The 288358-nt window shown below is 34.6% G+C and overlaps 2 protein-coding genes, 1 long non-coding RNA gene and 1 pseudogene across 5 annotated transcripts; 3 read left to right on the plus strand and 1 right to left on the minus strand.

Moving 5' to 3' along the window:
• The first annotated feature begins 28578 nt into the window (after nt 1-28578).
• Nucleotides 28579-29420, plus strand: LOC127561258 (ATP synthase subunit O, mitochondrial-like; annotated as a pseudogene).
• A 24951-nt stretch (nt 29421-54371) lies between these two features.
• Nucleotides 54372-107616, plus strand: LOC127559465 (ferric-chelate reductase 1-like). Its single transcript, XM_051993270.1, has 16 exons — nt 54372-54458; nt 56207-56402; nt 59547-59683; nt 61480-61574; nt 63584-63731; nt 73812-73994; nt 81243-81341; nt 83202-83346; nt 87362-87475; nt 90829-90944; nt 95494-95580; nt 100115-100212; nt 101297-101355; nt 101674-101817; nt 105077-105138; nt 105214-107616. The coding sequence occupies exons 2-16, from the start codon at nt 56207-56209 to the stop codon at nt 105304-105306; spliced, it is 1776 nt and encodes a 591-aa protein (XP_051849230.1). The 5' UTR covers nt 54372-54458; the 3' UTR covers nt 105307-107616.
• Nucleotides 107617-109330: 1714 nt separating this feature from the next.
• On the minus strand, nt 109331-191280 carry PALMD (palmdelphin). Of its 3 annotated transcripts, XR_007953136.1 has the most exons (9): nt 190916-191280; nt 170272-170352; nt 156382-156506; nt 132788-132902; nt 132614-132647; nt 132378-132491; nt 129947-131026; nt 125283-126908; nt 124752-125177 (listed from the first exon to the last, which is right to left on the minus strand). XR_007953136.1 is itself a non-coding variant. In XM_051993273.1 (8 exons), exons 1-8 carry the CDS (start codon nt 190958-190960, stop codon nt 118335-118337), a joined length of 1608 nt encoding a protein of 535 aa, XP_051849233.1. In that variant the 5' UTR covers nt 190961-191280; the 3' UTR covers nt 109331-118334. The 3 variants fall into 3 exon arrangements, 2 of the variants coding, with proteins under 2 accessions (XP_051849233.1, XP_051849231.1); XM_051993273.1 differs by lacking the exons at nt 124752-125177; nt 125283-126908 and adding an exon at nt 109331-118348; XM_051993271.1 differs by lacking the exon at nt 125283-126908 and having other exon boundaries at nt 190916-191278.
• A 135-nt stretch (nt 191281-191415) lies between these two features.
• LOC127559467 (uncharacterized) lies at nt 191416-224596 on the plus strand. The gene is made up of 3 exons (XR_007953137.1): nt 191416-191590; nt 192146-192320; nt 221399-224596. It is a non-coding gene; the product is annotated as an uncharacterized LOC127559467 (long non-coding RNA).
• The last annotated feature ends 63762 nt before the right edge of the window (nt 224597-288358 follow it).

The following is a 288358-nucleotide window of genomic DNA, read 5'->3' on the forward strand; positions in this document are numbered from 1 at the left end:
CCTAGATCATGGACCCATTTTGATCTTATCTTGGTATATGGTGTTAAGTGTGGGTCCTTGCCTAATTTCTGCCATACTAATTTCCAGTTATCCCAGCAATTTTTATCAAATAATGAAATCTTATCCCAAAAGCTAGATTCTTTGGGTTTGTCAAACACTAGATTGCTATAGTTGACTATTCTGTCTTGTGAACCTAACCTTTTCCACTGATCAACTAATCTATTTTTTAGCCAATACCAAATGGTTTTGGTGACTGCTGCTTTATAATATAATTTTAGATCAGGTACAGCTAGGCCACCTTCATTTGATTTTTTTTTTCATTAATTCCCTTGAGATTCTCGACTTTTTATTGTTCCATATGAATTTTGTTGTTATTTTTTCTAAATCATTAAAATATTTTCTTGGAAGTCTGATTGGTATAGCACTAAATAGATAGATTAGTTTAGGGAGTATTGTCATCTTTATTATATTTGCTTGGCCTATCCAAGAGCACTTAATATTTTTCCAATTATTTAAGTCTGACTTTATTTGTGTGGAAACTTTTTTGTAATTTTGCTCAAATAATTCCTGACTTTCCTTTGGTAGATAGATTCCCAAATATTTTATGCTATCAACAGTTATTTTGAATGGAATTTCTCTTTGTATCTCTTGTTCTTGGATTTTGTTGGTGGTGTATAAAAATGCTGAGGATTTATGGGGATTTATTTTGTATCCTGCTACTTTGCTAAAATTATGAATTATTTCTAATAGCTTTTTAGTAGAATCTCTGGGGTTCTCTAGGTATACCATCATATCATCTGCAAAGAGTGATAGTTTGGTTTCCTCATTGCCTACTCTAATTCCTTTAATCTCTTTCTCGACTCTTATTGCAGAGGCTAGTGTTTCTAATACAATATTGAATAATAATGGTGATAGTGGGCAACCTTGCTTCACTCCAGATCTTACTGGGAAAGTTTCCAGTTTTTCCCCATTGCATATGATGCTTACTGAAGGTTTTAAATATATGCTCCTGACTATTTTAAGGAAAAATCCTTTTATTCCTATGCTCTCAAGTGTTTTTATTAGGAATGGCTGTTGGATTTTATCAAATGCTTTTTCTGCATCTATTGAGATGATCATATGGTTTTTGTTTGGTTGGTTATTGATATAGTCAATTATGTTAATAGTTTTCCTAATATTGAACCAGCCCTGCATTCCTGGTATAAATCCTACTTGGTCATAGTGTATTATCCTGGGAATGATTTTCTGTAATCTTTTTGCTAATATTTTATTTAAGATTTTAGCATCAATATTCATTAGGGAGATTGGTCTATAATTTTCTTTCTCTGTTTTCAGCCTACCTGGTTTAGGTATCAGTACCATGTCTGTGTCATAAAAGGAGTTTGGTAGGACTCCTTCAATCCCTACTTTTTCAAATAGTTTATTTAGCATTGGAGTTAATTGATCTTTAAATGTTTGATAGAATTCAGATGTAAATCCATCTGGTCCTGGGGATTTTTTCTTAGGGAGTTGATTGATAGTTTGTTCTATTTCTTTTTCTGAGATGGGAGTGTTTAGGATATTTACTTCTTCCTCTGTTAGTTTAGGCAAGCTATATTTTTGGAGGTATTCTTCTATTTCATTTAACTTGTCGAATTTATTGGTGTAAAGTTGGGCAAAGTAACTCCTAATTATTGCTCTAATTTCCTCTTCGTTAGTGGTGAGTTCTCCCTTTTCATTTTTAAGACTAACAATTTAATTTTCCTCTTTCCTTTTTTTAATCAGATTTACTAAGGGTTTGTCTATTTTGTTGGTTTTTTCATAGAACCAACTCTTAGTTTTATTAATTCAATAGTTTTTTTACTTTCAATTTTATTGATCTCTCCTTTTATTTTTAGAATTTCAAGTTTAGTGTTTGACTGGGGGTTTTTAATTTGTTCCTTTTCTAGCATTTTTAGTTGAAAGCCCAATTCATTGACCTTCTCTTTCTCTATTTTATACAAATAGGCCTCTAGAGATATGAGATTTCCCCTTATTACCGCTTTGGCTGCATCCCATACATTTTGGTATGATGTCTCATTATTATCGTTTTCTTGGATGAAGTTACTAATTATGTCTATAATTTGCTGTTTCACCCAATCATTCTTTAGTATGAGATTATTTAGTTTCCAATTATTTTTTGGTCTACTTTCCCCTGGCTTTTTATTGAATGTAATTTTCAATGCATCGTGGTCTGAAAAGGATGCATTCACTATTTCTGCCTTACTGCATTTGAGTTTCAGGTTTTTATGTCCTAATATATGGTCAATTTTTGTATAAGTTCCATGAACTGCTGAAAAGAAGGTGTACTCCTTTCTGTCCCCATTACATTTTCTCCAGAGATCTATCATATCTAATTTTTCTAGTATTCTATTTATCTCTTTGACTTCTTTCTTATTTATTTTGTGGTTTGATTTATCTAATTCTGAGAGTGCAAGGTTGAGATCTCCCACTATTATAGTTTTACTGTCTATTTCTTCTTGCAGCTCTCTTAATTTCTCTTTTAAGAATTTAGATGCTACACCACTTGGTGCATATATGTTTAATATAGATACTGCTTCATTATTCATTCTACCCTTTAGCAAGATATAGTGCCCTTCCTTATCTCTTTTGATTAGATCAATTTTTGCTTTAGCTTGATCTGAGATCAGGATGGCTACCCCCGCTTTTTTGACTTCACCTGAAGCATAGTAGATTTTGCTCCAACCTTTTACCTTTAACCTACATGTATCTCCCCGCTTCAGGTGTGTTTCCTGTAAACAACATATTGTAGGATTCTGGCTTTTAATCCATTCTGCTAACCGCTTCCTCTTTATGGAGGAGTTTACCCCGTTCACATTTATGGTTAAAATGACCATTTCTGTATTACTTGCCATCTTGTTAACCCCGGTTTATGCTTTTCTCCCTTCTTACCCCCTTACCCCCCTTCCCAGTATTAAGCTTGTGAGCACCACTTGCTTTTAAGTATTTTCCTACTTCAAAAATAACTATTATAAAATGTTTTTCATAAATACAAGACCTTTTTCTTTTTCTCTGATCTTTTGACATTTCTCTAACCTTTCACTTTCTTTCTTCCTGTATATCCAATTAATGGTCAAGTTTTCTTGAGTATATAATTCCTCAACATTTCTTCTTTCTGTCCTCTTTTCTTTTCTAATATCATTAATTCTCCAGAAGCTGACAAATTAATATTGCCAAAGAGCAGGTGTGGTCATGACATATCCTTTTAAAGAAGCTTCATTGACATCATCTCTAGGATAAAATAAAAACTTCTGTCTGTTATTTAAAGCCCTTCACAATTGGACTTCAGCCTGTCTTTTCAATATATAATTATATATTATTTCCCCTTATGCATTCTATGCTGTAGACAAGTTAGACCTACTTTCTGCTCCATATGTATAACATTCCATCTCTTGCCTCCACATTTTTGTAAGTCAAACTCCATCCTGGAATGATTCACTAACAAGTATTTATCAAGTGAGAATTATGTGTCAAGTACTGTATGGCCCTGAAGATTATAAGATAAAAATAAAGCAGTCCCTACCCTCAAAGAGCATACACTCTATTAGGGAAGATAATATGGGCATGTATATACATACACATATATACACATATGTACACATAAATACACATTTATACACACAAACACAAATAAGGTGATCTGGGAAAGAGAGGGAAGGAATTATCAACTTCAGAGGACCAAGAAAGGCTTTATGCAGGTGACTGTTATCTGATACATGCATTCCTAAAAATCACCATACTATGCAAAATCCCATGATAAAACCCACAAAACATATGGAGGGGGAAACAGGGGTACATATGTCCATACATAGTTCTTTTATTTTCATGGCATCATCTCTGATGATCTACAGTATGGATTGCTTTATGCCTTGGAAGATATCCCCATTTTTTCCTTTCAAAATCCTTCATTTCAAGCATCTCCTCAGTTCTTAAAGCTTTCCTTTTCTTATGTACTTCTTGAGATTTTGAACCAGGATGTTGGGATTTTGAATGAATGTGATCTTTGTCTCTCTGACTCTGTCTCTCTGTACACATTTGTCTGTCTATGTATCTCCAAAATTGCAAAATAATAGTAAAACATAGCTTTTTAGAATAAAACATGTAGTGAACTGAGGTAGCTGGTAGATATTTGAGGAACGGATTTGTGTGTTTTATGAATTCCTAAATGGTTTGGTTCAGCTAGGTACAGTTTTCTGTATTTATCTAGTGTTTCTCATGGATAAAACCGTACATAAGCAACATGAAATTTGTACTGTGCCCAAAATGTTTCCTAATCATGGTGGAACAAATTCATTTTCAAAACAAGTATTATAGTGGAATTATCTTTATTCTTAGAAAGGAAGTGAGGAGAGAGAACATTTCCAATATTGTAAGCGTCAGTTAAAAGACATGGTGGTGGGGAGATGAAGTATCATGAGTAAAGAGCAGCAACTAGGCTAGTATAGCTGGATCTTAAAGTTCATGGATTGGCATAATGTATTAGGAGACTGGAAAAATAGGAGGGAACCAGGTTGTAAAGAGTTTTAATTGTCCAAAAAGTAATTTTATGTTTGATCTTAGGGATAATAGGAAGCCATTGAGGAGGAAGGGGAAAGGAAGAGGAAGCAGGAAGACTCATTTATATTGTTGTTCACTCATTTTTAGTCCTTTACAATTCTTTATGATCCCATTTGGGATTTTCTTGCAAAGATACTGAAATAGTTTGCCTTTTCTTTTCTAGATTATTTTAAAGATGAGCAGCTTGGGGCAAACAGGGTTAAGTGATTTGACCAAGGTCATACAGCTAGTATCTGGGGCTAGCTTTGAATTCAGTAAAATGAGTCTTGGCTTCAGGCCCAGCATTCTATCCACTGTATTACCTAGTTACCATGTACAGGAACTGTTAAGAATATTACAAATCCTATTAATTTTATCTTTACAACAACCCTGTAGAGAGGTTCTTTTATTCCCATTTTATAGTTTAAAAAATTGAGGTAAATAGATATTATGTGATTTGCCCAGTATCACACTGCTAATAAATGTTCAAGGTTAAAATTAAACTCAGATCTTCATGACACAGGCCAGGAGCTCCATCCACTCTATTAGGTAGTACACCCTGGTGATGAATGGGTGTAACGATCAGACCTACACTATAGGAAAAGCATTGACCACTGTGAAGGGATCCTCAAACTTTTTAAATAGAGGGCCAGTTTACTGTCCCTCAGACTGTTGAAGGGCCGGACTATAGTAAAAACAAAAACTTTGTTTTGTTGGCCTTTAAATAAAGAAACTTCATAGCCCTGGGTGAGGGGAATAAATGTCCTCATCTGCTGCATCTGGCCCGGGCCATAGTTTGAGGACCCCTTAGAGGTTAAATTGGATCGAGGTGAGATTTGAGGCAAAGAAACCAATTAGGAAGCTATTGTAAAAGCTGATTAGATGATGTGTTTCTGAATCAGAGTGGTAGCTATGTGAGTGTAGAGGTAGAGAGATGGAGGTATATACAAGAGATATCATGGAAACAGGAAGATTGAGATTTGGCAGCTGATTGGATTCCATTTAGCCCTTATCTCAAACTCTTAGAATGCCCAGTTCTCTTCAGGATTCAACTTGTGCTGTCTCCTTTAGGAGAATTAATTCTTCCAGTTGTCAATGACCTCTCCCTTCACTTTTTATTTATTATATTTAGTATTTATTTATCTATGAGATTGTTGTATGCCTCCAGTAAAAAGTGAATCTCTTGGTGTCCTAAACCATCTTACTTTTTCATATTATGTGCCTAGTTATGTGCCAAATAAATAAATGTTATGATATGGTATGTTACAATACAATATAATATTGTATAACATTATCACGTGTAATATAAATCTGGTTTATTAATTGATTGAAAGCAATCACTACCTTGGGTTTTAATTCCTTATTTGCCATTTTTGTCCAGATTCTTGTCATTCTAAAGATTATTTTCCTGGTTAGAGAAAACAGTAGTAACCCAGAAGATAAATAGTTATAATTTCTTTCAGTTATTATTGTTTTCCCATCTACTCCAAAGATAGATCCAATCTTTTCTCGGTCTGGTATAGTGAAAAGAATACTGAGTTTGAAATCTGAGATCCAAACTTTTCAAATGTTGGCTTAGCTATTTGATATTTTTGAGACCTTGGGCAAATCACCTAAAACTTTGACCCTTGTTCTTCTCATTTGTAAAAGTGAAAGTCTTAGCCTATGTGTTACAACAGAAAGAATGCTAATTTTAAAATCAGGGAATCGTTCAAATCCCAGCCTTAATGCAGTACATTGTCAATCTTTCTGAGTCTCAGTTACCTCATCTGTTAAAGGAGGAAGCTCTCTTAGAGAGCTTCCAAAATCCCTTCCATCTCTAAATTTCTCTTCCTTCGACTCCATGATTTCTCAAGTCATTTAAAGTTCCAAAGAGCTTTTCATTCATTGTCTTTAGGTCATATTCTCATATTAGGCTTTTAACCTTCCTAACACTGTTTTGAAAGAAGTTTGTCACTCTCTTATATTCCTTAATTACCTGTGCTTGCTTCTTCCTCAGTTATCTACTCTTACTTCCATTTCTTACAAACAGCCTTTTAAAAATATGAGTTTGCTAGTGAGCTTCCTGTGTAGCCACATTGTTCTCATTAGACATATCCACTGCCATCATCATTAGATTCATTTGTAATTTTCATCAGTCAATCCACAGGCAATTATTAAACTCTTACTATGTGCCAGGAACTGTGCTAAAAGCTAGTTGTATACAAAGATAAGGTGATACAGTGCCTGCCCTCCGGAAGTTTATATTCTAATATGGGAGATTATACATATGTGTACACACATACACACACAAATATGTACACATAGGTATATATAATGATTACATACAAAATGAATTCAGAGTAGTTTTGATAAGGATTACTCCAGTAGCTGGATCAGGAAAGGCTTCAGGTATAAAGCACACAGTTTTTCTTCTTGAAAGCCTATTCTTTAATCAATTTTCCATTGAGAGTCTGAGGTCCTCAGATGCCAATGAATCTACTTCTGAACTCTTTGAAGTTAACTTTCCTGCAGTCTAGAGTATATAGCAGGCCATAACATTCTGCTTCATAATTATCATGAACTGCTGGGCGGCCTATAGACTAGTTTTTCATATATCTATGAACACAAACAGATGTGTATATATATATATATATATATATATTTACTAATGTATATATGAAATTCATAAAGTCTGAAAGTATTTATCATGGTATAAGCTTGTCCATATTTAAATTTTGGGTTTGGATTAATAGTTTACTTAAGAAAGCTTTATTATTGTTTGTTTAAACATAGAACTAATCTTCCTATTAATTTTGGGGAAGTATGTTGTTATGTCTTTAGTTAGAAATGTTGCACAAACAATTGGTTATACAAAGGTAAGTTGCACAAATCTATCATTTTGATATTTTCTTGCATCATCCACTGTCCTTTTCCCCTAGTTCCAATGGGACTGAGCAATAAAAAGTAATTTTACTTCAATTCATTTGTTATAAAAAATAAGTAAATAAAGATGTGTCTTTACTTTGCAGATATTACAAAAGTACTTTGAGTTGATATTTTGGTGATACATTGTAAATAATTGTGCTGTGGTAAGGGATTTAGAGCATTGCAACATAAAATGATTGAATTTTTTCCTGAATGTGATGTAGTTTTATTTCTTGTATTCTATTTACAGAGCACTTTAAATTCATTAATTATTTAATCCCCACAACATCCAGATAAATAAGGGCAGTTATTCTCATGTGCAGAAGAAATTTAGTAGATGGTCACATCACCAGACTAACACAAAATTAGGATTAGAAGACTAAAGTGCTTAATCAAATATTTATTTTAAAAATACCACATTTTGTGAAACTATCACATAATGTATAAAGATTGTGATAGAAAATTATTATTATTTTCAAGTCAACAGATACTTAACATTTTTTTTTTTTAATGACTAGACTAGTTACTTTATATCGCAGCATCATAGACTCTTCTATCAACTGAACCCTCCAGGGAAAGGTCAATGGTGTTGCTACAAAGGTCAAATCTATTTTCATTGCCTAAGGCTTAAAAAAAGCTCCTCTCTCAATTTACAGTGATTGTGCCAAGCTTTTTTCCTGCTTACATAGTAGGAAAGAGGTTGGATTTCATGTATATCATGTAATATGGTAGGAAATTAGCAGAACTAGGAAGAATTTGATTTTAAATATAAAAGCATTTTTGAAAATGTTATTTTATGATTATAGACATTTTAGTCTGATGGTCAAGCCAGTTAGTGTCTGGGTGCAAATCATAAAAAATTAATCTGTGAGAGAGATCTTTAACCTTTGTGAAGTGAATTGAGGTTTATTGCCACAGATGTGCAGGAACAGGTGTTAAGCAGAAGCCAAATCAGCAGTGAGTACAACTCTCTTTAGGCCCAGGATTTTTAAACTTTTTTTGCATCATGGACCCCTTTGGCAATCTGGTGAAGCCTAATGTGCATTTTCTAGAATAATGTTTTTAAATCCATAAAATAAAGTGCATAGGATTATAAAGGAAGTCAATTATATTTTAAAAAGAGATTTTTTTTTTCCTCTCTAAGTTCATAGTCCCCTTGAATCTATTCATGATCCTCTTTGTGGTCTGTGGACCCCAGGTTAAGAACACCAGACTAATAATAGACTTAATAGTCACATGTCATCTCAGTCCCCAGATCTTGGTTATTGGGAACATAGCTAGCCCTGTCAATTTACAACAAGGAATGAGTAATAATAGTAGGTTCCATCCGCAAGCATTGAGTAACTCAAAGGCTTCTTTTAGGAGAAAAGTTTTATACACCTTTGGGTTAGGCAGCAAAACAATGACATAGGTATTTTCACTGAGGCTCAAGTTTTCAATTTTAATATTTGCTTGATCCAAATGAAAAAAGTATATCCTTGGCCATACTAAGCTAAATCATGGTACTCATTTTTCAGTCCTAACCAATAGTAATGCAAGGTTTCTCATTGAAATTCAGTTAATAAATGTCCATCCTTCCTAATACTAATTGTTTTTATAAACTAATCAGATGCTGCATAGTTATATTTTCAATGCATGAGTTCAAAAGCTACTAAACTTTTAATTTGGAAGATTTTTAAGTGAATTAGAAAAATCTATTTCCAAGTTATACAGATAGGAGAGTTTGTATAGGTGACACATTTATATCATTTTAGGCAACAAGAACTTAATTTTTAAATAATCTTGCTCTAACCATGATGACTTCATAAAAGTATAATATACACTCAGGTCAAGGTTTATCATTAAGGATAGTGGACACAGATCAGCAGTTCAAATAATCTTGATAATATTTAATTGTTTTGTGCCCCTTCTTATCTGACATTATAGTATTGCTAATGTTTTTATTTCATAACATGGCTGACTGCGAGCTGACACTAGAGGAAGGAACAATGTCAGCTCTGCCATTTTCTTTTTGTTCATTTGTACATTATCAATATTATCTTTAATCTGTAGTTTCTTGACAGGAATTTCTAAGCCAGTGTTCCATTTTGTTAAGAGTTGATTTCATTAAAAGAGGTAATCTAGCATAGTTTATATGTATGTATGCATTGGGTTTGAGCTAACACACACATAGATTACACAGATTTCTCTAATAAGGGCCCAGTACTTGGAACATGTATACAAGTTCAAGTTTAGAAAGATGGCCTACAGCCAAAACATGTGGAAATTTGATGAATCTCCTTTAGGAAATTAATAATAAAGGAGCCCTTTTCCTCTCTGATTCAGTATATGTTCAAGTATTCTCAATGTTTCTTGTTGTCTTATTTCATGGTGACAAAAAAACCCTTTTAATTGGCTGCTACCAGATCTGACTGTATACTCAAAGGTTCTGACTGATGAACTCTGTCTCTCTCTGGTGGCTTTTCAATGAGGATGATGAAATACTTTGGACCTCTAGGTAGAGGTGTCAGATACTGTTCTGATGGTCTTTTCTCCTCAGTTGGAGTCACCATGTAGCTCTGCTGTTTTTTATATTTCTGCTATTTTATTGTTTTCCGATTTTAGCTGATTAAGTAGCAGAGATGAAACAGATCAGATTGTACTGCGGTGAGCTTCAAAAAGTCAAAAGAACCATCATCAGTTCCTTTATTTAATAAGTGGAGCTGTTTACATTAATCAATGAATCCTTTGAGGAGCAATCAGTTTGATCTAGCCCAGTAGTGAATAGTGTAGAACAAATTGTGTTCTCTACTCAAAGAAACAGCTTGCTTACTGACTGTGAATTTGGCAGGAGAATGTTTTATAGCAGCCACTTTAAGTTTGAGTCTGTTCTCCCCAATTGGAGAATGAAGAGAGAAGAATATGCACTGGTTTGCAGGGGAGGCAGAGATGTTGTGTTTTGATCCTTGTATATTTTCCCTGTAAATATCCCTTCGTAAAATCTAATTGATTGTTTTTGATGTTGGGAAACATACTAGATGGGAGCTTGTGAATATTCACGTTAGAAAAACCTCAGGAGTACTCCTAGAACTCTGAAGGGAGCATTAGTTAGCTCCAGGACTCCCCCTCATACGTACCATATGGCATTCAAATAACCCTACTTGCTTTTCCCCATAGAGCCCATTTCTTGCCTCAATACCTGAAACTATCCTTCATAACTGAAATGTTTTCCCTCCTTACCTTAACATGTCATATTGTTGAGGTCTAGATTTGGGGTACCTAAATGAGATTAGGGTTTAGTTGAGGTTTAGTGGCAGGTTTAGGGTACAGGGAGTCAAGCAAATATCCCCTGCAATCCCCTTGGATTCGGGGCAAGGATGCAGTGGTAAATGAGGTCTAGTAGTGGCACGAGTCCCCAATAAAAGCATTTATTGGCCCGAGAGCTAGATTGTTAAAAGAGGTTTATTATTGGGTTTGGAAGTAAAGAGATAGGTGAAGATAGAGATAAGGAGGGCACCAGACAGAGAGTCCAGTGGACAGAGGGTCGTCACATGGCTAGCATGTTTGGAATCTCTGCAAAGAGGGGTTCCCAGCGGTGCCTTTTTATAATAGGAGATTTAGCTCGAGGGGCTTTTGGGTGTAGCCCCAAAGTTGGCTCAGATCCGGGTGGGGGCTGGGGCAGGTCCGGATCTTCTATTGGAATTCAAAGGGACCAGGATTTGTGAGTCAAAGGGTAATTACATTCACTAGGAAGGGATGGGAATCTAGAAACAAATCTTTCCCACATCAACATTACCTAGTTTTCTTCAAGGTTTAGCTCATCTGTCACCTTCCACATAAGTCCTTGTTAATTGCACCAGGTTATAGTTTTCAAAAATTTATATTTATGCTTTGTATTTATCTCTCTATACACTTGTTGAGTATCCAGTAAATAGTAAGTTCCTTGAGGGCAGGAACTCTTGAGTTTTGTCTTTGTATGTCCATTGCCTAACACATAGTAAGCACTTAATAAATATTTGCTGCATTAAATTCAATAGCAATTTTATGATTTTCCTGTTTCATGGGTTCTGTGGTGGTGAGGCTTTTTATGCTTGGTTGGGCTGGTCCTCAGACATCAAACACATGATTTACTAGTGATGCTGTACTAGCCTTCCTCCCTCCTTTTTTTTTTAAGCTGGGTCAAACTGCTGGAATATTCATTCTGATGCATGGCTTTATAGAACCCAGAGTTATTTTCATGCTATAATAACTAGATAGTCTTTGGAGATTTCCATTGTACTTTATACTGTATTTGTAAAAGTAATAAAAATTTTATTATCATTATATTTATTATTGTCACCCGTTCATTTAAAAAATTATATCTTATAGCCACTTTTAGATAAATGTTGAATGTTTAATTTGGTTCCTTTTCATTAGTTTAACATTCTCTTTTATCTTTTTCTTTGTATTCTTTGTTTGGCATTTAAAGTCCTTCCAGGAAATGCATTACAGGACTGGCTCCTTACCAAAGCCCAACCAGACCACTTCCCTCTCCCTCCCCCCCCATTTTGGCTCTCTTCTATAATAGCCAAAGTGGTAGATTCATCTAGTTTGGTTAGGCTATTTAAATAAATCGAAAGAAAAACCTCTTTTTTTTCCAACTTCCCTGCTTTTTCTACTCTCCTGCTTCTTTTTATTTTCTTTTTTATATTTTAGAGAAGAGAAAGAAAGAAAATGAAAGCCATGAAGATGATATTGTTGCCAAAAAATTAGGGCAGTTCACCGAATCATTTTTTAAAAATTTTCACGCTATTTACTTTTTCACATACAATATTTTTGTAAGGTACAATACACGAATCTTTTCAAATGATGAAGCATCAACTACATTTTACTGTTATGCAATTACTAGCCATTCTTACTTTGAAATCACATCCTGTTTCTTCTTTTTTCTTGAATAACCACAAAGAACACAAAGAATGAAGAAACACAATTAGATAAGAGTGCTGTATGGAGCTAAAAGTGAAGAAATTGCGCTCAGTGAGTGGTGAGCTGAATGTAACATTTCCTTAATGATATGCAGTGCACTATACAGAATACTGAGTTGCTAGCTGCATGAGAGTGGCTAAGTCATACTCTATAAAATGAGAAGGCCATACTAGATGCCTTTTAAGATTTCCCGAAGCTTTTAAAATCAATAACTGTTATTTTATAGCATAATAAATAATAATAATAGCTAACTTTACAAATTTGCTTTACAAATATTATATTTGATCCTCACAGTAATCCTGGAGATAGTGATATTATGATTTCTGTTTGAAGATATTGAGATACTGAGATAAAATGAGAAAGTTTAAGTGACTTTTATCAGTGTCTAAAGCTAGATTTGACCTCAAATTTAGGCTCAGCATTCTACTGTAGTAGTTCTTAAACTTTTGTTCTCAGTATCTTTATAGTATTAAAAATTATTGAGGATCTGTCCAAAGAGTTTTTGTTTGTGTGGATTAAATTTATAGATATTTACCATTTTAGAAATTTTATTTTTAGTGTGTCTGAGAAGGTTTCAGAGATCCTCAGGATTCTTTGGACCACACTTTGAGAACCACCCAACTGCTTAATATGATTATATAAGACATTCCTGATTTAAGAAAACATACACTGCATGAACAATCACTCACTTTGCAGAATGATAGAAACACAGAATTTTAGTGTAGGAAGGAACTTTCGGGATTATCTAGCTCTACTTGTAACCTTTCCCCCACTTCTGAATCAGATTTTAAAAAATATCTTATAATATAATTATATTCAGTTGAATATAATATATCAGTTTCCTCACTATTCCTATCTATTTATCTACTTATCTTCTTATCTACCACAGTGTGCTTAGCCTTGAACAACTATTTTCACTTGTGACTCTGATCACACTTTGCTCCATGCCTAACACTAGCTCTGCCTTTTGATAATTCTCCCACTCTTTACAGCTCCCCCAACCTTAACTGAAGATGTCCTCAATTGACTATCTGAACAACTTATTTCAACCTTTCTTTTTTTATTATTGCCTTTTATTTTCAAAATACATACATAGATAATTTTCAACATTCACCCCTCCAAAACCCTATGTCCTAATTTTTTCCCTCCTTTCCCCTCTCCCGCAGTCAACAAGTAATCCAATATATGTTAAACATGTGCAATTCCTCTGTACATATTTCCACAAATATCATGCTGCACAAAAAAAATCAAATCAAAAAGGAAAAAAATAAGAAAGAAAACAAAATGCAAGCAAATAACAACAAAAAGAGTGAAAATACTATGTGGTGGTGCACATTCAGTTCCCATTATCCTCCCTCTGGGTGTAGATGACTTTCTTCATCACAAGACTACTGGAACTGGTAACTTTCTTTTTGAAAGCCCTTCACAGTATCTGTTAAAAAATTGACAGGAAGCTTTGTAAAGACATCAAAATATGCGTAATTCCTTACTTCCTGTTCAACTCATTCCTCTTTTGGATAGTCCTAATTGTTCAGAACTTTTATTCCTTAAATTTAAGCTTAAGTTGTCCTTTTTGCAACATCTACCCATTGTTCGTAGTTTTGTCTTCTGGATTCAAGAGGAAAAAGATATTCTTCTTTCAGTAGAGCCCTCCACATACTTGAACACAGCTATTAGATATAATGTAGGTATTTTTTTAACTCTGGAAATCTTATGTTCTTCTAAAATTATGTGGTCTTGGAATTGGGTGAAGTATATCATAAACCTGGTGGATTAATGCCTGACACACTAATAGTAACTCTTGGGTTAATTTAATATTCTCCAGTAAAGAGAGAATGAGGTTACAGATATGTATGTACTGTAAATATCTTCCTTTTTTCTCACTTGTATAGTGCAAATACAACAGTTCTTTCCTATGAGTTAATGGAAATTAGAAATTCCCATCATCTACTGCCATCATGTGGCCGTTTAGTTTTGTTGATTGAAGAAAGAATAATTCAGATTTGAAAGTCTCTTCTGCCTTTTTTTTTTTTTGTGTTTCTAGTACAAGCCTGATGCTGAGCAAAATTCTCAGTTTGTCTTCAGAATCACTTAAAACTTAATGTACCTCCATCAGTGTAATGTTCTCTTGTTTCTGTTTCCTTGGGGTCTCTGGTAGCAGCTTTCCTTTCAGTTCAGTAATCACCACAAGTACAGCCAGGGGTTAAAGTCCAAATCCTTTATTATCTCTTTCAATGTCTTGTCTCCTTTCCTGGGACCCAGTTAGCTTTCTTAGAGGCCTATCTCTGTCCTTGGTTCTGAGAGCTTGAGCTCCTGCCGCCAGTCCTTTGTGTTCTCTGCCTCTGCCAGCTTCTTGAGGTCCTCTTGAATGTATCTTGGTTTCTATGGGTGAGGCAGAAGGACCACCACCAAGGTCTCTGTCTTCCAATTCTGATTCTGGTTCAGTTTGTCCAAGCATATATGCTCTCTTATTATAGGTGTGAATCTTGTGGAACTATATTAAGTAATAAGTACATGTACTGAACTAGAGAACTGTTAAGCACCATGGCTAAACAATCATTGTCTCTATCAATTCCACTTAGTACCTTGTGAGCATCCTTTGTTTCAAGTTCAGAGTTCTGGCCCATAACCCACCAAAGAAATGCTTTTCCTAACAGTTCCTTAATGCTCCAAATGTTTCTCACTTTTGATTTTGCTGTAATATTTCTTGTATGATTGACTTTTTGAATCCTTTTCTCTCTATACTTTAGTAGCAGAAGTGATCAGAGGAAACTCCTGATTTGCTGGATATGAACATTTCCATGTAGGTGGTCATATATTTTCTTCCCTTCTGATGGAATACATGATCTATCTCCTTGCTAAAGGAGGATGTGTAGACAGTAGTAGTAACTGTTTGACTCTTTGTATCTAGGGGATTAGACTGGGTTTGATTGTTCTTTTTAACTAGGGGGTGACACTGAAGATAATTGTCAACTGATCCAGGAAGAATTGCCAACTCAGTGGATATAAGAGCTATAAAGCGCTTTCTTGTTAAGTATAAAGCTTTAACATTTCCTTTGATGCTCAGCAATTGGAGAGGAGATTTAGATCTTCTTCATACTCTCTTAACAACAGTAGAAGTCATACCATATGGCAGATAGAACATGTTCTTCTCTAGGTGAATCTGAATCATTCACTCAATTATGTTTCTTTTTCTTCATTACAAGCACCCTTAGTGATTCTGAGTAATGGACGTTTCTAGTCAAGATAGTAACATAATGAGTTAAAGAAGTTTCCAAATTACTGCCATTATTAAATTGCCCATTAAAGCTGATTCCTATAACTACATTGCTTCTCAAAGGAGAAGAAATACCATTACCAACAAGATGCTGTAGCTGAAAGGACTAAGAATTCTTGATTGGTTGGATGGTTGGTGTCCTTAATTCTTGAAGAAGACCAAAAGGACATCATTATGTTAGAGTTAAATTACTTAAGTTACAGTATTTCTGACTGGCTGATGAGACCCCCCCAAAAGAGCTCAGAATATTCTATCACAGATTGGACACAACAATCCATGTGAACATTTGAGGTGGAGTCTCTAAATTTGTGCATCTCATATTTCTTTTGAACTACTTCAGTTTTGCTTTGCTCATAGAACACAATACCTTCATTTATGAGGGCCTGACATGCTGGGCAGTCCTGTGCCACTGCCTCCCATATCATGAAACTAATTACAAAGTTCTTTGGAAAAATAGTGAAAGTGTCCTTATATTACTTCTTTCAATCAGTTTAGGAGTACTTGCCTTGTGTGGAGATTTGGCATTCAAACAATGTGGCTAGCCCACTAGAGTTGTGCTCTCTGAAGTAGAGTTTGAATAATTGGAAGTTTATTTCAAGGTACCAGTGTCTGGCCCTGGAATGGTATACTATTCAGGTTTCATAGGTTTACAATAGTGAAGGAAACCTTCAGTTTAGTTGTCAGTCTAATACCTCCCATGCCATCTCTTCTGTTTTGCATTTCCTTTCCAGAGCACAGGTGACCAAAAAGTATGCTGAGAGATGTATATTCCCAGCTTTGGTAGCTATTAAGTGAGAGTTCCTGGATCACTGAGTTGATGCTCGATGCCCATTCTAGATGTTTATTTACAATCTCTAATGATTGGTTTTTGAATTTTCCCATGAATCAAAATCTAGCACACTGTCTAGAGTTTGTAGATTATTTGCTCTCTTTTTGAAAATCAGGTCATTTGCTCTTCTCATTTGACCTATGGTATTTCTCTCATTTTCCATAATTTTTCAAATATCGTCATCAGTAATTCAGTGATCAACATATGACAGTTTTTTCAGTATTTCAGGATGTAGTTTATTTGAATCAGGTGGTTTGAATATACCTAGGTTAATTAGAAATATCCTAATTATTTCATTAGGCATCTTTGCTAGCCATTTTGGTTCATTATTTTTAATATAAAGATCATTTTCCTTAGCAGAGAAAATAGAAACAAAACAAAAAGGGCACAGTAACTGCTCTGTCTTCTTTATGTTGCCATTTATCCTTTTCCAATTTACTTCTAACCAGTATTTCTTTCCTTTCCTTGTTCCTACTGTTTTCCCATATATTGCTAAAAATACAAATGCTTTTTACAATTAAATTTAGCTTTTTCTAATCAGCCTTAGTTAAATTCTAAGCTTTAGCATTCCTGATATACTTTTTCAGGACCATGTCACACCCTTACATTTATTCTGTTATCTGCCTTCGTTCCCACTTTTTGTAATATTGTTAAAAGTTTAAATTGAGTTACTTGTAAATCTAGTCTGTTTTTTTTTTTTTTTTTCCAGACAACTCCATTTCCCCTGTTCATTGGAATTATTTCCCTATGTGTCTTAAGAATTTTTTTCTTGGGAATTTCCTATCCCTCATGAAATGACTACCTCTGTGAATATTAATGTAGTGTTATTTATTCATTTTTGCTCTGAGCACTTTGAAAGCTGCTTTCTCTGAATCTAGGATGCATGTCAGTTTTTTTCTCCTTTTTTTAAAAATCATGATTTTTAGGAGAGAATGGTCACTTTCCCAAGGTTATCATTATTTCCACCTATCTAGTCAGTCATTTTCTGTCTGTTAATAGCAGCATTTAGCTACTAATACCATTTAGCATGTTAGTGAGGATCAGTTTTAGTATAGAATTTTTCCTTAGTAAGTTACTGCACCCTTTAAAATTTTTTATATTCTTAATTTTGCAGATGCAACAATATGAGCATTTCTGCATGCAAAGGGGAACAGAAAGAAGAATTGCACATGACAACATGAATCTCTAGAACATGTGGCTTGATTCTCATTTTTTTTCCTGAGAAGAATGCAAAAATTTCATTGTTAGCGCCAAACTCCGATTATTTCTCTCTGACACTCTTCCTTTCTTAAACTCTGTATTTCAAGTGCTTCATTGACATGCTTATCCTTCTGTTAAGAAATGGGAAATGTTTTGGTTTTGTTTTTTATCTTTGTTCCTCTGGAGTTCTGGTTGGTCATTGCATTGATCAGAGTCCATATGTGTTTTTCTTTACAATATTATAGTAATTAAATAAAGTGAGTAGGTCCATAATTTGTGTTTTTACTATATCCTTTCTTGAAAAAAAGGAGTTACTTCCTTCTCAGAGTATCTTGTTCCTTCTTCTCCAGGAACTGCCTCAACTCTATTTATTTGTCTATCTATTATTTATTTTTAATTCTAAATTTATAGCTTTTAGAAATTTTAGAAATTCTCACTATCACTTTATCTCTATATTCTGACATAGATCTGCTTTTACCAATTTTCCTAGCCATTAATTCACTCTTAATTTGTTTTACTATTTACTTTGTTCCTATTATCTTTTCTTACTTCTCTTATTTTCCCAATTATTTTCCTCTTTTTAAAAAGTCCTTCTCCTTGAGTCTTTCTCTTCAGATTCCTTCTTAATCCTTTGCAAAATTATTCTTCAGTCAGTCTTTTTTCCAATTAGATAGAAATAGGATCTGGGTATATGTAATATTCTCCATATTCTCAGTTTCTTCAAATTTCTTTTCCACAAATTCAATCTCTCAGTTTGTTCACAAAAACAAATTTTTCTAAATCATCCATAACATTCCCTTTCCTTAAATAGCTCCAGTATATCTTTCTTCTCCCCCTTCAACCCTTCTCTGATAGAACTCAGAATTAGAATCATGTGGATTGACAATGATCTCTAACTCTCCTTATACGAACAACCTGTCTTGCTTATACAGCTTCTTCTGCACAATTCGACATAAGTAATGTAATGCAGGCTGCTTTTGCCCACCATATGTTTTTTGAGTTTTCCTTTATTGGTTTTTGAGTAATCCTCAATTTCAGTTTCTTGGAAACAATATTGTTCTATCCCTCCCAGCCCTACTAAATTGTGCTAAATGGTACTAAATTGGCATGAGCCTTTGTTGCAGGAAGAAACAGAATCATTAAAAGTACTATGCAGTTTCTTAAAGGCAGTGTAATCTACTTAATTCAAGGTCCATCTCATTGTCTATTTTTTATATCCATTCAAAGAATAAGCACTGATTGATGAATTCTCTGAGTGTCCATCTAACTGGATATTATTGTCTAGCAATAGGCATTTTTCATCCACTTGTTTTTTTCTGTGCAAATTTTAAATCCAAATCTTAAATTTTTTTTAAGCTTTTTATTTTCAAAATACATGTGAAGATAGTTTTCAACATTCACCTTTACAAAACTTTGTGTTTTGTAGACAGCAAGTAATCCAATATAAGTTAAGCATGTGTAATTATTCTAAACATATTTCCACATTTATCATACTGCTCAAGAAAAATCAGATCAAAAAGAAAAAAAAGAGAAAAATAAGCAAACAACAATAAAAAGGTGAAAATAACTATGTTATGATATGCATTCAGTCCCGACAATCCTTTCTGGATGCAGATGGCCCTCTCCATTACAAGTCTATTGGAATTGATCTGAATCATCTCATTGTTGAAAAGGACACATCCATCTGATTAATGTATAATTGTATTGTTACTGTGTACACTGTCTTCTTGTTTCTGCTCACTTCACTTAGCATCAGTTCATGTAAGTCTCTCCAGGTCTTTTTGAAATCATCCTGTTGATCATTTCTTATATATTAGTTTTATTTTTAAATAATCATGGGGAAATTTGCTTAGTTGAGTCTTTTATCAAGCTTTCATTTTATTTGCTTTTCTCTCCATTGCTTCTGCCTGGTTATTAAGAATATGGCTCATAATCTTGCACTATCCCTTTTCAGTAAGATTTCATGAATGAGCTGGATGATGTTGATAGAATATTGCATTTGGAGTCAGGAAGAATTGAGTTTAAGTTCTGACTTAGACATTTACTAGGTATCTGATTGTGGGCAATTCACTTAGTCTCTGCCTCATATATAAAATGAGGACAATAATAATACCATATCATAGGGTTGTTGTGAGGATTAAATGAGGATTAAAATTAATAAATATTTTATTAAAGCACATTGTAACTCTTAAAGTATATTAAGTGCTAGTTATTTTTGCTATTCATAAGAATCATAAACTTGACTGGTGCTAGCCTTAGTTGGCCCACTTAGCATGGAATTAAATGTTTGCTATCTGAGATGTTGGTGTGGGGAAATATTATATCATATTTTCCACAACAACTTATGTATTAATATTGCTTGAACTTAGTTTGATGTGGACAGAAATTGGCTTATCTCAGAGATAGCTCCCAGGGAATGCTTGGATCCCATCCAGGTCTCTGTTGTTGTCCTTTAGTCATGTGCAACTTTTTGTGACCTCATGGACCCTGCTATCCATGGGTTTTCCTGGCCAAGATACTGGATTCCTCTTCCAGGGGATAAGGCAAACAAGGGGTTAAATGCCAAGGTCACACAGCTAATAAATATCAAATATCTGAGGTGGAATCTGCATTCAGTTCTTTCAGATACCAGGCTTGGTATCCACTGAGCCATCTAGCTGCTACCCAGAACTTGGGTCCACCTAATGCTTGGTTCCACCAAACAAGATATTTATGTCTCTTTTATACATTTTTATGGCTCTTGCCTGGGAACTTCCCTCTCTACAAAATAGCTTAACTGTGTCATGTGTAGTATTCCTTGGTTCTTTTCTTTGAAGCCCTGGATAATAAAAACATTGCAGAGACTGAGGAGGAGAGTCTTGAGGATTTCCTTTTCCACCAAATGACTAAGTACATTTATTTCTAAAACTATTCCAGATTTTGGAGTTTGTTCTCATGCCTAACAGTGGCTTCTAAGTCCAGTGATTCATCTCTGTGGGGAGTAGTCTCAACCAGGTAAAAGCAACAAGGTAAAAGAATTCTTTCCAATGAGCTTGGAGTAAAATCTCTTGCAGTTTTTAAAACCCCAGGTCCTTTTTCTCCTTGATTCAAGATTTCTCTCATGTATGGCCTCCTTGAAATGGAAAAAAAAAGTTCCTTTGTTATGTTCAGCTACCAAAGAATCATAGAATTCGAGTTAGAAGGGAGGAATGGTACATTGAATGAACTTGCTACTTAATTTGGACTTGCACGTCATTTCATGTGATTCCAGAACAGAAGCCAAAGACTGCTCCATTACATAATACAAACCCAAAAGCCCGCTCCCCTGTTACGGAGAGCCAGCCCTTATCGTGGAAAGCTGCTTACAATTAGTAGGCAATAAATGCATATTCCAAGGCAGAAGAATGAAGGAAATAAACTTTTCATTGAACTCATTATCTTAGTCTTTTTTTTTTTTTTTTGCCTTCAACCAAAGCTCAGTTGGATCAAGCCTATGGTTTTGGAGGACCCAGGCTTCCACCTCAGACAAATGATTAGACCTGAGTGGTTGGTCTGGCACAATTTGGATGTTTTAGGAGATAACAAGATAATCCAATTCCTTTCTACATAATGTCATCATGATGAAGTCATGGTAGCAATTTCTAGTTGGAAATAAATATGACAAATTCATAATGGTCATTCTCTTTGATAAAAGGGATATTTATATAGAAGATATTCCTAAATGAAGAGGTAAAATAGGCATCAGGAGTGGTAAATGTGAAATATATTTGGTAGAGCAATAGGGTTCCCAAGGAAAGGAGTTTGGAAGAATCCATTAAAAGAATAAGCTGTGAGATTTGAGTGTGCCATTGACTAACAGGTTAAATCCATAGGGGACTGTAACAGAGTAATCAGAGTTAGCTATAGTAAAGAGAAAGATGCCATTAAAGGGAGAGAAGGGAGAGTGGAGAGGGAAAAGAAAGTGGGAAGGGAAGGGAGAGAGAGAAAGAAACAGACAGGGAGAAAGAGAGGAAGAGAGAGACAAAGAGAGAGAGGGAGGAAGAGAGAGAGGAAAGGAGAGAGAAAGAGAGAGAGAAGTAGAGAAAGAAAGAGAAAGAGACAGAAAGAGAGGAGAGAGAGGCACACACACACATACATACACACACACACATACACACACACATACATACACACACACACAACACACACACACACAGCGCAGGGAAGAATTTGGTTGCTTAAAGAGAGGGATCAAGAAGGAACCAGAAGGAATGCACCAGGCAGACCAGATCCTAGACCTGTCTGAAGATGTGATAGTATCTCAAAGATTGTTTAAAGATATCCAGAGGCTGCAGATAGCCAGAGGTTAGAGGAATGAATAGACAATGTATTAAGAATTCTATCCTTGCAATCACTGGGCAAACAAGGATAGTCTGGGACTTGGTTATGTCTAATAATAGCTGGATGGGCCTTTTCCTGATATGGGAGGAGAATAAGCTCAAAGTCCACATCAAATAGAATCACAGGTCATGAAGGGGAGGCAAGGGTCGGGGGGGGGGGGGTGAGGTAGAGGGATGTTTTCTTTTTAATACTGTTGAAGCAAAAGTGTTGTATCCCACTTCACCTCGGCACAGTGTGACTGATTTGATTTTTGGAATCCCCATCCCTTAAACTGCATTTATTTGCTAGTAAGATTTCAAAAGTAAACAAATATTATTGGAATTCCTAGACAAAAACATGTATTAGGGACTTATCTGTCCTACTTATTCTGGTGGAACTTTTGAATTGTTTGCAAAAGAAAAAAAAAAAAAAACAAGTAAGGTAAAGCTCAGCCAAGATTAGCAACTCCTTGTGGCAATATGGATAGCAAATTGGCCTCTGAAGGCTTCAGTTCCAGGACTGTCTCTAATATATTGGATGTGTGAACCTTAATCTCTTAGTAACAACAAAAAACTCCCAAAGATTGCACAGAAGCTGCCAACTTGCATTGTAATAGGGAGTTTCTCATCCAGTTGTTCCCTATGTGAATGAAATCACAGATCTAGTCCATATCCCCAAATAATCACAGTACAGAAGTAGTACATGTGCTTTGTTCTGTTGTGTCAAATAATTAACTCTACCAAATTAGATCTGTGGGGAGTGGAAGTGGGTGGGATTTAGGGATAGGAAAGTTAGATTTTAGACAAATTGGAGACAGTTTGATATATATCAACATGTCTTTTGTACTGTATAATGACTTTTTCCAGAAATTCAAGAACTTATTATTTCAAACCCTTTGAGATTTATGGAGAGAACAATTTATGCTACTAACAATAATAATAATGATGATCATCATGATAGTTAACATTTATATAGTGTTTACTATGTGCCTGACTCTATGCTAAGTATTTTACAATTATTATCTTATTTGATTTTCACAACAACCCTGAGATATAGGTGCTATTATTATCTCTATTTTATAGATGAGGAAAGTGAGATTAAGATTAAGACTTGCTCACGGTCACATTGCTAATAGGTATTTGAGGCCACATTAAAACTCAGGTCTCCCTGATTCTAGCTTACTTTTCTCTCCCTTGTGCCACCTAATTGATTAGTGATGGTATTTTGATTTACTAACAGGACATCATGACTTGAAAAAAAAATCAAAACTTGTATTAGAACTAGAATAATAATAATAATAGTGATAGCTGACAGAGAGTGCTTTAATTCTTTGCAAAGCACTTTATGTATATTATCTCATGTTAGTATCACAATAACTCTGGGGATATTGGTGTGATATTATTAGCCCCACAAATTGGGGCTCAGAAGGTTAAGAGTCTTTACCAGGGTTACACAGCTAGCTAGTAAGTGTCAGAACTAGAATTTAAATCTCAGTTTTCAAGCTTAACCTTTGGGAAGATGTGAATTCTAATTCTGTTTTTGTTATAGTGCCTCTCTGTACCTAAACAGCCTATTTGAGTAACAACAGTTGGAATTCGTGGAATATAGGTGAGGCTGCTGAAGAGGGCAAATGGAACCATGGAAAAGAGAGGTAATCTTTCAAATAGAAGCTTCAAGAATCACTAAGATTCTAGATACAGAGACTGAGAAACTTTGTGGACTACCACTGATAATTTATCTCAAGATTTTCAGGCTTGACCAGATCCTTCACATAGCCACTCACATACTCAACAATTTTGTGATGGTGCCAGAATTCAAAAATTACCTTTTAAGAGCTTAAATAATTAAAAAAAAATCTCTTCCCTATACTAATATATTTTGGCTTTTGAGTGTCACAATGGTGTAGCGGATGGCTAGAATATTATACTTGGAGTCAGCAAGAGGTCTTGCTGTCATCTAAGTAGATGACATATATAAGAATTTGGAAACACTCTCCCACATATTATATGATGTTGGGCATACAACTATATGACAGTAATAATAATCAACATTTAATTAACACTTTGCAAAATACTTTTTATATATAATTTTATTGATCCTCAAAAATGAAAACACAACCTTATGATGAAAGCATTATTAACTCCTTTTTATAGATAAGGAAATTGAGGCTGAATGAATATAAAGTTGTATGTCACTTTACTATTCAGTAAACTCCAGTGACTTCCTGTTACCTCCAAGACCAAATTATAACATTCTGTTTGGCCTTTTTTAAGCCCTTCATAATCTGGGCCTGTCCTGTCTTTCCAGGTTTCTTACACTTTACACCCCTACATATACCCTATGATCCAAGTACAATTGCCTCTTTGTTATTTTTCACAAAAGACACTTTATCTCCTGACTGAATTTCCACTGGCTATCTCCCATGGTTAAAATAATTTCTCTATTTGGCTCTGTTTCCTGGTCTCTTTGGTTTCCTTCCAAACTCAGCTAAAATACCATCTTCCGTAAGAAGCCTTCCCCAGCATCCTTTAATATTAGTTTCTTCCTTTTGAGATTACTTTCAATTTATCCTGTATATACCTTGGTTGCATATTATAATTTGCATGTTGTCTCCCCCATTATACTGTGAATTCATTGAGAATAGGTACTGTTTTTTGTCTTGTTTTTCCTTAGAACTTAGCATAGTGCCTGACATATATTAAGTCCTAAATGAATGCTTACTGACTTGGCTTGATTTGATTTGCCTGAAGTCACAACAATTGTCATGTCTGGGACAGATTTTGAACCCATGACTTCCCAAATTCATACATCTAGATGTACTTTCTCCCCTAGGGTAGTTGTAGTTTTTTTTTTTTTTTTTTTTTTTTTTTTGTTTTGTTTTTTTTAAATAGCTTCCATATTAAAAGTCACCTAGCCTAGAATTGAAATTTAGGTCTAAACAGATGGAACTAGAGTTTCTTCCCTTGGACTTTTCACTCTTCCTTTTTGTGTTTGCTAATTGGTTTAATGACAGCAGAGACTTGGATGTGGTATAAACTTAATTGCTAATGACTGCAGTTATACTATTCTGGATTTTGTGTTGAAGCACAAAGTGTCAGATTATGTTAATAGTTGGATGACATAATGCCAGTTCTCCTATAACTTTCCTTGGAAGCTGCTAGCACAATGAATAGAGACCTGGCCCAGGAGTCAGGAAGTTCTAAATTCAAATGTAGCTTCAGAGACTTACTAGCACTGTGACCCTGAACTTCATCTGTTTTCCTCAATTTCCTTAGCTGTAAAGTGGAGATAATAATAGCATTCCCCCACCCCCTCTACAGAATTGTTGTGAGGATCAAATGAGATAATATTTATAAAAAGCACACAGTGCAATGCCTGGTACATAGACACTTTATAAATGCTTATTCCTTTCTCCTCCTCCCTTCATGTCCTCTCTGGCACATTGTGGCAAGGCATAAAATACTTTTTTTCTTTTTTTTTTATTAAAGGTTTTTATTTTCAAAACATATGCATGGATAATTTTTCTACATTGACCCTAGCAAAACCTTGTGTTCCAAATTCCCTACCCCTTCCCATAGGTGGCAAGTAATCCAATATATGTTAAACATGTATACATATTTACATAATTATCTTGCTGCACAAGAAAAATCAGATCAAAAAGGAAAAAAATAAGAAAGAAAACAAAATTCAAGCAAACAAAAACAAAAAGAATGAGAATGTTATATTGTGATCCACATTCAGTTCCCACAGTCCTCTCTCTAGGTGTACATGACTCTCTTCATCACAAGATTTTGGGAACTAGCTTCAATTCTGTCATTATTGAAAAGAGCTAAGAGCTACATCTAGCAGAATTGATAATCGTATAATTTTTTTTTTTTAACTGAGGCAATTGGGGTTAAGTGACTTGCCCAAGGTCACATAGCTAGGAAGTGTTAAGTGTCTGAGGCAGGATTTGAATTTAGGTCCTCTTGAATTCAGGGCTGGTGCTGTATCCACTGTACCACTTAGCTGTCCCTGATAATCATATAATCTTGATGTTGCCATGTATAAAAATCTCCTGGTTCTGCTCATTTCACTTCATATCAGTTCGTGTAAGTCTTTCCAGGCCTCTCTGAAATCATCCTACTGATCATTTTTTTATATAACAATAATATCACATAACATTAATATACCATAACTTATTCAGCCATTCTCCAACTGATGGCATCCACTCAGTTTCCAGTTTCTTGTCACTATGAAAAGAGCTTCCATAAACATTTTTGCTCATGTGGGTCCCTTTCCCTTTTTTAAGATCTCTTTGGGATATAAGCTCAGTAGAAACACTGCTGGGTCAAAGGATATGCACAGTTTGATAACTTTTTGAGCATAGTTCCAAACTGCTCTCCAGAATGATTGGATCCGTTCACAATTCCACCAACAATGTATCAGTGTCCCAGTTTTCCTGCATCCCCTCCAATATCCATCATTATCTTTTCCTGTCATCTTAGCCAATCTGAAAGGTGTGTAGTGGTACCTCAGAGTTTTCTTAATTTGTATTCCTCTGATCAATAGTGATTTAGAACACCTTTTCATATGACTAGAAATAGTTTCACTGAGTGGATGCCCAGCAATTGGAGAATGGCTGAATAAATTGTAGTATATGAATATTATGAAATATTATTGTTCAGTAAGAAATGACCAACAGGATGATTTCAGAAAGGCCTGGAGAGACTTACTTGGACTGATGCTGAGTGAAATGAGCAGGACCAGGAGATCATTAAATACTTCAACAACAATACTATATATTGATCAATTCTAATGGACGTGGCCATCTCCAGCAATGAGATGAACCAAATCAGTTCCAATAGAGCAGTAATGAATTGAACAGCTACACCCAGCAAAAGAACTCTGGGAGATGACTATGAACCATTACAATAAATTCCCAATCCCTCTATTTTTGTCCACCTGCATTTTTTGATTTCCTTCACAGGCTAATAGTACACTATTTCAAACTCCAATTCTTTTTGTACAGCAAAATAACTGTTAGGACATGTATACTTATATTGTATTTAATTTATACTTTAACATATTTAACATGTATTGGTCAACCTGCCATCTGGGGGAAGGAATAGGGGGAAGGAGGGAAAAAATTGGAACAAAAGATTTGGCAATTGTCAATGCTGTAAAATTACCCATGCATATAACTTGTAAATAAAAAGTTATTTAAAAAAAGAAATAGTTTCAATTTTTTCATCTGAGAATTTCTGTTCATATCCTTTGATCATTTATCAATTGGAGAATGGCTTGAATTCTTATAAATTTGGTTCAGTTCTCTATATATTTTAGAAATGAGGTCTTTATCAGAGCCCTTGAATGTAATTTTCCCCCCAGTTTATAGGCATAAACTATTCCAAAAATGAAATAAAATCATACTGTCCAGGATATTGTTCAGGCTATACTGTCCACGATTTTATCTCCAGAGGAAAAAGTGTGAGGTAACATGGTTTAGTAGAAAGCACACATGTTGAGTCTGAAGACCTGAATCCCAGCTCTGCTTCTTATACTTGTGGTCTTGGCACTATTCCGGGTCTCAGTTTTCTTGGCTGTAACATGAGAGATTTGAAGTCTTTGACATTTAAGTTCTCATCTATCTCTATGTACTAAAGAGAAGAAGTAAACATTATGTGACTTGTATTACATCTTATCATTCTTTTATTTGGGATAATTTATCTCAGGCTCTTAGTGAAAATGCATTTTTATGGGGTGTGTCTTATTGCTAGTGTTTACATAGACCAATTTCAGTGGCCACTCCTGTACTAGAAAGACAATTCAAATCTAAGCTCAGAGCACTTAGTGAGACCATGCCTTTGATCACTATCTGTAACAGGATAATTATGCTCCCTTAGACACTATGAACTTGAAGGCTGGTTATTACATTGTCTTCTCAGATTTCACATTGCTTACATAATGTAGAGGAACTTTTATGTTTGCTTCAAGAGAAATGATCACAAATTTTCAAACTTACTCCTTCCAATTCACGGAAAGCATAATCTCTTTTCTTTCCTCACCCTTCAGCCCTTGGAACTAATTCAGTCTGAGAAGGGGAAGACAGGTTCACAGCTTAATTCACTTGCTATAGAGCATAGCCCCACTCCCAAGTCCAAAATTCCCCTTGGATGTCATGACTCTTAGGTACCCCATGCCGGGCTGGCTGTGTCACACTGCCCATGATTTTGGTTCCAAGGTTACCAGAGATGGAACTCCAGGCCTATGAGTATCACCTCAGGCACGTGAAACAGAACAAACAACACAGAGCAGAAACAAACACTCCTGGGTCTATTTCCAAGGAAATGGAGTAGGAGAATGGGGAAAGTTGTTCCTTTTCCTCTCACAGGTTTAGCTCATGGTATTCACCAGGAGCAGAAAAGAATTGGAAAAAAAAAGTACAGCTAAGAAGGTGGTATATAAGAAAGCTCAGTCTTGTTGGTTTTAAAATGTCAGGAAGGATATCCAACAAGTGCAGGAGAAGATGGCAGCCCCTGGGGTATCTCAAATGGTCCAGCCTGTGTTCTGCTTCACTACTTCAGTGGGTAGACCATTTGCTAAAATCATCAGCCCTCCATTTCAAATATCTGGTCTTGAGCAGGAGTGGGGAACATTCAGCTCAGAAGTCTCATGAGACTTGCAAAATCATTTGGTCTGGTCCTGCCAAAACAGCTTCAATTCTAGCTGTTATATTAAGGGTGAGTTAATTAAATGTGTGACCAAATAGAGCAGACTGATTTTTAAGTTGATAATTTTTTATGACCTATGAGTGATGTTATAAATATCCAAAAGGCCTTTGGCAGAAAAAAGGTTCCCCATCTCTAGTCTATACTACTCTTTATCTTGTTGCATCTAAGCAGAATAAACTGGACATGATCGAAAAGGAGTTACTCAGAGTAAAAAAACTTTTGAAGGAACCCAAGATGATTGTCTCTATTATGAATCTTCATATAAAGCTTTCTATTAAGATCAAAACCCTAAGTAACATTGTAGCAAAAGTAAAATTTCTACAACCAACATCATGAAGTTGCTTCTTGAAAATGATTGCTTAAACAATATCCCAGGAGTCATTTCAACATTTTCTGCCATGGGGGTGTGTGCATCATGGAGAAGTGGCTCAGTTACTACTGTTCTACTTTAGCTATCTCTTTCAGAATTAAAAACGGTTCTTTCTTTCTAAGTAAAAGCAACATCTTAAAAATGGAGGTCTAGACTGACCCTTAAATCATCAGAGGAATGATTGTTGGTATAGGAGACAAATGTTTTGATATGTTTGTAAAAATCAAGATCCAGAAGCTAAGCAGGATAATGAAGGAAGCTAATTGAAAGTAACACTTTCTCACAGTTCATCAATGAAACTTCTCAAAATTGTGGAAATAAGTACTTAGGGAAAAAAAATCTCAAAGGAGGCTATCCTCATCCACACTTGTAGGGCAGTGGTTCTCAAACTCTTTTTCTCAGTATCTTTACAGTATTAACAACTATTGAGAATATGTCCAAAGAGTTTTTGTTTATATGGGTTACATGATAGATATATATCATAAATACAAAAAAAACCCCTAATTTTGAATTTGTAGACCCTCTGAAAGGATTTCAGAGACCCTCCAGGATTCACTGCACCACACTTTGAGAACCACTGCTGTAGGGAATGCAATAGGCTCCATGTTAGGCACCCTGGACATGCTCAAAAAGGCAAAGAAATCTCCATGTTAGAATTGGGCCAGAGAATCTGAGCTATACTTAGAACTCTAGACCATTAATCCTGCTCAAGACTTTAGGGGTTGTCTGGTCCAGTCAGGAATAGTTTTCCTTTTCTCTTGTTCAGCTGGAAGGTCTAGAGTCATTCAGAGAGAAAATACACCTTATGGAGAGCATCTAGCCCAATCATCTGGAGTTAGAATCTACAACATCTGCAACAGCTGGATTCCAGACTTTGCTCAAATACTTCCAGTAGCAGGGAATCACTATCAGCTCATTCTATATTTAGAGAGTTCTCAAAATTAGGAAGCTTTTTCTTATATTGAGTCAAAAACTGCTTTCCTGAAGCGATTATTTATAGTCCTAGTTTCCTTTATAGGGTGAACTAGCTTAAGGTACAGCTCAAATGTACCTCTTCCTATGGAAAGACTTTAGAGATTATCTAGCTGTTAGCACCCTCCCTCACCCTCTCCTTTCCCCTCTGCCATAACAACTTCTTGAAGGCAAGATCCATAGTATTTAGATTTTATCTTTGTATCTTCTGTAACTTGCTTTAATAGTAACTTAATAACTTTGTTGTTTGTCCTTCGTTTTTGAAGAAAACTGACTTTAGGGAGGTGATGAGATGCGATGATATGATATGCAAGTGAGTATGGACTGTGCAAAATAGATTAATAAATGTTTATTCAGTTGCTGAAGATAAAAGAAGTCATTCTTTGAAAGCATTTTGGTGTGGTACATAGAATCCTTGACTTGGAATCAGAGATACCAAGGCTTAAATCTTGCCTCTGACAGTAATTAGTGATCATGGATAAATCATTTATTGCCCTCCTCCCTCATTTCCCCTAGCCTTGTTTCAGTTTCCTTTTATATAAAATGGGAATATTAATATTTATAGCATCTATCTAATAACTTTGGCTCAAATAAAATGTGTGAAATGCTTCACAAACCTTAAATATTACTTATTAACATTCCAAATGAAATTCCTTTAGATAATTGAAGAAGGGGATCCTCTTTCTTTCATTTTTTCTTTCCCATCTAAACATCTCTAGTCCCTCTGATTGATTCTCACATGGGATGGTTTCAAGTCCCCTCACTCTCCTTCTCTTTCTTCAGTTCCTCTTTAGCTTGCAATTTTCTTCTTAGTGTGAGAACCAGAGATGAGCACAGAATTTGAGATGTGATTTAATTAGAGCTCCTTACTGATGAATGAATGGATATTCTATAAGATCAGAGGATCTTGGAAGTAACTGGTGTGATACAATTCAAAAAGCACATACCGGGTGCAAAGATAATGACAAAACATATCTAAGTTCAAAGAACAGATGCAAACCACCTAAAGTAGGATTTTGATAGTGTTTTTTTCATTTAGTATGAGTCCACACTTATGATGCTTTGGGAGTGGGGAATTATTCTCTACCATTATAAACCATCAGATTTCTCTATAACAAAGTTTTAGGAAAAAAAGGTCTTTACCATTATTGTGTCTTGGACCCTTTAGGAAGTCTAGTGAAGTGTATGGACCTTTTCTCGGAATCATATTTTTAAATGTATAAAATATATAGGATCATAGAAGAAATCAATATATTGAAATACAGTTATCAAAATAAATCTTCCTGAATCTCAGGTTAAGAACCCCTATTTGAGAGAGTTGCCTGGGAGCAGGTAGAGACCTAGCAAGTTTATCATGATGATCAAGTTAGTATGGGTTAAGAACAGGACTTTAATGCTAATCTTCCTGATTATATAGTAAGTAGTTGCTTAATGTTGATCGATTGAACCAAGTTGTGCCCTGTATTTATTATAGCAGTCTGCCTCATTGCTAATAAACTTACTCATACAAATTTTTTAAAAAATTACAAACTCAAAGATCTGTGGCTTCAGAAGGAAAATCAGAGATCATCTAGTCTACCTTCCCCATTTTATGGTGTGAGAACTGAGACCAGAGAGAGAGGTTAAGTAATTCATCTAAATCATAGAGGTAATAAGTGTTAAAGGTGGAATCTGAATCTATTTTCTCAGACTCAGGAATAAGTGCTTTTTCTGTCTACTATATCAAGCTGTCACTTTCCCAATGGACATGTTTTCTTGGGCAGTTTTAAGTATATGTCATATACTCAATAATATTTTATTTTTCTAATTACATGTAAAGATAGTTTTCAACATTTATTTTTGTAAGATTTTGAATTCCAATTTTTTTCTCCCTCCCTCTTACCTCACCCTTCCATAGTTCAGCAAGTAATCTGATATTGGTTATATATGTATAATCATTTTAAACATATTTGTCATGTTATGAAAGAAAAATCAGAATAAAAGGGAAAAAACATGAGAAAGAAAAAGCAAACAAAAAAGGTGAAAATTGTATGCTTTAATCCACATTCAGTCTCCATAGTTGTCCCTTTGGAGGCAGATGGAATTTTTCATGCCAAGTATATTGGAATTGTCTGAGATCAATGTATTGCTAAGAAGAGCTAATCTTCCTGTTACTTTATACAATGTTCTCCTCACTTCACTTAGCATTAGTTCATATGAGTCTTCCTGGGCTTTTCTGAAATCAGTTGAGCAAATGATTTTTAAAGCCCTTCCCAGTATTACTATACTTTATAACTGGGGTCCATGTAGTCCTTGAAATAGATATATTATTAAAATTCACATTGCTTATTTCCAATAAGTTAGAACCAATGCTCATATTCTATATAATTATAACTTGAAATAGTGCAAATTAAAATACATGTAACCACATCCAGAGAATTCATTATTTGCAGTAATCAGGATCTCTCCGTATTATATGTGTAGAATGTTAAAGCAAGAAGGACCTTATAGGTCATCTACTCATAGAATCAGAGATTTAGAGCTGAAAGACACTATAATGTCTTTCTTGTTCAAGCCTATTTTACAAAAGAGGAAATAGCGTCAGAGAGAAAAAGGGCTTTTTTTCCAAGATAACACGAGTAGCTCCTTATTAGGAGCAGTGATTCAAGGCCAAAACCTCTGATTCAAAGTCTAGTGGTTTTTTTTCATTCTAGTTTACTTCCTTATATTATAGATGAGAAAACTGAGGCTCAGAGTCTGAATGAAAAGCCCAGGGGCACATAGATAATTAGAGGCAGAGATACAACTAGAATTCAGGTTTCCATCTCCTAGATGAAAGTTTTTGTAAAAAATAGGTAAATGATTCCGTGACTCTTATTGTAGAGGCATTTTGACTTAGTGGGTAGGCCCTGACTCAGTCTTTCACTAGTTGTGTGACCCTGGGTAAGATACAAACCTCTCTCACCCTCAGTTTCCTCATCTGTAAATAGGAATAATAGCAGTTGTGCTAAAAATAAAATGAGATAATATATGTAAAATTCTTTGCAGATCTTTGCAGTTATAAAAAGTTATTATTACTATTAGTACAACAACCACTACTACTTTATTAGTAGTAGTATTACCAGTGGTAGCAGTGTGTAGATAACCTAGTACTAAGTAGCTAGTCAATTTTTCTCGACAGTTTTGATATGGTGCTATAGGATTTTAATAAGAAAAACTGCAAGAAAGAGTCAGATTGAAAAGAGAAACAGCTGAGATCTCTCACCATCTTTAAGCGAGAAAAAGATAGCTGACTTAATTTAAAAGAAGCTATCAGAGAGCAGCTCCTAGGAATGGGGGAAACAGAAGGGGTTGTCTCCAGGCTAAAATCTCTCTTTTCTTTTTAGAAATAGCCCTGAAAGAGGAGTTAAAGCGTAACAACATAATTGTGTTTCTTTACCCTTCTTCCTATTGATACAGATCTTTTCCCAACAATTAAGGAGGGCTCTGGGAGGTAGGTGGCAAAGTGGATAGAGTATCAGACCTAGAGTAATAAAGACTTGAGTTTAAATCTGCCTCTGAAACTTACTAGTTATATGACCTCGGGGAAAGTCACTTAATGCTGCCTGCCTCAATGTCCTCATCTGTAAAATAGGCTGGAGAAGAAAATGGCAAAATACTCCAGTATCTTTGCTAAGAAAACCTCAAATGATGTCACAGTCAGATGTGATTGAAATGACTGAACAACAACAAAAATGAATATTTATTTTTAAACGATAGTCATTGCAGTTTTCCCAAGACCAAAAGGTCAGGATTTGCATTTCATAGTCTGCACATGTGATTAATTAGTCAGTAGCTTGAGGTGGGCAATGGAAAACACTTCTTTGGGAATCATTGTTTTTCTTCTTCAATTTGCAAAAGGATTTCATCCACAAATATAGACTTACAGATAAAATAAATTTATATATATAAAATAAAATGGTATATCTAGTTTCTATTTTCTGGTTCACTTTTATCCTTACTATTTTTCTTTCTTTTGTTTTTTTCTCAATAGTATTTTATTTTTTCAAATACATGTAAAGATAGTTTTCAACATTCATTTTTGTAGGATTTTGTGTTACAAAATTTTTCTGCCATCCTCTCTTACCTCACCCCTCCGCAAGACAGCAAGCAATATGAAATAGACTAAGCAGGTATACTCATTTTAAACATGTTTCCATATTTGTCAGGCTGTACGAGAAAATCAGAACTAACGAGGAAAAATCATGAGAGAGAAAAAAGCAAACATACAAACAAAAATGGGTCAAAATTGTATGTTTTAATCCATATTCAGTTTCCATAGTTGTCCCTCTGGGCGCAGATAGCATTTTTCACCCCCAATCTATTGGAATCATCTTAATTGATTACATAATAATAATAATAATATAATTAATTGCTGAGAAAAGGTAGATTTTGTCATAGTTGATCATCATATAATTTTGATATTACTTTATTTCTTCTGGTTCTGCTCACTTCACTCAGTATCAGTTCATCTAAATCTTTCTAAGCTTTTCTGACATCAGCCTGTTCATCATTTCTTATACAACAATAATATTCCATTACATTCATATACCTTAATTAATAAACTTAAATTATTCCCCAACTGATGGACATCCACTCAATTTTCAATTCCTTGCCAGTACAAAAAGAGCTGCTACAAACATTTTTGCACCTCTGGATCTCTTTGGGATACAGACCCAGTAGTGAGACTGCTGGATCAAAAGGTATGCACAGTTTTATAGCCCTTTGGGCATAGTTCCAAATTGCTCTCCTGAACGTTTGGATCATTTCACAATTTCATCAACAATGCATTAGTGTCCCAGTTTTCCTACATATCCTCCAACATTTATCATTATCTTTTCCTGTCATCTGCGTCAATTGGATAGGTATAAAATGGTACCTCAGAATTTGATAATTCTTTTTTAAAGTGAATGTTGATTCAATTCCCTTAGCAGTCTGCTACATTTTATCTGTATCTCGCTGTCTCTTTCTGTCTTTCTTTGTCTCTCTCCCCTCTTTTTTTAAATATCTGAAATGTGACTGTATTATCTTACCTATAGAGTTGAGAAATTGCTCAATGACTTGTCTAGATAGGGTCATGTTTCTATAAACTGATTCCTTTGTTGATTCTTATGGACTTTTCTATTTTCCAGGTAGAGAAATAGTCTGGGTAATGGCCAAAATGCTTGGCTTGGAGTCAGGAAAACCTGGATTCACCTATAACACCTTTATCATTAACTAACTGCATAATCCCAGAGGCCCCACTTTCCTTATCTGTAAGTGGGCATGATAATATTGTATTACCCACCTCACCTTCAGTGAAATAAGTTGTGAAAAAGACATAACTGTATATAATCATATACATGAGAAATCATTATCACTGTATATTAGCAAATTGTTTTGCAGGTAAAAAATTGTTAGTATTTTCTAGGTAAAATACTTTTTTTTTTTTTGTTTTTTGCTTTTAAAGCAGAATTTATTACAAAAGTGTCCTTTGTCTAAAGTCCTATTTCCAGCAATGTGGTTTTAAGACTAGAAGTTGCCTTGCTAGTTGAGTTTTACGGCTTAGTTTGGGAATGTTTCCAGTTGATTACTGAGTAAGTTAGCTCCACCCAACAGCTGTAATGTGATACAAGTTGTAAGGAAACCAGGAAGCTGGTTAGGGTTCACTGTCAGTCTTCTCAAGGTAAGTGTGTCTTTACGTGGTCTCTGTCAACAATCATACCGGACAAAGCATTTGCAGTCTTATACAAAAGTCTAATTACTATGAGGTTCATCAGGAAGAATCTCGAAAGTGAATGTTTAATTGGAGAGTAGAAGATTGGCAGGACAGAGCAAATGTTTTGTGTTTTATAGGTTTTTTTTTTGAATGATTTTCTTATACTTGTATTGTGATGATGCATGTTTTGAAGGGCAGGGAATTAATGAGCTGTCCCATGACACTGAGTAATATGCATTAATAGGGAGAAAAGTGTGGCAATAAGGAGAAGAGAGTTTTCTTAGTCTAATAATGAAAAGCTCTAATTTTGTTTGAGCACAAAATTTCTGGGTTTAACTATTAAAATTTTGAAACCACTGGGAATATAGCTTTAATTACAAAATTGGATGGCGCTACTGCATGGGAATTGATTCAGGTTTTAATTGGCTTTTTAAATACCAAGAGGCTTTTAGCCAAAAATTTTAGTCCTAAACTTTGTAATTTTTTTTTTTTAAAGCAAAAATTCAGAGATCTGTGTTTGGTCCTGTGCTGCATAATATTTTATCAGTGACTTGACTAAGACATAAATGCTTTGCTCATCAAATTTATTTCCTTTTGAAGTTGCAGTAAAGTTGTAGTGTTTCAAAAATTATTCTTACTACCTTAATTTCTTATTCTGTAATCTATTGTCTCAGATTTCTGGTATGTTGAAAGGGTGAATATTCAGTTTACAAATTTGTTGCTTGTCTTTGAAGAACTCAACTTAATTTCTTTTTCTTTCTTTTTAAAAGTTTTTTTTTTATTTAATAGTATTTTATTTTTCCAATTACAAAAGATAGTTTTCAGCATTCATTTTTATAAGATTTTGATTTCCATTTTTTCCTTCCTCCCTTCTTTACCACCCCCACTTCCAAGAGAGCAAGTAATCTAATACAGGTTATATATGTTCAGTCATTTTAAACATATTTTCATATTAATCATGTTGTAGGAAAAAAAATCAGAACAAAAGGGAAAAACCACAAGAAAGAAAAAGCAGGCAAAAAAAAAAAAGATGAAAATAGTGTGTTTCAATCTGCATTCAATCTCTATAATTCTCTTTTTGGGTACAGATGGCATTTTCTACCTCAAGTCTATTGGAATTATCCTGGGCCAGTAATGTATTGCTGAGGAGAGCTAAGTCTGTCATAGTTGATCTTCACATAATCTTGCTGTTACTGTGTACAATTCAACTTCATTTCTTGGAGATCCTTCTCCAACTTGATTTTGTTCTTGGAGAGTATAAGAGATATTTGGTTTAAAATGAATTGGTTTCATATCTGGGATTTATTTTCAAAATGAAAAAGAACCTAAACTTTAATTTTTGATTGTTTTTGCATGAAGGAGGGAGAAGTACACTTATTTGACTACTAGAGGAAAAATGAGGTTATGTGGTTTATCCCCTTTAATGGGATGCATACTTGACACTTATCAGTTCAATTTTTAAAAACCTCTATTATATATAATATACATGTATATTATATGCCAACTATAAGGCACTGAAAGCAATTTTTTTTTTTGCCTCCTATGGTTATATTGCATTATAAAGAATTTTCCTTATAATAATGCTGACTCAGATGGTATGTTTTATGCCTTTTTATTAGTAATATAACATTTATATAGATTACTTTAAGGTTTGCAAAACATTTTGCTACTTATCTGATTTTATTCTCACAACAACTCTGTCATGTAGGTCTAACCAGTATATTATCCATGTTTTCTAGATGAGGAAACCCAGTCTCAGAGAGATGTTGAGTAACTTGCTCATGGTCACGCAGCTGTTATATGTCAGAGCTGGTATTTGAACACAGCTTTTTTGGAGTACTTTATAAAGTGTTATATGAATATGAATCGTTCTTAATGCTTTTTTTTTTTTTTTTTGAGTTCAGTGTTTTTCCCATTGTACCAGGCACCTGTTATTTCTGGTAAAAGTATTTCTGGTATAGCTTAAGATTCTTTTCAGCTCAGAATTACTAAATGTTTATCCCCTTTGACTCAGTAATACCATTACTAGAACTATTTCTCAAGATGATTAGGGAAAAAGGAAAAGAACCTGTATATTCTAAAATTTTATAGCAATTTTCTTTATGGTGGCAAGGAACCACAAATTGTGAGGATGCCTATCAATTGGGGAATGGTTGAATCAGTTGTGGCACATGATTGTGATGGAATAATATTGTGCTATAAGAAATAACGAACTCTTTGATTTTAGAAAAAACATGGATAGATTTGCATTCTATAATGAAGAGTAAAATAAGCAGAACCAAGACAATGTTGTATTCAGTCACAGCAATGTTGTTTTTAGAATAACAATGAGTGATAGTCATTTTCACTATTATTAACTCCCAAATTTGCTACAAAGGAAGATACTCTGGATACTCTGTATCCAGAGAAAGAACTAATAAATAGAAGTATGTTTATCTATATCTATGTACATACATACATATATACATACATACATAGAAGAAAGAAAAGAAAAAAGGAAAAAAAATTATATGATAACTTTATTGTATATTTAAAAGGAATAGCAAGTTATACATAAAAGTTTGCAGTTTCATGCGCAATCATCTTTTTAAAAAATTCGGCTATGTTATAGATGCATGTTTCATTTCATAAATTAAAAATAAATAAAAAAAGATTCTTTGCACCAAGATTAATATGCATTGATAATTAGCACTTATAAACTGAAAAATTTGCAAACTGCACAAATTACCCAGATGTGGGTTTTTATTATGTCTTATATGGGTAGATTTACTGAAATTTTGTTTAAAAGATTTATGTTTATACTATGCACTTTTTGTTGTAGTTATCTCAGTATTCTCACTGCATCAGGAACAAATCATATTCCTTTTCCTCTCCCCTCCATACCTTCACATTTTTTCAACCTTCTTTTCTGCCTATCCTAATTCATAAGGCTCAGTTCAAGTTCTATTTGCTATACAAAACCTACTCTGCTTGAGCACTTATTGATCTCTCTCTTCTCTGAATATCTGTAGCACTTTTTATTTATTTTTAGAGGGTTATTAACTATATAGTATCTTGTATTATTCATTATTGTTATTGTTATTAGATCCCCAAGTGGGCTATCTACTTTTTGTGCTCAGAGTGATGGCTTATACTTTGCATCTCTAACAGCATTTAATACTGTGTTAAAAGTACAGCAGGAGGTTACAACAATTTAAGACTTGTTAGCTGATTGGCTGGTTGACTGAAGACAACCTTGTTTCAAATATCATTATTTTTGGAAGACATACCAATAAAGTGAACGTAAAAATCATTTCCTTTAAAAATACTGAAATCATAAATTGCTGAGTGGGCAAGTTGAGCAGAAAACATTTTATTAGAAACTTTGAGTCTCTCTCCTTTTCTTTATTACCTTTCTCCTTCCCTCCTCCCCTTCTTTTTTTCCTTTCTCCCTCCTTATCTTCCTTCATTCCTTCTTTTGTTCTTCCTTTTTTCCTTCCTCCTGGCCTTCCTTCTTTCCCTCCTTTTTTTTCTTATGAATCTATCATCTATTGTAGAATTCATGGCATTTTACCCCTTGAAGGATTCATAATTTATTTGAATATTATTTTGTAAAGATATTGACATTTTAAAAGTACCTTAGTCTCATTATTTATTTATAAATTCTTAACTAGCTATCATTTTAATGTAATTGGGAATATGATCCTTGTCTCTACTGTTTTTCAAAGCATTTAAGGCTAACTTAGGAAAATAGCTTTTTGAAGATCATGGAAAACTGGGGAACTGAAGTTAGAAACAGATCTGTAGAGTAGAAAGAACATTGATGTTTGATCAATAAAGTGTTGGACTTGGAGTCAAGAAGACGAAAGTGATACTGAGTGAATCATTAACTTCTCTGGGCCTCATTTTCCACACCTGGAAACTAGGAATAATAATAGTACCTGACTCTCAGGATTGTTATTAGAAATCAAATGAGATAGTGCAAGTAAAGCATTTTGACATTTTAAAATGCAATATAAGTAAATATTAGTTATCATTATCATCATTATCAATATTATTAATTTGAAGCCAAGGGACCTGGGTCCAAATTCTGACCCTTACATTAATTAGTATCACCTTTGGTCAAATCATTTAAATTCTTTGATTCTTAATATGTCTATTTCTAAAATTGAGAGAATAATATTTGCATTTTCTACATCAAAAGGATATTTTGAAGAAAGCATATTACAAAACTTGATATATTAATGATTCTTTTTGGATTCCTGGGTCTGTATTCTGTCTGCTATATCATTATGCCTTTTTTTTTTTCCTACTAGCAGTTTCCATTAAAACTTTAAAACTGTTCATGCAAGCTCTTCCTTTTTTGTATTCCTATGCTATATCTGTGCCACTGGTTTGTTCCTTCTAACTGACAATGAATCTCCAGTGGGGTATTTTAGGAATCCATGCTTGGCCCTGTATTGTAGGTTAAAGGCATAAGTAGCACAAAGCTGGATGACAGAATCCAAAAAGATCTTGAAAGAATAGAGTATTGGGCTGAATCTAATAAAATGCAATTTGTTAGCAGTAAACATAAAATCTTACACTTGGGTACAAAAAAGTCAAATTTACAAGAATAAGATGTTATTCAGTCATATAAAGAGTCAGATGTGAGTGAACAACTTCTTATCCTTGTAAATGTCTGACTCTTCATGACCCTGTGAACCATAATGTCCATTTATTTTTTGGCAAAGATTCTGGAGTGTGGGGCAAATAGGTGGTGCAGTGGATAGAGCACCAGCCCTGAAGTCAGGAGGACGTGAGTTCAAATCTGGCCTCAGACACTTAACACTTCCTGGCTGTGTGACCCTGGGCAAGTCACTTAACCCCAATTGCCTCAGCAAAAAACAAAACAAAACATATAACAACAAAAAAACTTTTGAGGTGATATGCCATTTCCTTTTCTAGTAGATTAAGGCAAACAGAGCTTAAGTGACTTTTCCAGGATACTTTGGTTCTGCAAAGTCACAGAACACAATACCCTCTCTGATGAGGGCTCCCCCCATGCTGGTCAGTTCCCTCCCTGCCAATGGCTCCCATGTCATACAATCAATTCTAAACTTCTTAAAAGAGAACTTGAGAGTGCCCTTGTTTTGCCTTTTCTAGTCATCTTTTGAGTGCTTGCCTGTATGAGTTCTCCATAAAATACATATAAATTCTGATTAGGATTATTTTAGAGCTTTGTAGATGGAATAAAGTGAGAGATTTTATTGTTGTAACTGAGCAAGAATTTAAATAAACAAAGGAGAAAAAGAAATAAAGATTTGTACTTATGAGAAAAAATATATAAATATAATTAACAGAGCTGTGATTTTGAAAGATAGAAAAACAAGACCAGCAGCATGAAGTATATGATTCCCCAAAAGAGAAAGAAAGGAGGTAACAGGGAAATGACATGGTGTTAGTCTCCTACTTGTGCAAGACACTGTATTGTAGTTTTCTCTGCTCAGGGCATTCTTTATCTTCTAGAATCATGGTGCCTCAAATAATGGCAATATTCTAGAAGAGATTTGATGAGGACAGAGTACAGTGAGACTATCATTTCCCTATGTGTGTGTATATATATATACATATATGTATATATATATATATATATAAAATCTTAAATATCTATCTATGCATACATATATATTAGCTATTATTATTGAAACCTTTGTTGAAGAAATACACAAAATAGATATTTAAATATATATATATATATATATATATATATATATATATATATATATATATACATTGCTTTCTTAAACTTCAAGAATAGCAACTTAATATCCAAATAATATTTGGATACATTTTGAAATATGGATCATTATATTAATGCAAGAGAGAGGCAGTATGGTACAATGGAGAGAGAACTGGCTTTAAAACTAAAAAGATCTAGATTTTGGTTATGCCTAATTATATATTTTATATATATATATATATATATATAATTACATATTATATATATATTGGCTCTGGGACCTTGGGCAATTCTTATCCTCTCAGTGTTCTAGGCAACTCTGTAAGAATACATTGCAGATCATGTACTGACCTATATTAGTAGAGGGATAGAGGGTATTTCCTTACTTAGGCTTTCACCATTCCACTGACATCATAGGTTTATTCTCTATCCCTATTAACATAAAATATTGCTTTTGTGATTCATGTTCATTTCCATTTAATGCTGTTACTATTTTTTTAAGTGATCAGTAAAATTTTTTGAATATTAACATTTCCATTAATAAACAAATAGTTTTTATGTTGTCAAAAGATAAAATAAGCAAAAATATGAGTAGAGGCTAACACATTTTGAAACTAAACATATAATGTAGGTAAATCTCTACGAGTCTTCACTGTGGGAAACTCACTATATAACAAAAGTTACAAATAAGTTAGTTTGACTTGTTTTCTTTTAATGACATAGAAATTTTATTTTACCTGGATTAATCCATTATGTGAAAGCTTCTACTTATGAGAGGCAAAGTCAAAAGAGCAAAGCCATGGGATTTTTAATGAATAGGAATCTTACCATCTGTCCAAAAATAAAGTAACACTTATTTATTAAATGGTAACAAAGATTAAATCGAGAAAAAATAGAACTTCAACCTTATCGTTTTCTTTTTGTAAGATGTGGTTGTTTAAATGGGAAAAAACCCTGTAATTTTTTTTTGAGCAAGTTATTTTAATTGAGATGATTTCCTTAAAAGTCATTGGAAACAGATTAGGCAGCTAGATGTTTTATTATGTCAAGTGCTGGTCTGGAGTCAGGAAGACCTATATTCAAATGTAGCCTCAAACACTTCTAAGCTCTGTCCCTGGATTTCATGATAATCTTATGACCCGGTAGATTGAACAGTAATTTTTTAATGTGAGCATATTTTGTATCACTCTGAGAGCCCATTAATCAATCAACAAACAATTATTAAGCACCAGCTGTTTGCTAGGTGCCATGCTAGATGCTGGATGCTATAGAGATATAAAGTGAAAGTCCCAGTTCTCAAGGTCATTTTAAATAAATAAAAGGTAAACCAATAGAATAGTAGTTTCTAGAAAATGGTGAAATTAGAATAGGCTTTTCATGGAGCTATATCATGAAAAGAGAGAGGATTCTATGAGGGAGAAGTGAGAGAGAGCATTCCAAGAGGGATGTTTACTGCATAGGCATGGAGATGTGGGAGAGATTGCCCTATATGAGGAATTAACAACAAAAAGGCTAGTTTATGTTTTACTTGATTGCACATGTAAAACCTATATCAGATTGCTTGCCATCTCAAGAATGGGAGAAGGGGAGCGAAGCATAGAATTTGAAACTTAAAACCTGAATAAAAGCCTAAATGTTAAACATTATTCCAAAATGTAATTGGGGAAAAATAAAATATTTAAAAGATAAATAAAAAGGCCAATTTGGTTGTATTATGGAGTGTGGGAAAGGGACTAATAATGAACCTGGAAAGATAGTTTGAGACAGGATTGTGAAGGGCTTTAAAAACTGTTATATTTGATCCAAAAGATAATAGGGAGCCTTAGGAATGTATTGAGAAGGGGAAGGATATAATCAGATTTGTGCCTAAACAACGTTAACTTGACAGCTGTGTAGAGGACAGACTAGAATGGGAAGAAATATGAGCCAAGGAAATGCATTAGAAGGCCATTGGAATATTCTAAGTAAGAAGTAATGGGGGCCTACACTAAAGTGGTTGTGTGAGGAGAGAGGTTTTGGATGTCAGAAATGTTGTTTCGGTAGAAATGGCAAGATAGGGCAACTGTTTGATTATATGGAGTGAATGAGAAGAAAAAGTTGAGATCAACACTGGGATCACAACTGGAAACACTAGAAAAATGCTGATAACTTGGGCAGAAATAGTGAAGTTTTAGGGAAATGTAATGAATTCTGTTTTGAACATGTTGATTTTGAGATGTCTGGGACTCCTATTGTGAAGTATCTAATAATTGGTGAAAAAGGACTGAATCTCAGGGGAGAATCTAGGCCTAGATGTATACATATATGAATCATTTGCATAGGGACTATTCTGTACATTTAAAAATTTTTTAAAATAGCTTTTTCTTTTTCCAAATACATGCAAGGATAGTTTTCAACATTCACCTTTGCAAAACCTTGTGTTCGAATTTTTTCTCCTCCCTTTCCTCTCCCCCTTCCCTAGATAGCAAACATTCTGATTTAGGTTAAACATGTGCAGTTTTTCTAAACATATTTCCATATTCATTATAATGAAAAATCAGATCAAAAGGGGGGAAAAAATACAAGAAAAAAAAACAACAAGCAAACAACAACAACAACAAAAAGTAACCCTAAGGCCAAAAAGGGAACTGAATATAGGTTGGAGTACATACTCAAAAAAAAAAAAAAGTTCATATATAATAAATATATAATTTAAAATTAAGTGACATACCCCATAGAAGGCACTTGCTCTCTCTACCTTGTTTTTTCCCTACCTTGCCAAGGGTTCTGAATTTCCTAGAGTCTATTCAGTTGTTCAAAAGTATCAATGGCTTCTGAATCTCTAATTTAAAACTTTGAGATATCTTTTAAATTTTGTTATATTTAATTTTTACATTCTCTTCATCTCCTGATATATCCCTCTATGTCTCCTTCCTAGTGATCCATCTTTTAGAATAAAAAAAGAGAAAATAGAAACAGTTCAGCAAAATTAACCAACATATCAGACAAGTCTGACATTAGATGCAGTATGCAGAACGGGGGCCATACTTGGTCATTATGTTTAATTTTTTCCCCTTATTATTACTTTTTATTGTTTTGTTGTTTTTTTCCAATATTATAATCGTATATATATTTTTCTATTTATGTTTCTTTGTATTCATCATATTCAAAGTTTCTTCCATTGTATTAATGTACTGTAATTTGTATAGTTATTCAAAAAGGAACATTTACTTTGTTTTTAATTTTTTGCTATTAACATTTTAACATATATGGATCCTTCCTTTGATCACTTTTATCTCCTTGGGGAAGAAGACTAGCAGTGAGAATGATGAGATTTAGGTTTTGGGGTTCCCTTTTCATTAGAACTAAATGATGAGGTCTAGATTTAGGGAACCAAAATGAGATTAGGGTTTCTGGTCAGGGAGTTAAATGATATGGTCTAGTGTCAGGTTCGGGGTTCAGGGAACCAAATGGAGAGGTTTGACTCCTCCACCCCCCTGGGATTTGGCTCAAGAGTAGGGAGTTTTGGGTAACCCCCTTCTGGTGGCGCAGGGATTCTTTGTAAAGGAATTTACAAATCTGAAAACCTAGATTAATAAAAGAGGTTTATTATAGGGATTGGGAAGTAAGGTTAGAAATCCTGACAGAGAGGCATACAGTCTGGTTAGGGAAATGGTGAGGATAAAGAGAGGGCAACACTGGAAAAGATTATTATCCAATGGGCAGAGACCTCCTTGGCATAGCAAGCATGGCATAGCTGACATGTCTAGAACCTCTGCAAAGAGAGGATTTTAGATTAGCTCTTTTATAATGGGAGCTTTGGCTACAAGCTAGGTTTCAGTTTGAGCTGAATTTGAATAGAATTGAATGACTTTCTTTAATTGAATAGGGTTGAAATTATTATTACTCCAAACTGAACCAACCCCACCTAGATAAAAGAATGAAGCTGTTTATCTTGTTTCTCTGGGACGGGTCCCTTACTGAGGCAGAGTTGAAGATTTTCTCCAAGAAGTTTTAAAGTTTCGGGGTCCCTTCTTCAAGATCACTGGGTTAAAAGATATTCATTCATTCAATAGACATTTATTAAGGACTTATGTGCCAGGCACTGTTGGGAGAGACAACATGCACAGATATATTCAAAGCAAGCTAAATAACAGCATAAATAGGAAATAATCCAAAGAGGCAAAGCACTGAAGTTAAGAGGAATTAGGGAAGCCTTCCTGTAAAAGATGGAATTTTAAATTAGAATTTAAAGGAACCAGAGAAATTAGTAGTCCACTTCATCATGTAAAATAAGAATGAAATAGGAAAAAGTAGCAGAGGGAATCTGAGTGGTAATGAGATGGGGAAAAGGGGAGTCCATGGCAAATGGCTTCAATTTTTTTCTGAAAAATATAAGGCAAAGATATGAAAATTTGTCATTTTCAAGCATAATTCAAATTTTTTTGCTTAATGGCTGGAACAATTCAAAGCTTTACCAACAGTATATGAATGTATCCTTCAAGATTACATGGATGGAAAGTTGAGGTGCCATCACTGTTATAACTCTGTTGCAATGGCTAGGAGAATGAGGGTTGCTCCAGAAGTTGATCAAAAGTTAGGGGAGCATACTTTTTTTCTCTTTGTGGATCATTTAGAACCTTTGCTTAGACACTTAGTGACCTTATTTTGATTTTAAGATTACAGGGTGGTAACTAGTAGCCTGTGTTCTATATAGTAATAAAAATTCTCCTTGACCACCTTATTAAATAAATATGCAGAGTTAACTTCTTCAAGCATGTTTACCTGCACGTATACCCATCCTACATAGTTCAAAAAGACTTAATTAATACATAACAAAGATACAAGGCTTTTGATTCAGTACTCAGATAAAAGGTGTACAGGTAGTTGGCTTAGCATCCACAAAATTTTATGCATATTAGATTTTTTCACTCCTTTGATGTAATACAATTACCCACAGTATTCGTTTCAGGCATGTTAGTGCTTGCTTAATCAAATTGTCTCTTGCAGAATAAGTCAAAATCTTAGGACAACAAGTTTAAGTGCACAGAGAATATTATTAGAATCCTGGGTGTTCTAAGATCTAAATTACTAGTCATATTAAATCAGTGTCTCTTAGAGTACGTTCTGATTTGGGCAAGGGTGCTGGTAGATTGAATTTTTACCCCATTAGGCAAAAAAGCCAATTTTAAAAATAGTTCAAGAATAACCTTCCTTCCCTCCCTCCCTCCCTTCCCCCCCAAGTTGGAATGAATTTGGGATGTTGTTTTGTTTTAATTTGGGATGTTGTTTAATTTTTTGGATTGCTCTGGTTACTTGCCAGGATTGCTTCCTATCCCCTATTTTTTCTTTCCCTGTAGGTATCCTGACCATACCACTTATAATATTCCTTGAGTGCCAATGGCACAGTGTTTAGAGTACTGGACCTAGAGTAAAAAGAAGTGAGTTTAAATCCAGCTTCAGACATCAGCACTGATTGTAGTCACCTCACCTAACTGTTGCTTGTTTCATTTTCTTTATCTGTAAAATAACAATGGCATCTACTTCTCAGGGTTGTTGTGAGGGTCAAATGAGAATATTAGCATAGTGCCTGGCATATACAGTAAGAACTATATAAAATATTAATTGTGGTTATTATTATTACTATGACTATGATGATAATGGTTAGAAGATGTACTTTTAGTACAATAAGTTCATAAAAGTTTTGTCAGAAATATGGTAGGACTTCACTAATGGCAGTGGATTTGCAAAAAATCAAATAAACATGTCTTTTTCCTTGATTCTGTTTAAAGGCACTTAAGAATGCATAACTGACAGTGATTAGTGCAGTCTTGTTGATAATTACAGAAAACATCACCTTGTTTAAAAAAATATATTCTTAGCTATCCATAGACTTGTTACTGTATGTAAGCAGTGTAATGATCTGCAAAGTTCTAAGGTATACCAAATGGAAAAGCTAGGTAATTTCTAGAATCATAGCTAGAGTACTATTTTTTTACTAGGCTGCCTCTGACAACCTTTTGAACAAAGAATTATAAGTTACTGTATTGTAGTATATTTTTATATGAGCAACTCTTATTGGTTTAATTTTCATTCCTCTTCAAAATCAAGTTTTGTTTTCTCTTAATATCATAGCCAGTCTTTTGGTTAGTAAATATTCATGGAATCTCAACAGTTGTAAGCAACATCAGAGGCTATTTAATCCATCCTGTACCTGACTGAGATTCCCTTTATAATATCCCTAAGAAGTAGTCCAAGGTAAGGGAAAGCTGTCTCTATTATCTGAACTCATGAAGTGATTTTTTGAACCCAAATGTAAATCTTTTTTTGTTGTTGTTATTTTGAAAAGCAATTAGAGTTAAGAGACGTGTCCAGAGTCACAGAACTATTAAGTGTTAAGTGTCTGAGGTCACATTTGAACTCTGTTCCTCCTGACTCCAGAGCCAAAACACTATCCAGTGCCACCAGCTAGCTTCTTACTTGGTTCTCCCATACATAAGTATTTTAAAATTTAAGCTCTTATGTTACCGTGAATTTCATATCATTATCAAGGCCCATTGGGATCTGGGGCTAATCTCACTTTGCTTCTTACTGTCTGTAGTTTTAATAGAATACATGAAACTAAACTCCCTGCTTGGTGACAGTTGTAGTATTTTGTATGCAAAGTTTGTTGTTTTTGACTTTATATAAGGCAAAAGATTTTAAGTATCTAACTTTCAGGGAAGATAATCATAATCAAACATCTCATCAGAATAGCTGACATTATCTATCAGAAAGGATATATGAAACACTATGCTGGGTGATATGCCAAATCCCAAGTCACTTAACCTAATTTACATGTTTCCTTTTATATAAAATGATTTAGAGAAAAAAATGGCAAACTACTCTAATATCTCTTCTAAGAAAATCCCAAATAAGACCACAAAAATTCAGACATGAGTGAAAGGAAGGTGGAAAGAAAACATGCTGCCTTGTTGTGACAGGGAATAATACATTACCTAGTTTCTATTTTGCTTCTTATCAATTTTTCAGGAATTTTTGTGCTTATTTAGAATAGAGAATTTTAAATTACCTTGTGTTTTGTTATACTTCTTTACATTGTTTACATTCAAAGTTATACTTACACTGGATAGTAATCTTAGGATCATAGATTTATTTTTCAGCATGGACCCCTATACATTTTCCCCTTTTTCCTTGGAGGGGGATATTGATTACTTCATAATTAATTCCTGTGAGACAAGCTTATATGCCAATATTATCATTTAACTAAATGCATTACTGTTTTGTATTCAATAGGATATTTTAGGGCATTAGATGGTACAGTAGATAAAGAACTGATCCTGAAGTCAGGAGGATGTGAATCCAAAATTGGGACTCAGACATTTAATACTTACTAGCTATATGATCCTAGGCAAGTCACTTAATCCTAACTGTTTCACCAAGGGGAAAAAAATAAATTGTCTGGTACATAGTAAGTACTTAATAATTATTTGTTGAATTGCCTTAAATTGCATATGCTTCATTATGTTCTTTGTGGATAAAGGGGTATATATGGGGAAGTAACCTTAACTTTAGATGTTCTAGGAGGCATGATGACAGTGGATGATCCAACCAATAGTCTATTTAGTGTAGGAGACTAGGGTTTTAACAAGAAATGACATTGGAATAGAACCATAAACTTCCATATAATCCAGTATAATACATGACCAATTAAATTTGAAATTATTCCTTTTGAACTTGTGGGCAGTTCAGTGACAGGCTTTTGGTATCTTAGTCACTTTCCTTTTTAGACTTATAATCTCTAATATTACTATTGTGCTTTTCCTGCTTTCCTGATCCTCCTGTGAATCACAGTTGGAAGTAACTTCCAAGACTTTTGGCACATTTCCCTCATTTTTACAGATGAGAAAAATGATGTCAGTAAGATTAAGTGATATACCAAATCACACAGCTACCAAATGGTATTCATTCAACAGTCATTTATTAAATACCTACTATATGTATACCACATTGCACCACTTTAAAGCTAGCAATCATGTCTTCTTAAATTTTCTCTTTTCCAGGCTAAATATCTCTAGTTCCTTCTACTGATATGATATGATTTCATATTCTCTCACCATTTGGATTAGCTTGCTCTGGATACACTCAAATTTGTCAAAGAAATATCTCCTAAAATATATGACTGAGAATCAATACAATGGAATCTTAACCCCCATTGTTCCAGACTCAAACTGGATTCATTACTAAAATTATGCAGATGTAATTAATCTTTCTTTTTTTGGCAGCCACATCACCTTATTGATTTATCTTCTTCATCTTAAGCAACGGTTATAGAACTAGGAGAGACTTGTTCTTATCTCCTAATTAATTGCTGCTTAGAGAAAATCTTTCTCTCTTTTGACCTCCTAGAGAATTTTCCATACTATGTGCCAGTATTTGTACATGATACTTGGTAAGTACTCATTAAATTCTCCTAAGGAATTTAGTATCTTTGGAGCTGCTTCTAGCTTTTGACCCATTTTTTTCTGCCCTGTTTGGTATTCCTAAGATAAATTAAAATGTTTAGGCTTATTCTTATTAATAAATTTTGTTTCTCTATTTCATTTCCCTGTACATTATTTGGATTCCTTCTTCTCTAGAGGCCATGTGACCTTGGACCCCTTGGTTTAGTATAAGGGATCCCTGGTAGATTAAAGTGCTGACTTGGCATTAGAAAAACTTGAGTTCAGTCCCGTCTGTTATTCACTCTGTAACACTGAACAAGTCAAATGAGCTCAAATTATCTAATGTTCTTCTGAAAAATGAGGGAATTTGACTCAATAGCCACCTAAATTTTTTTTCAGCTCTAAATCTATGACCTTATGATGCTTGTGTTGTAAGATTATTGTTGCATTATTATTGTTGTTGCCTAGTAAGTAAAGTTCTGGACATGAATTCAATAATACTTGGGATAGGCTTTTGCCTCAAATACAAATTAGCCTTGTAATTTTGGGCAAGTCATTTAACCACTGTGAATCTCAGTTAAGACAGTCAACAAGCGTTAATTCCTATCTGTAAATCTGGGATAATATTATTTACCTCACTGAGTCATTGTGGAGATCAAATAAGGTAATGTATATAAAGAACTTTGCAATTGTTAAAGTGCTATATAAGTGTGAGGACTGATGATATTTCTCTTATTTTGGAATCCCTACAGACTAATCCATTCCTATTTAAACTGGTGATCCTTGATGATTCTCTTGACAGCTTGTGTTTCCAGAATAATCTGGCTATCAGCTTTTGTAGGTGGATAGTTTAAAAAAATTAATAGAATTTCCTCTTAAAATTCATGAAAAGATAGTTTTCAACATTCACCTTTATAATACCTTGTGTCTCAGATTTTTTTCTCTCTCTACCTCTCCCTAAGACACTAAGCAATCCAGGATAGGTTAAACATGTGCAATTCTTCCAAACATATTTCCATATCCTTCATGCTATGCAAGAAAAGTCAGATCAAAAGGGAAAAAATATGAGAAAGAAAAAAATTAAGCAAACTGCAACAAAAAGTTGAAAATACTATGTTTTGATCCACATTCAGTCTCCTCTCTTTTCCATTCACAAGTCTATTGGAAATGCCTTGAATCATCACATTGTTGAAAAAAGCCAAGTCTATTACAGATGATCATCACATAATCTTATTACAGTGTACTGTGTTCTTTTGGTTCGGCTTAGCATTGGTTCATTTAAGTCTTTTCAGGCTGTTCATCATTTCTTATAAAAAATAATATTCCATTATATTCATATTCCATAACTTATTTGGCCATTTCCCAACTGATAGGCATCCACTCAATTTCTAGTTCCTTGCCACTACAAAAAGGGCTGCTACAAACATTGTTGCATATGTGCATATGTTTTGCATATGTCCTTTTTACCTCTTTTATAATCTCTTTGGGAGACAGACCCAGTAGAAACAGAAAACTGGACCTATACACAGTTTTGTAGCTCTTTGGGCATAGTTCCAAATCATTCTCCAGAATAATTGGATCACTTCATAACTCTACCAACAATTCAGTAGGTACAGAGTTTGTTTGTTTTTTTTTTTTTTAACATACTTTGTAGTTAAGTAGAGGAAAATTTTTTTCTGCTTCTTCTCATTCTCTTACATGTCTTCGGATTGATGACTCTCTATGGGTAACCCAGATTGTTCCACTTACTGTTCCTCATATACAGCATTTCAATTCCTATCTTTTTTTGCCAGGTGTCTCCCTTGTCTGGAATGTAATTTTCATTTATTTTTGCCTCTTGAAATTGCTATTTTCTTCTCAGACTCAATGGAACTATGTCAGCTTCTGTGAGAGACCATTCATGGTTCCCCAAAGCTGTTAGTGTCCCTTCCTTGCTTCCCACTAAAATACTTAATGTAGTTTGTCTATACTTATATAAGTATATATCTTCCTTACTAAATATTAATTTTTTTTGTCTATACTAGTATTCGTATGTTTTTCCCTTATGAGAACATGAGCTTTACGAAGATTGGGATTGTTTTTGCTTTTTTTTTGGTACTGCCAGTTCTTAGGACAATGCAGGCACTTAGTAGGTGCTTGTTGATTGATGAATTTGTAAGTCATGTCTCATGTTCCCCTTCCCCTTGGAAAATGACTTTATAGGATCCTGGTAAACAATAGAAGAAGAAAAAAAAAACTACTTGTCAATCTGTCAATAAAGATAAAGTCCTCTGTCAATAAAGGCAGTGTATTATGGTGCCACATGTATTGAGAAATGCCAACTCTTTTAGATGTCTGTAAATATCAGAGTGCTTACTCCATGCCTAGGTTTATGCTTGGATTATACCAACTGGTTGTTTTCCTCTGGGTATTTCTTGGGCATGGTTGGTATGTTATCATCAGAACCAGTTGCTTCTTATTGATTACTGTTTTGGTCATTCGTTTTTGCTATTGTTCTTTGCAAATTTGATTTAAGAAACTCTGGATACAAAAGATAGGAACATAGTCCCCACCCATGAAAAGTTACACAATCTAGTTGGGGAGATGATATCTCATCTTGTTTCATTTTGTCCTTCTGATATCTATACAGGGTGTAACAGAAATTAGAGCTTATACTTGAAGGTTGGATTTGTTTAGGTAGAAAGTATGGTGGATGTGGGCCAAGTCACAGAGATGGGAATGTTTGCCTGTATTGAGATGAGACTTACAGAAAGATGCTGATTAACTGACTAGAGAAAAAGACTTTGTTTATAATAACTAATATTCATGTAGTACTTTTAAGATTTACAAAATCCTTTTTTTTTCCAAAACAACCTTACGAAGTAGGTAGAGCAGTGTGTCATTGTCCCATTTTATAGATAACGAAGCCAAAGTTTAGAATGTTTATACATCTGGAAAATGTCAGAGTTGGGATATAATTTATTATGATTTTATGTTCTGTGTTCTTACTACTATGCCAGGCTACATCTTTGGGTTATTTTTTTAAGATTTAGATACTAATATAAGAGAAGATTAAAGAGGGATTTGAATGCTAAATTGAAGTTTATACATGTTCTGTTAGCCATATGGGGAGCCACCAGGGGTTTTGGAGTTGGAGTGAGAGTATGTTGTTATGAAAATGGATATTTTAGGAAACCAGGACTTGTTTTGGCCTTGTGGGCTGATTCAGAGAAGAAGATGCTGAAATCAGTCAGATTTATTAGGAAGCTGCTGTTGAGATAGAGTTGTAAGCTAAAAAGGAACCAGATTAAAGTAACTGGGAGTAGAGAGATTCAAGATCTGTCATTTCAGATACTTAGTGTTTGATTGAATGTAAGGGTTGAATGAAAGACTTATCTATTAAATTTTTGATGTTTTTTTTTTAATAGATTAAATTAATTTAATCTTAAATTAAAATAAATTTAAGATTAATAGAATCTTAGATTTTTGTCTATTGCTTTGAGTAACAATGTACAAATTGTTGAAGAATTGCTAATTACTAAGCATTCATACTAAGCATTCAGTTAACATATTAATGTTCCTTCATATACCTTCATCTGCTCCTGAAATGTGCTTCCTAAAGTGCCATCTCTTTGCTTCTATGGCAAGAGCTAAAAACAGGGTTATAATTTCTCCATAGTAGAAGAAATCACTTTTGCCTTTAGATATAGGCACCAAATACAAAACTCCTGATTACCTTGACCTGCTTTCTACTGATTTATATGCATGCCTTTTATTTTAGTTTGGTTCACTGTGTATCTTGAAACTTGGGTATTTCAGACGACTCCCTTTCCTTGGACTATAAGTTATAGATTAGCTGTGATCTGTGTCAGCGGAAGTGGAGGAAGTTTCCCACACAACTATTCATATGATAATATATTTATTATGATTCATATGATAACAATAAAAGCTAGCATTTATAAAGAGCTTTACAAGCTGTTCATTATTTCTTTTGATCTTCACAACCGTTCTATGAGGTAGGTGCTCATCCTTATTTTAAAGGAAAGGAAAGAGAATCTGGAGGTTGTGATTTATGAGGGTGAAGTGGGGGAATATACAGCTAGTTAAGTATCAAAGGTAGGACTTGAATTCAGGTCTCTCCTGACACTATATCTATTGCTTTTTTGGTAGTCCTATGTAGATTGCCTTTTTATTTTTAAATTGAAGATGGGTTTCCTTTTTTCCTTTTTTTGTACTGTAGTTGAAATGAATTTTGCTGTGGACCTTCTATATCTGGGATTTATAAATAATTGATACTTTGAAGATAACTTCTGATATTGAAACCATAGGAACATTTCTAATTATATGAGGTTTTCAGATAACATGAAGTGTATATGAAGTAACATTTTCTCAGTATTGTGACTCTTTAAAATTTTTACTTTGTCTTATCTTTTTTGCTTTCCCTACAGGAGACTCTCTAAGAACTGCAAGTTTCCAATTCAATTTTTTGTCATCTCACTGAATTATTCTGCAAAGTGAGTCTCATTTGCTCTTAATTGATATTGATAGGCAAGAATTTGCTGCATGATTTTTTGCCCCATTGGAGATGAAGCAACTTATTACCTTTGATACAGAAGGCGAAGAGATAAACTTAGGATCTTGAACTCATCATGTTTAAAATTGTTCTTCTGTCCTTTCATCCATTTCTCCTGAGTTCCATATTCTTTATTCTTCTGTGTAAGCGCACAAGGTTCACCTTTCATAGTTTCCCATTATTTTTTCAGACACATCATTTTAAAATATTTACACCCCTTTCTTCACCTTTTTATTCAAAAACATAACTTACACTTTGCAAAATTTGTAAAATTGTTTCTCCTTTCCAACTGAATCGTAATACTTCTTGGTTTATCTATAGTCCACATATTGTTCAACTTGGTAACTTTTTAAAAAGTAAAGTTGTGAGTAGCAACCACTTGTATTTCCTAACCCTTCCTGTTTTTATTCTCTTTTGTTTTTCCCTCTAATTCTTTTCCCAAAGAGAAGAAATGGGAGGGTGTGATAACTCAAATCACTGCTTTTTCTCATCTCCCTAATTTTGGATAAAGATACCTTCCTTACTTTACTTGACCCAATAAATTCTAATGGTTCCCCATTACCTCTAATATCAAATATAAATTTATCTTTTTGTCATTTAAAGTCTTTCGCAATCTGTATCCAAACTTATTAATCATATTTACTTTCTGAGTCTTATTAACCATATTTTTTTTTCTCCTATTTAAACTCCAAACCATCTTTGGTTCTCCTATTGTTTGTCATACAATTCCACTCCATTTATTGGTTCTGTCAGTCAGTCAATATACATTTATTAAACACCTGCTGTTTGCCAGCCGCAGTGCCAAGCACTTAAATCCCAGTATCCTCAAGATATTTAAAAAATGAAGGATTTTATTGGAATATATATATATATATATATATGTGTGTGTGTGTGTGTGTGTGTGTGGTGTGTGTGTATATATTTTGCTGAGGCAGTTGGGGTTAAGTGACTTGCCCAGTATCACACAGCTAGCAAGTTTTGTGTCTGCGCCACCTAACTGCCCCAGAATATATAGTTCTATAATACATTCTGAATTACTGCTTTAATATAAAGTATTCAATTCATTAAGCAACAACTGTGGGAAGTGTGATACTAGGGATGCAAAAGGTTTACAGTCTATTAGGGCAGGGTGGGTGGGTAGATATAGATAACATTTAAACAGATAAATGTGATCCTATTTGAGTAGGGAGAGAATAGTTAATAATGATGGGACTTGGAGGAGACCCCTGAACAGAGCTTCTAAGGAAGCCTAAGATGCTTATTTAAAGAAGATGAAAGAAGTTAGTTTATTCAATGTATTTAGGTTTATTAAACAAGTGGTCAAAGTGCAACTTCAAAATGAATCACTTCATTTAAATAGGGAATGGGGAAGGTGTTTAGAAAGTCTGGCATTTTAACAAGGGGACCACCCCTGAAAGAGATGTACTAAAGCTTATTTGAAATAAATATATTTTTTAAATTTCCCAAGTTCATAGGGGAAGGAGTAAGGGAGGTAAGTTGGAAATATACTTCGATTATGGCAAATTCAGTTTACTTTCTAATTAGATGTAAGGTAAAAAAGTTGTTATACTGTGAGTAAAAACAGATGTTTTAAGACTTTTTTTGTTGCAATATTAAACTATGTTATTCTTACCAAAACCTAACCTACTACATCTAAAATTGCAATTCTTTTTCTGTTTTCTATTTAAGATGATAGTTCCTGAATTTACTCTTGGTATTTGGATACTTCTACAACTGATTAATCCTGTGGCTAATTATGCAAATGGAAAAGTAATGGAGGCTTGCCACACAATGGTTCCTGGACATGGCTATCCTCCCCAATCAGATCCTGTTCATAAAATCACATTGAATCAAACCACATTCCTTCCAGGAGATACTGTCACAGGTACTGTATTGAGATACGTTGCTTGTGTTCTGATTTGTTCTTTCAGTAATCCTTTATTTTTAAGCAGGGATGGACATTTCCACATATACATTCATATTCCTCAAATCTTATAACTCTTTTAGGCGTTTATATTACTTTCAAAAATGCAACTCCCAAAATAGGACTCTATATATGTGTGTATGTATATCTATACTTGTCTATATTATTCTCCTTCCCCTATCTCTCTTTCCATTTATCTTTATCCTTTTTATCTTTATCCTCATTTATCTTTATCCTTTTTATTCTACTTTTATGATTTTGATAGCTAAACCAAGGATAATAAAAACAGAGAAAGAAAACTATGTTCCAATATATTTAGTGGATGTTGATGCAAAAATTTTAAATAAAATGTCAGCAACATACTACAAAATTATATATACTATAACCAGATTTGATCTTATATTTAGAGTTGGTTCAATATTGGGGGATATTAAAATAGTGATTGAAGATTACAATTTAGAGTTGGTTCAATATTAGGAAAATTGTTAAGCAAAGTTGACTATGATAATAACAAAAACAATATAAGATAAATATAATTATGTCAAAAGATGCCACAAAAGCTTATATCACCAATCCTGTTAAAAATATTAGAAAGCATAGAAATAAATGGATTTTTTCTTATCTACTTTTAAAAAACTAGCATTACTATCATAAGGATAAAAGAGGCCTTTTCAGTGAGATTAAAGACAAAGTAATGATGTCCACTATTATTATTATTACTATTTCATATAGAAGTAAAAATGTTAACTATAATGATAAGAAAATAAAAAAAAATTGAGAAAATATACATGGGCAAAGAGGAAACAAAATTATCACTCTGCAGATAGAATGATTTACTTAGAGAACTGTAAAGAATCAACTAAAAATTAACAACTTTAATTGAAACAATAATTTTGACAGAATTGAAGATATAAAATAAACATAAATTATTGACATTTCTCTATATTGACAAAAATATGCATCAGGAAGAAATAGATTCCATTAAAAAATACAGAGTAAATAAAATACTAACTGAGACACACACAGAGGAACTTCATGAATATAACCACAAAACACTCTTTACACAAAAAAGTCAGAGATTAATAGTTAATATTGTTTATGGCTATCTAACACAATACCATAAGAGTAACAATACTATCAAAATTAATTATTCAGTATCATTCCATTCAAATGAGTAAAGGGTTATTTTTTAAAGATAGAAAAAATTAATCACAAAATTCATCTGAATGAAAAAAAGGTAAAAAAATCTCAAGGGAGAGCATGAAAAAAAATTAGGAAGAAAAGGGGCGCAGCAGTACCAAATCTCAAATTAAACTACAAAATGATATTCATCAAAACAGTTGATATTATTTAAGAAATGGAGAAGTTGATCAGTAAAATAATTTACATATTAAATATATAGAAATCTAATATTTGATACCCCCTCCCCAATCCCATCTGTAGAATTAAGAACTCACTATAAGATTAGAGCTGTTAAAAAATATAAAAGCAGTCTAGTAGAAACTAGATATTGTTAAGAGTCTTACAAGGTGCTAAGTAAGTGGAATTGAGGAGACAGTGATTAAATCTAGTTTAGCATTGATTTAATCCTACAACAAATAATGATTCCTAGTGATATAATGATTGGTGTGTACTCAGTATACAGCATATAAACAAGAAGCTCTCAGGATCAGACATAGACGCCCACTAGAAGCTCTCAAAATCTCAGCCAGTATTCAGTCCAGGAGATTTAAAGTCAGAGAAGGCAGCTTAAGCTCTTGGAGCCAAGACTATAGAAGGCCTCTAAGAAAAACTAGCCAAGTCCCACATGAAAGAGACAAGACTTTGAAAGAGACAAGGATTGGGACTTTTAATCCCTGGCTGCACTTGTGATTACTGAACTCAAAGGAAGGCTTCCTTCAGAAGCCCTCCAAGAAACCTGCTCCCAGAGAACATTAAATTTTAGAGAAGAATATTACAAGGTATAAACCAACATCTCACACTGCATTCCAAGATAAACTCTAAATGAGTATATAACTTAGACAAAAGGTGAATCACAGATAAATTAGAGGAACAAGGAAGAAACTATGAATAAGAAAGAGTTCATGAATAAAGATTATAGAAAATTAAATACACAATTTAGAATACATAAAGTTGAAAAATTTTTGCACACACAAGACCAGGTTACCTAAAATGAGAAGAGAAATAGGTAAATGGGGGAAAATATTTACAACAAATTCTCTGATAAAGGTTTCATTTTAAGATAAGATTTTAAGAAAATATCTCATTTTAAGATATATGAAAATAGATTCAAATTTATAAGAATAAGAGCCATTCTCCAGTTGATAAATGGTTAAAGGATATAAGCAGGCAGTTTTCTGAGAAAGAAATTCAAGTTATAGCTATGTGAAAAATGTTTTAAATCACCAATAATTAGAAAAATTCAAATTAAAATAACTCTGAGGTTGTACTTCACACTAATCAGATGGGCAAAGTTCACACAAAAAGGAAAATAACAAATGGTAGAGGGACTGTGGCAAAATAGGCACTTTAAGACACTGTAGGTGAAGTTGTGAATTGGTCCAGAAATTATGGAAAGCAACATGGAATGACATATGCCCTCCAAATTTTTAAATTGTGTATACTAAGTACACACCAATCATTATATCACTAAGAAACTATTATTTGTTGTAGGATTAAATCAATGCAAAACTAGAATTGTTGAGTAATCACACAATTCATCTGGATAAATAAAAGGTCAAAAATCTCAAGGAAGGGATTCTTTTTTTCAAGTCTGAGTTGGACTAGAAAAGCATTGAGATCCTTTCTATACTGGGGATTTTGTGAAAACCCTGAAATTGGCAGTTGTTTGGACTGAATAAAATGGTATTTTCTTCTGAAACTCACTTTCAAAGTTTAGAAGATCATAGATTTACAGCCAGAAGAGACCACAGAGATCACCAAGTCCAACCCTCTCATTTTACAGACGAGTAAACAGAGGCCCAGAAAGGTGATGGCCCCAACCTGACAGAGAAGCCAGTGATTCTTCTGACTCCAAATCCTACATTCTTTCACTGTACTAAGACCTTCTAATTGTCTTCACTTTGTTTTCCATCTGTCACTTAGTTACTCTGTCTGGGCCACGGTTTAAAGGATTCCTCATAGAAGCCCGCAATGCGGAGGATTTGAAAAGCAGTTCTATTGGCTCCTTCTCTCTGTTTGATGAAGAGGAGTGTCAGCTTTTGACTTGTGATCACAAAGAGGTAGGAGTTGGATGTGAGAAATACTCATTCATTGGTTGCCTTTGTCCTATTTATATTCCTTGGTGATGGCTGTTGCAAGATAAGATGTGTCCTCAAGCCATTGTATATTTGGGATCCATGTTATAGGATGATGAGCCTTTTGTAATTTGTAATATCATGCCATGGAATCAGACCATTTTCATAGTTTTATCTGTTCCCCAAATGTATACATTCACTCATCTGAGCCTTATTAGTGATTCAATGGTAGGTTAAGAATATGAAACTAATTCCATTGGAATTTAGTTTCAAAATTTTATTAAAGCATCATGGTTCAGTGGGTAGAGTGCTAGACTTAGAGTTAGGCAGTACAACATTGAAATCCTGCCTCTATTATTTTCCATTTTATTCTGTTCTCTGGCTCTCAGTTTCTTTATCTTGAATTGAGGGTTTGAACTAGATGTCCTCTAAGATCTCTTCTCAACTCTGAGTCTATGATTCTCTTAGTCTACAAAACTTGGTTTGATACCTGTATGTGAAGTAAAGAGAAGGATTAGTTTTTTCTTCAAAATTCAAAATTATGTCTTTTGAGAGTAGCTTGCATCTTTATTTTGTAGGAGAGGAATGGAGATTTCTCTGTTAAGCATTCATTGAACAAGCATTTATTAAACACCTAAGAGCCAGGCATTATTATAAACACTGGGGATATATATATATATATATATATATTTAAATGAAATAATCTTGGTCCTCAAAATACTTCTCTTTTCTCCTTGTGGGAAACAACTTGTATGTGATTAAATTAATATATATACGTGTATATATATACATATATATACACATCTATGTACATGTATATGTAATAATATATACACATATCCTTCTATCTAATCCTCCTCTCCCCATAAACACAAACAAAATAAATGCAAAATATTTGATAGGGGGAAAGTGAGGAGAGCATGAAGACTGAAGAAATCAGGAAAAAAAAAAGCTTAGAATTATAGATTTAGAGCTAGAAGGAATGTTTTAGTCCAACCCCCTTCATGTTCCAAATGAAAAAAGTGAATCTCAGAAAGGTTAAATGTGTTGCCCAAGGTCAACCAAGTAGTAAGAACCAAGTTCTCTTTCTCCAGAAACTGTGCTTTCCACAGTACCATGTTGTCTCCCAAGGAAGTGTTACTGTGTTTTAAAAGAGTATCATTGTATTTTTCAACAATTGTTACAACATTTGAATATTGAAAGTCACAAGGTAAGCAAGAATAAAGTCCAGCTATTTAATTTAAGTTCAGTCACCTTCAGGACTAGAATTCAGACATAAAGATGTGACCAATTTTAGCTTGTTTTCCTCCTCAGACCCCCTCCTTCCTATTTTTCACTAATCATCAAAACTATAGAAAATATTCTTCTTTTCCACCTTCTTACTTTTTTTATTGATATTTTCCTATCTCTAATCATTGTCAATATTTACTCTTTACAATTTTAAAAAAGTGAAAATTATTTTATCATTTAACATTTTATTTTAAAATTTTGTTTTTTAGAAAATATTCTTGAATTATGATAAAACAAGATTTATATAGTTTTACATCTTGCTGTAACTTTCCCTAATTCTCAAATTTGTTTAGCTGATAATGTTTGCAAAAATTTCCATAGTTGTTTGCAAAATATGAATCTGCTTTTAATCAATAAACCATTTTCTAAGCTATCAGTCCCTTATTTTAAATTTGAGCTCATTAGAATGTTTTGTTAGGCCTTGATTCAATATATGATGTAACAACTCTTTCAGTCTTCCTGAGTCATTGTATCACTATCTTGTTTTCTAGGGCTCAGCTGTCAGTCATACAAACCCATCAAAAAAAACCCAAATAGAGGTCTATTGGAATGCACCAGACACTGCTAATCACTCTATACAATTTCTGTAAGTAAAAGAATTGATGACTTTTGATGAGTTCCTTCATGTGTACTTTTTACAGAACATTGTCATTGATATAGAATTCTAGTGCATTATCAATTCTCCTGATCTTGGAAACCTATTATTGGACTATTGTTAAGTCCTAATTAGTGCAAATCATGACACTGTAATTCTCACTATTAGAAATTATAATTACGTAAAATATATTAATTGGTTCCAACCTAATAGAAATATGCAGTACAAATTCAATGTCATTACTCCATGGGATTCATTATTCTCAGTAATTAGGATCTAGTTCATTTGAGAATCTAATCCATATAGTATAGGAACTTAAAAAAAAACCCAAACATATTATTATTGTATATATTCATTTAAAAGACCATAAGTTAACTATTAATTTGTCATAGAGTCTCAGGTGTGAAAGAGACATTAGAGGCCTTCTAATTCTATCGGTGCCTGATGGAGAATTCCCTGAACAATATCCCATATAAATGGTCATCCAACTTTTAATTGAAGAACTAAGTGAGGGGCAAAATATTACCTCCCAAGGCAGTTCTTTCCTTTTTTGGGTAGCTTTAATTATTAGGAAATTTTTGCTTATATAACTCTAAAATCTACTTTTTCACAGTTTCCTCTTTGATCCTGGTTCTTCTCTAGAGACAAAGCAGAATAAATCTAGTTCCCATCTTGTATGACAACCCTTCACATACTTGAAAGTGGCTGTTATTCTTCTCCAACCTTCCCAATCACCATGAAACAGTAATTCCTTCAAGTATTTCCCATGTGTCTTGATCTTGAGACTTTCTGTTATACAGTTTGCCCTTCTCTGAAAGCTTTCCATATTGTCAAATAGCTTTCCTAAAATGTGATGTTTGGAACAAATTCTTTTGCAGTATTGTATAATTTTTATTATTTATATATAATTTTTATTATTTTTTTATTCTTATTATAAAGAAAAGAAAGAACAAAGGAAGGGAAGGAGGGTAGGAGAAAGAATAGAAAGTAACAGAGATAGGCAGGACAACTTTCTGAGGTACAGAGTGTATGTATTATATACTTTAAGAGAAAAGCAAGTTCTACATACTAAAAATCTGCAGTTTTGTATATAATCCTCTTATTCCATTCTACTATGTGTGTGGATAGGCTCTTTTGTTTCTTAAGTTAAGAATAAAAAAATCATAGTTGACTATTGAATTGATTAGGATCTTTAGGTTTTTAAAAATTCTTTTTCTTTTTAATGTGTAATTATATAAATTATTTTTAATCTGCTCACTTCACTGCATTAGTTCATATATACCTTCCCAGATTTTTCTGAAAACATCCATCTTATGCTGCCTTAATATTCTATTATATAGAATCATGTAATTTTATATAAAATTATTCCCTTGTGGTCTCCCCTCTCCTTAATTTCTTTATAAAAGGGAATACATAGCCAAAAATCTATGAACTGAATCTGTCAACACCTTACCCTACAACTCACAATCTATAAGAGCACTCATCTGAATGTTTTGGGGGATGAGTGAAAGAGCAGATGACTAAAGGCAGAACTAGGAACTACTTTCAGGTAGCTAATCTCCTACTTATATGTGTTTGTAGTATATATTCTATGGAAAAATGATATACCTAGTATAAAGTGAATAACTCAAATCTCAAGTTCTCAGTGATTGCAACAGTTACCAATGGATTTTGGCCCCAAATGCCAAAAGTTTAAGCAATACTCCAGTCTATCACTAGTATTGTGTAAGGAAAAGAGGGATAGGAAAAGAAAGATAGCAAGGAAGAAGATAAATTTAAAAAAAGAGAAAAAAAAGTCATTTATCTAATGGGGAGCTCTAAGATTTGTCTTCTGCCATTCCCATTGGTATTTGCAATTGCACAATATATGCATTTGCCTATACCTGGTCTGTTCTGTTAGGTGCTTCTTAAAATTGTTAATTGATCACTAAAATTGTTATTTGATCATTTGAGCACATAACCTGTCTTTAGTATATCCTGACTATAATATAATATTTCAGAGCCACTGTTGTTGAGAAGTACAAAATCTACTGGGTAAAGATTCTCAGCCCTGTTCTTTTCCCATTAAATGCACATGCTTTTACAATGTCCCAGACTACGAAAGTGTCTTCACCAACATCAAGTCCCAGCACCAATTTAAAAAAATCGGTGAGTAACACCATTTAAAAAAGCTCTTTAATGTCTTTGTTTTTAACCATGGTCATTTCAGGCTATGCCCCTTGTACTGCTTCTCACTCTCCTTCCTTCTAACTAATTCCTTCCTTCTAACAAAGACAAAAAAATAAAAGCATATAACAGATAGTGATCTTATCTGAGAATATGCAAAATGATCAGCCCTTACAGACTTCCTCTCCACTGGAGGAAAAAGGGAGGTGTGTTTTATCCTGTGTTCTCTGAGACCTTTATTAGGTTTTTAGTTATCCAGTTAGGTTAATTATCCAGAATTAGGCTTCCTTAAGGTGATTTTTTCTTTTACATTGTTATAGTCATTATGTATATTGTTCTTCTGGTCCCGCATATTTACTCTGCATTACTGTATAAAAGTATTCCACTTTAGGAACTATATAGATCCTGGACTTCATATCAAATCAATCGGAGGTATGAACTAGGTGAGAACAAAGCCAACAACTTTATTGAATCAATTACCCAGAAGTGCTTTGATTAGATGCAGATAAAAAAAATTTCTTCAATGATTTGGAAGGAGTGAAGGTTTTTGGAGAGGGTGAGATCATGTCCCAAAGGAAGATGTCCTACTGGGAAGATAGAAGAGACTTCTCTCTGTGGGGCTTGTATAAAGAAATAAAACAGTTTAGATTCTAAGATTCAAGTGGTGAGCCAGGAGATAGAAGTTCCAGTTAAGCCCTGAGAAGAATGTGAATAAAGTTGAATGCAGAGAAAATTAAAGAGCTAGAGACAGGGAAGGGTCTCAAGAGTAGAGACAGAAAGGGTCAGGGATATGCTGGTAAAGAAGAAAGAAACCATTGCCTCTACAGGTATCTTAGAGTACAAGACTCAGGCTGAAGAAGCATAGTATTAACCTTTCAAGGATTGAGAATGTTGAAAAAGAGGCTTGCTTTTTCCTTAGCTTCCTCTTCTCAAACGTATCTATTTTCATACAATGATGCTGTTGTTTGAGTGGTCTAGATTCCTGGTGGTCTAGAGGTTAGTGGCTATAAAAGTTACTAAGAATCTCCTTTAAATCAGGGACAAGTTTTAGGAGTGAAAGAATTAACTCATTCCCAAATATTGGTTGCAAAATGAAAGTTTTTTGTTAGATAGAAATCAGTTTAACCAGAGACTGACTTCTATAGTGGCAGATCTATGGAAATAGAAGTTTGCACTGAGAATGCAGTTCTCAGTAGATAGAAGGTCCTGACAGAAAAGGAAACTGCCAAGGTCCATCTGCAAAAGACCTTAGCTGATGGAAACTTATTATATTGGGTGTCTTAGTGGGGGTTGGGAAGCCTGAGCAGATCAGAACCAGTGGGGGCTGGGCAGCTTAAGCAAGTCAGAATGGGCTGGGACAAGCCCAGATCTCCTATTGGAATTCAAAGGGATGCTTTTTGACCAGGATTTGTAATTGAGTCAAAGGCTTTGACATCTCTGAAAGACAACTTGTCTGGGAAAGATATGCCTCAGCTAGGAGGGGCTGGGAATCACAGATCGTAGGAAATATAGTTTCTTAATATTTCTTAATAGTTTATTAAAGGGACCACAATCCGTTTCATTTCCCCCCCAAGCAGTTAAAACTTAAATTAATTTAAGGGAAAAAGGATGAAGATCTCAACTTCATGTAGCTGCTTCAAGCTGACAAGGGTCATAGAAATTTTGGGGGTTCATGCCAGGAGGTGAGGCATGAGGTGTGGGGTCTGAAAATGGCAGCAGAGCATCTGTTTGTGTGTCGTGTGTCCCAATCAGTCCCTATGTGCAAGCTGGAAGGCAGTTGAAATTTCATTGCTTGAAGCCTAGAGAAAACAGATCTCAGGAGCAGATTAAAAGTGGGGTGTCCTCCAGAGTGGAAATGAGGGGCTGTTTTGCAGGAAATGTATCAGGTCCCATTTGTGGACTGCATTAAGAATGCTGATGGCCCATCTAACTATACCAAATACCAAAGAAAAGTAGGAGAAAATGCTAAGAGCAAAAAGTTAAAAAAAAAAAATGCTCTGAATCCCTGGGGTTAGTGGCTATCCTGGGGATAATTTTTTTTTCCAATTATATTTCTTTTTTTTTTTTTAAATAACTTTTTATTGACAGAACCCATGCCAGGGTAATTTTTTACAACATTATCCCTTGCATTCACTTCTGTTCCAATTTTTCCCCTCCCTCCCTCTACCCCCTCCCCCAGATGGCAAGCAGTCCTATACACGTTAAATAGGTTACAGTATATCTTAGATACAATATATGTGTGCAGAACCGAACAATTCTCTTGTTGCACAGGGAAAATTGGTTTCAGAAGGTATAAATAACCTGGGAAGAAAAACAAAAAAGCAAGCAGTTTACATTCATTTCCCAGTGTACTTTCTTTGGGTGTAGCTGCTTTTGTCCATCATAGATCAATTGAAACTGAATTAGATCTCTTTATCAAAGAGATCCACTTCCATCAGAATACATCCTCAAACAGTATCGTTGTTGAGGTATATAATGATCTCCTGGTTCTGCTCATCTCACTTAGCATCAGTTCATGTAAGTCTCGCCAGTCCTCTCTGTATTCATCCTGCTGGTCATTTCTTACAGAACAATAATATTCCATAATGTTCATATACCACAATTTACTCAACCATTCTCCAATTGATGGGCATCCATTCATTTTCCAGCTTCTAGCCACTACAAAGAAGGCTGCCACAAACATTTTGGCACATACAGGTCCCTTTCCATTCTTTAGTATCTCTTTGGGGTATAAGCCCAGTAGAAACACTGCTGGATCACAGGGTATACACAGTTTGACAACTTTTTGAGCATAGTTCCAAATTGCTCTCCAGAATGGCTGGATGTGTTCACAATTCCACCAATAATGTATCAGTGTCCCAGGGATAATTTTTAAAGAGAGAGTTGGTTCCTCAATTTCACCATAAAAACCACCAAGATGGTTTAGGCAAAAGATCCTGAGCCTTCCCTGCCTACTATCCCTTCTCCTTATGAGGAGGGGTGGAAGGGGCCAGAAGAAGTGAAAATTGCTGAGAGCCTCAGGTTTTAGTTCAGGTGAGAGAGTTAAAAAAAAACCCAAAACAGCTGTTTGTAACAGCAGAGTGGAAGAAACATTGAGGGCTCAGAATGGGCTCTTCTCATTTTGGCCTTAGTATATTGGCCTTGGACCCCTGAAAAAGTTGGGGGTTGGGTCCCAGCTTTCTCGTTAGGCTGGGAGTTTTTTTTTTTTTTTTTCAGCTTTGAAAGAGACACTTCTGCTGGGCGTGTTTCAGCTAGCTGCTTTTGCCTGAGGGCAGAAGTGTCAATTTAGGAGCTCACTTTTAAGCCTTTTCTAGGGTGTGTGGAGGGAGATTGGAATTCAGTTAATCTAGTCAGAGTTCAAGTTTTGAGGTTGGGGTATTTTTCAAGCTGAAAATGTCTCTGCATTAAGAGACAGCCTAAAGGTGAGTCTTTAGAGATAAGGAAACAGGTCCCAAGCTTTCCCAATTCTATAACTCTTGTCTTCTCTGGGCATCCCTAGAGAGACAGAAAGATGTGACAAAAACTCCCCTAAGAGGGCTATTTGTCAACCCTCAGAAATTTGTCTGTCCAAGTGTCCTTGGAAGATGCAAATCTGCACTGGAGAGCAAGGCTTTGGACAGCTCCACCTGTGTGCCCCCGGGGAATTCGAGCTGTCCCCCTGCTATAGAAGGGAGGTGTGGTGGCTTACCGGAAAAGTGAATGGTCACCAAATGGGAAATCAGCAGTCACTAGAAAAACTGAGATCCTTGACTTCTAGGAAAAAAGCTTTAGTGTTCTCCATTCAATAGCTCCTCACCTGACTCTAGACAGTATCTAGATTCTATAGCCCCTTGTCCTTCTCTAGAGGAGAGCAGCAAAATGCTCCTTGAACTGTAATACCAGAGAAACTGAGGCAGAACTGTGGCACAACAGAGAGAGGGAGAATTTGTCAGGGACTAGCTATAGAATAGAGAACAAGTCTAGAGAGAGAGAGAGACTACAGGAATCCCCACAAGAGAATTCTGCAAGCTAGAGAAAAGGCAACAGGAAAGGCCTCTTTCCTTTTAAGAGGCACCAAATTGAAAATAGTTAAGGAGTTTTCAAATCATTTCAATCTCTCCCTCTAACTCCTCATTTCCCCGCTGCAGTTAGGGAATAAGAAGAGAAAAGAAAGAAAGAAATTATCTTCACTCTCTTAACAACTGAATTTGGAATTTTATTCCCCAGCCATCATTCCAAAGGTCTTTCTTGAAGTTGCAACCTGGCCAAGGTTGGAGCTTAGAAAAGAAACCTTTAATTGTTGGCAGGGACATAGAATGCCAATCCAGAAAAATAGCAGAGAATATGCTAAGAGCAAAAGTTCTTGGGACTGAGAAAATTAGAAGTTCCCACCTGTCTACTAGGTAGGAAAGTGAGAGAAAGGACATTGCCTGATTTCCACAGCTAGGCTATTCATCTCCCCATATGGAGCTGAGGAAATGGCACTTTACGCAAGTGCCCTAAGACTAGGAAAAAAACTGAGAGCAGTTTGGAATCCCCTGTCTTTGTAAACATGAGCATGAGCATGAAAAAGCATAAAAGGCTCTGATGGGGGGAGGGGGAGAGGACTGCTCTAAGGCAGGATAGATAGAAATCAGGGAAACCAAGTCCCATTTTAAAATATATGGGATGAGCATGCTTCCTGAGAGGGGAGGAAGCTGCGCCTCCTTTAAGAGCCAGGCATAGGGTCTGGGAAGAGCCTAGATTGCTGGTAAACTTCTGTTTTAAAAGTTGTTGGAAAACTTTTCTAGAGATTTGAGAAGATAAGATTGAGGCCCCAATCTCCCCATTAGTCCCTATATTAGTCCCCCAATAAGGGACAGGATAGGAGCATTTAAATGACTGGTTGCCAAACCATGTGGGAGAGGTATGAAAAAGGCCTTGAGGTCCTCTGCGATCCCCACTCTATGGGGGAGGGGGAGGAAAAACCAGAGGTGCTGATTGAGGGTGGGGTAGAAAGAAATGCAATCTTACCCGGCGCTTCCAGAATAGTGAGGGCTTCTCTGTTGATTCCATGCTGGAGCTTGAGGGTGGGGTAGCTGCTCCCAAAGGTTGCTGGGAGAGCAAGACCTAAAGAAAACGGCCCCACCCCTATCCAGGGAGTAGCAGCCAAGGATAGAGAGATGTCTCCAAACTCGCTCCAATTCAGTGACCTTTCTCCTCATGGCTACAGCCTGATCATTAGAGACCCCATGAGCTGTATGTAACAGTGGAGCAGGACAAGGGCTCAAGCATGGCTTCTCTTAAGTTTCTCTGATTATCTCCCCAGAACAGATCAAAGACAGTGCTGGCCTTGGATTCCCCAAGAGAGGTCCCCAGAATGGCCATGTGTCTACTTGGTCTGGGAGGGGGGGATGTGTTAAAGAGCCACTTTCTCTTGAGTTTCAGAGTTCCTAAGTGCAGGGCTTTCTGGTGAGAGCTTGAGATGTAACTTAATGTCCTTTGTCTCTGGAGGGGCTGGGCTGAGGGAGTTTCCTCAAGCCAAGCATCTCTGCTCAAGGAAGGATTTTTAGAGGTAAAAGTGTTTCTAGGTTGTGGACAGGTAAAAGCTTTTAGTTTTCCCAAATTCCCAAATTTTTGCAGCATCTTTTGTATGTCTAGACCTCTCTAGAGACAGTGAGACAAAAGGAGGCCTTTTGTCAGTCCACATCAATTTGTAAAGAATTATACACGATCGTAAAGCTCTAATAACAACCCAAGCCTGACCCGGGTGGTTTGAGTGTCCACTACAGAATAAGGAAAGGAAAAAAGGTCTTTTACCTTGTCCAGAGTTCCTGATTTCCTGGTCCTGCTATCTCTAAAAATGGAGGCCTTTTTGCCAAAAAATGCAAATACTCTCCCCAGGAGAATACTGCACACAGCCCACAGCCCAGACAGGGTCTGGGTGCCTACTACCTTTAGAGATAGAGTAAGCAAAAGAAGGCCTTTTGTCAGAGAACGCAGGTATTCTTCCTGAGAGAATGCTGCACCAACAGCTCAGAACCAAAATTGGTTCTGAGTGGCCAGATATTCAGGATTTCCCCATGATGCTGTTTGAGTGGTCTAGATTCCTGGTGGTCTAGAGGTTAGTAGCTATAAGAGAGTTATTAAGAATCCTCATTAAATCAGCTGCAGATTTTAGGAGTGAAAGAATTCACTCATTCCCAAATATTAGTTGCAAAATGAAAGTTTTTTGTTAGATAGAAATCAGTTTAACCAGAGACTGACGTCTATAGTGGCAAATCTATGGAAATAGGAGTTTGCAGTTCTCAGTAGATCGAAGATCCTGACAGAAAAGGGAACTGCCAAGGTCCATCTGCAAAAGACCTTAGCTGATGGAAACTTATTATATTGGGTGTCTTAGTTGGGGTTGGGAAGCCTGAGCAGATCAGAACCAGTGGGGGCTGGGCAGCTTAAGCAAGTCAGAATGGGCTGGGACAAGCCCAGATCTCCTATTGGAATTCAAAAGGAGGCTTTTTGACCAGGATTTGTAATTGAATCAAAGGCTCTGGTATTCTGGAAAGACAACTTGTCTGGGAAGGATATGCCTCAGCCAGGAGGGGCTGAGTATTTGAAAGGAATCACAGATCAATAGGAAATACAATTTCTTAAAGGGACCACAACCCTCTTCAATAGAAGCAGCATACTGGTAAATAGGTAAAAATCAGCTTTCTACAAAAAAAATTTTTTTTAAATGCACACAACACTTTTAAATTTACTTTGCATTATCAATCTTTTCTCCATTACTTTCTTAAGTCTAGACAATCAATAAAACAATAAACCGTGCCCTGATTTGTAGCATCTGCTGATTTCTGGGATATTAGTGCTCACACTGAAAATTTAATGATTGGTTCCCAGAAGCAGTTTAACCTTTGCTTCACCACATCTCTGCTGACTATCTTTGTTCTTTACCCAAATGTTTTTGGAAATTTGAATTTTTGCCTCTAGTATAAAAAGGCCAGGGATTAGTTAGGCGGTTTTGTGAAAGAAAATAAACTTAAAGAGCCAAACCACTTCCTAAAATGTTCAAATTTTTCTAACTAGGTTCTTTGAGTAATTATAATTGTATTTCTAACTTTTCATTTAATATAAACTCCACAAATTGGCAGAAGTTAAAACCACATGTACCTGAGGTGACTTTATATTGCCTCTAGGCAAAAAAAAAAAAAATGCTGATTGTCTATTGAAAAAAGAGGAAAATGGAAGAAAGGATAGTGACTACTATCAGTAACCTAGGTCATAAGTGCATAAAATCTTCCTAGGTTTTTCTTAATAATTTATAGTTATCATTTCCTTTTGTATAATATTCTATTAACTTATATAGTACTGTTTATACAGTTTTCCCACAATCAGTGGGAGCCCACAGTATTTTTAATTCTTGTCATTTTTTGGGTAGCATATATATCATATTTTGGGTTCTATTTTTGACTTAAATAAATTGTATTCTTTGGAACACCCAATATAAAAAAACTATTGTAATTGGGTTTTTATAGCTGATCAATGTGAAGAAAAGAAGGAGCTAATGAAGTAGAAATACTGGCTTATGATGTTTTTGTTTTTGTAAGGCAAATTTGAAAAGACTTGGAGAAAATATCAAGCAATGAACAAAAAAGTTCAGAAAATTCCAGGTACTCTGTTGATAGGCATAAGGATATCATTTAGAGCATTCTGAATGGATAATTTGTGTTTTTACTCAAGAAAATTATTGATGTACTTGGCACTATCCTTGTTAGCTATATTTGTTCTGTCCTTTTCTGTACAAAGATCATTCTTCTTGGTAGAAGCAAATCTAGAAACATATAGCTCAATGGATTTATTAATCTGTTGTCATTTTAAAAAAATCATCCGAGCCATTTCAAGCAGTGTTCCTATTTTTTTATGTCCACATAAGCTCTGAGTATCTTCCTGCTGTTACAGATTACTTAGGTCCCCAGAACTTGACTACATATCTTTTGCTATAAAATGTTCTAGGGACACTCTTGAGAAGTTAGGGATAGTTCTTTAATACCAGTGGCTTAGATTTCCCCCTTCTGCTATGAATTTCCTTCAAGATCATCAGTTGAGAATCATTTGGTGAGGTAGCTTTAATTAGAGGTATATTCAAAAATGGAGCATAGGAGTATTGGTATGAAACATTCTTACTACCTGTGATTCACCCTCTCCCACTGCCACCCCACCAAAAAAAAAAAAAAAAAAAGATCTGTGACATACTGTCCCACAAGTACATGCTGAATTCAAGGGAAAAGTAAGCTCAAGCTTTGAGAGTACATATAGCAGAGAATCTACAGTTTCTGGCTACTAGGAATCCTTTATTATTTTTCCTAATTTAATTACTTTCTTAATTTTAAATTTATTTTAATTTAAAAGTTATTTTATTTAATTAATCTAATTTAATTTATAATTTATTAATTTAATTCATTTAAGTTAATTTAATAAAAATTTTATTTTTTAATTTAATTTAATTTATGCTCAACAAGTTTCTTTAAGCAGATTGAATCTGCATTTAATTGTCTTCAATTCTTGATGTAGACTTTCCTATCATTTGATCTGATAAAATGTCAGACACCAGTGACTTTACCTCTTGAATTTTAGTCCATGGTATTCTATTTATCCTACTTCTGAACCCCTTAAAATCTGCCTTTCCAAAGTCTAGGAGAGAATGATTACTTTCCTATAAAATTCCTATTTTTCTACCACATAAAAGGTTTTCTTTTTGATTGGTGAGTATCAGATTTAGTGTTTCCCCTGTTCATTAGTTAATTAGTGTTTCCCTTTTTGAAGTATGGATTTAACATTAGGACAAATGAAAAAATTAACTCCTCTGCTTCTGACAGCTCCAGTAGATGTCTAAATAATTGATTTTCCTTTGACAATGAAAAGTATAACCTTTCAGATATTTGATGACATCTGATTATGTCCTCATTCTGTCTTTTCTCTAAGCTAATCCTCTAATAGTCCTTTTAGTACCCGGATTTATTTTTTTTTTTGGCCAGCCTTTAGAGTTCCAATCCCTTTCCTAAGATGTGGTCCTCCAAATTGAACAAAATATTAGAAATCCATCTAGGTTTCTTAACTCCTAGGTTAGTACTCTTTATATTCCATATAATTTTTTCTATTTGTTGCTGACTTGGGACTAGACTAGAAATATTTTGGGTATGAGTCTAGTAATAGGCTTTAAATATGTTTTCTGAAGATCAGCCTAATTAAATTCAGAGGAGTTCATCCCCACAACGCTTGTAATAGAATGATTAAAAAGTGATTTTTGGCCATAGTACCAACTACTAAATTATACAGAAATTAGGCTCTGTGGTGGTGGAGGTTCTACCCATACTAACAAAATATTAGATCCTCATATGTGGCTGATATAATATGGCTGATCTTATGTCTTTTCCTTAAATGCGTGTGTGTGTGTGTGTGTGTGTGTGTGTGTGTGTATTAACAAGGATATTGACAACAGACCCTATTAGACTTAGGTTGTACATTTGAGGTATTTTGATGAGATATTTTTTCTTTATAACCATTCTGCCCCATTCATCATTAAAAGCATCCAACTAATTGTTTTTCATTATAGCTATTTTAGACTATAGCAGTTTTGTATTGCATTTGTATTCCATGATTATGGACCTTACAAATTATAATGTTCACTGGAGTTTTTTCTTAGTTCTTCCTTGAAAAACAATGAACCTTGTTAAGCATACCTTAGCCTACCCTCAGAATTGCACAAAGGAGGTATTAGAGTTTATTAGAGACTGCTTCTAAGCAGCATTAGACAGGGATTTTGTGGCTTGAAGAGGACTTTATAACATTGGAATAATTGTAATCCAACTTCAGTTGTGATTTTGAAGAATTTCATTAAAATTAATTGTGGGTTAAAAGTTTACAATCTAACTATCATGTTGATTATTCCTCATTTAGGTTAGTAGATCTGGATTCATCTTTATTCTTTATATGGCAATTCTTTGTTAAAAAGAACTATTCTTCTGAAACTGTCATTTCAATGAAGGCTCTGTTATATCATTAACTGTTTTTCTGATCATTAAAAAAATTTTTTTTTGGCCTGTCTAGTTCAGTGCATTGGATTGTGGAGAAAAAAAGTTCTGTGTCAGGAATCCTGTGAACTGTGATCCAGAGAATGAATACCACTGTTTCTTTCTCTCCTTTGAGAGAAAGAATCATTCAGTGCTGATTGAAATGAGTGGACCTAATGAAGGCTACTTATCCTTTGCGTTGTCTCATGATCAATGGATGGTAAGTATAATTTTCTGTGCAGTTATGAAGTAGAATGTGAAGAATGGTTTCTATTCAGTAGCTGAGTAGATTATAAAATCTTAGAACTAAAACATTATTACTGAAAAGGAGGAAAGGAGGGGAATCACTAAAGAAGAGCAAGATTCTAAGTGAATTACTTTTTATTGCTATATTTTGCAGCCAGGATGGTGAAAGGGTTCATGAATATGCTATAAAAAGATGGTTGAAGGAAATAGGTATGTTTATCCACAAGAAGAAAAAACTCAGTGGGGGGAAATGAAAATTGTTTTCAAGTGTTTAAAAGGCTATTTTACAGAAGAGGGATTGGTCTCATTCTGCTTGTCCCCAGAAGACAGAATGAAAAACAATGAGTAGAAATGGTAAGAGGCAAATATAATACTCATGGAAGAAAAGACTATCCAACATTTGGAATGATCCCAAAATGGGCTACGTTGGGATGCAGTGCATTCTCCCTTTCATAGGAGGTTTTCAGGGAAAAGATTAATGAACATTCTTGGTCAGGCATAATTTGGACTAGATAGCTCCTACAATTCTTTTCAACTCAGACAGTGTATGATTCTGTATTTCATTACTATTACTGAAAGAATTTTGCACATTTTATGGAAATAGTGGGTTGTCTTTGAAGGAAACATATAGGAAACTCCTAGATATTTTCATGATATCATAAAGTCGTCTATCCCATTCTTCAGTCCTTTTTGGACTTCCTTTACCCTCCCTTCTAAAATTATATATAATAGGGAGTCATCGATCTTCTGCTTGAACATTTTTAGTAATGGGGAAGCTCTCTTTTTTATAAATATTGCCTGTACCATTTTTGCCCAACTCTACTTGTTAAAAAGTTCTTTATGAGTTGAAATCTACCTTTATGTTCCAATCTTCCTTTATCTCCTTTACAACTACACAAAACTAATCATTAAGCAATCTAATGTAAAAAGCCAGAAGTCCTATTTATACTCCCATCTCTGGTACTTATTAGCTGGGTGATCTTGAGCAATTTGCTTTACCTCATTGGTGTTCAATTGTCTTTTGTAAATTTAGAGGTTTCAAATAGATGGTCCATAAGGTGCCCTTCAGTTCTAGAATAATATCATTTTTATGAGTAGTTTTCCATATGTCATCTGACATTTTTTTTCATTAATGTATCTAGGGTTGTATTAATTTCCTATGGTCACATCTCCTCTTTTGTCATATACTAGAAAGTCAGTTACTTTCCTAGATTTCATGGCTAGTAGTTGATAGTTGAATAAGGACTAGAATGCAAACCTCATTATTCCTTTTCCAAAACATTTTTCTTTCTTTTTAAACAGTTTAAAACAAATTCTGAACTTAAAAATCAAATAAAATGGACATTTCTATATATGAAACAAGCCAGAAATCAGAATTTACCTGGAACTATACATCTCTTCTAATTCCTTTTCAACTGTATTTGTCTGCAAGCATTATGATAGAGTCCATAAAAATAATTTTGTTTCTTAAGGAGGTTAAGGTTTGGCTATCTCCCATCATTATTTTCTAATCTAGAAAACTGAACAAGGTCTGAATTAGTACAGTTTGAATTGATATTCAAAGGACTTCTCTGAGGAAGGGGATTTAGGTATTGTTGCTGGTTGTTGAACCAGAAATTAACAATATATGCATAAATAAAAACATAATCTATACAAATGAAATAAAAAATATTTTTGGTCTAGATGAGAGCATTGATGAATAGAGAGAATCATGAAGGGACTATAGGAAGTATAGAAAGTAGTGCTTGGTTGGATCTTGCTCACATTTGTGTCTTTCTCAGATTTGAAAAACATGGTATTTCTATTTTCATCTAAATCACTGATAAAACTATTGAATGGTAACAACCAAAGACAAAGACTTCTAGTACACTGATAGATCCATCCTATCTCTTTGACATCAACAAGCTTTAGGGTACAATCATTTATTCAGTTCTCCATTCCATCTATTTCTACTATCTCTTAGCCCACATTTCTCCAATTTGTCCATGAGGATATCATCAGAGGCCTTGGAAAATGCTTTGTTGAAGTCCAGATACACTGTTTAGATTTCCAAAAGAAGGAATTAGATTAATTAGGCATGATTTCTCTAAGAATGTGTTCTGCTTAGTATAGTCCATTTTACTTTCTAAGCATTCAAAAACCAGCTGTTATCAAGGATTTGTTAGTAATTAAGTTCAAAATCTTCAGTCTTTAGTTCTGGAATGAGCCTTTCTTTTTACAAAAGAAGAAAATTTGCTATATCAGTTTTGGGGGACTTCTCTCATTTTTCAAGCTTCTTGAGAAAATATTTATAGTAGTTCAGTGATGATATCTATAAGTTCTTTCAGTAATTTAAACTTCTTTCAGATCTAGATTATTTGTAGTCATTTAATTTTTATAATACTATCATTTCACATTAGGATTTAAAATTATTTCTTATATTTCTTCTTCTTCCGGTCTAAAAGTCATTCTCATAGAGAAGGTGAAGGCAAAATATTACTTTTAATGGTTCTGTTGTTATTGTTAACATTATGCTATCTACTTCAGGCATATAGACCAATTCTTTCTTGTTCGTCTTACTTTTACCTACTATAAAAATGCCTTTTTGATAATATTTTTAGTAATTTTTATTTTGGTAAACCTCAGCTCATTCTTAAAGCATGTGCTTTCTTAACACTATTCTTGAAAATCTATACACTTATTCTTCTCTCTGTTCATTTTATTTTTATCTACTTTTAAAATCAGAGATTGTTGTGTAGTCTCTTCCTTCCCCCTTTATTTATACATTATTCTGGTCAAAGAAAGCATCACCTAATGGTAAGGCTTCTAGTGGTGAACATGTATGGTTTTTAATTATATTCATCAGTTTGATTTTTTGAGATTCTCCTATTATTTGGGATATAATCTCTGAATGTGGAATCATAAGCATATGTTCATGTTCTTCTATTTCTTAAAAATCTTATTTCTTAAAACCTAGGGTATTTGTGAAACTATGCCCAATTTCCCATTCCTTGAATAGTGGGACCTTTAGGTATTTCATAGTTACTTTTCTCCAAGATTCCTGTTATTTCCATATTAAAAACCACCCTTTTTTGGTTAGAGAAGCATTTGCCTTCTTTGTTTTCTCTTTATAATTTATTTTAAAAGTATTTTTAATAATATCTTGATGTAGAAAAAATTTTTACATTATGATACTGGGAAGTAGGGATAGGATAGGGATTGAGGAATTAGGGCTAGAGACATCAGAACAATCAACAAACAAAAAAGCAAACAACATAAGAAAACACATTGTAGAGTAGGGAAGGGAGTCTTCGGGAGTGCCCAACTAAAACGCAGTTGGTTTGTAGAATATTACCCATGGGAAGATAATGAAGGTCCTAACTCCTTTATAATAATATAATTAGACAGACAGTGCATCCTAAGTGGAAACCAGCAGGAAAGTGAGGAGAGAGAGAAAAACAAAAATAAGGGAGAATGGGAGCAGGTATGGAAAGAGTCACACATAGGGGAGGGGTTAATTGGCTGAAAAAAAGTAGACTCTTTTTGAGGAGTAAGAACTTGGTCTGGGAGGGGTGAGGAAGGGAATGCTGAAGAACCTGTAAAAATGAATTTTATATATCCAGAGAGTTCTCAAGAGAAAGAGAATAATTCTTCCATGTTTCTGATCTACCCAGAAAATTTCCACACACATACTTTACTCACTTTGGGGAAAAATATAAATTAGGAAAATATTCCAGAATGAAGAAGTCCAAAAGTAGTATCTGGATCTAAGCTTCAGAAAAGACTAATCTCCTTTCTATAACTGATTTAAGAAGAGCCATATAATTGGGCTAATAGTCTTTGTAACAATTCCCAAAAGATTCTGAGTCTTAGGTGGATGCCTTTATTTCTCCGTAAGTGGTGAAGTGGTGGAGTGGGGAGGGAGGCATAAATATCTCTGTTTAAGTAGAATGTACTGTGCCTCTTAGCTGAAATCTCTTCCACCTATTCTGGATACTTGACTTCTGAACAACATGGGAAGTTTAATAAAAGAGTCAGGAATAAGTGTGGTGAGAGTTTGAAGAATTAAAATTATTAGTATTTAAAATAAAGAATTTTTTCAGAAGCTTTGCTTTTGATGGGTGACTTTGAATGGATATCTAGGTCATTGATGATCCTCAGTATTATTATACCTTCCTCATGTTACAATTTTGTGATCTTTATTTTGAAAGCATGATTCATATTTGTTGACTTGTTAACAAGTCTATAGTAAATTCTCAGAACATTATCACTTCAGTTTATCTCTCCTTTTATTTTTCTCTAAATCATCTCCATTATGCCTTGTAGTTCTAGGCTATTTCCTATATTATTCATTTTTCTCTTGATTTGTCATTTTTTTTTTTTCTCTCAGTCTCTTTTGAGTTGGGAGTATAAGGTTTGATGTATAGGACAATATACTATTGCCCCACTAGCAATTCCCCCTTTTTATGGATATATACTATTCATAACCAAGACTGATTGAATGAATGAGTTTTGTTCATCTATAGCTATCAACCTATTGCATTGGAGAGAGTAAGGAAGGGAAGCCAATTGCAGATGTTTTCTTGGATTGAATTCTAATCTTCAAAAATTTGTACATATGGCAAGAACATTCTTCTTGATAAACACAGAATCTAAATTTTGAATTTGCTATTGCATATCATTTCAAAATGGTGAATATTTAAGATTATATGAAAAATGGGAATAAATTAATTAAAAACTCAAACAAACAGAAGTTATGTGTCCAAATTCAAGTTTTCTCTTTCAAACAATCATTTTACAAAGCTCTCTATTTATTCTAATGATACTGCTTGGTTAAAGCCTTTTTAGAATTTCAGACTTTTTTTTTTAAGATTACTTTTCTTTGAATATCAATGTTTATGCAAAAGCTGCATTTTTTTTGTATCCTTCTGTCCAAGATGGCAATAGTTGACCTGTTGGTCTTCTTTCCTCTAACCCCTTTCCTCTCCCATCTAAAATCCACATAGCTGTCAAAGTGATAATCTTAAAGTACCATATGTGCCCTTTCCTATTTAAAAAGTTTCAGTAACTCCCTATTGGCACTAGGTCATAGGATTATACATATAGGATTGGAAGGACCAGTTTGCGGTCTCCATATTTTGCTCAAGAATTGCATGATAGACTGTCAAATATTTTGCTAAATTCAAATTAACTATACCATTCCTATGACCTATCAGTCTAGTGATATCAAAAATTTGTCTCTTTTGGCATATTTAAAAACAAACTTTTCAAAATTTTTGTTTCCTGTCTATATCACAGTCATTTCTGGGGGGAAAGCCTATGGAGCCTCTTCTCTAGATTGAATCATCCTTTGAAACAAGAAAACCAGTTAGTTAAAAAACGTTCAGTTAAAAAAAAATACATAAGATATGTAATAAAATATGCATATGTTAACAGCAGCCATATTCTGTCATACTAATCCTTAATTGCTTTGCTTGAAAAAGGAAGTTACAGTAGTTATCTATTTGTTGGAATCTTATCTGTTTTTAGACAATTAGAATTTAGCCTTCTTCTGCTGAACTTTTAATTTGTATTGTGGTAATTAAAGTGTTTATTATTATTTTGTTTTTTCTTATTTTATTGTTCATTTCATACAGATCTTTATATTTACTTCAGATTCCTCATATTAATAATTTTTTGCTGTATGATCATATTCAATTATATCTTATGCCTCATTTTTTTCCACTAATTACCCAGTTGATGGGGCATTCATTTCATTTCTAGTTCTTTGCTACTGCAAAAAGCAGTTTTGAGAGGTTGTGTATATCAACAAATATGTCTCACTCTCTATCTTGTTGGTAATTTCCCTTCACAGTCTTTCAGTGATTACTCTTAGTGGCTCAGAAATCAATTTGCCAATTTTTTAAGTATCCTAAGATATAGTTATTTGTATAACTATATAACCATTTATAGTAATAAATATAAGATAACTATTTATAGTAATTTGAGCCCTTTTGCATTCATAAGTGATAGCTAACTGTTATCATTAAGGAGTTCCAATTACTTCCTTATTTATGTTGGGCAACAACTCCCTTTTGGAAATTTTAATTTTGCTCTCTTTAATCTAAAAGATCATTGTTCTTGCCAAAGGAAATTAAAAAATTGAACCATTCTCATTTCCTCTGAGCATCTATACCTTCTTTGATACACTTCCTTTCTCAAATTCAGCTTTCTTGACATTCTTAACTCATTCTGAGTTTAGTATTTAAAGGATTGGTAGCTATCTAGCTACTAGTTCAGTGGATAGAGCACTAGACCTCAAGTCAGACTCATCTTCCTGAATTCAAATCTGACCTCAAACATTTACTAGACCCTGGGCAAGTCATTTAACTACGTTTGCCTCAGTTTTCCTCATTGATAAAATGATTGACGGAAGGAAATAGCAAACCACTCTAGTATCTTTGCCAAGAAAACTCCGAATAGGGTCACGAAGAATCAGATATGACTGAATAACAACAGCAATAACAAAATTTACAGGTCACTCCATGTTTTTTTCTTTATCCTATTATCTCTTCTTGTTGCTATCTTCTCTTCAGATAAATGTTTTTGAAAAATATATTAACTGGTGAGTACTGTGTGTGTTTTTTAATGTCTACCCTTGTTTATTGAACAGTGGTCCAGAATATTTAGACAATTTAAAAAGCAAATTAATTTAAAGCGGTTTATTAAAGTACTTTTGGAGCAAATTAAAGTCTAAAACTTATAGACATTCCCTAAAAACTGTACTTATCATTTAAAGACTATGGTTTGTGTTCGCAGGGTTCTTTTTAATAAAATTAATTTCTTAGAAGAAAGGGACATTGAGGGAGAAAAAGACAGATTACATTTAGTTATGTCCTTACTGATTCATCAAACAGTTTGATACAAAATAATCTATTGCTCATGTACCAGCGTTCAAGTATCTTCCTTTTAATGTATGATAGTTAATGCTTCCACTATAATTTGCAAGTACCTCCTATATTGTAACAACGCCCACTCTGAAAATATAAAAAACTCACAAATATTTCTGCATGTGTTACTCCTTTAGATCATATCCATCCTTAAAATGAAAAAATGGAAGAAGTCTTAAAAACTTTTAAATCAAACAACCTACAACTTTATTTTTCTACTAAATGTGCCTTCTAAAATTTGTCTGTTCTTTTTAAAAGAAAAATGTGATTTTTCTATATCCTTTAAATTTTTTATATTTTAAAATGTCTTTTAGGGTGATGATGATGGATACATATGTATTCATGAAGATGAGACTGTGCACATACATCCTTCTTATGTGGTTGGACGAAGTCACCCTGTGTTAGAATCTTCGGTATGATTTGAAATTTTGAGAAAATCTCCTCTATCTTTTCAACCTTACTGGTTATTTGGCTGTAACTGCATTATTGGTCACAGGCTCAGATCAGAATAGTTGGGAAGTAAAGTCCCATTATAATGTAACTCTAGTCCTCATTCTTCCATCACTGTGATCTAGACAATCCTTTTAGAATTATAGTTTTTTTTTTTTTTTTTTTTTTTTTTTTTTTTTACTGTGCAATAGATTCTAGGGCCCATTATCACTTGATTTTTTGATCTCTGTCTTTGGGAGTCAGTAACATGAATATTCCACATTATTTATTTATTAAAAAGTTCCAATCTCAGGTGCCTCCTATATTATGGAACTGACTCTGGGTTATCAAAAGTTGTGAAATTGGAATATAAGTTCTGGCAGATCCTACTAAACTTTGAAAAATGTTGTCCCTTTGATAGATTTTGCCTTCTGTATAAGGAAGAGTATAGATAAATAGGAAGATAGTTATCACAGTAGGTTGATGGCCTCTGGGTGATAAATTCTTTGATACTGGAGACTCATGAAACAGTGTAGAGATAACTACATATTGTTTTTACTATATAGGATTGAATATACAATACTCATATTTTTATGATATAAAGTTGGCATCCTTTGTTTCATGTTTCTGAAAAAAAATGAAAGAAATGCTTGCATTTGTCTGTTATCTGCTAATCCTTGTACTTGCTGAAATTTTTTTTTTATATTTTTACATTTGATAAAATATTTAATAGACAAGCAAATTCTCTTTGCCCTAACTTATAGGAATGACCTTTGAGAAACGGGCATCTGGTGAGCAGAAGAGTTTTTGATCCATAAAAGTAAACTTGGTGAGGAAAGAAACAAGTACATTAAAATAGGAACAATAGTTATAAATCACAAAAAAGTGATTTAGATCTCATGAAAGTTTTTTGACAAGTATGGCTGTAAAATTGTGGGATGGTCTGCTTTCCTTTATAGGGTAAAAAGTAACTGATATTCTTTTTCACTGTGGGACTTCAAGCAAAGACTGGATGTCCAGTAGTCCAACATGTTTTAGAGGGTTTCCTTGTTAGGTTATAAGCTGGAATGTATGACCAATGAGATCTCTTCTGCCTGTGATTCTATGATGTGATGGAGAGTCTCCCAGGATCATCATTACCATAGGTTGTTAGCCAATTAATCAACAAAGAGTTATTAAGTACTTATTATGGTTCCAAATCAAATGTGGATGCAAAGACAAAAATGAAACAGTTCCTGACATCAAGAAACTTATGTGCTTTTGTACATATACATGTATATATATATAAGTACATACAAAATGTATACAAAATACACCTAATGTGAAAAATATTTTTCACAGTCATTTGACAACCAAATAAACTTGGATAGAGCAGTAAATATTCTAATGAACTAGAATTAGTTATCAGTTAGGTTTTGCCTACTAGGAAACTTATTTAGCAAGTTATTTTTTGGTGGGTGTACTTGATTGGACATCAATGTCCTGAAGGAATTAATGAAACTTTCAGAGACTCTTAAGTAGTCTGAGGAGAATCTGGAACAAGTTAAAATAATAACATGCTTGCCAAATGGGAAGCCAGAATTGTCATTAGGGGGAAAAATACCTTTTGCAGTCTTCTGTGAGGAAGTAGAAACACAATAATTGAATACAAACCACACACACACACACACACATTTACAAAAAGGAAATTCAACAAACAGTGCCATTTAGGATGACCTTTAAGGTTTCCATTCTGGAATTTTATGTTGATTATTAATTATTATTATTATGTCCTTATTTTTTGGCAGTTATTTGAAAATGCTGAGAAAAATCATTGTATGTGCTGTTTATGTGTTTTGTTGTAGGCTACACTTGAAGCTATGGCATGGAGGTTGACTGATGGAGTTATTCAGTGTTCTTTTAGAAGAAATATAAGTCTTCCTGGTTCGAAGAGATTTGATCTGGACCAGAAGTATTACATATTTCTAGCAAATGGAGCCACCAATAATGGTAGACATTTTCATATAAAGTATCTTAATCTTTGGAGGGCTCTTAGATTAGGAGTTCTAACTAGGAATCTCAAAATGTTCTAATTTATATTTTTAATGATTTAAACAATTTTTTTCATATAATTCTTGATAATTTGGATTTTTTGTCTTTTGAAAATTACTTTTAGAACATGAATGTTTAAGCTGGGCTCTAAGAACTTGTTTATTTAATATCTTGACAACTCTACTTTAATATAATTGGTTTCTTTTATTTATGTATTTTAAAACATTCTGAAAAGGGATTCACAGACTTCACTAGATTCCTATGGGAGTTTCTAATACAAAAAAGATTAAGAACTCCTGGAGTAGAAAATAAAAGTTCCTTCTCATAGAATGTAAGCTCTTTGGGGAAAGGGATTATTTTTCATTTCATCTTTGTATCCCCAGAACTTAGTACATTATACAAAGTAGGTATTCAATAAATATATATTTTAAAAAATGAATTGAGAAGTTATAGAAAGTTTTAATGTTTTACAGTAACTGACATGGAGATAATTAGGTATATACTTATTTGAATATTTTTACCTGCAGGGTCTAGGTATATTGAGAAACCATTCATTCATCATGTAAATTGGCATTATATATGTACATATATATAAACTTCACAATGAAATTAATATCTATCCAAAATAAACATTAGAGACACTGTATTACATTATTAAATAAATGGCCCAGGGAGCTTTACTTGTTAGGGTTGTAATAGAGGGAAATCTTGCTTGAGATATGGATTGGATTAGTTGTTCTGAAACCTCTTTTTATTCTGAGATACTATAAAGGTATAGGTATGTTATGTTATTGCTTTTCTCATCTGTCTTCTGACACTTCATATTTCTGGGTGAATAAATACCTTTCATTTGTAACATATGTTTATACTTTTCATAAAGCACTTTCACATGTAATATTTCATTTAATTATTTTTCTTAAATGTTCAATTCAACAAAGGCTTGTTGAATGTCTCCTATGAGTAAAGCATTATGCTGCAGCCTGGGAATATAAGACAAAAACAGACCAAAAGAAAAAAAAAAACACTAGAAAGAAACCAAACCAAAAGATAAAAATACTATGCTTTGATACACATTCAATCTCCATGGTTCCAATTTTCCATCCCAAGTCTATTGGAATTGCCTTAAAGCACCTCATTGTTGAGAAGAACCAAGTCCATCACAGTAGATCATCTACATAATCTTGCTGTTATTATGTAAAATGTTCTCCTGGTTCTGCTCACTTCACTCAGCATCAGTTCATGTAAATCTTTCCAGCCTTTTCTGAAATCAGCCCGCTCATCATTTCTTATAGAACAATAATATTCCATCCCTTTATATGACATAATTTATTCTTCCATTCCCCAACTGATGGGCATCCTCTCAATTTCTAATTCCTTACCACCACAAAAAAGCTGCTACAAACATTTTTGCACATGTGAGTCCTTCCCCCCACCCCACCCCATCCCTTTTTTAAATTATTATTTCTTTGGATACAGACCTAGTAGAGACACTGTTGAATCAAAGGTTATACAATAGTTTTATAGCTCTTTGAGTATAGTTCCAAATTGCTATTCAGAAAGATTGAATATATTTCACAACTCTACCAGCAATGTATTAATGTTCCATTCCCCCCCCCCCCCTACCCTCTCTAACATTCATCATCTTTTCCTATCCTTTTAGCCATTCTGAGAGTGTGAGGTGATACCTCAGAGATGTCTTAATTTGCAATTCTCTAACTCATAGTGCTTTAGAGCATTTTTTTGATATGACTAGAAATGACTTTAATTTCTTCATCTGAAAATTGTTCATATCCTTTGAGCATTTATCAGTTGGAGAATGATTTGTAGTCTTATAAATTTAACTCACTTCTTTCTATATTTTAGAATAAGTCCCCAGCATCTTAAACTCTGTGTTATGACCCCATAAGGAGGTCTTGTAACTGAATGGGCAGTTGTGGAATTATGATTTATTATCAGTAAATGTTTTATATGTATACTAATTTTGTATACCTATATACCTGGGATCATATAAATATTTCTCAGGCAAAAAGAGGTTGCAAGTGGAGAAGGTTTAAGAAGCTCTGCTCTAGGCAACTCTTTAAGACTGTCAGATGCAGAAATATCAACCTGCATTGTAGAGGGAATTCCCTCCTCTTGACATGTCCAGTCCTTATATTTATCTTGTCCTACTTTGCAAATTAGGAAACTGAAGTTCAGAGAAATTAAACATTAGAAGTCAGATTCAAACTCAAATCTCTTATTATTCCAAGACTGTTATTCTACTTATGTCTCTAGCATCTTTCTTTCCTTCTCCATTATCTCTGATACCTCTTTAGTTCAGATCTCTATTACTTTTCTCCTAGATAATAATTATAACAGATTTCAGACACAATGTCTTCAATTTTTAATTTATAGTTCATGCTGCTATCAGATTAATGTTAAAACCAGCTTTCATCATTTATTCCATTATTTACAAATGAATGTCTAATACCTCCCTATTATTCACTACAAGTCCAAACTCTTTTTCCTGAAAAAAAAAAAGTTCCTTATAACTTGGCCTCCAACCCTATTTTCTCTATTGGAACCCTCTATTCCAGCTAATTTTGTCTTTTCAGGGAGGCCTAAATATTCTATGATTACTTCTAGTTATTTTGTACTGTATCCTAATATTTTAAGGTTCTATGATTTTATTATTGTGAATATTCCTATCATTGATTCAGGTTGCACTCAATCTATGCCTCAAGTTTGGAGAATTTCTGTGATTAACCTAATTGAATGAGCCTCTGTGACTTGGCTAGGCTGGTCCTTCCTAACAGCATTCCTGAAAATATTTCAAAATTCTGTACTCAATGTTCTCTGGTCTCATTGTTGTGGATTTTGTTTCCAATGATAAGTGTCTTAATCCATTAATGCCTCTTTATGCTATTTAATCCTTGTCCTTTTCTTTCCATAAGTGTTCCGTAACATATCCACCTAATATGTTGGGTGTCAGCCTCTAAGTCTCTTATTACATTTTCAGTATCTAAGTGATATACTGATAATGTTAGGAGGGTGACTAAGTGGTAAAGTGAATAGAACATTTGTTTTGGAATCAGGAAGACGTCTTCATGAGTTCAAATTTGGCAGACATAAGCTTTATGACCCTGATCAAGTCACTTAATCCTGTGAAGAAATTCCTCCTCTGTAAAATGAACTGACTTAGGAAACTTTTCCATGAAAAGTTCCAGATGGGGTCATGTAGAGTCGGACTAGACTGAAATGTCTTATCCTTGGCTTATAATGTGATTTTCTCATCTCTTTCCTGTCTTATCACTCTGTGATAACTGTGTACCACTCTTTGTGTATTAGTTTGTCATCAATTATATGATGAGGCTTTTCATTGCCTTTTGTATGGCAATTATTAATGACTTCTTTTACTGGAAGTAAGTACTGATGCTATTTTCTTTTCCCATCTCTTGATCTGGAATGGGTTTTTCCCTTCCTTTCAAATATCTGCCGTCATATTACTCTTTCAGGGCTCAATTCCAGGGTCACCTTGTCCAAGATGTCTTCCCTGCTGAATAGTTCAAAATGGTCTCTTTCTTTTATACAACATTTTTTTTTTAATACCACTTTTTTTAATACGTGTCCGTTTTCATTGTCTTTTTTATTTTTGTATTTCTTGTCTCTATAACATGATTGAAAGAGACAACAACCATGTTTTGTACTCAACCCTGCTGCTCAGGGTTGTTGTGAGTGTCAAATAAGAAAATGTTTATAAAAACTCTTAGCACAGTGCCTGGCACATTGTAGGCACTATAAAAATACTTCTTCCGTTCCCCCCACCCTAGCCATTTTATTCCCTTTAGTGCCATAGAATTGAATGAATGAATAGAAAATTAAGAGATAAGACCTCTGTCCAGCTGACAAACTGTTCAAACAATTTGTTTCCAATATTTTATTTAATTTTTCCTTTAGTTGAACTGAGTTCCTTATATATTCATCTCTCTTTTAGGTCAGATTTATAAACATTCAGAGCACCCTCTGATTACCAGTGAAAAACATGATGTGACTGACCATCCAAAGAACATAGGAGGCTCCCGATCTCCACTTCTCCTGAAGTTTCATGGCAAGTGTTGTTTCATAATGTGTTTATGGGATAAAATTATTTGATGAAGACATTGATTTTTTAGTTTTGAGTGGCTTGTGTAACTTCACAGTTGGCAATAAGTTACTTTTCTGAACATTGAAACATTACAGATAGCAAAAGTCATCTTAATGCCCAGTTAATATTTGCTAGAAAGTGTTAAGAAAGTTAGAAAGAATGCTTGATTCATATCACAATTTTTCCCTGAGAAAAAAAACAATTTTATTATGATTTTTTCTATAGTTAATGATCAATTAAAAGCTAATGGGGAAAATTACTTCTTGTTTCTTATAGCTAGGTAGAGGGACTTTGCTTTTAAGGATGCTATACTGTTTGAGGACAGAATAAAGTGATAGGTGGTATTCTTAAAAAATGAGAGGTGATTTGATTCTGAAAAGAAAAGTTAGCATTTGTCCCCTCCTTATAGCTAAATATTTTTACCAGTTTTTCTTTTAAAAAATGCATAAGCTATTTCCATGGAGTGTGGTTTTTTTGACAGTTGTGTAATAGCTTTAAAAGCATACTTGAGGCCCCCTATATATTATGCTTCACCCAGTGCTTAACACTGGTATATTAGGAAAAAGAGGGGAAACGTACAAAATAAACATTGTCAGAGTATTATTTCAGGCATTGTACCACAGTGAAGAAAGGGTGACCTCAAAGCCATAAAAATCTGGTTTCAGATCTTGATTGTGTGACTATGGACAAGTCACTTAAACTCTCAGGATTATAGTCAATTCTCTAAGATAATAAGTTGCAGTGAAAGTGTCAACCTGAGTTGGTAGAAATTATCACAACTGGAAATTCTCCATATTAGTGAAGTCACAAATCTACTACCTAGCCCAGATTTGAAGAGAGAAGTCCTTATTTTCTAACTTTACTTCCATACTCATCTTTCTATCTCATTCCCCAAAAAGTTGGTTTCATGCTTTTTATTGTTCTCCCTGTATCCCCAACAACTTCCAGGCTGCCTTCTGGCAGGAGATGATTTAACCTTCAAGTAAACTGAGAAAATTGGAGACATATATCTCCTACTCTTTCAATCTCTTAAAATTTTTCAACTTTCTCAGTCATTTGCTGCTCTTTTATTTCCATGTGAGGAAAAAATGGAAATTCATGCCTTTTTGAGGTTCTACTTATGACTTTGGTTCTATTTCCTCCAAATTTTTCCAGCAAACATCCCTTCTCTCTCTCTCTCTCTCTCTCTCTCTCTCTCTCTCTCTCTCTCTCTCTCTCTCTCTCCCTCCCCCTCATACAAACACAAAGATTCATTGCTTCCTTTCTAACTGCAAAACTGCTCAAGTATCCCATGCTTTTAAACAAATAAACATATGAAAACCCTCTTTCTTTCTTGAAAATCCTCTTCCTTTCCATCCAGTGACCTTCCCATGTCTTTCTTAACTGCCAAATTTTTTATAATAGTATGTAGATTTTTTTTGGGGGGAGGGGGAGGGACTCATTACTTTCAGTTCTTCACTTCCTAATCTGTCTTTACTTCAACCCTTGCAATCTGACTTTTCTTCCTGCCATTCTATTGAAACAGTTCTTCCAGGGGTCACCACTCATGTCATAATTACCAGATCTAATGACTTTTTTTTTTTCTTTTTCAATTTTCACTGTTGTTAACATTTTTGTGTTCTTTAACACTTGATCACTTTTTTTCTTGATGCCATTTCTATCTGTGGTTCTTGGAAAAAAGTCATACTCTCATGATTTTCCTTTGACCTTGCCTACTATATTTTTCTCTTTTTCCTTTTTTGACTCTTCTTCTTGAGAATGTGAATTGATTCTTGGAATCTTTATCACCGGTTCTTTTTTCTCCCCCACAATCTAATCTCTCTTCCTTGGCAATCTCATTTGCTTTCATGGCTTCAGCTAGCTATTCTTGGGTTGATCTTAGCTGTTTCTAGCAGTGACACTGCTTAATCACCCATCATAAATATTATGATGATACCTTGTACTCTTTTCCTTTTATTTTATCACTTTCATATTTAATCAGATACCAATTTCTGTTGATCCTTTCTTTTAAACTCTCTGCCATCTTTCCCCTCTTCAGCATTTGAGCACAATACCTAGCACTTGGTAGATATTTAATAAATGGTTGATTGATTCTCTCTCTTTCCAGTGCTATCATTTGAGTTTTATCCATCATAACTCTTATTACTATTTGAAGTCCTGTGCTTGCCACCAAATATACTTTAGTGCCTCTCTGTTTTTTCCTTTCATCCAAACTATCATTTATCCAACGGATGTTACTGAATTCTTTCAGTTTTATTTCATATTATTCCTGTTCATGTCATCTTCATTCCAGCCAAATCGGATTATTTACTTGTTTTTCTTTCATGCCCTGAACTTTACTTCATTGCCTTTGCTTATACTGTTCCCTATACCTGGAATTCTACCTTTGTTCTATTTTTTCCCTGTAAATTTCTGCTAATTTTTAAAAACCTACTTCAAACACCTTCCCTAGGTTCAAATACTTCCTCTAGGAAGCATTCTATGGTCTATTCTACCAATATGGTGACTTTTTCTTATCTTTAGATCTTAAATAATACTTTTATACTTTTCTTATGCACCTACTAGTTTTATTCTGCATTCTAATTATTTATACATGTGTCACATATTCCTTTTGGACTATAAACTCTGTGAAGGTGGCAGTGTTGATATAAAAGTTAGATATGAAGTTATCTGAACTTCATAACTTTTTCATCGCCAATCATAGTCATACATAGTAGATAATAAATGTTTGTCAGATTTAAAAAATGTTTTAATTGATATGTTTTGCTTTTGTATTACCTCAATTTTGTTTTTTTCTACCCTCTTAGAACTCCTTATAACAAAGTTTTTTTAAAAAAGAAATGATTAAGAGATAAAAATTCAGCAAAACTTATCAATGTATTAAAAAAAATCTGCTGATATATGTGTTCCACACCTGAGCATCCCATTTTTTGAGGATAGACTTGTTCTTTATAGTTTTACATTATTTGCTGAATTTAAATTTATTAGTTCTTATTTTCGAAGTTCATTTATAAAATCACCAACATAAGCTTAAAAATAACTCTATGACTTTTTCTTTGATCATGGCTCCAGTTTAAAGAGTATTTAGGCTCAGAAATACTGCTTCCTTTCTTTGTTATTCTTGTAAGTTGTGGTCCAATTCCAAAATAATCATTGGAAGAAAAGGTAGTTTGGCTAGGAGAATTGTTGGTTTCTTTTATTTTTTATTTAAAGATATTCAAACTGATATAAGTTGAAAGTTTTTTCTTGTTTGGGTTAGAAATGAAAGCCAGTTTAGTGAAAGTATCCCTATGGCATATGTGTCTTTTCTCTGACAGGTGCACTCATGTTCGTGGCTTGGATGACAACTGGGAGCATTGGTGTACTGGTGGCCCGATTCTTCAAACCTGTGTGGCCAAAGGCCTTCCTCTTTGGTGAGGCAGCTTGGTTTCAGGTAGGCAGAAGAAGGACTCCATATTGCCCCTAGGGCTGCTATCTCAAAGCATCCAGCAGCGAGTGTGAGTTCTCAATGACATATATATTTCATACCACACACACACACACACCCCCCTAACTCTGAGCTTGGGTAGCTAAGCAAAGGCAGGGGGTGGAGTCCAAACTCTGGTGAGCGGGAATCTCCAGGCAGGGACCATCAATATGATTCTGACAGGATGGAAGTAGGACCATAAATTCTTGATGACTTAGGAGGATTTAGGAGCCAAGAAATCTGAATTCCCCCTTGAGTTTACACATTTACAATTTATAACCTTAGAATAATTAGCCCTAAGTTATATCAGTCCTGATGATCAGGAGGGGAGTTGGTAGAACAATTCAGGAAAACTGACTCAGGATAATTTAGGGAAACTGAAGCAGGACAATTAGGAAACTGAGTCAGGACAATAAAAAAGAATTGTGGCACAACAATCAGTGCATGTATTTTAGTGTTAGGATTTTTTTCCCTAGGAGTTCCCTTTTTGAGCTTATGCTGAGTGAAATTAATTGAAAAAATAAGAAATCTTTAGTCTGGAGAAAAGAAACTAATTAAGGCTATGTAAAGTCCAGACTAGCTCTCTAGAGAACCTCGGGATCAGCCCAAGTCTTTGGTCTTAGTGGAGAGTGAAGGAGGCAGGAGAACTGCCACATGGCTGGTCAAAGATGGAGACTGGAATCTGGCATCTTCTCTTGTGTCTGTGACTGAGAGCTGCTGCGGAGAGAGCTTTCTGAGTCTGAGAGTCCCTTTAAATACTCCAGTACAAAATAAAATAAATCTGAAAGGAAAATAAAAAAATAAAATAAATAAATATTCCAGTATGATTATGTCACTACCTCACACTGAGCATGCTCAACCACACTGAGCACTCACAACTGTAGAACATTACATCACCATATTATCCTAAGTATATGCCAACTAGATTGAGTACATCATTACATTTTTACATTACATTAAGTATGTACTTAGAGAACCATTATCTCACATTGAGTAGGTACTTAACTGTGTGTGTGTGTGTGTGTGTGTGTGTGTGTGTGTGTGTGTAATAAACTATATATATATATAACCCTGCTGTCCTAGATTTAAATATACCTTTTCAGAGTTCCTACCCTCTACAGGGATACAATTTTTTTGTATTTTTAAGTATTAGAAGCCATGTCATCTGGAAGAGAGGTAACACTTATTTTGCTTGGGCTCAGAGGCCAGGACTAACAGCTCAGTGAGGGAGGGTTGAGGTAGCCAAGAGGAAGATTTAGGGTTGATAAAAGGAATGGCTTCCTAACAACTATCTGGAAGTTGAATAGACTATCTTGGATGGTTTCCCACCCAAGAATTGAAGGTCTTCAAGTAATCTTGTTTGGTTGTGAACTTCATGGCTATTGGGTTCCTTATCATTGATGAAATTTCTAATTCATGGATGGCCACTTGTCAGATATCTTATTCAGGGACTGGATGGATTTTATAGGAGTTTGCAAAATATGTGTCTAGGGTCAGTTCTGGGCTGCTCTCTGTTTAGAGCTAGCCAAGTCATTCTCATTTTCTGACCATGGGAAAATATTGGGGTGTATTTTGTTGACCCTTAGGTCAATGGGAAGTAGACCTTTCTAGTTCTGAGATTGTGTGACTTTTCTCCATCTTTTTTTGCTTCCTTTCTTGGTCTTTGCTTTTCTAGTTGATGTTGATTGGCATTATGGAAAGTAGTATCATGATAATTCTTAGAACTATTATCTAGGACAAAAGAGAGAACCTAGAGGTCTATAGAATGTTAGAGCTAGAGAGTACCTGAAGGGAAATCAAGATGCATTCCTTCATGTTATACATTAGGCAACTGAGATGCATAGAGAAGTGACTTGTTCAAGCTCATATGGCTAATAAGTCTGATAAAGGTCTGGATTCAGGTCTTGCTAACTCCTGGTATAATATTTTACATAGAACGATTCTCAATGCTGAGATGAAATCAGCAATCCCAGCCTTCTTGAAAAGCTTTATAAAAGATACCTGGAAAATCAGGTTGAAACATGCTTTCTTTTTTTCTAGTAAATTTATTTATTTAAAAAAAAAAGAAATTTCTAATTCAGACTATTATCATTGTTTCTAATATTACCTATTCCCTGAGGTCTAACAATATGCTGGGAATTTAGTGAATGCTCAAATGTTAGTGAAATTGGATTGGAAAGAACCCCTACTCACCCAATCCAATGGCCTATTTTCAGTCCTTATCTCTGACCTATCTGCAACATTTGCTAAACATTTACTAAAAGTTTGCTGTGGGGGAAAGGCTGTGCTAGATATTGAGGCTAAAAAGATAAAAAAAAGTGTAGCAAAACTTTCCTGTCTGAATTTATTCTTCTACCCGACTTCACCATTTGTTTCCCATCATTTACTCTCTTTCCCATTGGGCCATTGGATTGGGTGAAGCATGCTATGCACTTTATCACATCCATTCTTTCTTACACAATGTTCCTTATACCTATAATATTCTCTATTTTCAAAGTTTGAATCCCTACCCACCTTCAGAATTTTACTAAAATACCAACTGATATATATGAAATCATCATTAAGATCTTCCCCCTTGGGCCTCACATAGTCATTTTTTTTTTCTATTTTCTTATTGAACTCATTGAATTCAATTGCAAATCTTAAACTGTGGTTTGCCACACCATATGGGGTTGTGTAACTGAATGTAAGGGTCATGTAATTATGATTTATTATCAGTAAATGTTTGATTTCTATATCTGTTTTATATACATATATACTCAGGGTTGTGTGAAATTTTCACGGGGAAAGAGAGGTGGGGAGTGGAAAAAGTTTAAGAAGCTCTGTTTTATTGTAACTTATATTATCTGGGATCAAGTCTTTCCACTGCCAGATACAGAATGTTTCATCCCAGGAAATTCTTTTAACTGCTAGGTACTTTAGATAAAAGCATCTTCAACTGTGGGGCTTGACTCCACATGGAATTGTGTTACTGAATATGGGGATTGCAAACAATTTGACAACAGTAAAAGGTTTCTAAATGCAACAAACAAAAATTAATTAAAAATTAAATGTATAATGAATCTGAGGTCTTTCTGGCAGTGCTCACCAGTGTTGTATCACATGACTTCACTGCAGCCTTGATTCTGAACATACAAAACATATGTTTTGTACTGTGCATGCATGAAAACTGCCAGAAACACCTTGGCTTATCATTGAGATGGAATTGCATAAAATTTTCTTGGTGAAAAAGGGTTGTGAGTAGAAAAATTTGAAGAAATCCTGCTCAAACAACTCTCTAAGATTATAAATTGCAGATAAAGTGTCAGCCTGAATTGGTAGAGGAAATTTTCTTACCGGGAATGCCTTATACCAGTGAAATTATAGTTCTAATCCATGCCCATTTATGGTGTGTTGGGCAGGAAGCATTTAATACATACCGTATGCAAGGCACTGTGCTGTTTTCATGATACTGCATGAAAAGAAGGACTTGACATATCTGAACTTTGTCTATCAGTGCCTGACACAATGCTCTGAATGCAGTAGGTCCTTAATAAATGTTTATTAGGTTTCTTAAAACTTATAGAAACATAGAATTTTAGGGTTGGAAGGGACTTTAGAAACCACCTGGTTCAACTCATAACTGAAAATGAATCCATATTATCATGGAAAGGATAAGTAGCCATTCAGTCTTTGCTTGAGGACCTCCACTTGAGGGGATACTAGCTCCTGAGTCAGCCTACTGCAGATCTCATTACTCTTAGCTTTAACTTATGGGATCAAATAGTATAACCCTTTAGCCCTCTTATGTGTGACCATTCCTCAAGTATTTGGAGACAGCTCTCATTTCTCCCCTTCATCTTATCTTCTTCACCCTGTACATTTAAATATCCTCATATTTCATGAACTCATGATCCTTCAGAATTCTGGCTGCCATTCTCTGAATATTCTCAGGTTATCAGTTCTTTCTTAAAATAAGTTGCCCAGAATAGAGCACAAAACTACAGATATACTTTACCAGGGTAGAGTATAGAGATACTGTCTCATCCCTTTATCTGGGAGCTCTCTGTTTCTCTTAAGCCCAAGATCACATTAGCTACAAATTTTGGTTATGATTATTTTTGCCATACTTTTATGGCATCTTTTTGTGGATCTTTTTGTAGCCTCAAAAGCCCATCTTTCCTATCTAACATAAATTTTTACTCCTCGCTCATAGACCTTTCCTTTTCCATCCATGCCATTCTTCTTATTGTCACATACCTTGTTCCTTCCTCATTCGGGCTATTTCCTTTTGTCTAGAATGTCCTCATTCTTCCTGTCTATTTTTTCAAATCTTAACCTTCCTTTAAGGACTCACTTAAAACTCACTTTTTACATTAAACACTCTCACTGCAACCTTTATATTATTTAAACTAGGGACATTTTTTCTATCAATTGAACTCCTACCCCCATGCATATCTCAGGATCTTCTTTATGGAGCAACATTATCTGTTACCTAGAAGCTTTTTTCCTAACTTCATCATTTTCATTCTCACAGATACATCGGTTTCTCATGTTCTGCACTTCTGGCCTTACTACTGTTGGCTTTGTACTTCCTTTCATATATAGAAAAGGCTGGAGTAAGGTAAGTCAACTCAACGTGTATTTTTAAACACTTATTTTATGTGCTTGGGACTGTATTTTGTTCTAGGAATACAAATACAAATAGAAAGATAGCTCCAGTCCACAAGGAGCTTACATTTCTTCTAAGGGAAGAAAATATATAAAAAGAAGCTAAAAAAGTGGGGGTAGGGGAGAAAGTATCTACACAACAGAAATAAATCTCCCTATAATGTGGGACACAAACTCTGACATTTGCTATCTGGAAAATATGGCAAATCATTTGCTTTTTTGACTCCCAGGTTCCTTTTTTGCAAAATGATGTTAAATAATGCATTACCTAAGGCTTTGGGTTTTTGTAAGAAAAAAGAATCTTGAAACTTTAAAGTGCTATGTCAGTGTGAGTTGCTATATGATGAGGATGAATATTTTTACTTGAAGAATTTAAGAATCCATACTTTTATTTTTTAATAGTGTTTTTTTTCTCCAGTTGTATGTCAAGAAAAATTTTAGCATTCATTTTCACAAGATTTTGAGTGCATTTTTTCTCCCTCCTATCTTCTTCCCTCCCTTCCCCTCTTCTGAAGATAGTAGGCAGTTTGATATAAGTTGTACATATGCTATCATGCAAAAAATATATCATATTAGTCACAGTTGTGAAAGAAAAAATAGATCAAAAGAAAAAACCATGAGAAAAAATAAAATAAGTGAAAAAATATGCTTTGATCTGTTTCCATCAATTCTTTATCTAGATATAGATAGCATTTTCCTTTGTAAATCTTTTGTACTTGTCTAATTCCATACTTTTATTAATAAAGATGGTAGTCAACACATAGGCATCATGATGAGAAAATTGCCTAGATCAATGCTCACATCACCAAGATCACAGCTCTATCAAAGAATAAAAAAATTTATGTAGGTGAAGTCAGAAGGTTTGAAAAGTTTACAGACTGGACAACAAACCTCATCATTGTGAATTAGGATGTGAAACCAGTGAGGGAAGTAGGTGGATGTCATCTAGGGTGATGGAGTTCTGAGAAATGGTGCTTTTCAAAGAGCTTGTGGATCAGGAAGACAAACTATTTCCTTCCTAGTCAGGATCCAAGAGTTTGAGCTTCAGCTTAACTAAAAGGATGTCCTATTAGTAACAGGTCTTACATAGGGCCATACGTTTTCCCATTATATTCCTCTTCTAAACAATAAAAGCCAAGGGTTGGGTCACTTTATTTGACAGTCACCTCCTCTCCCAGGCACTTGTTTTTAGTATGATTATTCATTATGCAGAAAAATCTTATGATTGCATGGCTTTCAGGACAGGGACAAAGAAAAGGGTTCAGTTATAAATTCATGTGAAATGTTTTATTGTACAAAAATGTCTATCTGGAAAATCTCTGTTTAATATGTCTCAGGTATATAGTCAGCTATTTTAAAGGAAGAGCAATTTGAGCACTAAATTTAGAGGATCTTTACATTGTTTGCAGTTGTTCAGCATTGCAGATATAAGTAGCTAGGTAACAAGTGTAAGCAGAATAATTAGTATTTTAGTTTGTTCTTGCGTGATCACAGCTACTTGTCTTTGGAACCAAACCTTGGGTTGTGTTCTCTCAAGAAACTGACTTGAGCACCCAAGTGCTCTTTTCCCTTTCCCTTTCTCCCCTTCCCTAAACTTGTTAGCTACTTGGGGTAAGTTTTTTAGTTTGATTTAATTATATCAGATCAGTAGCTTTTTTTTAATTTTAATTTTTTTATGTTTTTAATATTTTATTTTATTTTATAATAACTTTATATTGACAGAATCCATGCCAGGGTAATTTTTTTTACAACATTATCCCTTGCACTAGCTTCTGTTCTGATTTTTCCCCTCCCTTCCTCCACCCCCTCCCCTAGATGGCAAGCAGTCCTATATATGTTAGATATGTTGCAGTATATCCTAGATACAATATATGTTTGCAGAACCAAACAGTTCTCTTGTTGCACAGGGAGAATTGGATTCAGAAGGTAAAAATAACCCAGGAAGAAAAACAAAAATGCAGATAGTTCACATTCCTTTCCCAGTGTTATTTCTTTGGATGTAGCTGCTTCTGTCCATCATTTATCAATCGAAACTGAGTTAGATCTCTTTGTCAAAGAAATCCACTTCCATCAGAATACATCCTCATACAATATCGTTGTCAAAGTGTATAATGATCTCCTGGTTTTGCTCTTTTCACTTAGCGTCAGTTCATGTAAGTCTCTCCAGACCTCTCTGAAATCATCCTGCTGGTCATTTCTTACAGAACAATAATATTCCATAACATTCATATACCACAATTTACCCAGCCATTCTCCAATTGATGGGCATCCTTTCAATTTCCAGTTTCTAGCCACTACAAATAGGGCTGCTACAAACATTTTGGCACATACAGGTTCCTTTCCCTTCTTTAGTATTTCTTTGGGGTATAAGCCCAATAGAAACACTGCTGGATCAAAGGGTATGCACAATTTGATAATTTTTTGGGCATAATTCCAGATTGCTCTCCAGAATGGTTGGATTCGTTCACAACTCCACCAACAATGCATCAGTGTCCCAGTTTTCCCGCAACCCCTCCAACATTCATCATTATTTTTTCCTGTCATCTTAGCCAATCTGACAGGTGTGTAGTGGTATCTCAGAGTTGTCTTAATTTGCATTTCTCTGATCAATAGTGATTTGGAACACTCTTTCATATGAGTGGTAATAGTTTCAATTTCATCATCTGAAAATTGTCTGTTCATATCCTTTGATCAATAGCTTTTGCAAAGAGACATTAATTTTGAAGATATGGTAACCACAGACATTTCCCCTAAGACTTCAGGGACACACTTTTAGATCAGTTATGACAAATTAGTTCCACCAAATTCACATTCTGCTGAACCTTGATTATAAGATGAGCCTTTGTTTGATCTTTTGGGAGTCTGGGTCAAAACAGTCACTCCTTATTCCTTGGATAACTGATGATATACTTACTGGTTACAAACCTGGCCTCTGAAGCTTCCTCCTGACTTTTTGAAACTCACTACATTATAGAGACTCCAATCCATGAATGTGTTGCTAAATATTTAATAGGCTCTCTGAAAAAAATGTATGCATACACAATTTTAAGTTTAATGGCATTTAAGTCTAGGCAAATCAATATGTCAATAATTCAAGCTTACATTGAAAATTTAACCATAGACTATTTTTGTAAGATGGTCATAGTTGGCTTCAGCATATTCTTTTCCACTCCTTCACCTAATACAGAGCCTTTTACAGGGCAAAGCTCTCCCATTAAAGCAATGTCTCTCACCAGGTCTTGTGAAGGAAAAATTATCTAGATACCCCGAGAGCACCAAGGTAAAGAGCCTGGGGTGAAGAGAACTCTTGAAGACACCTCTGATTCCAGTTATATAATCAATAAAAAAAGAATCCTCTTAACACATTATTAGTAGATCAGAACAAGTTAAAGAAGGTTTATCTAGTCTCTCCAATGCACGCCCATTCCAGGTGATGGCAACTCTACTGGAAGCAGGTTCCTCATCAGCAGAGCAAGTTGATGGGGTTTGTGCATTTGCCTGATCCCCATTATTATATTAGTAAAACTAGGAAGCTATGTATGAATGAACTTATTCTTTCCTCTCATGCAATAGTCTCCTAAGTAGTGGCTTTGCAATGCTGTTTTGGAGATTCTGTCTCCCTTTCTCACCCCTCCTTCTCAGTGGTTTCTGTCTACCTCTCAGTTAACTCATTCTTCATTTACCTTTCTCCAAATGTGATTTGTGGTCTTTGTGCCAGGCACAAATTCCTAAGTACAGTTTGGTATACTTTAATCTGATTGATTTGTAGTAGAGTCAAAAGAATGCTTATTGGGGAGTCAAAGGACCTGGGTTCAAGCTCCATGTCATATGATCATTAATTAGGAGAAATGAGACTTGAACTCAATTCTTCCAGCTCTTTTCATTATAATCTGCTATCTCTCAATTCAACAAGTTGACTTCCCATGAATCAGTGAGTTCAAACTGCATAATATAACAACCTCTCAAGTATTATTTCTTTATCTCAATGGATCTGTGTCTGGAACATAGTAAATGCTTAAAAATGCTATTCATTCATTCATTCATTTTTGGTTCAGAGACAGCCTATTAAGCTTTAGCTTAAGGTTTCAAGTGAAATCATGTGACTATCTGTTATAGTCTATCTGTCTGAGGTTTTGAGCAGACAGACCACAAATCAATCAAACATACATGTAACTATATAGCATTGCAGCTGCTGAGAGAAGCTCACTTGTCCTAGAAAAGTGACATCAGCAGTTAATTCTAAGAAGAGAGTTTTAGAGTGAGAAAGTGAGAAAGAAAAATAGTCTGATGTCGGGGTGCTCTTTGGGAATTTATTATATAGGAATTTTTGGGCAAAATTTACAGAGGGCAAATTAGTATATTAGGAGAATGTATTTTTATGTTAAAATACATGCAAATACTCTTAGAGTGACTCGAATTTTTTTCCTATTAGACTTTAATTGTGGGGGGACATAGTGGTACTGTACTCATACTGGCTCTTTATTTAGGAAGCAGGCTATCATCCGTACCTTGGCTGTGTAGTGATGATGTTAGCAGTCCTTCAGCCGCTTCTGGCAGTTTTCAGGCCCCCATCACATGATCCAAGGTATGATGCAATCCATTTATTCTTTTCTGAATGTAAAGGTTACTAACTAGCAAAATACTTTTAAATATAATTCTTAAAAACAACATGAAATTGTTAATTTAACAAATTTTACAGTATATACAATATAATAACAAATAAAATTAACAAAAATACAACCCAGGAAACTTTCATTGTAACTATTTACATGAAATTCAGTTGATTCCAATACAGAAAATACTATCACAATTATTCATTTATTCTTCATTTATCTTCTATAAAGATAATTTATGAGTATTTCATTTTTCTGCTTTTCCTTTTTTTCTCACTTTGTATTATTATTTCATCAAAATCATACCAAACTTCTACATATTCAAAGCAGCTAGTTCCAGTGAATAGAGTGAGAAGTGAGAGTCAAAAAGATCAATGTTATATTCTGACTCAATCAATCAATGAACATTTTTAAAGGTACCTATTATGTGATACCCTAAGTGCTAGGGATACAAAAAGAGGCAAAAAATAGTTATTGCTCCCAAAAAGCTAACAAGTGAATGGGAGAGATTATATTCTTCAGACACTTAGTAGCTATATGACCTTCTATGAGATTCATTTTCCTTCTCTGTAAAATGATTAGTTTGAACTTGATGGTATCTAAGGTCCCTTTCATTTCTAAACTTATGATCCTATGATATATCATAATATTCCATTATGTCAAGTAGCATGATTTATTTAACTATTTCTGTAACATTGGGCATTGAGGTTGAATCCATTTTGGGGGGGTAATTATAAATAATATTTTAAAAAATCTTTGATACCTTTTGCAATCATTTTAGGATATGTTCCTAAAAATGGAATTATAGGATAAATAGAGAACTTCTTTTTTTTTTTTAAATGAGGGATGATCTTGAAGTTTATAAAATTCAGCAATAAATTTAATCTGCCTCATAACTTCTTAAAAATCTAGAGCTTTTAGATATTGAATAGGTTTAGATATTAAAAATATTTTAGATACTAATTCTTAGATATATGGAAAGTTTGCAGTTTTTTCTTGAATTTAATTGTAGTCACACAATTTTTAAGACTGTAAGCTATTTCTTTCTTTTATTAGACGCCAGATATTTAATTGGACTCATTGGGGGACTGGTACTGCTACTAGGATACTAGCAGGTAAGTAATTATGATGCTTTTTGTCATTGTTAATTGCTGCTTGATTCTATACTAAATTTCAAGCTGGTTTAAGTGATTTTTGTATACATTAGAAATGGAAATAATTGACTTAAGGAGAAAGTAACTGAAATCCAGAAATAACTTAAAAAACTTCTTCCCTTCCTCCTTCCCTTCCTCCCTCTCTCTCTACTTCCCTTCCTCCCTCCTTCCTTCTCTTTCCCTCTTTTCCTTTCTTCCTCCCTCCTCTCTTTCTCTCTCTCCCTCTCTCCCTTAAGTAACATTTTAATATTGTCAAATAATTTTTTGTTTTCTACTTAGTTGCAGCAATATTCCTGGGAATGGACTTACCAGGACTCAACCTTGCCTCTCCAGTGAAAACTTATGCAATGATTGGATTTGTAGCTTGGCATGTTGGCACTGAGATTCTTCTTGAGATACATGCCTATCGACTTACACGCAAAGGTAAAAACTATATAGTTAAGCCTTTGAAAATCTGTTGATTCTCCATAGTTCTCCACTTTTTTTTGGTAGGAAACATTGGGACAGAAATTCATGGACATCCCCTCTCCTGACTGTATAATCCTTAGTATTGTTAAATAGTTCCCCATTTTCTCAACTCTTTAAGGAAAGTCATATCTTTCTAACTACTGATAAAATTTATGTTAGAATTTTTGCTAACTAGATTTGAGAATATGATTAAATTATTTAAATTAGAGTTGGTGAATAAAATATAATAGAAAGGCAACATTGTGCAGTGGAAAGAGTACTAAATTTAACATCAGGAAGACCTGGATTCAAATCCTGCTTCTGATATTATGTGACTAAGGGAGAATCACTTAGTCTCTTTGAGCCTTAGATAACTCTAAAAGTCTCTATATTGTAGATGGGTTATTGGTGGAAGTAGATTCTATCAGTAAAATCATAGCTCCCTGATGTATTAATTTATCTAGTAAAGAAATCTGAACAAGCTCTTAAAAATAAAGAAGCGTATATTCCTTATTCTTATATCATATTATATTATATTATAATATTCTTATATTATGTATGCTCCTACTGTGACTTAGCTCTAAGTACAAAAAAGGAGGAAGTGAATTTTTGAAATTGGAATGGGAGAATTGATACAATCCATTTGATAGAAAAAAGGTTTGGAAGAACTTGGTGCTTTTTAATCATCTGGCATGGATTGTAGTAGTCCCTTCAAAACCCCCCAATTCAACTATTCTATTAAGACCTTTTCTCTTTGAGGTGTTGTGTCATGTTGAAATGGAAAACCATCCTCAATAATTTCCATGAAGCTTCAAACTGTTTGCTCCATTTTCTGCCCAGCAGTGTTGACTGGTGGGCATCCCTACTTTTAAAAATCATTATCATCATTTTTATCACCATCATCCTCTCTCCCTCTTATGCTAAATCCTGATCTCTGCACTTTTGTGAAATATTTTTGTCGTTTTTGTCATTTCTTTTTCACTGTAGATTTCTTTTCATCATTTCCCCTCCCTAGACATGCGATACTTTCATGCCCGTTCTAGCCAGCATTGGCCATTCTGATCCATCAGCTATGTCTTCCTTACCTACTGGAAGTACTACAGGAAACTTTGTCTTCTTATTTCTGTTGAAATAGAACTGTATTATATCCTATTCCCTCAAGACCTTGTTCTCCATTTGATGACAGCTAGTTAGTCTGTCAAATACAAGCTAACATGCTAGAGGGTCTTGGACAAATTATTTATCACTCTGAACTTCAGCTTCCTTATCTATAAAATGAAAGATTAGACTAGATTTCATCAAATGTCATTTCTCTATGTCTATGATGAATTTATCCTGTGGGTGTCAACCAAACCTTACTAAGTAAATATAGTTTCAGTTTAATGAATTATATGAGATAATTCATCATCCTAAAGGAGTAGCCCTAATTCTGGGAATATCAGGTTAAAGAGACTTGTTTGAGGGCCAATAGGTCTTTCATTTTCACCCAAATAATATTAAATAATCCATGTACTTGATATAAATTGAACCAGTCATCATAGCTACCAAAAGTGACCTCAAAAGTTTATTTGGTGCAAGGTAGGAAATCCATAGCTACTTCAAGGAGAGGAGAGATTGATGGAGATTGGGTTCCATTCTGGGTTAGAGTATGGCCTAATCTAGAGATTTCCACTTGGGGAATGGATTGTGACATTTTATCTTGGCTATGATTTTGGCTCATACAAAGCCTGTCTAAAATACTTCAATTATTCACAGGCTTATAGTATTTATTGCCCTTTGTGTCACTATATAGCATAATCCCTTTGGCCTTAGTAGATAATTTTTTTAGTTGCTATGCCTGAGAATAATCTTTGTGACCAACCTCATGATGAAGAATTTCTTTGAATTCATTCATTCATCAGACATTTATTAAGTATCTATTTTTTGCCATTAAAAATTTATATTTCTACTGTAGGGAGAGAAACAATATGTAGAGAGATAAGCAAATACAAAGCATGCAAAGCAAATACAAATAATTTTGGAATAGGAGAAGGGAAAAACACTAGCTGCTAGAAAGAATCAGTAGAATATAAAGTTCTCAAGAGCAGGATCTGTTTCATTTTTGTCTTTTTATCTCTATAACCTAGTATACACAGTGCCCAGCACATAGTAGATATTTACTACATGCTTGTTAATTGATAAGAAGGTATGTACATACATTGAGTCTGTTGGCTGGAATACCTGAGTTCAATTCCAGCCTCAGAAACTTACTAGCTGTGTGACTGTGGGCAAGTCACAACTTTTCCCCTCAGTTTCCTTGTATATGAAATAGGGATAATAATAATGACATTTCTCAGGGTTGTGGTGAGGTTAAAATGAAATATTTTAAAAGCACTATATAAATGCTAGCTATTATTATTGTTGTTGTTGTTGTTATTACTACCACCATAATTGATCAATAGGCTTTATGTAGGTGGTGATACTTGAGATGAACCTTGAGGGAATTTCCATCTGGTCCTTTATATAGTTTTCCTATTTAGAACTTACAACTTATGATTTGTTCAATTTTCTGAACTTGAATTATTTAAATTCTCTATTTCTTATTCTATTAGTTTGAGTATATTATATTTCTGTTAACATTCATCCATTTTATTTATTGGCATATACATGAAGAATAGTGTTTCTAATAATTTCCTTTATAGTCAGATTTATGCTCTGGAACTCAAATCTGCCATTTGTTTGCAGGACAGATTGAAGATAGGGAGAGAACCAAGAGAATGAATTTAGCTTAGTCTGGGCTTTGGACCACAGGCCTCTATTTTTGACTTTCCAAGGTTCATGGAACTTGAAAGATGAACAGCTTTTGTTGACAGTGAACTCAGCAATTACAGCATCCAAATTACGACCCTGAGTGAAACAAGAATGGCCAATGAAAGCCAGCTAACTGATATGTGTTTTTTTTGGAATGGTCGCAGTGAAGGGGAATGCTGTGAAACTATTTTAATTTTTGCAATCAAAACTAATCTAGGTATAGTGGTGAAGGGAGTGATAGAAGCCAGAAAAGTTTTATCATAAGACAGGCAGCCTGGACAATTGCTAAGAAGATTTTGGGCCAGCAGGGTAATGGAAGTCAAGAGGTAAGATAAGATGAATGCTCACTAATCAGAAGCTCAAGATCTCAGAGGTAGAAGGGTGAGGAAAAGTAGAGGAGGCAATGCTGTTAAATCTCTTGATAAAATCTTATTGTTTTTGACAGTTGAAATATTGGAAGATGATAGAATTCAGATTCTTCAGTCGTTTACAGCAGCTGAGGCAGAGGTAAGTTTCTTTAGTCTTATAAGAACATCTCAGGAAGTGATGTCTACTTTACTGAAATATCCATTTCTCTTTCAGGGCCATACATTTAAAAAGGTGGTATTAGTCATCTATTTTTGTGGAAATGTTGCTTTCCTCTTCACATTCTTAACTGCAATTGGCCGGCAGTGATCTAACTTCCAACAGTGAGTGGACAAAGGCAAACAGAACCTTGGACCTGAGTGATGAAATGATAAAACTTGAAGCCTGTATTACTTGCTCCCAATTGTTTTCTGAAATTTTAATTTGAAAGATGAATGTCATATTTATGAAAGGATTCTGAGCTAGGATTACTGAAAAGAAGTGATCCAAATAACAACCCTGAGTGAAACAAGAATGGCCAATGAAAGCCAGCTAACTGAAGTTAGAGCTGGATATGTATTTCTCTGGAATGGTCGCAGTGAAGGGGAATGCTGTGAAGCATCCCTTTCATCAAGGGTTGTCTGGGTAATAAACTTTTATCAAGTCCTTTATGGGTAGTTTTACAGCTTCAAGGAAAGTTATACTTGAAGGAACTAATCTCACACTTTCTTCTATGAGGTAAGTATAATAAAAACAAAATAAATTTGTAAAGAAACTTTAATGGTCCTCTATCCTAACAAAACTAAAATCCAACCAACTCACTTTTAACTTTTGGGAAAAAAATGATTTCCATTGAAGAAGCTAAGCTCCTAATGGCAATATGTTACAGTTAAAAAAAAAAAAAAAGAAATCCATGCCTTTTCATTAATTCATCTTAAACACTGTAGCTTCTCTTAAAACGGAAAGCTACATAGTTGTTAGAAGAGTTTGAACATAATCCTTATTCTATTCTCCTTATCTTTAAGGTAAAGGTAAAGAAAACATCATGGGTTTTATTTAAAGCCCTGTGTAGAAAAAACACTATCGCCCCATCAAGTCTTCTCAGCTGATCTAACAAAATCCTTTAAAGAACCTCAGGATTAGAACAGAAACAATGAATCCTCTTTTTTCATGTTTCTCGTTTTGACTATAATGTATGACTCTTATTAATGTTGAAGATAAAACTTGGGCAAATTGATTCAAAAGAACACTTGTCTAACATATGTCTAGTGCCCTCCATAGCTTTCCATCCTGAAATTTAAAAAAGATGCCAAGAGCTATATTGCCTTAGAAAGAAACTCATGAAATGAAGCAGAAAATGCCATTCTTCATGTGAATTTTTTTGTTTTGTTTTTACTCGCTTGTCCCTTCCAATTATTTGTGGGCAGATTCCATAGTTGCCATCATGACCTCTAACCATTGGGTGGTGCTCTAAAACCAGAGTTCTAGATCTGCAACAGCAGTGTTCAGTGATTCATATTCATGCTTCCATACCGACATGATATGAAAATAGTTTTGGCAGCTGTCTTTCCCTAAGTTTATTTAAGATTTGTTTCTTTATTGGGAAGGTGGTAGTACATAGAAAATTGCACTTACATTAAATTGTATTTATGGGGGTGAGAAGAGAAAGGGAGGGAGGGTCGCCATTTTTTCCTTTTAAAGATGTTTGTTTACAGACTCCATAACAAATGAAATTTACTTGAAGAGTGAAGAACAAGATGTTATTAAATATTCTTTTTATGGAATAGAGGAATTCTTTTTTGGTTATTAGTATATGATTATTAGTTGATATTTTAAATAGTATTTCTCTGAGTTTTGATGATGTTCAAATTTTTGCTTAGGTCATAGGCAAAATCTTTTTGAGCAAGGGAACAATATAAGCCAAACCTACTATTATTTATTTTACTGAATAAAATTGTCTATTTTTCTTCCTTTCTCTGTGTAAGCAAACACTAATCATTTAAAAAAAACCAAAACCTAAGAGGTTAACAAAAAGTTGCTCTATTCATCTTTTCTAAATGCAGAATTTTAATACTTTTGCTTTCATGATCTATGTTCCTTTTTATCATTATTATATTGTTAATTTTATTATTTTTAAAAGGTAGAGCACAGTAATATCATTGTATGATAAATTTTTTTCCTGTTTGCTGGTGGTAAGACTTGTTCATGACTAAACTTCTTGTTATATATTATATTCTAAATCAAAAGAGGGAAAAGTCATTCAAAGGGGAAGATAAGCTTTGATAATATGAGTAATTAACTGCAGTGTCTGGGAGCTCTGTGATGCAGCTTCCTTTTTTAAGTCTTTCTGGATTATTTATCTGTTGAAATACTTTAATGAAATTATCTATGGCAGTGTTACATTAATAGTTCCATAGCAGTTCCACTGTAATGCAGAAGTGTACAATAAAGTATTTCTAATTTCATGCTAAAGGAAAAAATGCCCCCTAAATGTAAGAATTATCATTTTTCTTAATCAAAGTTGATTTGGACATCAAATAATTGTTCGTTTGACCACTGTTTTCATTGCTATAATGTTGTATGTAAATATGAACTTGTATGTAAGTATACATTGTTATAAATAAAATTGTATATCATGTTTTTATTTTTTTTACTTCTATGGATTTAAGGTTTATAAAATGCTTTACATATGATAACTCAGATATTATCTTCACAACAATCCTATGAAGCAGATGTTATTATTTCTTTCCATTTAAAGATAAGGAAACTGAAAATGAGATTTGCCCAAGGATATGGATAGTTTTTGAGGCAGGGTTTGAATTCAAGTTTTCCTAAATTTCCAGTGTTTATTCATTTTCCTACCAAAGTGGCTAAATAATAGCATTATTTGACAATTTTCTATCAGTTAGGAGCCAGAAAATCAGAGAAGTAGAATAACTTGTCCATAGTCAGGCAGGTAATAAACATCAAAGTTCTCAGATCTAGTTTTTTCCCTTTAAAATCCTAAAACCAAAAAGGGTCACAGAGATAGTTAACTGAAATAAAAAACTCATAATTAATTTTGTAACATTTCAAAAGTTCTGTGTGAAAAAATAAAAGGAGTTGATATGTGAGGGGAAAATGGGAAATTTGTAATGCATACAATTAGTTTTTATAAGTAGAGCTGTATACTATCATGGAAGGGGAGTATATTGGAGAGCAAAGTTTTTCATTTAAATTGATCAAAAGAGGGCAACACATACATACACACACAGTTTGGTATAGGAATACAATAAATTAAAAAAGGATAGAGAGAGGAATAAGAAGAGAAGAAACAGGAGTATAAAAGGAAGAGTTGAGAAGGAATTAGTCATAAACAAAAACAAATCTTAAGCTTGAGGGAGGTTAGGGAAGAGAAGGTTAAAAAGAAAACAAAAGAAGGGACAACAACTTGAAATAATTAGGGAGCAAATAGTATAAAGAAGAAAAAAGTATAAGAAACCATGATAAAGGGAAATAATCATCATTATTGTGAATGTGAATGGCATGTACTCACCTATTAAAGTAAAGATTTAATCAGAATTATTTAGCAAAATTTAGTAATATGTTGTTTATAAGAAATACTCTTGAAACAAAGATATGGAACTAAAATAAGGGGCATGAACAAAATTTGTTATTCTTCTGCTGAACTCAGAAAAACGGGATCACAGACAAAGAAACGAAAATACACTTAATTAAAAGAGACAAATTGGAAAATAACTTTGCTGAATGACAATGTAAATGATTGATTTCAACACAACACATATGCTCTGAATGGCATAGATTCTAAATACTAAAAGGAAAAATGTAATGAATTATAAGGAAAAATAGTAAAATTATAAAAGTAGGAAACTTCATTTTACTCCATCAACTCCAGATAAATCTAGCCAAAGATAGTAAGAAAAACGGGAAATATCCAATAGAGTTTTAGGGAAAAAAAAAATGGTAGACATTTGATTATTGTTGCATATGCATAAAAATGAGTATACATATTCCAAATATGTATAGTGTGAATGGCATTTACAAAAATTAGTCATGTTTTGAGAGAAAAACTTTAACCAAATACAGAAAATCAGAAAATATGATATACATTTTTACTAATATTCTCATTAATAAAATAATTTATAAATAAAAATTCTATTAATGGGCCATTGGAAAAAAAAGATAAAAAGTTAATTGGAAGTGACATGATTTAAAATTTTAAATGAATATTCATTAAAATGAATAGGGTTATAAAAACTTTAACTAAAACAGCAAAGACGCTAAAACAATATATGAGAAAGATCATACACTATGAATTATATAACCAGATTGGATTTATGCCAGGAATGCAGAGTTGAGTTAATAAAACAAAATCTGTAAATTTTATTAACAATATTAATAACATAATAAGCAAAAATCATATGCCTATATCAACATATGAAGAAAAAGTTTTTGACAGAGTTAAACACCCATTTCTGTTAAAACCTTAGAAAAATACAAATAAGTAATCCTTTTTAAAAAATGATAAATTGTATCTAAAACCAAGAACTTCCATTATAATCAAAATAAACTAGAACTCTTTCCAGTGTAATCAAGAGTGAAATAAATATGTCCATTGCCAATAACACAAGAAAAAATAATTTAGAATATTACACAGGTAAAGAAGAAACAAAATGATTGCTTCACAGATGATATGATTTTTGTACTTAAATCTAAAACATCAACTAAAATTAAAATGATGTAATTAATAACTGTAGCAAACTACAGGATATAAAATATATCCACACAAACCATTATCATGCCTATATGATACCAATAAAAACCAGTAGAAAGAGATAGAAAGTGATTCCATTTAAAATTTCTGGATACAGAATTTATGGGAGTCTACTTTCCAAGATATACCCAAAGACTATATAAATACAATCACAACTACAAACCACTGTTTACATAAAGACAAATCTAGATAATTAGAGAAATAGTAATTACTCATGAGTAGAATGAATCAATATAAGAAAAATGACAATATTATCAGTTAAACTATGCAAGGATATTTTTGCAGAACTAGAAAAAATAATAATGGAATTCATATGAAAGCAAAAAAGATCAAGAACTTCACAGGAATTAATGAAAAGAAGTAGGAATGAAAGGAGTCTACCAGATCTCAGACTATACTAGAAAACAGTAATTCTCAAAATAATTTAATACTAGCTAAAAATTAGAGATTAATCAGTGAGCACATTAGCAACAAAATATACTGAAGCCAAATATATCTAATAACCTAGTATTTGGCAAACACAAAGACCTCAGCTGTTGAGAAAAAGATTCATTCAATGACAAAAACTACTGAGAAAATTGTATAAACATTATGGAAGAAATCATATTTAGATGTAACACCTTAGAGCAAGATAAGCTCCAAGTGGATATATGACCTAACTATAAAAGGTTGTATAATAATTACACCTATTAAATCTATCAGTAGGAAAAGTTTGTAACTAAATTAGTGATTTAGGATTACAAAAGATAAAATCAATAATTTTTGTTACATAAAATTAAAAAGGTTTTGCACAAATAAATGTAACAAAACTTTAAAAGGTAAATAGCCAATTGAGAAAAATCTTTGCATCTAGTTTCTCTGATAAATGTCTCATTTCCAAGATCTAAAAGGAACTCATTCAAATTTATAAGAACAGTTATTTTCTACTTGACAAATGGTCTCAAGATTTTAAAAGGCAAATAACTCTCAAAGGAAGAATCTCAAGATAATCTATAGCTATGTGAAAAAATGCTCCAAATTGCTATTAATTTGGGAAATAGAAATTAAAAGAATTCTGAGATTTTACTTCTCACTTCTCAAATCTTTGTTCTTTGGGTCTCATTCTCCCTACATTATCAAAAACAACTTTTGAAGGATTAAAAATGATTATATGGTTAAGTTCAATGACATTTTTCAATCATTTTCTTCTAACTCTCTGCAGAATTTGACACTTTTGACTTCCATCCTTTTGATTCTGTGTCATTTCATTCTGTATTCATTCCAGTATTTGGTTTTTCCTTTTCTGTTTCTGAATATCTCCTTTCTTCAATTCCTCAAATATATGAATTTTCCTCAAGGATCTATTCTTGATCTCCCTTTCTTCTATCTTTACAATTTCTCTCTCTTAGGGATTTCATTTGCTTCATTGACTTTAGGGATCAATATTATACAGTGGTTTCTAAATCTGAATTTCTACTTTATGACATCTACTCAGAGTTTCAGACCTATATTTCCATTTGCTTGCTGAATATTTCCAACTGGATGATGTATCATTACTATAAAATGTACCTCTCCCAAATAGAACTCACCTTGCCTTAGAAATTCAGGGCCAGTTCCCTCCTGCCCTTTTTCTTAACTTCAATTGATAGTAGACTCTAAGCCAGACAGAGATTTTTGAGAGAAAATCTGTTTCTGTGATCAGGATATACTAAAGAAAAAAAATTAGATTTAAACCTGAAGACACCAATAGGTTTGATCACATCATTCCTCTAATCACAAAATCTGTCATTTGAACTTCGTTGCTTACCAGAATAAATTACAAATCTTAGCATTCAGGGCCATTCATCTGGAGCCAATCTTCTTTTTCATCTTAATCTTACAATATTTCATTTCACATACTCTAAATTCCAGTTAGAATGTATCAGTCATTGTTATGTTCTTGTCCTGCCTTACCCTATTTTTCTTTCATGTCTTCAAGCCTGAGAAAGCCCATACTATCCTCTATGCTTGGAATAGATTCCTTCTTCTTCATCTTTCTTCCTTTATTGAATTCCTATATAAGGTATTATTTCCTTCACAATTCTTTCCTTGATTCCCCAAACATTTTATAATGCTAAGTTCACAGTAGGCATTTAAAAAATGTTGAATTAAATTCTCCCAGATGGAAATGTTTTCTTTTTCATATTTCTCATAGTAAACTTGGGAAGTCATTTCAATTCTTGGGGTTTTGGTTTCTGCATTTAAACTGAAATAATTGGATTATAAACAAATAAAAAATAATTGATTAAATGTTTACCATGGGAATTGATGAGGTCACTAAGAAAGAATATAGATAAGAGGGTCCACAAAAGAATCTTGGGCAATAGCTACAATTAGGACACATGATCTGAATGATGAGTTGAGGAGTGTTCAGACAGAAAGAGAACTAATATGTTGTCAAGAAAACCCAGAGAAAGGAGAAAAATATCCAGAAGAGCATGGTTGACGATGTCAAATGCATTAGTGAAGTCAAGAAAGATGGAGAATGAGGAAATACCACCAGATTTGGCAATTATGATTTCATTACTAACTTTAGATTCAACAGGTGCAGTTGAGTAATGAGGTTGGAATCTATGTTACAAAAAGTTTTAGAGGGAGTGGTTAAAGAGGAAATTAAGTCGTTGAGTATACACAGCTTTTTAAAGGAATATGGCTGTTAAAGGAGTCTCTACATCCTGTAGCTCTGTACAGTATAATTACTTAAGGGGATAGTAAAGTTTAATTGAGTTTTTTCAATAAATTTTCATTGATATTATTTATTTTTTGGCATAACTGGAATTTCTTCTTATAGTTCTCTTCTTCTAGAGAGCAATCCATATACCAAATACCATTTAAATAAGAAAATAAAGAAAAAGAGGAAGAAGAGACAAAATCAAGAAAAGCTGATTATTAACCTCCCATATTTACAAAGGAATGGAGTGAAAGTGCTGTGAAAATTTTTTTCTTTTTCTTTCCCTTTATTTATTTATTTTTTTAAAGATGAGGGAGATGACATTTCAAGGAAGTAGAGAAGGAACCACTAAATAGGGACAGACTGAAGATTAAAGAGATGGAAAGAATGATTCAGGGGGAAATCTGCTGGAGAAAATGGAAGAGGGTATTTATAGAGAAGATAGCATTTTTAGATCTTGTGAGAAAAGAAGACAGTGGGAGATAGAGGTTTTTGAGATAAAAAGAGAAGAAGCAATTACCTTAATTGATTCAGAAAAGTTAAGTAGTAAAGTTTGTCACCAAAAGACCAGAAAAATGGTGGAGGTATGAAAAGAGTTGAGAAGTCTTGAGAGAGTTTCTTAGTGGAGTGATACTGGGAATCAATTAAGGAGGAATCAATGGACTGTCTTGTTGCAATGAGGACAAAGGTAAGATGAATTTATAATATACTCAACATGATTATAATTCCCTCTATTTCTCTTCAGCAGCTAGAAGGAACATGGTGGTAGTAATCAAGAGTTGAAGTTTGCCTAGTATGTATGGTGATAGAACAAAGTGGCAAGTGATTCAAGAGTTGATAATGGTATGGAATTGAGTTGGTTTAAGAATATAGTTATGATTGGGAAGGGAGGAAAATGAAGCTAGAACAATGGTAATGGACTGAGAAAGGTATTGAAGGTCTAGATGAAGGTAGAAAATTGATCTATAATGATGAAGAAATGGAATGATGAGTTCATTATGAGATAGGGAGTTGTCAGAGTTTTTGATTAAGAAAGTAGAACACTTGAGGGTGATCCAGGGACCATCCATGTATAGAGCTGAGTTGGAAAAGAAAGGATCAGAGGAAGGAATTTGATACTGAGAAATTAGATAGAGAGTTTGAGGGAGAATCCATATACACTTTGAAGTCCTGCAGCATAAAGGCAGGAGTTGGAGATGAAATAAAGTTATTTTATTCAGGTACTAAATTCCTAAAGAAAGGGAGGAGAATAACATAGGAGTAATTAATAACAGCCAATATAATTTGAATTAGAGTGGGGAAATTTGATGCTGTGTACTCTGAAGAAGATAAAGATGTTGCTGAGCAATGACAGCAAAAAGAGAACTTATAAATGGCAATGGGAAACAAGGAATATTCCAACTTCTCCCTAGGACCACTGTGCTGGGAAAGGGAAGGTCCAGTAAAAGTATTGTCAGTATTGGAGAAGATGAGCAAGGATGGAGTATCACATGGGAAAAGCCAAATCTCAGTAAGGGCAAATAATTGGAAACAATGTAAAGGAAAAGAGTTCAGGATGAAGAAAAGTTTGTTTTCTTTGGAGTTGGAATTCCAGGAGGCACAATGAAAGGCTTAAACTGGGTCATGGGGAAAATAGAGTTGAGAAGAATTGGGATAAATGATCAGAAAGTGGGCATTGGGTATAAGTTTTTTTTTAGGTAACCACTGATTGAATAATAAAAGGATAGGGAAAGATAGGGATAGTATTGGATGATAGATGAATAATAATGCTCTTAGTCTTCAAGGGATTATTTTGCTATGAAAGGACAAGGAATATAGAACTTTGATCACTCTGCTTGCATTTTCTAGCAAGAGAATGGGGTGATTAGGTTATGGATAGTGGTGCAGCCTGGTTTTGTCCTTCCCCAGCTGGCAGTTGTTCTGCCTCTGGATAAATATATTTTATTCAAAAGTAACAAGATAAGTAAAAACAGTGGTGGAGTAGTATTATATATTAAGAAAGCATAATTATAGGGGCAGCGAGGAGGTGGAAAGGATGGAGCACCAGCCCTGAAGTCTGGAGAAACTGACTGCAAATCTGGCCTCAGTCATTTAACACTTTCTAGCTGTGTGTCTCTGGGCAAGTCACTTAACCCCAATTGCCTCAGCAAAAAAAAAAAAAAATAATAATAAAAACAAGCAAATAAATAAATAAAAAGGAAAAAGCAGAAAGCCTAATTATTTAAAGGTCTCCAAGAAACAAAGGGAAGTAAACATGGAAGAGAGCATTTGGATGAAGATCAATCAATGGAGGTACAAATAGAAGGGATCTTGTGATTAGAGCATATTTTAGACCCCCTGGAAAGGAAGAAGAAATAGAGGAAATTCTTCATCTGTGAAGAACAGGTCACATGTAAAAGACTGTAAATAGACTTCCCTGCCAAGCCTGGAACTTTTGTTTAAACTCTCCTAATTGTTGATGAAAGGTTGTATGGCTGAAAGAAGGACATAGTTGGCAAGAGAGTTTTGTAAGAGACAGTTCTTTTTCAAGATAGTACAGAAAATGACAGAATTTTCTGAGGAGCTTGCTTCCTCTGTTAGCCTACAACTTCCATGGTTTGTTTCTTTCGTTCCAGATATCTGGTATTGTCCTCAAAAGAATCTGGTATCAAGTGTGTCCTCTTGAAGACGAAATGTCTTTCCTTTCTGGAGTTCTCACATGGGAATGTAACTTCATGTCAACATTCTCCCTATCTGGATTCCAGTCATAATGGGAGACTCCAATATTCCAGCATCTGCTATAACTGCTCAAATCAGAGCAGCTAACAAGTTCTTAACTTATTTATGATAATTTCTGTCTTTCAAAGTTCTAGAGTCATGATTTGCTCTTCATGAAGACATGCTAGCTCTTTACACCTAATACATAGTGTGCAAATTCCATTTTCTTCCCCCCCTTTAAAAAATATAAACACTTGTCTTTCTCCAAGCCTTTGATCCATCGTCCTGTTCTTCAAATATTACTGACAGTTTAGACATTTGCATCTACCAGTTCTTTTAGTACTTAAAGATGGCTTTTATGTGGGTCAGATAATTAGAATTCTTCAGTTGCAGTTTAACTGTTCTCTTTCTTAACTTGAATATCAACTCACTATTATCTATTTTTGATCTGCTCCTTCTACTTGGACCATTCTTCTTAGCAGAGAAAACAAAAGCAAAATAATTATGTAGCCCTGCCTTTTTCTGCTACTAGTTATCATTGTTGAAGAGAAGGTACCAGTTTGCATTGGTAGAGAGTTTCCTCACAGAGGAAATGTATCTACTATCCTAGTAAAAACTACATGTTCAGTCCATATCCCGCTCCTGGTAGAAAAATAGGAGGAGATGGGCTCAGAATGATAAAAATATATGGATTTGGAGCTGGTTGGACTCGATAGTCACTAATGGTTTGATTACATTTTGGTTGGAGGTCTCCAGTGGAGTGCTCCATGTATTTATACTGGTTCCTGTGATGTTTAACATTTTTTTTTAAACCAATTACTTAGAAGACAAATTATCAAATTTTCAAGTGTAACCCAAAGCTAGAAGTTAAACTATTTGGTGAAAGAATTAGGATCAAGAAAAATCTTGAATTGCTAGAATACTGGAACAAATCTAATATAATAATATGTAATAGGAATACAAATTGAAGTAAAGTGTTAACTTGAGTTTTTAAAAATTGACTTCTTCAGTATAAGATAGAAAAGGTATAGATTGGGAGCAGTTTATCTAAAGAAGATGTCAAGGTTTTATTTTGGCTTAGAAGCTCAATAAATCAACAATATGTTATGGATGTCCAAAAAAGTTAGATCACATCTGAAGTATAGCTCAAGTCTAGGAGTTACATTTTAGGAAAGATGTTTATAAGCTGGAGACAATTCAGAAGAGCATAGATAGATCACAAAGTGTTGGTTTAATGCCATGTGAGGAAGAAGTAAATAAACAAATGCTTAGCTTAGCAGAGTGATTGACACATAATTGTTAGCTGATTGACTGAAGAAAATACAAGGAGGACAATATCAATCAGTTACTAGTATTTATTAAACACCTGTTGGGTGCCAGACATTGTGCTAGGAATTGGAAATAGATAAAAATACAAAACTTGAAATAATCTCTCCTTACAAGGAGTCTACATTGTAATATTAGAAGTCTTCTAGTCTTTGAAGGCTATCATATGGAAAAAAGGATTTAATGTTTTCCGTTTGGCTCAAGGGAATCTAATTGGGAGCTCTGGACAGAACGTGTAAAAAAGTACATTTAGGTTTGATATAAGGAAAAACTTAACAACTGGAGCTAGTCAGAAGTGTAATGAGCTGGGTGGATGAGAGTGTTGTCCATCTTGCTGGAGGTTTTTAGGCAAAGATGTGTTTTTGAATGTGACATAACAAGGGTTCTTTTTTTTTTTTGGGGGGGGGTAACTGTCTGATGAGGTCTCTTCCAACTCTGAAAATCTGTGGTACTGTGATTCAATCCCACCCTGCCTATCCTGGGTCTGTAGTCCTTAACAGAAATATGGCTCCCATCTCTGCCTTGCATAATTCTTTCTGTTCTGTTCCAGGAGATTGTGTGGGCTATTATTCCATTACTTTGGTGACCTTGCCCATGAGCTATAGTGATTAGCCACTGCTTTTACAGCCTAAAGTAATTCAGTAAGAGTCAGCCTGTCTGGTCCCCTGCTAATGCTTGGCTCTTGGTCTGCCCTGTTGATTCTAGTCTAATTAAACTCACATGCCAAATTCTGCTATGACTTGGTATTTTAGCTTTACCTAATCCCAGTAATCTTGCCAACTGCCAAGAGTCAGGGGAACCTGAACTTATTTAACTGCTTCATGATGTCAACATCATTTTTTTTTTTTGGTAGATTTGATTGAGGCTTTCTCTTTCTTAAAAAATTACTATCTCTTCATAATGATTACTCCAGTCTGCTACGTCAGCCTCTCTTATTATAAGTAAAAAATAGCCAATCAAAGCAAATCAACACATTTGTCATGCCCGAAAATGCATCCTTCATTCTGCACCCATGAAGAAAGATGGGGTATTCTTTACCATCAAGTACTCTGAAGTCAAGACAAGTCACTGCATTATTAGAGTTCCAAATGCTTCCAGTGTTTCTATCCTTTACATTATTATGGATATCTTGTAAATTGTTCTCTAGTATCCTCTTTTTTTTTTTTGCTCTGCATATAAGATTTTCCATGTTTCTTTAAGTTTCTCATATTCACCATTTCTTAATGACACGATCATATTCCATTATCTTCATATGTATGTAAACTGGTAGAGCAGAAGAATGATCTAAGCAAGACAACTAGATTTCAGAAAATCATCCTCCCATTGATTTGTGTCCTTTTTCCTTCCAGTGTTTTGTTATTACAAACAGTGCTGTTATAATTTTTTCAATGCATAAGAACTTTTCATCTATCTTTGGTCTTCTGATGGTATGTTCTGATGGTAGTATTATCGTACAGTTTGGAGATTTGTAAGTATAACTCCAAATTTGTTGCCCAGAAGTTGCTTATCACAGCTCATTCATCTGCTTGTCTTCCCACAACTCCTTCAATATTAATCATTTTTGTCTTTTATTGTCTTTGCCAATTTATTGGTTGGACAGCATCACTTTTCTAGGAGCATAGCATTACTTCCTAAATGGCATTGATTTTTGCTGTTTCATTGTCTTCTTTTAGGTATTCAGAAACTTCCCTGCTATTTGACTGTATATGTTCATATCTATGGTTGCCACTGTCTGTTCTTCTTAGGTCAGAAGTCAAAGGACATGAAGGTAGCTTAGATTGGGATGATAAAATTCATCTGGTCTGATCATTGTTGCTTCTTTAAAAATACCATGGGACTGGTGCTTCGAGGTCTTGATTTGGTAGTTTTAATTTAGTGAAGAGCCCCTGCAAATCAAAGTGATAGATTTTGGTCTTGGGTCATGAAAACACAAACACAGCTTGATTTTTTTTGATGTCAAATGTACTGAGAATTAGTTTTTAATGCCTCAAATTACATACCTATTTTTAAAGGAAGAGAAAATGAATGGATGAAGTTAAATACTTACTATGTGCCAGGAACTGAGCTGTGGAAACAAATACAAAAAGCAAGATAATTCCTGCTGTCTAAGAGCTAACATTCTAATATAGGAAGACAGCATATGTAGGGAATTGGTGGGGATCGAGTGAGATGTGTTTTGGTTAAAAAAAATAGAAATGGTGAGGGAAATCACAAAGTGATTGGTTGACATATCCTATTTAGAAATTCTAGTACTGTTTTGATTATTGTCCCCAGAACAAGAGATGAATAATAGGGATGAAGGATCAGACTGGCATGAATGTAGGTAAAAAATAGACTGGTGAATTTGTGTTGGACTCTGTAGGATGAACTCTTATCAAGCAAAAGCCTGGGTTCCAGAATGGGAGCTGGAATGCCTGGCTAGAGACAATCTGAAAAACAAAACCTTTTTAGAATATAGTATCATGATCGATCTATTTAATTCACATTGATTTCAGTGACTATGGGATTTTGAGACCATCATATTTTTTTAAATGATTGTTACTTACTTTAGCAAGTAACTTTACCTAAGAATACTTTTTAGAATTTTGGAAATGAACGGTACCTTATTATATAAGTTATCTACTTAAACTCTTAATAGAACCACTTTATTTTCTTTGAAGGCCACTCAAATAACTTTGGTGACTCTTGAAGTCTACTTTCCTGAGGTCTGAAGGCCCCTCCAATAAGTTCTGAGACTTTTAGAGTCTACTTTCCTGAGGTCTATTGCTCTGTCTAAAGCAGACTCAGGGAGAGGAAAGTTATTATGGCCCTCCTTATTCTAAATAACTAGAAGATAATTTGATACTAGTAATAAATAACAATCTTGACAAACTCGGTTTAATAGTCAAACTCCCAACAAAATCTTTTACATAATGCAAAATCTCTTCCAAGTCTTACTTGTATACTTCCAGCCACAGGATCCCCAATACTTTAGAGAAAGCTAAGTGACATAATAGAATAGTTGGCTTGGATTCAGGAAGATGAATTCTGCCTCAAGCAGTTATCCGGTCCTCTGTAACTTAAGCCATCTCAGTTTCTTTATCTGTAAAATGGGAATAATACTAAGAATGCTATTACTATTTTGAAGGTAGCTCCATTCAATTGCTGGTCAGCTCTGCTTAGAATTTTCTTCCTTATATTGGTCAAAACTCCTAACCCTATTTTTACCCTTTGGGGTAACTTAAAGTAATTTCTTTTCCACGTTTCAGACTTCTAGATTTCTTCAACTGATCCCTACATGACATCATCAGCAAGGTATTCCCTGTCTTTGTTGTCTTCCTATGAATTCACTCTGATTCATCACTGCCTCTCTTAAAATATAGTGGCCAGGAATGAACATATCGTTCAATAAAGTCTGATCAGGGTTGTATATAATAGGACTATTTTCTGTCTTGTTCTGGAGTCTGTGACTCTATTAAGTTTTTTTTTTAAAGCATTTGTGCCATACTTTGGGCTTATTCTGAGCTTGTACTTAATCAAAATCCAATTTTTTAAAAACTAAATTCACTCCACCCAATGCTTGATTGTTCATATTAAAACTCACGGGAAGGACTTCACATTCATGCTTGTTAAATCCTAATTTCATCAGTTTGATTTTGTTTGATGAAGATGTTTGTCATGGTAATAGAGAATGCCTAACAAAGTTCAAATGGAAGAGAGTTCTGTAAGATGGTGAGGTCCTCCACATGTAATTGTTTGTAGAACATATTGAACTCTTTGTATTAAGCTCTGAAACATTAAAGAACCTCCTAAATTATGTCCATAATCATTCAGAACAGTTTGGCCTGTCGACATACAGAAAACCAAATAGTTGAAGAATGCCTTTCATTCATTTCAATCTGTGATATTTATGGGGATAGACATAAAGCTGGTTCATTAGTTTAAATCATGGACAGATACTATGCACAAAAAACCTGGTCCTAGAACTGAACCAAGAAAGCTGGACTGCTTTTCAAAAATTGTGCAGTGCTTTTGATGACCTCAAGTTTCTACTAGAACCAAAGACACATATTTTAACAGTGATATTCTTCTGGCGGTGCTGTATGATGATTCAAGGAATTCCACGGTCTCTAAAGAACAAAAATTGTGAGTCACCCAAAGAACATTGGAGAGGTGCATAGTAGGACTGAGAACGCTGCAATGACACTAATGAGGATTTGCAGAGATAAATAAAATGGGATATCTACATCAATGAAATAAAAGCTTTATTGAAGCAATTTAGTAAATTCTTAGTTTGTCTCCATCACTCCAACATGTTGAGAACTTTTGAAATCTTAATTTTGTAAGATAAGAGAATCTCCAAACTTTTTTTCTTTTGCAATTCAAATTTGCAGATGACCCCAAACTGAATAGGATAGTGATTGTACTGGATTACCTCAACTACTCATTCCCTGTCACAGACATGGTTCTAAACACTCTGCACTCTCCCTCACCCCATTTGTCGAGTCAGTTGACAGATTTTGAGATTTTTACCTTCATAATATCTCTCACATCTAATTCCTTTCCCCTTTATGTAGCTTAGTTTGTACTACCTCCTATCACCTTTGTCCAGGCTCTTATCATATCCTGTCTAAATTATTACAACAGATTCAGAATGAGTGTCTTTCAAGTTTGTCCCTATTCTAGTCTCTTCTACTTGTTGTGGCTAAAGAAATCTTTTTTAAGTGCAAATCTGACTTTACTCAACCAATGGCTCCTCTTATTGCTTCTAGATTACAGGGATTCTCAAACTGTGCTCTGGGAATTTGGTTTAAAAATTTCTATAGCTATTTTTCATTATAATTTCAATTTCCTTTGTGACCTTATGTATTTTATTCTATACATTTTAAACATTATTCTGTGCTTCCATAGGTTTCACCAGACTGCCAAAGAGACTGATGACACAAAAGAGACAAAAACCTCTGCTTTTGCATAAAACAAATTTCTCTATGAACTTTTATTGTCCTATGTAATCTACCCCCAACCTACCTTTTCAGCCTTCTTGGATATTATTCTTCCTCCTACACTCTGTAATCTCACTAAATTGGCTTTCTTTCAGCTCCTCACAATACATACAGTCTCTCTTCTTCCAAGTTGTGTCTTAGACACCATTTTCTACATGAAGCCTTTCTTGATTCTTTCCAACAGCTAGTGTACTCCCTTCCAAAGTATACACATACACACACATGCATGTGGGCACATGTGTGTATTTTTATATTTATGCTATAGAGATGTTTAAATGTACTGCTCTTCCCCCATTAGAAAGCAAGCATGTGCTAGGTAAGGATCATTTTGTTTTTTTGTACTTGTTTGTTCAGAAGCAACTAGTATAGTGTCCAGTACAGGAACTTAGTAGGTGAGAGACATAATAAGGTGTAGAAGCAGAAAGAAGAAGAAAAAGAAGAAGAACAAAGAAGGAAGAAGAAGAGGAAAAGGAGAAGAAAAAAGAGGAGGAGAAGAAAAAGATGAAGGAGGAGGAGGAGAAAAGGAGGAAGTTTCAATGCACTGCAGATACATAGATGAAATATAATAGTTCCTACCTTGGGGATATGATGCAAAGGTATACAAATATAATTGAAGGGTGGGATGTGATGGGACATAGGAAACATTGTACCTAAAAATTTGAGAAGGGAATTTTGGGAACCATGGGATCATAGATGTAGATGAGAGGAGATGATTTATATCAACTAGTCCAATCCTCTCATTTTACAGATGAGGAATAGAGGCCCAGAGGAGCCAAATAATTTGCCAGGATCACACAGCTAGTAGGTGAGTGATCCAGGTTCAAACTCAGATCCTCTGATCTTTAATTTGGGTGTTCTTTCTGTATGTTTGATGGACAGATGGCACCTCTACCAAGACTTGAAGAGACAGATTTTCCCTAGGCAGAAAGAAGGAGGGAGTGCATTTTAGGAATGATGGAGGGATATGGATGAGACTAGGGACAATATGAATGCCAAAAGTTGTAGCTTTAGATAAATTCACATCTCATATACTCTTCCAAGTCACTGCTTATTGTCACAACCCCCTTTGTGAAATGACTTTCCCTTTAAGACAGACACTGGTGATGACTAAAATGTCATGACTCCTCCGTGCCTTGGATGTGAATTTGAGTTTTAATAAGGAGAAAACACTTGGGCCACAGGGAATAGACCAGAGGAGACCTCTTGGCTATAACATAGAAGCAGCTGCTGTCCACCATCAGCCTAGGATTTGCCTTAAAGGGGTGGGCCACTGGCAGGTGGTGCTATGACATTTTAGAGTAACTGGGTTCCCCAAGGAGGACTACTGGTCTTCTTAAATCAGTAGCACATTTTATTTGTCTTACTCAGATTATAACAGGATGCTTTAGATGAAAGAAAGGGAGGGGCAGAGACCTAAGGAGTAGGGGGGAAGGGGAAAGGGGCAAATTTACTGTTATACAGAAACTAGTCTAAGAATGGATGAATACAAAGCTCCCAAATTCATTGCACAAATTTAAGTCCAGTATCTTGGACTTGTGCTAGCTCTATTTATATTACCCTTCACTTAAAGAACCTTACATACAATAACAATTTAGGAGAAATGTAATCTGCATTTTACCCAGTTTAAATTTTTTTGGTTTATTTGTTTTTGAAGGAAACGCCTTCTACCATTACAGATTGACATTTGAAATTCAGTTTTAGGGAGCTGCTAGGGACACTGATCACTGGATTAGGGCTGGACAGGACCATAGAGTCTAAGTCCTTCATTTTATAGAAAAGGAAGCTGACATAAATAAAATGATTTGTCCAAGGTCACACAGTTAGTGTCTAAGATAAAATTTGAACTTATAGCTTTGTGACTCCAAGTCTAAAGCCCTATCATTAAACAACATTTCCTTTGAGTCAAAAAGGTAATATGGGTAAGAGATGGGACTTGAATCCAGAATGCCATTATTTATGGCATTTTGCTTCTTTATTTACCTAATGATAGAAGGGGAAAATAAAAATAAATAAATACAGCTATAACCCAATTCTATATCTACATTTATATCTGCCAATATTCAGGCCTTTCATATCGGCATATGGCATTCATTTTGTCCCCAGTATCATCCCACATAATATAGACACAATTCTATATCTATCAATAATCAGTTGTGACTCTGTGTCTCTGTCTCTGTATCTCTGTATCTTTCTCTTATCATGCCTGATGATTGATACATATACACATATATACATAGGCATAGAAATGCTTGTATAAATATATATTTATCATATATGTACTTATACATGTATCTGTAAATATATACTATACATATACAATAATCAGAAGCACCGTGAATGCATTGCTGCTCCAATTATTAAGCCTGACTTAGAACCTTCCAGGTAACCTAGAAACTATGTCTTTTACATAAAAATCTTGAAGAAGTTTAAAAAGACTAAATTAATGTACATATGCAAACTGACCTCTGTAAAGTTGTCCCAGGTAAAGAAAAATGCAATTTATTTATTTGTGCAATTCTGTTACAATGGAATTTGAAATTCTTGACATTGGCAAACAAGTCATCCCTATGTTTGTTTTGGTTTTTCATAACTTTGGCTGTTTGAGGCTTGCTCATTTGAATTTGTTTAACACCTAATTAAAACAATCATTAGCTGTTTTTTGTATCCTTCATTATTTGGGGGATCTAGGAATTTAAGACCCATTTCTTGAGGCAGAATCAAACAGTCCAGTTTTGCTTGGACAATTTTTACTTGGATATTTTCTCGAGAGTGTGCATGAAAGGATGATGACTCAAGTTAGAAGAAAATGTCAGATTATGTTTGGTAAAGACATGTCCCATCTCTAGGACAGATCTTGTCTGTGCCTTTAGGGTACAGATTTCTAACAAACTGGGCCAATTAGTTTTCTGAAAGCAGCCTCAGTTTCCTTATGATTTTACTAATTCAAGTGATTTCCATATTCGAAAGACTAAGTGTGTAGATTTCTTGTAAAAAGAACACAGGACTCCAATTTTCACATGAGCAAAATGAGAGTTTTGTGTTGGAGGGGGTCTGATTATGGAGTTAGAGAGAACTGGGTTCAAATTCTATTTCTGTTATCTACTAGTTGTGTGACCCTGAGCAAGTTACTTAAACTCTCAATGTCCCTAGGCAATCTCTAAAAGTCATAGATGAGTAGATGAAGTGTGTAGGGGAAGAGACTTTCCACACAAGGAGATCTTGACAAAAATGAAACCACAGGAGGATGATATATCCTCCAACTAAAAAATGACAGTACGAATTAGTAACATAGAGTTACTCAACTGAATTTCTATTTTAAATAACTTTATTTTTAACTTTTACAAGCTCTTATTAGAAATGCTTTGGTATCAATTCAATAAAAATATGCTGGAATTTTCCCATTTGAAGCATATCATTTAACTGCAACAGGTGAACATTTGTTTGTTCCAGATATCCATATTTTCTTTTTTTCTTTTTTACAAATAATGTTGACCATGAATGCATGGCATTATATGCATGTGTTATATTTAATCTATGTACATAACATGTGTATGTTTTTATACACACATCATGCCATTTTGGGTATGGAATTCAAGGGAAGAAAAAAAGCAAAACCATCCAGAAGAGAATGTGAGGGCTTTCTTCAGTTTCTTCTTTCAGAGATGCTTACTTATGTAAGTAAGCATCTGTCAGATCACCTTTTTCCCCAGTTTTGCCATTCTCATCCTTAGTGCTGTGAATGAGAGACAGAATAAAAATATGTTAACTCATGCCAGACAGCCTGATTTTAACTCCAAATATCTTTTGGATAAGAAAAAATGGGAAGCAAGCAACATACCTCCAATGGTTTGGTCCAACACCGTAAGCATTGATTTATGCACGAAAAGATAGTAGAAATAAGCGGTGGTTAACTTAAAACAGAAGCATGTTTAGAAATAGAAGGAGCCTATTATTACAATGATTAGAAAAATGAGTGCTGGATTTGTATAGCAAATATCCAATTAGTGCAGTAAAGATAATATTAAATGTAGTTAAGTACATACAGGTTAGTAGTTGTGCATATTTCTATCCTACAGAACATATCTAAGCAATTGTTGTTTGAAATCTGGGTTTAAAAGGCTTTCCCCCCTTTTGAATCTATATAAACACCAGGCTTACTGTGTGATCCCAATATTGATAGATCAAAATTTATTTCAGAGAACCATAGAAGCTCCCAGTTGCAAGGGGATTGCTAAAGAGCTCATTTAATTTGGCCAATGTTAATTATGGATCTATTATATGTCAAGCACTATGTTAGGCATCAGAGACAGAACTCAGGAGTCTTTAGGCTCATAGAGAAGATAGTCTGTTACTTATTACCTTAGACAAATAAGTCAACCTCTCTGGCCCTCAGTTTCCTCAACTGTAAAATGAAGCATTTGGGCTAGTTGACTCCTAAGGCTCACATCTGTCTTTGAATAAAAAGAGTTAAAAGTACCACAGAATATCAAAATTGCAACTAGCATTATTTTCACTCAAGGCAATTAGCACTAGAGATGCAGGGGGGAACTCTTCTTTAAGGACTTTTTAAACTTTTTCCTCTTGCAAACCCTTTTCGCCAGAGAATTTTTGTTTGTGTTACTCTGAGTATATAGGTATATAAAATAGGTATACTAATATTAAATCATAAATACATGACGCCTACATTCAGTTATGAGAACCCATATGGGAATGCAAACCACAGATTAAGAAGTTGGGCTCTATATCATACCCATTGTGGGCATGTTGGGAAAATTCCAAGGTTTCTACTTTACAAACGTTTATCTATTAAGGGGAAGAAACATACCTAATTGATAGGGCTTGAATTAGGCAGGGGAAGAATACTTTCTTAAAAAGATGCTATAAATGTCTTCTACATTTTCCATCCTGGGACAAAGTCTAGTTGTCTCATCCTGCTCTGCAGAAAATAGTTTTTAAAATATGAGAAGAGAATCTGACTTTTTTTCCTATAGGAATCTTTAAATTTAGTCTACTTGAAGATTATTGGAAGACTAGCTCCCCCTTCACTCTTGGCCAGGGCTTAAACTACAGAATGAGCAAACAATGCCAAAGCAGGAGGTAAAGATTGGAAGGAAAATTGTATTTTGTGTTTTTTCCCCCCCCTGTAATTTTCTCTATTCTTTTCATCTCACACTATAATTTGTGCTTTCCTGGAGAGGAGGGAAAATGTTTTTGTCCATGCTGTGGACAGTGTAGAGAGATGTTTATTCAAGTTTTAAAAATGGCACATTAAACCTGAGGGCTAAAATCACAAGTATCCTATTTCATGGGTTATCATATTTTAAAGGGCTCTTGAATACAACTGTCTAGTTCTTAAATAAATAAAGATATGATGAAGATTAAATACTTATGATTTTTTTTTTCTTTTTCTTTTACAGGATCATGGCACAGCAGAGGAAGAGTAGCTCCTTGGGGTTAGAGAACACTGGGGACAGAAAGATCTCTATGAGTGACAACTATGTCTAGGCGTCCTTTTCACTTTTTTTGGATTCAAAATATGACTAGATAAAGACATTGGTCTGGATGATTCATGTTTAAGTACTTAGCCTCCCAGAGGCAATTTTCAATACGACTTTCCCCTTTTTGTGGTTGCTGTAATTGCTATTAACGGAGTCTACAGGTTTCACATGGTTTAGGGATTAGGTAGAGGAGACAAGGAGGAAAAAAGGAAATGGAAGTTGGGGGGTAGAGAGAGAGAGAGACAGAGACAAGACAGAGAGAGTCAGAGAGACAGAGAGTCAGAGAGAAAAAGAGATGAGAGACAATGTCAGAGAAGTCAGGAAAGGGAGTAGAAGGGAAGAACTAAGTGGTATTTTTGTGGGGTGGAGGAATGAAAGGGAGAAATTGTTGTTTGTGTATGGGTTTGACTAAAAGACCTTTGTGGTTCCTTCCCATATTGAAATTCTGTGATTTTTTTTTAAATAAAGCACCAGCAGGAGCATTTAATAATCCAATAACATCTATATTTAGCACTGAGGTGTCTTGAGGTTCAGATTAAAATCACAGTCTAAAATCTTAATTGGTGTTCTTGATGCTACTTCTCAGATCTATGAAGTTGGCATATTTTGGCTTCAGTGTATCCAATTTCCCTAGACTAAGAAAGCGCGCTTCCAAAAACATCCTTCTCCCCAAGGTCAAATAAGGTTCTCATACTCAGTCCTTCCTCCTCTGAAAACTAGTTATCAGGAAATAATGTTTCATCCATTCACTTTTACATGCAAATTATTGATAAGGTCTTCAATATCACTTCTCACAAGATAATTTCCATTTTAACTGAACTCTTAAGGAATCCAGTCAAAAGAATGCAGCTGAATGCAGTGGTGGAAATCACAAGAGATTGGAGTAAAACTTTTTTTTTTTTTTTTTTTTTAATGCTGGGAGAAGGGAGGAATGATGGAGCTTCTGATGCCTTTGAAATCCAATTATCATAAGTAGTTACTTGTTCCACCTGTGTAAGGCCGAGCCTGCAGACTCAGATATGTATGTTAGACCATTTTCCTGACTAAAGTTTTATCTTAGATCTGTAATTCATGGTCTAAATAAGAGAACAGTAGCCTGAAACAATTTAATGGGAGAGGTAGTGAATTCAGAGTATTTTATCTTACAAGTAACTTTCAATGATAATAGAACCCTTTGAATTGTTACTTTGTCTGGAATAGGTTTTTCCTGTTTTGATTATTTTAGCTCAGTGGCCATGATTAGTGTTGTCTGAAAAAGTTAGTCACTTCCTGCCTTTATCCACTTTGCAAATGTGTTGACACTGTTAGAGCAGAAGAAATGAGGATGTTGAAGAGAGCTGGTTAATTTCCAAGTTCAAAAAGGGAAAGGTTTTAAAATATGTAATGCAGTCTTTGTTGATCATAAATGGTCCATTATTCTTTTCAAACTCTCCCAAATTGTTTTCTTAGCTGAAATTAAGCTGAAAGGTTTAAAGATTAAACAAAGCTCATTGTTGGAAAAGAAAGGAAAGCTGGTGGTGGCTCAGGCTTGCTTTTGTGAAGTCCCATCTTTTCAGTTCTGATCTAAGAAGGGAATTTGAGGGCACTCTCTCTGAGAAGCCAAAAGTTTCTGCAAATAACTAAACCTAAGTTTGGAATTGGCACATTTAACTTAATTAGCTAAATGAATGGGATGGAACTCAACTGTTTGTCAGGAGGAGTGCAGCCTTAAGGACACTAAATCGCCCAGGAAGACACTTTTTTTGAGAATGCAAGTACAATCATACTTTTAAAATGTTTTGAATTAATTGGAACTTCAAAACCATTGGTTTTCAATAAAATTCACTTTAAAATATAAGCTTTAGAAATTCTTTCATTTTTTATAATTCTTAGTGCCTCTGATTCTTATGTTTAAATAGTCAAAGCTGAAGAAGGTTATGGGAAATTCTCAGTATGGGAATTCCTACCAACACATTACAAACTGTTTATAATTGAGTTCACAATTCTCCTTGAGATGCCTTAGGCATAGATAAGTGACTTCACTAGAGCCACCCACCTAATAAATGACACAGGAGGTATTTGAACTTCAGTCTTCTTGACTCCAACCCCTGCATTTAATATTCCACACCATGGCTTCCTCATCAGTTAATACAGTCATTCTAATTTATTATGATATGCCTTTTTTTGTTCTTTACAAATGTGAACTGGAAATCAATAATCTGCCTGTGTCCTGGTGACTGAGATGCAATAAATCTAAAAAAAGATGAGTTATCATTTTTATAGAAAAAATGTCAAAGATGATTTTCTATTCATGTTCTGTTATAAAAATTGATAGTATGAGAAATGCATGTATTTGTGTAATAAATCTGTTGAAAAATAAATTTGCTGAACTGGAAAAGGGAATGCAGAATTAAAAGATATACAAGCACTAGGAAAACTCATGTTACTCCTATTTAAAAAAATAAGGAAATAGATAATCAAATTATTAAAATATAAAAAACTCAGTGAAGGAAAAATACCAGGAAAATAAAGGCTTTTCTTGAAAAGTTAAGGCATATGTTAGATGATAGACAAATAATTTTGAAGTGTTTGATATGTGCAGGAAAAAAAATATTGTCAGTTACCTAATATAAAAATTCTCTTCATATAAAATAGCATAACATGTCTGAAGAGGAACTTAAAATAACTACAATAAAATAATACAATATACAAGTATGACTACAATCTTTGTCCATCCTGTATTCCTTCTTAACAAAGCCTTTTTTAGGGCTGTCCTTGTAAAATTACCCACTTTAACATTGGATATGCCAAATTTAACCTTATGATTAAGAAGAAATGTGAGTTAATAAAATAGATGCATAATGACAATTCATATGAACAATTTTGAAAATAATCATTCCATATTAGTTTTTCTGATGATCCAAGAAGTGCTAAGCAAGAAGACTTATTAATCAGAAGGAGCAGCTTAAGGAAGCTATTCATCACATGACTGAACAGCATTGACATGCTTTGTCTTTTTTATTACCTGTAAGGGAAGGATCCTCTGTCCCATCTCCAGCTCTGTAACCATCAAGATTAGGATGGTGGATAGGATGATTTAAGCTTTCCTTTTGTTCATTCAGGGCTATGGGCTTTTTTTGAGGTGACTGATGGCTTGAATTTTCATGTGGATTGATTTCTGATCTCTTTCTGGGGAGTGGTGTTGGCTTAGCAGGTTGGTAAACCTTACTGTAGTGGCCGACTGGATGATAGGATGGTTTTTCAGCTTCTCCTTCCTCCTCTTCATCATCATCAATCACCACGAGCTCGGCATGGATGATTCCATCATACCCTGTTAGGAGCTTTTTTTCTTCTTCATCATCCTCCTTTGCTTGCTGATACCCCATGAAAATCATGGTAACAGGTTTTGAGTCATCTACATTACAAGGCATGGATTGAACAACATTGTATTTGATGTCTTCCTCATTTTCCTGGAGAGTTGGTGAAGAACACGGGTATACTGACTTCCTAATGGATGACTCTTGGGGGCTCTCTCTTGCCTTGGATGAGGGTACACATTCTTCCTGCATCACATTTGTTTCTTCCCAAGATGGCATCATCTTTGGATGGGTACGAAGGCTATCCTCTGTTTGCTGACCCATTGATCTGGGGCGAGGTATTGGTCTCGTGGTGCTGAGATGATTCTCTTTCTGTAAGCCATTTCCCAAGCTGTGTGAAGAACCATTTAAACTACTGCCTAGTCCATTAGCTTGAACGTGCATCCTTTCTGGAACATTTGGTCCAGTGGTTACACCTTCTTTCTGTGGGGTTAAAGGTCTACAAAACTGGTTGGCGTATACAGGCTCGTGGTATTCGGTTGGAGATTTAGAGTTTCTCTCTGAGGCTTGTCTTAAAAGTTCCTCCACCTCAATGGGTGCTAGATCATCAGTGCCATTATGTGCAACATGGTGATTGGAGCTGACTGCATAGATGGATTTTCGGCCATCATCATAAACTTTTACACCTGTACCTTTAAAGTCATCAGATGGGAGAGGTATTGAAGATAATACTGTGCTCTCTCCAGTCTTCATGTCTTTTTCAACTTTAATTTCCATGGTGTACAAAGCTATTGAAAAACAGACAGAGAGAGCGAGAGAGAGAAAGAGAGAGAGAGTTCATTTTTGATTTAACATTCATTCAATAAATACTTATTGGATTTTTGTTATATGCAAACTCATATTCTAGGTCAGAGAAAAACAAAAAGCTTAGAATCTAAGATAGAGGATAAAAATAAAATAATGTAATTAAAAGAAGAATAAAAGAACTCTGCCTTTGATGTGTTGTTGCCTTTCTACAGATTAATTACCATCTCTCCTCTCTGGATTGTTTCCCACCAGAAAAAAGTTAACTTGCAGGAGTGAACACAGACTTTTGCCTTTTCCTCACCCCCTTGTTCTTGGTTTATTTTATGTTGTTTACTCCATTAGATTGTGGGCTACTTGAAAGCGGAGATTGTCTTTTACATTTCTTTGTAAACCTAGCTTTTAGTACAGTGTTTGTAACACATACAAAGTGTTGAATAAAAGTTTATTATTTCCTGAAAAATAGTACATAGTTCTCTTTTTAAACAAGAATTTACAACTATACTACTGAGAAATATACAAAGGAAAATTCTTACAGAATGTAAGTTTTTTGAGGGCAAGAACCACTTCATTTTTGTCACTGCATTCCTGATGCTCAGTATATTTTTTGGTATATAGTAAATGCTTAATAAATGCTTGTCAATTAATTGATTGACATGAAGAAATAATGCTTTTACTCTCTGTCTGAAATTCTTTTCTTCTAGCCTCCCAAGGTTTTCTCCCTGACTATCTGCCCTGACTTTCAAGTTTTACCCTTCCCTCTTCTAGAGATTTTGATATTCTGGTCTTTACATGTTTGAGACAACTAATAAACTGCCTGCTCTGCCTATTGCCCTTCACTAGAATCTAGACTCTGTTTCCTGAAATCTCCCTAAGATCCTGAGTTTGGTACCCGTATCAAGCAAGTTTTCCCTACATTTAGACAGATTTTTAAAAACTTTGACATACATCAAATTGGTGACCTATGCTAGATGCCTTATTATTGTTAGAGCTTATACGACAGACATTCTCAGGGTTAAGAAATACTAGATACCTGTTCCTGGCCTAGCTGAATACTGTAAACTCCTTCATGTTTTTGGAGGTTCACTTGCCTCCAAAATATAATGGTTTATTTGCCACCAAAAAATAATGGTTTATTAGGCTCAAGGTGGACCATGAGAAAAAATTCCTTAGATTATACAACCTCCCTTTTCCCTATTTATGTTCATAAGGTAGGTTCTAGAAATACCTCCTTTACCCCTAGTTATATTCATAAAATTGAAATTTTGAAAATTTCAAAATGCAAATTCTAAATATAATACGATATGATGCCAATATGATAAACTGATGGGATACCTTTTCTATTTTGCTCATCCTCTTCTATTCCTTCATCTCTTTCCCTCCTTAATCTAGATGGTATATAGGATTTTGGAAGATCAGGAATATTGGCATAAATGTCTTCAATGGTCTCTGTGAAATTGAGAAAAAGGCAATATAAGTTTAAATGTTTTCAGGCAATGAAAAAATTGCAAGCAAGCTTATTAAAAATATCTTCATTTTCTAAGAGCCATACTACCTCAAACTATACATACCTTCTGGTTTTTCTGTCTTTTCCACCTTCACAGACTATAAAGAGAAAATATGTAATTATTGCAGTTTTTGAAAATTATTTCAAAATATAAACTAAATTTCAGTAGTATTGGATATTTTTTAAAGGGAATACTTCTGTGAAGGAATAATTTTTAAATTCCTCATTGCCTACTTACCTTTATAATGTCTTCTGCTGTTCTCTCAACTGATTTTAGTTTCTTTAAAATTGCCTCTTCATGAGCTGAGATTTTCAATTCTGCTTTTTCAAGCTCTTCAATCTCTTTCTCAAGTCTGAGAACAAAAGTTTACAGAGTTGGTAAGGGCTGATACTATAGAATATTGGTTGCCAAATATCCACTTAGAATATTATTACTTAAAAGAAAGGACTGAGTAATTCATTTGGAATTGGGAACCATTAGTTCACTAAATACCTCCTTTTCTGCATGTCTTTTTGTGTTGGGAAGATAATCTACAGTTCTCAAAGACTCTTCCAAGAAAAGAAAAGCTCTAATAATGTCTAACATGTTGGAAGATTTTGGGTATGACTATATCTTTGGTCTGGTGCTTTTTATCATTTTTACCAATATTGTCCTAAATTAGCAAGTTGGCATAGATCATTAACACACATATAATATAGTCAGGATGCAAGATGATCTTAATATGTGGGACTAAAGCTAATATCATGAAATTTAGTAAAGAGAAATGAAAATTCTTATACTTGGGTTCAAAAAATCAATACCATAAATATAAGATGTTAGAGGTATGATTCAGCATATGGTATATGTGTGTGCACATCTGGATCTGTTTTCTTCTCTCAGAGGATGGCTAAGCAACCATTTCTCTATCTATACTAAAATTAAAGTTATGCTATTAATAGAAATTGCTACTGTAGAGAATAACCCATTTATTTACCTGTAGGTAAAACCTAGTGAGTTGTCTGAGGCACATCAAGTTCAAAGACTATTTTTTAAGATTCTGATTCCATGTCCTCTTACCCTAGCAGTATGATTTCCAGATTACATTTGAGTGGGTTCATTGTATTTTCCTCAACTCCCACATTTAATTTATATACTTTTAACCTCATGTAAGTTCCTGAAGATTGTTATTATTTCCTTAGGATTTCCCTTGCCTCCTTTCAGTCATTTTCAGTTGTGCCTGATTCTTTGTGATCCCATTTGAGATTTTCTTGCGAAGAGACTGGAGTTTTTTGCTATTTCCTTCAGTTCATTTTACAGATGAGGATACAGATGACCAGAATTAAGTGATTTGCCCAAAATGGCACAACTAGTAAGTATCTAAAGTCAGATTTGAATTCAGGTCCTCCTGACTCCATAAGTCAGTGCTCCATCCACTGTGCCATGTAGCTGGAATCATAGCATACTCATTGTTCAGTGATGATGGTGAAATACTATAGGCTAGTGTTATCTTCTAGAAAGAACATAATACTAAAAATTAGATCTAGGCTTGGCTCTCTTATTAGTTATTTTATCTCAAGCCTGCTACTTGATCTCTCTGTAACTTCAGTTTCCTTAGAAATAAAACAGCAATATTTAATCAATCAACAAAAATTTATTAAGTACCGCTTATGTTCCAGGTACTGTTCAAAGCACTCCAGACACAAAGACAAAAAAATCAAAACAAAAGAAGTGGTCCCTACTTTCATTCTAACAGGGTTTGTAACATGTCCATAAATAAGTCTGTACAAAAATCTAGTACTGATGATAAATATGCTACAACTTCTCAAAGAGCCATGATAATTAACATTTCTAAGGGTCTCTCAGATCCCCAGATGAAAGTTATATGTTAGGCCAAAGACATATATCACTTTTTGAAATATTCAGAAACTATCTATAATCATTTGGCCATAGCCAACTCTTTATTTATATAGAGATTTTATGGTATAACTGAAAGATCATTGGATGTGAAAGGCAGAAAGGTCCGAGTACAAATTCCACCTTAAAAATTTTCTAGCTTTAAGGCTTTGCCAAGTCACTTAGTTTCTTCATCGACAAAATGGGGATAATTATATTTTTACTACTTATTCTGTATGATGATTGTAAAGATCAAATGATATAATGTTTTAGACACTTTGTCAAACTTAAAATACTATCTAAATGACAATTATTGTTAATTTGGAATTTTTTGACATGGATTATTTAAAATCACAGACTGCCAACAGATCATTCATTAATTCATGATATTTTATCAAAATGCTTATTGAAATAATGAAATATTTATTTTCTATTTAAACTTATAATATGTAGAAATGGATATTTGCTAACACTTTATACATGGATGTAACCCCACAGAAAATACTATCAATATGGATAACAGGAATATGGAAACTACATACATATATGAAGGATCTGTGACTTCATAGTGTGGGAAACTTTCAATGTGGGAAATCTGAATGCTACTATAGAAATGAGACAGAAAGAATACTCCCTTATTTAATAGGTAAATCCTAGAGAATTGTCTGAAGCACAGACTGTGTTGGATGACTCGATCAGTTATGTGATATTAGACTGAAATTTTAATCCAGTTCTTTGTAACTTCAATGGATAGAACTCTATCTATTATGCCACATTGCCTCTAAGACAGTAGAAGTATCACTGGTGAATAAATGGCCAGGATTCTGCTATTTTAAGGAACTAAAAAAGCTGGCTAGATCAGAATGGTATTTGAACTGAGAAATCTATATTTGAAAATGCTGAATTGGACAGCATTTTGGGCAATACTTTGGGATTTTAGTTATTTTCTAACTAGGTAACTGTATCCCAGAGTTTTGGAGATTTAATGACAGCTTACATTTATAGAGTACTTTAAACTTTGCAAAGCATTTTCAAAATATTATTTTGATACTCAGAACAACTTTTTGAGATAGAATTATTAATTCCCATTTTAAAGATGAGGAGGCTGAGGCTTAGGAATATTAAATGACTTTTACTTATAGTAAGTTTCTGAGACAGGATTTAAACCCAAGGCTCTCTTAATGGGTCACAGTGCAATGAATATTGCTGGATGCTAGTGTTGAATATTGAATAAATTGCCACATGACACAGAGAGGGATTTTACTTTATAAAAAAGTCTGTTGGCCCCTTTAAAAAGAATTCATTTAAAACAGGGGTGGAGAATCTTTGGTTTTGGGGATTATCAGATCAGATTCTGGATTTAATTTCATTTAGCCAGTGGGACAAATGCAGATAGTTAATATCTCAATTTTTGTCCATAGCAACAAAAAGCAACATATCTTTAAAACACAAGATGGGGGTATTGCTTCAAGAAAGTCATGCTATATTCTGTATCTGTGGATGCTTTGTTCTCTCTCTGTATTTCTCTCAATATGTGTTAGTCCCTGCAACTTTGTCTTTCTCAATGTATTTCCTCAAGAGTATTTTTGCTTCTTTCTCTATCTTCCGCTTCATTTTCTTCTACTGTTTTACTACCTATCACTTATTCTTAACTGATCATAATTTAGAACTATAAATATACATATACATTGTTGGTTATATTTATTAAAATAATTTATAATGTATAATTTGTACGTTACATAGTTTTGTTCCTTGATCTTAATTTCAAGAAACACTCTAAATTAAGTTATTTTTCTTAATTTTATATGCATATCCTTCCTCCTGACCCACTTGTCTCTCAGTATATAAAAATGATTTGCCATCCTTGATTTAAAGCAACAAAGATGTAGGGCTTCAATTGATACCTTCTTGGTATCTTTTGTTGACAGAGGGCTTTCAGTAGCAAAAAATGAACTATCAAGTGAAGGTGGGAGAAAAGAGGATACTTTCTCTTCCCACCCCCATCCTATTCTGAAAACTCTTTGGAGATTCTTTTGAAAATCCTTCTCACCTACTGCTGTATCTCGCTTACCCTGATGGTTCAGCATTTCCATAAGTACTGTCATTTCCTTCTCTGGTAGGTATTGCCTTTCAGAAAAGGCATTGGACTCGTGGAAATGCTGATTCAGTATGAAAGAAACAGGCTTTGAAACAAGACAAATACCCTTTTTGGAGCCTCCCTGACTGTGACAGAGGACCTGATGGATGCTAATGCCTCTTAGAGTTACTGGTAGTTGGTGGGCAGGTACCTGAGTGCCAATTTAGATAAGCAGAGTACATGAAAGAGGAATTGTAAATGCTATCCATTATTGGAATCTTTCTTCTGCCTGCTTCTTTCACTGACTGAGGAAGTAGTGGGGGAGGGATACTTACTTTTACTTAGCAAGCTCTAGAAAATATCTTTCAGTTCTTCCAAAGTTTTGGTAATAACCCCCTTCATCACCAAGGGATAATTCCCTGAATTCAATCCCAACAGCAATTTGTTCTCTTACAAAAAGGATTGAACATAAACTTCAGGTATTTTAAGCACTGGCTATTTCAAAAAGCAATTTTTTGGCTGCTGAGAATCCATTTGTCTCTTTCAGATTTTGGTAGTATTAAGAAAGAATCATGGTCAGGTGAAATTTATTATTATCAGAAAAACAGATTGGAATTCAGGAGGGGTCTTAATAAACTTCCAGGAACCCAAGAGTTCTATATGCCAGTTCTTCCCCCAACTGTTGCCTAATTGTTTTAAAAAAAAAAAAAAACAACAACAAACTTTTGAAAGTACTGAGCAGTTGTCAAGTATTTTGGTAAGGATGAATTTTATTTTTAATGGGCCCAATTATGTTGCTTTATATAAGCAAAGATTTCCTAATAATCAGAACTATTAGGATGGGCTGCTTTGGGTAGTAATGAGTTCCTTCATATTGAGAGGTCTTCAAGCAGAGACTGGATAACGACTTGTTAGAAATATTGCAGAAGTTATGATTTCATCAGTGATGTAGTGGACTAAATGTTCCCCGAGGTTTTTCTATGAAGCAGTGTTGTGTAGTGGGAAGAACACTGGATTGGAATTAGAAAATGGATTTGAATCCTGGTTTTCCTACTTGCTCCTTGTGTGACTTTGAATGAGTTGTTTAAGCTTTTGAAGTCTTAGCATCCTCATCTTATCTTTAAAATAAAGGTGTTGTATTTGAGGACCTCTAAGGTCATTTCCAACTCTAAATTTTATAATTTTATCCTTTATAAGCTCTATGAGGAATTTAAAAAGAGTAAATCTATATGGCTGTCTTTATCTTTCTTTTCAAAATCTTTTTGTTGGGGAGGCAATTGGGGTTAGGGTCCAGGGTCACATAGCTAGTAAGTGTCTAAGGTCTGACTTGAACTCAGGTCTCCCTGACTTCAGGACTAATGCTCTACCCACTGTGCCACTTTGCCACCCCAGTATAATTTAGAATTTAGAATTTAGAATAATTTAGAACATAGTATTCACTTTGCTCATCAGAATAACAGTGGGTTTCATTCTTTCCTCTTAAATAAGACTGTAGAATGGTAAAGACAGGTGGCAGATTTGTATATGTGTGGACCTTGCCATATAAAGATGATGCTCCTGAGACACATTTGGGGGCTAATACTACGAATTGCTCATTCATCTTTGTGACCAGTGGTTCCAATTAGGAAAATGCATAGTGGAACCAGCTATTTACTTAGTCTATATGAAGATCCTCATATGAATCCTGATCTTTAATTACATTGGCGGTTTTTAGAATATAGTAGGAATGTTGCTCTGGGGAACCCATTCTTATTTTTGAATACTGTATTTATTGAGATGAGGTCTCAGAAGGCAATAACATTGCATTATCATTGGAGTCAAATGTATGTAGGCACACACACATACATACAAATACCACATATATTATTTATGGATAATACATAACAGTCAATTTGTATTTGCTGAATGCATGGCTAGCCCCAAGCTAGTAGAGACCTGTTAAATTTATTTTATTCTCAGGCAGGGAAACTTAGCACGACAAACTTATTCAAATCTTTTTATCTATCCATCCATTCATATGCATATATATGTATGTATTTATATGAAAACCAATTTTCAGGTTAATTTACCTACCCCTAGGCTCAAATAATCTCATACTTTAAGGATCTATTATATAATTGGTGTAGATAGACCCTCCACTGATAGAAACTATAATCTCTCATAATTTAGCAGAACTTTGAGAGTTTCTGTGGATGAAAATTTTATTATTTGGCTGTTCACTTTCTTGTGATAATGTTTTTCAAACTTAGGTAAGTTGGGCTCCTTAGAAAAAAAGCAAGTCATAAGTAGATAGTAAGTTCCACGAGGGCAGGAACTCTCTCTCTCTCTCTCTCTCTCTCTCTCTCTCTCTCTCTCTCTCTCTCTCTCTCTCTCTCTCTCTCTATATATATATATATATATATATATATACACATATATAATAGATATATTTTTGTTTGCCTTGAATCTGCCTCTTGTATTTCTTGAAACATCCTTGTACTTAAGAAATGTTTATTGGAATGGATTACATTAGATCTGGCATATATTTTAGGTCATAATTGTTTTTTTTAATTTTTATTTAATAATTACTTTATATTGACAGAATCCATGCCAGGGTAATTTTTTTTACAACATTATCCCTTGCACTCGTTTCTGTTCCGATTTTTTTCCCTTCCCTCCCTCCACCCCCTCCCTTAGATGGCAAGCAGTTTTAGGTCATAATTGAAAGAAAAAATCCATGAGGAAGCACAAGACTAGTACATAAACAGAGGAAAATAAGAAGAATAAGTAAACTTAATTTATTAAAGTCTGTAACATTAAAGTTCTTACTTATGGTTTTATAGTTTAAAAGTTTCTAAATAACAACAGTTATAGTCACAACTGGTTGATATTGGCATTATATAGTTAATATTGAACTACTCAAAATTATTATTATTAATAATAGTAATTATAATAGCTAACATTGATTTAGCACTTTAAGGTCTGTAAAATGTTATCTCACATAATTCTCTCAATAATTCTGTGAGACAGATGCTATTATTATTTACATTTTACAGATGAGAAAACAGCCTGGCAGAAGTTAGGTGACTTGCTTAAGGTCACAAGCTATATAAGTGTCTGAGTCATGTGGAAAGGAAATATATTACTAACTTTATACCTAACAGTAACTACTAGAATGTGGGATCTAGCAATGCAATGGATATTATTCGTGTGCAATCTTAGTGGAAGGAACAAGTTAATTTAGATTACAGTTTGAACTTCATAAAAAAATGGTATCAAGCATGCAATCAATAGATTTGCAAAATATAGCCAAATGTAGCTTAGCTCTAAATGGAACCTACGAAATGACTAAGTTCCAAGAATACTAACAGAAGGTCTTCTGTGGGCAGTGTTTGCATAAATTCAGTTAGCATTGTGTTGACAAGGAAGAGGTAAACAAATGGCTGAGTAATACAAATTTATTGTTGGAAATGGAGAGGTTTATTGTAGCAATTCAAGACTAGATCATGGTCACCAGAAGCTACCACAATGATCAATTTAGATTAAGCTAGGAAACATGTAGACATATAACACTGTAAAAGTTTAGCACCTCCTAGCAACTTTACTTTACCCAGTAGTTATAATTATAATCCAATTACATGATATGAAGGTTGTTACCTTCATAAACAGACAATATATTTTCATATTATGAGTACAGAACTAAAAATATCCTGGAGAATTCAACCAATAAACCATTTTTTAACTGGTCCATTAGATTATAAGCTTGTTGGACGAGAATTGTCTTTTGCCTCTTTTTGTACATCCAGGACGTATCACAGTGCTTGGCACATAGCAGTGCTTGTTGTTGTTCTTGTTATTAAGTCATTTTTTCCATTCATCTTTGTGGCCTTATTTGGGATTTTCTTAGCAAAGAAGTGGTTTTGCCATTTTCTTCTCCAGTTCACTTTACAGATTAGTTAAACTGAGGCAAACAGGGTTAAGTGACTGCCCAGGGTCATACAGCTGTGTTGTTTCTGAGGGCCAGATTTGAACTTAGGAAGATGTCTTCCTGATTCCAGGTTGGGAGCTTTATCCACTGTGTCACCTAGTTGCCTAGTAGATACTTAACAAATATTTGATTTATTCGTTGACCCTAATTGCATGGACATAGCAATGAATCAGAAAAACTTAAAAACCATATTTTTCATTAATGCCACTATCTCAAATATTCAATATTGAAACAAAATATGGAATAAAAAGCTTTTGAAGTATAGAAACTTGAACAAGGAGATAAAATTCACATGAGAACAGCAAGAGATACATAGCATCTCTGCCATGTTTTCTGCTACTGGAGTTATATCAGGGATACTTTCAGTGAGCCTAGAGAAGATGAGCTTATATATATTTATTTTTGCTGAGGCAATTGGGGTTAAGTGACTCACCCTGGGTCACACAGCTAGGAAGTGTTAAGTGTCTGAGATCAGATTTGAACTCAGGTCCTCCTGACTTCAGAGTTGGGGCTGTATCCACTGCACCACCTAGCTGCCTTGATGAGCTTATATTTCTAACACTTTTGCCCAACTCTAAAAAAAATATTTAATCTGTCAATAAAATAGCTGGCAGAACACTAAATATAAGGGCATCTTAGTAAGAATAGTGACATTCTAGGAATATTTTTCTTAGTTTTAGTGATTAAGATAAAAACAACCACCACAATCACAACAATGTTTTAGTCATTATGAGTAAGTCCATCACTGATGCACATCAGAACCCTTTCATGACTTAGTAAACTATGTCATAAGTCACTGTGAGGAAAAGCATATTCAATCTTAGTCATACCCTGCAACATTAATTTAGTCAGACTGGTCCGGAGAGGACAGATAGACAATAACTCATTTGACTTGTACTTATGGTCTTTCCAAATTTGTGGGACCTGTCAAAACTTGTACTCTGATAGTTTAACTTTGAGAAGCCACATTATAATAAGGCACTAGAATGTTAATTTAGTGGAGGACCCATATTATACTAATTACCTGTCACATATGGCCATATTGTATATAGGAGAGCTTTATTGTTAGACTTCTCTGTGAGCTTTAGCTCGTAATAATTTAGAGTTGACCAAGGGTAAAAATTGTATTTCTTTTATAATATATAAACCATGTGACTGATGCTGATGGTGTTAGGGAAATATATTATTTATTATCTTTTAAAAAGTGTAGCACTTTGATTAATATTTTGATTAATCCAATAAAATTATTTTTCATTACCTAAAGTTTGTATTTTACTTACAATACTTATATTAAAGGATATATAATTCCTACAATATGGCAAATGCTTCAATTGATGCTGACAGCAACCTCTCCATATCTTCAAAGAATGTTTTGCTGTGCCCAAAATTATTCCTTAGGAGATAGTCAATCCTGTAGTGATGAGTGCCTAACAATAATAATAGGTGTCATTTATCTGGAATGGTCAAATTTGTAAAATGCTTCATATACATTATTTTCTATGATCCTTACCACAATCTTGTGAGATAAATAGTGCAGGGATTAGAATTCATACTTTTTAAATGCCTCTACAAAGGTCTCTTCTGATATCTTATTGTAATGTAGAGGTTGGCTATTAATGACATTTGTAAAATACTTAGAAAATCTTAAAGTGCTAAGCAAATACAAGTTGTAATTATTACTGATGTTATTTTGTCAAAGGCAATGTTAATTGCACATAAACTCTGGAATTTTCTACTGTGCTACAAAGGTTTCAATATATTCCTAGCAATTTTTTAAAAAAAAATGAACTTTCCTAAGTATGGAAAAGCTTATCATAAGCAGGTTGGTTACTTGGTGAGGAATTCTTTGGCCGAAAATAAGAAAATTCAAAAAAAGAGTCATGAAGGCCATTCTATTTCTTCATTGCTGGTGGTGGAATGATAGAGAATGGGTAAGACAATACTTGAATCGCACCATTCTACATTGTCTAGAAATTAGCCCTAGATAGTTGTTGTCAATCAAGCATAACATGGATGAGTAGGGAGAACAATAGAATGCAACTTTAAGACAATTAAAGGCACAAAAAAAGTCAACAGTGATATCAGAAATAAGTGTTGACTTGCTTTGCTACTTGGGAAATCTCTCTCTCTTTCTCTATGTGTACATACATATATATATGTGTGTGTGTGTGTGTGTGTGTGTGTGTGTGCACATACATATATGTATGTATATATAATGGAGTGTGAAAAAATTGTTTTTGCATGAGTTTATTTCCTAATTTATGGTAACCAAATAGGTAATAATTTCCATATTAAAGGTAAAGCATTCTATGATGATTGCAAACTACAACAACAGGATACTCAAACTCAAACTCAAAGGATGACTTAAAGAGATTAAAAATCTCTTCATTCTTTTAACACAGAGATGGTTAAAAAAACCAAAGCATTTCATTTCAAATTAAATACTTGAAACCAAATTGATCTTCACAGAACTAATTTCTATCATTTATAAATTTCAAATTTAATTTAGAAATTAAGGGAGGTTAACTCTGGAAGCTAGTAGAAGGCATAGTAAATTGATTAGTTGTGGACATCTTTGTGTTCTGACTGGATAGAAGGTGAACATGTGATTGCAAATTATGTTCTTGGGAATGCTAGTACATGCTGAGCGCTTAATATATATTAAATGATTATAATAATCATTCAATTTTACCTCTACCTAGGTGGTATATAATTCTCAAGTGACCTTCAAATATTATAGAAAAAAATAAGGTAAATTAACTGGAGACGCTATTACCCAGGGTTAGGGAAGTATTTTGTTCATTTTTAATGTTTTAAAGTAAAGAATTCTATAGTGAATACATTTATTATAATTATGCAGTGAAATGGCAAAAGAATCAATGTAAGTAAGTCAACAAAAGTATTGACTCTTGATTGAGAAATGACTGGTTTGATTTCCTGTAACCCCTAACGTATACCCCTACCTTGTAAAATGGTTAATGCTAAAGACTATCTGATCTCTCTTCCATGTTCAACTCTGTTAATTGTTTAGCTTTGTTATCAAGAACAGAGCTCAATTATTTAATGACAAATGATGGGGCCATCAACCAGTTGATCTAGACCAGGAGTTCAGATGGAAACTTTTATGATATAACCAACAACTCACATTGGAATAGGGGCTATTATTGGGTGGATGAAGAAACTATCCAGAAAAAACAATTTCTTTTGTGAGAGGGTAAAGTTAATTTCAAGGATTACCTTACCTTGGGGAGACATATGAATGACTACAACACAGAGACATATGGTCAAAATACTTCTAATATAAACAATTTTTGAGATGACAACTTTTGGGAAGCTTAGTTTCCTTGGCTGTTTTGCTATCCACCAAAATACAAAGGAGTTAGTAAACTCTCACTTGATTTGATATCATTTAAGCATATTTTGGGCTTTTCTTCAAATAGTCCCAAGATTTGAATTTTAAAAGGCTGGATATAACAAAGATAATTACAATGAAAAAAAATAAAAATGATTTTAGAAATACAAAATCAGATAAATATATATTTGTTTCAAAGAGCCCCTATTTCTAGAATTTCCTTTCTCTCTATATGGACCAGAGATGAAAAAATCTATTTTCTTACTTAATACAAAGCTCCACTTGTATTGAATATCCTCATCCTTTTAAGATTAGCATCAATGGGGTTAAAAAATTCTGGATGTATTACTGGCAGACATGGAGAGGAAAAGAAGAAAAAGGAGGAAGAAGAAGTGAAGGAGGAGGAAGAGGAGGAGGAGGAGGAGGAAGAGGAGAAGGAGAAGGAAAAGAGAGGAAGGAGAAAAGGAGGAGGAGAAGAAGAGGAGGAGAAGAGAAGGAGGAGAAAGGGAGGAGAAGAGGAGGAGGAGAAGGAGAAGAGAAGGAGGAGAAGGAGAAGAGAAGAAGGAGAAAAGGAGGAAAAGAGGAAGAGGAGGAGGAGGAAGAGGAAGAGGAAGAGAAGGAACAGGAAGGGGAGGAGGAAGAAGAGAAGAAGGGAGGGAGAAGAAGAGAAAGGAAAAGGAGGAAGAGGAATAGGAATAAGGTAGGAAGGAAGAGAGAAATAGAATGAAAAGAAGGGAGGGAGGGAGAGATGTGGAGAGAAGGAAAAGAAGAGAGAAGGAGAGAAGAAAAAGAGGAGGAGGAGAGGAAGAAGGAGAGAAGGAGGTATGTATTTTGGGGATCTATGGAAACTATTTTGCTATAAACCTATTTTTAACCTTGAGAATCTTAGATGGATTACCATCCCATTTTTAAGGCTCTCTAAAGTGCTCTTTGATAGTTGATTGCCTTCAAATCTTTTGCTGGTATACCACTGTACCTTAATCTTTTTCTATTAGTTAATAAGAATTTCTTTAAAAAGGTATTTATAAATTGATTTTGGTTATCATCATCCATATTTTTCATACTATAATGTTAGCTGGGAGTTTTATTCATTCAGCTCATTTTGTTAAATATTTAAAAGATTTTCAAATTTTAAAAACAAATAGCAACAACAAAATAAATAGAATATACAGGATTTTTTTTAAAGTAAGAAATGGGCCTTTGGGGAGTAGCGTTTTCAAAGACTGCTAGGATTAGAAAAATTCTAGGTAGCTTTTTTGTTGTTGTTGTTAGCTCTGCTTAGACACAGTACAAAAAATAACCATAAATGCTAATGAAGTAAGAAATGATGAAAATTTGATAAGTCAATTTGATAAGTAGAATATGGGTGATGAACAACGAATATATTATACATAGAATCATATCTATAGAGCTGGAAGAAAACTCAGGAGCCATCTAGCCATCCTCATTTTATTGCTAGGGGAAACTGAGATTAAGGGAGGTTGTTTCACACATAGTAAATTGAGTAACTTCATGCTCCCAATAATATGTTTTCTGTCCCTAGATACTAGCAAAGCTTAGTGGGATATTTGATCAGGTAAAGAGGAACAAGAAGGCCATAGTTGAAACTTTGACATTTTTTATGGAAAATGCTTTCATGAATTATAACAAGTTTCATTTCAGGTATAATTCTGGCCTGTAATAATGGCTAAGATTATGAAGTAGGTACTATAATAGAAAATTGTAATCAGCTCAACTTTTAAAAACATAAACAAATACTATTTAGCCTCCCTAGATTTTCTTCTCATTGCTCTTAGACACCTTTTTGAAATGAAAACTCTCTTGTTATCTTTATAGTTTTGGGAGAAGAAAATGCTTTTGTACACTCTTTGGGCTAAATTCCTTTTCCAGACTATTAAATATTTCCATCTCATTTTGAAGGAAGGATATTCCTTGAATTTTATGAAATATGAGTGGTTTGCAATCACTCACTATCACAGCTTATTATGAGGCTTTATTCCTTTGTACTATTCATTCACATTTAAATTTGTAGCTCTATATGAATCTTTGTTTAATACAGGTGTCTGTGGAAAGCCCTTTTCAACCTGGAGCAAATGGAAGTTTGCTGAGAGACAAAGTAGCTGAAAGTTACTTTGGCAGAGTTTAAAAAATTCTTACTTGAGAACACTTAATCATAAGTAGATTATCCTCCTAAAAAGGAATACAGTGTATTTACATCATTCTCCTTGGCAGCTAACCTTTTGCGTTTTATGCCCATGACATTTATGTCAGGCACTGTCTGAGCTCCAATTAGAGCCAGAGGTCTTTGGATAGATATCAAGAAGGGAAGTGTCTAGAGGGGGAGAGTTTGATGCAGGGCAGTTTGTCAGGGGAAGGTCATAATGAACAAAAATGCAGCTGGGTCACTCACAGAAACCATGGGCAGAAGTAGCAGACAGTTATAACTATAATACTCTGGAGTTTTCCAGGTCACTGGTTAAACCAATTCAGATACTTTTTTTGCTATTTGATTGATGAATGAGTGCAAGGATCACTTTAAGCTAGTTTCAAAGTAGACCCCTGGAACTGAATTGAATGGGCAATGGATCATGAAGCAACTTTGTATCACAGTAAATGAATGTAGTGGCTCAGTTATTGTTCAATTGGTTCAATGATGTCCTATTCTTCCAGATCTCATTTGGAGTTTTCTTGGCAAAGATACTGGAGTAGTTTGCTATTTTCTTCTCCAGCTCATTTTAGTGATGAGGAAATAGAGGCAAACAAGGATAAATGGCTTACTTAAGGTGACATAGCTAGTAAGTATCTAAGGCTGGATTTGAACCTTGGAAGATGAGTCTTTTTGACTCCTGTCCAGTACTTTATCCACAGTGCGACCTATCTACTGGTTGGAAGTTTTGACCCTCCCATTAATTACCCTCGGTTTACTTTGTGCATTTTTGATGTTTTTATTTTTTTTTTTAATATGAACACGTTACTTCTGATCACTAGAATATAAACTCCTTGAAAGCAAAATTCCTTATTTTATTTTTGCATGTGGGGACATAGCACAGAGCCTGGCACGGTTTATATACTTGTTGATTGATTTGTTTACTTAATCTGCTAATTTAATTGATACCTGTGAATCATGTACAAAATTTTGGATTAGGTGCTTTGGGTATGTTTTTTTGTCTTTGTATATGTACTAAAATAGTTCATGGTATGTAGTAGTTGTTTAATAAATACTTAAATGAATGAATTACCAATATTTGCTGAATCTTAGGGTATATTAGGAAGGTTAAAAACACTTAAAAAACATTGATCCAAGGGGGTGTTTTCAGTAAAATTTTCCATATAGGGATTTTTATATTTAATATAATGATATCATATATTTAATATGATAACCAAGACACCTAACAAAATACTTAATAATATACTGGGGACAGGAATTGAACTGTGGGAACCATGGAAACCATTTTCTGAAATAGTACCTATCCTTGAAAGAGAGGAGAAGATGAGTAAACAGAACTGCTTTTTTTTTTTAAAGGTTATATGTGAGTCAGAAGTCCCCGTTAAAACATTTACCATGCTGAAATTTCATATGAATGTATGCAAGAAGTGACATAAATAAAAATGGAACTATGTCATAGTTTGGAACAGATACTGCAATAAAGGGCAGTGCTTAAGGCAGCTACTATCATAAATGTTCTCTGTATGTATTGTAGCACAGCCATATTCTTAAATCTTTTATATGTTATAGATAAATGATAGCTCTATTATTTAATTCAGATAAGTTATTATATTTGAGAATCTTTCATTTAAAAAATCTGACTTACCTTGCAGGGTTAATTCATTAGTCTTTTCATTCCTATGTCCTATAATCATGGACCTATAGGGTTGAAGGTGACCTCTACATAATATATTCTCTAATTTCCCACAGCTTTCACAGTACTGACACTTGAAGCATTCTAGACCAGTGGTTTCCAGCCTTTTAGTAGGCGTGTCATACTTTAAATTCAGAATATTTCACAGTCCCCTCACCTCATCCCAATGAGGGAATAGCTGTATTGCTATAATCTTTTGATTGAAAAGAAAATACATAATTGACCAAAGACTATTCTAAATTCAGTGACACAAAATGAATTTATTTTTATTAATCACAATAGCATTTGCATATATATGTATATATGTGAGAAATTAATTCAGTCTACAATACATATTATGCTGAATCACTTAATGAGATTCCTGAGGTGGTTTTTGTAGCTTTCAGGGATGGAAAATCTGGTCTCAGATTAGAAAAACTTCAACTTAAAAATCTATTTCCAAATCCTAGCTTGTTTGTTTTATTTCAACAAGTACAACAAAGGGAGATGTGTAGATTCTTTGAAATAATTTTTCACTTTCTGCTCTACAGAGCCCAGGATCTCCAGGTCGGTAATCATTGCCCTAGACAGATTCATTTATTCTTTCATTAAATAAAAACCCTACCTTCTTCCTAACCTTCCAGTTTTCTAGTTGAAACCTAGGTGTCAACTTTTACTCCTTATTATCTTAAACTTTTCATATTTAATCAGTTTCCAGGTGCTGTAAATTTTGCCTTTGTAACATCTCTTGTATATATTCCCCCTTCTCTCCTCTAACACTGTCACCAAGCCTAGTTCAGGCACTCATTACTACATCTGGATGATTATAATAGTCTGCTGATTGGTCTCCTTGTTTCAAGTTTCCCACTTTAGCCCATTCTTTACTTGCCTTTGAAATTGATCTTCCTAAACTTCAAGACTGACCATGTCATGCCCTAGTCTATAAACTCTAGTGACTTCCAATTATCTCCAGAATCAAATATAAAATCTTTTGGCAAAAAGTCCTTCATAATCTGATGGCTTCCTACCTTCCCTGTCTCCTTATATTTTATTCCTCTCTATATCCTCTAAAATCCAGTAATGTTCTTAATCCTTCCTGTTCTTTACACAAGATAGTTTGTTTTTTGACTGTATATACATATATTTTTTCACTTAATATTTTAATTTTTTCAATTATGTGAAAAGATGGTTTTCAACATTCATTTTTATAAGATTTTGAGTTCCAAAATTTTCTCCCTCTCTTACCCCGCCACATTCTTCCCCAAGAGAGCAAACAATTTGAAACAGATTATACATGTACAATCATGTTTTTTCTCCACTCCACTTAATAATATTTTATTTTTTCCAATTACGTGTAAAGATAATTTTCAACATTCACCTTAATAAGATCCTGAATTCCAAATTTTTCTCCCTTCCCCTCTTTCCAAGACAGCAAGCAATTTGATATAGGATATAACGTACAATTATATCAATCATATTTTCACATTATTGACTATCATTTTCATTGGCTGTACCTCATCTTTATAGTACTTCCTCATTTCTACCTCCTGACACTACCCATTAGCCAAATTGCACCTTTTGCAAGAAACCTTTTCTCTCCTTCTTAATACTTATACTTTCCCTCTTATTTTACAATTATTGTAACTTCCTAGATTTTCCTATATATGTATATATTTGATTAATTTGCTCACCATGGTCATGCTTTTAGTATCAAAGGTAGAATTTGAATCTAAGCCTTCCTGAATCTAGGCTCATATTTTACCCATTAAGATAAATGAGTTCAAGTACTGAAAAGTCAGGTGGGTGAAAATTTGACACATGCTACAGACTCTGAGGTAATATCAAAGGTGCTATTTTGAGGCTTATCTCTTAGCTGAGAGACCTGGCAGAGAGCAAATGTTACACTCAAGTAGTCAGGAGACAAGTTGTGGTTAGGGTTTTGTGTTTAAGATGGGGAGGGATATTTCTTTTCTTCAATCAGTCTTTTGCTATTCAAAGCCCCAAAGAAATTATACTTCATTAAAGTTGTAATAAAAGCCTTTTAAGTAGGGTGGGTTGATGCCTAGGAGAAAGATTGAATTCCCCAAATGACATTCTTTAGCAGTTTTAGAAATATTATCTGAGAAGAATAAGTTCAATTATCAGGAAAAGCTGCTTTGGCAATGTGACTCCTACCCTACTGAGTAACACAAGAGCTGCTTAGAGGTCTCATGCAAAGGCATTTTTGACTCTCTTATGCTGCATGTTCTGTTCTCAGTAAAACAGTGCTTGACTGGAAAAATCCACTTATGAGGCCTTTGATGACTAGTTATTTTTACCAATTCAAGCCTCCTCCAGTATTGCAATAGTCTCCTAATTGCTCTACCTGATTCAGGTCTCTTTGATCTGCAATCTATCTTCTCTACACAATTGCCAAAATGATTTTTCTAAACAACATATCTGACCATATTGCCCTGCTACTCAATAAATCCCAATGGTTCCCCATTATTTCTACTGTCAATACAAAAATCTTCTTTTGGTTTTTAAAGCTCTATACTACATAACACCAATTGACTTTTCCAGCCACATTATAAATTACTTTCTATTTTTTAAAGGTTTTTTTTTTTTTTTTTACTTTCTTCAATGCACTTTTCAATCTAGCCCTCTTGGTCTACATTCATGGCACTCACTCTGTCTCTCATCCCTTTAAATTGTTCCCCACGTCCAGAATACAATTTCCTCTCTTTAATTCTTAGAATCTTTAGCTTCCTGCAAAATTCAGCTGGTTTTACTTTCAGTGTGGGATCTTTTTTATTCCTTCATCAGTTAGGACAATTCTCCCTTCAAGTCACTCTGTGTATGTGTGTGTGTGTGTGTGTGTGTGTGTGTGTGTGTGTGTGCAATATCCACACAGATGTATGTGTGTATGTATATGTATATGTATATATATATATATATATATATAAAATCAGTATACATATATACCTACAAATACAGTATATATAGTGTATGTGTGTATATAGCATATGAATACAGAATAATATATACACATATACATAAACACATATACATACATATATAATATCTCTGGAGATAATTTAAGCCTTTTCAGAAGAGGATATTTTTTTCTCTTTTGTCTTTTTAGTCCCATGGTCTAATATGGTATCTGGAACATAATAAGTGCTTAATAGAGTCAATTTAACTCTATTCAATGAACATTTGTTAAGTGACTACTATAAAAAGGTACTATTCTAGGCACTAAGTTTACAAAGAATATAACAAGGAGACTTATTTGACAACAATATAACTGGAACTTAGGACACATTTTAGGCATAAGGTATTTGAGGGATGCAATTTAAATTGAAAAATTGAAAATTTTAAATTTTAAATACTCTGTCCTTATGAAAGTATTGGAAATAGATAATTTCATTCTTCACTAGAAGGCTACTAAATCTTCTAAAATGAAAGAGGAAAAGTCATAAGCAAAAAAAACAAAACACTGAGAACTTAGAATAGATGGGGAGGAACACCTCTAATAATGGCAGTGACTTGGTCTGGAAGGGGTAGGGAAGCAGACAGTACTTCAAAGATCTTCTACACAGGAAAACCTTGTTTGGCTCCAGAGAAGTTGCTGTTTACTCTGATGTGAGCCCCACCCTTGGGGGTAAATAGGTGCCCTAAGCCATTAGCAATGAAATTTGAAACATAGGAATATTTAAGTAAATGCTAAAAGCAATCCTGGGTCTGAATAAAAAGCATGAAGCTTATTCCCAGCCTTGTTCAAACCTGTTAATGTAGTTTAGTTTAGTGAATTGTAGCAGCTTTGGGAAAAAAAATTGCTGAATCTAGAGGAAGTCAAAAAAAGGAAAGCTGTGAGAGGAAGGCAGAGAGTATCTTTACTTTTAGGAGTTTATTGAAGCATTTAATTTAGGCTCCCTCAATGACCTCAGCACTGAGCTAGAACATAATGGAAGAGAATCCCTAGGCTAGACCAACTGGGGCAGTGACTTCCTACTACTTATAGTAGAGACTCAGATGGCCCAATGACTAGACTTCTAGACGTGGAATCAGGAGACCTGAAGCTGAATCCTATCTTAGGAACTGTATGAAGTAGGCAAGCTTTTAACTTCTTTTAGTCGCAGGTTCCTCATCTGGAAAATCAGATTACTAACACTTCCTTCACAGGGTCATTGTGAGAATCAAATGGGATAACTGTAAAATGCTTTACAAACCTTAATGCACTCTTTAAGTGTTAGCTATTATCACTTATTATTATTAATGAGTAGCTCAGCAGCCACAGAAGTGCGGTTATTTCTAAGTGTTCATTTTTAAAAAATAAGTAGTCATTGTTTACTTTTATTCATATGGTAGAATCTCTTAAAAACTGTTGAACTGGAAAATGTTAAAATCATCTAAGTTTTCTAGAAATTACATTTACAAATGCTTTTTAAAGTTGATAGAACTGAACCTCATAAATTTTAAACAAGAAAATAACAGTCCTTTTTTATGTATTATGCGCATCTGTATTTCTCTGTCTTTTGCATCATTTTGTATCCTTAGTCATTGGGCAATTGCTCATAAGTTGGTCAGAACAAGCTATACAAGGACACTCTTGAGGTCTCTCAAGAACCTTAGAATTGATTGTATGACATGAGAGACATTGGTACAGGACTGCTCTGTATGATGAGCCTGCATTAGAGAAGGCACTGTGCTCTATGAGAAAAACAGAATTGAATTAGCTCAGAAGAAATGTGAGATATGCAAAGTTAGCAGAGTCATCCCAAATATTCATAGGACTGTTTGTGTTGGACAGAGCATTGCAAACTTGTATTGGACTGATCAGCCATAACTGGATTCCCTGTAACTTGGCTCTAATATAGTGATGTCATTTTGGTCCTTTTCAGGAAAGACCTTAGTGCTTTGCACAGAGTCCGGGACACAGTAACCACTTAATATCTTTATTGATTAATTGATCCTGGCTGAATATGACAGTGAGTTCTTAATGGCTGTGGGAATAAATCATAAAATTTGGTAGGTTCTGTCCACTTGGAAAAGCTTTAACTATTGACCTAGTTATTGTTTCTGCTTATTGTCTGAGAGCCAGCCTCACTAAGATTAGAAAGGTCTCTCACCAGAAAGTTGGCTACCAGATGGTGATTTTAGGGAGATCCTGTTCATGAATACATGCCTCCTGAGGCATGAGGCATTAACTATCTGCACCAATAAAACACCTAAATAATCATGATTTTTTAAAAAGACCTGAAAAAGTATATATATGTATATATATAGTCGATATCTAGATATTAGTCTTCATTATTATTGACTAATATTTGCATAGCACGTAGGTTTGTAAAATAATTTACATATATATATATATTATCTCATCTGATATTCGACCACAATTCTTAGGTAAGTGCATTATTTCCATTTTACAAATGAGGAAACTGAGGCATGGAAAAGTTAAATGACCTGCCTAGGATCACCCAGCTAATATATGTCATTTCCCAAAAGAATCCCTTCTTCAACATACCAGACAAGTGATCATTTAGCATCTGCTCAAAAACTTCAATGAATGGGAATTCACTGTCTCCAAAGGCAGACTGCCTCACTTTTGGACAGCTCTAACCCTTGGAAGGTTTTCCTACCATCAAGCCAGAATCTGCTTCTCTGTACTTTTTCCCCACTGTTTCTGGTTCTGTCTTCTGTATCCAAATAGAATCAAGCTAATCTTTCTTCTAAATGACAAGTCATAAGATAACTGAAATCTGCTATCACAATATCCCTTGAGCTAATCATTTCTCCAGACTGATTATTTCTAGTTTCGACTCACCTTCTTATAATATTGACTTAAGATTCTTTATGACCTGGTTGCTTTTGTGGAAACATCAAAAATTTTTGAGGATATCAAAAAGTATTTTTTCCTTGTTTAAAATATTTTCTAGACCTTTCCCTAAGAAAGGACATAGGGATTTTAAAAGTGGTAAATTTAGGGCAAAAAGTACCTGTTATCTAGTTAGGATCATTGCCTCATAGAGTCACCTAAGGGCAGTGACCTCTGCTCCTTTCAGAAGGGTTTGGTTATTGATCAGAGAGAGGAAGTCCTCTACTGTAGCTCATCAGTGACCGCTTTGAGGATAGAAGGAGAAAGCCTTTGAGAGAAGTGGACAAAGAAAGATGGGTGGTATTAAAAGGATTGTACTTCAGGAGTTTTTAGAAAAATTAAATGATAATTGCTCTATTAGTTGAAATAGGATGTTAACCCCAAATTGTGTCCTATCTTTCTATGACCTTTTCTCTCTTCAAAATGGCTATAAATGTTAACTAAAATTGTCACGTGTGAGTAAGTTTAGACATTTTTCTCTTTAAATGAGAAATACTTGATCTTAGAATAATATTAGATTCATAAAATAATTTCTGCCAGATGTGCTTAAAATGCAGAAGATAGTATAAGTATTTTTTCTTTGATATGATCCTTTGTACATCTTTTTTTTACATCTTTTATATAGTCCTTACCAAAGATGATATTGGGGAGTTGCAACTTTGTACTCCATCTCTGCTTTCAAGTTGAGAGGTGATAAGCAATGAAGAAGTGGAATGACAATAATACAGAGATAAAGTATGGATTTAGATTTGGAAGAAAGCATGCACGAGTTGACCCAATCTCTATGTTGGTTACTTTGTGACAAAAAAGCTTGAGTACTTCACTTTGCCATTTCTTTTCCTTGAATATATGTGAGAATGTGTCTCCTTTCTTTCCCTCTTCCTTCAATTTTCTGGACATATAACTGTCAGACACCATTCACTGGGATTTCATGGAGAGATTTCAATCTGCATAAGTTTAAGGAGAACTCACATTTAGTGAAATCCATGTTTTTTGAAATACTTAAATAGGTGACAATCTGGTATGGAAGACTACTTTACATTTTAATTTTGTGCCTGTGAGAATGGCCCTTTTAGATGATACTATTAATATCCTACCTTCCATTTTAGCTTTTCAAAATACTTTTCTATCTCCAGCCTCATTTTAAATTAATGCGTACAACATCTTTCCCCTTTTCTGTCCTTCCCTTTTCCATTGCCTTCTTCCCTACTCCTGTTTTCCTCTTCCCCTTTCTTCTCATCCCTTCTTCCTTCCTTTTCCTTCCTCTTTGTTCCTTTCCTCCTTCAACTTCCTTCTTTTCCTCCTCTTCCTCCTTCTTCTAAGTTTATTTCTTTCTTTTTTTTTTTAATACACATTTCTTTATAAATCATGTTGGGAAAGAAAAATCAGAGCAAAAGAAAAAAAAAAACCATGGGAGAGATTTAAAAAAAAAAAACAGAAAAATGAAGTGAACAAAACATATGTTGATTTACATCCAATCTCCATAGATCTTTTTCTGGATGCAGACGGCATTTTCTGTCCAAAGTCTATGGAGATTGCTTTGCATCACTGACCCATTGAGAAGAGCCAAGTCTTTCATAGTTGATCATACATTCTTGCTGTTATTGTCTACAATGTATTCCTGATTCTCCAACTTTCTTCTTTGTATCACCTAATTTGGAAATTTAGGTTATCCAGTTCCACTACTTATAAGCACGAGAATTTTTACCTGGTCTATTTACAATCTAGACCTTTTTTTTTTTTTTTACCATTCTCCTTCAGCAGCCTGATGGCCCCCAGTTCCCAAGAGCTCATTATATTAATGCCAAGCCTAAGTGTGGACACCAGATTATTTAGTTTTAGCTCACTGGAGCTCAGAATTCTCAAATAAATTACTAGCTTCAACCTCCTCACTTAAACTCCTTTCTAAAGATGAGTCTGTCATACCTGAGAGTGACTGACTGGTAGCAGTTGTTCTACTAATTTAGGAACAGACTATTCAGAACGGGATAAATATTGGTTGGCTAAGTATCCAGAAAGCCATGGATGGCTAAGAGGATGCAGTCAGTGAAAATCATTTTGTCATTAATGTGGTGACTGGACAGTCTGTAAGAAAGATATGTGGGCACAAAAATCCTTATTATGATAGGTTCCTGTCTTTGCAAAGGAGAGAGGTAAGCCATTTTTTGTTTCACTTGTAAGGCTATTCAGATAAAGTTTGGGTTCACATTTTCATTTTCAGTAGCTTTGTTGTGCCTCCTGGGTGGTACAGTGGAAAGAACACTGTATTTAGATGGCAAGGACCTGGATTTGAATTCAACCTAAGCTTCTTATAACTTATGTGACTTTGGGAAAGCGTTCTAGTTATCTAAATTCTTGCTTTCTTCATCTGTAAAATCAGAAAATTGAACTAAATAGACTTTGTTTCCTTTTATCTCTAAATCTATGATCTTATGGTCCGAGAGGTAGCTAAGTGATACAATGAACAGAACACTGGACTTGAAGCAAGGAAAACTTGAATTCAGCTCCAGCCTCTGACAGTAGTTGTGTGTCTGGATAAATTACTTAACATCTGTTAGCCTCAGTTTCTTCAACTGTAAAATGGAGATAACAATAGCACTTACCTTCCAGGGCTGTTGTGAGAATCAAATGAAGTAATATTTTGAATTCAACTTAATAAACATTTATTAAGCATTTACTATGTGCCAGACACTGTGCTAAGTAAGCCCGAGGGATGCAAAAAGAGGCAAAACACAGTTCTTAAAGGGACCTTACAACCTTATGTTAAAGTGCTACATATAGTTCCTCATAAACACTAGGCTCTTAAAGAACTTGGTTCTTTTCTTACTGTGAATATGAGAAATCTACTAAAAAGTTAGCCATACCTCAAGATGCTCTGTTCTAGAACTTTGGTTTGGTGTTGGTCTTGTTGATTTTGCTTCTGCATTTCCTCCTGTTCTTTTCCACTGTTTATTCCATCCAGGAGCCATTTCTCTCTCAACGCTTTTTTCTGATACCAGAGAAGAAAGACAAAAATGAGCTCCAAGACATTCCCTTAAACAAATTTCAATTTCATAAGAGAATTCTGGGAAGATAGCAGAATAGGCCAGAAAACTTTCAACTCTCCAAATTTTCTCCATAGAAAAAGATAAAACATTGCTTTGGAGAGAAAGTAGAGCAGCAGAAATAAACAAAATCAGTTGTTCTTCTAAGACAACTTAAGAAGATCCCAGGAAAGACCTGACTTCCAGGGGCAGACTTTCAACCTAAGTGAAGTGCAAACACCTTCAGAACAATTCTGCAGAATAAAAAAACAACAAGCCCTGGGAGATGCTGGGCTTGGGAGGCAGCTTTACCCTCAGAAACTTTAATCTCATGTGTTGAGGATCTCATGACTGAATAGGAGAAGACTGAAGTGCAGCTATGCTGACCAGATGTGTCAGTGTTGGACTGCTGCTGTCAGGGAGAAGGGACTAGCACACACCTGGTGAGTGTGGTACCAGAGGGGCAGGGGTCCTGCTAGCTGTGGGCACCAGCCTAAGAGCAGAGAGTTTGGTTTCAGTTACCAGTCAGGGAGGACTCCTGTAAGTTATAACCACCAGTGGGACAATAGGGAGCAAGATGATTTGCACAATAGTGTGATGGGGGGGCTTCAAACAAGGCTTAGGAGTGGAGAGTCAAGCCTGGGCCTGGAGACAGACCTTAGAGATAATAGTAAGAAGGACCTGAGGCTTGGAGCAACATTGCCCATACCTTGCGATTACCTCTTGATTATACTAATAGCTGCTAAAAAGAAAATAAAACAAAAAAATAGTAAGCAATCATAGATAACTGCTATGAGGATAGATAAGATCTGGGTTCATATTCAGAGAAAAATAATGGAGTTTTAAAAAGTCACTCTTTTTTTTTTTATGAGAAACATCAAATGGTCCCAAGTACACACACAAAAAAATTGTTAGAAGAACTTAAAAAGGACTTTAAAAATCAAAAAGGAGCGATCCAGGAAAAATTAGGAGAAAAAACACTAATCCAAGAAATCAAAACTATTTTGTAAAGAATGTCAAACAACTTAAAACAAATAATAAAAAACATAAGGAAGAAAATTTTTTCTTGAAAATTAGAATTGGGCAAAGGAAAGTCAATGACATTCTAAGACACCAAGAAATCATAAAACAAAATTGAAATAATGAAAAAAATAGAAGAGAATGTGAAATATCTCAAAAACAACTGATCTAGAGAATAAATTGAGGAAAATAATATAAGAATAATTAAGCTACTTAAAAATTATGATTAAAAAAGAATCTTGATACAGTATTACAAAAAATTCTAGAACAAGAAGGCAAAATAAAAATAGAAAAAAAAATCCATCAATCACCCCCTGAAAGAGATCTCAAAGGGAAAAATTAGAGGAACATCATAGCTAAGTTTCAAAACTCCTAGGTTAAGGAGAAAATTTTGGAAGAAACAAGGAAAAAAAATTTAAATATGGAGCTACAAAATCAGGACTATACAAGACTTAGCAATGACTATGGTGAAGAATTGTAGATCTTAGAATAGTGTATTTTATAGAGCAAAAGAGCTGGGATACAACAAAGTATAATTTACCCAACAAAGTTAAATATAATCCTAAACGAAGAAAAAACGATATTTACTGAACTAAAAGACTTTCAGGTGTTTGTAAGAAAACCAACAGAACTGAAGGGCAAATTTGACTTATAACATCCAGAAGAAATATAAAGTAAACATTAAGTACCAATTAAGGTCAAATTGTTTGCTTTTAAAATATATTTATATATATATATAATATAATATATGTATATTATATATGATTATATATATCATCAGTTGTTTTATGACTGTCATTTTTATTTAGGTAGCTTGAAAGAAAGGATTGGGCTGAGCTGAATAGATGGGGTTATTCTAAAAAATAATGCAGAGACGGATAAGAAGGAGCAATTATCTCATATAAATCAAGCATAAAAGGCAAAATTGATAAAGAAGAAACTAGTCTGGGGAAGGGTAGGTAGTGCTGAAACCTTACTTTCATAGGGAATAGGTTAATGAGGGAACAACCTATATATATATATATATATATATATATATATATATATATATAATATATATATATATATATATGGATAAAATCTTCTAAATTCAGAAAGAAATGAGAGGGCAGGTGTGGGGGAGAGGATAAGGGAGAGACTCTAAGATGGATGGAGTAGGTTAAGGAATAGGGCAAGGTAGAAGATAGAAGTAAAGTAGAGGAATGAGGAAGGATAGGATTGAGGTAAGAAGAATAATGAGGAAAAGGAGGAGGAAAATATATATGTAATTATATTAGAATGTAAATGGGATGAATTTACATATAAAATGGAAACTGATAGCAGATTAATAATTTGATTTCAACAGTATGTTGTTTTTCGGAAATTCTATAAAAATGAGATACACACAAACATAAAATAAAGGTCAGGCTTAAATTTATTATTTAAAAAAAAGTAGTGGTAATAATCATGATCTCAGAGAAAGTTAAAGCTAAAATAGGGAAATTATATTATAGTATGTGTCAGCCATATCATTCAATATTGTTTTAGACCACTTAAAATAATTAAACAGTACAAAATATCTGAGAGTATACCTGCCAAAACAGAGACAGTAACAAACATAAATATGAAACACTTTTTATATAAATACAGATCTAAATAATTGAAAAAATATTTATTTTTCATGGGTAGAATAAACTAATATAATACAAAAAGATGATTTTTACCTAAATAAATAGTATGTAATATCATACTAATTAAATTTTTATACTGAGTTAGAAAAAGTAATACAAAAATTCATTTGAAACAAAGGGTCAGGAGTTTCAAAGAAACCAAGGGAAAAAAGACATAAAGGAAGCAGATTCAGTAGTACCAGACATTAAACTATATTATAAAATGAGAGCATTGTTGAAGGGTAAAATGGATAATTTTGATCATTTTAAATTAAAATTGTATAAATAAATATATAAATAAATGCATTCAGCCAAGACTAAAAGGAATACAAAAAGATGGAAAAAAATTTTCATAGACAATATTTCAGATAGAATTTGATTGGTTTGGAATATTGCTATGGTATAAGGAATGATGAGCTGGTTGACTTAGAAAAATATGGAGAAACTTGGACTTATGAAGAAAGATGCTATCCACCTTTAGAGAAACATGTGATAAATGGAAATAAATGGGAATATGGTCTTGCATATGTCTATGAGTATATATATGTATATATTTATAGATATTTATATACATCTACATACATATATAGGTGTATGTGTTTATGTATGCATACATATATGTATATGTGTATATGCACATATATGCGTCCATGCTTAATTGTAGCCTGGAGGGGAATAAAATAAAAAGTAGAGGAGCAGCGAAAAAAAGAAAACCTATAAGGAAGCCAAAAAAGAATGGACAGCTTCGAAAACAATGTATAGTATTTATTATACAGGTTTTCTTGAAATGGAATTTTCTTGTTTTATAGTGAATCCCCTCTTGTTCTGCTGTATACAAGGCATTTTTTTCTTTTCTTATTTTGTGCTTAAGTTTAAAATAGGTTTTAAAACTTGCCAAAAAATTAAAATTTCATAATGGCACAGTGGCCCTGGATTTAAAGTAAAAGGAGATGAATTCAAATGGCTGCAGGTTTTGTCAAATAATAATAAAAATAAAAATAAATATAATAAATAAATAAGCAAATAAAAACAAAAAAATAAAAAAAAAATAAAAAAAATAATAATAAAGCCTAAGGCGAGGTTTAAATGGACATGACTCAGTGGATAGAGCACTGGACCTGGAGTTAGGAAGGTCTGAGTTCAAATTTAACCTCAAACATTTCCTAGCTTTGTGACTCTTAATCTACTGGAGAAGGAAATGGCAAACATTTTAGTAGAATATCTAGGTGAGGTGGTATAAGAGAGTTTTCTTAAGAGTCAGAGGACTTAGAGTTAGTCAAATACTTATTATCTGGGTGAGCCTGGGCAAACCACTGAATCTTTGTTTTAAACCACTAAAGTTCAAAGTAGTTCAAAGTCCACTTTTGATACTACTTGTATAATTAGAAAGTTTTGTGTAAAATAGGTGGGGAGGATGGATTAGAGGGCTTCTTGAATCTCCTCAAATTTTAGATCTATGATTCCAGAAAAATAGTAAATAATCATTCTGATGTTAATATTTAATTGCATTTCAACTCAATACAATTCAACCATTCTTGGTTGGGAATTCAAAAATGAAAAAAAAAAAAAACAATAAGGTCTCTGACCTTAAGGAATTCTTTGTTGAGGAAAGCTTATCATTGAAATAAAAGGTAAAGAGTGATGGGGCAAAGGACCTAAGACACAGTGGTCTAGGACTATTTAAAGATAAAGATGGTGCTTTCAGCTAGGGTAGGGATGGAAATAGTAGGTGGGGGAGGGGGAGAAGGAAAGCTGATCAGGAAAGGTTTTTTTTTTTTTTACCAAGAATGCAACTTTTGAATTGAAGTTTGAATAGAGAGAAGGCAGAGATGAGAAATCTATATATAGTTATGAATACTTTTTTGTCTCCTTCCATTAGAAGAGTAGGGATTTTTATACCTATTGTACTTGTACCTCCTGTGCTTACTACAGTGTGTAGCACATAGCAGGCACTTAATAAATGCTTGTTGATTGATTGTTGTTTCTGTGCTTTCTTTAACAGGACCATGAGATCAGGGAAATGATGTCATGACATGCAAGTGAATTAGAATTAAGTGAAGGAGGGCTGTGGAAAGTCATCTGCCTTATTTTTCCCTCTAGAGCCATTTGGGGATTAATTGATGAGGAAAATGGGCTTTCTTGGATAGGCAGGAGAAATGATTAGAGATGAGAGATTTTGGAGAAACTAAACCAAAATACAGACTTCCTGAAGAATGAAACAAATTTGGAAAGGTAAGTCAGAGCCAAATTGTGAAATTTGAACACCAAACAAAGCAATTTCTATTTTTGACAAAAATTTAGTTCAGGTTACTTCTATGGAAAAGTGCTTTTGTGTGGCAGTTCTACCTATCTAGATAATTAATGACTAAAATTATAACAAATTGAAAGCAAGAACTTCTTTTCTTCCCTAGGATTTCATTTTCACAGGGAAAAGACACTAGGTATGTGATTTTACTGGACTAAGGAACTGGCTGTTAAGAAAACTTTCTCTACCATGTTATATATAATATTAGCATATTCTTTGCAAATTCTGGTCATAGAGATTTGTCTAGAGAACTGAGGGGTAAAATGATTTGAACAGGATCACACAGCCAGCATGTATCACAAGTGGAATTTGAATCTAAGTCTTCCTGATTTCAAAATCAGGTCACAATGCCTCCTATTGCAAAGATTAAGAATAGAAGCATTTAATAGTAGTTTTATATCTTTTTTTACTAAAAAAAAAAGATGTCAGGAATAGTAGTATGCAAAGTTGGTTTTATTTTTTTACATCAAGCCTAATTAGGGTGGTTAGTATTTCATGGTTACCAAAGAGATAGGTGTTGGGGCCAGGTGGTAATCAAGAAAAAATAGTCTTTTGTGTTTTGTAAAGCTCTCAGCACATATTATATCACTTTATTTTGACAACAACCCTATGAAGTAGGATGTAAGAATATTATTATGCCTCTTATTTTAGATCAGGAAGGTAAGAGCCATAAAAGTTTAGAGTTTTACCTGTGGCAATCAAGTGATAGAGCCAGGTAGATTAATTAATTGATCCTTTCTGGACATTACAACATTCTGGACCTTATCGAAGCCTTTTTGTTTTTTTTGTTTTTCCTTTTGATCTAGATCAATGACATCCTTTGTGTGTAGGATTCCCAGGATGGACATTCCCTCCACTGATGCAGATCAATAAGTCCTACTTATAGTCAGTCTTAGAGAGGCCTGTGGGACTGAGAAGTTCAGTGACTTGTCCACAATCACACAGCTACAGTTATCCCTTCCACATCATTGGACAAAGTATCCCTGCAATCTAGAAAAAGTCTTTTGGCCCTGCCTTTGTAGCAGAGAAGTCTGAATTTCTTTCTTTTTTTCCTCTTATTCAATGTTTGCAGCACCTTATTGTAAAATTTGACTTAAATACTTGGTCATAAGCTCTGTATTGTTTGCTGGCCTTTGAGTGTCATCTGTGGCTTCCACAAAATTCTCCCCAAATTCCCATTTGATTTCTTAAATATATTGAAACTGTAATATATTGAAATATATTAATATATTGAAACTGTAACAGGGAAAGTAATGATGTATAAGGGAGAACTGTATATCTGAGTTAGACCTTCCTGACTCCCAAACCTACACCTATGCTTAACCATGTGGAAATGGTTATACCTTGCTTATGTTAGTACAGAAAATGAATGTACCCACAATCAGTCTGAACATTTTATAGTTGATTTGTGCATAAATAGAAGATTTTTGTCATCAGAATTATCTCAATCCTTAATTATAATTGCTCTGCTATTTGCAAAAATGTTTTCTACCAGACTGGTTAATTTTACTCATGAAGGCCAAAAGTGAGCTCTCAGAGTCTGTGAAATATGCTAATAATTGTAGTACTCTTCTTGTTGACTTATTCGTTTTCATTTGATGAAAACTGTAGGTATTTAGTATTGTGAAACAAGAATAGATCATGCTGTCATAATAAATTATAGTCCTCCCAAACAAGTTAGGGACAATTTCAGCCAATTACATCCACATAACTATCACTAAGACTCAGGTAGTAAGTTGTCTAAGGGATGTTGATTCATAATATAGTAGTGAGCAAGCTTCTTGTGACATATCCTGGTTAATTTGGAGTCACATTCATATAACCTGGAGAAGAACAAAGGGAGTTTGGACTTTAGATTGATATGGACTCCAACTGGTATAACTTCAGGATCATGTTTCATAAAATGACATTTACTTAAGGAGGAAAAATCTCCCGAACTTAAACAAATCCACTTGTATATGGCAATCAAAATAATATTTCACCATTCTTAGGACAGAGCTGCTATTGAAACCCAGACTCAGAAATTTAACATTCTTTACTGTTGTTAAGTTACACCTGGGGATTAAGTTACACCTTTCTCCCTACACTTGCTAGTGCCTCCCCATAAATTAACTTGTATTTACTATATATATATAACCATGATATACTAACCACCTAATTAAGCTTGATGTAAAGATCTAAAACCAACTTTGCATAACTGATATTCCTGTTTTTTTTTCTAGTAAAAAAAGACATAAAATCTACTACTAATTGCTTCTATTCTTAATCTTAGCAATAAGAGGTATTGTGACCTGATTTTGAAAGCAGGACGACTTAGATTCAAATTCCACTTGTCATACATGCTGGCTGTGTGATCCTGCTCAAATCATTTTGCAAATATATATATATATATATACATATATATATATATATATATATGTATTTGCTAAGGCAGTTGGGGTTAAGTGACTTGCCCAGGGTCACATAGTTGGGAAGTGTTAAATATCTGAGACCAGATTTGAAATCAGGTCTTCAGGGCTGGTGCTCTATCCACTACATCAGTTAGCTGCCCTTACTTTGTATATATTTTATAAAATGTGTGTGTCTGTGTGTGTGTGTGTGTGTATGTGTGTGTGTATACATTATTCCTGCCAGTAGAGTAAGTGGGGACTACTTTATTGCTGTCTTTATGTCTCCAACATCTAAAGTAGTGTCTGATAAATAGTAGGTATTTAATTGAAGCTTATTGATTAACATGGATTTGAATTATAGCTTTACCATTTATTATCTATGTGATCTTGGGCAAGTTATATAACCTTCCTGGGTCTCAGTTTCCTCATCTGTAAGATAAGAAAGTTGGACTAGATGGCTTCTAAATCTATGATCTTATGAACCTGCAATTTAGGGACCTGATAGAAATACCACAAGGATTGTTCTTGCTTTATATTTATCATATTAGATAAAAATGACTCATGTTTTCATAGGGCATTTAAAGTTTGCAAAGTGTTTTACATACATTTTCTCCTTTGATCCTAAAGAGATCATGATGACTGCTTGGGTTAGGCAGAAATAATAGCAATAGTTTATTTTTACAGAGTGCCTGACAGTTTGCCAAAAAAAATTAATATACCTTTCATTGAATAAAATTTTTCATTTTACTTTCATACTGCTTATAAATCAGCATGTAAAATAGATCAGTTTGCAATAACTTAGAATAACGCATAATTTTTAAAAGACATTCACAGTTTGTGTCATTTTAACATTTATAGCTAAAACACTATTTTATGGCCTTCCCCTATGACTACCTAAAAACATATGTTGAAGCCCCAGTTGCAAGCTCAATAGGACTTACCACTATTCTATTAAAACTAGGAGAGTATGGCATTATATGCATTACAGTTTTCACTGAACCTATCACAATGAATTGTTGGTACCCCTTCATAATCCTATCACTATGGGAAATAATTATAAGTCTAAAATAATATATAAAATTAAAATAAATATAAGGCAGATAAGAAAAAATATTTTGTCTTTTCTAGAGAGAAATGCTTTTAAAAAACTTAAACTAAAATGCTTAAATTAATTCATCTAAGATTATATTAACAGTAGATTTCAGGTATTAAATTATCTTTAGCATTATTAATTAGGGCAGCTAGATGTATAGAATGCCAGACCTGGAGTCAGAAAGATTCACCTCCTGTTTAAATCTTTCCTCAGGGGGCAGCTAGGTGGCACAGTGAGTCAGGAGGACCCGAATTCAGATCTGGTTTTAGAAACTTAACACTTCCTATCTGTGACCCTGGACAAATCACTTAACCCCAATTACCTCAGCAAAAAGAAAATGAATGTTAAAACTGTCTTGACATGTATTTGGAAAAATAAAATACTATTGAAAAAAATCTACACAAAGACAACAACAACAAACTTCTGAGAGGTGATTTTGGTTTTGGGTTTAGATGGAGGATAACTTTTTAGAGAGGTATTATATTGTTTCAGCCTATTGAAATGTGTAGCAAGCAAGGGAAATGGTGAAGGCAAGAGTTGGTGAACTAGGAATAAGGATGAAGGAGTGAAAGGCTAGATGACAGTAAGACTGGGAAATGTGAATGGAACCAATATAGACTTGTGAGTTGGCAAATGCTTTTGTGGAACTGAAAATTCTTGGATCACTTGAACTACTCTATACCTAATTAAAGTATCAGGTAAAACAAAAGAATTTTGGATAGTTAATAATTCTCTATATTGGCTCAAGGAAGTGATGCATTGAATTAGTAAGAAGTGGTTTAGTTAAAGCTCTGAAGGTTCTTCTGCTTTTCTTTTAAATAGTGATAAAAATACAGATCATAGAATCCTAGAATAGAGGGAGAACTTAGAGATGAAATAGTCCATGTTGAAATCTTACTGTACCTTACCTCATCCCACTCATGCACTTTATAGATAAAGAAACTGAGGTACAGGGAGGTTAAGGAATTGGGTCTACATTGGTAGAAGTATACCTGAAACTAGAATCAGGGTTTTTGATGCCTCTTCTGATACTTTTTCCATTTCATCATTAAATGAGACCTTAGTTCTCTGAGACATAAATCTTTCCCTTCCCTCCCACATATAAAGCTTCCACTGATGTCATTGTGCTACAGATGTTATCTGTATATTAGGAAATACATTATTCCAGGGGAATTGGCCTTGGAGCAAAAAAAAAAAAAAATGCCAAGTACTAGACACACTAATCACTAGGGAAGGGGGAGGGGTCAGCTTAATATGGTTTAATGGATTTTAAATACTTCATTATCTTTGATTATTTGTGGAAGGAATTTCCATTCTAGCACAGATTGGATTCGATGACTCCTTAGATCCCTAATTGAATTCACTTCATAGGATTGTAGATTTAGAACTGAATGAATGATTTTATAGAAGAGAAAAGTGAAACCCACAGAAGTAAGATGATTTGCCAAAGTTATACAAGAAGGAAGTAAATCTGGGATCAACAGATCTATAAATTAATAGCCCAGTACTTTGCTTATAGTAAGTGTTTAATTAATGTTTATTTTTTTCATTCACTCTTTAATCCTAGGTCCTCTGTTCCAAATCTAGGGCTAAGTCTACTATATCATCTTGTTTCTCTCTAACTTGGACAGGTATATGTTAGTTGCCTAATATGTGCCAAATGCTAACATACAAAGACAAGAAAGAAACAATTTTTGCCTTCTAGGAGCTTACATTATATTGGGGAGATATTTATTGGCCACACTATATATGCAAAAAAAATAAGCAAACATGAAATATATCGTGAACAATTTCAAGAGGGGGAACATACTGCTAGTTGGGGAGATCACCAAAAGTCTTGTGTGTAGGAGAAGACACCGTGCTATGCTTTAAAGGAAGCTTAGGATTCTATCTCCAAAGTAAACACTCTGATTAGGGACCATAAATATAAATTGGCTAAAGAATATTTAGGGACAAAAGATTGAGAAATGCTAAGATGCCTTCTAAAATTTGCAAAAGGATTTAGATATCACATCTTAAGAGTTATTGATTTGATTGAAGTTGTTGAAATTCAATTCAATAAACATATAAGATTTACCTAATTTTGAGGATTAGGTTTGAATTTGAATTTTATTTAGTGGGCAATGTGGAACCACTGAAGATTCTTGGGCAGTAGGGTGAGAGGATTAGATCTGAGCACAAGGAAAATGAGCAGTGGTGTGAAGGGTAGATTGGAAAAAGGAGAGAGCAGAGGAGGAAGTCAATTGTAACTGACCAAGTAGGTGGTAAAGAGGAATAATAGATGGTGGAATTGGAGAAAAGCAATGATTTAGTTAATGTATCCATGCATATGACTCCCACATCTGTATATTCAACCTTAGTCTTTCTTTTGTGCTATAGACCTACCTCACCAATTACCTATAGGATCACAGAAAATCTCATGTTTGGCATTTAAAATTCTTCAGAACCTGAAATCTTACTTTCTATTTATTTTTTAAACTTTTCTCCCTGCTACATATTTTATACTGGCTTTCTTGTGGATCGTAGAATGGGACACTCCACTTCTTGTCCCTGCAACTTTGAACTGACTGCCCCCATGCTTCAGATACTCTGTCTTTAAAATTCTCCCTTCTGCAGGAGGTCTTTCCCAGTCTCTCCAGCTGCTAATGTCTTCCTTTCTCAGATTACTTTTTTCTACTCTTTATATTTTGTTTGTATCTAGTTTTTAATACGGTGCCCTCTTTATCAAAATGCAACCTCTTTGAAAGCAGGAACTGAGTTTTCTGACTTCCTTTACATCCCCATCCTTTAGAAAGCATGTGAGTTGAATAATTGATAGATGTGAGAGATATTAAAAAGATCTGCTTGTCCATGGCCTTAGCCTAGGTACATATTTCTTCTTCCTTATTTTTACTGAGAGGACCCATCATTTTTTCAACCCACAGCCTTGTACTCCTATGCTTCTCCTGTGATAGAATACCTAAGCTCTTCCAAGGGTGACTTTCTTTTGAAATTAAGATGAATATTACTTCACATGTTTTTTGGCAGATAAAGACCTGTAACTCAGTACATACAGCACTTTGGCCACTCATTCAGATAGAATATAATAAATATTCACATTTCAGGAAAAGAACTTGCACTCTCAATTAGACTTTTTCAAAAGAAAAATCTTTAATGAGACTATGTTGTTTTTTGTTTTGAAAAATGTAATTTATTCATATATAATTTCTTCTTTTCTTTAGGATATAAGTTGGACAGAGAGATTACAAATGAAGGAAGATGAAGAAGAGGGAAAAGAAGAGAGAGAAGAGGGAGAGGGGAAGAAAGATGGCACATTTGTGTTTGGGGAAAAGGGGAAATAGGGACTGAAAGGGAAAGAGAGGATCAAGGCATCTTGCTTTTATTCCTTGGAGATTTCTCCTTTGTTTCCCAGCAGCAAAAATTTCTTTAGAAAACCTTTAAAGGACTATGTGGGAGGGAGAGAAACCCAGGTCAGAATCACTAGCAGATAGGAAAGGAAGCAAGCTGGCTATGGAAGAAAAGAAGGTACTGTTGAATATTAAGTATATTAGATATTTTCCTTGGAGCAGGGGGATTCTCTATTAGCAGCAGTAGTACATGACCTAAAGTGGTCTAGCTCTGAGCCTTACCCCTGCCTTGCTGAAGCCCCTGGCATCTCTGTTTTGGAGTGGGTAGACAGCAGGGTAAAGATCATCTTCCTCTCACTTTAGAGGAAAGGCAATACAGATTTCTGGAATCCCAAGTTGGAACTTTGAAGACATTTTCCCATAAAAATATCATTCCCCAGGGTCGTTAAATTCTACTATTGGTGATTAGTATTAGTGTAGAATTCTACTTTAGGTATAGAATGAAGCAGGCTTCTGTAGGTTAGGAATAGAAGAACCATGAAAGGCAGTGCTTTTATGAGAAAATTTTGAATTCCAAACAATTTTTGGAACACAACCACTTTTAAAATACAGTTCATGAGTAAATTGGGTGTTGCCTATGTAAGTTAGCTAGTGCATTAGGATCCCATTTACTTAATGGTGGTACATGAGTTCATTGAAAGCATTCCAAGGTGCCCATTTTTATCCTAGTCAGAGATCTAATCCCTGGCAGAATGCAAGAGTGTTATTGAATTGTGATATTTGGAACAGGAAGGGTCAAATGGGCTTGTCCTGCTCTATGATATGATATATCTTGAATTCAATTCATGTCCTAGAAGTACAGAATCTCAGTTGGGTAGGACCTGTAGTCTAATTCAGATCTGAAAAGAGTTTCATTCCATCTCTTCTAAAAAAGACTGGAGTCTCCCCTCCAGTGATGGGGAAACTACTTCCTACTGAAGTCACCCAGTTTTCTCTTCAAGAATGCTAGTTGTTAGGAACTTTTTTTCTAACATCAATTCCCTACTTATCCCTTTACAAATTGCAACTCATTGGTCCTAATTTTTCCTTTTGGGATCAAGCAGGACAAATTTAATCCCTTTTCCATGTAATGAAAACCTATATAGTTATCCCACAACTTGTTATTTCATCTTTTTGTTTAAAGTACATGCTTTTTTTTCTGAATGTGTCTGGCCCTTCTTCGCATAGGTTTAATTTGACATCTGGGGGCAAGACATATAGAAGTCTTGCCAGCTAAATACAGTCTCCTGCCTAAGGCTGTTCACAAGGAGGTATTGTTTGTCGTTTGGTTGCATCCTGTTACCAAGCTACATAATGAAATGTTGAAACCTAGTGTACTCCAATTATTAAGGGAACACACCCAGTGGAAGATGTAAAGTCTGATTTTTGAACTGAATTTATTTCTGTCTATGATCTCATGTTTGATTAAAACAGAACAACCCTTAAAAAGCCCAAACCATGTTCAGACAACAACACACTAAGTTTTGAAATACACTCATCCTTGAGTGGAATAAATGCTTGCCTGTTCCATACCTCTGGGCTCTCATTGATTTCAAAAGGAACTTCTTGCCAGGATTAGATCTCTATGGGATTTGGCCAAGAACGTCAAGGGTGAAATCCTCAAGGCCATATTCTCAAGGTTACCCAACAAATACTGAGAAATTCAGAAATAATAGAGGAGAACATATTTTAAACCTATTTCCTGGTGTCCACAAGACATTAGCCTCATATGTAAATATTACTGGCAGGTGGACATTCCTTACATTTTTATGAGAGTTAATAGAGCAACATAGTTTCTTTTCTTCCCTCAAAGGAGATTTTATGTTGAATTGTTAGTATCATCAGAAGAAACAAATAAAATCCCATTGAAATGAAAGTCCAAAGTTACCTTCAAATGCTGATGTTTTAGCTTTTCTTCCTCTACTTTCAGGCGCTTTTGTGAGATTTCTTCTTGTAATTTCCTTTTGTCCTGAAATGGAAAAAAATCCATAATTCATTTTTTTTACAATTAACTTTAATGTCTCACCCTGCTGTTGATGTCAGTATAAGAACAGATAGACCATTTCATGCTGTTTACTTGGGTCAAAGCACTACAGGATGCTTTGGGGATACATATTTTAAGACAAAAGAAAGTAAAATGAGATTAAGAAAAACTCTTGAGAGAAACACAAGATTCCATTTAAAAAATTCATTAAAATAAATATTTTATTTATCTCTCTGGTCAGTCTTCCCTTCCTTTTTGCTCTCTTTTAGCCTGATATAGAGAATCTTTAGCCTGAATACATGGGATCGAATGTCTTACTGGATGAAAACATTTTAAGGAGACAATTTTAAAACAGAGACAGTAGCATCAAATGAGAAAAAAAATTGGCAGGAGAAATTACATGGAACAATGAGTAGATGGAAAAGAACAAGGAAGCTCTTAGGGAAAAGAACAGCTGGGGCATAGGGAATAAGAAGGGAAGATTGCTGAGGTTTAGATAGAGTAGCTTAGAAACTTGGTTAATCTCCTTTTTGGCAGGATTGCGTTGCTAACAGGAGAAAAAGGACAGAGATAAGGTATATTAATATTGAAATTTGTTTCTGTGCAGAAGTAAAGGTGAATGGATTCAATAATGGTACTTTAGTCCTTAAGATCACATTTCTATCACAGTCTCACTAAATATGAGATGTGATTATAAAGTAGGGAGATAAAATTTTGGAAAAAATATTGGAAAAACTGCTTCAAAGTTTTTATTAATATAGAATCTACAATTGTTCAATAATTCTATAATTGTTCCAATCATTCTCAGCACCTTTTTGGCAACTATCTTCAGAACCCAATCAGTTAAATTAAATTCAATGTGTTTATACTACAAGCAAGGGAATATAAAGAGAACTAAAATGGTACTTGCCCTGAAAGTCTTTAAATTTGCTTTTGGGAAAGGGGATGTGATGGAGGGAATTGTTATTTAAGTATATAGCACTTTAAGGTTTGCAAAACACTTTATAGAGACCATTTTGGTTGATTCCCCATAACTACTCTTTGACATTGGTGCTGTTATTAGTCCCATTTTACATATCAAAGCTTGAAGGAACCAAGGCACAGACAGACTAAATTACTTAACCTAAAGCCATACAGATAATGAGTATCTGAAATGAGATATGATTCAGATTCAGATATTCCTGACTCTGGCTTCTATCTTCTCTACCCTCCTGATGGCATATTTTTAATTTTTGAGGGGGAATTTGATTTTTATTAACAATCAGAAGTGAGTTTGATCCAAGGTTTGCAAATAAAGTAGGAGGGCAAGGTGGGGAATACTGTTTTGTTCCCAATTATATGATTTTTCCATAATTGCAAAGAAATAAAATCAATGTTGTGTGACTTATACTGAAGACCCTCAAAAAAGATTCCAAAAACATCTTGAAAAGGATCAGCCTTTTGAAAAAAGTATACAACCTTCCAAGGTGGCTTTGTGAATGAGTATGTTATTCTTCAATTTTAAGTGCCGTACTCACTATGTGTAAGAAGACAAGGAATTTTATCAGTATTATCTATGGGAAGTATTACCTGCTTCTATTTTAAAGCACAAGGATTCAGGACTTCATTACAACTGTATTCTTGAAAGAAAGCTAAAGAGAACTAAGACTTCTTTGAAAACTATGTCAGTTCCCTTTTGAGATATCATTCAAACAATATAGAATCTTTCCTTAAACCTAGATTGTAAAAAGCAAAAACAAAAACAGTGAAGGCTGATAATTTTTAGGAAGACAGCTTGATATAGTGGAAAGAATATTAGCTCTGTCTTTTGAGGACTTGGGTTCAGATCTCACTCTTAATACTACCTCTGGAATCTTAGATGAAACATTCAGTTTTCTATCTTATAGATAGAATGAGGGGTTGGACTGGCTGGCTTCTTGAGGACCTTCTAGTTCCAGATTTTGATTAGTGTTTGTGTCATACAGAGCACTATAAGCTTTCTGCAGCAAATGGGATTGTTTGGAAAATGGCAGCATGGGGTCAGCAAAGTTTTATGAAAGGCAATGGATGTGGATAGAATTGGGAGGAAGGAGCACAGACATTTTGGGACCAGTAGACTCATCTTGATGATGTTAATGCATCTAGCAACTAAAGACTAAAGTGATGAATATTATGCATCAATAAGAATGGGCAAGATTCTTCACTTCAGTCCCCAAAATATATGGCAAATGTTTGGGGAACGTGACATTTTGTTTTAAAATATATTTTCATCATAAGCTGTTTCTTTCTACCAAAGGATCACATTTCACATGAAGTTAGAAAATACACCTCCCTCCTATATTTACACAGGTGGGTTTTTGTATGAAACACTTCATATATTATCAAGATTGTTGTTTAATTTTGAGTGACTTTTTTCTTCCAAAATTTTTGTTGCAGTGGATAGACGACTATATAGGAGGTAAGGGTGAGGGAAAGGATATATTCAGTAATGAAGGTATATAAAAACAAAGCAAAATTAAAATAAAAAGTCATTGAAGTCTGTTAAAATAATAGATGTGTTCATTTGAAAGCTATTGGCTTCATATTTTTAAATGGAAGAATTAGCACCAAGAATATTTAAAATGTGTTAATTTTCATTAGCAGTGTACCAAATTTCATAAAATCATTCAATTCCTTCAAAAGATATGTACAACAGTCAGCCAGTTATAAAACAACAGGGGGCTGATTTGAAACACAGATTTCAGTATATTCAATTATCTCTATCCCCAAGATGTCTTCAGGAGATAGAGTACTTCTATTGAATCATTGAGCCACTAACCTAATTATATTATTAGCACTACAAATAACAATAACAATGATAGTTGGCACTTATTGAAGTGCCTTATGGTTTACAAAGTATTTTACATATGGTATCTCATTTGCATTTTATAATGGTCCTGTGAATTAGACTATCATTCCCATTTTTCATATGAGGAAATGAAGATTTAAAGGGGTTAAATGACTTGCCTAAGGTCACACATGATGAAGTCAGTTCATAAGCCCAAGGTTCTTTCCATAACATCATACTGTATATTTAAAATATTTTATTAAATTAAATGACATTTAATATTAATATTTAATATACTTATTGAATCATTTTATCAATGTTATCAAATGTTATCAATGTTGACTATAAACAAGTCAAATCATTATTATTCCTTCAAAAATTTTTTTTGAACAATTACATAGTTTTCTGGCTTTCTGGCTCTATCTGGCCTAGCAGTCAATCTTCCCAAGGTTCTCTTGTCTAAAAAGATGCCTCCTTTTTCTTTAAAAATTAATACCAATGTGATTCTAACCACAAAAAATTTGTTACACACTATTGCATTACATCAAGTAAGATGATGAATACAATCTGTATTATATGTATAAATATTTCATCCCATGGATCACCTCATCTGCTTATTACATGTGAATATTTATAGAAATGACATTTAGGGTCCTGTGTATTTTTTAAAATTCCAAATAGCAACAGTGAGACAATTTAGTAGCATACAGAACTCTAGTGTCTATAATACATGAGTTGACAAGACAAAACAATGAGCTAGTGCAATATGCCTTTCTGGGTCAACCATTTGTTTCTATAATAGATGTGATTAGAAGTGACTTGTGACTGGAAGATGGCAAAGGGATAGAACTTCCTTTTTCAAAAGAAACATTTAATGGAAAAGACAGAGAAATAAAAATCTGGAGTTGAAAGAAATCATAGCAGTAATTTCTAATTCTCGGATCATATTTGCATTGGATTCTGCAACATCCTAACTTTCTGTTATCCACAGAGTAGGAAATAGGGTAGAGTGAAGCATTAACTTGTACTTATTCAAACCACATTTCAGAAGATAATTTCATGATCCTTTCCTCTCAAACTAGCATTGGATCTAATACTAGCAAAAACTCATTATTTTGAATTTTGGTTCCTTTTATTTCTTCGCTTATTCTTTGGTGAAAGTCTTAGAAAACAGGTAACTGATCAAAGTATCATGAAATGGGGGAGAGGAAGTCTGGAGAGATTGTATCCTTAGTCCCTGAAAAAATTCTTTTGTGTACCCACCAGGTCACATAGTTCCTGGCATATATTAAGTGTTTAATAGATGCTTGTTAACTGACTGATTGAAAATGTAAGGATAAGATAAAAGAATGAGCATTTATGTGACCCCTGATTTACTAGCATAGATTTACATTGACTCAGACTTGAAGTCAGTGGGGTGAAATGGGGTGAAACCCTCAATCTGAAAAATGATGATTGATTTTCCCTTTAGAGAGACATTTTATTGATTAATCCAGCTCTCCTTTTCTCCCTCTTTCTTTCCCTCCATTCATGCATTTAATATTTATGGAATATCTACAATATAAAAGATCCTGCTAAACACTAGGAGATTAAAAGATATACTCACTGCCTTTATTTGTCTCATTTGTAGGGATGAAGGTGAACAAAAGGCAAGGAACTGATATTGGATGGATGAATGAATGGAATAAATATTTATTAAGGATCTACTATGTGTAAGTCATTGCTCTTGGCATCTCACAAATATTATCTCACTTGATTCTTAGCCATATGATGTAGGTACTATTTATTATTATCCCCATTTCACAGTTGAGGAAACTGAGGCAGTGTTAAAGTGATTTGCCCCAAATCATACAGCTAATAAGCATTTGAGGTTGGTTTCCAAGGCCCAGCATTCTATCCACAGTACTACCTAATGATATTCTGCATTTCTCTCTGGCTACTTTAGTTCTGTTCCTTTGATTTAGGGAAGGAGCAAATTATAGCGAACATTATTTCTGCCTTCCTTTGTCTTTCAACTTTCCTTCTTTTCCTACCCTTCCCTAGAGTTTCAGCCTGGGGGGGTTCTGTCTGGAGAGTAAAAGAGGGTTATTGTTTGAATGGGAGTTGCTTGAGACAACCTCTGAGGTCTCTTTCAAATCTAAGTTTTTATGACTCTGTGGTTAGGTCTGGGGAGAATGTGGTAAGAGTTGGCCAGAGAGCCATTATAGTTATTGGTTTTCCTCTTTTCTAATCATGGGAGTCTTGAGAATGAGCAACAATAACTGGAGGAAGTTCAAAACTTGTGCTTTGGATTGTGGTTTTGGTGTTTATTAAAAATAACCTAAAACAAAATCAAAATACCAAACTGGAAGCTACTTAAATGTCCAATGATAGGGAAAAGGTCACACTCTAATGTTAGGGATGTAATTTAAATGGATAAGTAAGAGGAATACAGAGAAATTTTGACAATTTCTTTTTTTATGAAATGATACGAGCTGAAAAAAGAATAAGAATAGAGCAAACTGTGTCTGTGATCATGAGCAAATGTGATTGAGGAGCGAATAGACAAAGAATCTTGCCTGGACTACCTCCTACCTAATCTCTTCACCTCAAATCTGTCCCTATTCCAATCCATCCTGGGTGCCAAAGTGATTTTTCTTAAATAGGACTGACAAATGCATGTGTGGTTGTAGGAGAACAGGTACACTAGTATGTAGTTATGAATTAGTTCTACCATTCTGGAAAACATTTTGGAACTTTGTCCAGAAAGTTAGCAAACAATCCATAACTTTTGATTCAGCTACACTATTAATAGTTTGTATCCCATAAAATCAAAGTAAGATGAAAAGAATCTACTTGAACAAAAAATTTGTAACAGTTCTTTTTTGTGGTAGCCAAAAATCGAGTAAGTAGATGGGACAATGGGTAGAACACAGGATCAGGAAAATTTGACTTCAGACTCTTACTAGCTGTGTGATCCTATCTGAGTCACTTAATATTTTTTGCCTCAGTTTCCTCATCTGTAAAATGACGTATAGAAGGAAATGGCTAACCACTCTAGTATCTTTGCCAAGAAAAACTCAAATGTGATTATGAAAAGTTGGACATAACTGGAAGGAGATTTTGGGTTAAGGACTGAAGAAATTGAGATATATAAATATAATGGAATATTATTGTGCCATAAGAAATTATTAAATGGATAATTTCAGAGGAAACTGGGAAGACCTCTATGAACTGATATAAAGTGAGTGAGAAGTACCAGGAGAACAATCTGTACAATGGCAACAACATTATAGAGAAAAATACATAGCTTGTTGATATAGAGGAGAGAGTAGAGGGACTCAAGGCAGGAAGACATGCGGTCAAAGGCAGCCTTAGATGCTGACCAGTAGTGTGACTTTGGGCAAGTCACATAAGTTCAGTCTATTTCTGTTTCCCCATTGGTAAAATGGGGATAATATTTGTACCTATTTCCCAGGGTGGTTGTCAGGATAAAATTAGATAATTATAAAGTAACTTGCAAGCCTTAAAGCGCTATATAAATGGAAGCCATTATTATTATCAAGCCACACCTTCTACATTAAGACTTTTATGATCCACCTGGTTACTAGTATCTTTTCCACTTATTCCCAATTATTTTGTATCTATTTTTAAAAATACATTTTATTGATTTCTTTCATTTTTATATTATTTGAATTTTATAATATCTTTCTCCTTTGGCCAGAGAGTCATCTCTTATAACGAAGAATTAAAAAAAAGTTCACAAAAGCTAACCAATACATTTAAAAAGTGTGATATTATCTAAAGTGTTACATACTCATAGAATTCTTGGCATATGGTACAAATTTAATAAATACTTGTTGCTTGTTGATTGCTTGATGGGATTTAGGGGGAAAGGAACAAAAACATTCTACGTTAAATTTTGTATTGAAATTTAGTTTAGATATAAATAGTTAATAAACAAGGCAAGTGGCTTAGATAAATATTTAATGTTTTTAATAACAATTTAATTCCTAAAAAGCTCAATTTTCTTTTATCTTAGAAAAAATTATTTCAGATCTTGAATTTAGTTTAGAATCATAGCATATTCTGGTCTTCATATGACAATCTGCTTAAAATTTAAAAAAAAATGATGAGAAAGTAGGAAAGTTGTGATTTGCTCTGCTGGAGAAAATACATGTACCAATGCAATAATAGATGTATTAGAGTTATCAAGAGATGAATAATAAAGAAATATAGGTACTGCTTCTTAGATCAGTCTATAACTTGAAAAATAACTTGACAAGGTTTGTTCATAATTTCATCTAGTTTCATCTTAGGTTTATGCTTTCTCCCTGGCATGTGTCCTTTTCTTGACCAGACATTATCCTCAGGCAATTGGGTTGGACCTTTCTTTTGATTGCGTCATGCCCTCTTTCTTTTATATTTATTATTTATTTGAATAATAAGTACATCCCTTCCCCTATAGTATAATGTAAGCCCTTTTAAGGAAGAGACTGCATGATTTTTTATTTTTGTTCTCGCATTTCTAGATCCTTGCTTAGTGTCATAAGTAGATGCTTAGTAAATTCTTGCTGAATTCAACTGAATCATAAAATGACAGAAAAAACTTTACAGATCACCTAGTTTTATGAGCTACTCAAGTCCCAGAGAAATGAAATGAATTGTCCAAAGTCACCTAGTAAGTAATGGAGCCAAGAATTGCTTGTAGGCTAATTTTGTATGACTACAATAACTCATTTTAATGTGCTTTATGAAGCTATGCTAAGCCTCTGTAGGATAATGATCACTGTTACAGCTGCCTTTTGGAATCTGGGAGCTTAGAACAGGAGCTAGTTTTGAATTACATCTGTTGTTTAAAAAGACAACTTAGTTTTATGTCTTAAGTGGTTGACTTACTCCCATTAATACTTGGTCCTTTTCCTGAGAAGAATAGGTGTAGCAACAACCTAAACAATCCCATCTGGTGCTGGGGTGAGAGAGAAAGCTAATGCTCTCAGAAAGTCCTTCCTGACTTCATCTGGAAATTCCTGGGAAATGACAACCTAAGTTCTGGAAAGGCCATAATGAAATATTAATTTAAATTAATTCAAGAATTTAAATTTATTCTACTGTCTACAAAAAGTCTTCTTTCTTAATCAACTGAAACATTTCTTAAGGAGAGAAAAGTGGCTTCAAGGTGGGACCTTGAAATCAACAATGATATATTGTATATGTTGAAATGAAATGTCTCCTACATATTTAAAATTAAAAATATTAAAAATAAAATCAATTATAATGTTCTGAAAATGCTTACTACCACAAAAATCTCTTTTTTTAGAATAGTGTTTTCTCAGTGTAGCATTATGGTTGGTAATCTTGAAACAAAATGATCTCAGGTAGATGTACATCATAAGGAAGCCAAAAGGTAAGATAAAGATTCTTGATGGATATAAGTATGTGGTGACATGAGCATGGGAAGGAGCTTTTATTAAAAAACCTTATGGGGCTTGTCCAGAAAAGGAGATGGCTGGTCCAATAGTAGGAGAGACAAAAGATGAACAACCTTTTAGTTTTATTGGCTACATTTAAAGAACCAAAGGAAGACCTCTTGCATCTTGGTTCAATCCTCCATGGATGATTTACAGAATGACATTTTGGGGAATTGAACAAGATGAGAAAGTAGGAGAGCTGCAATTTGCCCTGCTGCGAAGAATGTATGTACCAATGCAATCATGAATCTACTGGAGCATCAAGAGATGGATAACAAGGAAATATAGATACTGCTGCTTAGTGCAGCATTGAATTCCTCTATATATCAATATTTTCAGGCTATAATGACAGGTCCCAATGCAGATGTTCTTCCCTTTCTCTACAACTTGGTTTTGAATCCTGGTTTTATCATTTATTATCTGTGTGACAATCTCTCTGGGTCTGTATTTCCTCATCTATAAAACGCAGAGGTTGGACTAGATCAAGGTTTCTTAAACTATTTCCACTTGTGACCCACTTTTTGCTTGAGGAATTTTTATATGACCCCATTTTGAATCTGAGATGAGGTATTTCTGGCAGTGTTTGTACATGCACAATGTGAAGGATGCATACTGTATGTTCAGAACCAAGGTTATAGTGAAGTCATGCAATGCAACATGGGCAAGCACTGCCAGAAAGGCCCTTGAATTCATGACACATTTGATTTTGAATTAATTTTTGGTCATTGTGTTTAGCAACCCTTTACTGTTTTTTTTTAAATTTTATTTTATTTAATAATAACTTTGTATTGACAGAATCCATGCCAAGATAATTTTTTTACAACATTATCCCTTGCACTCGCTTATGTTTCGTTTTTTTCCCCTCCCTCCCTCCACCCCCCCCAAGATGGCAAGCACTCCTATATATGTTAAATATGTTGCAGTATATCCTAGATACAATACATATTTGCAGAACCGAACAGTTCTCCTGAGCAACCCTTTACTGTTGCCAAATTTTTCATAATCCCCACATTCAGTTATACAGGTTGTGAACCACAGTTTAAGAAATTATGGACTAGATAACCCTTGCTCTGATGAACTAACCTTAAAAAAGTACACAATGGGCCTTGCCTGTTAGCTTACAAAGAAAGCTACATTATCATTGTGTATCATGCTGGAAAAACTTCTTTCATTATCCAAGAGCCCATTTCCTTAATGATCCATCAAAAATTAATAACCGCAATTCAGTTAACAGTCCCATTTCTGGGTGGGCTATTGTGTTTGGCAAAGAAATGTAGCAGAGCACGCTTGTCTGAAGAAACTGTTCTTTTTCCAAAGGAAAAGTTTAATCTCAGTAAAGCATGATGGAAAATCCAGTAGAGGATGATGGCTTGATTATTAGAAAATGCTTTCCTCTTTTATATAATTCTTATATCTCAATGTGCCATCCTCTATGCGACTATCCCTGTAAGCTCATGAAGGATTGCAGCTTGATTTTATAACTTAACTCAATACCCATCCATGCTCGCATGCCCTTGCCATGCAAAACCATTCACACGGTATCTAAAAAATCAAGAAAGCCCCTAGTCTGTTGATTGGATTGTCTATGAAATATTTATTGAAAGATTTGGACTAGGATTGGGGGTGTTCAGTCTGGAGATGAGAAGACTTGAAGGGAATGAGAAAACTTTTGAAGTATTTGAAGAGCTATTATATGGAAGAGGGTTTAGATTTGTTCTGCTTGGCCCCAGAAGTAAGAACAAGGAAAAATGGGTATAAACTGCAAAAAAATTATTTAAGCTTGATAGTCTGCTTTTAGAGCCTATGGTTCCCCCCATACTTTCTTCACCAAAAGTCTTTAGTAAAACATTAGGAGTCTCTTTGTTTGGTATGTTGTAGAACATTTTCTTTTTTTGGAATGCATTATGACTCAATAGACGCTGATGTCCCTCTGAAATTCTGTGAATATGGGAACTGCACAGGATAAAAAAGCACAGAGGGATTAAAAGTTACACTGGATAAAGGGAGTATCCATATGGGTGGATAGGATCAAGGATCTATTGAACTAAGTGGATGTACACATAAGTAGGAGAAGAGAAGTAGGGAGGAATGTATGACTAAAAAAAGCATTTATATTAAGCAATTTTTGTGTGCTAAGGACTACAGAGATATAGGGAAATATAAACTTAATTGGGATGTAAGGTAGAGATATTCTACTTTTTTAGAAGGAAGGAGGTAATCATTATTATTTTACCATGAGTTATTATAATCTCCTACAAAGATTCCAAGTGATATGCATGTCACTTTTCCTAAATTCATGGAATTAATTAATGGAATTCAGTAATATCATTAATTACTGAAATTAATCAGAGGCTAAATGACTATTTGCCAAAAGTATTGTAAAAAGTATTCTTACATTGGGTAGGCACTTGCTTGAGTGTTTTTTTAAGGTTCTTTCCAAATTTAAAATTATTAGTCTGAATTCATTTTAATAAAACATTAATAAATGCCCAACATATTAAAGACACACACTGTGTTAGGCACTGAGACTACAAAGCCAAAATGGGAGGGATACAACATGTTCACAGAGAAGAAATAACCTATTGTGATGGCAGAGAAATCCCCAAAAGTAGGATCAGGAGAAAACCTTCAAATAGAAGAAGGTACATATCTTGATCTTTGAAGGAAGTAAAGAAGTAGAAGTGATGAGTAGGTATATCTCAGAGGTGAGAGACAGACTTTTCTAAGTCAGGAAGATGAGATATGCATTGTCAAGTTCAGAGGATGGTAAGTAGGCTGGTTTAAGTGGAATGGAGAATGAATGAAAAAAGAGTCATAAATGTTTGGAAAAGTAGGCAGAAATCAAATTGTGCTGAGTTTTAAATCTAGGCTGCAGTGTTTGAATTTTATTCTCAAGGTAATATGGAGCCAGTTAGAACTTTGAGCAGTGGAGTGATATGGTCTATATTGTGTGTAGAATGAATTGGGGAGGAGTGGTCAGAAGCAGGAGACCATTTAAGAGACTATTGTAATTGTCTTTTTTCTTTATAGTTTTTTCTCATCATTCTTTTATTTTTAACTTTCAACTTTATGATGACTCTCAAATCTAAATCTCTAGTCACCTCCTCTCACTTCTTCCATTTGCACGTATCATATTTCAAATGAAGCTCATCATATCCTCTCCTTCTTTCTCTTACCTCCCCACTTTTGATACTTCATTCTCCTCACTTTCCTGTTGCTATGTTATTCTTACTGAAGCTCCCAGATACAATTCATTTTTATGGAATCAGACTCAGAATTGGAAGGGACCTCAAAGTCCATCTAGTCTGATGTGAATCTGAAAACAAACCCTATACCCTATATAACACAGTCACAGATTGTGCAGTAAGGCTGCAGTAAGGGGAAGAGTCTACCATTTTCCAAGGCAGCCTTTGTACTTTATTTATTTGTATATTTATTCATTTGTTTATTTCTCAGTAGTATTTTATTTTTCCAAATACATGTAAAGATAGTTTTCAACATTTATTTTTTATAAGATATTGTGTTCCAAATTTTTTTCTTCCTCTCTCCTTTACCTTCCCCTTCCCCAAGAAACTAAGCAATCTGATATAGATTATACATGTATAATATTTTAAAATATATTTCCAACTTGTCATGCAATTATACTTTTAGATAACTTTAATAATTACTAGGAAGTTTCCCTCTTTACATTAAGCCTACATTTACTTTTTTACACCTTCTACTTCTTGATCTTTTGGGACTAAATAAAGTATGTCTTATCCTTTTTTTCCATATAAGAACTCTTCAAGTATCTGAAAACAGCAAACACATCCCTTCTGTCTATTCTTTCTTTAGGCCATAAACACTTTAACTTTCTTTAGTCTTTCTTTACATAGTGTGAAAGGGAGGACTTTTAACATACTTCTCCTTTATCCCTTAAATCCAAAAAAGGAATGAACCCATTTTGGAATCAACCATCTCTTTTATCTGCTTCCTTCATCCAGATGCCATGTCCTGTTGATTTTTATTTTGAAATCTCTTTCATGGTTATCCTTTCCATTTTCATTGTCACCAGTCTAGGCCTTCATTATGTTATTCCTGGATCACTTTAAGAGTTTTCTTTCTAACTGTCCTTACTGTTCCATGTTCACTTCCCTTTAATGTATCATACATACTGCTATGAGACTAGTCTTTTACAAAGAAGTCCTTAAATGTGTGGCTCATAGAAAATTAAATATAATCCCCTCTACCTGTCTTTCTAGTAGTTACCTGACTATTTGCTCTACAATCGATCAAACAATCAATCAACAAGTATTTATTAAGTGCTTACTGTATGCTTGGCACTATGCTGGGGATACAAAAAAAAGTGAAAATAGTACTTTCTCTCAAAGAACTTACATTCTAATTGTGAAGACAACATACATAAATTAGTACATACAAGATCAATGCAGAATGAATGGAAGTTACTCAAAAAGGAGACCCATTCAGAACCTCACGCATTGCCACTAGTCTGCTGATATATCTCAAAGGTCTCTCTGTGTGGCCATTCCCCTGCTTGGACTCAATGGACTTCTGGGCCTTTCCCTCTGGTCTGACATTGAATCCCCCTGTATATTTTGAGCAGTGATATGGTCTATATTACGTGTAGGATGAATTGGTATTATTGTGTGTATATTTTCTCCTGTGTATATTGTCTCTCCCAATAACAATGTGACTTTGAGAGCAGGGACTAAATGGCTTTTCTGTTTTTATCCTCATTGCTTGGTATATAATCAGTTTAGTAAATGCCTTTTCATTCATTCATTCATTCATTCATTTGTTCAAGCATTCATTTATTCATTCATTCAAGGTCCTCCAAAGTCTGTCATACTCTTATTTCCAAGGTGTTCTCCAATGTATATTCAAATTTTCAATCAGGCACATTTTGCAAAACATCCTTTCACTTCCTCCTAAAATACATCTTTTCCACATCCTCCTTCCCCTAGCATCTCTATGTATGGCCCGTTCAAATTCTAATTATCTTTAACTTCTCAGAATAACTTCTTCTCTATGAAGCTTTATCTGACTGTTCTAGACTTTACTGAAATTTCTTTGAAATTTTAAAGCTCTAGAATATTATATTTTGATTATATTTATATATAATTATGCAAATTATATGTAAATATATAAATTATAATTATATTATAATTAGGATATTATAGTATATATTTATATATATACTACTTATAGTATATATATCTACTAATATTATATTTTGCTCTGAAATCAATATATAGTTTCAAACTCCTTGAGTTTAGGCTTAGAAGACCTAGGTTGAAGACCTAGCTCTGCCACTCATTTATTGCATAAACACAGACAAGTCATTTCATCTCTCAAAATCTCAGCTTATATGTAAATTGAGTACATTTTATTGAATGACTTTTAGGTTATTTTTCTGTGATGTTTTGTGATTCTTTGAGTTTAGTTTCCCAATTAGAATGTAAGCTTCTTGAGAGCAAGGACCATTCAAAAATTGATTCCAATCAAAAGCATTCATTTAGTATCTGGCACTGCTAGGAAGCAAAGGAATACTCTAGTATGTACTTAGGTTTCAAAGACAAAAATGGAATAGTCACAGTTCTCAAGAGTCAGTATGGCATGGTAGACAGAGAGTTAATCTCAAAGGAAAACCATAGTTTAACTCCTGTGTAGGACACATATTGGCTGTTTCACTTGGGCAAAATCACCCAAACTCTCAGTGATTTAGGCAAACCTTTAAGAGAATAAGTTGCATCTGAATTTCTATCTCATACTTTACAAATGAGCAAAGGTGGCAAAATGACAATAGTGAAAGATGGAGGAATTGTAGAATGATAAACACTAATATATTGTTGATGAAGCTGTGAAATGATATAACTATTTTGGAAAGCCATTTGTAATTATGCAAATAAAGTGGCTGAAATGTCTATAGCCTTTGAACCAGAGACCCTATTATATATAGAAAAATCTTTATCATAGTGATATTTATGGTATATCACTTTTTATGATAGAAAAACATTGGAAACAAAGCATATGCCCATCAACTGGGAAATGTATAAACGAATTGTACTAGATAAATGTAATGAAATATTGCTGTGCTATAAGAAATGATGGTGATGAATAAAGAGAAGCAGGAAAAAACTTGTATGAACTGATGCAGAATGTATTAAGCAGAGCCAAGAAAACAATATATCGAATGATTACAACACAAATAAAAAGCCAACTACACACATCAAAATCAGAAGTATATGTAATGAAATTATAAAGCATGACTCAAATGAAGAGATATAAGAAGATTCAGTTCACCCTTTTGTAGAGATTCAAAGGCCATTATATTGCATTATATATACATCTACATATATTATATATATATACATTTACATATATTATATATATATGTGTGTGTATGTGTTTGTGTTTTCAGACTTTTTCAATACATTGATTGGTTGTGCTGATTTTTAAATTTCTTTTTCCTTTCCTCCCCTTTCCTTTTCTTTTTCTCTTTCCCTTGTCTTCCCTTCCTTTCCCTTCCCTCCCTTACCTTTTCCTTTCCTCTATTTGTCCTATGAGATGATTTTCTGGGAGCCAGAGGAGTAGGGATATTGGAAAAACTATGATGTTATAAAACCAAGAGATATCAATAAAAACTTATTTTAAAAAGACTACAAGTTACAGAGAAAGTGTTGACCTTTGTTGGTACAGGGAGTTTCCTGTTCTGAGAGTTCTTTATATTAATAAAATTACATGTCTATTCCCCAGTCCAATCTCTGCCTTCTTAAAGGTTAGATTCTAGCAGTGGGTTGAGGAAGAACAATATGTACATAAGTAAGAAATATAGATTATAACAACTGGAGCTTTCAGAAAAATGCCATGTAGGAGGTAGAGTTTATACTGAACTGTGAAGAAATCTAGGGATTACAAGGGTGGAGGGAAGGGAGAGACTATTCCCGGGATGGGAACAGGATTAGCATGTTCTGAGAAGAGCAAGGAAGCCAGTTTAGTTGAATCTCTTTAAAGCAAGGAGTCCCAACTTTCCTGTATCATGGAACTCTTTGGAGCAAAGTTTAAGGATACCTTTGTTGAATGTTAAATGCATGAAATAAAATGTATAGAACTTGAAAGGAAACCAATTACATTGAAATATATTTGTCAAATTATTGAAAAAAATTGGTGGACTCCAGGTTAAGAAATCCTGTCTGTAGCATCAGAATGTTGAGTTTACAAAACACACCTGGTAAAATACTTGTTAAATTAAAAAACAGTTAAGAATATGAAGGATACATTCAAAGGAAGAAGTCTGGGAATATAATTTGATTTTAAATTTTAATATATTAAAAACCACCAATATATTCTTTTTAAGAATTCTTCTAGCTTTGAACTTAAGAAATGCGACTTAAAAATTAATGGGAAAGCAAAGCCTTGGTATCCTCCTTCCCCACCCCTTATTTCTAACCCATTCTATCCTTCGGTTGTTTTTAGCTTCCACCACATATATCCCTGGAATTCAAAGGTACTGTGGAACAAGAACAGAAGCAGCAGTGGTCTGCTTTCCTTGTTTTAACCATCTAGGACTGCTTGTCTCCCCAAGTTGACTCCAACCTCCTGAATTCTTCCTGAATTCATTCCAAAAAGGTGCTGAGTCTGTGATCTCTAGCCAGCTTAAAGCCTGGGTGTCTCCTGGCTTTGAACTTTCCCGTTGGTGTTAATAACTGTATTTCCTAATGTCACCATGGTGATTGTCGTAAAACAATGTGCTCATTGTGGAAAGGTACGTCAAGAGTTGAAGCTTATGAATTATCACTTATCCTAAGGGAAAATTAGTGCTTCTAAGAGGAATTCATCTAGTTCTTTTAACTGTTCTTCATCTTGGACTATACTGGCTTTTAGAAAATAAACTATTGGAGGACATATCATTAATGGATACCCTTTCACTTTACTCTTTCTAGAATGACTAAAAAAACCCATGGCCCTTGAAACCTAATAAATAATAATGCATCTGCATACTACTTTAATGTTTGCAAAGCACTTCAAGAACACTATCTTATGTGAGTACTATAGAGATTTTTATTAGGCAGCTAGGTGGTGCAGTTGAAAGTGAGACTCAGAGTCAAGAAGTTGAATTTGAATGCTTGAATCTCTCAGATGCTTATTGGCTATGTGACCCTGCACTAAGGGCACTTAACTTCTGTCTACTTCAGTTTTCTTATCTGTAAAATGAGAATAATAATAATAATAATAATAATAATAATATAATAATAATAATAATGACTCCTCCTGGTCTTATGAGGTTAGAATGAGTTAATATTTGTAAAATGCTTTGCAAACCTTAAGTTGTCATAAATAAATGCTAGCTATTACTTTTATTAGCTATTATCCACATTTTACTGCTAAGGAAACAGAGTCTCAGAGATCAAATGACTTTCCTAGGATCACATAGCTAAGATGTGTCAGAGGCAGAATTTAAATCCAGGTTTTCCTGATTCCAACTTGAGTATGTTCTATCCAGTAGTTTTTTTTGCCTCTCAATAAACAATAATGAAATTCCAATGACACATTCCATCTCCCCAGTTCTCCCTGTTTGTAAAATGGGATGTAATCCCTCACTTATAAATTATATGTATTAACACAAAACATCTTTGAGAGCTTTGCTTCATATTTGATTATTTTAAATGAGAGTTTTAAAAGTGCTCACTGCAATGGGAGATTGTATTCCAGCTAAATCAGAGATGGTTTGGAACTGATCCATGGAATGGAAAGCTAAAGCAAGGACATATAAATTAGTGATATTGTAAAATTCTTCTCTTTAAAATATTGTTAGCTTTATGTAAAGTTCATGAGAATAGATCTCCATTATCCCATTCCCTAGAAAATTCCCTTTTTAAAGCAACTTTTTCATGGGTTTTAATTAGAGAATGGATTATTAAGCATTTATATATCTTGAGTTGACAGGGACTTTAGAGGTTAGGTCAATCTTCACATTTTGTTGGGGATGTTCACTTATGTGGAAAATGAAGTGCAAAGTGATTAAGTCACTTTTGCAAGATCCATAGGTAGTAAGTGATAGAGCTAGAACTGGAATCTGGATTTTGAATTAAAACCCATTGCTCTTAAGGTGTACTACATTATTTAAAGCTAAGTCTTACCTTTAAAAAAGCTAAGTATTGCCTTAAAACATGCCTACTCTGACTACAGAAGCAACCTTCTGTCCATTGTTCTTTGTTATCATTGATTCCTTGGATAACTTTGGTATGCCCTTTATTTTCATTCAATGCGAAGAGAAAGCTATATTATAATAATTTGATGCCATTGTTCAATGACTATAGTCAAGGATAAATTCATTTGAGAAGCCAAGTGAGTAGAACCAGTCTTGTCCATTGGCGAGTGTCCTTCCAAAATTTTTTTTTTGCTATGAAAATAGTGCTATTTTAGATTTTCTTAACCAAGTGGAACAATAATCAAATTTATTTCTTGCAAGTAACAGGAAGAACAGGGTTTTAATAGAATGATCTAATATATACAATGTTGTACACTATGACAGAGATTGTGTGTATGTGCCAAATTAAGATGTTTAAATCATTTTGTATCTATATCCCATATGGCCAAATTGCTCTGTAACTCAGTAAGTGTTATAAAGGAGAGGAAGGAGGATTCTAGAGAAGGAAATAAAAGAGGAATCTCTTCACATATATTTTTCTATTGACTAGCAGTTAGGATTGGAGTTTCAAAAGATTCTTGTATTTTAGGCACCAAACCTGACCTGCAAAGCAAGATGTCACGAAATTTGGAACTGAAAAATATATTAGACATCATCTAATGGGACCCTCTCATTTTCCTGATGAGAAAATTGAGGTCCATTTGTTAAATGGGGATATTAACTCCTATTTGTTTTCTTTAAAGAAGAAATACAGTGTAGTGGAAACAACACTGGACTTGGATTCTTAAAGATCTGGATTCAAATTCTGTATCACATACTTCTGAAATTTGACTCTAGGTCAGTCATTTAACCTCTTTGGGTTTCAGTTTTCTCATTTGGAAGATGAGGAAGTTGCACTCAGTGAACTCAAAGATCTCTTCCAGTTCTAAATTCGGATTTTATTTTCCCCATGGGGAAGGGGAATAATTGAGGTGCTTATTTGGAGAGGGCAAGGGCTAGAATGGGTAGAAAGGGGTAGAATAAAGCTGATCATTCTCTGATGGTGAAGAGGAGGGGGGGATATGGACATTGGATATATTATGGATAGATCACTGTTGCCACCTTCCTTGGGGTTGGGAAGGGAATTGAAGGAGATGATTTGAAGGTTGAAGATGATCAATATGATTGGATGCCATCCTTAAAGGTTGGGTGGGTGGCTATTGAAAGAACACTATACTTGTTTTAGTTTTAAGAGCAATACAATTTTTCTAAGACAGTATTACCTGTAGATCTTACTTTGGGGAGGAGTTAAATTCTTTCTGATGGGATCCTGTCAAACTAAAGGAATAATATCCTAAAATATGTTTAGTACTTCTCACCGAAACCATTTACTAACGTCCATTTGTATATTCAGCTTTCTTCTTTGTTCTTTAGGCAGGATAGCTCTTTTTTCCTAATTTCATACTTATATTCCACTATAAGTCCCTAATCTCTTTTCCCTTTTCTGAATTACTGTGTTCTAAGCTTTAGTTTTGAAACTGGCGCTATACCATGTGAAAGGGAAGTGGGAAACAACAGAGCACATCCAGGTTTGAGAAAGTGAATGATTAAGTTTAAAAAAAAGTTAAAAGAGAGACCTATTTTTTTTAGTGGATGAACTATTTCACTTAAGGAAAAAAAAAACATTGGGAAAAGAAAAGGTCTCCCTCCCACCCCCCCTTCAAACAAGGGTGAATGAAATAACCTTTAGCTAGCAGCTGAAATCCATGAGGCTTGGGCCAAAAACAACAGGAGCAAAGCTGAGTCCCTTAAAGTGGGACAGCTGAAACTGTCACTAGTTTTGAACAAGACAAAACAATAACAAAACTCCACCAAAGCAAAACAAAACAACCTGAATTCCAAAGAGCATTTCTGAAGAAAGGCAAATGACCAATGTATGCAGCAATAACCATTACCCACTTATATGTTAGCTCGGTCTGTGGATTCCTGTTGCTTTAATATTATTTAGACTATTGATTTCAATTCATGAAATACTTTCATGGTTGGTTTGGATTATTATAACCACTTAATGAAAATCCTAATTTTGAACTAGCTCAAGAACCTGAATATCTATATGGAAATTCAGAGAGTAAAAGAAAATTTTTTTCACCTAATGAGGGACTTAGCATTAATGTTTTTTAAAAAATGTTCATTTTTGACAACTAATTTCAATGTACTAAAATATTAAAGTATTTAGAGTATTAATTCTCATACCTCTCCACTCCAATACACTTCTTTGTTAAATAGTAGACTGTAGCTAATGATAAATGATTCCTCCACATTTTCCTAAAGTTGGTTCGGAATGTAAAGTTTAATAAAACTAAGTTAAGTTGGCACACTTATAAGACTCATACTTCTTGTGATGAACCTTCCTTAAGAAAAACCTTTAAAATGCAAACTAATTTCTTTCCTGATAATAATGAAAACATTTTTCCAAAATCCATTGCGTGTACTACATTCCTTTATTCGAATTCTTATCCAGCTTGCAGCCACTACTGAAAACTGATAGCTTTGAATTAACTTGATATATTTAAAAAAAAAAACCAACAAAACTTTCCTTTTTCTTGCTTAATGCCAAGTTTAAGGCTGGTAAAATTGGTGTGAAATCCATGAGGTTTCTCCAAAGTCTATTGTACCATAAAAGAAAAAAGTTACAGATCTCCTGTATATTTTTCTGTCATTTAAAATTAAAACAAACGTTTTTACTCCCCGCCTTATGTACTCCCCCCAGCCCAATATCCCTTCCCCACCCCATTCCCTTATTGTCTAAAGAAATTTCCTAATTAAGGGATGACCCACTGTCCTTCAAACATAATTTAGGAAGAGAATAGGTGTTTTTTTTTAAACCTGGAAGAAGAAAAATAATAGCTAAGCAACCTGCCTTAAAAATATTTACTTAAAGGCACAATGTCAGCATGAGGAAAAAAGTCTTTGCCCTGTGCCTGTGGCTCCCGGAGCCCCGAGTAGCAGCAGTTGACAGAGCCCGACAGAGCCCCTAACTGTTAGTTACATGTGACAGTTCTGCTCATTTACTTCCACCAGCTCGGCACTTAGGGCAAGCCATGACTGTTCTGTTTTTCCCCTAAGCAACCACCGTAATGACTTATAACTGTGAGCACTTACTGTGATGGCTTGGAGTCTCTCCTTCACTAGTTCAGACTCTTCCATTCTAGAGATCGAGGTTGGGGAAACCTTAAATGTGAAGCTACCATAAAGTAAGAAGCCCCCTCTTCCTCTTCTACTTCTTCTTTTCTCCTCCTCCTCCTCCTTCTCGTCTGATGGGGTGTGGTGGCGGTGGCAGTAGGGGGGCGGGGGAGGGTGACAGAAAATAAGCTGTAATGGATCTCCTCTTAATTCCACAGCAAGAGAAAAAGGGCAAAAATCCGGAGTTGTCGGGAGCGTCTCTGAACAGAAGAACAGAGCAGGCCAGACACACACATGGAATGAGGGTGTGCTGGGGAGGCAGACGCACGGGGTGCTGGGCACGAGCTGACTGACAAGTTTGAACGGCAGAACACAAGCCCTTTTCCTTCAGGGAGCTGCCAGCCCTTTGTTGTAATGTGCACAGTGAGAGAGGCACTTTTCTGATTAACTATTCCTTACCCAACTACTGATTCCTCCCCTCCCCCCGGAATGGCACAACCAAAATTGCTTTGGCTTTTTCTCTCCCACAGACCCCAATGGGTGCTTTCCTTGTATTTGTGCAGTTAGCAGAAGCCTGCCCTTTCTCCCCTAAATTGCCATCGAATGAGGTAGGATGGCCGGGGGGATAGAGTGCTGATCCCCGAGCAAAAAGAGGTGAGTTCTAATCCTCTCTCAGACACTATCTGTGTGATCCTTGGTAAAGACATTTAACCTCTCTAGGACTCAAGTTTCCTCATCTATAAAATGGGAATGCTATTAATGGCATGTGAGTTGCTCCCTCATGCAGCAAGCATGCTGGTCTGAGGAGGACTTTGAATCTGATCATTGCTCCACATTGCCTCAGTGAGCGGGAGATTTAGGGCTAGGACAGATTTCAGAAGAGTCCAAACCCCTGTCTCACCCACTCCTTAATTTACAGAGGAGAAAACCAGGGATCAAGAAAGTTAAGTGATTCGGTCAGGATTGTGTGGCTGTTAGCATCATTTAACAGCATTTTCTGTTAACAGAAAATTTTATTACTATAGTCATTTTGAAGTAGTTTTGTTGTTCTTTGTTTTTCTTTTGCTTTTAGATGCTGGGTATAACTTGGGTCTAAGTCACAGAAAAGTCAGAAGGTTAAGACACACTATTCTGGAATTGGCTTCTCATCAATGCTCAGTGTGGGTTGAACCTCCAGAACCAACACCCATTATTTCTTGGATTTTACAGTGTAGGTCTATCCTGAAACTACCTCAAGAAGAGCACTTTCAGCTGTAGGACTGGTTTCTATTTTCACCTCTTCAGTCATGCATGACGAAAGGATGAGCCTCCAGAAGAGGGATGAGAAAGTTTACAGCTGGCTCCATCAGAAATTTCATATAGATGCTCACCCTTTCTCTCCAAGGTAAACAAAAAATAATAGTAATAAAGTAGGTGTGCTGAAACTCTCTTGGGTTAAAGTAGAGCCTGAGAACTTTCAAGTAGGCTTATATCTGTTTTCATTTTCGTACCACCTCCTTAATTATTTTTAGGTGAAGTAAACTCTAATTATCTACCTCATCATTATATGTTTGGTTCAATGATACCTAGGTTTAATTTACAAGGTGAAAATGACAACAATCCTTGTCATTCAAGTCAAATCAAAAAGTATTTATTAAGTTCTTCCTAAGTCCCAGTCACTTTGCTAAGGTTATTTGTTTCATTCAAATTATTTGCTTCCCTTTGCATTGGATGGAGGTGAAATGGTTCTGAAATGACAAGCAGGATTTAGGTTATTTGTGCTCAGATATCACAAAGGAGGGAATTCTGGGCAAGCTAATCAGCAGTGTTAGCTTTAGTTTGATTACTATTGGGATGTACCTTTACTTTTGAAAAACTTCTCTGCAAAAATGTTGAAGTTCTTCACCTCTCAATCTTGGCTCAGATAAAATATTAGAGGCTTGCTACTGACAATGTCTGACTCAGATTTAAATAATTACTGCCAGGAACAGATGGGCTGATGCCCAGTGATTGGGCTGGATCTTTTCCTAGGGAAAAAAGTTACTTTTCAAATCTGGTCTCTCCTCTTAGAAACTACCTAAAGTCTTATAACATAGGCAGAAGACAGAGTTGATATATAAAGGTTAGAGAATCAAAAAGTGCAGCAGATTTGGAACAATGGCTAATGTAGAACCTTGTGTGAGGGAAATAGAATATGGAAGAGAGGAATTACCGTGAATGGGGGAATTAATAGTAAAGAAGGAAATAAATATTTATTAAGTATCTACTATATGTCAAGTATTTTATAAATATTCTCAATAGGCCCTAACAATTACCCTGAGATGTGGGTATTGATGATGAGGAGGAATATGAAAATTATTTGCAAAGTGCTTTACAAATATTAACTCATTTGATCCTTAAACCCTGGGAGGTAGGTGCTACTGTGAGAGGCTAAGCTACTTGTCCAGAGTCACATAACTCTTAAGAGTATGAGGTTGTTTTTGCATTCAGATCTTCCTGACTTTATTTATCTGGTGCTAGCTAGTAGGTTGCCCTTCCCTCCATGTTTTTAATTGAAATTGTATGATCCTTTGTTGTAAAGGGAATTCTTATTTAAGTATGAGCTGGACTAAATGACTGCTTTTGTCATGAGTTGCAGATATGAAAGGTCACACAAACATTTTTTCACATGTGGATCCTTTCCCCTTTTTTTTATGATCTCTTTGGGATATAGGCCCAGTAGAGAAACAGCTGGATCAAAGGATATACATAGTTTGATAGCCCTTTGGGTACAGTTCCATATTGCTCTCCAGAATAGTTGGATCAAGAATGTAAGTTTCTTAAGAACAAGATTAGTTTCTCCTCTTTGTCTCTGTATTTAAGAACTTAATAAATGCTTTTGGATTGATTACCCTGTTCATACCACATTTATTAATTCATTCAACAAATATTAAGTACCTACTATTAGCACTGTATTAACCCCAGACTACCTAGATCTGTCTTTATTCTGTTTATTATGACTTTCTTACTGAATGTCCAAAGTTGAATTTGCTTTTAGTTTTTAAAGTTGATTTTGCAGCTATAGGTGCACTAGTGCCAGAACAATCTAGTGAGAGCTCATTGCTAAATTTCAGTGTGAGCATCTATTCCTTAGGTATCAATAAAAGCTACAATTTAGAACTTAGTTTATTACTTGGTTAATTGTCTAGATTTAAAAAAAAGTGATGGAGAAATGATGATTGTGCAGATTAAATTTAAAAGTATGTCATATATACATTCCCTTCTTACCCCTGAGATGTTGTTAAATATTTACAATTCCCTAAACTCTCAGGTTGTTTTCATACAAACTCTTACTAAATGTATGTTCCCAGTTTTGTACTTAGGGAACTGATTTTTAAAAACTGAAGGTAAGACTTTTCATTTACTTTTATTAAATTATTTTTTATCCTACTTAGCTTAATGAACATCTGTGAGGATCTTTTTGAATCCTGTGTCTCTGTACTAGAAATCCTTCTAACTTTATATCACCTGCAAATTTAATCAGCACATGCCTTTGTTTATCAAATGAGATAACATATTTAAAGCTTTTTGAAAATTTAAAGTTCTATATAAATGTTAGTTACTACTTACAGTGATTTAAAAAAAAAAAGTGAAACAGAACAGGATTAGGCATAGATGCCTGCAGCATTTCACTAAAACTTCCTTCCAAATTGATATTAAGTCATTAATGGCTACTCTTTAAGTCCAACCTCTTGAGGAGTTTCACCTAATTATATTATCATTTAGACTATACTTCTGAATCCTTTTCATAAGAATAAAAAAATTTGTGAATTGTTATTCCTTTTACTTTTCTTTTGCTAATCTATAATATTAGCATACTTGTAGTTAAACTTTGTAGTATCCTCTCGACCAACTTTTTGAGTATATAAAATGTAAATCAGCTTCAAATCTGTTCTATTCATGGAAACATATTTTATAGAATTTATTAATAATGGCTTACGACTACAAACAGGTTTTTTCTATTTATTTTAATATTATAATTTTCCACTACAAAAGGGTTTCATAACATTTTAGAGGTAAAATTTATCTTGGAAATTATTCTAACCTTGTCATGAGTTAGATGAGGAAACTGAGGCCCATAGATAAATTATTTCCTCAAAGTAAAGAGCTCCTTATTAATGAATAATGGAGTAGACTTTAGTTCTTAAAATGTCCATTCCAATTATTTTATACTGTATTGTTCCTCCCACCCAAATAATTTTATTGGTATTCTTTTTATTTTTTAAAGATCAGCTTCATTTTCAAATTATCTCCCATGTCCTTCCCAATGAGCCATTCCATATAACAAAGATTAAAAAGAAAAAAAATTTCTACAAACCATCAAATCAGTATATGTATTAACCCATGTCTCTGGCCTCCTGCTTTTACAAAGAGAGAAGGGAAGTATGTTTTCTTAACTCTTTTCTGTAATGATCACAATTATGCAATGATCCATTTTATTTAATTTTTTTCCCTCTACATTTACATCATTATAGTCATCATACCTCACAAATTTTCATGATGCAAATGATGGTTTGGTAGAAGGAAGTGTAAATATATATATATATAAATATATATATATATATATATATTATATATGTTTTTTCTTTTACTTTCTTTTTTTTTTTTTTTGACTAGAATCCAATAACATATACTCTAAAACTCAATGGAATTTATCCTTGAGTTAATATTATTCCATAGACTAAAGATTACTAGTAAATCTGCAATTTCCTTAGATGCACTTCAGTATACTCATCTAAAATACTCTGTTAATGTTTTCTCTCAAGTACTTAAAGGATGTGTATAATCTTGGTGTGGATATATCCTTCACTAATGCAAAAAGAAAACCTTTCTATGGATTTATTAGGCAGTTTTTGAGTGTTGTTGTGGCCAAAAAAATCCATCTTTTTGTGGCCCTAATATTGAGGAACTGTTTTGACTTGCATTACCTACCTTGCACTTGGTTTTGAAGAGAATATTTAGACTATCTTAATGTGTGTTGTAAGTTATAACTTAAATCAAATACATTACAACATGCATTTAAGATAATATACAAGTACTCTTTTTGGTGAAAGCTAGGAATAAAAGTCATGATAGGTATTTGAGCTCATATGGGAAAGTGAGGTCCAAGGAAGCTAAATTACTTGCCCAGGATCACAAAAGTGTGGTAAATGGTAAATATCTAGAAAATAGAGATAGAGGAAAAAGAAATCACAATTTCATGAGTTAGGAATATAAAAGATAGAAAAAAAATCTTGCATATTCAGAAATTGTACCATGTTCTCTCTGTGGTGGAAGTGTCTATCGATAGTGAAATTTAATATTATCTATTTATTTTTCAATAGTTTTTTACTTTTCCAAATACATGTAAAGATAGTTTCAACATTAATTTCTGCAAGACTTTGTGTTCTAAATTCTTCACTTTTCCTTTCTTACCTCCCTCCTCTCCAAGGAAAAAAGCAATTTGATATAGGTTTAATATGTATACATTACTTATTCATAAATAAAGCTTCTCACTAAAGTCTGCCCCAATAAATAAATAAAACTCACTGTGCTCCAAATAAAACTCATTTGAGGACTTACGGATATGTGGCTTTGTAGAGTAGAGGTGAGTGGGTACTTTAAGACTATACCAGTTAAATGCAAGTTCTGGCAGGCCCAACCAAGCTGAGAAGGCCATGAGTAGAGGTCTCTTGTCTGCCTGTGGATTTGAGGGTCAGCCCATCTAAGTTGGGACAGCTCATTGCTAGGTTGAGGCAAAGTAGAATAAGTTGTTGAGGGGTTCACAGTCTGTATTGTTGGAAGAATCCTTCATATTGACTAAATCATAGACCTTTGACATGTCAAAATACTAATTTATAATGTTCAGATTGTAGCTTACAGCTTTTTTTGATCATGGAAAGAGCACAGGTTCTGGGGTCAGAGAATGTAAGTTGAGTTTCTATCTCTGACATTGGTTAAATCACTTAACTTCTTTGGACCTCAGTTTCTCAATATGTAAAATGAAGTGGATTCCAAAGGGATTCCAGGATCTCTTCTGGCTCTACATTTATGAATATTGTAGTGATCCATTTGCCTAAATGTCTGTATTTAAAGGGTTTAGCCAAATATTCTATGCTAATGATAGTTTAAGAATAGTAGTAAATATGGTGTGTTAGGTAAGTATAAGCTTAGGATCAGAACTGCCTGAGGTCAAATCCTCTCCCTGACACGACTCTGGCCTAGTTAATTCTCACTATGGGTCAGAGTTTTCTTTTCTTCTTCTTCTTCTTTTTTTTTATTAAAGCTTTTTATTTACAAAGCATATGCATGGGTAATTTTTCAACACTGACACTTGCAAAACCTTCTGTTCCAAATTTCCCCTTCCTTCCCCCATCCCCTCCTCTAGCTGGCAGGTAGTCCAATACATGTTAAATATGTTAAATATGTTAAATCCAATATATGTATCCATATTTATAGTCATTTTGTTGCACAAGAAAAATCGGATCAAGAAGGAAAAAAAAGTCTGAGAAAGAAACAAAATGCAAGCAAACAATTACAGAGAGAGTGAGAATGCTATGTTGTGTTCCACATTCAGTTCCCATGGTCTTTTCTCTGGATGAAGATGACTTTCTTCTTCATTGAACAATTGGTACCGTTTTGAATCATCTCATTGTATTTTTTCACCTGAGGCAATTGGGGTTAAGTGACTTGCCCAGGGTCACACAACCAGGAAGAGTTGAAATTTGAACTCAGGTTCTCCTGACTTCAGGACTGGTGCTCTATCCACTGCACCACCTAGCTGCCTGAATCATCTCATTATAGAAAAGAATCATGTCCATCAGAACTGATCATTGTATAGTGTTGTTGCTGTGTACAATGATCTTCTAGTTCTGCTCATTTCACTTAGCATCAATTCATGTAAGTTAGAAGAGTTTTCTTAATTGCAAGTCTAGCACAGATGAAAACACAGATCTGAACTCCAAACTCCAAACTTAAAACAAGCAAACAAAAAAATAATTTCAATATAAAGTTGAAAATAGTTTGTAATTACTTTCCTTGGGACCTTATGCAAAGTTGCCTTTCCTATTAGAATGTTGTAAGATCTCCAAATAACAATGAAAAGACAGTCTACAGGTCTGCCAATACCAAGAAGTATTGTAATATGGTATAATAAGAGTACTGGTCTCAAAGTTGGATATGTCTTGAATTCAAATTCTACTTTTGATATTTGCTATCTGTGTGAATCGGGACAAGTTCTAGTCTCTCTTGAACTTCATTTTCCTCATCTATCTATCTCCCAAGACTCTTGTGAGATCAAATGAGATAATGGCAAAAAGGGACTTTTGTTAATTTTCTTTTGCTTTTTTCAGTATATGTTGTCAACTACATGTAGGCTTTCTTCTTCTTCTTCTTTTTTTTTTTTTTTTGTTAAGATCTAAACTTTCTCAGATTGTGTTTACAAGATGCCCAAGCAACTGGTCATTTCAAATAACTTGCCAGTTTAGTAAGGGAAAATATCAAATCAATCATACAACTCCACCTACTGACTTCCTTGGCTTCCTTAAAGTCTAGGCTCAACTCCCATTTTTTACTGGAAGCCTTTCCCAACTCCTTTTAATTCTAGTGCATTCCTTTTGTTGATTAGTTTTTAATTTATCCTTTATATAGGTTGTTTGCACATTTTTGCATATTTTCTCCCTTATTAGAATTCTTTTTGTATCTCCAGTGCTTAGCACAGTGCCTGGTACATATTAAGGGCGTGATAAATATTTCTTGATTTATTGATTATGTATGACACACACACAGGCAGAATTATATGAATCTTTCATTTTTCAACTTGTTTTTTTTTTTTTAAGTCTTAAAGAGGTTTAATAGAAATAGATACAAGTAACCAGTATCCAAAAATTATAAAACACATTTCACACACAGAAAGAATGAGGAAAAAATTTTGATGTGAACTAATCAACATTATTGATCAGAATTTTTTTTGAGTCTTTCCCTTTGTTATTGAATTTTACCTTTGTCAACTCGGTATTAATCTTAAATGGAAAAAGCAGTATTTTATGGAAGAGTCTAGGATGTGCATAAATCAGAAATTATGAATTAATGGAAAATAAGACTTATTGAATTTTTATTCCTAAGTTCCAAGTAATGATTGGCATTTTGAGTACATACTTGAGGGAATGGGGGAGGGGGGAGGGAGTAGCTGCTGGGTAAATAATGTCTTCTCTTAAAACAATTTCTACAATATGCAATTCTTTCTTATTTGTATTAGGGAAAAAATTAAAACAGCACAGAGAGAAAAAACAAGAAACTTCTTTAGAACCAGCAGGTACATGTTTCCACTCAACATTCATGCCTTGAGTCATAGAATCCAACTTGGCAAAATGATCTTTGTGGACAACATCTTTATTTTTGCTTGTTTTCCAGTCATTTGCTTTCCATGTGTCAATCCACTCGGTCATACCTTTGGTGACAAGTTGGTTATCTGTGCATACAGTGATTCTGTTCTTATTTTGAGCCTTTGCTTGCTCAATCACTTTTGTAGCTGCTTCTAAAGATGCACTTTGGTTTGTCTGTCGTCCAGAATATGTACTACTTGTGTTTAATTTATGGTTTGGTCCCCAGTAGGTACCAATACCTCCTTGTGCTCCTTCTCTTCCATTATTTTTGCAGGCACCTTTTACATACACAGTGTTAGGATCTGATCCTTGGTATGATTGTCCATACTGGCTTCCAGAGTTTCCACTTTGATAGTCATAGTAATAGCTGTTTGGAGTGTAATTCCAACTCATCTTCAGTCTCTAGAAAGGTTTGATAGGAAAAGAAAGTAACTGACCTTCAGAGAATGGAAACAGTTTTAAAAGCCCATTTTTCAACTTGTACTACTATAGTGCAAGCATCCCCTCAGATATCAATAATAGCTACAAATTAGAGCTTGGTTTATTGCTTGGTTGATTCCAGGGGTCCTCAAACTTTTTAAATAGGGGGTCAGTTCTCTGTCCCTCAGACTGTTGGATGGCCAGACTATAGTAAAAACAAAAACTTTGTTTTGTGGGCCTTTAAATAAAGAAACTTCATAGCCCTGGATGAGGGGGATAATCGTCCTCAGCTGCTGCATCTGGCCCACGGTGGTAGTTTGAGGACCCTGGGACTTTTAAAAAATGATGGAGAAATGGTGATTGTGCAGATTGAACTTAAATGTATGTCATATATACATTCCCTTCTTCCTCCTGGAGCAGTTTGTTAAATATTTACAATTACCTAAATTCTCAGGCTATTTTCATTCAAACTCTTTTTTATAAAAAAATTTTTTATTAATGTTTTTTATTTTCAAAACATATGCATGGATAATTTTTCAACATTGGTCCTTGCAAAAACCTTGTTTTCCAAATTTTTTCCTCCTTCCCCTCATCCCCTTCTCTAGATAGCAAGTAATCCTATGTATGTTAAACATGTTAAAATATATGTTAAATCCAATATATGTGTACATATTTATACAGTTATCTTGCTGTACAAGAAAAATCGGATCAAAAAGGGAAAAAATAAGAAAAATCAAAATGCAAGCAAACAACAACAAAAAGAGTGAAAATGTTATGTTGTGAATGACACTCAGTTCCCATGGTCTTCTCTCTGGGTGTAGATGGTTCTCTTCATCACAAGATCATTGGAACTGGCCTCAATCCTCTCATTATTGAAAAGAGCCACATCTATTAGAATTGATCATCGTATAATCTTGTGGCTATGTATTATAATCTCCTGGTTCTGCTCATTTCACTTAACATCAGTTCATATAAATCTCTCCAGACCTCTCTAAAATCATCCTGCTGGTCATTTCTTACCGAACAATAATATTCCATAACATTCATATACCACAATTTATTCAGCCATTCTCCAATTGGTGGGCATCCATTCAGTTTCCAGTTTCTTGCCACTACAAAGAGGGCTGCCACAAACATTTTTGCACATATGGGTCCCTTTCCCTTCTTTAAGATCTCTTTGGGATATAAATTCAGTAGAAACACTGCTCATCTAAACTCTTTCTAGATGAAATTGTAGACTAGTCACAATTTTTTTTTGGCATAGGGGGCTTCTTGTGTGAAAGCTCCTTCATCCCCAAATTGTTTTAATATTGTATTTTCCCCAGTTACATGTACAAAGAATTTTTAATATTCATTTTTAAAACTTTGAGTTTCAAATTCTCTCCCCTCTTCTCTCTCTCCCTTTATCCCCAAGTGAGAAGGCAAGCAATTCAATATGGATTATACACGTATGGTTTTGCAAAATACTTTGATAATATTCATGTTGTGAAAGAAAACAGACAAAAAAAAAAGGAAAGAAAAAAGAAAAAAACTAAAAAAAAAAAGAACATTTTAAAAAAGTATGGGAAGCTCCTTCTACTAATGCAGATTGTCAATTGGTTTGTAACTTAGTCTTTTTTTTTTAAATTTTTATTTAATGATTACTTTATATTGACAACATTATCCCTTGCACTCGTTTCTTTTCCGATTTTTTCCCCGTCCCTCCCTCCACCCCCTCCCCTAGATGGCAAGCAGTCCTTTATATGTTGGATATGTTGCAGTATATCCTAGATACAATATATGTTTGCAGAACCGAACAGTTCTCTTGTTGCATAGGGAGAATTGGATTCAGAAGGTATAAATAACCCGGGAAGAAAAACAAAAATGCAGATAGTTCACATTCGTTTCCCAGTGTTCTTTCTTTGGGTGTAGCTGCTTTTGTCCGTCATTTATCAATTGAAACTCAGTTAGGTCTCTTTGTCAAAGAAATCCCCTTCCATCAAAATATGTCCTCATACAATATCGTTGTCGAAGTGTATAATGATCTCCTGGTTCTGCTCATTTCACTTAGCATCAGTTCATCTTCTTTAGTATTTCTTTGGGATATAAGCCCAATAGAAACACTGCTGGATCAAAGGGTATGCACAATTTGATAATTTTTTGGGCATAATTGTAACTTAATCTTAAAGGAGTTCTGAGGGGTTAAACTACTTGCTCAAGTTCATACAGCCAATAAATGGCACACAACCTTATGCAGGCAAACTCACTGACTCATTAACACAACATAAAAGGTGATATAGTTTGGAGTGGAAATCAGAAATACTTGAGTTCAAATCTCTGATCAACTGGCTCTATGACTTTTGGCAAATTACTTCATCTCTGAATGCCCCAGCCAGTTCTCTAAGACCATGTTATAAAATAGGTGCTCATCTGAAACTCTGGGGAATTTCATCACTAAACCAATGAAATCACAGGTCTAAACTAAAAGGAAAAGAAAACAAATGCAAAGCTTTTATCATGATGGAATGCTTCCTGGGTGTGGATTCCTTTCATTCATTTCCTTCTCAAATCCACATAGTTAAGGTAATTTAGGGGCTGCTGCTGTAAAAAATGAATGAACACTTATGTGACCACTATCATTAAAGGATTAGTCTTGTGTTAAAATTGGGGTAGAAATGAAAGTTGTTTGAGTCTACTGATTAAATTTTTTTTCACAGTATTGAGCCTTCCAGGAGTCCCATTTAGCACAGTAGATTTCCTAACTCAAGGAATTTCTCATGTTTTCCAAATCTGCCATTTTGAGAACTTCTTTACAGCTAGATGTAATCAGAAGAGGATGGGCTGGACCATTGGGCTTGTCTGGCTTGGGAAAGTGCTTGTTTTGAATCATATCCATTTTGTCCTTATTTTCCCCTTGTTATTAGCAGTGGAATGAACTCACCCTTCCCCTAATATTGTTTCGAGGCTGGTATAATTCTCAAAAATCCTTCCCTATTGTAATATAATCACTTTATGCTTTCATTTTTTCCCCAGTAAGTCCAATGAAGTGTTAAAGCATTTTGACCAGGAATTTTCTCTGGAATCAAAGGAATTTTGAAAGATATCCACTTTATTCTGTGTATCAAATACTGTGAACTGCTCTGGCTGTTTAAGTTATCAAAATAGTGTACTTTGTGTACTCAGCTGCTTTCTGAATTTGAAAAACGTGGACTATATCTTCAAAAGAGTTTTTTTTTTCTTCCAAATACTAGTTATTCTTAAGATCAACTGACTTCCACAACATAAGGTTTGAGCATTTGGCTGTTTCCTCCCTAGTCCCCTCCCCCCCTTCCCACATCACCCAGACTTACACAAAGAAATATTGGGTGGAACCCAATCTGTTTGGAGGAACAGTCTGGAAATTTTTTCCATTTCCTTTCATTCTTCTTCCTCTAAAGGCTTCAATCTTAGTTGTGTGTGTGTGTGTGTGTGTGTGTGTGTGTGTGTGTGTGTATTTGAAAAAGGCTATATTGTGCTCTTAAATGCTGTTGGAGTGGTTATAATTAGTCATTAAGAAGCCAGCTTTCTTACTCTCTAATTTTGCTGGAGATTGAGATTTATATCTAGGCTTTCCTTCTCCTATAGTAGAGTTCTACTAAGATTGGATCATGAAAGATGAATGCTCTTTGGATCCTTAAGAAAAGGGGACAGAAATAGATTGGTTAACAGAAACAGTTTGGAATGGAAAGTGTCAACAGTGAGATGATGTGTGACAACCATTGCTAATAGAAACTTAAGCCTTGTGAATGTTAAAACCATCTCCTCTGGTTGCTGGGTCAGTTTGAACAAACCAAATGACCTTCTCCATGAATATGGGGGATGATACCTCCTAGTTAGTTTATGTATATATAATATTAGAATTATCAAAATTGTTTATAACTGGATCAGATGAACCTTTAAAATTATTTTAGGAGATATTAAATGTAATTTCTATTGATGCCATAATGTAATGTGCTCTTTCTAATGTTCTGAAAGGATTTTTAGTTGGCATACTTTAGTTGCATTTAAGTACGACTAATATTTTAAGTACCACGATTTTAGTAAGATGAATAGGTACGGTAATGACACAGATTGCAACTTTTCATGACTGAGTAGATGGTCTTCATGTATTGTTCTAATCAAAAAGTTTATCACTTGGTGGCCAGCTTTTTATGATGAACCTTTTTTTCTTTTCAAACTTAGCTATGCTCATGTTCAGAACTGTCTATCTGTATCTTATTATAATCTATATAAGGTAACTGCCGGATACTTTCCTCTTCCTGTTCAGTATTAAGGACCAGGAACAATCAGTCTCATACTAACTTCAATGGTTATTGATCCTACCCAATAGTTAAAGATCACGCACTAGGGAAACACCAAGTTCTCTTTGACTCTTTGTGAGCTAGTAACCTCTTTCTCCTATGTCTATTCTTTTTATGGGTGACAGTACAAGGAAAATCAGATAGAGGAAAACTATTTTTGCAATATGTACTCGGATAGACATTCCATTAAACTGGTTCATTGATATATATGTCTTGGCCAAATATCACATATGACCAAAGGTCTCTTCTATCTTTAAACCTCATCTAGGAAGAGCAAATTTTTCTTGCTTCTAAAAAGAGATATTTAGAAATCACAATTATCATTTGGCTTTCCAAAAAATTTCTTCATCTAAGCTAGAGATGAATAAGTTACCTGTGAAAAAAAACCCAGTAAATTCCCAGTTATGGGCTGGACAGCTGGCTATTGGAGTGCAAGGGCTAAAAGCCAGAACACATTCAGTGTGATCAAGTCCCAAGACCTAGCTGCCCACAAACAAAAAAGTCCTCTACAAAACAGAAAGGTTCCAGTGAGCACAGCAGGGGAATCCTCCACTTATCAAAAATTTTAAAAAAGATTTCAATTAATTGAAGTTCTGACATAGGCAAACAGCTTTGTCCTCTTTATCCTCCTCCCTCTCCTTTTTTATAAAGTGAATAAATCATTTAGCCCACAAGGGAACCAAATAACACAGGATGTAGGCACTCAGCATGAACATACACACATACGCACGTGCGCGCATACACACACACACACACACACACAGATATTCTTTTGGAACAAGAATATCTGAGGAAAAAAGATTAAGATTAAGTAGTTTGAATATTGGATTTCAAACCACGATAAGCTGGATTTGAATCTCACTTTTGATACAAGGCAAGCTTCTTAACTTTCTAAAGCCTCAGTCTTCTCATATGTAAAATGGAGATAACAGCTATAGTATCTATTTCCCAAGCTTGTTGTGAAACTCTAATGAAAATATTTTGAAAATTTGCACTATAGAAATATTACTTTTTATTAAGATCAGGGGTTCTTAACCTGGAGTCCATGAACGTGTAAAAAACCATTTTTTATAAAGCATCTCAATATAATTGGTTTCCTTTATACTCTCGTGTTTTTTATTTTATGTTTTTAAAAGCATTGATCTGGTCCTTAAGTTCATCAAACTGACAAATATGTTCCATGACTCAATAAAGGTTAACTTCTGACTTAGTTTTCTCTCCAGTGTATATGTATGGGAATGGGGGTGGGGATGGAAAGGGATTCAAATTTAAGGTAGAGTGGAAAGGACATTGTAATTATCATCAAGTTGCCTGTGTCATTTTAAATTAAGTCGCTCCTTCCTCTAGGCCTCAGTTTCCTCATCTGTAAAACAATCCTGAACAAGATGATCAACAAGCTATCCTAGTGAGCTTCATTGTATTTGGTCTTCAGTGAGGGCAGGTTCTGCTCTCTATAACTACAGTTGAGTGTCCCTTTTTCCTCCTGTCAGTGTCCTAATATGCTTGAGGACATAAAGTCCATTCAGCAGTTGAGGCTTAAGAATACTCTCTTTATGGCCAAAGGTGAGGTACCCATCTCTATTTGTACTTTGAAGACAAAAGAAAACAATGATTGTAACAAGTGGGCACACATCTGTGAATGTCTGCACATTTTTGAGTGACAACCACATATATACATATACTCATATATCACCTTCTGTAGTCTGGGAAAGATTGTCAGAACCTACAATTCCATGGCAATAGGTTTAAGTGTTTCCCAGGACCACACAGCTACTAATACATATAAGTGACCCGAGGCAGATTTCAACCAAAATCTTGCTGACTCTAGGCCAGGCTCTCTATCTGTTGCATTATCTAGCTGCCTCAAGAATAGATTCTACATCTAATAACTTCATTCTCATTATTTTGATATTTGTTTGAATTGATTCTCAAGAGGAAAAAAAAACTACATTGGAGTGAATGGATAGGTCTCTGATGGTCACAATTATAGGCACTGTGACTTCTGGGTGGAGAAGGTATTTTGAAACTGGGGATCTTGCCATCTTGCCAACCCTCCTTCATAGGATCATGACAGAATTCCAGTGTAAGGGCACCATTGACGTGCATTTTACAGATGAGGAAACAAAGGTCCCAGAAAAGTTAAAATATCTTGTCCAGGATCACACAGTTAGTAAGTCTTTTAGAATTCAAACTGACTGATTTCAGGTCAGGTGCCCTGTCTGTTATGCCAGCTATTTGCCTTAGTAATTTCTTAAGTATCACACAGCAAGTATATGTTATAGACAGGGTCTTAATGCAGGCCTTCTTCACTCCAAGACCTGAGTCTCTAACCCTTATTCCACCCTGCCTCATGAATTTCTCTGTTGTGGTACAGTTATGAAATGCATCTGAGAAATATCAATCAATCAATAAAGAAGCATTTCTTAGCTGCCAATGGACTGCCTAATTGTCTAGGGATATAAAGAAAAAAGTAAGACATCCTTTGTCTTTAAGGACTCACATTTTATGGGACAGACAGCTTATAAGTCTCTAGCTGAATACAAAATATTTGCAAAATAAGTACAGTCATTTGGAGGGGGAAGCGGAAGGCAGGGAGGGAGCTTTAGAAAAGGCTTCCTATAGAAGGGGATGTTTGAGTTGAATCCAGAAGCACAGATGTATTTACTTCCCAGACTGGGGGCTGCTCTTGTGTTCTCACCATCGTGGAATTGGCTGGATTGCTAACTCCTAAGACTCCTTGTTAGTCTTCCATGAGGCTGGTTTTGACTGACACCTCTCCAACCCACCCGATCTCCCTCCCCTCTACCCACCTCAGTGTCTAAGAAGTCTACTCTAGGAGGTAAGAATAGGAAGGACTATAACATACCCAATAAAGCTAAGACTGTTTCTTGTTTTCTGAAAATTTTTGAAAGAGGTGAGGTTATGTACCTATGACACCGGTGATGGACCACCAGACTTGGAAGGCAAATACATAGATACCCATTTATACTTTTAACAAGGCATTTATGTATGCACTGACATTTGCACAAAGATGTACTATTCATATGAACATTCTCATGTCTCATTATCAGAGACAAACATTTCTATACAGACCTTTGATATTCTTAGTCCTGAATTTTGCGTTTCCCTAAGATAAAGGAATTCAGGACCTAGGTTAAAAGTAAGAGAAAGGAGAGGAAGATAGAACTGGAGGGTAATGAACTAGACCAGGAAGACAAAAAGTGGCTTCAGTTTAGATAGAAATGATGGGTTTAATCTTGGGCACAGCACTAAGTGATAACCTAGTCAATCAATTAAACAATAAGATTTCATTTATTTATTTATTTATTTTTAAATTTAAATTTAATTTTATTTAATAATGACTTTGTATTGACAGAATCCATGCCAGGGTAATTTTTTTACAACATTATCCCTTGCACTCGCTTATGTTTCGATTTTTCCCCTCCCTCCCTCTACCCCCCCCCCCCAAGAGGGCAAGCAGTCCTATATATGTTAAATATGTTGCAGTATATCCTAGATACAATACATAACAATAAGATTTTATTAAGCGCCTACTAGTGTTGAGTACCATGACAGGTGCTAGGGAAGTAAAATCAACAGTGAATTGATCCTGGTCCTATTGTAGCTTAAAGTTTAGGGCTGGAGTGGGAAGATGTGGGGAGATCAAAAAAGATACACAATTTATTTTGGGTGAGGGGCAAGTACTAACAGATGGGAAGATAATAGAATTGGGACTTACAGAATTACAGAGAGGACTCGTACTTCTGCTGTGAGGGCTTGCAGAGCCATTTAAGGGCTGCTTATCCTTCTTGGGTACTCACCTTCACCCAACTTTAATCTGTGACTTCAAGAATTATGCACAATAATCACATCCTAGTAAACCATCTTGACAGATAGGCTAAACCAGGTTGAGGGTAATTAATAGGTCTCAGATCCGTGGGTGAGTCAGGGGCATGTCTACTCCAAGCATGTAGTGGCATGAATTTCCATGCAGAATGGACAGATGAGATCAATTTGTTCCAATGACCTGGCCCCATTGGTGACACAAGATCATCTATTGTACCTTGGACCATCACCAGTTGTCTTGACTTTTGTCCTATTACTGGGCTTTGATGACTCAGGAAGAACCAGAGAGGCTGACAATTTTGTACAACCCTGCCTCGCTTAAATCCAATTAACATGCAAATGAAGACTTCACCTATGATGTCATGAAGGATGAACAGCAACCAGCAATGGTTCCATAGACCAAGGAATTTCATTGCTGCCATTTTTTGCAGCATTTTTACTAGTACTGGGTAGGGGAAGGGAAGTGATTATTCTGGGTGGTGTTGTGGAGAGAAAGAGAAACATCAGCACCAGCCGTGGCTCTAGGAAGTTCAGCGGAATTTGTACAAACTATGGAAGCAGATTGAGAAAGAAGGAATAGATTTGTTTCAAGAAAGTCAAACTCTGGAATAAAGTGATAAATGTAGGCTTGAGCTAAGGGGAAAACCCCTTAGTTTGCTTTTGGCTGGATCTTCAAGCAGACTAGGCTTGACCACTTGTTGGGCCTGGTATAGAGGGAATAATCTTGTGAGGGTATAAATGGGACTAAATGACACCAGAATCATTTCTGGTAGGGCACAAGTCCTCTATATTTCCTGTCACTCAATAAATATCTGCCTTTGAAACTAGCCTGGATATGTGGTTTCTAAAAGGCCAAAACTGGCTTTCTGGGGCAGGTGCATAAGGGTCTCAAAGGTGAGACTGTTCCTCACAATTATAGAGGAAGAAGCTTTAAATCAGCCTGGGATAGTAGCTGGGGTGGTTCCTGGGGATACTAGAGTCTTTTTCATTCTAGTCTTTCCCCCCTTAAGGCAATTGGGGTTAAGTGACTTGCTCAGGGTCACATAGCTAGAAGTGTTAAGTGTCTGAGGCCAGATTTGAACTCAGGTCCTCCTGACTTCAGGGCTAGTGCTCCGTCCACTGCCCACCTAACAGCTCCTCATCAAAGTCTTGTACCACTTCCAAGGGTTCCAGGACACTGCCATCTCCCTGTCACGCCACCTCCTTCCTATTTTGTCTGCACCCTTCTGAGATGACTTTTGAAAGAAAACAATATCCATTTACTGTTTGTTTTTCAAGTGCTTAGCCCGAGGATTCTATGACAAAAGTGAAACAGTTCCTATCCACTAGGAGTTTATATTCCAGTGTAGGCAACAATGTGTGCATTAATAGATAGAAGATATATACAAAGTAGACACTATCATACTCTTCACAATCCCACTTGGGGTTTTCTTGGCAAAGATATTGCAATGGTTTGCCAATTCTATCTCTAGCCCATTTTATAGATAGGAAAACTGAGGCAAATAGAGTTCAGTAACCTGCCAAGGATCACATAGCTTGTAAGTATCTCAGGCTAGATTTGAATTCAGACCCCAGACCCAATGCTCTATCCACTCTGCCACTTAAAGACTATACAAAATAATTTTAGAGAGCATAAGGCATTAGCAGCTGTGTCTGGAAGTGGGGATGAGGGAGTCAGGGAAGTGCCCCTACTTCCTTTGGAAGATGGTGGCTAGAGTTGAATTTTGAAGGAAGTCAGGGATTCCAAGAGGAAGAAATGAGGAAGGAGCATTCCCTTCAGAATTTACAACCAGTGCAAGCTTGGACAGTCCAAGCAAATAAGCCTGGGTAATGTGTAATATATAGAAAAATGAAAATGATAAAGGGATATGTTGTGGCAACTCAACAGTTCATCCTAGAGATAATGAAGGTAAGTAGGTTCTCCATTATGCTTTTTTTTTTCATATTATATTCACCTTATCTGTGTGATTATGAACTATGAGGACAGGTCCTGGGACAAAGGTCTTTTAATCTTTTAACCCATGATTTCAATATTGTCAACATTTATTTGATTGAATGGTATAGAAAATTAGTGATTCTCTTTTTCTGGCTTTTCTACCTATTTCTGAAGGCCATCTTTTCTCCCTTTAGCCATATGTAACTCCTGGGACTTAAAAATCAAAGAATAAGAGACCCAGATTGTGTAGTATTTAAAATAATTTTTTAAAAAAGAATGCTAAATTTGGAATTAAAAGCCCTGGGTTCAAATTTTGATTTTGACAATTTCTACCTGTGGGACTTTGGACAAATTGCCTTTCTCTGGGCCTATTTTCTGATCAATAAAATTAGGTAGATTGGGCAAATGCCTTCTAAAGTCCTTTATGCCTCTAACTCTATAATTCCCTATGTACCACTTGTATTTTCTTTCCCCCTAACAACTTGTAGACTTATCCTGCTAGGACTAGTAATTGTGATATTTTATTATTCAATCAAAACAATTCCAGAGAAAGGTTGAAATAGTGCCATTTTAACTCTAGATGTGCATGTTAGTGGGTGCTTCTCTATGTTAGCAATCTGACTGATATGAGACCTTTTATCCAGTTCAGATGATCTTGAAGGGCCCTTCCAGATTAAAATCCATGATTTACTATGAACCTGGAAAATTAGCGAACTTTTTTGCTTCAATTATTCTTCAGGTACCTCATCCCTCTATTAGATTTTCTTTCTTTTTAAGAAATTTTTTGATATCTTCTGCTATTACATCATCTAAATTTATCTTGATATTCTTCCTTTTCCCTTCTCCCAGAGAGCCATTCTACAAAACAAGAATTCTTAAAAATCAAAAGAGAAAGAAGAGAGATAGAGAAAAAAGGAAAACCACTCAGGACATTCAAAAAATCTGAATGTATATGCAATGTTCCATTCTCAGGCATCTGCCTCCTCTTCAAAAGAGTAGGAGGAGGTGAGGGAGCATTTTCAGCCAAGCCTCTCAGAACAAATCTGGGGTGAGAGAGGAAGAAAAGTATTGTAGTCTCTTCACATATTCCTTTGACTAATAGGTCAGACTTCCAAGATCCTTGACTTCCAAGGATCAAAGATTTGATTTTTCATGGGCATCCTAACAGTATCCTTGGAACAAGTGTCTTGTAGCGTGTTCTGTCTACATTGGGAGCCATTATAAGGCATATCTCAAATCTGGAAATTCCAGAAGCACAGTTTGGGTGCTTATGCTTACCTGGTCATTCATTCTTTGAGTCAGCAGACATGTCTAATGCTTTTCTATTTAGGGAGTTCCAGTTTAGGGGATTTAGAACCTTGGTCATTGATTCTTCTGTGGCTTCTTTTTCTCACTCATTGCTCTATTACTGGTTAAAATCTCTTGTCTGTTTCCTAGATTGGTTCCTCACCTATATTGCACAGGACCTGATCATTCCTTGCTATTTGTTTGCCACTTCTAGCATTGGAGGAATGGACTGAAGAATAAACAACATTCTTGTATCTTCCATTTCACCCTCTTGTTTTCTAGCTGCTTAAGTGCTGCATCCTCAGCCATTCTTAACTATGAGCCAATCCCCTTCTGTATTTTTTGTTCTCTTCTTAAATTTTGTGAGCACACCAACTTTTGGAAATTTTACAGGCAGGACTTCCCAGAATATGAAACTTCTGGCTTATTCCTTCACTTGAGCCATACTATTAGTCTTTTTGGATCATTGAGATCTGTCAGAGTTTTTGTTCCAGGGACATGACATCAGTGAATTAGGGTCAATTTCACACCAAATATTAGGATAGATTTAGGGAAGTATAATAAATCTTTCAGGTCCATTATTTTTATTATGCCATTTTTGCAGTATACAAAATTCACCTTAATACATACTTCACTTACTGATTTACACAGAGGGGAGAACTACCTGTGAAAAAGGCATAGAGTAGAAGAGGAAAGCAGATATTATTTTCCAGATGCGGAAACACAGAAACAAAGAGATTAAATAGCTTGAAATATCTTGCTCAGAGTCTCCAACACAAAATAATGGAGCTGGAAATATAATCAGATTTGTCTTATTTCCTTTCCTGCACTTTTTCCACCATAGTACTTCTGGAAATCTTGTAATACTCGGTATAATACTATGCTATTATGGAAATATTCTATATGTTTATCCAATTAGGCCCACTGCTAGGTAGAACTATCACTCTGAAAGCTAGGGCCAGTGCCAGTTATGCTAATACTATTTTAAACTGGATATTCATAGGGAAGCAAGAAATGAGCCAGCTGTCATTCTGTCTGCCCCTAGCTCCATTTCCCTAATAAGATTGAAGTAACTAAGGTTTCATTTACTGACAGATTGAGCTCCAGACAATTGTACAGCTTTCTGGAAATAGGTTTTTTATTTTGAAAGATACTAACCAAAATAGTTGTCCTCCAAAATATTTAATGGCTCTGTAAATTTAAAACCAAATCCTTTTGGAGAGCTTTATAAGAGTCTGTTTCAATGGCAAAGCACAGATGGACATTTATACTTCTCAAAAATGAACATTTTTCAATTAGGAGGTTTGCTAGATGTTAATGTCCTGTGAAAAATGTCTCTGCTGTGTTGTCATTTAGCCGGTCACACAAGTGACATTCTTGGGGGTTCACCTCTTTTGTTTGTTCTGTTCCTCTTTTTTTTGGCCACAGCTTTTTTTCCCTGGCTGTAGGAGTTTGATTGCCTAATGTATGCTCAGGGCAAAGACTGAAAGAATTGTTTTATGCAGTCAAGTAGGGATGTGGGTGGGGTGAGAATTTAAAAGAACACTGTGTTCCAAGAAATACAGTAGTCACAAACAGGTCTCAAAAAGCACATTTAGATCTGGTGTTTAGTATTGCCCCCATTTCCTGTAAGATCTAAGTGCCTGGAGAGTACAGTCCACATAGCAACAAAGAAATATACCTGCCATATCACACCAGCACCAGCTGTCCTTCCACCCACTCTCTCCCAACCCCCCTCAGTTCCAAAAATACTCCTCTCCATAGATATTAGTTATAATCTTGAAACATAAAGGTATATTCATGAGGGAAATTTATTAGTTTATCAAATGTAAATTATCCCCTAAGATAAAACCCTTAAAAGTCATGCTCCTTTTTTCCCCCCCACATAGACATCTTCCTTGGGAAGAGGTGTTATTCCGTTTTGAATTTTAGTGTTAAGAAGCCCTTTTCTGGGAGTCACCGGATCCAATAAGTATGTTTATCTGGTGGTTGGGGAATAAAGGGCAAGTTAGATTAAAATCAACTGCTAATTTTTTTCTAGTCCCTATTAGCTCACTAATCTTTGCCCATCTGACATTTGGTTTTTATCAAGCTGCATTCTTTTTTCTATCCTTTAATGGCATATCTCTTAGAAACAGCTTAATGGATGTGAATGGACTAAAAGTGGGTCCCTTTGGGGGTTAAGGAGAGCCAGATGCTGTTTCTCCTTTCTGAATTTCTCTTGTTTGTACAGGAAATATGTCTTCACTAATCAAGGATGGAGTGGGAACTAATGAAAAAAAATCAAATGAAGATAGCCTCACTGAACCTGATCTAAAACTATATTATAAAGCAGCAGTCACCAAAACCATTTGGTATTGGCTAAGAAATAGACTAGTTGATCAGAGGAATAGGTTTGGTTCACAGGACAAAACAGTCAATAACCATAGCAATCTAGTGTTTGACAAACCCAAAGATCTCAGCTTTTGGGATAAGAATTCACTGTTTGACAAAAACTACTGGGAAAAATTGGAAATTAGTATGGCAAAAACTAGGCATTGCCCCTCACTTAACACTGTATACCAAGATAAGATCAAAATGGATTCATGATCTAGGCATAAAGAATGAGATTATAAATAAATTAGAAGAACATAGGATAGTTTACCTCTCAGACCTGTGGAGGAGGAAGAAATTTGTGACCAAAGAAGAATTAGAGATCATTATTGATCTCAAAATAGAAAAAAATTGATTAGATCAAATTAAAAAGCTTTTGTACAAACAAAACTAATGCAGACAAGATTAGAAGGGAAGCAATAAACTGGGAAAACATTTTTACAATTAAAGGTTCTGATAAAGGCCTCATTTCCAAAATATATATAGAATTGACTCTAATTTATAAAAATCAAGCCATTCTCTAGTTGATAAATGGTCAAAGAATATGAAAAGACAATTTTCAGATGAAGAAATTGAAACTATTTCTAGTCATATGAAAAGGTGCTCCAAATCATTATTGATCAAAGAAAGGCAAAGTAAGACAACTCTGAGATACCACTACATACCTCTCAGATTGGCTAAGATGACAGGAAAAGATAATGACAAATATTGGAGGGAATGTGGGAAAACTGGGACACTGATGCATTGTTGGTGGAATTGTAAACGGATCCAACCATTCTGGAAAGCAATTTGGAATTATGTTCAAAAAATTATCAAACTGTGTATACCCTTTGATCCAGCAGTGTTACTACTGGGCTTATATCCTAAAGGGATCTTAAAGAAGGGAAAGGAATAGTATGTGCAAGAATGTTTGTGGCAGCCCTCTTTGTAGTGGCCAGAAACTGGAAATTGAATGGATGCCCATCAAATGGAGAATGGCTGATGGTATATGAATGTTATGGAATATTATTGTTCTGTAAGAAATGACCAGCAGGATGATTTCAGAAAGGCCTGGAGAGACTTACATGAATTGATGCTGGGTGAAATGAGCAGGACCAAGAGATCATTATATACTTCAACAACAATACTATAGGAGGATTAATTCTGATGGAAGTGGCTATCTTCAATAATGAGAGAATCCAATTCAGGTTCAATTGATCAGTAATGAACAGAGCCAGCTACACCCAGCAAAACAACACTGGGAAATGAGTGTGGACCACAATGTAGCATTTCCACTCATTCTGTTATTGTTTGCTTGCATTTTTGTTTTTCTTCTCAGGTTATTTTTACTTTCTTTCTAAATCAGATTTTTCTTGTGCAGCAAGATAACTGTATAAATATGTATACATATATTGTATTTAACATATACTTTAACAGATTTAACATTTATGGGACTACCTGCCATCTAGAGGAGGGGGTGGAGGGAAGGAGGGGAAAAGCTGGAACAGAAATTTTTGCAAGGGTCATTGTTGAAAAATTACCCATGCGTATGTTTTGCCAATATATAAGCTATAATAATAATTAAAAAAAGGATGGAGTTCCGAGAGCTGCTTAAGGTAGCCAGATCAATTTTCACCAATCAGTGGGAACATATTTTTGGGGGACTGGGTATTGGACTAGGTGTGGCTACCAGGTCCTCCTTTGTTGTACTAACCACCCCAAATTAAGAAGAGCAGTTTTCTCAGTGAAAATGCCCTATACCAATGAAATCTCTTCTATTAGATTGTAATGTACTTGAGAGCAGGAATTATCTTTTTAACCTGTATTTCTATCTGTAGAGATTAACATAATGGCAGGTACATGGCAGGTAAATGTTTATCCACTGGCTATTTACTAGATATCTTCCATGAGAATGGCCAATATTAAATGCCCCATTGTTTTGCTCAATATTCATAGAGGAATATCAAACAAATATCTGCATTGTTGTAAGAGTTGTATGATTTTATATGAAACATACATAAGAAATAGTTTGTTAGAAGCAGATTTAAAGGAGGAATGGCCCTTAAGGTATTATTTTGCTCTCTAAAATCAAATATTCTTTATAATCAACAAACTGTAAGGTCAGTGGAATTTTGAAGTCTCTGACTCCCTCAGTCAATTGAATGACTGTAAAAATGTGGCATGATAAAGAATATAATTTAAAAAAGCCTATTTGTTTCCTTCTCAGACCTTCCACAAGTATTCTACTGATGCATGTGTAGATAGAGTATAACCAGAAAGCTTTTGTAGAGTCAGTTAAGTGAATCTACGAGAATGACAGACTTTCTTCTTCCTCCTCTTTTTCTTTCAGAAATTATTGATTATAAGAGATGACTCTTTTAAAGAGGGGAATGGATGAAATATAGGAGGAAATCATTGGTGATACAGAGACAACAAGGCAGCATAGTGGATAAATTCTTGGGTCTGGAGGGCTTGAGTTCAAATATATCTCAGATACTTACTAGCTATGTGACCTTAAGTCACTTAAATCTCAGTTTACCTTAGTTTTCCCATTTGTAAAAGGAGAATAACAAGAGCACCTATCTTTCAGGGTTGTTGTGAAAATCAGATGGAATATTAATTTAGAATCTTTAGCACGGTACTTGAGAAATATATATATATATATATATATATATATATATATATATTCATACATACATATATAAAAAGTTCTATATAAATGTTAACTACTGTGGTTATTATTAATATTATTCTTTAAAACTAAATCTATTTATAAAAACAATTTAAAATAATTATAAAACTTTAAAGGTAGAATATGTGTTACAGACTACTTTATTTGAGTTTTTCCATTTGTATATGAAGTGACCTAGGTCACTTTGCCTGAGAAATGTGGTAGATCCTCCCAGACTGATACTCTTTTTGGCACACTTCTTTGGCTACCTCTGTTAGTTTTAGTTATGTCATATTGCATTAAATAGAACAAAGTTTTCCTACTTACTTAATAGATGTAATCACTGGGCAGATAACTGACTTTTCTATCTGGGTGAACATTTTGCTTCCACAGAGATATCCTGCATGTTAGCAAATCCATTTTTAGAGTCTTCTTTGTAATCTCTGAACTCCAATAGAATGACTTCACTTTCTTTCTTCAGCTGGGTTATTCCCCTCCTACCTCCTAGGTAAGAAAGACTTCTTGTTGCTAAATAACCCTAAGTTTTCTGCTCTGCCATCCACCTCTATTGTCTAAAGAGAACATAATTACTTTGATTTATTCCCAAATTTTAGTATTTTTTTTTAAGAAGGAGCTTTAAGTGCCTCAGGTCCATTCTAATGCCGAGAAAGAAAAATTGGCCAGGTGAGAGGTTGAGGATTTGATAAAATGCTAACTTATTCCTTACTCCCAATCTCTCTCTTCACCTCCACTCCCATCATCAGTCAGGCAGAGAATTAGAGGAGCAAAGTAGAAAAAGTGTTGTTGATCTACACAGCAAGATCTCCATAACTCCTAAATTCTTCCTATCTCTTTTGCTCTCCTCTGGAACTTCTTTCTAATCTACGTAATACCAACACATCAAGACCTGCCATTTAGGCCTATGATTGAAGCTGCATATCTGGTTAATTCTATATCACCTCCTCCATTCAGATCTATTTCCTAAATGCTCTCATCTACTGAACACCTGAAAACTCCTTGTTCGCTAGATTAATGAAACACATCAAAATGTACCTTACCTTGCATAGAAATAACTAACATTCATTATCAGAAGTGGGACAAACTGAGGTCTTTTTGCCTCCAGATATTGCAATCTATTAAACCAAGTACTGAATTTACTAAATCATGCTATCTTATAGTCATTCCTGTCCTGCTCCTGATAATTACTTTTAGGTAAAATATAAGCAAATAATTCTGGGCATATTTTAAAAATATAAGCAAATAATTCTGGGTATATTTACATTTGTCAGTGAGGTGGCACAATGGATAGACTTCTGGGTTTGGAGTTAAAAGTTTATATCTGATCTCAAATTCTTACTAGCTGTATGATCTAGGGCAACTCACTTAACCCGTTTTTCTCAGTTTCCTCATCTGTGAAATGATCTGGAGAAAGAAATGGTAAACCACTCCAGTATCTTTGTCAAGAAAATCTCAGAAGGGGTCAAAGTCACACACAACTGAACAACAACAGTTATATCCTCCAGGATAAAGCTTTGGACAAGGTATCTCCTCTTTATTTTAAAAGAATACAAATATAATCAAAGAAACTTTACTAGACAATAAACAAGTAGACTTCATTTTCGTGAGAGAAGACAATAATTTATTTCTTTAGGGATAAAAGAGGAATTTCTTGATCATTAGTGGATTCCTGGAGAGTTGAGGACTTATTCTTCTAGAATAGAGTTCTTAACTGAGTGTGTCTATGGAGTCCTTTTAAATGTGTGAAAGAAAATATGTATGATTACAAAGTAAATAACTTATAATGAAAAAAAAATCTACTTTTTTTCAATTGACGTTTATGGACCCCTTGGAAATATATCTACTCACCATTTAATAGTGGATCCCATGTTAAAAATGCCTATTTTTAAGAAAGAATGTAGAGTTCTTGGGTAGTAGAATGTTGTAGAGAAGAGTAAAGGGAGAGTTCCTGGAAGCTCAATCTCCTGAGGAAAATGATGATGATGAAGTAGTTTTTTAAAGTGGAGGAGTACTAAGGGACTCAGCCAAAATACAAAGTATTTGAAAGATCTAGGCCTTACTCTTTGTTTCTGTTGTGATCCTTTTACACAGTATAGATCAATGGAAGCAGGATTACCTTTCTGGAAATCTCAAGTTTTCTTCTTTCAATATTCAATCTAGGCACTTATTATAATATTATGAAATAGGAGGCTTATATATATCTCTGGGGTGAAAGTGGATCTCACAAGAATATTGGGAACTTGCGTCTTTAGCAATGCAAGGTAATTTCCCTTGTGAAGGATACAAATGCTTAGATGGTATTTTGAGTCTAGGACCCTATGGGGAATATGGGATTCATTGTTGTGCAAAGACAATTATATTGACTGTTTATGAGCTACCATAACTAAATGTTTCTGTCCTTTTCCATGGAGTGAAATAAAGATGATCCTGTACTTGATCTATCTTGTTACATTGAATATTTGTGTGGAAAATTTTTTATCCACATCTTTGGAGATAATAAGCACAAGTTGGATTCAACTTATATTTCCTAGAAGAAAATCTGAATGGGGAAAAGATGAAGCAGAAAGATACGATTTTAGGAGAATTGTCCTTCAAGAATTAGTATGTTCTGGACCACAGGTTATACTTATATTCATCATTATTAATTTTTATTATAAAGGGTCAGTGACAGAAGCAAGATATGATTATAGGAAAATCCAACAATTTAGTTCTCTGTCGGAACTCTCATTCTGATCAAAGCAGAATAGATGATTAATTCTAGATTTGCTAACAAGAAAGTTTTCACAACATTGGAAAAACCCTGAGAGAATTGCTGTTCTGGATTTATTTCTGGGATGAAGGATGAATTGATTGGTTATATTGAAGTTACAGAAATCTTGGGAGAAAAGAATCATATCATCTTGGAGTTCATAATAGGAAAGGAAGACAAGAATAGTCAGAGGAAGACTAAGGACTTTAGCAAAGCAGGTTTTAGTAAGTTCAGAAAAAAGAAATGCCTGATCTTGAAAAGGAACTAAAGAAGAATAGAAAGCCCCTGATAAAGAATGTTCTGAACACACAATTATAAATATCTTCACTGAGCAAGAAATTGGGATGATATCTAAGAACTCAATGTGGTCACACAAGGGGCCCTTTGTTGAGTGTGGATTTTGTTAGGATACCAACAAAAGATGGGAAGAGGGATATGTAACTAAGAATAAACTGAAATTGGTGGCAAGAGCTTATAGTGTCAGCAAGGCTGAAGGCCAGAATGATATTGGGCAAAAAGAAGAAAGGGGGCTTTTAAAGCTATGTTGGGAACAAGAATATCAACAAGGGAGGGATACAGCTATTGTCTGAAGCAGATGGGGGGTAATAATACTACTACACTTCATATTATTAGAGCACTTCTTAGTTTTCAGAGTATTCTTTTAAGGTTTTTTCAATGAACATGAATCAATTTTCTCTCTCTTCCAGACTTTCCCCTCTCTTCTAAAAGAAGAGAAAAACATAATCCTGGAACTAAATATGTAATTAAAACAAGTTCTCACATTCCCATGTATATTTATATATACATGTATGTTATATATATATATATATATATATATATATTTACACACAGTGATTTATTTAGATGTTTCTTAAAGACTTAGCACAGGAAAGTGCACAATGTGACAAATAAATACAAGCATTTCCCTCTTTATTCTCCCCTACTTCACCCCTTTAAAATACTAATAATGAGAAAAATTCTTTCAATATTGTCCAATATAATTGATATTCTTATGCTTCTTATAGGAAAAAATTGCTACACTTGAAGTATATTTCTTTTAAGGATGGTTGTATATTGTGTGAAATATGTAGCAGAATTAACTAAAAAAAATAAGAATGTCATATCTCAAAGGGACTTTGCTAAGATCTAATCTGATTCCCTTATTTCATTCATTCATTTATACATACACACACATAGATGTATAAAAATATACATATATAAATGCACATAAATAAATATACAAATATCTGTGTATATATATATATATATATTTAAACACATACATATACACACATGAAATTTATCACCTCTCTGTTCTTCTGTGTTAGGATTTAGGTTGCCTATTTCATAATTTGTTCTCTAAAATTGTGAATGTATTGATCAGAATTCTTGTCTTTCAAAGCTGTATTATCTTTACAGTGTTGTTATTGGATAAACTGATCTCTAGATTCTTCTTACATCATTTTTCATCAGTTCATACAAGTCCTTTCAGGTTTCTCTGAAACAGTCCCACTTATAATTTCTTACAGTACAATATTTTCACATAATATAATTTGTTTAACCAATCCCCAACTGACTGGGGTCTTACCTTCAATTTTCATTCCTTGCTACTTTTAAAAGAGGTGTTATAAACATTCTTATACATTTTTTAAAATTTTGATCTTTTCTTCTTTCTTTAATCCCAGATGCATAAATTTAATAGTGTTAAAAATGTTAAAAGTCAAAAAGTACCTTTTTAATGTATTTTTTGCTTTCCTGAATTATAATAGAATGTTTATAGTACTTTAAGGTTTGCAGAGTACTTTATAAATATTTTATCATTTTATCCTCATAATAACCCTACATGGTAGGTGTTATTTGCTCTTTTTATAGGTAAGTAAACTAAATTGGACAGAGATTAAGTGACTAGCCCAGGATGACACAGCAACTGAATGACAGAACAGGTCATAACAAGTATAACCTCTAATGTCTAATTCAAGATGATATGCTTACCAACTACTTTCTTTTCTCAAAACCACCCTCTGAAGGAGGTGCTACAATTATTACTATCTCTGTTCTGGAAATGATGAAAATGAAATTTAGAGAGGTAAGGAGACTTGCTCTTGGTCACACAGCTTTAATGATCATCAGATCTGAGCTTTCAGTCTGATGCCCAGTTCAATGTTCTTTCTCTTATCATATCACCCATCTAAAGAGAAGAAAGCCTTCTTACTAATTTTATTTCAAACTATTAATTTAGGTGATTTTGGACAAGCTTCTAAATCTCTTAAACAAGTTTGTGTTGCCTAATTTGCAAAATAAGAGGGTAGATAAGATGATTTTCTGCATTTCATGCTCCTTGAACCACTTCTGAGAGAAAAAACACAGTAAGGTTCCCTCCCCCCATGCCCTACTTAAGTCCTTAGTAAATTAGTTTATCAGGTTTGTTTTTCAATTTGTGTTCTGTTCCTAAGAAATGCTGCATCTTTACTTCTATCTTTTAGAGTACATCATCTTCTTCAAACTTCAGACTTCAGAAAAAGTTGGAAAGACTTACATGAACTGATGCTAAGTAAAGTAAGCAGAACCAGGAGAATATTGTATACAGTAACAACAACCTTGTGAGATCATCAATTTTGATTGACAACTCTTCTCAACAATGCAATGATGATCCAAGATAGTTCCACAGGACTCATGATGGAAAATGCTCTTCCCATCCAGAAAGAGAATTGATGGAGTCTAAATGTAGCCTGAAGCATACTATTTTTACTTTATTTTTTAATCATGGTTTTTACCTTTTGTTATGTTTTTCTTTCACAACATGAATATAGTTTAAATGATTACACATATATAACATATTAAATTGCCTGCCATCTTAAGGAAGAGGGAAAAGGAGAAGAAAATTTGGAACTCAAAATCTTATAAAATAAGGTTAAAATTGTTTTTACATAGAATTAGAAAAAATAAAATATTATTAAAAATAAAAAGTCAAACATGTTAGGATCTTGAGGGGAAAAAACCCAAGTCAAACAACAAAAACTGCTCTTTCACTGCCTTTTACATGAAGGGTTTCCTGACCCTTTAGTAAATAATTCTCCTTCCTCTAATTTTTTTGGTCATGTATTTATTTTGTATATGTCCTGTGCATATTTCTTTGAGGACATTTTGTCTCTACTGATAGATTGTAAACTCCATGTGAACAGAGATTTCCAATTTTGTATCTTAACCAGCAGAGTGGTTGTTTAATAAATGTTTATTTGTTGAATGACAAATTAAAGCCTTGAAAGAATGAATATATTACAGACATATTTTTGTGAAGGATTAGGATCACTGCTGAATAGTAAGGTCATTAGCTGGTGAAATGTGGTACTATGTAGTGTGAAGACTCTTAAGATTGGTTGTATAAGAAAGGGAAAGAAGGACCTAAAAGAAGAATTTTGAAGAGATGTGATATGGTGAGTGTAGAAAATTTAATTATTTAGAGAATAAAGATCTGGGTGTAATCCTGGCTCTGCTGTTTGTCACTTATTTGCCCTGAGAGAAACCATTTCTCCTCTCTGTGAATAAATTTTCTCATTAGTAAAATGAAGGTCTGGATTAGTGGGCTCCAGAGTTTCTTATACATCTACTTGCTGTCTGAGCCTGGATATAAACTTCTCTTTCAGTCTCATCTAGGATTGCCTCCTAGTCAGAATCATTTCCAACTCTTAAACTCTTTTAAGGTCAGCATCCTCAATATTTCCTCTATCTTCATTATCTGTTTCATTATTAAGATCCTAGGAACATAGATCATGGGACCTTTTAGGAGGCATGGAAGCCCAAAGCCTTATTTTTTGTTCTTAACAACTAGGGAAACTGAGACTTGGGGAGATTAATTGACTTGCTAGTCATTGTTAGAAACTTTGTACCCAGGTCTTCTCACTCCAAAACTAATGCCCTATTTGATGCAGCACAATGCCACTGAAGCTATATAAGCAGGGAATAGTCATTAGACAAAGTACTGGATCTACAAGGACTTGAAATGTAACAGGTTTGCAGGCAGATTAAAACATGAAACTTCCTGGTCTATGTCCCCTACTTCCCATCATAGTCAGCCATTCATCTTTCTTCCTTCAAATAGTCTCCTGTAGTCTACTTAAAAAATAAACAGGAAAATTGAGAAGGGAGAGGATACTAGCAATTAGAGGGAACAGGAAAGTTTCACCAAAAATGAAACCTTTGAGCTGAACATGAGAAAGGAAAAGGATTCAAAAAACAGAGATAAATAATACAGTTTACCTGTGTCATACAAATTTAGGGTCTAATTCTAGTGAATGACATGAAACAGATTTTTTTTTGTATTCATGCAAGCAGTAGTGTTGTGTTGGAGTTAGTTCTAACTAGTTTGCCGAGCTAATTAAGAAATTTTCACTGAGTGTGTTTCAGAAATCAATAAAAATGACAAATCAGGGCTTGATTTATTGTTGGATTGATTGTCTAATACTTAAGAAAATGATAGAGAAAATGTTAAAAATACAAATTCAACTTAAAAGTGTCTTATACATTTTTCGTTTTTGGAAAGCTGGTTATCAGCACATCAGCCTACATGCATAGCTAGGATACATTGAAGTAAGTCAGTAAAAGAGTTGCATGTGATCACCTTTATCCATATTGTTCTATGGGACAAAATGCTGTTGGTGGTGCAGAAAATAGTGGGCTATGCTCTCTGGCTGAAGACAAAGAACAAGTGGGAGCTTGGATTTATATAATTGTTTTATATAAATGGTCTATCATGACCACTATTAGGCTATGGGGACAGGGAGCATGAATGGTAGCAAAAGGTATAGTTTCTAAAAATTAACAAGGTGGCCAATTCCAAGTGAGAAAAGTGGAATTTAAACTTTGGCACAGTAGCATCTCAGCAGACATTTCTAATCCCAAGTACAGCTGAATTCTGAAGCATATCAAAGTTATGTTAATAAAAATCAGTCCTATTCACCTTGAAATCTGAGACCCTGACTCTGCTACTCACTTTGAGTGATTTGGGGGAATCAATTCACTTTTATATTCCTTGTTGCCTTACATCCTCTAGACCCCAGCCTCTTAAACTGTGGTTTGCAATTCCATATGGGGTCTAATAACTGAATTATGATATATTATCAATAAATGTTTGATTTGTATATCTATTTTATAAACCTGTATAGCCAGGGACATGTAAAATTTCTTGGGCTAAAAGGGGTTATGAGTGGAAAAAGTTTAAGAAGCCCAGTCTAGGCTCATCTATTGGATGGTGTTGGTAAATATTTTCTAGCTAACTACATCTTTACATTGCATGGAGCCTTTTGACATTCAGCAATTATTCAATGCTTACACTCAAATATTTTGTAGATATTTGATGCCATGATCATATTCCTTTGTTTAGTCCAAGTAATTGATATGTCTCATATGAGTAGGTTCCCTATCGTTCCTTAATTAAAAAAAAATAGTTAATCTAAACCTAGTTAATACAAAGCTCATGTTTTTCCCCCTTTGTCTCTTGAATGAACAATTTTACTGTATTGTACACATGGTAAGGAATGTGATATGCTTGGTTTACTTCTGTATCCACAGCTTGAATTGCACTGACATATGGTGGGAGTCTGTTGTTGTGTTGATCTTCTTCTTGATCTCACTTTAATAAGTTATTAATTTTAATTATTATTAAATTAATTATTACAAAAAAATCACTTGCCATCTTGTGACTTGTTTAGGAGTCTTGTTACATATAAATCAATTCAGTTAAATTTACCTGGAATCTTCTTCTGAATTATCTTTTTGCCTATTATTTTTCTACCTTTCTTTGAAAGCTCAATTCAAAAGTTACCTTGTCCACAAAGCCTTCCCCAATTCACCTGTTAATAACAATGTCCCATTCTTGGATAACATGAAAGAATCTCATGTTTTCATACTTCTCTAATATACTTGTCATATGTCATTATATATTATTGTTATTTTTTGTGGGTTATATCCCCCACTAGATTGTAAGAGACATGAAGGCAGGAACTGTATGTTAAATAAAATTCGTACCATCAATCAATTAATAGATATTTATTAAATGCCTATGTCTCAGGCACAAAGGATACAGATATAAAAAATGAATCAATCCTTACCTTAAGGAGTTTATAATTCTAATCGAGGAAAGTACACCTATAATTATATACACAGTATATAATATATAAAGAGAAATCAGTACTAGGCAGTTAAATACAAGGTGATTTGGAAAAGTGAGCCTTGGTGGTATGGGAGATCAAAAAAGGTTTCATGTAGAAAGAGGTGCTGGGATGCTATCAGGTAGAGAGGAAGGGGGAGTTGCTTTCCCGGCATAAGACTACCACACTGCCCTGCGCACCGTATGCATTAAGCTTTAATGTTGGAGAGAAAATCTAGGGAAAAGTAGATGAGATAGAAGGAAAAGGGCTGGAAAACATTTTAAAGCTTAGCTCCTTTTTTCTTCCTTGTTTAGGCAGACAAGGTCTGAGGAAGTTCATAGGTGAATAACAGAGGCTTCTCCTAGCCTAATATTTATGAAGTTTGCAAAGCATTTTACATTTGTTAATCTGTTTTTATTCTCATTGTAACCCTGAGTTAGGTACTATTATTGTACCAATTTTTACAGTTAAGGAAATTGAGGCAGACCAAAGTTAAGAGATTTGCCCAGGATCATGCAGCTTGTGTCTGAGGCTCAAGGTACAATACTCTTTCTACAACTCTACTGAACTACCTATCCTGGAACCCTCCACTCATGTTTTTAATTTAAAAAAACATTGTATTCCCCCCATTTCACCATTATTATTCCCTGATATATGTTTATATTTCACAGAGACCTTCATCTTAACAAAGAAATATATTTTAGAAAAATCAATCAACATAATCAACACAACAGACATATCTACAACTAGAATCTACTTCCTTTTTACCAAAAGATGGGAGATGTGCTACCTTATCTCTCTTCTGGAGCCAAAATTATCAACCCAAATATTTTAAAATATACCTATGAGTCTAGGAATTCACTTGTGTTTCTTTAGTTTTTTATAAGTTGAGGTAGCTTGATTCTATAGTATGGATACTAGTAATCTATACAATGACCAAGCTGGTCCCGAAAAGTACTTGTTAGAAACAGCTCTTCTATAGATACATATGTATATGTGTCTATATATGTACACATACACAACACACATATGTTTATGCACATATGCATGCATATATATGTGTACATATACACATAGATATATAGTCATATATATATGTTTATATGAATATATTCATGCTTAACTGTAGCCAGCTTGGGGGAAGTGGGGAAGAGTAAAGAAGAAAAAAAAAAGAATAAAGTAAAAAATGCACAGCAGAGAACAAGAGCAAACACACAAGGAAGCAAAGAAAAGTTGGACTGTTTTGCATACAATGTATAGTATTTGTTATATATATATTTTAGAAACTTGTTTCATATTCTGAATCACAATTTTTTCTTTTTCTATTCTGTATTTAAGTTGTAAATAAGTAAATACATACATAAAAAACTAGATAAAATGACAAGACAGATGAATTTTGTCTTTGAGTTTCTTCTGATTCTCTGCATCAGTTTAAAGCTCCTAGTTTAGAAAATCTGTTCAAATTGGTACTATCACCAAAGAGCCTCACTCTCCCAGATCTTTCCAACTCCATCTTTGTCTCCCTTAATTCCTTTAAAATTTCAAGTCCCTTAGTTTCTGGTCTCAGGTATTAGGACAAAAGTAATCTGATAAAAATTATTCCCAGTAATTGATTTTTTTAAAAATGACCCTTGTAAATTCAAATGAATGGCTAATTGGTCCAATATGTACGAGGAACAGTAGATTTGGAATTACCTTTTTGGAATTAATTTGAATTGAACCTCAAAGCATAACTTATCCATTTGCTCTATTGTCATAAGAGTCTCAACTGCAAGCGACATTACATAATAATAGCAATAACAAAAGTTATTATAACATCAATCATAACTTCCATATTTAAATGACTTCAGATTTTGCAAGGGGTCATCATAGCCAGCCTCTCTTCTTTTATTGATGAGGAAACATGGGTCTTATAAAAGTTAAATGACTTTTCCAGGATCAAACAGCCAGTCTTAGAAAGAATCCATACCCCAGTTTTCCTTATTCCAAGTTCAAAATTCTAAGCATTATAACCTATCACATTGTAGATGAAGAAAAAGGAGGATAAGAAAGATTAAATGAATTGCTCATTTAATCTAATCCTGGGAAGTGATTGTTCCCACATTCACTGTAGCCTTTTGGTCCCCAAATGAGCATACATGTATTGATCAGTACATCATTATATGTGTTGATATACATATCAAGGGGGAATAATTCATATCATACTTCATGTCTTTCAATATTTTCCCAGGAGCTCTTGTTTCTTCACTCCTTAAATAAGGCAGTATTCAAAATATGTATTCTTCACTTCCCTAAATATCAATAGAATGGATTGTTGGATGTTTTTTGGGACAATTTTATCCCATTCTTGTCATTTTTCTCTCATTGACACTCCTCTCCCCTTCACTTTTAGTTCTCACTAGTCAGACATAAACAGCAGCTCTCTGGAATTATGTGGTACTTTAAGAAGAAGAAGAAGAACAACAACAACAAGAACAATAACAGCAACAATTCAACTTTTTTCATTGGAATTATTGATCCAAAGACTTTAGCATATGAGAAGTCAATTTTCTCTTAGAGCTTGGTTCTGGAAATTTTTTTTGTTACTCCTAGTATTTATCTACAGAAGATTATTGCAAAAGTTGGTATTTTAAAACTTTAAGAAGAAAGATTCTGGAAAGATGGCAGAGTAGGGCAGAAAATTCTAACTTCTCCCACCCCTAGGACTAGGCATGACTAATTAACAAGCTCTTATTAAAAAAAAAAAAAGCAGGCAAAAGAGAAAGAACCCAACTATAAAAAGATACTAAGGGAATAAGGAAGACTAGAGTTCCTCTTCAGAGGAAGATACTGAAGTTAAATGTCTCTTCTACCTTAAAGAGTAATGTTAAATGGTTACCTGCCCAAAAAGAAGTCATAGAATTCAAAAAAGACTTTAAAAATCAAATGAGAAAGAGAGGAAAAACGAAAACAAAATGCAAATCCAATTCAAGAAAACCAAGAAATTTACAAAAAGAAAGTCAACCAATTAGAAAAGGAGATCTAGAGTCTTAAGGAAGAAAATGACTCTTTGAAAATTAGAATTGGGCAAGAGGAAGTCAGTGAAGTTATAGAGATCAAAAGACCAAGAAACATTTAAACAAAATATAAAGAATGAAAAAATAGAAGAGAATGTGAGACATTGCATAAGAAAAATAATAAATCTGGAAAACAGATTAAGAAGAGAAAACATAAAAATAACTGGACCTGAAAGTTATGATAAAAAAAGAATCTTAACACAATGATAGAAGAAATAATTAAAGAAAATTGTCCTGAAATGATGGGACAAGAGGGGAAAGTAGAAATAGAAAAAAAAATCCACCAATCAATACCTGAAAAACAAGGAAAAAACACAGGCATATCATTGTTAAGTTTTGAAGCCCTCAAGTCAAGGAGAAAATTTTACAAGTAGCAAAAAGTTCCAATTACAGTTCTATCGATCAGTGCCTAAAATAAAAAACCACAAGTCTTGGAATAGTTTGAACTGACAAAAGAACTAGGGTTGTGGATGAAAATATTATACCAAAAATTAAGTATAATACTGAATGAAAAAAGAGTAGACATTTAAGGAACTATCAGATTTTCAGGATTTGATATCAAACACACCTGAACTCAATAGAAGAGCCAACATCAAAGAATAATTATAGGGGACTCAATAAGGACAGATTATTTATGTTTTATATATGGAAATGTAAACCACATGTCTAAGGCTGTTATTAGTAATTGAATAGTCCAAAAGAAAGATTGGGATAGTGGGTTGAGTATAATGTGACTCTAAAAAGCAAAATTGTGTAGGAAATGGTAAAAATCATTAATTATGCTATATGTAAGATATCCAAGAGCAAGAACTGATACAAAGGAATTAGATGGGGAAAAAGGCTGATTGTTCTGAATTATGCTCACATCAGGAATGAATTAATGGGAAATCAATACATATACCTTTCAAAAGCTATAAAGAAATAAGATGAGGAAGGAATAGGATAAATCAGGGTGCAGAAAGGTGTATAGAATAATGGGAGTGGGATAAGATGTGTAGATTAATAGAAGTGGGATAAGGTGTGTAGATTAATGGGTGTGGAATAAAGAGGAAGGGAAAAGATGGGGGGGGTGAAGATAAGGGAGGGATCTTTAGGAAGAGGGAGGTTAAATAACAGCAAAGCAAGTTAATGTATAGAAGTAAACTAGAAGAGTTAGCAAGGATAGGAAATGAGATATGTACAAATACAATAACCATCAGGAGTAGAATTTTTAGAAATAAAAAAAGTTAAGAGTAGTAACCATTGATCTCAGACAAAATCAAAGTTAAAAAAATTAAATCAAGAGAAATCTGCATTATATATTAGCCATGTTAATTTTTAGAAGTATATCATATATATGTATGAATATATAGGTATATATAGGTCTATATAGACATGTATGTGTAACAATATCTATATATATATACACACATATCTATGCTTAATTATAGCTTCTTTGTATGGAGATGAATGAAGGAAGAAAGGGGAAAAAAGAATAAAGCAAAAAGTACACAGCTGAAAGCAAAAAAAACCTACAAGGAAGAAAAGATGGATAATTCTGAATACAATGTTTTATATTTTTACATATGTTTTCTTGAAATGGAATTTATTGTTACATATTTTGAATACTGCCTTATGTTCTGCTGTGTACAAGGCAATGTTTTTTCTTTTTCTGCCTTTTTTCTTTTCCTATTTTCTATTTAAGTTTTAGATAAATAAAAACATTTTAAAAAAGCTTGCTTAAGAAAGATTATAATTTGAACAAGGTGTCAATTTTCTTTTGGAAGGGTAACACTTCCAAATTGTGTATTTAAACAGAAAAGAAGAAAACCAGGATGATTGACATAGTGGCCTTGGTTCAATACTTTGTCAGGTGGGGATAGGAATAAGCAGGGATTCTCTAATTTTAGGTAAGAATAATGAAAAACCAAAAAGGAAACAACACTCAATCAATAAACATTTATTAAGTACACTATGTGGCAGGAGCTATAAATGAAAGGGATTTTGAGAAACACAGTTTGAGACTCTAGTCTTACAGTAGAGAATTGGGATATAGGTTCTTTATTTGCTCTTTTTGAAGGATTCAAAATGGAAAAGCTATTCTTCAGCCTTTGTTGTATTATACACGACAAAAGTTCTAAGACAGATAAGTGAACACCCGAAAAGGCTCATGCCCTGCAAGGTCAATGTAATGCTTAAGGGCATAGTTTCTGGGAGTAGAGCCATCTAGGCTTTCTGAAAGTCCTATTTGATTGCTTGATTCTCTATTTTGGATGGCAGCAGGTAGCAGCTCTAGGCAGATTGTATTTCATACCATTCAATTCATTTAATTTTGATAACATTTGCTAAATGTCACCATGTGCTCATTTATGGGAAAACGTGCATCAGAATTTTATAATTTTCCATTTAATTTAAGAGAATAAATACCTAGCATGCGCAACACATTATGTTGAATGCTGATGAAATAAAGAATAGAATAAAAAAACCTATAAAACAGCTCCCCATGGAGGTCATGTTGATATAAACTGTGTCCCCTTTAATCTTTGGGGGAGAAGGATTCAGCCCACGTGGCTAAAGCTCATTTTAGACAAAGGGAAGGAACAGATCTACAAGCTGGCCAAGAAGACCTCATGCCCTCTTAGATTGGTGTATTCCTTAGGATTCTCATGGTGCAGCACAACTTTTTAACTGGCAACAAAATTTTGAGAATTCTAGAGTCCAAGAGATTTGCCCCTGACCTTTCTGAAGATCTTTATCACTTGATCAAAAAAGCTGTTGCTGTTCAAAAGCATTTTGAGAGAAACAGAAAGGATAAGGATTCCAAATTCCATCTGATTCCGAATTAAAGTCATATTCACAGGTTGACTTAGTACTACTACAAGATCAAGAGAATGCTCCCACCCAATAGAAAATATGAATCATCTACAGACTCTGTTCTGGTTGCATAAATATTAGTTTATGTAGTAAAATAATAACTGAAAAAAACACTAAGTTGTCCATAAACCCAGAGAGATTTCAGTCATATTTTGTAAAGGACACCAGAAGGGAGATTCACTCCTGACGATGGCACCTTTAATCTCCCAGCTCCCTGATTTTTAAATCCTCTTTTATAGCCCACAGGAACAAATCCTTTCTCCTGCAGGTTTCAGACACTCTCAAGTCAACTTTTAGCTGTTAAGCCTCCCCCTCTCCTGAAGCCTGTTCAGAGAAGGGGCACATAGGCAGGGGAGATTGTTTTCAAGTTGCTTTTGATCTTTGTTGACACCTTTACTAATTGGGTAGAAGTTTTTTCCTGCAGGCTCAAGAGGTATCAAGGTACTTTCTAAAAGAGATCATACCAAGCTTAAGCCTGCCTAGCTCTTTGCAGAGTGACAAATGGTCTAGCTTTTATTTCTCAGATATTTCAGAGTACTCCTGTGAACACTCTGGAGAAAGAAGGGTAAAATTGCCTGAGTCCTTCTTTCTCTCACTCACTCTTCTTCCTAACTCTTTCTCACTCCAAGGATGAGAACTTTGCTCCTAGCATTTTCACTTCAGTTTTTCTTAATGTCATTCTATGGACCCTGACCGTAGTTAACTCCTTAGCCTTTCAGCTAGGGAACTCCATGGGCAGTGGGGGCGTTCAGGATTGTTGGGTGGGCCATCAGCATCCTCAAGGCAGCCCACAGATGGGACCTGATGCATTACTTGCAAAGGCCCCATTCCCAAATATCACCATCTCTACCCGGATGACATCCCACAATGTGCTAGTCAGATTTGTCTCCTCCAGGCTCCAATTGAACCTCTAACTACTCCTTCAGCTTGAAGATCATAGGACATTCTCTATCTCCTGGTCTGAGCTGCTGCTATCTTCAGATTTCACCCTTCCCTTCCTGGTCTGAGGCTCCCTTGAACATAGGGCCAACTCTATGACTCTTGTCAGCTTGAAGCAGTTACAGAAGATGAGATCTTCATCCTTTTGCCCTAGATGAATTTGGGGGTGACTGCTTGAGGGGGAAATGATGTAAACTGTCCCCCTGATCTTTGGGGAGATGGGTCAGAAAGTCCCTGATGTAAACTGTGTCCCCTTTAATCTTTGGGGGAAGGGTGGTCTTGAGTCTCAAATCTTCCCGGCCTCTGGGAGGGGCCCCATTCTCCTATAGGGGAAACTCTCAGATAATTAATCTCATTCAATTGGAAATCTTGGCCTGGAACATGGTCAGTATCCTTTATTGAGTTGAAGATTACTCCCTTGAACTGCTCTCCAGCTCAGGGCCAGGGCAAACCCTATATAACCAGGGACCTGCCAATCCACCACTGCTAATTCTTAATCAGGAATGCCCACTGAGTTGCTTCCCAGTGTAAACCCAGCTTAGCAAAAGTCCTAACTGGAATTTGCCCGCTAAGAAAGTTGTCTTTCTAGCGTAATAAATCCATTCTTGCCACAAACCTCTCGCCTATATTCACTGGGGTTTGCGAATTCTTTTGCAAAGCCTGAGACTGGCCAGAGGGATCCCACTGCTGTCAGAGGATCTCTCAACTCTCATTTCTCACACCTCAACAATATTCTGCTTGAGAGGCTAAACAATGAATGCAGTAAGTATAAGTATAATACAATTTAAATTGAGGGGAGAGGAAGCATTAACATCTGAGAAGGGAAATCAAGAAAAGAGTCATAGAAAAATTAGGACAAACTGAGCATTGAAAGAAGACAAGAATTCTGAGAACAGAGAAAGGGTTCCTTTTGGGCACGGGGGAGACGATGTGAGAGTAGTATACAGAGGCAAGAGTTATAGGATCATGTTTGGGAAACATATAGAAGATGTTTATATGAATATGAAGAAGACTTAGGATGATAAGAGCTACATTGTTGGTAGCTGAAGAATTGTATTTTATCCTGAAGGGCATGGGGAGATATTGAATATTTTTGATTAGGTGAATGACTGATTCTAATTTAGATGAATATTTTCATTTTATTTTTCCTTGGTGAAAGGATCATTTATTACAAATATTCCTGTTTTGTCCCTGTCCAGAGTAGAGTGATCAGAAGAGAGTGAGGGTCTTAGATGTCTGGGCATGTAGAGAATGGCTGAAAGAACTCTTTTAACCTTGAAAAGAGAATATTTAGGGTAGATGTGGTAGTTGTATTCAAATATTTAAATAAAAGTAATGGCTACCATTTATAGAGAACTTTTAGGTTCATAAAGCACTTTATACAAATTATCTAATATGATCTTACAACAATCTTGTGAAGTAGGTGCTATTATTCCCATTTTACAGGAGAAACTGAGGCTGAGAAGAGGTTAAGGGATTTGTCCAGCATCATATAACTAGACTGTAACTAAAGCAGGGTTTTATCTAAAGTCTTCCTGACTTGAAGTCCAGAGAGTTAGCCACTATCCTATCTAGTTTTCTCAAGGGTATGGCGTGTCAATTTAATTAGATAAGTATTTATTTATTTGGAAAAAGCCTTAAAAGTGCCCTGTTTGGTTCCTGATGGCAGAACTACAAGCAAGGGGATGGAGTCCAGAAAGTAACTTTCAGCTTAAGATAAAGAAAAACTTTCCTAGGAAGTGTTGAATTCCTTTTGACTAGAGTTTTTCAAAAAGACGATGGATGGGAGAGGTAACTAAGTGGTGCAGTGGATAGAGCACCAGCCCTGAAGTCAGTAGAACTTAAGTTCAAATCTAGTCTCAGACACTCCCTGGCTGTGTGACTCGGGGCAAGTCACTTAACCCCAATTCCCTCAGGAAAAAAAAAAGATGGATATACCATTCCTGGAAAAGAATTCCCTCTACATAATATACTACTTGTATAGAGGGAGTTCTTTTCCAGGAATGGTCTATGAGTCCTTAGTCCTTTCTTTGTGCCAACTTGGACTAGAAAATGACTCCTTGTCACTTTTTCCTTGGATTCCCCAATAAGTATTTGTTTTGATGTGTTTTTTGAATTGCTTAGAAGAATTTTGTGGGGGAAGAAGGAAACCTGCTATACTTCTCTCTTGGCTACTCTGCCATGTTGCCTCTGCATCTGCCTATTTACTTTCTTCATCCAAAAAAAGTTCTTTAAAAAAGTCTCTTAAAAGACTACATTGACAGAAACACTTAGACAAGCTTAAAACTAGAATGCTATTAACTACTGTGATACTCTTGTAGGAAACTGGGATTTAACTATGAAAGCATGAAATAATTTGAAGGGTGGCTGAATAGGAAATTTACATTTCATTTCTCTCTCAAGATAGAGGTTTTATGGAAAACAGACTAGGGTGTGAACTGCTCTTATTGTTGGTAGTTATCTTATCTGATGCAGAAAAGTTTTTTTATTACCAGTTAGTTATGAATCATGGACCACAGATGTCCAACTTATATTCATTGGTTGTCTTTAGACTGGACACATCCACCTCAGTGTCACTATTTGGTTAGCTGTGCTCAGGTAAAGAAATCCATAACAGAAGAGGCAGCCAGAGACTCAGAATCAAACTCTATTATTTGAGTTCCCCAATTTAGATGTTATATGGAATCAGTTGCCAAGTGATCAACTTAGGGAAAGGACAACTCTTCCCTTGATCTTTTTACAAGAGAAATTTGAATATTCCTGACACAATTCAGGCCAGGAAAAGAAAAGGAGTAATCCTCCTCATTAAAAACCCCATAGGCTCTTCCTGTTTAGTGGACAATAGTAGGATTATTTTGTCATACCAAACATGTTTATCATCTTCAGCAACCAATTACATATAGTCAGCTATAAGCAGCTAGGGACTTTTTCATCCCTAAAGTGTCCATGTACTGATCTAGCACATTACTGGCCAATAGCAGGCAGAGTAGCTCTGAAATACCTATTTATAATGACATTCAGAGTTCCTTACATTCTGCCTCCAACCTGCACAGAGTCTAGGATTGTAGATGTAATAACCCAGTTGTACTCTGTCCTGATTAGCCCACATTTAAAATATTACATTCAGTTCATTGGCTCATCAGATCATAGATTCCAAAAGGGAAGGGAATTTAAAGGCCATTTTTTATAGATGATATGAGACTTAAGCTTAGGAAATAATTTATTTGGTCAAGGTCAAACAAGTAATGAAAGAGAGAGGATATGATTTCAGTTAAGGAAGGACATGGGGTCACAGATTTAGAAGTAGAAGAATGCCATTTAATCTAATTTCTCATTTTATAAATGAGGAAATGAAGGACTAAATAAAGTCACATGATTTACCCAAGATTACAGATAAAGTAAGTGACAAAAGCAGGATTTGAACATAGGTTTTCTGTCTCTGAAACCAGTACTATTTCCATAATTCTGTAACATTTCTTGGATTTGGGCACCACATTTTAGAAATGCCCTTGACAAGCTAGTGGATATTCAATAGGATGAACCAGAATAATTAATGACCTTGAGTTAATTGTGGGTTGGAAGAACTTGAAAACATTAACTTTGAGAAGAGAAGGAAATTCTGCCTAATAATTGTTAGCTATCCAAAAGGAGATGGGGTGCCTCGTGACATAACTGATTTCCCCTCATTGGAGGACTTTGAACAAAGAATGTCCAGGATGATGTATATGGGATTTTTATATAGGTATAATTCAACTTTATTATCTCTGACATCCTTCTAAATCTGAGATTTTGTGCTTTATCTCTTACGATCTAGCTAAAGTGCTACCTTCTCAGTAAAGGCTTCTGTAATTTATCTTCTTTTTCTTTCCATGATCTCTACCTCAAGAAATGATCATTTCCTTCTCAAATGGCATAATTTTTTTTGATTCACATTTATTTAGTAATTCTAACTTGTATTAAAGTTTTTTGGGAGGAGGAGAGGGTTTGTATATTGCTTATCGTTCCTACCTGATTAAAAAATCCATGAGCACTAGGACCTTGTTCTATTTCAACCTTAATAATGCAGTGTTTTTTATATTTAACTTTGTGTTTTTTATATTTAACTCTCACATACTACCATGTATATGTCTGTGTATATGCCATATTCCCTAGTAAAATATAAACTTCCTGAGGGCAAGACTGCTTTATTTATTTTACTATCTATCTAGTAGTACTTAGCACTAATGTCTTGCACATAATAGGTATTCAATAAATATTTATTGAATAAATAAATGAAGAGTCAACAGTTTCTTTGCTCAATTCCTTCTGGGCTCCAAAACTTATTTTAAAAAATCTATCACTATCAAAGATAAATAGCTAATTAAATTTTTAAAAATTAAATTGATTTTAGAAACCAGATGCAATATACTCAACTCTATGTGATTAGAAGTCTTTTCATAAAGAACTTAAGTTCCTTAGGGTGCTCAAGTACTCTGGAAAATTAATTAATTTTTTTTTTAAACAATACTGACATGAAGCCACTTCTGTGGATAAGAGGGGTAAGACTTCCTGTTTTTAGCTTTTTCCACAATGGGCTAGATCTTTGTTTTTGTACAGTGATTCAATGAGACATATTGCCCTGGAATCAATAAACAAGTATTTTTAATTAGAAAAACTGGAAACAAAACATGAGGAAATTTTTTTTGGTAGTGTAATATTTTAATATTTAATACTATTACCATTTCCCCAAATGAAATTGGAAACAGATGACCTGGCTTTGAGTACCAATTATACTTACTAGCCATGATTGGATGAGCTCTGCTATCTTTCCTTATCTGGATATTGAGTTTGATTAGTTAGCAAGTCTAAGTACATAAGTTTCCATCTGAGAGTAAGTCATCATTTCTGGGAAATTGTATTAATTACTTAATTTAGTTTGTGATTATCAAGGGTCACTAAATATCCAAAGAAAACTTGACAATTTATTTAATGTGAATGTATTACTTTATGAATTTACTTGCCAGTTTTGAATGGCTTAAGGATAGTTAAATTACTCTTTTTGTTATTGAGACTCAAACTCAACATTTTCTTCTATCATTAACTGTGTTGCTGCAGTGAATAGAGCACTGGGTTTGGAATTAGAAAGACTCATCTTTTTGAGTTCAGATTTGGCTTCACTCACTGACCAATTGTATGACCCTGGTCAAATCTATTAACCTTGTTTGCCCTAGGTCCTCATCTGTAAAATGAGCCAGACCACAATGGTAAACCACTTTAATATTCTTGTCAAAAGAAACCCCAAAATGGCATAAAAAAGAATCAGATACTACTGAAATGAATGAACAACAAAGAGTTAGTGATTAACTATTTGAAAGGCTTGGAAAAATAAAGGTTGTTTCCATTTCTTAGAATATATTAAGGTAGAATATGGGTCTATATAGTTAAATTATAGAGGGAATATTTGCCCAATAGATATGCATGATAAAATGAAGATAATCAGAGACTCTAGAATAGAAAAGCAGCTCATGATTTTTCTGGAATAGTGTTAATATATTTATATGGTGAGATGTTTAGTTTCTATAATCTGATTTTCTTAAGTATTGATTTTTTGATAGTTGAAATGCTTGAAAACATAAATAATACTAAATTTTTTAGTATTTTTTATAGACAAAATTATCACTTAGGAGCATAAAATAATTGATTTGGCTTGCTCACAAAATTATAATATTTTCTGTATTTACAGATATGAAGAAAGTTTGAAAATATTAAAAAGTCACCTTTTCCTTAATGAAATTTTGATAATTTAATTTTTTGGGCATCTTTCTCTTTTTTTTTGTTCAAATTGAATTTATTGATCTTGTTAGACTTTTAAAAGGATACATCTTTGTATTTTTAAAATCATTTAATAAATTTTCTGTTGATTTGATCCAAATCTCCTCTGATATTCCAATTTTCTTTTTTTTTTGATCTTGTTTTCATTTGTTTTTTTCTAATTGCAACTCAATTTATTAACTTCCTTTTTTGTGAATATATTTTAAAAGCCATATATTTCCCTTTCAGGAGTGTTTAGCAGTTAACCTTTGGAAGATTTTCTCACTGTTATAAATCTATTTAAAGACATTATTTGTTACTTTTGAGATATTTTCTTTGACTCATTTGTTATTTGGGAATTCATCTTTTTTATTAATTCCCATGTATCCATTTCTTTTACTAATGTTTCCAAGATTGGTTATTACTTTGTAGAATTATTATTTATAAACATACACATTAGTTATTTTTAAAAAGTGTCCTTTATAATTTCTTTATGCTCTAGAACATGATAAATTTTTGAAAAGGTACTGATATATCTGAGAAATAAATAATTCTTTATTATTCCTATTCAATAATTACCAAAAGCATTTCAAACATTAATTTTACAGCAGTCTACTTGACTTTATATTTTCCTTCTTGATTACCTTATAAGAATTTTTTAGTTCTGAAAGATAAATATTAAAGTCTTTTATAACAATTGCCTTGCTATTAGTTTCTATTTGCAATTTGATATACATTTAAAGTAATGCTTTAATTGTTTATAATACTCTTAAACATAAAGTAGTTTCTGTGTTTACCTCTCATGACTAATTTTTATTGTGATCTCATCTGAAATTATGATTGTAATCCCTGATTTAAAAAGATTATTTGATGCATTTGGATTGGCCCCTCATTTATAAACTGTGTATTTCTTTATGTTTTATATTTATTTCCTATATGCTGCAAATTATTGAGTTTTCTTATCCATTCTGTTGTTTTCTTTTACTTAGAGTTTGAAACTTTCATATAAAATTATAATTTTAGTTTGTGTTTTCCTTTATTGACTTCTTATTATTTTTTACTTCTTTTAAAAATCAGGATGTGATCTCTGAAATCTGATTTTTGTATAGATTTGTTTTAATGCTCTAGTTTCCTCTCAAAAAATGCATACCCTATCCCACCAATTAGCCTATTCAATCCCAAATTCCTCAAAATTATTTAAATTTTTTTTTCTCTCTGTATTTTTTTGTCCTTTTTCAACTTACGAAGTCACCAATCAGGAAAGCAAGGTTTCAATATTGATTCTAATATTCATATTTTCTTGTCTTTTTATTTTTTCTTTGAGAGCTATAATTACATTATTAATTTTTGCTTCAATTTTTAATTGCGCATCTGAAACATTCTATGCATTCTTTTAAATTGTTCAGTTATGATTTTGAATGATTTCACTGTGATTCAATACTTTCCCTTTTCTTGTGTCTTTTAAGGGTCTATTTCTTTTACTTCAGACAATATTTATTATATTTGCTACCACTTATTTTGTTATCAGAGCCTACTGGTTTTCTTGTAATGAACTTGTTCTTTTGTGCTATTATTTGCATTCATTTCTATTTTAAATGATAGAAAAGATCTGATTTCAGCTATTTCTTTTTCTCATTTTGTAAGAAGTCTCATCCTTTACTAATTTTCTTTCTTTCTTTAATTTATATAGTGTCCTTCTAGCTTTTTTTGGGATACAGAAACAGGACTGGACTTACAGCCAATTGTTCATTTGGCCTTTCTGCCAGAAGTCTTTGCCCTGTTAAGTGGAAAGTAGCATGATATAGTGAGAAGGATCAGGTGTGGGAGAATATGAGTTTTGGTCCCAACTCTACTATTTACTATTTTTGTCAATTTAGACTAGCTACTAAACCCTGCAAGGCCATAGTTTTCTCATTTGTTAAATGAGCAGGTTAGATTTCTTAACCTTTAAACTCCCTTCCAAATCTATCTCTATAATCCTGTAAGCCTGAGATATCATTGATATTGAATGTATTTTGGGGCTTCTACCTTACATATGCACTCATATCTAACCTGGTAATGTAATTCAAATTCAAGTTCACTCTCTTTGATGAGGAATGGGCAGATCTGAAAGGATATGTCACTTTTGGGAGGAGGTCCTAAGAAGAAATTGCAGAGCAGCTATGTGGGACCTGTGTGGTGTGGGGTATTATGGTGTGAGGTATACATATGGTGAAGTTTGTTGGAGTAATTTAGTAATATGGCTTTATGTGATTTTGTGTGTGTGTGTGTGTGTGTGTGTGTGTGTGTATGTGTCGAAGGTATTATCCTATAAGTTGTAAGAATTTTTTTTCTTTTTTCTTGTCTTTTGTTTATATTATTTTATTTGAAATGATCTTTGCTGTTTCAAGGGGGATAAGGTTGGAAATTGTGTTTTGAAGCCTTTCGTTATTCTGTCATCTTGCCAACTATCTTTTCCTAATTTCTCAGCAAGAAAAATTCTTACCATTCATTTATTCAACTTATATTCAGTAAGTACATATTGTTCACTGAGTGGTATAATAGACATAAAGCAAATGTAATATATAGACCCTGTTCTCATAGAGCTTATTCTATGTAAGAAAACAAGTCATAAACTAGAAGAGTACTAATATAAAATATATGATAGGTGCATCACAGAGGTATAGAAGAATGTTTACTAGAAATAAAGACTCTTTCCTCCTCAAATTTTTAAGATTTAAAGTCAGAGGATGTGTGTTCAAATTTCACCTCTTTCACTTACTGCCTATATGACTTTAAGTGAAAAATTTAACCTCTTTATACCTGTTTTCTTATCCATAAAATTAGGGGGTTAGTGTAAATAGCCCATAATTACTGTTCCTATTTTAGCAAAGTAACATATTTGTTTATAAATATATGTAACATATATATTTTATATATATAGTGAACTTATTTGTTATTCTTATATCATGATACCTCTCGTTTCTGGTAACTTCTAGTTATATAATTCTGATATATCCTAGATTTAAATTTGTCTTCTCTATTTAGCAAATTCAATGTAAGATGGCCCTGTCTTGGACTCTGTCAAGGGCATTTAGTTACTGATGTTCCATGTCCTGTAATATGCAATTTAGAGGAACCCAAGTTTTCTCTACATTATCAGCACAGAAATTACTTTAAAATTAACATTATTGTTCTGTTCTTCACTTTGGGATCCCATGAAAACCATAACCTTCTTCCTTCCTTCCTTCCTTCCTTCCTTCCTTCCTTCCTTCCTTCCTTCCTTCCTTCCTTCCTTCCCCTCCTCCTCCTCCTCCTCCTTTTTCTCCTCCTCCTCCTCCTCATCATCCTTCTTCTCTCTCTCTTGCAATTGGAGTTAAATGAATTACCCAGGTTCACCAAGTTAAGAAGTGTGAAATGTTTCAGGCAGGATTTGGATTTAAGTCCTTCGGACTCTAGGGCAGGGTACTCTATTCATTGCATCAGCTAATTGCTCCTGGCCATAATCTTTCAGCATTATCATCTGTACAATAGATATAATTATACTTAGGTAAACAATGTATAAAAATACAATATGTTAGTGGGTAGTTTAATACTTTGAGGATTTGTAATTTCTTTGGTGAGACTATTATCTTTCCTAATGCATATAATACAATCTTTCTTTGCCCTAATAGATAGACTTTATGAGGTACCATGTTCCAAACTATTATTGTCTTGGTGATTCTGGTGATTTATCTCAGCCAGGCCTCAAGACGGACATATAGTCAGCCATCATAACTACTACTGGCCTTTCAAGCTGCACACAGCCTTCAAGAACCCAGGATCCCTTTCATACCATATAAGCAATTCAAAGGTAACTTTAGTGAAGCATCTTTGTTGTATGGTAGGCTCAGGAAGATATCTGAGATCATGGTATAATAAAAATGTAATAAAACATGGGTATCTTCTTCAAATCTAGGTTCATGAATCATAAATTTAGTGTTGGAAATACCCTAACAGGATACCAAGCCTATTTTACACTTGAGAGAAATTAAAAAGAAGTCAAATGGCTTGCCTAGGGGACCCAGCTGGTAAATGTTTTCAAATTCAAGACTGCCTCACTTCAAACCCACAATTCTGTCCATTATACTATCTAGCTGCTTTTACAGTAGGAGAAATTGAGTCTGAAAGAAGTTAAATGGTTTGCCTAGAGGCACACAGCTAATTTTAAACCTCAAATTCTCTTGACTGTGCCATCCAGGAGCTTCTATCTATGATTTTGCTACTTTAACCTGACTCATTCTTCTTTTGGTATCTTTCCCCCAGAAATCTCTGAAACAGTCACAGAAATCCTAATTTTATAAAGTTGGTGTTGGTGGATTCTGGGGAAGAATTTTTCCTCTCAGTGATGATGCTGATACAGGCTTACAAAAATAACTGACATTTCTAGAGCACCTTAACATTTGCCATGCATGGTCTCATTGGAGTCTTAAAACAACCTGGTGAAGTTGGAATTATAAGTTCTATCCCCATTTTACAGGTAAGGAAACTGATCCTCAGAGAAGTAAATGATTTGTCCATAGTCACACAGTTAGGGCCAGAGGAGAGATCTGAATTCTCATCTTCCTGACCCATAGGATAACACTTGAGTGACTGCCTCATGCATATTATAGATTGAGATGATGGTGCAAACCTCAGGACCTTATATAAAGGTTAGCTATTGCCAGCACACATTATTAGGGAAGTCTAAGTTCAGAAATCTGCTAAAAGATGAATTGCTCTCAAGCCACAGGGTCTTTGAATGTAAAGCTTTACAGGGAGCTCAGAAGATTATATGCTGATGAAAAACTGCACTAATTCTGCTAGGATCTGACCCTCTGGTTCCAGGAAGTCTAGCTATTTCAGAACTGTTCCTTAGATGACACATCACAATGACGCTCTTGAAAGCCTGATCAGCTGCACATCAGGTGTCTGGCCACCCTGCATTTCCTTAACAGCTCTCAGCTATTTCCCTGAAATTTAAAACGACTTTGGAAACTTGGGGACTTCGACTTTTCTGTCAATCATCTCTGGCCTTCGGATGGTGGGGCCGCCTGCCTTAACTCAAGTGTGGGAGGGCAGATGACTTCAAACACATGGATCATTCCCTGAGCCTCTGCTCCCTTCAGAGTGAAATCACAGGGTGACAGGTGCTCCAGCCCCAAGTAACAGTGTAAGACTAGTGACACAGGAAGGAACTTGGCAAATGGAGGCCAGCTACCCACTGAGCAAGCTCATTAGGTTTCATGTAGTTCTACAAACCTGCCTTCATTGTTCCCATGTGACCTATAGAGACCCACCATCATATAATCCTGCAGCATCATTTTCCCAATTGCCATTAAATGGGCTGAAAAGGTAGAGAGCATTACTGTGCATTAGCTCAGGAACCCACCCTGAACAGAAGTTAATTCCAGGATAAAAATAGAAGTCAATTAAATAACGTCTTCTTGAGAATCACTTTTCAATTGGTGAGGTGGAGCTTATTTGGAAATTAAAGGAAAATCTGAAATAGCCCAATTAGATTACAGTTCTATTTCTGTGGGAAATGTATGTATTGTGCAATGTTTAAGAAATGGCTCTTCCCAACAATAAACAAATAATATATGTATAGTATACTTAACAATTTAATCTGCATTATTAACATTTTCTCAATTACTTTTAATAATAATAACCAATATTTAGACGGTCTCTATTATGTACTAGACACTATGCTAAATGCTTCACAAATATCCTCATAACCACCCTAGTAGATGGTTGCTAGTATTATTTCCATTTTATAGATGAAGAAACTGAGGCACTTATCCAGTGACTTACCCAGAGTTAATAAATGTTTGAGGCCAGATTTGAACTTAAGTTTGAACTCTGACTCTAAGCTTGGGACAATATATCAAGATCTGACTTTTAGTGATTGAAAATTGTTGAAGTATAAATATTCTGAATCTCTGAAGCCATATGGATTGTGTACCCTCATAAATCTGAATTGGGTGTGAATTAAAAATGGTGTTTTGATGTTAATTTCAAATAAAATGAATAAATTGTAATATCAAGTAACTATCAAAGGAAAACTCCTATGATTTAGTGTGTGTTTAAAAGCAGAGGTTCTTAACTTGGGAGCCATAACTAAGAATTAAATTTTTTAATAGTTTGATATAGTTAGTTTTATGTATAATTTATTTTATATATTTAAAAACATTATTCTGAGAAGGAAATCATGTATTTTCCAGATTACCAAAGAGTCCCATGATACAAAAAAGGTAACGAATCCTTGGTCTTGTTGAACCTGATGGTCTAGGATCACATCCAGTAGTCATTAATTCTTAGGAAATATCCTTGTTGAGGCGGTGATTGCAACTGTGAACTATACACTTTAAAAAATAGGTCTATACCTACATGGACTGATGCTAAGTGAGATGAGCAGAACCAGGAGATCATTATACACTTCGACAACGATATTGTATGAGGATGTATTCTGATGGAAGTGGATTTCTCTGACAAAGAGACTTAACTGAGTTTCATTGGATAAATGATGGACAGAAACAGCTACACCCAAAGAAGGAATACTGGGAAATGAATGTGAACTATTTGATTTTTGATTTTCTTCCTGAGTTATTTTTACCTTCTGAATCCAATTCTCCCTGTGCAGCGGGAGAACTGTTCGGTTCTGCAAATGTGTATTGTATCTAGGATATACTGCAACATATTTAACATATATAGGACTGCTTGCCATCTTGGGGGGGGGAGGAGGGAGGGAGGGAAAAAACGAAACATAAGTGATTTCAAGGGATAATGCTGTGTAAAAATTATCCTGGCATGGATTCTGTCAATACAAAGTTATTATTAAATAAAATTAAATTTAAAAAAAATGCAAAGGCCACGCAAATTATTCTTGGAATTTCCCAAAAGAAAAATGGTTGTCACTTAATTATAAGCATTATTTCCTGTTATATCATGAGGGCCATGGAGAGAATCAACCAATTTATGCAAAACTTTAATGCTCACCATTGAGGTTTTGGAACATAAGTAAGCATTTGTCCTTGCATAAAAATGATAGAATTGAATCCAACCATGATTGGAAAATCTGAATACCAAGCCATTTGTGCAACATTTCTGGACACATATATCTGAAGCATCAAGTGGTTTTTTTCCCCATTTTTATGTTTTTACATCTCTCATTGTCTTTGCTATCCTTGGTTTTAACTTGATGGACAAAAGACACTAATTGACTGTTTTACCAAAGTTTTTTGTTCCTTTAAGGACTTCAGTCATTTATCTTGATTCTGTCCTATTTGAGTAAAATTTACCCTCCTTGGGCACAGCATTGTATTTATATTAAAGTCTAGATAAGGGTTTTTCAATGGACTCTTTTCTCATGGAATCAGTGCATTTTTTGCCCTAAGTATTGATTGGTCTTCATGCGTTTTCCTCTGTAATAGCCATTCTATCGAATTTAGTCTTACTCTTATTCAATGTTTCTTTTGATCAGGTTTTTTTTGAAAAATGGAAACGCCAGGAAACTTATTCTAGGATTTTTAAAAAAGAAAGAATGGTTGTCATTAAAGTTTTGTCATTACTTCCTATTAAAAAAAATAGGTCTATAGAAGGTATGATGATTTGAATTGTTTGACAATACAGAAAGCATTTCCTCAAATGAAGAGCAGATTCTGATTAGTCATCAATTAAATAGTGAAAAACTCTTTTCCCAATATTCCCCTAGTTCCTATTTCTTATTGGGAAATATGAGCAATGATTTATTCTCTTTGAAACTTTTATTAAAATGCAGCAATGTTTAGGACTTCAGATTAGGGAGAAGTGGAAAGAGAAAAGATTTGTATGATAAATTGTCAAGCAGCTTAATATAGATGATAATTTTAGATTTTCTGTTTAATTTTTATCTGTTACTACAGAAACTTCCACAAAGCTTTGCAGGTAGTAAATGTTTAATGAAAGTTGAGTTGAATTGGCTAGTTTAATAATGATTTATCATTCCTGAAATCTGAAATCACTTGTACTTTCTCTTATTTCTCTCTCTCTCTCTCTCTTTCTCTCTCTCTCTCTCTCTCTCTCTCTCTCTCTCTCTCTCTCTCTCTCTCTTTCTCTCTCTCTCTCTCTCTCTCTCTCTTTCCATACAGCTGTCTTGCTCTTACTTGTTCACTTTATTGTAAATAATCTATTTATGACAAACATGTCTCTGTTGAGTTGAGATTGGAAATTCTGACTCACCTCACTCTCCCTCTTTTATTAATTACTTAGAATATTTTGCCTTCTAAGCATATGTTTAAAAGTCTGTGTCATACAACAGGGACTGAGGTCAAATTAAGTTATAAAGCATAAAGAAGAACTACAAGTGCTTTAAAGAATTGTATTGTCCTATTGTATTTCTCAGCATTTACTTTTGAACTACAGAATAGTGAAATGATAGGCTGAATCACACACCTTGTTAGTCAGAGATAGTACTTGAAACCAGGTCATCCTATATTCAAACTTACCCATTATGACATGCTGCATTTATAGGCATAACATTTTATCCCTTTCATATTGAAGGGCTTGGCTGTTGAAAGGACAAAAAAGAGGCTTAGGTGATTAGTAGGATGGTGGTACTCTTGATGGTAATATAGAAATCAGGAAGAGAGAAAGGTGGTGGTGAGAGAGGAAAGCTAATGAGTTCACTTTTATTTTTTTTTATTTTTATTTTTTAAATTTTTATTTAATATGAGTTCACTTTTAGAAATGAGTTGGAGATATCTACAAGGCATCCAGTTTGAGATTTCTAATGGGCAGTTGGAAATGAGATAGAGGTCAGCATAGATATTAAGGCTGGATAATTAGATTTGAGAATCATTTGCATAAAGGCAATAATTGAATCTATGGGAGCTGATGAGTTCCTTAGGTGAAGTAGAGGGAAAAGAGAATTCAGGACTCAGGAGGAGGACATTCAAGATCAGGTGAAAGATTCCCCAAAGAAGACTAAACAGATATAGTCAGTCAGAAGACAAAAAGGGTGGAAAAGGAAAATATTTAAGATGAAAGCAGGTTTTGATCATTCCTTTATTTGCTTTATATTGAATAATTATGTTATTATTCTTGTTTTATCTTATTAAGTAATCATTTCATATTTGAATCAATAGCATTTGTAAATTAGCAAAGATGACAAAAAATGGAAACATTCAATGTTGGAAAGATTATGGAAAGACAGGGACATTAATGGTTTATTAATGGGACTGTGAAACCATACAACTATTCCAGAAAGCAATTTGGAATTATACAAATAAATTTCCTAAAAATATTCATATTCTTTGACAGATTCTGTTGCTTGACATATATCCAAGTCACTGAAAAAAAAAGAAACATTCTGGATACATGAATATATTGCAGTACTTTTTATCATAACAAAGAACTGGAAACAAAGTAAGTAGTTATCAGGTGGAGAGAGACTAAACAAATTATAGTAGATGATTAAAAAGCAATAGTACTATAATATGACAAACATAATAAATGAAGAGAAACATGCAAGGATCTACATGAAATAATAGCAAAGTAAAGTAAGTAGAGCCAAAAAACCAGTATGAATATAACTATAATGACAACACCAATGCGAATGGGAAAAAACAAACAAACTGCAAGACAATATAAAATGAATACTACAAAATTACAAAGAGTAATCTTGGTCCCCAAAACATCTCTCCCTAATCCTTTGTAGAGATATGGGTTCCCCTGGTGGAAAACATTATAAGTAAAATTAGGTCTATTGATTGTTTTGCTGATTTTTTCTTCTTCCTCTTTTTTCCTTTAAAATTTGTTTATTATAAAGAACAGTTCTGTAGAAAGGATGGGATACATAGTGAAATCTTGTCAACCTAAGAACACAATATATTTATAAAAATTTATTTTTAAACAGGAGTCAATGGTATTGTGATAACTGATTGTGTATAAATCAGAAGTACAATGATAGGGACTTAGCAGCCACCTTCTCATTGTCACCCCTAGGAACTTGAGAGAGAAGTTTTAGTCATAGCAGTATGGTGGTGAACCTTTTTAGGGAACCCTATATTTAATGGAATGAAGTTAAGTTGCCTTGAATAAAGCAGCCCAAAGATTGAATATAGGGAATTAAGCCGTGTTTGGACTATGTAAGAACAGGGAGAGGAGCTAGACCTGTGATTTCAAGATAAGAAAGATAAGGAAGCTCTTTCTACTGTAGAAGTTGGTACCTTCTCTGCAGCTTTTAGTCTTAGGATTGCCCATTGCACAAAGAGGCAAAATGATTTGTCCAGGCTCATACAACCAGGCAAGATTTGCACATGTCTTTTTGATTTAGAGATCAGCTCTCTAGCGATTATATTATACTGCTTTTCCTTCTCCCCTCTGACTCTCTCCTCCTCAAAACTCCTTCTCTCTCTCTTTCTCTCAAGGAGAACTGATGTTACTCTCTTAATAATTCATTCCCCAAACTGCCTTTCATTGAACATCTGAGAGACTGCCTTGTCAGTTCTGTTTTACTGTGGAGATTTGGGTCCAGTTTATGTCTAACAACCTATATACAGAAACTTGGATATTCAGTCTTTGTTTTCTAGCCAAACCAAAGCAAAGTACATTTAATCTCATTTTCCATTTGGTATACTTGAATGGCTTATAAAATGGCAGGACAATATAATGTCAGAATTATAGTTGATAAACTAGTTTCTCCTTTCCTCTTCCAGAAATCCATTGTAAAGGAACAATCAAAATTCTTGACATTGCAAGTTGGGCAGCTCTACAGAATCCACACAATGCTCCCGTTTTGCCTTAGGAAACATGGTAAAAGACTGAGAAACTTTGGAGTTATAACTAAAAATTTTTAGAAACTTCTTAGCATCTGAACAGTTTGCATTGTTTTAGCTAGATAGCCAGGTAGTACAGTGGTTTTGGATCTCATATCTGGCCTCAGATAATTAGCTGTGTAACCTGGACAAGTCATTTAGTCTGTCTCTGTTTCCTTATCTGTAAGAGTAGTACCTATAATCTCCCAGGGTTGTTGTAATGATAAAATGGCATATTTGTAATGTGTTTTGCAAACCTTAAAGCATTATATAAATGCTGGCTCTTTTCATTTGCTATTGTTCTGATACAAAACATGTCTCCTGTTAAAAAAGGAACCTTATTTAATTACAAAATAAGACATCGACAACCCATTTGATTCAGTAAGCATTTATTAAGTTCCTTCTATGTACCAGACATTATGGAACTTCAGCTTATCAAATTCAGCCTAACATGCTAGTTTCTTAAGATCTTTCTGAAATTTATTCTATCTTTCAGTATGGGAGCTTTTCCCTTTTACCTATGTGTTATTTGACAATTTGACAAACATTTCCTTTACACTTTTATCATTGAGAAAAATGCCCAGTATCACAGGGCCAAGCCTGAATGTATGCCTGGGGAACTCCAATGGAGAACTCTTTCCTAGTTGACATTTAGCCCTTAATGAGTAGTCTTCGAATCTTGTCAGTCAATCAGTTCAAAATCCAACTAATTTTACTACCATTGAGTTTATATCTTTTTTTTTTCCAAAGAAGGTCTTTTGTTAAATGCTTTTCTTAAATCTGCTTGGTTCCCATCATGCTCTACTTAATATCATTTTTGTCTGTGTGCATATTGTATCCCTATTCCTAGTAGACTATAAACTTTTTGAAAAGAATAAGTCTTAAAAAAAATCACTGATTTCTTAGTGCCCAGAAGTGTATTTAATATTAGGCATTTAATTGTTCATTCAGTCAAAAAGAATTGAATTTGGTTGCTTTAAAATTCTTGTTCTCTATTGAGAAAGAATTGAATTGAATTGAATAGAAACTTGTCCAAGAAATTGCAAGATACTTTTAAGTGAGGCTAGAAATAGTTAAAATCCTTAGGGTGATAGTATATTGTAGAGGCAAGAGCCCATGATACCATACAGGAATTCAGCAAGTCATCACCATTCCAGGTCCAACTCTCATTAGGTAGCTATATAAACATGGCCAAATCACCTAACCTTGCTGTCATAATCCTCATCTGAAAAATAACTAGACTGGGTTGGACGAAATCTTATTTCGTGTCCAATCCTTGTTATTTTTTCTTCTTTCTGAAATTACTTTATATTTACTTATCTTTGTGGATGATGTATTACTCTCAGTAATGTATAAGCTTCATGAAGATAGAGATCTGCAGTTTTGTGTTTTTTTTTTCCCCAGGGTCTAGTGCCGTGTCTTTAGCATGTGTTCAAATTAATCAACAAACAGTTAACTAAATGCTTACTATGTATTAAACACTGTGCTAGGTGGCAAGGACAAAAGTACATAGAATTAAACTATCCTGATCCTCAACAAGCTTACATTCTAGTGGGGAAGATATCTATATCTATATAAAATGTCCAGGCTAGCTCTCTGCAGGGCCTCAGGATCAGTTAGAATCAGGATCAGTCAAAGTCTTTGGTCTTTAAGGGGAGAAGTGAAGGAGGCAGGACAGCTGCCACTTGAGTTGCCAAAGATGAATCCTGGACTCTGGAGTCCAGAGCCTGAAGTCTTCTCTCCTCCTCGTCCTGCTGCCAAGTGACTCTGATTTCTCTCCCTCAGCCCTCCAATCCTTGCCTACAATTACCTCATTACTACACATTCAGCAAACACCAATAGTGAGGAGAACCATCACATCACCATCTCATCTAAATATATGTATTATGTATGTAATATATGATATGTAGCTATCATTTCACATAATTAGATTAGTGATTAGCCTTAAGTGCTCTGTTGTCTCAGATTCAAGTACACCTTCTCAGAATTTCAGCCCTCTACATCTATAGATATACACACATACATACATACTTACATTTATATGTGTATATATACATATATACTGTAATACTCTGGTTAGTTTTCTGGAGGTCTTTGGACCAGCCTTTCTTAAAGTAGAGTAATCATCACAAGAATAGCCAGGGATAAAGTCCACATTCTTTATTGTTTCCTTGCCTGGGGCCCAGGCTAACTTGGTCTCAGTGGAGGAAATGCAGGAGGACAGGCCAGCCACCAAGGTGATATGAGATGGAGTGAATATCTGAATCCGAGGGCTTGTGCTCCAGCCTCCAGCTACCACAAAGGTGGGAGATGGGATGAATGTCTCTGGTTGAGTTTGTCCTACCTTGTATACTCTATTTATAATTACATCATGTCAGTCTTGTAGAACTATATTAAGTACTAAGTACATTAAGTACTAAGAACTAGAGAACTATTAATCACCATGCTAAACTAGTTAACCATTGTCTTATCAATTCCACTGAGTTAACACCTTGTTGTAAGAATTTCTCCAGAATTCTGGCCCATTACAAAATACAATATAGCAAAAATATTTACATATGAAATAAATATATTTATATATAAAATATATGTAGTATAAATATAAAATTAATAAATACAAATATATGAAAAGTTGTTAAATATAATGCAGTTTTGGAGGGAGAAGAATAGCAGTTGTAGAGATCAAGAAAGGCTTCATGCAGAAGATTGTACCCTGAGAGACATTTTAAAAGAAGAGAAGGCCTCTGTGAGGAGGAAGTACATTATAGGCTTGAGGAATGCAAAGACAGAAAGATGGGAGAAGGAGTGTTGTATGTGTGAAAAACAGAAAGAAAGCCAATTTGGCTGAAGTTCAGGACAGGGAATGAGGCTGGAAAGATAGGGTGAAGCCAGATTGTTAAGGACTTTAAAAGCTCAACAGAAGAGTTTGCATTTTATCCTCTGTCTTATTCTCACTCACTCTCTTTCTCCCTGTCTCTCTGTCTCTTTCTGTTTCCCTGTTTCTGTGTCTCTCAGTTTTTCTCCCTTACACACACAGAGGCATACACATATATACTTTACATATCATGTGTATATGTAAATATATAAGCAAATATTTACTACACATGCACACACATATGTAGTGAGAGAAAGAGAGAGAGAGAAGAGAGAGAGAGAGAAAGAGAGAGAGAGAGAGAGAGAGAAAGAGAGAGAGAGAGAAAGAGAGAGAGACAGAGAGGGGGAATGAGAGAAAGAGAGTAAGTCATTAGAAATAGTTGAGAGAGAAGTTACACAGTCAGGTTTGAGTTAGAGTAATATTACTTGGATAGCAATGTGTATAATGGATTAGAATCGAGGCAAGAAGACTAATTAGAATGCTGTTAAAATAACCTGAGACAGCTGGGTTGTGCTGGGTCAAAAAATGGGAAGTCTCAGTGAATTCAAATCAGATCTCAGACACTTACTCGCTTTGTGACCTTGGTCAAGCCACTTCACCATGTTTACCTCAATTTCCTTATCTGTAAAATGAGCTGGAGAAGGAAACACAAACCACTCCATATCTTTGCCAAGAAGAACTCAAATGGGAGTGTGAAGACTTGTACACAACTGAACAACAATGTAATAATTTAGATGAGAAGTAACCAAATTCTGAAATAAGTTGGTAACTGTGTAAGCAGAGAGAAAAAGCTAATGTGAGAGATGTTGTAGAGAAAGAAATTTGGCAACTGATTAAATATATGCGTGAGAGTGAGGAGTAAAAGATAATTCTAAGGTTTCTAACATGGAAAATTAGAAGGTGTTGATGATGCTTTTAAAAGAGATAGGGAATTTTGGAAGAAGAAAAGATCTGGGAAGAGGTGAGGAGGGGAAGATAAAATGAGCATATATATAGAAATAGAAAATATATACAAAATTACATTTTGATTCAATATTTCATGTATGTGTGTGTGTGTGTGTACACTTGTGTGTGTGTGTGTGTGTGTGTGTGTGTGTGTATGTGTATGTGTTGGGATGGGATGGAATGATTCTGTTAGAGGAAAGGAAAACCTCTCTAAGGGGAGGTACTATCCTTCTTGACCTAGGTTTTTCTTTACATACCCAAATGTGTTAATGATATGCTGATTCTGAGAGTTCAGTCATTATAAAAAAAGAAAAAAAGTTTTGTGAAATCAAAAATAGCATGAGCATGTCACACCTGGGGTTATTACAGAGCCCACTTTAAAGGTCTTGGTCACAGAGTAACATAACCAGAGGTTTGAGTAAAATGAATTTTTTCATGGCTTGGCTCAAGACTGTTCACCTTAGGACACACAAACTCTTGTTGAATGTAATTTCCTCCCAAGAGATTATGTCAACAATTGGGCCAACACAAAGAGGACATTGAAATCAATCTTTAAATACAGCAGTGATAGTGACAGGGCCAGTTTTGATGGTGAAATCTGATTATGTAGTTAGATTATTTACTTTTTACCTTCATCAACTGAAACTGAATTATAAATAGCTCCAAACAAATTTGACATTTAATGTCCTTGGTGAAAACACCACTTTGGAATTTAGCTGCATCATTTGGTGGCTATGAAAGCTCCAGAAATTTGCAATCCATTTTCTTCTGCCGAAAGGTATTGCAAAGTCTTTCTATTTTTTTCTTGAATAAAACATATTTTTAGGGCAGCATCTTTTAAACCTTGTTCTGTGAAATCCTATTGTTCCATACAATAGGAAGAATAGGGGAAGCTCCATGAAAAAATGTTGACATTAACAAAATTTTCTTTTGAAAATAATAAAAATGAAAATGGAGATACAGAATGATGTGATAGAATGTGTTGCTCTTAGTGTCAGAGAACCTTAGGAAAGCCACCTAAGAGGCATATGACTTTGGGGGTATTACTTCCCATTTCTGAGTGTGTGAAATGGGAATAATACTTAACAATTATACAATTTTATTCCTAAGCTGGCAGGGAGTTTAACATCTTTCTCCAAGACTTTTTAATGTTTTCTATGTCATGGACTCCTTTGACCATCTGGCAAAGGCTAGAGATACCATTTTAGAATAGTCATTGTTGAATCATTTTTCTGTAGTCTGATCCCCATTTTGTAGTATGACCCCATTTGGTGGTTTCTTGGCAAAGACATTGGATTGGTTTATGGTTTACCGTACCTTTTACAGATGAGGAAACTGAGACAAATGGAGTGAAGTGACTTGTTCAGGGTCACACATCTAGTAAGTGTTTAAAGCTAGATTTGAATTAGAAAGATAAGTTTTCCTAATTACAGGACCAGTACTCTATCTACTCTTGTCACCTTTTCAGAAGAAACTTTTTCAAATGTGTAAAATAAAAGACATTAAATTACAAAGGAAACTATAATAATTTTTTATAATTAATTATATATACTATAACTAATAACTATAATTAAATTTCATTCATTAATTCAGAGTCATCAAATCTTCATTCATGTGTTCCCTATACCAATGAAATTACAGGACTAGTCCTTATTTTTATTTTTAATGTAGTAGAGTTATCAATAATAAGGCCTTCCAAGTATAACAGGTAAAGTCTCCCATTGAAATAATATCACAAGAGTTGTTCCTTTCTTTTTAAAGAGTGGGGATAAGATCTTTGTTGAAAGAGACAGATCATCTATTTCTCCATCTTTCTCTTTCTCTTGACACTGAGCAAGAAGAGGACCAATAAGTGATCTCTCAACAGTTTATGAAGGATATATGCTTTCCCATAAGCCCTCTGTTTCCAGACAAAAGATAGAGAAGACAAATCCAGCCTGCTTCACCACTTTTTGGGAGACAAAGTGGATTGTTTCTCACTTCCCTATTCTTGTCATCTGTAACTAAAAGTTAACAGGGAACAGGGGAGTAGGTACCATTCTATGTCAGAGAGCTGCCCCTCAAGATTCTGCCTCTCTCTCCTTCCCTGAAGTCTCTCCCATGAAGAGTTCCACACCATCTAAAATGGTGAAGTCTGAGAATCTGCTCTGCTTATTACAGACATTTCAAGTCTTTTGTCTCTATGGCAACATTCACAACACAGGTGGTATGTACAGAAATACTTGTTACATGCATCAATTTTTTTCTGCTATGAAAATAAGTTGAATATGGTTTTTTGCTTTAAATTTCCTTTACACAAGGGACTTTCCATACTCCCAAGTCTCCTGTACCAACATGTATAGGTTTTGTCAATACATTTTGAGGACAGAAGTAGTTGCATGACTAGATTAATTTGAGAAATATTGATTTAGAATGCTCTTGTGAAGAATCCAAATCAGAAATCTATGAATCTACCAAAACTTGTCAGAAAAAAAATTTCGGGCAAAAAACAACTCCCTTCTTATTTTCATCATTGAAAATGTTTTTTTTTTAAAGCACATAGAATAAACAAAACAACTAATTCAAGAAGGAAAAGGAATATTTTACATTCCAGTTATCAAGACTCAGAACTAGCCTTTTGCAAAAATGGTAAATAGCTTAGGTTGTGTCATTGATCTCTCTACTTCTACCTTCTCTGTGTTTTTTATTGCTTCTAGCTTTGCATTTTTATTCTCTTCTCTTCAGGTCTTTAGATCTCATCCTTTCAAAAAAAGTACTCATAGTTTCATCTCTTCTGCAAGTGTTGGTATCTGAATATTGAAGAGAATCTAAGATTTCTTATTTGTAAAATGGGGAAGGTCAGACTTAATGCTAACTAAGGCCCTTTCCAGCTCTAACATTCTATAAAATTGGTGTTTTTCACTTAGATGTATATTTCATGTGGCTAAGCTTTAACTTTCTTATATGTAAAATAAGAGAATTGCACTAAATCATAGATTTATATAATTTAAGATATGAAAAAAAATTTCACTAGTCTTGTCTAACCTGTACACAAAAGGAATTCCCATTATAACATATCCCGTAAAAGGTTGTCTAACCTCTGCTTGAAGACTCATTTCTAGGCAGTGCTTTTTTTGGACAGATCTAATTTTTAGGAAACCTTTTTTATGATTAAATCATTCTCCACTGCTTCTGGTTTTGTCCTTGAGGGGAAAATGGGACAAATCAAATCCCTCTTTCACATATTCAAATATTTGGTGACATCTGTTTTATTCTACTTGATTCTTTTCTTATTCCACCTAAACATTCCTAGTTTCTTCAACTACTCTTCATATGGTATAGTTTCGAGGCCCTTTACCATTTTGACTGCTCTCCTCTGAGCTATCTTCAGCTTTTCAGTGTCTTTTTAAAACTGTGGTGCCCAGAACTGAACATAATACTCCAGTATTATGGAGGTCTGATGAGGACAGAATGTAGTGGGACTATCAAGTCCCAGTTCTTGGAAGCTATGCTTCTCTGAATGCATCCCAGCATTGCATTAGCTGGGTTTTTTGGCTACTCCATTATACTGCTGACTCATATTGATCCCTAAAGTCTTTTCTGACTTTAATATTATATCAAGTTGAGGCAATATGGCATAATGGAAAGAACTCTGGATTCAACTTTGGGAGAGCCAGGTTCCACATTTACTAATAACAGCATACTGAACAAATCACTTCTTTTAGCCTTAGTTTCCTCATCTTAATTTAACTTGAAATTATTCACCTGTAAAATGTAAAAAAATATTTGTAGAACTCCAAGTAATCTGTGAACTCATTGATGTGACTATGTCTTCTATTGGAACAGATCACATCCATTCATATCTTTCTTTCCTGTGTGATCTGCCAAAGAGGTCTGCCCAATATGAGGATGCCTTTTCTCTTCCTCTTATTCCATTTTGTGGATGCCAGTGTAGCAATTAGGTTGTATATCATAATCCTTCTTGCCCCACTAATGGCCAACCATTTATTCTGATCACACATTTCTTGACTCATTGACTATAGATCACATGTGGAAATATGTTTCCACTTATTTGTGTTCTTCATGTGTCTTGTTTTGGTGATTGATAATCATTATGATTTTTCAAAATTCATACCAATTGGGAGAACATTTTTAATAGGGAAAATAATATTTGTCAACCTCATAATGTTCATAATCTTAATTTAATTAGCTGATGTGTAATAAGTAGTTATGGGGATATAAAGATAGTTCTTACTGTCATGGCATTTATTTTCTATTATGAGGATGAATAAGGGATCTATAGTTTTGTCATTTTCAACTGGAGGAACTCTCTATCTACTCTCTATCACCACAAATCACAGTCACCTGTATATATTAGTTATAGCTTATAGAGTTTTCTGAAACCCAGAGGTGATTTTTCTGTTGTCACATAGATTTCAAGCATCAGAGGTAATTAGGGGCCCCAAGTCTTCATTCTTCTAGTCCCATAATTTATATTCTGGTTGTGCCATTTATACATGCACACAGATAAGTAAATACAAGGCATTTTATTGAGGGACAACAGAGGATGAGGGAAGGCTTCATGGCAAAGGTGGTTCCCAAACTGAGTCTTAAAGAAAATTAGGGAATCCTAAAAGACAGAAGAGAAGAGAAAGGGAGTTGTAAACCTTATAGGGTGGTGAGAGAAGATAAGAGAAGAGGTCCCAGTATGGGGATTACATGCATACCGAGGGGAACGGAAGGTGGATGATAATCCAGTAAAGGTGATCAAGAAAGAGAGATCCCACACATAGGTAGTTTTGTGCTCTGCTTACTGGCTCACAGTTTATATTAGAGAAGGAAAGTAATTTAAAGATCATATAATCTAATTTCCTAAATCAAGGGAGTTGAGGCCTCCAAAAAGGGGTTAGTGATTTTCTAAAAGTCATACAGAAAATTAATGGGAGAGCTGGGACTGAAACCCAAGTCTCCATACTTAAATAACAAAGTCACACACACACACACACACACACACACACACACACACACAGAGAGAGAGAGAGAGAGAGAGAGAGAGAGAGAGAGAAAATAAAGAGAATAATGTAGGATTTCGAGCTTTTGTACAACAAAGTTAGCTGATTCAGGAAGCCATGCTACTGAAAATAGATTGTCAGAAGGAAAGAATGTAGAAAATGCCACTCCCTTGAGTCACCCTGATTAGTGAGGAAAGCATAGACCTGAATCTAGAGTAGTTTCTAGACATTCTTTATGAGCCCTCCAGTAGGTTTTATTTTTAGTATGTTCCTCATGGAAGTCCCTTACTTAAGAAAGGCCACATAGGATGACCCCTTCAAAATCCTTTTGTCTCCTCCTCAGTTGGCCAGCTAACGGCTGACTGGCTCTCCCTCTATTACCATCTAGTTTCCAGTTTCTGCTTGCTATTTTGTCCAGGTCATGGTATGAGGTGACCAGGGTAGGGGACAGCCACAGGACAGACTACTAAACAGTGGAATAGAAAAGAAGACAAAACTTGGAATTTTCTTCTTTTTCATCTTCCAAACTGATCTCACTCACTTGTCATTTTTTCTGTGCAGCATTACTAGGACAGAATATCCAGGAGAGCCTAAGTTTTATTCTCTTCTGAACTAGAGATGAAAAATACTTCAAATCCACCCTTAGGAACTAAGTGTATTACTGTGGGCAAGTTACATAACTTCTAGTTGTCTTAGTTTCCTCAATGATAAAATGACTATAATAATAGCACCTATCTTCCAAGGTTGCTATAATGGTCTAATGAGATAATATCAGTAATTTTCATATTGTGCTTAGTACAGTGCCTGGCACATAGTAGATAATAAAACAGCTCTTTTCCTCCCTCTCTCCCTCTTTCCCTCTTTCTCTCTTTCCTTCCTTCCTTCCATTCTTCCTTCTTTCCTCCCTCTCTTCCTCCCTCCCTTCCTTCCTCCCTCCCTTCCTCCCTTCCTTTCTCTCTCCTTCCCTTCCTCCCTCTCTTCCTTCCTTCTTTCTTCCCTCCCTCCCTTCCTTCCTTCCTCCTTCTCTCCCTTCCTCCCTTTCTCCTTCCCTCCCTCCCTTCCTCCTCTTCCTTCCTTCCTTCCTTCCTTCCTTCCTTCCTTTCTTCCTTCCTTCCTTCCTTCCTTCCTTCCTTCCTTCCTTCCTTCCTTCCTTTCTTCTTTCCTTCCTTTCTTCCCTCCTTCATTTCTTCCTTCCTTCCTTCCTTCTTTCCTTCCTTCCTTCTTGTATTCACTGTTCAAAAGCCTATGTATGATTTGGTCTTTCCCAAGAGTGTGTAAATGAATATAGAGAATGTGCAAGGGATTGGGGAAGGCAGTGGAAAAGAAGCATGTGTCCTTTTTTTTATTAGTTGAAAAGCCTTTAGAAAACCATAAACTATCCTATAGTACATTAGAGACTTCATTATGTTTTTCAGAGTCAGGTGAATAGAGAAATCCAAGTCAGAAGCATCAAGTGGTTGAATTGGAAAAGGAGTGAACTAACTTCTTTGAAAGACAAGATAGAAAAGAAGTGAGTTTTCCAGAGTCAGTTGGTACCCATAAATTTCCTTGGTTCAAGCTCCTAGGCTATGTCCATCGAGGTCTGAGGAGACATGGTGGCAGTTTGTCTTTTCTGGCAAATATCTTCTCCTTGCTTCTTTAGGAAGTGATCTAGATTGTAGTAGATGTCAGAAACAAAGCTGGGGAGAGAGTGTTACAAATAGATTTCATGAACTTAAAGAAGGAAAGATTATTGAAGAGCTATATCATGGTAGAAAGAGCAGTTAAAATCTGGTTTTAAACCAAACCTTGATAATAAAGATACATACTTTGTGTCTAAGGTGGTGAATCTGTATGATAGAGTTTGGACAACCAGAATGACAGTAGGTATATTGAAGTGATAGAGGGGGTAGAAGTGGGAAAATTACCTAGACTACAGAATTTAGCTAATAAAAGAATTTATAATATTAACTTTTATCAAAGTTTTGAATGGAATGTAGAGAGCTGGCATTTCAGAGTTTGTCAGTCTTAACGGGGGTCCTCAAACTACGGCCCGTGGGTCAGATGCGGCAGCTGAGGATGTTTATCCCCCTCACCCAGGGCTATGAAGTTTATTTAAAGGCCCACAAAACAAAGTTTTTGTTTTTATTATAGTCCGGCCCTCCAATATTCTGAGGGACAGTGAACTGGCCCCCTATTTAAAAAGTTTGAGGACCCCTGCTAGGACATGACCTCTAGGTATTATGAGGCTTAAACTGATGATGGTTGATGAGAAACTTCAACAAAATTTCATCTTTCCCACAGTAATTAGGGTATCTATATTAATCTAATACTCTACTTCATGTATTCTATAAATTAAATTAGCATTTTGGAGGATACTCTAAGAACTTAATCATTATGTGGAATGTTATTTCTATAAGAAAATGCTTTCCACGGTCCAGGCAACAGATTAAAAAATCAACTTTTGGATTATAATCTGTTTAATGGGGCACTGCTTAAGACATATTTTATCTTTTCTCAGATCAAGAATAGGAGCTTCCAGTAAATAAGCTATTGTGTTTTTTGACTAAGGAAGATGAATTTAGAATCTATAAGGAGCTCAGATTCACAGAAGCAATTAGTTAAAGGAATATCTGAAATATGATCATTTAAGTACAATTGGAAACAGTGCAAATTTTAAAAAGGTTCTTCTACATCCTCCTCCAATGCCCTGGAAAGGGGGAATGGTTAATGATTCCAGCCCTTATGAGCATGTGGAGAGTTCTTGGCTGATGCAATCCTCACATGGAATTAGGAGTAGGCATATACTTTCAGTAACTGGTTATGGTTTGCTAACATGATGGAGAATCAGAGTTGATTGGTTACATAGTGAGAATTGGAGTATATTTTTAAAAAAACCAGGAGTCAGCCAGACTCAATTTTCCAAAAAGGCTGATATTGGAGAGGTTTTGACAGATCTGACATGAAGTCAGGAGCACCTGGTCTACTATTGCTGCTGTCTTTTGTCTATTTCTTTCTTCTTCTTCTAGGTAGTTTGAGAACAGCAAAAGGAAAAAAAAATGAGCCATCAGAAGGTCCAGGATTGGAATCCATGCTGCAGTTTGCTGCCAGCTAGTTCAGCATCAAGTCATCAAATACCTTTGGTATCCAGCCCAGTGATAGCTAAGACCCTCATTTATCCATTGGTGATGTTGCATTGGAAATGAATTTGATTGGGTTTATGTTATGTAGAAAGGCCATTAAGTCTTCTCAGGGAAGGAAATTTTTGGGAAGAATGTGCCCCAGTTGTTGTTGGGGAAATGTTTGCAATTTCTGTTCCCACTATTTGTAAAAATATTTTTTTAGGCAAAAATTTATTGAGATTAACTGGGTAAATGTAATTGGGACTCTAATAATTGGTGGATTATTATGGGGTAACATTATCAAAATGGGGGCTTGAAATAAAAGCATTAGAGATACCCTCAACCTCCCAGAGGTAGTCTTAGACCTTAAGGAGAGATGAACCTGGGTTTGCTTAGAAGAATGAGTTTTGAGTACTGGCACACCTCATTCTGGTGTGGAGTCAAACCTGTTCAATTCAGATTCAGTTTTCAAAGTCTATTCAATCAATCAACCAATAAACATATATTAAGCACGTATTTTGTGCCAGGTACTATGTTAAGCTCTGGGAATATAAAAAGAGGCAAAAGACAGTTCTCTGCCTTCAAGAAGTTAAAAATCTTAGAGGGGATAGCCTGCAAACAAATATAGATCATGTAAACTACATGTAAGACAAATAGGAAATAATTAAAAGAGGGAAAGTACAAATAGAAAATACTTTTAAAAGGGAAAATAATAAAAAAAGAGGGAAAGATCATTAAAAGAATAAATTAAGAGAGGACAGGAGAGGCTTCCTGTGGAAGGTTGGATTTTAGTTGGGACTTAAATGACACTAAGGAAGAAGTAGAGCAAAAGCATAGGGGAATCAAAGAAAGGAAAAAAAAAAAAACCAAAAACTTTCCCAAAAGAAAAAGAAATCAAAATCATTCCCTGTCCTCAAGGAGTTCATCATCTAATGAAAGAACCTACATACAAATAAAAATGTGAGATAAATTGACTATATAGCTTCAGAAGGAAGGATTAAATTTAAAGAGGAAAGATACTTCTTGCAGAAGCTGAGACTTAAAAGAAGCCAGAGAAGTCAGGAAACAAAGATGAACAGGGAGAGTAATCTAGACATGGAGGACAGGCAATGAAAATGCTGGGTTTGGGAAATGCATTTTTGTATGTGAGAAACAATAAAAAAGGCAGTACGACTGGATCATAGGATACATCGAGGGGAGTAAAATATAAGAAGACTTGAAAGATAGAGATGAAGCAGGTTATTAAGCCCTTTAAAAATTGATAGTATTTTGTATTTAATTTCGTAAATGTGACTCTGGTATTTAGAAGACTTCATATCAATTTGATTTGATTTAATCCAATAAATTATATTTATTAAAGCTTCATATAAACAAGGCTAATAATAATAACACTATATAAGTATTTGTTAAATCTGCTAATGTCCTGTATCTGAAAGACTATCCACTCAGATTTTTATTAAAGAAAAATGTATGGAAGACATCCTTCCATTTAAGGACTACTAAGAAAGCCACTGGAATTTATTGAATGAAGAGGGTGATATGATTAGAACTATACTTAAGATCAGTATGACAGCTGAATGGAGGACAAACTGAAGTGGAGGGACACTTGAGTTAAGGAGGTCAACCAGAAGGCTATTGTAATAGTTTAAGATTGAAGTGAAGAGAACCAGCACTAGAGTAGTAATAGTGTTAGAAAAGGGCAGGGGACATGTTTTGGGACAAATGTGACAAAGACAGAACGACAAGACTTAATCACTGATTGAATAAGGGAGGGAGTAGTGAGAGAACAAGTTTAGGAGTACATCTAGCTTGCAAAAGTGGGTGACTGGGAAGATGATGGTATCTTTGACAGAAATAGGGAAGTTAGGAAGGGGGGAAAGTTTTGGGGAAAAGATGAATTGTTTTAGACATGCTTAATTTAAGATGTTTATGAGGCATCTAGTTTGAGATGTTAAATAAACAATTAGAGACTGGAGATCAGAAGAGATGTTAGGGCTAGACTAATAAATTTGAAAAGCCATAAGATCAGGATAACACAGCTTTCTAATTGTAGTCCCTGCTCAGTAACTGGTCTCTTTTATCACAAATCCACCTTCCACATAGTCATCAAAATAATCTTCCTAAAACACAAATCTGATAAAGCCATTTACCTACCAATTCAAGGATCTTCAGTGATTTATAGCCTCACAGATAAAATATACCCTCAGTTTAGATATTTAACTTTCTTTACAGTTTGCTTTCACCCTTCTTTTCCATATGTGTGTGTTTATGACTTTGGTATTCCCTGTGTTTTATAGATTTCTAACATTTGTTTTTTAAAGTTGTCAATATTTCCTTTCTCCTGGGTGGTAAAATATGGGTATTGTCTGAGAGATTTCATGATGACTAAAGGAATTCCATTTTCTAATAGACCCAATTGTCCTAATTCTGTGATGTCATTGTTATTTGACCCTGTTGCCACTAGCAAATTCAAAATCGGAAAATAGTCCACAGAAACATTTTCTAATTATACAATAGCTAAACTCTTACTGTAAGTGGGATTCCCTTAGTTTCAGAAACTCTGAATCTTTGTTCATGTTGACTTCCTAACTAGAAAGGACCCATGTTGCCTTTTGTATTCCCTTAACAACTTTACCTATTGAAATTTTTTTCTTCCTTCAAACCTAGTTCAAATCTCACCCATGTGCTCTTTTTCTAACTCCTCTTTGTCCTAGTAGCTAAAATTGAGAGCCCTCTTTTCAAATATCTCCTCATTTTGGACTTCTTTATACGGATTTGTATCATGTTTTACCTCTATTTCTGGATTGTCAACTCTATTATTTTGTTTCTCTCCCTTTCTTCCTTGCCTTGCCTTTATTTCTATCTTGGGAGTAGCATAGTGTTTTATGTAGAAGGAGTTGCCAGGTGAAGAAACTGTTGCCTTAATAAATTCAGGTTTTTGTTCTCTGCAACATAATCTTGTGATTTGCTCAAGGTCACACGGTCAATATGTGTCAAAGGTAGAACCTGAACCTGGGCCTTCTTGACTCAAAAACCAGCTCTCTATCCACCATGTCATGTTTTAAAATTGCATTGAATTAGATTTCTGTTGAATACATTAAACTACAAAAATTAAGGCTTTCAGAAGAAAAAAATCAGGATGCTGATATTTATGCTTATTTTTATATGCAGCTGATGAAAAAACAACTCTTCTATCATTGGTCTCAGAAATGATCCAGAAAATACCTGATCCCTGTCAAAATGTCAGAGAATTCCACCTGGAAAGAACATGATTTTCTTTAATTGCAGAAGTAATGCTTGGTGTTTTAAGAGGAATGCCAAAGACTGTGGGCTTTGGCAGGTGCTATAGTGCTGGAAAGTCTATCAGTACACACCTGGCATCAGAGTTTGTGTCTGGTATCCAAAGAACAACTTCGCTAAATCTGAAGAGGATCCTTGCTAAAAGGTTGGCTTTGGGATAATGATAATTTTTTTTCCAGTCATGGAAACTCACCAAGAGTATCTACCAAGGTACAGAGAGGCTACAATCTGCACTTGTAAAGAGAGTAAGAGAGTACCTACAATGAAGAAATCACATTAAGTATTGAAGAAAGTGGATGCTGTTAAGAGAACCCTTATAAATGGAAGCATACTTTCCATACATTGTTCTCTAATAACTTTCAGTAGTGTTCATTATTCTGGTAATTTGTTCTGAGCATAAAATTGACAACAGGTTTTTTCTTCTTCTTCTTAATATTACACTACAGATTTTGAATTATTCTTAAATTAGTCCAGATTGTTGAAGTAAGCAGAGGGAGTTGGAACTTATCAAAATAAGAAAATTTCACAGTAAGATGCCACTGTAAAAAAATGCCCAAAATGAGTAGTGTTGACTGGAGGTTTCAAATACCAATCACAGCTAGATAACACCATCTGTGCAAAATTTTGTGATACAACCAGAAAAAAATTTACTTATTTGAAACATACTAAGTTTTAAAGCTAATAACCATCCATAAATAGGTAATTGTAAAAATGAATTTCTTCTTTTTTCTTTAAAAGGGTTTATTGATGCTTTTCATAAAGTTCAATCTTTAATATACTCATTTAACTCTTCTCTACTTTCATTTGTACTAAAATAAGAAAAAACAAAACAAGAACCAGAGTTCAAGATTTGAAGTTTGAGGACTTGACTTTGAATCCCAGCTCTGCCACTATGTTACTTGTTTTAATCTGGAGTAATCTCTTTACTCTCTTGGGTTTCCCTTTCCTTACCTTTAATATGAGGTAGATATTGTACTTCATGAACTCCAAAGTTCCTTGTAGTTCAAAATCGATAATCCTATGAACTTTAACATTAACCACATCTGACAGAATACACAAAATTCCACGCCCATACATACTACCACTCTAAAGAAAGGAGAGAAATAAAATTCTTTTTCTCTTCTTGATAATAATACATTATAGACATATCTTGAAGATATTGTGGGTTTGGTTCCATACCAGTATACTTAATAAAGTGTTTATTGCAATAAAGTGAGTCACAATTTTTTTGTTTCCCAGTGTATATAGAGGTTATGTTTATGCTTTGTTGTAGTTCATTAAGTGCAATAGTATTATGTCTAAAAATATAATGCACATGCCTTAATTAAAATATTTATTGCTAAAAATGTAAATCATCACCTAAGTCTTTAGCAAGTCATAATCTTTTTGCCAGTGGAGGATCTTTCCTTGATGTTAATGGTTGCTGACTGATCAGTGCAGTCTTTGTTGAAGGCTGGGATGATTGTGGCAATTTCTTAAAATAAGAGAAGTTTGCTTGCATAGAGTTATTCTACTTTTACTTAGAGGACACTGTAGTGTTTTTAGTCTAATTTCTGTGTCTCCAGAAATAGAGAGACCTGAGGACAGGGAGAAAGACTGAGGATGACCCATTTATGGAGCAGTCAGAACACATACATTTGTTAATTAAAATCACTATTTTATATGGATGCAACTCATGATTTCCCCAATTACAATGGCAACATCAAAGATCATTGACCATAGATCATCACAACAGATATAATAACAATGGAGTTTGAAATATTGTGAAAATTACAAAAATGCGACACAGAGACAGAATGGGAGCACATGCAGTTGGAAAAATGATGCTAATAGACTTGCTTGATACAGGGTTACCACAAACCTTCCATTTATTAAAAAATGTATATTTGTGAAGTTCGAGAAGCCTGGCCTGTATTATTTTCATTTATATTGTTGTAGTTGTATATAATGTTTCCTTAGTTTTTAAATTATATTGTTTATCATTTCATACAAACATTTCATGTTTCTCTATATTCATCACATCTATTGCATAATAGTATTCCTTGCATTTACATTTTCTAGCCTTTCCACAATTGATGGACACCTATTTTATTTCCAGTTCATAGACACTATAAATATTGCTACCAAGAATATTTTATTTCTATATAACTCTTTTTTTTGTCCTTGACTTCCTTAAGATAGATACTTAGAAGTATATTTTCTGAGTCAAAGGACATAAGCATTATAATTGCTTTCTTAGTAAATTCCAAGATTATTTCCAATGGATTCAACCTATCGTAGCTTTACCAAGAGTGAACTGTCCTGCCTGTTTTGCCAAAGTCCCACCATGATTGTCTAATTATATCTTTTGCCATCCTTTCATGGTGAAGTGAAACTTCAAAATTGTTTTAATTTGCATTTCTTTCATTATTCCTGATTTGGACCAATTTTCCCAAGCTTGCTAATACTTTGTAATTATTCTCTGGGGAATTATTTGTTCATAACCTTTGACCACTTAATCCATAGGGGATAGCTTTTGGGTCTAGATTTGTGCTAATTCCCTATTAAGCCTTCATCAGAGATTTTTTGATGAAAGATTTTTTCCCCAACTGAAAATTTAACTTCTTATTTTAGCACACTGAATTTGATAATGCAAAATATTTTCAATTTCATGCTATCAAAATTGCCTTTTTTTCCTTGTGTTCTCCTCTATTTTTTTGGGTAAGAAATTCTTCTCTTTCATTTCCCTCTTCTCCTGGAGAAATAATTTATGCACTAATAAGGGAATAGAAAAATGCATAAAGTAAATACATATTAACTTCAAGGGAGGCCAATACTCAAAATTAAAGAGATTAGAAATGATCTTTTGTGGATATAGCATAGTTTTTATGGGAGCTAGAGGTTTCAAGTTAGAAGTGAAGAGGGAGACCATTAGAGAGATGGAGGACTGTGTGTATAGCTTCGTGGAGATGGGGCTGGTATATCCTGTATGGAAAATACTTGGATATATCATTTTGTGAAGAATCTATGTTACAGGGCTGTTATTTTTTAAAGCATTTTTAAAACTACAAAGGATTTTATGTGTGTAAGACTATTATATTTTTGTTACTGTTAATAGAATTATTTTGCATGTGTGATTCTTGATCCATTTTGAGGAAACATGCTCCAGGTTTTTGTATCATTATTTAATTCACATAGTTAGATTGCCAGACCTCAATGGACTTTATTTTCCTCATACACAAAACAAGTGCTAAGATTAATTTTAAATCTAAATCTATGACCTCATCATTCCTTCATTTACTTGAGCCTCTTCTTTTTTGTCATCTGACAATCTTTTATCCTGTGATCTCATCTCATTCTCTGGCTGTCTATAGCCTCACTTAGCCCATCTTCCCCAATCTTCCCCATCCCTCCAACCGTATCATCAAAATTCTCATTCTCCAGTACATATCAGTTAGTAGGTGGAAACTCTCATAAACTAGTCTTTATTCAAGAAAAATAACAACTCCCACCTCTTCTAAACCTTCATAGGGTTATTTGCTAAGTAACCACTAAGTTAATTTGTGTGGTGGAATTTCAGGCAGTATGTGGTATACATTCTGTGGAAAGAACTTCCTTTAAATTGAGCTATATGGTTTATTTTCTATATAACAATGCTAGAAGAGGAGAGGGAAGGGAAAATGAGAATTTATAGTTCTTAGTCTCCGCCTTCCAGCCGAGTCTAAGCTAAAAGTTTCTGAGACTCTTTAGAAAATGATTTGATCTGTAATCAGGGAACACTCATTAACATATCTTCTTGATTTCTTTTCAGAGACTTCCCAGGTCCTAGAGGTTCCTTAGATACTGAAATATTTTTATAGTTTCCTTCTGGGGTTAGGAATGTAGCTTGGGAGTTATTTTTCCATCTGTGATTGCCTAAGAGGGACACCTCAGGTTCTAAACAAGAAGCTAATTTGGGAGAAGGAAGAAGTGTTTACATGGGATCATTTTCATCTCATGCAGGAACTTTTGAAGGATTTCTTCTTTCAGGAAACTGTAGAGGATTGGAGGGGGAGGAAGGTAGGAGAGACTTGAATTAGTAAATATGTTTTTGAGATCTGTGAATTCTTATATCTTATAACCCTCTACTAGAGAAAGAAGCAGATCCAATCTCTTCCATCTCCTTGAATGAAAAATTCAGGGGCATTCAGAGAAACTTAAGAACAGTTCTCTCTCTCACCACAAGTTCCTACTTTGTTACCCACAAATTTGTTTTTTTGGTTGTTTAAAAATAATTATGTCATGACCCTAAAATGGTTAGGCTGGTACGTGTATGTCAGGCATTAAGGGATAATTAGCTGGGAACAGTTAACAAAGCTATAAGAAATTTGGGGCACATTGTCCAAATTTGTGCCAATTTTTGAGGATCAAATGCTGAAAGATCAAAGCCAGAAATAGACTAGGTCAAGATCCATGAACCAATGTCAGAAAATAAGGTCCAAGTATAGAAACAATAGGTCCAAAACCAGGGGGATAAATGAAGAGGAGGAGAACAACATGGTTGGACGATTGTAGGACTTCAAGTAATAATTGTCATTATAAAAAGTATCAGCTGGTGGCAATATCATTTTGTGGTGATAGCATATTGGTCACTTCTCCTCCCAGTCCTCAACCTGGAGATACCACAATGTATGACAACTAATTACAGTAATTTTTGTAAAATACCATTTATGTCTCATATTATGCAACATAATGATTATACATATCATTAACTGTCATGTTAACTTTCTTTTAAGTTATATTTTATTACAACACCTAATTGTGTTCACATGGTCAGTTTTCATAGTTTATTTTTCATATATTATGATCACAGCATAAAAATTAATGACACCTTTCCAAAATTTCTTACTTTGTGAAAAACAGGGACAAATTCTGGGATGAATGAATATTGTATGGATCCCAATATGTTTATGTTCTTATCTGTTTTGATGGTTAAAATGAGAGGTAGCAGCTACTTTGCAAGCTTGTTTGTTGTACTTGAACCTTTAAGGGCTATACTGTGCTAGTTGGCTCTGCTTTCTAACTTCATTCCAAATCTTGTTATTTGGAAGTCTCCCTTTATTAAACTTTTCCCTTGGGTGGTTCCTCTGGAGACCTCCATTTTGTGGATGCTTAAATTGAGGTCATAACCTAAAATATTCTTCTGTGAAGTTCATTGATGAATTCTTCTTGGGGCTCCCATTTCGTGAGCAGCCCAAGCTGCCTCTTTTCCTCTCCAAATCTTATTTCTGGCTTCTAGACTTCAAAAACATGTCTTCCATAGGGTACATTCATTCCTCTATCCCTATACTGGTTTTCAGTTGTGTCGTCTTCTTCCATTAAAATGTAAGCTCCTCGAGGACAAAGACTGTCTTTGTTTTTGCTTGTATTTATATCTCCAGAACTTAGTTTATAATGCTTGTCACAAAGTAAGAGCTTAATAAATGTTACCTTTCTTCCTTAATATATGTTCCTATTCCCCCTCCCTCCCTCTCTCCTTCATTCCTTCCCTCTCTCCCTCCCTCCCCTTCCTTCCTTCCTTCCTTCCTTTCCTCTCTCCCTCCCTCCCCTTCCTTCCTTCCTTCCTTCCTCCTTCCTTCCTTCCTTCTTCCTTCCTTCCTTCCTCCTTCCTTCCTTCTTCCTTCCTTTCTTCCCTTCCTCCCTCTCTCCTTCCTTCCTCCTTCCTTCTGTGTGAAATGGAGATAAAGTGAAGAACTTCCAGAAATGTTTAAAATTCCTTTTCTATATTTTTATTTTTCATTATTTCTATGTCTCTGTGACCTGTATAAGTATGCTGTGTATTAACCAATATTTACTAAAACTTTAGATATATTTACTTAATCTAAAATGATGACATTTATCACTATCCAATGTCATCAATATTTAGACTACTAGTTGAATGCTGTTAGTTTAGTAATCTAAATCTTGAAGGTCTGTTGGCACCCATGTCTAACATTCAATTAAGGGGAGAGGGCATCTATTTTCTTAATGCTCTCTAATCTATGATGTAATCCTTTGTAACCAAACTTATAAAAACTGTATACCTTTCCTAAATCTTTAGCCCTTCTACCGTGAGCTTTCTCTCTTTCCCTCCTCACGGTGGAATTGCTCATTCTCATGAGAATTTATTAATAAACAACAACTTTTCTGCTTTTTGACTTCGAGAGGTCTCTGAGTAGTCATTTTGGGTAAGGGTTTTCTAAATCCCTCACACTTCCTTCCTTCCTTTCTTCCCTTCCTCCCTCTCTCCCTTCCTTCCTTCCTTCCTCCCTCTCTCCTTCCTTCCTTCCTTCCTTCCTTCCTCCTTCCTCCTTCCTTCCTTCCTTCCTTCCTTCCTCCCTCCCTCCCTCCCTCCCTCCCTCCCCTTCCTTCCTTCCTTCCTTCCTTCCTTCCTTCCTTCCTTCCTTCCTTCCTTCCTTCCTCCCTCCCTCCTTCCTTCCTTCCTTCCTTCCTTCCTTCCTTCCTTCCTTCCTTCCTTCCTTCCTTCCTTCCTTCCTTCCTTCCTCCCTTCTTCCTTCCTTCCTCCTTCCTTCCTTCCTTCCTTCTTTCCTTCCTTCCTTCCTTCCCCTCCCGCATATAGGGAGACAGAGAAGCAACCTGGAGTGATAGAGTATTGGATTTGGATTAGGAAGAATTCAAAATTCGTGTTAGACAGTATATAACCTTTGGCAACTTGTGTAAACTCCCAGTGCCTCAATTTCTTTATCTATAAAATGAAGGGGTTGTATTTGATGATTTTTAAGATCTCTTCCAGTTCTAAATCTACGAGGTCATGAAATGTATTTATATTATTATATACATATATAAATATTAAAATGTATTTGCTTTGTATAATATTTAAGTATATTTTGTAAGCCCCTCTTCCCCTCAGCAGAATGTAAGACATTTGAAGACAGGGACTGTTTTATTTTTCTCTTTGTACTTTCATTGTATAACATAGAGATAAAGACAGACAGATAGGGAGAGAGAAGAGAGAGAGACAGAAACATACAGACACACATATATACGACACAGAGAGAGATAGAGACAAAGATAGAGAAGAGACAGAGACAGAAACATACAGACACACATATATACGACACAGAGAGAGATAGAGACAAAGATAAAGAGACAGAGAAACAGGAACAGAGTTAAAAACAGAGAAGAGGAGGAGAGATCTTTTTGCCACTATTTATTTTTTAAACGAGGGGACTAGATAAACAATATTCTGGAGTTTAGCCCCATAGTCAGAGAAAGTTTGCAGAGCAAATCTCCCAGAGCATCTGCTTCCAGGCTGGTTAATTACAAAACAATTAGCTTCTAATGAGGCATTTACTTCCTTATTCTGTTTACCAGTACCAATTCAACATCCGTCTATTGATAGCTGACTTGTGGAAACACCTTTAGAACAGGAGAGAAATCTTATTTCTTGAAACACTAACAAAATAATTAAACAGATTCTTTAACTGAACCAGAAGCTTTTTCCTCTCCAAATCTTATTTCTGGCTTCTAGACTTCAAAAACATGTCTTCCATAGGGTACATTCATTCCTCTATCCCTATACTGGTTTTCAGTTGTGTCGTCTTCTTCCATTAAAATGTAAGCTCCTCGAGGACAAAGACTGTCTTTGTTTTTGCTTGTATTTATATCTCCAGAACTTAGTTTATAATGCTTGTCACAAAGTAAGAGCTTAATAAATGTTTCCTTTCTTCCTTAATATATGTTCCTATTCCCCCTCCCTCCCTCTCTCCTTCATTCCTTCCCTCTCTCCCTCCCTCCCTTCCTTCCTTCCTTCCTTCCTTTCCTCTCTCCCTCCCTCCCTTCCTTCCTTCCTTCCTCCTTCCTTCCTTCCTTCCTTCCTTCCTTCCTTCCTTCCTTCCTTCCTTCCTTCTTCCTTCCTTTCTTCCCTTCCTCCCTCTCTCCCTTCCTTCTGTGTGAAATGGAGATAAAGTGAAGAACTTCCAGAAATGTTTAAAATTCCTTTTCTATATTTTTATTTTTCATTATTTCTATGTCTCTGTGACCTGTATAAGTATGCTGTGTATTAACCAATATTTACTAAAACTTTAGATATATTTACTTAATCTAAAATGATGACATTTATCACTATCCAATGTCATCAATATTTAGACTACTAGTTGAATGCTGTTAGTTTAGTAATCTAAATCTTGAAGGTCTGTTGGCACCCATGTCTAACATTCAATTAAGGGGAGAGGGCATCTATTTTCTTAATGCTCTCTAATCTATGATGTAATCCTTTGTAACCAAACTTATAAAAACTGTATACCTTTCCTAAATCTTTAGCCCTTCTACCGTGAGCTTTCTCTCTTTCCCTCCTCACGGTGGAATTGCTCATTCTCATGAGAATTTATTAATAAACAACAACTTTTCTGCTTTTTGACTTCGAGAGGTCTCTGAGTAGTCATTTTGGGTAAGGGTTTTCTAAATCCCTCACACTTCCTTCCTTCCTTTCTTCCCTTCCTCCCTCTCTCCCTTCCTTCCTTCCTTCCTCCTCCCTCCCTCCCTTCCTTCCTTCCTTCCTTCCTTCCTTCCTTCCTTCCTTCCTTCCTTCCTTCCTTCCTTCCTCCCTCCCTCCCTCCCTCCCTCCCTCCCTTCCTTCCTTCCTTCCTTCCTTCTTCCTTCCTTCCTTCCTTCCTCCTTCCTTCCTCCTCCCTCCCTTCCTTCCTTCCTTCCTTCCTTCCTTCCTTCCTTCCTTCCTCCTCCCTCCCTCCTTCCTTCCTTCCTTCCTCCTTCCTTCCTTCCTCCTTCCTTCCTTCCTTCCTTCTTTCCTTCCTTCCTTCCTTCCCCTCCCGCATATAGGGAGACAGAGAAGCAACCTGGAGTGATAGACAGAGTATTGGATTTGGATTAGGAAGAATTCAAAATTCGTGTTAGACAGTATATAACCTTTGGCAACTTGTGTAAACTCCCAGTGCCTCAATTTCTTTATCTATAAAATGAAGGGGTTGTATTTGATGATTTTTAAGATCTCTTCCAGTTCTAAATCTACGAGGTCATGAAATGTATTTATATTATTATATACATATATAAATATTAAAATGTATTTGCTTTGTATAATATTTAAGTATATTTTGTAAGCCCCTCTTCCCCTCAGCAGAATGTAAGACATTTGAAGACAGGGACTGTTTTATTTTTCTCTTTGTACTTTCATTGTATAACATAGAGATAAAGACAGACAGATAGGGAGAGAGAAGAGACAGAGACAGAAACATACAGACACACATATATACGACACAGAGAGAGATAGAGACAAAGATAGAGAAGAGACAGAGACAGAAACATACAGACACACATATATACGACACAGAGAGAGATAGAGACAAAGATAGAGAAAGAGACAGAGAAACAGGAACAGAGTTAAAAACAGAGAAGAGGAGGAGAGATCTTTTTGCCACTATTTATTTTTTAAACGAGGGGACTAGATAAACAATATTCTGGAGTTTAGCCCCATAGTCAGAGAAAGTTTGCAGAGCAAATCTCCCAGAGCATCTGCTTCCAGGCTGGTTAATTACAAAACAATTAGCTTCTAATGAGGCATTTACTTCCTTATTCTGTTTACCAGTACCAATTCAACATCCGTCTATTGATAGCTGACTTGTGGAAACACCTTTAGAACAGGAGAGAAATCTTATTTCTTGAAACACTAACAAAATAATTAAACAGATTCTTTAACTGAACCAGAAGCTTTTTCCTCTCTCTTTCAATTTTACTGGTACATAGATTAACAGGCTTCCTCTCTTGAGGCAGGAATTCCCCAAAAAGGAACCTGTTGGAAGTGGGAACATTCCTAGTCTTCCTGATTCTCAAGCTTCATTTGAAAACTTGTCGTTTCATATGAGATGAACTTTAGTAGGAGAAGAGTTAGGATAATATTTACTAAGAGGAAAGTGTTTCATTAGAGGAGACCATTTGGGATATACTGAAAAGCTTAAACTGAGTCACCAGTTAGAGTTAAATAATACAATGAACAGCATCTTCTTCATAGAGCATTTTAATAAGAAAAACATAAATGCTGTAATTCTAATGATGGGGTCAGGATAACAATTCTTAATTCCAAATAAACATGTGACAAATTCACAATGGCCGTTCTCTTCTGCAAAAGGTAAATTTATTTAGGGGAACAGGTTATAGACAATATGAAGGAGTACAATAGACACCAGGAATGGTAAATATGAAATAGATTTAACAGAGTATATGAAAGATAAATTCCCCAGGGGAACTCACAATTAACCAGGAGAAAGGAAATATTTCACCACGGGGGAGTAAGCCATGGGCTGGCTGGCAAGTTAGATCCATAGAGAGGAGTTTAACAGACTAACCAGAGTTAAGGAGAAAGAAGTCATTAACAGGAAGGCACTTAGCAAAGATCTTCATCATAAGCAGACATTTTTAGAGGAGAACAATAGCCTTGGGGGTTTTCTAGTTATGAAGGCCCAAACTCAAAAGGAAGGGTCAAAGAGCCAGATGGGATGCACCTGGCAGACCAGATTTCATACCTGTCTAAAGATATGCTAATCAATATCTCAAAGTTTGTTTAAAGATGCACAGAAATTTGAGGGATGGACTAGAGAGTTCCATCTTCATAGTTATTCTATTCAAACAGGATAGTCTGGGTATTTGTTATGTCTGTTAATGGCCATTTGGACTTCTTCCTGACAAGGGAAGAAAGTAAATCGCTAAGACAGGGCTTTATGAATTTGGAGCATTAGTTCTGATTTGCTTTTTTTTTTAAATTTTTATTTAATAATTACTTTATATTGACACTCGTTTCTGTTTCGATTTTTTTTCCCTCCCTCCCTCCACCCCTTCCCCTAGATGGCAAGCAGTCCTTTATATGTTGGATATGTTGCAGTATATCTGATTTGCCTTTGACTCACTATGTGTTTTTAAGAATTTTTGGGGGGAGGACAGTTTCTTGGGTTATAAAATGGGTCTAGTAATCTTGATCTATTTTCCAGGAATTTGAATAACAAATGACTAATTTTAAAGCAGCCTCCATGCTACAAAAAAGTCTTCTGTTTTCCATCCCTATCCTTATCCCTCTACAATTTTCCCTCCTCATCCCATTGGATTCATTGTCATAGATTTAGAACTGGAATCAACTTCAGAAACCATCTATTCCAAAACTAATTTGTAAAATAATTGAGTATTTGGAGTAACTGAGATTCATGAAGGCAAGGATCCTATTTTATTTATTAGTATATCAATCAACCAAGCAACAAGCATTTATGAAGCTTTTTATTTATTTATTTTTATTTATTAGGGTTCAGGCTCTATCTGAGGCACTGGGGAGACAAATTTTAAAAAAGCATCATGCACACAGGCCCCCCAATAAATATTTATTTCATTGACTAGCATTCCATATTAATAGCATATAGGATCTTAGAGCAAGAGCTAGATGAGACCATAGAGATCATCTGGTCCAATCCTTTCATTTTACAGATTGGGGAAACTGAATCTCGGTTACTTGCAGCAAGGTAGAAAAATAGATGGAATATTGGATTTGGAATCAGGAAAACCTGAGCTAGAATTTATCCTCAGACACTATCTGTGTGATGTTAAGCATATTACTTAACCTTTTTTCATTTTTCAATTTCTTCATATATAATGGGGATTATAGATAGTGATATCTCACAGAGTTATTCCGTGGATTAAATGAAATAACACATGAAGCATTTTATAAATCTCAAGGTACCACATAAATGCTGGGTATTAGCATTATTGTTATTATTACTATTTACTCAAAGATATTTAGGTAATGAGTAGCAAAGTTGGGAACTGTATCCAACTTCCCTTTGGTTCATGGTGCCCTATTTTAGCTTCAGGGATTTTCCTTATTTTACAAATTCAGGAAAATATTCCAGGTGAATTACCTTTCTTTTTACAGTTATGTGTGCCTTGCAGATTGCAACTATTTATGACTGTGTAGATACTTAGGTAGTTGCAACTAGCTCTGGGTCTCTCAGAGAATAAGTTTAAGAAACAATATTTGAATCCAAATATTTCTGCTACCAAAGCCTAGTACCTCTGTATTTCCTTTAAGAGAAATTTACTGAAAGCAAATGGGCCTTGTAAGTAATGATTAGTACAGTAATTTCAGACCTCCCTGATTTCAGACATTCCAATTCACCTGGTTCTGTTTTAGTAATATGCAAGACACAAATTGATCCAAAATGGAAATGTTTGGCAAGGCTCTGTTTAGGATTGCAGAGCCCAGCTTTAGAAGAATTTTCCTGAAGGCTGTTTTGGATATGGCGTGAGACAGAACTGCCATTCAATGGAAAAAGCTTGTATTTTCAAAAGAATTTGGTTTTTAAGATGAAAGGGAGGTGTTTTCCCCTCACGGCCCATGGCAACCAGAGTGAAAAATGCCAAGTCCAGCAATGGCATAAAAATCCTTCTAAAGGAACCCAGTGCATAACTGGGAAGTTGTACTTGAGCCCAGTACTCCCCCAGCACAGAAGCCTGCTTTGTGCTTTTCTAGCTGACTCCATCACTCTCCTGCCAGGCAGCTCAGAAAAGAAAAATTAAACAATAATAATAATCTTTTCCACTGGAGACTTTAAGCCTCTCTAAGCTTCTGCTTTGTCTTGAGTCAAAGATTTCAGCCTCTTATTTGGATTATTTTACCTTTCTCTACCTTTGATCTGCCCAGATGGTTCAATTTAAAAATTTTTTGAGATTTGAAGGCTATAATATTCACTATTGGCTATTTGACTTCTGGATCTCAGCTTGTCTATCCCTGGAGTCTTGGTCCTTAGTTCTTTGTTGGAGTGGTATTCTTACTAGCTTTGGGAATTCTGAGCTACTCTTCTTTTCTGTACCTTCTCTGCTCCTCTGTTTCTGTCTGTCTCTCTTTTGTACTTTCTGTCTCTCTGTCTCTGTCTTCTCCCTCCCTCTCTCCATCTTTCTCATATCACATTTTCCTCTTGTGTTCTCTCCTCTAGTTCCTTCTCATCTGACTATAAATATATCCAGGTCTTCTGAATTCTAAAATGATTTCCCTTTGCACTTCCATCCTATTTCTGTGCTGACAAAATCACATATTTATGGGCACTGGAACTACTGGAACCAAAGAATCCAGCATCCAGCGTCCAGCTGACAGCCGACAGCCTCCAGCAATGAATGGAGGAACCCCAACTTCTTAAATGCCTTTTCTCTAAACAAAGGAAGGGGTAAGAAGTGAGGGAAAACCTCTATCAAGATGGGGAGGCCATAAATTCTAAGAACCCAGAGACGGGATATCTGAATACAAAGAAATAAAGATATCAGTGAGGTATCTTGGAATATTTTAGAGGGATATTGTAAATCAGGAGGTCTATTCTCTTGTTTATCTTGCTAATTTATAACCTTTGAACAAATAGTCCCCAGTCTTACTGGGTCAGAGGGGGATTTACAACTAAAGAGATTGAGACAGAACAGTTAAGGAAACTGAAACAAGGGAAACTCGTACAGGGAAACTGAGTCAGGACAGTTAAAGAGAACTGTTGTTGGAGTTCAAATGTTGGAGTTCTTGTTCTTCTCAAAACACAGCTGGTTTAGCTTAGAGCCCTCTGGAAGCTGAGACCCAGAAAAGTTAAGTCCAAGGCATTGGACACACTTGCCCAGGGTCACACAGATCCTAAGTGACAGAGTCAGATTCTGAAATCCTATAATCCTGAAATCCTGTGTCTTTTCTATTTGATCACAAGTTGTGAATTAAGGAATTTTAGACACCATCTAATCCAATGTCTTTCTTTTCATTTTATGAAGATGATTCTGATAGAAGTTAAATGACTTGTCTAGGGTTGCACAGAGAGTAAGCAGTAAGTAATGGAATTCAAGCCAGTCAATCTTTGATTATTCATTTGATGTTTTTTTGGTCTGCCATGATTTCTCATCTATCTTGTTTTCTCTGCAAAATATGACACTATTAACTCTTCCTTGCTTTCTTCCCCAACCTCCAGAGACCACTGCACATTCTCTATCCTTTTGTTTTCAGAGATACCATATTGTCCTGATTCTTCTTTTTCAACTTCAGTTTCTTCTCTTGCTCCTCTTCCTCCTCCTTTTCTTCCTCCTCCTTTTTTTCCTTTTCTCCTCTTTCTCTTCCTCCTCCTCCTCCTTTTTCTACTCCTCCTGCTCTTCCTCCTCTTTTCTTTCTCCTCCTCCTTTTTCTCCTCATTTTCCTTCTCCTTCTCTTCTCTTCCTTCTCCTTTCTCCACCTTCCCCTTCTCCCTGTTTTTTTCCTTCTCTCAGTTCTCCTCCTCCTCTTCCTCCTCTTCTTTTTTCTTCTCCTCCTCCTACTCCTCTTCTCCTCTTTCTCTTTTTCCTCCTCTTCCCTTCCATATTATATATTATCATTTCTATGTTGATAAGTCTCTAATTTAGAACTCCAGAACTGACCTTATTTCTAGGTTTCAGACTGACAACTTCAATGGCCTGCCAGCCATTTAATCCTCTCTTCAATGTCCCATTGACATCTCAAACTCATCATATTCAAAACTAAGATTATACTCTTTATCACTAAATCTACTCACTCCTTCTTACATCCTGATTTCTGTTATCATCATTCATCATTCCATCAGTCTTCTATGTTTGAGAATCTGTGTTATCTTTGAGTTTTTTATCTTACTCCCCTGTTACATCCCGTAGTTACCAAAGGATTTTCTGAGTATTCTCTATATTTTCCAAGATTCCCAAAGTGAAGAACAATTGAACTATCAAGGTTGGATTTCTGTGGTTTAACTGACAACTAATTTAGGTCCCTAAGATCAATCCTGGTAAGACTGTTCTTTTGGTATGCAGTCACTTGAAATATTTAACAAGTTTATCAGTGAGCAATAGTTACAAGTGAGATCAACATGAGGGAATCTCAGAATCAAAAGTGATTGGTCAGAACCAGAGGTTTATTTGATATAAAGATACCTGGTGACAGAGTTATCTTTGGTATTTTTCAATTTTTTCTATTATTTTAGTTTCCTCTCCATGTTTCTTGATCCCTGAGTTCTGCCTTTTAAACAAGACTCGTGATTGCTATTTTCATTCTGTTTTCTGACTTATTGTATATGTAAGAAATGTACCCATCTTTTAGATCGACAGGATGCTGCCACAATTCTAGTAGTCTAGTTTGAAAGAATAAAAAAAGAAGCCATATTTCATTAGCAGCAAACTTGCCAATGTACTTAGCTTAATGAGTCAGTTTGACATTTAAAAAGAATTCACAAAGCTTATTTATTTTCAGCAGCTCCTCTAGTGACATTTTTCAGAGGAAGTGTGGTAATTCTGTTTGTTGAATTTCCAGTTTTGAATGTCATTTTATTTGAATATTTAAGATAGTGTAATAGTGACTTTATTTCTTTAATTAATTCTTTTTCTGCTCATGGTAACTGGACTCAAAGAAAATTATAAAATTTCTTCTCTTTGGGGTTCACACATAAAATGTTGACTTCATATGTTAATTTAGTAGGGACCCTTGAAACTTTTTAGCAAGTCAATGCTTTTATATTTTGAGGTCTTAAATTCCATGAACTCTAGATGTATGGTGTTGAATTCTAGGGAAAGTTTTTTTTTTGGATATCATATATTTAGGGGTGATCTGAATTATCACTAGGATTGTTGTTGTTGTTCAGTCATTTCAGTTATAGATGACTCTTTATAACCCAGTTGGGTTTTCCTGCCAAAGATACTGGAGTGACTTGTCATTTATTTCTCCAGATCATTTTACAGATAAGGAAACTGAGGCAAAAAGAATTAAGTAACTTGCCCAGGATTATATCACTAATAAGTGTTTGAGTTTAGAGCTCAGCCCTTCCTGACTGTAGGTCTGGTGTTCTATCCACCATGCTACTACTAGCATTACTAAAGATCTAAAGAAAGAAACAATAAAATCCTCTAAAAATAAAAAAAACCCAAATATTAAAACCCTGCTGTAACACTTATTACTATAATCTTTGGTTTTGACATAGAGTCCAGAGGGCTGATACTTCCCTGACTCATCATCTCTTTCTCAAACGATTTGAAAGTTGTTTATCTGACACTGTGCCCTGACACCTAGGGTGTAGTCATCAACTCCCTTTGCAAGTACATAGGTACATAAAGTATAATGAACACATATGTGTGTATATATATATATTTCTAGATTATTAAAAATTGAACTCATAAAAGATTCTCCAGAAAATAATCATTCTCCTTGGTAATCAGATCTTTCCCCAGGAATGGAATTACACAAACCACTTACAATTATAGCCTGAATAGTAGATTGCTTTTACGCCTTTAAGCTGGTTGCTCTATAGGTATGTCCTACCATATATTGCTCTTAAGGCATTGGTTTTCATATTCATTGTTTCTGTAGTTCTTTACATCATCCTTCTTTGCTCATATCATTCAAGCATTCTGATTTTCGCATGTACTCCTTTGTTTGCTCATGGCTTATAGTCCCATCCTAGGACTCAGAACTTCCTTCTTACTCTGCCACATTGACCAATAAGAACCCTGTATTGTATGTCTTCCCTTCCATAGATCTGCAAACTTCTTAACTCTCTGAACATCCTTTTCTCTAGCAATTATCATATTTGAAGATTATTGGGAAAAAGCATCTAATCCTGGGTATTTCCCCATAATATATGAGTCACAGTAGAAGTAGGGATAGGTCAGTCAATTCCAGGTGCCTTTCTTCTCATTTGAGATAGTGTGATGGCAGGGATCAGGAAAAAAAAAACCCTTCACTACCTCAAAGCAGTTCACTTATCACTCCTTCCTATATTAATGTACCTATTCTCTTCCCCCTTCCTTCCCTCCCCCCCCACTCCTCCCCCCCCTCCCCCGCCATGGTAGAATTCAAGAATTATTTGTTTTTTGTTTTTGTATTTCTAGTGCTATCCAAGAACTGAGCATGTACTAGGAACATTATAAATGATTGTTGAAATGAGTGAAATAGAGAGGAAACAAGTGAGTTTGGTGATAAAATTCTAGCCAAATCAATTACATGCCGGGGATTATTTGGCTGACATTCCTAGTGAGCACAAAGCAGCTATTCCTCAACCATTCTTCAATATGCTAGCAGCTATCTTGTTAGTCTATCCAGGGCTCCTAAGAGATGTGAGATACTATACTAGTTTGAAGTATAATCTTTAGAAGCCTTTCATTTCCTTGCCCTCTTCAATTTTGGAAAGTCCTGAAAGAGAAATATGGCTTAGACTCTACTCTGGCTATTTCCTTTTAAATAGTTTCTAGCAATTGTACAAGGGAGACTTTCTAATCAGTTATCTTGAAGAAGATTTGTTGACGAACCTACAATCATCATGTTTAGCCAACTTTCCAAATTCTGGTGAATTTTGCTTAATGTTATATCTATTTACAAGGAAGTTTCCAAATCTATGTGTTGTGCATACTGTAGGATGCCTGGCCAGGAACTAGGTGATTGTTTCTATTAAAGTTCTGCTAGTATCCATGAGATTTTTTTGTGAACCAGTAACTCTGTCCTGTAACTATGGGCTTCTCCTCTGACATTTATTGTCACACCTCTAAGCAGCTGTGAGGAAAATAGATTTTTTAAGCCCTTGTATTGAATAAGACAGAGGGTACCTTGCTCAAAGTCATTTGAATCCCAAGGGCCAGAACTTTTGGCACTGGTTTTAGGATTGAGAAGAGTTCAAACCTAAGTTCTTCACTAGCTCAGTGACTACAAGTCACCGCTTCTAACTATATCTTAGTTTCCTCATCTGTAAAGTGTACTACTTATCTCAAAACATTATTGTGAGGATGATCTTTTGTAAACTTTCAAGTACTGTGGAAATGGGAGTTCTCCTTTGCATTATTATCATCACCACAGCATCTCCATCAGTGTTTGGCAGCTGCCTAGCTATTCTGTAGCTAGCCATGGCAACTCCTTAGTGGCTGCTGCTGTGACACTTGATGAGAAGAAGGTGTTGGGAAATATGTCTTCAGATGAGGAACATGTTTAAAAAAGAGAAAATATCCATAAACTTTAATCCAGAAATCCCATTGGTAGCTCAAGAAAGTAAACTCCACAATATTCATAGTAGTCTTTTTTAAGGATAGTAAAGAATTGGAAGAGGCAGAATTGGTATTGTAGACAATTAACCAGTCTCAGAGAGGAAGACCTGAGTATAGGCCCTACTTCTGCCACATACTGATTGCAAGATACTGGGCAAGTCACTTATCTTTTCAGTAACTCATATAACGAAGACCATAAGTTCAGAGCAATTGTTGGTCTTGCATGGATGTAGAGAATTTAATCACAGGTAGTTCCTTATTCCAATAAAGTTACAGGTCTGGTTAAAAAAAAGAAAGAAGAGTAAAGATATTAAAAAAAAGTAGATGCCCACTGATTGAAAAATGGCTTAACAATTTATAGCATAGAATGTAATATAATATACCATCCATAAGAAAGAAGACATACAGAGAAACACAGAAGACATGAACTGATGCACAGTGAAGTATTACAAAGAGAACAATACACCTAAGAATTATATTAATGTAAATGGAAAGAACTAAAAGATCAAATTGAATATTAAGTAAAATGACCAAGATTGATCCCAGAAAAGAACTGAAAAAGTGCATTTATCTCTGCTCTTTGCAAGGACTGGGAATGGAAGCCTATGGGATCATAAATTTCATATATTATCATATTATGATTCATATGTGGGTTGGTTTTGCTGAACTGCATTTTTCCTCTTTTTCTTTTATTTCATCTTACCAGAAATAGCTTGATGGGCAGGGGGGAAAATACATTCAGAAATAAAGGTATAAAATAAAAATGCAAATAAAATAATTTGAAAATTAATTAGAAAGTACTAAAGAAAAACAGATACACAGACATAATCTTTCCTACACTTGCTGTTCCCTAAATCTCAATAGAGAAAGTCATCACATATTTACATCAAATATCTATCGTCTAACTGAATACTGTGGTCTACCATCCCTTTTGACCAAAGATAAGCCTTGACGGAAGTCTCTCTCTTCCTTAAGTTCTCCCATAGCAATCTACGAAAGTGACCTTGGATTTTCAAAAGTCATGCCAGTAGAGGATCTGCTGGCAGAATGAGCCCCCATATAAAGGAAAATATGGACCCTTGAATTATTATTATATGAATATGTAGTATGCTGAGAATCTTTAGTTCAAGTATTCGGATTTAATTATATGTCATTGTATATAAAGTCTGACCTTAAAACACTTTTAAAAGCTTTAATAACATATTACATTTACAATCTTTTCATCTTGGAATGTTTCAGATCATAATCACATTTTAGAATTGATAGATCTTATCCCACCCTACACCAAAAGGGCAGCATAGGACCTGCCATTTGAGGATCTACCACTTTTGTTTGTCACCACTCTGCCCAATGATAGAAACATGAAGCAAGAATATTGTGTGAAACTTTAGATGGAAACTTTTCCTATATCCCATGGTTTATTAATAAGTTCTAAAATTTGCACCCACCACATTTTTACAATGTTCATTGGTTGAGGTTGCAAACCCAAGTGACTTGTAGAATGGCTATTTTTTTCAAGAAAAATAGACAAATTTGGAGCAAGAATGAGTTTTGTTAGTAATGAAACATTTATTAAGTAATTACCATGTTCTAGGCACTGTGCTGAGTACTGGGGATATGAATAAAGGAGAAAATATGGTCCCTGCCCTCAGGGAATTCAAATTCTAATGGAGTAGACAATATGCAAAAAAAATTGTACATACAAGATATATTCACTCAAAGTGGAATTGCTCTCAGAGGAAAGGCATTTTAAGAGTTTGAGGGTGGGTGGGAAGGACAGAGAAAAGTCTCTTGAAGAAGTAGGTTTTAAGCAGAATCTTGAGAGTAAGCAGGAAATTCACAATGTAGGAGTTGGGTTGAAAAACTAGGATTCTAGATGCAAGAGACAGCCAATGAAAAGCCAAAATTTACAACTTGATTGAGAGGTTAGGGGAAGGTTGAGAAGACAACCTGTTGTAAAAACTGTTTAATCCTAGAGTTAAAAGGGAACCACTGGATTTTATTGAGTAGTGGAATAACCAGTCATACCTGTGCCAAATAAAAATCACTTTAACAGCCATGTGGAAGATTATTTTGAGAGGGATGGAACTTAAGGAGGGAGGTCAAGTAAGAGGCAATTGCAATAGGGCAGGTGATGAAGATCTCAACCTGATGCTGTCTGGGTGAAGAGAGAGAAGGTGACACATCTGAGAGACGTTATGGAAGATGCTCAGGAGATAGTTGGTGAGGTGTAAGGCCAGAGAAAGAGAGAACATGAAGTAAATGAGAGAAAGGTGATAATTGAACCTGCAGGAGTTGATAAGATCACTAAGAAATGGTATTGAAAGACAAGAATTGGGGACTAAGAGCCAAACCTTGGGAGACTTGGGTAGTGATCTAGGAAAAAAAGATCATTTACTTAAGAAAAAGGGTTTTGATAGGAAGAGAACTAGGAACCATTTAACAAAAGTCAAGAAAGGAGAGAATGTCCAAGATGAAAAGCTAAAGAGTAGACAGCTGTGTTAAAGTTAAAGATATCAATAATAATAGCTAACACTTTTAAGTACTTAATATATGCTAAGCACTGTGCAATTTTACACTGTGCACTTTACAATTTTATCTCACTTGATCCTAACAATAGTAATGGGGAAATTAGAAGGAGAGGAGGGTTTGGAGGAGAAAATAATGAGTTATTCAGGTCTCATTATCTAGCCTGGTTATAGTTCTTTAGGAGCTAAAGGCCGCCTGGGACTGGAGGCACTAGCTTTGCAAAGTGCTTGGCCAGAGAAGGGAAGAACAGAGGGACTTGGGTAGCTCACTGGGAAAAGATACTGTGTACATGGTGGGTTGTGTATCACATCCCTCCCCAGGAAAAGCGCACAGGATCCATCTGGGGCCAAATCTGACCATCTAAAATCAGTTGGGGCAGAGAGCAAGACTGGTGAACCAAGTATGAGAGGAAGCTAAGATACTAAGGAAAACAGAGGTGAGAGAATCAGAAAATCAGTGATAAAATAAGGGGAAAAATTATTAAATAGAATTATTTCCTTAAAAAAGCCCATTCTATTCCAAAGAACTATAGGGTACTATTGCCTTTTCAGGGCACCTCTGGGGAGCAGCTGGTGCCCACAATGTTTTTTTATGCTGTTTCTTGCCTAAGGGGATATGTGAATTGGGAGACTCTCCCAGCATCCTTCAAGGGGACCTAAACAATAGTGGACTTGAAGGTCTATACTTTGTCCTTGAACTTCCTCTGTTCTAATCCCCAAATAGAGTTGTTTTTAAGATGCAGTGATAAGCATTTTATGAATGGCTTCCCTTAATGAATGTCACTTGCACTTGCACTGATACCAGTGCCAAGTGTCAGTCACACAAATCCTTTAGCTCTCCTAGATGTACAAGCACAGTAGCTCCTTGTAAGTGTAGCTTCCCCACCTTTCTTGTCTGCTGAAGTATAATGGACTGATTGTCTGGAGCTGGTGGCTACAAGCTCAGATCCACATGAACACTTAACCTGTGTTAGGGGGGAGACACATGACCAGGGCTTTAATATCAAACTGTCTTATGTTTATATAGTACATTGTGCATAAAGTTGTCCAAAACAATCCACCATGTGACAGAGATTGCAATAAATAATAATGACCTTGCATAGATCTTGCTCATGGTTATTTGCCTGGAACATTTGTTTGCTTTTGTTGTTCAGTTGTTTCCATTCCTGTCTAACTCTTTATGATTTGGGGGGTTTTCTTGGCAAAAATCCTGGAGTGGTTGGCCGTTTCCTTCTCCAGCTTATTTGGCAGGTGAGGAAACTGAGGCAAACAGGATTAAGGTGACTTTCTCAGGATCACCCAACTAGTAAGTTGTCTGAATTTGTGTTAAACTTAGGTTTGAAAGATGTGGAGAGACTTAAATGAACTGATGCTGAGTAAAATGAACAGGACCAGGAGATCCTTATATACTTCAAAACAATATTATATGATAATCAATTCTGATGGACGTGGTCATCCTCAGCAATGGGATGAACCAAATCAGTTCCGATGGAGCAGTAATGAACTGAACCAGCTACACTCAACGAAAGAACTCTGGGAGATGACTAAGAACCATTACATTGAATTCCCAATCCCTATATTTTTGCCTGCCTGCATTTTGGATTTCCTTCACAGGCTAATTGTATAATATTTCAGAGTCCGATTCTTTTTGTACAGCAAAATAACGGTTTGGTCATGTATACTTATTGTGTATCTAATTTATACTTTAATATATTTAACATCTACTGGTCATCCTGCTATCTAGGGGAGGGGGTGGGAGGAAGGAGGGGAAAAACTGGAACAAAAGGTTTGGCAATTGTCAATGCTGTAAAATTACCCTGCATATAACTTGTAAATGAAAAGCTATTAAAACAACAACAACAACAACAACAAAACTTAGGTTTGAGTTGGAGGAGAAAATGGCAACCACTTGGGGAAGACCCCATGAAGAGTCAGATATGATTGAAAATGACTGAACAATTACATGCATATCATCACTTAATATTGATGACAATCTTATGGGGTAGATGTTTATTATCATCCCCATTTTACGGATGAAGAAACAGAAGGTATGTGTTTTGCCCAGAGTGGAGTGAGGGTGTGGAGCAGGATTTGATCCCAGATCTTTTAGCATTCTATCTATTATGCCATGTGTCTGCCTGATGGTTATTCTCAGTCCTCTGCCAGGATACTGTTATTCTAGTTCAATTCATCCACTCTTTTGGTTTCCTAGGCTCATGCTGACACTACCAGGGCTGATGCTAATACAGCAAATCCACCTAGTGAATTTTGAAGGTTCAAAGCAGGGATTAAGCCAGACATGTAAGTGATCAGGGTTTACCTGATGATGATTCTGGTGGATGATTCTGGACAGTCACAGGGCACCATGGGAGTGTTAGCTTCTGGGGGCATTTGATCCAGTGGTGAAAATGTAGAGACAGACAGGGAGTGAATGGATCCAGTCAGGAAATCTATCATCAAGCCTTTATTAAAGACTTCCTTTGGGTTAGGCGTGGTGCTGGTGATACAAAACCAAAAATGAATCCTTTAAGGAGCTTTATCTGGGGAGAGAACATACAAATAAATAAGTATATATAAAACAAGTGTAAAACCATTTTTTTGTAGGGGAAATTACTGGTCGTTGGGGAAAGATCAGAGAGAGCACAGTATATAAATGGTGGCATTTGAACATAGTTTTGAAAGAAATAAGAATTCCTAAGAAGCCTGAGATGAAGTGGGAATACATTCCAAGCATGGGGACAGTCAGTGGAAATGCACTGAGATGAGTGACGGAGTGTTGTATGAAAGAGAACAATTCAAAATAAACAGTTCCTGATGTGGTCTGAGCCACTGTGATTCAGAAAGAAGGAATCAAGTTGGTTAGGAGTGCACAGGTAAAATCTGCCTCATGGTAGCTCTAGCCGGTGTCTGCTGGTAAAAGTTAAAAGGGTTCAGCTTGGTGAAATAGGTTTGGAGTATAAAAGCAGGAAAATGATAGTGCAGTAATCTCTCCTACAAGGGATGTGTCAGTATGGGACACTGCCTGTTTAACTGACATCTTCTTGAAAAATAGCTTTCTAACAGATACTCACTTTTCAAGCTGCAAAGATATATAGATTTTCTCTTAATTTGAGAGTGTGATGTTCAATCTGGATATCAGGTGGGGTGAATATATAAATTATTTTTATGCATACACATACATATACATGTATATATTTACATATTCATATATGTACACACACATAAACACACACCTATATATGGTTTTTAAAAATTTTTCTTAACATCTGCTGATTAGCCACTTTGTGATCAGACTGAGTTATCCTACCAAGAGCTACTTTTCCCCCTCTTGTTTATTATTCCACTCTTGAATAGCCTTGAGTCCCAGACAACAAAGAGAAGAGAGAGTTCCTGATTTCTCCTGATTTCATTTGGCCAGTGAGGATAAACTTTTTAGTGCTTTTCCTAAGTGGTAGTCTAGGGGCTCAATATGTTCCATATCACCTTTAGTTCATTTTAACCTTTCTGTAGGTTCATACTAGTAGTGCAATTTGAAGAAACCATTAATATGGGACTAGATATAATCCTTTAATACTCTCACCTTATGACATTGCTATGATATATAATCCATATAATTAATAATTTTTCATTCCATGGTTTATCTTCAAATTGGGCTAAAAGGTAGAAATAGAAATAATCGAATAAGGCCATATTATCTGATACATTTTCTGATTTCTACATTTCCCTATTGATCTAAGAATTTGGCATGGGGTAGCAAAAGAAATACTGGAGTTGAAGGTAAAGAATGGGTTCAAATCCTGTCTCTGATAATACCTATGTTACCTTGGTACAAGACATTTAAACTCTTTAGTTCTCAGTTTCCTTATGTATAAAATGAGGAGATTGGCTGAAATCTTTTCTAGCTCCAAGTTTATGATCTTGTGAATTTTTCTTCCTTGATATAATTATTGATAAAAATATATAACACATGGCACATAATTAGCTATAAATGAAAGTCTGACACTGATTAGTCAGCCTGAGCAAATTAGTAATGTCTCTGGACCTTAATAAGAAAAAAAAACCCATTGAAATAAATGATTTATGAAGTTCTTTCCATTTCTAAAGCTCTATGGTGTTAAGATACTTGCAGGTA

The sequence above is a fragment of the Antechinus flavipes genome, chromosome 4, assembly GCF_016432865.1.
Source record: "Antechinus flavipes isolate AdamAnt ecotype Samford, QLD, Australia chromosome 4, AdamAnt_v2, whole genome shotgun sequence".
Lineage (NCBI taxonomy): Eukaryota > Metazoa > Chordata > Mammalia > Dasyuromorphia > Dasyuridae > Antechinus > Antechinus flavipes.

Excerpts from the sequence above, each read along its gene's own strand:
- LOC127559465 (XM_051993270.1), top strand. The coding sequence starts at position 56,207 with ATGATAGTTCCTGAATTTACTCTTGGTATTTGGATACTTCTACAACTG. Across the intron at positions 95,581-100,114 it reads ATAGAAAAGGCTGGAGTAAG|GAAGCAGGCTATCATCCGTA; the intron begins GTAAGTCAACTC and ends CTCTTTATTTAG. Across the intron at positions 101,356-101,673 it reads TGCTACTAGGATACTAGCAG|TTGCAGCAATATTCCTGGGA; the intron begins GTAAGTAATTAT and ends TTTTCTACTTAG.
- PALMD (XM_051993271.1), bottom strand. The coding sequence starts at position 190,960 with ATGGAAGAGTCTGAACTAGTGAAGGAGAGACTCCAAGCCATCACA. Across the intron at positions 156,507-170,271 it reads TAAAACATCAGCATTTGAAG|AAAAAAGCGTTGAGAGAGAA; the intron begins GTAACTTTGGAC and ends CTCTGGTATCAG. Across the intron at positions 132,648-132,787 it reads CAGCAGAAGACATTATAAAG|TCTGTGAAGGTGGAAAAGAC; the intron begins GTAAGTAGGCAA and ends TTCTCTTTATAG.